This window comes from Planococcus citri, chromosome 4, assembly GCF_950023065.1.
Source record: "Planococcus citri chromosome 4, ihPlaCitr1.1, whole genome shotgun sequence".
Lineage (NCBI taxonomy): Eukaryota > Metazoa > Arthropoda > Insecta > Hemiptera > Pseudococcidae > Planococcus > Planococcus citri.
In genome coordinates, this window is record NC_088680.1 from 57675020 (window position 1) to 57963377 (window position 288358).

Consider the following 288358-nt stretch of genomic DNA (forward strand, 5'->3'; position numbering starts at 1 on the left):
CCTCCTCTGCGACGCACGCTAGAAATTGAATTTACTCTTTGAATCTGCTGCTCTAATATAGCTTCACTTACGTAACCATAGAGATACAATACGAGCTGATTTTGTTTGATTTGAATTTTCATTGTGAGAATGAGAGTGTAAAAATTGGACTTATTTTTTATATCGAGTTAGCTTCGAAGCGAAGATTTGATATTCTGAATGCTGTTGGAGTTGGAGATGAATATAACCAATCCTAAAACTATATTCGTGATTACTTATAGCAAATGAGGATAATTCCCAGAGTTGAAAATTCTTACTCATCTACTGAATGGGAAGATGATCTAAGTACAGAATTCAATTTTCTAAATTTTTCCAACTCATGTTCGCAATTAAGCCCATTTCCAACACAATTTTGCCCAAAGAAGTCGTCACTTTGGGAAATTTTCCTACTAGAACCTGATTTTTACATTTTGAAAGTCAATTTAGTACTCTTTCAGTTTGGCAGAGAATAAATACGCATAATGTACCGCACCGGCGGAATTAATTCCCTCCATATTATAATTTCCACTCATTGTATGTATTAGTGAAAAGGAAAAGAATAAAGCGATTTATAAATTTATCGTCGTAAGCAATCTCCTCGTTACATAAATAAGTTGCATACGTTCGATATTCGAGATGTAAATTAATTTTATGCAGCCAATGCCATTAATTAATTTTTTTTCTCGTGGTTTGAAAAACGAAGACGATAAATCAAATTCAATGCGCTGATAAATGACGTAACGTCAACGCGAACAGGAGTTCATTTTTATGCGAGAAAAAGTGATCAAACTATTCGTTTAAAAGAACTGATTGCTGCTTACAATTTGTGAAAATTTCTCAAGGTTGGATGCGCAAGAAAATTGTATACTTAGTGGTGTAAAAATCGTTGAAAATGGCGAAAAATAGGTAAAAGTTCAAAAAAAAAATGTTTTAAAAAGATTTGAAGTCGGAACAATGGATCAACCTTTGTTCAAATAAGAAAAGAATATAAGTATGACTCGTGAATTGCGTGCATCGTTGAAAATTTCTCCAACTTGAACTAGGTATCCAAGTTATGAGCACCAAGAAGCAAGAACCTATAATATTAAACGTAGGTATTATTTAAAATTTCGAAATCAACTCGAGCTCTACAAAATAAATGAAAAAATAAACAAATAATGTAACTAATTTCGCTTTGTTAATTCGAGTTTTAAATTTCTAACGAATTTCTAAGAAGAAAAAGAAAAATTATAACCACCAAGTTGAGATAATAGTGTCAATTTAATCCAAAAAGTACAACTACCTGTACCTACCCAGTGTCTACTCGTAATTAAAAATATGTAAGTAGCGCTTAATTTTATCTATAAACGCACACGAAAATTTCTCGATGGAAACAGTTGCACGTAATAATACTTAGTTAATAACAGGGTTATTTTTGCGTTATAAAATATTCATTTAGTTGAGATCATAGTTTTTCGATCATTAAAGTAAAATTACAGTTGAAAAACTTTTTTCTTTTGAATTTTCTTACCCGTATGCATTTTTTATGTCGATGGTTACGCGTGTAAAAATTTACAAGAAAAGGAAAAAAATCATTTTAGACGTTTAGAAGGTGTGCAATGTGCACTGTGCATTAGGCAACTTCTTAAAATATGTATTTTTCTTCATATTTACATTTGATATTTGAAACGTTGTTCAGCCCTTGACAGTTGACTCGATTTTTACCCTCATATATAGTGACCAGAAATGGTGGAATTCTTTCAAAACATATCTAGATGTATTGATTTTAGAGCCATTAAAGAATGTGTGAAGGGGGGGGGGTGTCAAGAGGGAGAGATTTGAAAAATCAAAACTTTCGGAAGAAGTATCAGATTATTTACTAACCATGGATGAGCCTATAAATAGTTCTTGTAATGACCAAAAAATAAAAATCTGTAAATTTTTGGATGAGAGGGGGGGGGGAGTAGTTGATATATGTTTCAGGACAAATTTTCATCAATTTTTACCGAAGAAATATTTTAAAAAAACAAACATAAAATGCTCATTGCTGTAGGACAAGACACGAACCCTGACCTGAACTCGCCTGAACAAAAAAAAAATACGTCTCAAATTATGCACCATTTCGATCAAGTTGGCTATATCAGCAATCGCACTTCACGTTTTTATTATTGTAAAAAGGAAATGCTTGCAATTATTTGAAATAGCAAGCAATGCCAATGACCAAGGTATATAGAGAGAATTATTATCGTTTCTCTTAACAATTCATTGTGAATTGTAAAAATAACCAATAATGGTTTTCGAAGAAACGAGTCATATTTTAATGTTACTAATTGAACGCGATTTTATCATCGAGACTTAACATTTTCAACTACGATTGAAACAATTTGTAAATACTTCACGTGTTGAAAAAATATCCGAAGAAAGAAATACATACATCGAGTCCTGTTATCATATATTCGCATTTGACGTACATACGAGTACTTTACTTGTACATTTATATGCAACCTAATTAAATTACGATAATATACCTATTACCTACGTATAATATTAGCTTATTCTGAATTCTCATCGACTCTAACCTTGAATTAGGTTCCATAAAATTATTCGAAATAATTACGAGCATTGAAACTATACATAATATTTTGAAAATCGAAGAATTACAATACTAATTTTATCTGTGGCAGCAAAGATACGGAATATTTTCTCATTATATTTAATTGCACAGGCACAACAGCGTTTTAAATTGTACCCAGGTAGAAGTACCTACTTGACGATATTTGGCAACGTCGGTAGGCCTACATCGAATAAGATTGTACGTCTTATTCATTCAATCGGAGTTTGAGTACAAAATTCGGATATAATTTATAAGAATTTTAGATACCTAATTATTTAGTCGACTTATTTACTCGTACCATGCTCATTTTTGAAAAATAGAATTTATTTTTAAAAAAAAACTGGCTGGGAAAGCTGAATACATATTTTATCAAAATCGTTTCGTATCGACTCGTCGAGATTTAGTTAATGAAATCTCATCTGACTCTCTGAACTGAAATTGAAAAAAATACGAAGACTATAAATCGTTGTTTTTTATTATATCAATCGTCCAACTCATGCTTAATTAAGTTGATTGGTAAAGAAAATAAAAGGTTTAATTTTCGCGATTACGCGTATGTAATTTTATTGCATTTAATTGGTTCGCCTGCGTGTGTATTTTTATTATACATTTATGTCAAGTTATGGAAACTTTTTTTTTTCTTTTCAAAAGACTATACCAATTCTCGTCGTTTAGGTATAATTATTGGAAAAATTTTCCTATCGAAATTAATTCTCGTTTCAACATACCTACTACCTACTTATGAACGCATGTCAACGATTTATCAACTAAAATGGAACATTACTGCGGGTAATAAATTGAAAAATACGAGATTTTTTTCAATCTAAATATAGCATTTTACCTACGCTGCGTAGAATAGAAAACCTATACAGCTATTGCTGTTGCCTTTGTGCTTTGGTGAGGTATAAATCGATGACTCGTCAGTTTAAATAGTACCGCAAATCGAATTTACAAAGTTGAAAGGCTATTCGTCTATATCGTGTAACTAAATATATTTCATAAAACAGATAACACCTTATCTGTATGCGATTGTGCAATGAGTAACGTGAATTTTAAATTATCGAGTATGTATGTTTCTCGTACGATATGATATTACCCACCTGCAAAAATAATACTTATCGTCTTATCGAGTATTTCAATTTTTTTACTCAGCGAGTCGTTGAGTGAGTCGATCATTGATAATCGATTTGTAATCATGTGGCAAAATTCGAGCGATGATTCCCCCATCCCCCCTTCTTGCAACATTGAAATGAACCTTTTTTTTTTCGAAGTGTTCGGATTTCACAATAAAAGAATAAAAGGAAAGGAAAGGAAAGGAACGAAAGAAAGGGTATTATAATGAATACCCTCTGTAATGCGATGCTGCGTTACTATCTTTGTCTCTTTTTACTACCCGTCTATGCCTATCCTACATATAATAAAAGGCAGAATCGAATTTTTGAACGGCGTAGTTTGTTTTTCATTCGGGTAAATTTACTTATAGCTGGAAATATTGAAAAAATTGTATCAATGTGCATCGATTCGTGCATTATTTTTTTGCACGAGACGATTTCGTGATCTTTACTGATGTGTGAGGCCGTGTTTGAAAACCTTGGTCAAATATCACGTCTTTTTTCTTTTCGTCTTCCACGTGTATCTGTTTGAAGACTATACGTAGATACGAGTTGATTTACATTGAAATTATTACATACGTATATGTAAGTTTTAACTGGTACAGTTGTTTGTTTGCATTCAGTATTATGGTGACGTCAACGAGTAGAAAGTCATGAACATATAAATGAAAATCAATCAACAGTAAGAGTATTGAAATTCTGAGAAATCTCGCGACGGATTTTTAGAAAAATGTATTCCTGAATTTTTGAATTTATTTATTTTTATGCAGAAGAACTGGTTGCAAATACATTTAGGTATATCGGTTTCTAACTGCATTCGATTCTAAAGCGTATATTTTTCGGTATTATTTTCCTGAATCGAACTCGAATTATGTTAATGTAACTGTTTCTGGTGTTGGATTTTAATGCTCGATGGGTATAAATTTTTCTTGCGGAAATTTCAACCAAGATAATTGTAAATATTTATTCTAAAAACGTCCGAAGTAATAAGAAATTGAATTCACATTACGCATTTACCTACTAAAATACCTACACACTTGTTTGCAGAGTTGAGCATTAGGTTAGTGAATACTGAATATGAACAACGTGTGTTGTACTGTTTTATATTTTACATTATTCTAGTTGGTATATCATTAATATTTCGATTTGATCGTTACAATGATGAAAGATTAATTTACTTTTTGTTTCATAAGTGATCGACTGATCGTTCATTGTTCGGAAATAGGAGCAATTTTAAAATTTATTTTTCGATATCATTTTTGAAATTCGAATAATTATCTCTACACTCTGCAGTATGAGAAATTCGACTACGTTGATATTATATTGTAAAAGTATTCTCATTTCATGTTCGTGTTCGTAATACGAACGAATTTTCAAGAAAAAGTGTAATTATTCACGATGGAGTGTTACTCAGCTTACGTCAACGTTATAGTTTCTACTCGTTCAAAGTGCTTGAAAATTTACGTTGTACTTGTATAAATTCATGCAAGAATGATAATAATGCGAAGGATACAAAATTTCGAATGTAATTTCCAGCTTGTAAAATTCACTCGATTATTTTTTTGGATTCAGGTTTGTTTTTACGTCATAATGCAATATCTAGTTTAGTTGTTTCCATTCCTTCGTTACATTAGCTCGAATATTCAACTCGATTGAACTAGAGTCAATGAAGACAGAGTATTTATACGAGTATTTTCACGAATCATAATTATACGTTAAAATAACCTCTAATTACCCATCTACACGTAAATTAGTCGCCAATTTTTTTGGAAAAAAATTCTACACTCGAAGCATGATGATTCAAGAATGCTAAAATTCATTCCAGCGTTGTTGGTAAAAAATTGCATCGGTCGTTGAATATATTTGAAAATACCTCATTTACTGCAGAGTTTTTCCTGACTTTTATATTTTTGTCATTTTATTTTTCTTTCTTTAATGAGTTTTCTTTTTTCCGCCGCCTCTCCGCTGCGTCATTCATTTGAATCATTCCTCCTTTCCTCGCTGCACGGTGTTAACGGAACAGCCGACGCGATGGTTCCTCCCCTTTATTCGTTGCGAAGAAAAATGGATTCATCCGAACGTGTTTAGGATGGCCTAATCTGTAACCTACCGACCGAGCGACTGAGCTTTATACAGAACATAATATTTTCAGAACTTTGGATTTTTAGATTTTGTAAATAATTTTAAACTATCGAGTTATTTTTTTAAATTATTTTGTTCGAGTTTTATTGTTATTACCTGTGGAAAACGTTTCGTTTGTTATCCGCCATATTTTCTTAACGTTTTTGTACGTTCACTGAGAAACGTGGTGTGTGACGTGTTGTGCAACAAATTGGAAGATTCTGCGAATGTTACTCGATTTTCTGAGTTAAATTGTAAGTAAATCGTTTTATTTTACGTGATTTTCGCGATTTTAATCCTCAAACGTTGTGTTTATTCGTATTTAACGTCCGGTTAAAAAGGTACACTGTACCGAAGTACGTATCTAGTGGCATATTTCTTTCTAATGTGATGTAATTCGTTGGGTTTTTTTCGTTTAAAATATCCTAAAGTGAGGCCGAATTATTAAAGGTATACGTAATTATCGAATTTCAATCCTATTTCGACTCAAGACTCAATTCTCAAACACCAGTACGAAGGTATGGCGAATCTTACTGTTAGCAGTGTCTGAAATAAATTCGTGTTCAGTGTAGATAGTATGTAATTCCGTAGTAATCCAACTGTACGCGTTACACTTGAGAGTTGGTATTTTTCAACGAACATTCCATTCGATTCGAGTTGTTTTTAATATAATATTTTACTTCGAAATTTACTTCAACGTGTTCGTGTTGGTAGACAAAGTTCATCGGCAGAAACAGTGTATATCGCGAAATGGTAATCTAAAAATTATACGATTAGATAATTAGAGTAGAATGTCGTTAGTTTGCATCGTAGTAATATTCAATCTGTAGCCTAATTTCGTGTAGAAAAATAATAATTCGTTCGAGTAATGAGATTGCCTCCGAATTTTCGTTAGTGTAGTGTTATTTTTCGAATATTGTCGCATAGAGTTGTGAAGTTTGAGCGTTGTTTGTTGTGTAAGTTGAACTGAAAGCTAAATATCGACGAATTTATAAACATTTTTTACGCTGTTTGTATTGTTTACACGTTTTTACTGTCGAAAGTATTGGTTTCGTGAAGTAATTCGTTCGATAGTCGATTTGATACCTTGTAGGTTGATATGATACTTATTTCAGTGTCGAAATACCGATTGTAAGTTGAATTGTTGCTAAAAAGTTGCTTTAGTTTGCTCACTTCGGTTTCTGTGGCCTCTACGATCTCTTTTGAACGTGATAAAGTTTCATTCATTGTACCAGGAAGGAAAAACTCGAACTCAGAATCACCCATTTAAATTCGTATACAAGTCTCATCGTTGAACATTTCATTCTAATTGTAGAATAAAATTCTGCATCGTGGCAGGTACCATACGTACGATTTTGAAAAATTTTTCGCAAACCCTATTTTTACCGACCCCTGAAGGTGTAATCGTTTAGGTCAATACCCAGAGTACACGGACAGCTGTTTCATTTATCTTTGTTTCACATTACATAGTATTGTTTCGTTCATATAGGTAGCGAGTACTCTCTCTAATGTAAAGCTTTGGGTTATTATAGGTGAACTGAAAAATGCAATTTCGGGCTAAAAAAAACGTGGTTGATTTTTTTTATCGGAATTTTCTCCACTATCTGTTGTTTGTGTGTCAAATTAATCGAGAAAAAAGATAAAAAATTAAAAATGCTATATCAGAGGTCGCGTTATTTATCAAACGTTTAATAACATACCAGTTTGGCAACGTATTTTTTTCTACATCTTTTTTGTTGATCGTACAACTTGGCAACGTTGCTACTTGAACTCTGCCCCACGTCGTCTTTTTTTGGTTTATATTGGCGTCGTGATGGTAGCTTTTTTTCATGTTCTACGCTACCATGTGGGCTTCTGTTATATTTGGTGTATAGGTTACTACTGCTTCTTTATTTTTTTCCTAAATATACGTCTAATATCATATATGTAGGTTTCCTGCAGTTCAATAATTATCTCTGTATTGTACAAAACTATACGAGAAGGTTGATGGCATACAACTAAATAGTCATCGATGACGATACACGTCCAATAATGATGATAATTAGCGCCAGGGGCTAAAAAAACGAGGATTTTTCGAGCCTAAATTGAACCATAGGTGGATAGGTGTGATCTGTGGAGTATAAGAAAATTATTTTCGGGCATGTCAGAAACAGATGATAGAATTCTGGATTCTTACATTGAAACTGGTGAAGAAAAAGTATTGAATGAGGTGTGTGTTTTTTACTTAGGTGATCAATTTGTTCATTGGTTCATGTATTGAAATTTCTATGTAGGTCGAAAATTCAACCAATGTATGTTTTTGATTGAAAAAAATAATGAAGTAATCGAAATGAAAAAAAAAAACAAGTTGAAATGGTGTGGATGAGAGGTTTTGGTACGTTCACGTTTACCTGATATATTTTGTATTTTTCTGGCATTGGTATTTGTCACGTTTGTCTAATGTACCTGAAGTAATATTCTGTGTGACGATAAATGGAGAAAAATCGAGGTATTTTTAGTCGTTCTTCGATAAAAACAGCGGCATATTTCGGCATAATACAGAAAATTTTCCTCAGTTTGAATTTTTGACGTAGTATCTACACTAAATTGGCGAATTCGAATCGATTCATCATCATCATCTAATAATTATACGTAGAAATCGCTATCTATAACTAATTTGATTCTGACATACCGAAAGAGTGTTTTTTATCCCATCAATTAGTGTTGTATGTAGTTCTAAAAGAGGTATAGTCACGAGAAAAAAAAATGGAAAAAATATGTTATTTCGTTGTGTGCTAAAAAATGATGAACGAAAGAAGACGAAAATCTGCTCGAGCTCGAGTAAATTTTTTACAAAGGCTTCGTCTTGGCTTTTCCCCGTTTCTTTTTTTTTCCAGTGTTAACGAGAAACCTATGTCGAGTTTAGACCGTGTACAAAGTAACTGTATTTTTTTCTTTGCAGAGGATTTGTCGTGAAAAATAGAATTGAAAAAAAAATAATTGAGATGTAGTATTACGTTGGTAGCTGTTTCTAATATAAAAGATGTACGCGATGTAATTTGGGAAATTAATTTTATCGAGTTGATAAGGGAATGAAAAATTTTGTATTTTCAGTGTATTGAATTGAAAATAACGCGAAAGTGGGCGTTGACCTCTGTGCTAAAAGTGATTTTAATTTTATTGAATGAGAAAATAATGCTCCTTGATGAATTAAATTCGTGTAACGGTTCGAAAATTGTGTTGTTTGTTTTACATTATTTTTGAAATCAATTTGAACGCCGCGTTAATTGGAAATTATCGATAGAAGTTTCGGAATGTGCTGGATTTTTTTTGAATGATATTTTTGACGAGTCGAGGATTTAATCGGTGTAAAATGTGAAGATATTTTGATCTATTTGCTTGGGTTTTTTATTTAAAAGTGTGGATTTTTGTGGAATTGATCGTGTGATTTATTCTTCAGCGAATTTGAAAGAAAGAATTGAAAACATTCGACGTGAGAATTTTCATTTGTAAAGTATGATGTGTTTAGGTAATAGGTACCTAGACCTACTACCTAGTTATTATCGGTAAATTGTTGAATTTCCAAAAAAAAAAAAATATCCTTTCCTTATAGATTATGTAATGTTGATTGAATTTTTATTCAAAAGTAGACGCGATTAGGTTGTTATCTTGTAAATTACCTAGAATTTCTCGATCAAGTTAAACCTGCGAGTACCGTAGCCTACATATTTTAGATATGTAACGATAACGATTAGAAAAAAAAATTAATTATTTCTAAGAACATGAAAAAAATTGATACCTATCGTTTCTGATTAATTTTCTTGTTTTTTTCCTCCTAAATTTTGCAGTTTGTTCTGCCTCATTGTCATTTATTCATGAGAATTTGATCGATTTTCAATGGATCATGGCATTGGTTGTGAAGATATTTTTTCGATTGGTATTCTGTCTTTTTTTGTCATTTTCTTCCCGAATTGGTCATTTGGCTTCGTTGTTGTTGTTTTCTTTAGGTCAAAGTGGTCTTCAAAATTCGTTCGAATTTTTCGTACTTAAGTACAGGTACAGGAACTTTGATGAAAAACTGAGATTTTACTCAATTTTTGTTTCTGGAAATCGCAATTTTCGAGGCCAAAAGCCAAGAGGAGTGTTGTTAGGCTTGTGATGTCTGATGGCATTTTGGAATTTTTGTTCCGAAGTTGAGAAATATTTTGAAAATGATTCTAATAATTTCTACATTCGAATTCATCGAATTGAAATTCATTTTTATGTAATTAAACGAGCCATAGTTTGCTCGAAAGATTTGGAGTGCTGTATTGTGTACTGAGAATAGTATTTGTCGTCCATTTCATGTGTAGTTGTTGAAAATCCGTGGAAAATTGATCCATATAATTTGAAGAAATTGAGGGGAAATTTTGAACGCAATTCATTTTCCGGGAATGGGTTTATACTGTCAAATTTTGACTCATTAAAATATTCTCGAAGTCGAGATATCGTTTTTAAAAGTTTTTCAAACACCCTGAAATAAAATATTGGTGGATTTTTCTTCGAATGTGGAACGTGGAAGTCGAGAAACCAAATTGAAATGATACGTAATGCAGTTCAACTTGAAATATCGCTGTAAAAAATGTATTAAGGCGGTTTTTAAATTTTCAGTTTGAAAATCGAAACGTTTAACAAATTATAGCAGTTTAATAATTTTTCGAATCCGAGGCATCAATCGAACAACCTAATTTCATTTTTCAATTTTTTATAGAAATTTTTTGAAGAATTGAAAATTGTATTTTTGGTGTAAAATTTATGGTCTGACGTTGATTTGTCAAAACCAATTTTCATAATTTCTAGACCTTTTGAAACCAATAAATTTTTCAGTCGATCGGCTCGGTAAACGAATTCCTCAATTTTACAGTTTTCAATATGTTTGCCTTTTCCAGAATTTAAAATCCATTTAAAAATCGCATTCGATGTGTCCAACTCATATTTGCTGGAAACGTAGGTTTTTCTTGATTAGGCTCCTCAAAGTTTAGTCTAGATCCAATTTTTAGCTAACAAAATCATCGCTAAATTCCAGGAGTGCCAGATCCAGTTCAAAAATGAATTTTTGACCGATATGTAAATTTTAGGGAAAGTGAATAAAATCCAACATTCGTGGAAGTCACACAAGAAGTGTTCTTTTCGGCAAGATACCGTCTGGTGTGTCTACACGATCATTCAATTCGAAAACAATCGCAATCTGACCATTTTGGAGCCTGCAGCGAGTTTTTCAAGTTCTCGTAATCTTGGCTTTTGCTCGATATGGACGGTTCTGCCAATTAGATTAAAAAAATTCTTCACGTCTATGCTTCAGAACTGAAGCTTCGGAGGTTCCTTGGCACATGTCAAGAGTGAACTCTCATGGATTAAACACTGTCCTGGTCTTGAGTAATTCGTCCCATCGAAATCTTCTGCATTCCTGACTGTTTTTTTCTTCAATTTTTTGCACGAGATGGAAAAATTGATTGGCTCCTGTGCTTTTTGAACGACCATCCTGAGCGAAGAACTGAATTCTTCAGATTCATTTCGCTGGCTAGGCTAGAGTTTTGCTCCTTCAATATTCTATCTGAAGAAGAAAATTATTACAATGACGAGGCATAAATAGAATGAAATTTTCTTCCCATGTTAATGTGAACAACCCTTGATCTTCATCTTAATTACAATTACTACTTGTTGATTTCATTCGTTTGGTTACATGTATGTCTTTGTTTATGTAGGTACCTTTATTATGGGTCCTTTTGCGTCTCGACGCCTAAGTTTTGAAGAATAATGATGAGCAGCGACGTTGCCACGTATGTTAGCATACGGCAACACAGTCGTGTCATAATTTCTACAAATAATAGATTCTTATAAGACAATGTAATAGTTAGGGCATCTCTGGCTACATCTTATAGTACGTCGTGTATGTGTACAGCAGGTTACAGATAGGGGACTGCCAGCCACCTATTGAGTAAAGGAATAGAAATGGAAAAGGAGAAGATACAAATGAAATGAATCTTACGATCAGTGCCCTTTTGTATGTACGAGCGAGAGTAAGACAGAGAGAGTATCGCGTATACTGTTATGTATGTACCTACATGTAGTTGAAGGAAAAAAAAGTATTGAAGACAAAAAAAAAGATACAGTGAAAGAGAGAGAAAGAGCGAAATATAGTAACCTTGGCGCGGTACTCCCGCTGCCCAGATCCTTTTAAAGTCTCGTGTGATAAATGGAGGAGCTAACGAGAACAGCGGAGCAGCTAAAGACAGAGATAGCGAAGAAATATAGACTTACGAGCGAGAGAGAGATGCGAGAAAACTACGCAGTCTTATCGGAAAGGAGTTGAGAAAGCTAGGAGGAGAGATATGGGGTAAAATTTAGGGTAGTTTCCGACGACGACTACGCGATTACAATATTCTTCTCTCTTCACGTGAAAATGTATATACAAGAGTATTCGATCCAAGGATAGGCTGTGCAATGTGCTGTGCTGCGTGTAGCTAGCGCGAGACCTTTCTGTATAGAGAGAAGGGTGAAGCAGGGCGGAGAGGAGTGAAGGACGAATACTAGGGGGTGCAGCGACGAAAAAAGGGCTTACACGGTGCGTTGTGTGTATCTCCCTTTTCATAAAAGGATTTCCAGCACAACCAGAAAAGGCAGGGCTGGCATAGCATGGCGCAAGGTACTATATAGTTATTCGTATTTGGGAAGTTTTATAAGCGAGTGGGCGACGTACAGTGGTACTGTGTACGTCTGCTGGTATCGTGATCGACGTCGAAGAGGCGGAGTGAGGTGATTTTTTCTCCTTTTTTTTGTTTTTCTCCTAGTAAAGGGCGAGAAGGGGATACCGTTCACCCAGCTGTGCCAGGGCGAAGAGAGACGCTCGTGCGTCCCTGTTGCCGCACCTTTTCCTTTCCTTTCCTTTCCTTTCGGTCTCGGTCGTCGAAAACGTCGAGCGAGGGGTGGTTTTTAACGGGGCTCGATTGGTACGAGGACTACGACGGCGGCTAAAATGAACTGCTAGCTGGCTGGAGATATGGAGCTCTGGCTGGGGTAAAGGGGTGCTCGAAAACGGTATCTGGTAGTCTGTGCAGCGTACTGTACTGTATTGGTAACCTGTGCCAGTGAATGAGAGGGGGTGGTTTTTTGTTTTTTGCTAGAGAGGTGCATTTTTTCCCCTCTGTGATACAATACAAGATTTGAAAGTTTAAATAGGTATTTATATGTAGTTATTGTACGAATAAAATGTGTGTGAGTGCTCGTATTTGTGTTGAAGAGGTGGGTAAAAGTGTTCTATCGAACCTTTCTTTTTTTTTCAATCAACGTATTCTATCGAGCTGTTAAAATCATCATTTTATATTAATTCGATATGGAATCGATATAATTGCTGTAAAAATTACTGATTTTTTGAGGTAGAGTTTGAAAAAGTGATGTTTTTCAAAAATGTACGCAAACTTGCTTGTAATTTGAGAGGAGACTGTAAATCCGAATTTTGGTACAGCGATTTTTAAGGTATACTCAATCGATTTAGCCGGGGTTCGTACGAATTAAAAGGCTTTACTTGGAGTGGTTCGCTTCAAGTTGCATACATTCAACTTCGACGAATGATTTTGAGCTGAAATTTGACAAATGGATGAAAATTTATGTTGTGACTTCGAAACTTTCTGTCTTGTTGAAATACTTGCAATTATGCCACTATGAAGCATTTTTCAGCCTGTCAATGTCTGTGTGGTATTTAGAAGTACATTTTTTCAAAATTCTTCCTCATTTCTACAGTTTCAAGAGTTGATTGGAAAATCTCTGATTTCAACAGCTTCATATTTTCCTGTTCTAATTACCTACGCTCCTGGAGTTTTGTGGCGAATTTATCCGAGTACAACAGCCAGGGTACATGGTGTGCTAAGTAATGCATGATTTCATCAGTTATACCTCGAATCGAATTGTATGCAATAAAAAACAAAATACCAATGAAATCATCGTGTGACTTGTTTCTAACGTTTCTTCGATTTCTTTATGAACTTATTTTCATTCATGCAATGCTAAGAAAGGGTCTGTGAGTTCTGTGACCTATAAACTGTGTCCACCGCCTGTAATTTCGCTAACTGATAACTTTCGGCTGAAAATCGAAAAAAATTTAAAATCCCACGGAGGCCTCTAACAAAAAAAGTACCTATTACAACCAGCGCCACATTTTTTGATCCGAACACATGGGAATCGAAAAAGGATACCAAAATAGGCCACCAGCGAAAATTTCAAGTGCTGAACTTCATTTTTTCGATTGTTGGCATTTTTAAAAATTCAAATTTTGACCAAAAATGAGGGAAAAAATCAAAATGTTTCCAATCTAATACAGAAAGCTGAAATTTGGTTTGTAGTACCTCATTTTCGACCTCCGGAGTCGATTGGTGATGGTTTCGATTTCGAAGAAATCTAGGAATTTTTAAGCATCATTTTCACGTGGTATGGAAGCAATTTTCACTCGATCCAAAATCGCACTAAAAATGAAGTATTTTTATTCATTTTTTTGGTTGTTTGAAGTCATTTTCAAAAGATGACGATTGGGTCGAAAAAAATCCAAAAATGTTTGTTTTTGTGATCTGGTTAACCCTTTATTGGCATTTTTTCGCGTTTTGATTCTTCAATCAGCGTAATTCTAACGTGATTACCCCTGGTAGTAGGTCTCATATTTTTCATATGTCGTCATCTCCTAAATTTAGATTGCAAGTGCATTTATGTATTCGGATCAGGCCGGACGGCGGCGACGACCACCGACGGAAGGACGGAACGGAGGATGAATAGGTAGTAGTAGAGGTGGTTTTGTTTTTATGGAAACGCGACCACGATGGCCGGAATAAATAGGCGGAATTATTGTAGGTTAAAAGTATTTATGGCAATGAACTTTTCTCTTCGTTTCGGTTGTCCGTCTCCGTAGTGCTCTCCTTGTTGCCCAGCTCGGTCGTGGTCGTCGCATCAATGTGTGCTATGTCTATCTATGTAGTATGTACTCTTGTACTTGTATGTATTTATGCTGTGTATTGTGTATGCGTGTACCGTACCCCCTGCTCCCCTCCTGATGCCTCAGGTTAGCAGATCGTTACATAAAACGCGTAACAAGTAACAACGTTGTGAATATATCCATTCTGATATCGTAAACTGCCTCTCGTCTCTTCACCTCTCTCCGCTCCTCTTCCCTTCCTCCCACATCTCGTCCGGATACCTTGTTTTTTTTTCGCCTCTCTCTTTCGCTCTGGTCTGTGTACTCCGCATATTACACCGGCGTATTATCGGTCCATCACGCTGTTTGAAATTATTCACGTTAACGCGCCGCGGCCCCTGCCCTTGGCCCCCTGCCATCACCGCACGATATGTAGGACAGGTGTTGGTTGTAGGTAGCGATATGTATGTGTATGTTGTGTTGTTTTTTTTTTCATTCTCTCTCTCCCTCGGTTTTATTTTCGAGTTTCGCGGGTTTTGGTTTTGCGTTATTTTTTTGTTGTCATGCCCCCCATCTCTCTGTACTTTGAGCGATGTTGAGATGGTCTAGGTACGCATTTTATGTCGAAGTGAGGGATGTTTTTGAGCTATTCTGATTGAATCGAGCGTACTTTTCCAAGCATTATGAGACCGGTTATTGAAATCAATCTGCGTATTGAAGCATTGGAAGTTTGAATTGATTGGTTTGGTCGAAATCGAGAGCGTGTTTTTTCTTGTGATTCGTTGAGAAATTTTCTACCGTCGAAAAAGAGATTCAACTGAGTAATGCGTGGTGGTATATGTGTGGTTGGATTTTCTTAATTAAACCCAACTGCAGTATGGGGAACCTGTTTTGCGTTAATTTACGATCGACGTACTCGTAATAATATATAAAGTAACGGTGATTGGTAATTCAGTTTTTCAGTTTGCTGCGTGTGTAATGGATACCTGTAATGTCTGTATCGATCGATAGGTAAACGAAAGCTGACACTTGGCAGAGTAATGAAAACGTATACCATACCTGCTGTTTACTGGCAATGGTCCTTGTATGGTTTGTAGTTAGTTTTGTACGTACGTTTACGTTTGTATCGGTTGTTTTTGGTATTTTGTCGTCGTCTCGTTATTATATGGATGAATAAGTCGATGGATTTTGTATGCATTTCATAATACCTACGTACGAAGCAGGGTATATCGTGTGCGATTGGTTATTGTTAGTGAGGAGAGAGAGATGGTGATACTTTCACTAAGTATTTTTTTGGAGTGTTTGAATGAAATTTCCATGTAGAGTGAGTGAAGAGAAGCTGTAAGTCCTTTCTTCTTCCCTCTTCAAATGATCAGACTTTTTTCGGTCGTTTTAAAAAATCACAGATCCGAAAAAATACGAGTGTCCAGTGTTGCCATTTTTCAAGGCAATAACTAAATATGTGATAAATTTACGACGAATTTTTTGTCCTAATTTAGTTTTTTTGAGAGTGCTATGGCTGTAATATTAGCAGGTATCCCGCTGACTCATGTTTTATTCACGATTCTTAATTACTTGAAAATTTACGCAGGCTTGAAAATTTTTGATTACCTACTCATATTTTATGTAAAATTACGACGTTCAGTTGTTTCGAAATGACTCAGCTGTCAAACTCGAGTTATATTGGTTTCGACGAATGAGAATTTTTCCCTCTTGAGAGGGCCTTTCATGTTCAGCTGTGTTGTGCAAGTTTTGTTTTACTTAAGTAGGTATTTCCAACATTGGCATTTTCGATGTTTATTTCAGGAAGAATGATTTAAATTAGCTAGGTGGCTTTATTATGAGAAATTTTTCATTCGACAAAATGGAGAAAATTTTCCGCGAGTCGAGCAAAAATATTAAAAAATTGTTTTCGAATTCGAGTCGAGAAAAATGCCGTATAATAATTAACGTTGTTGTTGGAGATAGTGCTCGGAAAAAAGGTAGAAATTTTTTGTTTCACGCGCTCGAACGACTTCGAAACAAATAAACGCCGAACCGTGCTGGCGAAAATTGTACGAGATATTCGAGTTGCTAAATAGAATTAAATTTTCTCCGAAGGAAATTTCCTTCGAAATTTGGCACAGGATAAAATTAATCTGGATACGAAATGCAGCACGTATAGAAGAAAGAGTAAGTATACTAAAGAGATAGGCAAGAAGAAGAGATTCTAGAATACGAATGAAATGAAGTGAAAATTAGAAGGACGTTTTGATTTGCAAAGTAGCTGCTGGGAAGAAATTCACGTAAATGACGAAATTTTTCGGTCGAGGAATTTTTTCCCTTTTTTTTTTGTTGATACAATTACGTCATCGTGCAGCCTTGAACGAGAGAGGTGGGTTTGGGTTTTGGTAGGGTTGCGATGAGAAAATGCGTAGAATTCGCGCGAGAAAGGTCGTACTTCTGTTTTAGTTATACAATCGGAAAAGGAATAAAATTTTGTTTTCGACTCGAAAGCTACGGTGTACACGTGGCTGAGTTTTGTTGGAATTTTTCGTACATTCGTCGTGTATGTAATAAAATGTGCGTGTGTGTGATGGAAGAACCTAGCGATGTGGTCGGTTCGAAAAATGTATCGTCAAATCTGCTCAGAATTTTTCACGAGGTGCTTTTTGCGGATATAAGTAGGTATAAGGGTTTGTACAGGGTAGTCGGAGAAACATTTTTGTGACAGATTTGGTGTTGAGAAATGCTTTAATGTACATGAAATGATTTCAGGTGAATTAATCTTATTTCACGGTGTTGAACTATTTCAATTTTTTGGTCTTTTTTTGGGGGATTTGTTGATTACTAAAATCACTGTTCGTATTGAAAAAAATCCTACCAAAAAAAGCGAAAGGAAGAGTTTTTTTTCCTCTCTTTTGAACAACCCTGTATGTTTGAGAATTGTAATTGGATAGGATAGTTGAGCCGAAGTGAGTGCTGCTGGGTTTAATTCGAATTTTATGTTTTCGTCTTTTAAGGGTGAAGGATTATTATATATACGCAGCGATGATGTCGATGTTGGAGACGCACGACTCTTCGCAACTATACGAGTATGGTCGCTTTTCGACGTGTCTGCTGACTCTGTGCGAGTGAATGCCGGATAAAGTCGAGCGTGTGTATTTATTTGTGTCTGTCTCTGTATATAATAGAAGAAACAAGAGGAAAGTTTACACAGTTTACACTCAGGTGTTGAATTATTTTGCGATGTAAATGGAGAAGTTGGATATGCGCGATGTTCGAGAAAGTTTCGCGTGTGCGTTTACGTGTCGGTTAAATGTCAGGCGAGCTTAATTTACGATAATAAAGACGTGGCGCGGCGAAGAAGGGTGCATGCCGCTAACAGGGGTGCATTTTGTTACCCTTGTTGAGTACCTAGCTGCCTGCCTGCCCGGCTGCCCTGCCTGTACCTTATACATATCCTACATATATGCAGGGGTGAGGGTGACGTTATAAAAATGCGTGCGTTATGCGGAGGCGTACATAAGCTAAATGGCAAGGTGAGGTACCGTAACGAAGTGAAATGCATTACTACAGGTGAAATACGAGTTGTACGAAGGTTATTACGGCGGTTTTTTTTCGGTTTTTTACAAACGACATCGACGTGCGATTAAATTAAATAATCGATTTTGAATAGATGGATTGGTTGGTTGCTGTGTTGGGATGTAAACTGTGGCAGGTGTCTCCCCTTTTTTCCTATCTTCGTAGTAGACTGAAGTGAAGGTAAAATTTTTAAAGTGTTGATGGAAATGTGCGATGGGATGTGTGAAAATAATTTTATTATGCCCTTTTTCTACGAATTGGTGAGAATTTCAGTGATCCGGGTAGGTTAACGAGGATGCTGCGTTGTTTTGAGCCCGTATTCTTCCGAGAATGTGTTTTTTTTTAAATGTGTGAAATGTTGAGATATATGAAACTGTAGAAGTAGATCTATAACAGAATGTCTGGCTGATCTGTTGGAGATTGCAGACCCCCATTAAAAGAGATGTAACTGTAAATCTCATTCCTAGTTGGCTCGCTTTTAAAAGGTGTATGATTTAAATGGATAAAATGCACCGTCCTTTCAGCGAACAAAAATGACCCGAACGATTGTTTTTAGCTCTAATGCTAAATTTTCAGCCAAAAACGTAATTTTTTTTGGAAATTTTGGTGTTTTTGGATTAAATTGAGAAAAAGTTTAATTAAATGAAAAACTACTCTTGTTGGATAGTTTGAAAGGGCCTACAAAATTGAAACATTAAGAAATGTCTACCCTGAAAAAGTATGGCTAGAAGGGGCCACAAATTGAAACAGTCGGGAAACCAATTTTTTTCAATTTGGCTGGTAGAGACGCCTTAATTTTCATTACGATATAAATTTTTCGTTGTCGGAAGGAAGGACTAATTCAAAAAATGCATTTTCTGTTGAAAAATTGCTCAGGAAGGACATAAATTAAAAAGGAAATTTTCGAAGTTGAGGGCAACGATCGTTCACGTTCATTACTCGAGGTGGAAGGGAAGGTACATACGTGGATTTTGGATGGAAATTTTTCAAGAACTGTATTTTTTTCTGACACAATTATCAAGTCATCAAGGTGTCTGGACGGTTATTAAAAATTATATGTAACTTAGTTGCAATTCGAGACAAGTGGTCGTTAAAGTCGTTGAAAATTTATGAATAGAGTTTTCAGTTACACGTCACGACTGAAATTTCATTTTCAAATTAACGAAAAATTTTGTCAAGTCAATTGTAATCTGAAAATTTTATTAGGTAGGTGCGTTTTTATTATTCGAGATACGAAACGCTATAAAACTGTTGCTAAATTTATTTTTTCTGGTGTACGAGGAGTAGAGAAAGAATGCGATGAAAGCGAGGAAATTTCTCAATATTGCCTTCGTTATGGAGTTGATTGAACTCACCGTTAGTGGTTGGTCCCATATGAGTTGGCAAATTTGATTAATTTTTCATTTCACGTGCAATTATTTATTTTTTCAAGTGTTCGTTGTCTTTGAAGATATCTATCTGTAATTTTCATTTTCTCGATGCACTGGATTATAATTTCCCCTTTTTTTTCTTTTGATTGCAGATCGAATGAACGCCGAAACGTAACCAACTCAGAAAGCAGCATCCTTACCAAAAAAATATTGTGTGATGACAAGATAACCAAACAGATGATCGTCGTCGTGCGATAATTTCAAATCAATCGAAGACGTAAACCATAAGAAGCGAAATAGAACCGATTCATCTGTAAAATAAAACAAAAAAAGTCAATCATCATCGTCGTCGTCAACAACAACAACATTCAACAGCATTGTTGTAATCGAGCATCATCCCGATGTACAGAAGGGTCGTGGTGCCACTTAAATCGGTAGAAAAAATTACGAACTTAGATGTTTGTTATGAAATATGCGTGCGAATCGTTACACAAAAATGCGCGTATCGCTATTAAGCGGACATCTGTGGATTCTTAAAATACTACTGTACATAGATGATAGTTGGTGTTCGTAGTATATAATTCGTTTTATCGTAATAATTTTTTTTGGGTTGTTTTTTTTTGTTTTTGTTTCGCTCTGTAATCAATTTCGATAATTTTTTTGTCTTTTTTTGTTTCTCATTTCTGCGATTTCTTATTTATCGTTCGTAATTCGAGTTTCGTTGCTACCCTGTTTTCCCCCTTGTTTTTTTTTCATTTAATCGTCATTCGTTAAATTTTTGAACAACGCGAAAGTGGCGTCCGCGACCCAAGTGATCCATTGGCAGCAGATGGAAACAGTTCAACACGTGTCCCCTGGAATGCCTACACAAGCTCAACTTTCATACGCTCCTAGACCTACGTTGCAGTATAGGTGAGTTGATTTTCTATTTATGTACTTTATTGAATCGGAGTTCATTCTCTGTATTATTATAATATGATTAGTCGTATGATTTTTTTCTACTTTGCTGCTGCTTCATCTTGGTCTTTTTGTGCTGTGTGTCGATGATCTCGAGTGATGAAGGCGAACCTTGTGTTGTCCAGGGTGTGGTTGAGGAGTGTAGATGTATGTGGTTTGAACAGGTGTATTTGAAGAACTCGCTGGGAACAGGTATGCTGCCTGATTGTGCCTAGCCTATACTTCTTTTCAATACGTGCGAGGGTTAAGGGTTATTATAACGCTGAATTTCGTATCTATGTCGTTTGATAATGACGGAGATTTTCTAACAAGTATTACGAAAGGGTTGAAGAATGAAAGAAAAAAACGTGGCATTTGTTTTGGATAGCGAGGCAGGCTAATCATTATATTTCTGGTTTGTTGAACGAGTATGTACGATGTACGAACTCGATATAGCACGATTTTTCTTGGAAGTAGTTTTTAGTCATTGTTTACGAGTACTACTATAAGTTGAGTTGTCGTATTGTCTAGTTTTGCTTCTTTTTTTTTTTGTCGAAATTCTGGATCTAGATGGTTGAACCGAAAGTGTGTTAGAAAGCTGTAAAAAATTATATTTTTTTGACGTTCGAAGAGGGTTGAAATTTGGGAGTTTATTTGATGAGTGTTGAAGAAATTGAGTTCGCGTTTTTGGATTTTTTGTCTGAAATGTGTGTGGGCTATAAGTAACATGTTTTGAGGATAGTTTATTTCAATTTTTTCGAAAAAAGAAATCGTTTTATCAACATGTTTTGTAACGTGAAAATACTTCGGTATTCAAAATTGTTTTGGATGAATTTTTAAAATTTTCAATGGGATAATTTTGCATCAACTTGAACTGCTACAAATTTCAAGTTACATTCTATACAGATTTTGTATTTAATCGATCTGTATAATATTTTTTTCATGTTGAAAAAGAAATGAAAAAAAAAACACGAAGTATTCGTTGGTAGGGCAAGAAAATGAATTTTCCGTAATTTTCGCTGACTCATCGTCTAGTCGAACTTTTTTCGACGTTTCAACCGAGTTAATCGATAGGTTGAAAAAATAAAAACACGAACCCCTCTCTGGTCGGTCCTAGTTGCGCACGATATTATTAGACTCTTATCACCCTAAAACGACGTGAGCAATTATTTCGTAGGTTAGGTGCTTTTAGCCTTTGCGAGTGAGTGTCTGTCGACATGCGAGAAATTATGGTATTCGCTGTACCTACTCCTTATAAATACTCGTGCAATTTATATTTTCATCGCGAATGCTTTTACAATTTTTCAAGTAGGTACGAATTCATACGATGAGTGTGATTTCAATTTTTGGCCCATTGAGAAAATTTTCGGCCTTTTTTTTCAAAGAGGCTCTCATTAGTTTTGGTTGTAAATAATTTTTTTTTGGTTCAAAATTACGACGCAGTGTTGCCTGTTGTTTTATTCTAAAGAGTTGAACTTTTTTCATAAATATACTTCGTTTCGATTACGAGAGAGGTTTTGTTGAACTCTTACCACCGAACACGTAGGTTCCTAATTATTTATGTCATTGCTCGACTATTATGTAGATAGGTTGGCAGAGCGAGAGAGGTTTTTGCGCCGTTGTACGGAGTATTAACGCTTAATACGAAATTAATGAGAAAAAAATTACTTTTTCTGGAGGTTTACGCGAGGTTTTTTCTTTTGCTTGGTTGTTGGATGGGATTTTGCTTTGCGGTCGTTTGTTATACGATTATGCTTACCTGATAAATGGAGGTATCTTCGTGGTACGTACAGATGGGGAATTTTATTTCTTGTCGAAAATATAATGGGGAAAATTTACGTAAGCTGTAATTTTGTGTTTTGGATAAGCTGAGTGAGCCAAATGGTGCTAATTTGAAGAAAATTTTATGATCTGGGTGCGTTTGCGATTTTTTTCATGGTCTGTGATTTGGTAATTTGTGTTAGAATTAAATGGTCGAGTTTTCGGAAGTACTTTTTTAGCATGTGATTTGTTTTTTGAATTGAAAGATTTCTCGCGAGACTTACAAAAGAATGACTGTACCGTAGGGGGATATTTAGTACTATGGCTGCAATAAATGTATACTGCATGTATCACATTTTTGTGTTATATTGCAGTATGAGTCAAAATTTCAGAATTACATTCAAGTCCCTGTTCAGAAAAAGCTGTACTTTTTTTTCAAGAAAGAAACATTTTTGTTCTCAGCAATTTGAAAAAATTTATACAAATCTATAAACGGGTCGATTCGAGCATTGTACCCATTGTAATCAGCATAAGTTCGTAGCTTCGTATGTAGTATTTAGTATGTACATTCGCATTTTCACACAGCCGTTGCACTATCGCATCGCTGTTAGTAGCAGAACATGAGGTCATGTCATAGTCACAGGTGTCGTCGTTAAAAACACATGTAAGCGCAAGTCTCAACTCTTGGGATGGAAGGAAAGGAAACGAAGAAATTAGGCGATGATTTTTAATAGCTATAGCGGAGCTCGAGCCTTGCGTAAAATTGCTCTGGAGAAAAACAACGTCGAACGATGAGGCAACCTCGAAAAGAAAGGGAGCGAGCATTACGCGGAGGGAAAAAAGCAACGCTTAAAATAAAAGCGTTGTCGTTACCGTCGTAAAAAAAAAAGAAAGAAAAGAGTGTGGTAAAATAAGGAAAATAATACGTTTCTAGGGTATACTTGTACTTTAGTGGTGTACTCTTATCGCGGTGTACTTTTTCTTCTAATGCTGCGAGTTGCTTTTTCCAACTCTGTCGATGAAACTAGAATACTATAAGATGGTAGGTTTGTTTCGAGTGCTGTTGGTTGCATTTTCTGGAGCATGGCATGGTCTTTTACTGTTTATTCTTTCTTTTTGACAAAACGAGAGAAAAATCTGGCGAAAAAAATAACGAGATCTGTTGGACAGACTAGCGACGTCAATGACAGGTTTGAATTAGGTGTTTTTTCGAAGAAACTGAACGACTGTCTAGTTTTGATGTACATTAGGCCTGGGTTGTTTTGTTTTGTTTTGTTCTGTTGTTGTTTTTTTCTTCTTTCTAAAAAAAGTCATTGTTGTGGTATGTGATGTAGTTTTTTGTTTCGTCGAATATAATAAATGTAGGATGAAAGTTTCCTGGAAAGGTCGTTGTTGCAACGTGGAATGTTTCGAAGAACTGGTGAGTGTACAGAGACTTGAAAGACTGAAGTGTATTGTCGGAGGATTTTGAGAATATGATGTGAATTCCGTTAGGTATTCGTGTATTACCTACATAGTATCTGTGTACCCAGCTACCTGCTATTTATTACCTAAAAACCTATACCCTGTAGAGTGCTGTATTGTTGGAGTCTGAGGAATATGTCGTCCAGTGGTTAATGATCGTTAGTTAGTAATGCTTGAGTTGTACAGGGTGTTCCGGATTCGAAATCTGATGTTTTACTATTCTGTAGAAGAGTAGACTGTGAAGCTAAAAAGGACATTTAGACAGCACTGATTTGGATGGAAAAACCTTTCAAATTTTGAACATGAATGGAATTTTGACATTTCGTTGTGTGTGTTTTTTCTAGGTATGTCTGTCTACATACTTTTTGTGTGTGATGTGACTCGTTTCCTCTACTTTCACCTTCTTTTGTGTGTACTATGTTGAGCTTTATTGAAACGTGGAGGGTGGTGATGGTACTCATCGCATAATCTTATCAGTTGCCACATTACTTTCAAGTTCAGCCTGATTATTTTGTCATGTGGTGAATGGTTCTTATCAATCAAAATTGCTTTCATCGACAACCACTCGACATGAACTGAATCAGTTTTTAAAAGAAACTCATCTGTTAGTCATTTGGAAATTTATGCAATCAGAAATTGGACGACAAGCTAATAAATTTTACTTTATTTTTCCCTTCAAAAGTTTCAACTTTCATCTTTCACATGCTACTGATTGCACAATTTTCTCATTTCTTGATGGGATGAAAGATGACTCTATTATTCACTATTGAAAAAAAATTGACACTTATCAAATACTTCCAAAGGAAGTTAATTTGAAAATGAATCAAGATAACAAATTTCTTATTCCAAATATTTATTTAAAAAAATGGTGGGAAAAAATCAAATAAGGTCCAATGGTACTATGCATGGAGTAAAATCTTTTCAATAACCCAAAAATGACTCAAAATTGTTCGATTTTTTTCAAGTTTTGAAATTTGGGTTCAAAAAACTTTTTTATGCTTATCAATATTGATAAATGTATTCGGTACCTACTTGTAATAATCGATAATACGATGATAAAATACATTAAAAATTCAATTACAATTCAACCTCGTGTTCGGTTTTGATTACTAAGTTTCTAAAATAGAAATTCAACCTTTCAGAGGTTTTACTCCACTGTAAAAACCTCCAGCTACTAAATCGTTTTCAGAAAATCTCAACCAGTGCAGACGTTACTGATGAAATCTCTGGATTTCCATGTTAGTGCCAGCAACCAGAAGGTTTTCTCTGAGATGAGTGATGTCTGATGTCAAACTATCCCAGGTAGCTGGCATGGCATTGTACTGAGGAAACCTTTGGGTTGCTCTGGGTGAAGTCAGAGGATTGCTCAGTGAAGTCAGTGAGTGCATTCAAAATGCTGGCTACATCGCTGAGAAAACCTGCAGGTGGTTTGAACTCGGAGATTTCTTCAGTGATACCAGCAACTGATTGTTTTCTCAGTAAAATCAGTCCTCATCAGTATCATGAGAAATCTTCGAGTTTGATGTATGATGAACCTGGGGTATATTTTCTGCGATTTACTGACATTGCAGAATTCTCTGATTTCTCATGCCAGCAAACCCAGAGATTTCTCTAGCAATGTCATCAATGTTATTATCTTCTGTAATGTCCTTATTGACATTCGTGGATCCGAGAATTCTGTGAGCAGAACCATCAACAGGAGAGTTTCCATAGTGAAGTCTAAATCAATGTGCTCGGTATAGTATGCACTGATCATCAGTGGTATGCTTGAAATGTGGATGTTATTTGTCTTGTGCACATCTGCATCAAGTATTTAGTGTTGTAGGTACCTTCAAATCGTGAAACACGCCGCAACTTCTTTTCAATTTCAAGATTCATAATACATGTTGGACGAGTCTATTTAATTTCGCGACGAATTTCAGGGGCGGTATCCTATGCTGTATACACGTCACGTCACGTCGCGTCGTCGTGTGATTTTGTTGTGCAGCGACGACGGACGACGCTGAGTCGAGCGTCGAAGTCGAACGCAATGAATACATACAAACCGCCGCGTTCGGCAGCGTCGAATTTTCAACCGCCTTCTTCGCCTTGGTTCCCTCCTCCTGCAAGTCCGGGCCCAACTTGCGTGGCTTGATTTCAGTATTATGCCTCGTTCGTCTCTCTTTTCCGCCCTGCGCTTGGGTTGTATGTGCTTGTGCTGTCTCGCAACGTTGAACTTTTGAATTGTTTGCTTTTTTTGTATGTACGCCCTTCTGTCTCTTTCTCGCTCTCTTTCTCTCTCACGTTCATGCTCATTGTACGAGTATTTCCCGCCCCGGATCATCACGCGTGCACACATGGACGCTAATGTGTACTTGTTATTGCGGTTGTCATTATTACTGACGAATGGTCAAAGGGAGCTGAAATATTGCTGCAATACTGCCTGGCAGCTAGCAAGCTGAAGGAAAAAGGTGCTTCATTGAGCTTACTGACTTTTTGATCGTGAGTCCTGAGGAACTTCTGGGTTGTGACATCACTGAGAGACTCCAGGTCGAGAGTTATCATCACTCAGCAACCCTGAGGTTTCCTTATAGTGATGGCAGTATCTCTGAAACACCTCCTGACATCACTGAGGCGGTGTAGAGCAACTTGGTAATTCACACTTTGGAGATGAGCCGCGTTGCAACCTCCGCCAACGCTAATGTTTTTTGTAGCTTGTGTGCGTGTGTTAACGTCGAGTTAACGCCATCGCCGTCCCCACCACACCGCACTGTCCATAGTGCGCGGTACTTCTTTTCAATAGCACGTTGCTCTCTGTCATTGTTGCTCTTAAATGCGGCATACTCCCTCTCTTATGCCTCCTCCTCCTCCTCCTTCTCTTTGCCACCTTCTTTGGACGACTGCTCTGTGATGTGGCTGGTTATCTGCTGAGTGTTTCTGTCTCTGTCTATCTGCTTGCTGGTGTATTTTTTTTCGGGTCATGCCTTCTTTGTCTAGCACCGTTGTTTGATGACGTGTTATTGTACGTGCGGACTGGGTGAGGGTGGTTGGCGACGCGGCGCGGCACCTCTGTTCTCTTTCACTCTATCTCCTTCTATCGGATATGAGCGTTGAATTTTGAAGGGGGTTCCAAGGACACGGGAAAATTACTAAGTAAAGACGTTGCCGCTTTGTTGGTTCGGTAATGCGGCTATGTACTGTGTTTACATCCGATTATGTCCGGGTTTCGGCAACGTCGCAGGCAACGTTGTACGCCGCAGCGTGGTTTCACTTTTCACGGTGAACGGTTTTTTTATTGCCCGGTCTCTGTGTGCTGCTGCTGTTGCGGCGATCGCGACTGTGGCAATAGTCGAGTTTTGTTGTGGGATTTGCATCTTTGTGTTGTGGGTGGAAGTGTGTGCGTGTGTTGGTGTGTGATGCGAATGTAAGCGTCGTTTTGCGCTATTTTCGCGGTATGCGTCCCGTGAGGGGAGGGGGAGGCGTCCACCGCGTTCTCCTTTTGCCGGAGCAGCGTATTTTTACTATACTATACCAGGAGCGAGAGAGAGGCAGTGGATTATGTGTGTATTTTTGTTGTGCTTTTCTTCTTTTTTTTCCTCGATTTTTGTTCCATTATTATGGGTTTTCTATGTGTAGTAAGACGACGACGACGACGACGTCGTAACGAGTGTCAGAAGGGCGGAAAAATTAGACAATGGGGAAGGCAGCAGGGGCAGCGAATTGATGAGATGAGCGTCTTTGTACTGGTGACCTTGATTTGGACGAATGCGACCCTGAAGCGTTGGTAGGGAGGTGTGTTGAGATTGTATTTAGTGGTTTTTATCTCTGGTACAGAATGGTGATTTTTTTGCATAGTTCTGACTTCGCGATTTTTTTTTGCTTCTAATTTATGAACGGAATGTGCTTATCGCCGAACGTAATGAAGGTAATGGTAGGTTGACGACTTGGGTGTTTGTTGAAATCGCTGCTTGGATTTTATTTTCTTTCAATTTTGGTGGGTAGATATAATTTGGAAAGTGGTGAGTTGGAGCTTGGAATGGAGATTTGTTCATTTTTGTTTTATGAGGAGCTGAATGCAGAGTCCGCTGAGATCATTTCACAAGAGAATATGTAAATTACAATTCTCGAATAAGTGATCAGTGATCAATTATTGATCATTTGAACATCTACTGAAAAGTACATAGAAATTCAGCGTTGAAAAATATTCCAAAATTCGATCATTTTTTCTGGTCCTGAAAATATAATTTCATTTCTTCAAAACTTTATAAAATCAAAATTCTCTTGATTCTGAAGACTGTGCGAGATGATACGATGTACGTAATATAACAAGAATTATTAACAACTTCTAAAATGTTTTCATTTTCAAAGCTGAAGCCGAATTTTCGTCTCAGAAAATTATTTTCTGACAAAACAGTGAAATTCCAAGCACACAGTCGAACAATCTACCTAAGGGAAGTTTCAGAAGTTTGTAGGTGTATCAGCGTGTCTCTATATTTGAAATTCAGCACGTTCAAAGGCTGCAAAGGAGAAAATATCTACCTATGTGAACTGCTGTTATCGTGATATCGCCGTTAGCTTTTGAAAAATCGACAAGCATGTTAGGAATGTCTTGGTCTTCTTTTTCTTCTTTCGTTATTTGTTATTTTGTTCCAGGGTACTGTATCGGATGATGGAATTCGTTGTTTTTGTGTCCTTTTGAATTGTACGTGCATTTTACGTTTTAAACGTGACGCAAGGGTAACGAATTCTTCAAATTTATGGAATTTTCATCGAAGAGTGAATATTTTTTGTATGAGATTTGAGATGTGTACAATGTTATTTCGTTTGAATGTTTTCATCGTTTTTTTTAATGTTCGTTTTCATGGTCAGAAAAAAATACATATTTGTCTGAGTTGAATTTGAGTTGTAAAGAGTCGATGCGTTCGTTTTAGCAGCTGAAAAATTGACTCGGGAGCGTCATCATGACGATCGTGGTTGGAAAACTGTTGTGTGGATTTTTTTTTCTGAAGAAAATATTCGAATTTCTTATTTTACGAAGAGGCGGTTAGTCTTGATAAAATATCATGAAATCAAATGTAGAAATTCGAATGATTAGGTACGATATTATTATTACAGGGTTTAGGCTACCGGAACCTGCAGGTCTGGAATGCGGATTTTCGTTCATATTTTCCAGGAAATATTACTCATTCTGGAATGATAGAATCTTGTTCATTGAAAATCCAAAATAATATGAGGTATATTTTGATATTGAAATACACCGTTTTAAGAAAACTGAAACAGCGATATTTAATTGAAATTTTGCAAAAGAAATGAATTACCTGTTTTGAAAAAATACATAAATTGAAGATTTAGGGGAACTGGGGAAGTAATGCTACAATATCGGACACAGCATTGAATAAGATCCCAGTCCAGGTGGCGCAGCTTCGGATTTCTCCAGATTTAATCTAAACAGTTTTATTCGGTGTCTATGGAATATGGATATTGGATATGACTTGAGATAGGTGGTTTTTCTATTGTGTATATTTTGTATATAAAAAATTGACGCGAGTTCATACTTACTTCAGGGTTCAGGCCAAAGTCGTGGCGGGGCGCGAGAGAATTGCAAGTGAAAAGGTCGCCGTCTTCCTTCGCCTTTGCAGCAGCGACAGCGATGTTTCCTTTTACAAAACACGCTGCACAGGTTCTCTTTCTTGCGTGTGTATTCGTAAACAGCTGTTTTTGCTTTTGCTGTGTTATTATGGCGCGAGTTTTTCGACGTCGTTTTCTCTCTCGGGTTGTCTTCATCTTGGCATTATCGTGTATCTGCTCTGCCCATTTACTATGCCATCGTAGGGCTGCGTTTACTCGGGTTTTGTGTTGTTTTGGCGAGGAATTGGAATTAATGGTCGAGGCGGTGGCGAGGCGAGGGTGGCGACGAATATTACGATGACGACAACATTTTAGAATGAAGGCGATGGACCAGGCAGGAGGCTTGAGATGGTGGTGGGGTGCTGCGGTATCGCCAAATGCAGATGGTTTGAAATGTTGGGTCGGTCGGTCGTTCGTGTATGTGTAGGGTTCATTTCCGCACTTGTGTGTTTCGATGTAAGGAATTTTCGGGGTCATTTGTTTCACAATAACGCTATTTTGCGTACTTGGGTTCCCCTTTCTTACCTGAATTTAACCGGTGTTCTATCTTGGTTACGTGCAGGTCTATGTACTGAGGTTGTTTGTACCCTTGATGTTGATTATACGCAGTAAAATTTTTGCGATCGGATTTTTAGGCAGTTCATTGTCACAGGAATTTCGAAGTTGTGAAAGAAATAATATTGATTGCAAAATCGTATATTCTTTGTTTTTAGACGATGAAAAAAATTGGTTAGGGTTTTCCTCCGTGTTCTTCCCTCTTCCTCCTCCACCGAATTCAGAGTTCTTTCAAGTGATTTCTGTCCCAAAAATTCTATTGGGTGAGGGGGTAGGAGGAGCTAGAAATTGGAAAACAATTTTGTTGAATGTTACTCGATGCAGAGTTTTTATTTGTTGCAAAAATGATACTTTTTGATGATCACCTATTGAATATTTTTCTGGGGTTTTGTTTTGTAAAAATCACGAGTGTTTATTTGAATGAGGCATTTGACTTGAAGTAAAGAATCGTATCGTGAAAAATGGAAGGATTGATTTTTTTTCTGCACCGTCGTCGTCGTCGCGAATGTGTTCTACATAATATTATATGTATGTCAAGTGGCTTTTTGATAGCTGTCGACAGAGTTTTCATTAATTTATGTGTGTTTTTCCTTGTTTGATTTACACTCGGCAGTTGGTATGCAACTGGGTATGACTATATATATATGAATGTGTGTGTTTTTTTGTTGGTACTCGTGTGCTGTGTCGTTGAATTGATATTTCTCTTTTTTTACACTCTTTATTCGTGCCGATGTCGATATGTTCCATTCTCTTAGTGTTTAATGTCAATGAAATTGACGATTTTTGACGACGAGGCAAGGCGGGCAATGCGATGGATGTTTCTGAATGTAATATTTTTCACTTCCTCCGATTTCGCGATAATTGAATCGATTAGGGCGACTTGACAAGTGACAGAAACCAGTTGAGTTAAAGATCAGAGAGGAGTGAGTTGGTTTGTTGATTGTTGAAATGAAATAAACGATGCAGTATGTTTTGTTCGCTTGGTCATATCGCAGAATTTGATCTATAGATATGAGATGGATGTATGTATTACAGACAGAAAAAGAAAAAAGACAGAGAGAAGAAAAAAAAACGATTAGTTTTTGTACACTTGCAAATCATCGTGGTTTTTGGCAAATGGCAAGGTCACGCTGGCGTGTTGTTTGAATTTCCAATGGTACCAGCGCTCATATTAATCATCGTGCAGATTTTTTTCTTCTTCGATCTGTGTTGCTGCCTCTCTATCTAGCTTACTTCACGTGTATTCTATTTATTATTGCGCCGAAGTCACGATTACGTTGACTTTGGGTATAACTCTTCGATGATAATAGTATACACAGACTCACGTAAGTAAGTGTAACACCATCACCATCACCTTACTTCGCTTCGTCTTCTTCGTAGATGTAATCTTTCGCATGCGATGAGACTGTGTGGCTGGCCACCTCGAATGAATTACGTTGATTCGTGTCCGTGCCAGAGAGAGAAAGGAAGCAGTCGAGAGCGAGAAAATAACCCATGGAGGTAATTTCGGTGGTTTTATTTCGGATAAGGAACGTGTATGAAAAGTAATTCTGTCGTGTAACGAGAACTATTCGTGGCTGAGGATGCTCTGCTCGTATAATTAATGGAGGTATACCGGGTGTCCTGACGAGGTTTGACCGATTGATTGTATCCTAAAAGTTCGATTCGAATTTTTGAGGAAGGGTGAGGGGAAGTCTCTGGCAAATATATTTTTTGAAACAAAAACGATTGGCTTAATTAGGGTTGGAGGAGTTCTGTAGTATCTGCAAGTTGCAGATTGGGGAGTTGTGTGTACGACCACGTTATGGGGTCTGACCATGGAGTATCTCAGGTTGTGGCTTTTGTAAGACTTGTATTTGACAAAATGACGTTGAGAATCGTAGAAGTGTTGAGAAACTTGCACACTTGGCTGAGAAATTCTGCATTTTTCATGAAGAATTCATTGAAAATCCTTCAATGTTCCTCGACTCCGAAAAGTGTTTTGTTCAGAAATTCAAAAAATGTGTTTGGCGGCACTGTCTAGTGAAAAAAGTGTCCTTCGCATCCGTGAATAATAAAATTGTCAAAACGTCAGTAAGCCATTCAAAATGCATCAGTAAAGCTGTTTCAAATTTTCCGAAAAATTTTTCGACATTCATCAGATGTTAGGAATTTAGATCTACGTCAATACTGATTTTGTGTAGAAAGTTCATTCTCAATTGGGGAAGGGAGAATCTCGGAAACACAGTTAATTTTGAAAGAAGAAATGAGCGAAATTTGAGAACAAGACATCGCAGAAATTTTATATAATTCTTCTGTTCTTCTCGACCATCGTCACCAATTTTTGAAATAACCTGTACTATCATTGCAGCTGGATGCATTTATGGGATCCAAATAATTGGTACACCCGGTAGGTACATAAGATTTGTTCGAAATGATAGATCTTGAAGTACCTACTCTCGATGCGCACGTTACGTGCAGTGTGAGTCATAAAAAAAACACGAGTATACGCGAAGCTGGAATAAAACTTCGTCGTGTTTTACTCTTTAATTGGGAACAACGATGGACGATCGGATTAATTAGCGAGACGAAAAATTTGATGGTCGGGTCGCGTTGCTCATTGGACGGGTGCAGGTTTTGGTTTCCAGGAGGTTAGTTGGAAGAGATGCTGGTGGGAATCAGAACCACGAGAACAACAAAAACAACAACAACAACAACAACAGGTTGCAGATCTAGTATTCAGCGAACCAGATTGTTGTGGTGAATAATGCGAGATGAACTTGCACGAGTATAAAACCAGAAGAGACTCTTCTTGTACATGTAGAGTTTTCGAGAACGTATGACTCTCACTGATGATCTGATGTTGCTCGTTCGAATGAATTGAATGGTATTTTTGGGTTCTCGATAAAGCTACATGTAATCTGCAGCAAACTGGTTGGTTGCAAGTTCCCCCGAAAACTTGACTGTGTATGGGTGGCGATGATTGGAGGGTTTTTTTCAGCAAACTCTCAGCGTGCATTTATATCTCGAACGTCATTAAATTGGTATTCGGCGGAGAAGTTATTCGTTTCGTGATTTTCTCTTTATTTTTTATTTTTTTTCGCATTTGGTTTGGTGAATATGAAGCACGTTTTCCTATGGTCTTTTAGTTGGGTTATTTATACTGCTAGCTCGTATGGGTTTTAGATACTCCGTCCGTATTCTGCATTCTATTATTCTGTGGCTTGAACGAGAAAAAAAACGAACCTGTTGTGCGGATTTGAATAGAGATATCGTTGATGAATGGACTTGATTAGGTATAGCGGAGGGTTCAGTCGGTCGGTCGGTTGGCCGGTGTATTTTCTCGATTCTCGTATTGCAGGAAGTGCACAAATACTCGCTTACTACGACGGAATTATCCTAAGACGAATACGTAGTAGTACACATAGTAGGTAGTTATAAGAAAAAAAAATTCCAAACGAACCTACGAAGGTTAACCACCCCGCGAAAACAACCAGCAATTCAATTCGTCTACCCTGGAGCATTTTTGGTGTAAATTTTACAGGTACTTAATCGAGTGTTATTTTTCAAACGCGGTGTTGCCATATATTACATAGTAAATGGCGTAATCAGCGCATATAGAATGACTGAACTCAAAGTACCTATGCTTTATTTACGTTTTTTGTAAAAAAAAAAAAAAAAAATGTGTGTGGCAGAAGCCTATCAACTTGAATATTGCGAATGGCGTGTGGTCGCTGAGGTACGGTGAGGGTGACGCCGATGTTTTAATTTTTATTACATATTATTATTATTATTTTTTCGTATATTGAAGGAATTTTTTCATACTAGAGCGCTTTTTATTTTACGTTTTTACGCGATAACGCGTCGTACGGTATAAAAATATCCGCCGCAGAAGCGAACAAACGTACGATGTATTTTTGGAGCTGCTGGAAATTATCGAAACGAATCGTATTTATAGATGTGCTATGGCGAGTAAACCAAACCAAAGCTGTTTTACTGCAGTACTTTGTTTTACGCTTGGTAAATTATTATTTCGCGAAATTGGAATTTTTTTTTGGAATGGGTTTTCAATTAGTGGAACGATGATGGGATGGTTTCGTGGTTTTAATGTCGAAGAAGGAAGAAATGTCTAGAGTGTAATGAGGAAAAAGCATTGTTTCGTCTTTCTGCCAGCGTGTAGGTGTTATCAGTAGTGCATGGGTTTGAGTTAGTTGAACTGAAGAAATTGAGGAAAGGAATGTTGTCAATTTCTCTCGCTGGTGTATTTTAGAAAATTGAAATATTTGTAGCAGTAGAAGCGAAAGAATGGAAAAACGAGTTGGTGTTGCTTGAAATCGCAGCTGTCGTTTTCGGAAATTTGAAGATTACATATTTTTATTGATTTTGAAAATGAGATTGCGTTGTTAATTACATATTTTAGGTAGAATTATGAAACGATATATTGAAATCAACTAATCTTCGTTGTGTTTTTGTTTTGTTTCAGGTGAGCACGATTTTTCGCCATAGAGATTATACATAGAATATGTTTCCCTCGTGTGAAAATGAGTAAGTTAGTTTATGAATAATGGAACAATATCACGTTAATTAATGCGGGCTATCTACCAGGAAAAAAGTACGAAAGTACAAAAATAGCTATAAAATTTCATTTAAAAAAGCGGGCGAGTATCTGTAAAATTTACATTGTTGCAAAAACTTGAATTTTTTCTTCAATTATTATTGAATATTGCGCGAAAAAATTTGTGTTGTGATATTCAGAGTCAACTTCTGAGTGGAGTTTGTCGTATACATCTATAAACCCAGCGTGTCTGATGTCCACTGGTCGAGACAGTCGATAAATTGCATTTTAGGTCAAGAAGTGGTCAAAAGGTCGAACAATTGACCCGAAATAATAATATTTAAAGCAGATTTTTTCTCCCATTTTGAAGAATTATTTTAAAGAACAAGTGTGCATTTTTAAAGTGAGTTTGTTGCCAGAAAAAAAAGTAATATTGCTTTTTTTTGGAGAGAATAGGAAGATGTGACTGCAATATTGCATCCTGGGGGGAGGGAAGGTTGGAAAAAAATTTAGATACCTATTCAATTTTGCAAATTGGGGCGGATAAGATTCGTAAAAAATTGAGTTTTTATTCCTAATAATGTACATATGATTTCAGTAAACATCCTGCTGGGAAATGACTGAATGAGTGACGAGATAATGAAATAATTTTTATCAGCGATAACGATTTTATCTGCTGACATTGTATTCGACGAATTCATGGCCCAAAAATATTTCCAGTAAAATGTATAGATAAATGAATGAGACACCAGGAAGTGCATATCGCTTCGATACAGGTTCTTAGTGTGTATAGTTCAGGTCTGATTTCGGGGAAATTGCCGCCACGTATCTCGAGCTTGTGGATGAGAAAAGAAGTGTTGTGGTTGCGGTTATCGATGGTGAAAAATTTCATAAATGTGTAATTGTGTACCTCTACCTACTTTGATATTTTTATAACGAGAAATGACGAAAGAAATGGAAATATGTACGAGAGATTTTTTTTACCACGAATAAGCTAGTCTGTCATCTGAACGATGGTTTTTTTTTCCCGAATTGTGTGGTTGTCAGAGTAACGGCAGTTTTTTGGTATTTTTAAATGCGCCTACGCGATGCACCAGCGGGTATTTGTTCAAGTTTTGAATTTGCTTTCGATCATTCAAGAACGTGGTGCTGGAGGAGGAGATCACGATTATTGCGGAGGAAACTGATTCTGGATCATTCTTTACTCATTAATTTTTTCAACGGAACAATGATACTGAAATTTCTCCGAATTTCGTTACCGGAGCTAGAAAAAAAGTGCTATAGAAAAAAAAATGAAAAAAGGTTTATTTGAAAAGTGAAAGGGAGTAGTTTGAAATTTGGACTTGGAGTATGTAAAGCTAAGAGATGAGAGTTAAGCAGTAGGATGAGTGGTTTATCAATTTTTTCAGAAATTTGAGAAATACGTGAGAAAGATATTCAATTTTTTGGTCAATGTTTTTCTAACATTCTTTTGACCGAAGCTCAAAGTTTTGAAATTCTTGAAAATTTGAGGGGTCATTTTTTTACCTGGATGATTAAGAGCATATGAACCAAAAAATGAAAAAAATTGAAACATTTCTAAAATTTTCAACTTTGGGCTAAGAGAGTGGAGAGGAGGCTATAGAAATCGAAAATTTTTATATTGACAATGGGTAAAAATTGTACAAAACCGAATTAATAGGATGTTTCTTCCTCTTCAAGACCCAATGCTTGCCTTATCACTATTTATTCTGCATCATGGCGATTGAAATCAAAATAATTGACAACGAAATTGAACATCATCATATTGATTTCATGATATGCATTATTTTTTCACGTTGAGTTTCTCCTGCCCTTCCCTCCCAGCAATTCATCTGCCCGTACAAATTTTAAAAATAGATGTACTATGCATAATAACGAATTGGCAAAAATCAGTGGTCGATATCGAAGAGTTGGGGTGGTCAATCCGACATATGCAGCATGACAGGAGATGGTACACGTTCGGGATTCGGCCTTTCGAAGTACATCACGGCTGCTGTAGGTATGAAGTAGGTACATGTACAAACATACGAGGTGCATAGTGCTGTCGTAAAGTATACGACCGCGCGCGAACTTGGCATTTTTTGGCAACTGTTGAATTTTTGGTTGGACCGTTTGTAGTAATCTATAATGGGCGCGTGAGAGCGTATTTCCGTTTTATTCTTAAAATAAAACCATCGTCGACCTCTCGTTAAGCCGGTAAATGAGTGCGTGCGTGGTATGTGTGCATTTCTTGAAGGATACCTAGTGCCTATTATGTCTACCTAGATCTATCTACGAGCCTATTCGTCGTAGAGTAGGTTATTTGTAGGTAGGTATTCATTGGCGCAATGGAACATTTTAAATTGGACTGAGCATTATGTATAGGTATGACTGGTTAGAGGTTGATTTTTCTTTCTCCATAATTCGGGAAGTGAATTTATTTTTCGACGTGTAGGTACGAGTGTAGCTCGGGTCTCTCTGTGGAACACAAATAGTATAGTATAAATTGGCGGCGATACAATTTACATAATTTTAACCACATTCGAAAAAGAGAACCAGCCTTGGTGCTATGTGGACTGTGGATATACATACATAATATTATGTGCGTCGTTATCGAGGTATAAAGCTCTACTGTTTATGTATATACCGTGGGGTCAGTTGATTTCTGAGCCATATTCTTACGTACAGTATTACGAGCTCAAGGTATTCCAAAGTGTGTACTATGCTAATGATTTTCGCGCAATTTAATGGTAGGGGAGAGAAATCTAATCCAGGTACGATCATTTTTTTTTTTCAATTATCTCTGGAAAAATGAAATATGATTTAATTTTTTAAACTGACGTTTGGCGAAATTGACTCGACCTCTGGTAAAACGCGCGAATTATTTTAATTTTTTATATATTGCCATTTTGCTTCTGGGTAATTTACTGGGCGAATCATTTGCGTATGATTATCTTGTTAGGTGCTCTGCTCAAAAACCTGTATTTCGATACTCGTATTGTACCTAAGTATTATATTCCTACGTGCATAAGAGTACGTAAAACACGTATTTTGTATATTTTTTGCATATATTTCTGTTCGGAAAAGCGCATAAGTATGCGCATAGTTTAATTTTTCTGGTGCATGTTCCGCATCTCCTGAGTTTGGTATCTGTGGCAAGTTGCAATGTGTGTCTTGAACTACCGGGTAAACATCCGGATGGCTCATTGATTACTTACTGGTGTATCGGCGCAGCTTACCTAATGAGGGTAAAAAAATTTACATTTAAATTGAGGTAGATTAGTATGTGCATAAAATATGCAGATAGAGTTTTTTTTTGTGCAAATATTTTTTTCGAAAAGGACTCAGTTGATTTGTGATTTTTATTTTGACCGTCTGACTTGATTTTCAGTCATTTTGGAATGAGATTCGAAAATCTGGGACAAGGAAGGTTCTGCTGGAGACTCCAGAACATCTTAAAATATTCGAATATCATTCTTGAGTTCTGTTGAAAATGAAAATTTTGACTTTCAATTTTTTAAAAATGTTTTCTGAAATTTTAGCTACAGTGGAAATTCATCAACAAAATGGCCGACTTGATTATTAAGTTGAGATTTTTTTGAAAAAATGGGACAATTTTCTCAAAATTTTTACTCGTCTGTTTCTGTACAACTTCTGCACAGTAGTGTACCCACCTACCTTAATTTGATAAACTAGAATAAAATTTGAAAAAAAAAATAATGTCTGGGAGTATTGGTATTTTAATATTGAAATACTATTGGTTATTAAATTGTCATCTCGATTCATCTTGTGGCTGGCAATTATAGGTATGTACGAGAAGGTCAATTTCGTTTTGGAGTGTCCTTGGGTTTGAGAGCTTTTGTTTGTCTTTGCAATGAACTCACAAGTACACGATTTACGAATCGCCTCTGCTTATACGAAGGGTGTAGTCAGTTTTAGAAGGTGCTATAGTGTATCTTGAGAAGTTGAATTTCTTTCTCTCTCTTTGTTGTACATAAACGAAGTATGGATGGGCTCATGGAGTATAGCGAGGAGAGTTTTAAGATATAGTGGTCCACGTTTGACTCCTCGAATCGGTGTGTTGTGTACTTATCAAGGCAACTGACTAATGTAAGTGCTGAAAATTTTCAACATCTTTGTCGACGCCTTCTTCTGCAAATAATGCTATTGTATTGTCCGAATGATGAAACTTGAAAGGTGAATCGAGGATGCTGTGCTGAAAAGTTGCTACGTACGCCCGTCCTTCTCGTACATGAGCTGTATCTTATCGATGGTCGAGTGGTCAAATTGGAAGTATTTATTTATTGTATGTTGTAGCCTAAAATGTATATGATATGAGAAAATTGATGTTATAATGGTAAAAAATCAATTTTTTCATCATTAATAATCGATTTTTGGGAAAAACTAAGGGTCCTACAATAAAAATGAAGAGATACGAAATTTCATTTCCCGTTTTTTTAAAAAAGAGTTTTATAATAATGCTCTAAATAAAAATTAGAAAGCTCGTAATGAAGAATTTTTTGTGACCTTTTTAATGGGCCATCCTCTGTACGGTTTACGAGCTACGAAGCTACGAAGCTACGAACGAATGCACATGCACCACGAAAAAGGTGGATAGCGAAACTAAAATGGGCGGTAGGGAGTCATTTTCTGTATCGAATTTCCAATTTCGGGGTTGGTCGTTCGCGTGGCCTGGCGGATGTTGATAAGTACCTATGGAAATGCGAATGGAGAATGAACGGTTGTGTTGGAAATTTCAGGTGAAAATAATAGCGCAGCCCAGGGTACATTTAACGTTGTACGGTCCACATTTTTATGTCTGTGTATCGTACGAGGGGTGGATGATTGGAGGATTTTGTCGGATGCATTTCGAACCCCTTCGTTGGGGCGGGCGTTCGGATAGATTTTTGAAAGTGATGGCTCAATAGTTGTAAATTGCGTGCTTATCGTGGAATTTACTCGAAAAGGGTGTGTTGCATGTGAAGGGAACGAAATCCGAAGGGGTTGAAACAATGGCATGGTAATTTTTTTCCTTTCTTTTGTAGCCTGGAATTTGATTTCGTATGATAGATCGGCGTTAGTGGAAGAGGAAGAGGAAGAGGGGGAGGGGGTGGGAGTTTGAACGAGATGCGGAATTTTTCACGATGAAAGTGAAATTTTTGTACCTATTAATAACGTTTTACCGTTTTGCAGGAGAGAGATTTTAAAATGGAACTATCAATAATTTGGAATTACTCGTAGAATAGGTAAATGAAAAGGGGTCGAGGAGAGTGCTGAAATTGCTCTGTGCTTATTTTCGTTAATTTCTGCGGTGTAAATCTGTATATAATTCATTTTTTTTTCGTAAAGAGCTATTTAAATTTGTGATGGGTAAATACTTGAATAGATAGTAAGTAAATACATAAATTGTGCTCATCGTATTTACGTTGTTATCTGCTGTAACCGTAACCTTATTTCTATTGCAATGTATGTAATTCCTTTGATAACGTCGGCCGCCATATGATATGCCCGCCTCCAAAGAATAATACCAGCTTTCTTATTTTGTCGAGTGTAGGCGAGTGCGTATGTTACTTTAAATACATAACTAGTGCTGCATTTCGGAGAGTTCTCTTATTTTTTTCTATTTTTGATAACCTATCACACATCGAAGTCGAGATAAGGGTACCTTAATTTTCAATTTGAGCTTTGGTAGAAGGAGGGGTCAAGTTGTAAAAATTTTCTCTTTTTTTGCCTCCTAATGTCCGTGGTATTGAAAGGAATTTTATGCTGTTCTGTTATATTAATTAGCTTTTGAGGTAGGTGCTATGATGGATTTTGTTGCTTGAACCTATCACGGTTCTTGTGTGTATAATTGCATTTTGTGAAATACGAGTATTTCAGCAGACAACTCTTTAGAAAACCTCAGATGTCGCTTGTTTTCAAATTATTCATCTACCCTGAAGGATGATCCTAGTGGTCTAAATTTCAGAACTTAGCTTGAAAAACATCGATGGAACATTTTTACGATAAAATATGAAAGTAAACATGAAAAATAATGATGATAACTGATAAGTTTTTTTTTTTTTTTTTTTTTTTTTTGTAAGTTTTCGTGAACTCTGTTACGACATAATCGGTTGTTGATAAGGTGAGAAATAGAAGACGATATTACTGGTAACGGTCTATGGATTATCAGTACTTTATTTCATGTACATATGTACTACGTAGAAGTACTTAGACTTACTGTATTTATATTTCTCTATTTACCTGTTTTTTATTTTTTTCATTTATCTATCTACACAATTATGTAGTTTTCCTCACGACACGCCGTTTTTGTTTTTCATTTTAGTGTTTTTATTTGTGTAGTATTATGATTTTCTATGATGACAATGTATGTAAAGGTATGCAGCAGAAAATACGCCTCTGCAAAGGTATGAACTAGTATTTATGTAAGTGAGTGAGTGTGGGCTCATCATTAAAAAAAATATGATACATTGTAATGAAAAAAAAAATTATATCGCGAGTTTTTAAAAATATGCACCTAAAATCAACATAATACGCATAAATACATTGTACGATTGGTATTTTGCTTTATTCAAGGACTGCTATGATTTTGTATTGCGATTAGTTTGGTACATTTACGTCGTAGGTATTTGTGTGCTAATTATATTCAGTACAACGACGTCGAACAATATGGTATGCGTATTAAAGTCACAGGTATCTTGTTGTGTCGTGCTTTTTATATTTTTGAAGACAATTTTTCGAAATTTCTCTGATCCTCTTCTGTTATATTTGGTCGTTGTAATGCTCGTCTTGTCGCATATGCTTATTTTTGAACGACGGTGGTGATCCCTCCCCTCCCTCTCTGCTACAATGATACTCAAAAATAACGCACTTTTGTGGATCACGGATATAAAATAAATTGATTGAGTATGTAGATTGCCGAATATTTCATGTTATGGGCGCGAGAAGAACGCGTATGTTTCTCGAGTACTTCGGTGGAGCAATGTAACCTTCGCTCGGGCCATGTTCATGGGCAGTTTAGCAGCACGTGTTTATGTTTGATTCAGGGAAAAAAGTGAAAAAAGTGGAATTATTTCATTTTTAGAAGTGCTGCCAACCTTGGGAATTGATCCGTGAACTTGAAGAATTTTTAAAATAATTTTCGTGAGACGTTTCCTACTCCTGTGAGGATTTTTGAAAATTTATTTATAAAATGAATGTATATGTTTTCAGAAAGGATTTTTCGTTCTGATTATATGAGAAATTTTTTGCATTTTTTTTTTTTTTGCCAAGCTGGCGGTATAAAAAAAAATTGTCGATTTTAGAGGGAACAAAAATCTATCTATCTTTGTTTTGAAAAATTTTCACGATTTTTCAATCAATTTTCATCATTTTTAGTTAGGTACCAAGTTTCAGAGGTGAAACCTGAAATTTTTTCTTTTTTTGGTTATTGTTTGCTCACGTTTTGTAAGTTTTTTTTGCCCTTTTTTGGTTGTTTTTTTATTGCTTTTTCGTTTTTTTTTCTGTTTTTTTGGTTACTTAAGTTACTTTTTGATGGAAAAAACCGAGTACGAGCTCTATACTTACTGATTATTATTGCTTTCAGTTGACATCCATGTCAAAGTCTCAGTTTTTTTTTCAAATTTTGAGAGTAGATTTCAATCCTTGGAAGTATTTTTGTTTGGATTAGTCCTCATTTTTATGAGTGCTTTAGAATTAGAACCCCCTGATATTTAACCCTTGGCCCTTTTTCTAATTTATAGATTTTTTAGATTTTTGTTTTCTAAGCCGTTTTTGAAGACTTTTTTAATGAATATAAATCACTGACGTTTTTCAACGAATCTTTGATTTTTAAGAGAAGATTCTATCTATGTATATTTACTGATTGAGAAATACTGAAAGACCTTCGTGGATTTTCTTCGTCGAATACAAGCGTTTTAGAGATCCAAATTAGAATGCTTTTGATTTGCAAATGAAACAACAAGAGATACGAGAATTATTAATGATACTGTGGGTGCTCCAGAATCCTTGGCATAATGTTCGTACCTGGAGATATCTTCTAAATTACCAACATTGTATTCGGTATAGGTATTTTTACGTATAACGAGAGTATGTGGTTGCTTGAATATTCGTAAGAATGCAAAATGAACTTCACCTTGTGTCAAAAAATAGATTTTCTCGGTATTGTATACGTGTCTGGTATCTGTAGTAACGGTGGCTGCGGCGCCCGTCGTCGTATTCTTCGAAGAAGCTGCGGGGATCGTGGCGACGAGACAAGACGACTATACATGGTAAAATATATAGGTTAAGGAAGAAAAGAAACCGGGGAAAGAAAGAAGAAAAAAAGCATCGAATAATACAATGTACAATGTTTAAGAAAGTCTGTGCAGTTGTAAGGGACGAAGAACGAAGAAGGGCTAAAGACCAGTTAGTTATGCTGCGTGGTGTATTGTGCGAAGTTTAGCATTTTTCGTTTTCGACTCGTAAAATATATATGCCTTACCAGTTACCTAAACCTAAGGTACTCGTATGTGTTACTAGAAGAAGTGCAGTTCATTTTGCGCGAGTGAGTGTGTATTCCTGGAGCTTAATTCAAAATGCTAGAGAGCTTGGAGTGAATAATTTATATGTATATGTAAGTAAATATTATACTATGTATTATGTATCGTAGTTACCTCTTAAGTGTGGATATATACTATTTAAGATACCTATGTATAGAATAGATGTACTTTTACCTATGTCAATTCGCTGGGTATAAACTGTAAAGGTATAAGACGATTATACCACGTATGTTTTAATGATGAAACTATTACGACGGTCTTCTGAGATAAATACAACCGCGTGATTATAGTGTTAGTAATTCTGAAATACGAATCGATAATCGTCTTTTACCTTTACCTGTGTGTACTATAATATGTGCATGTGTACTTGATATCACGACGACTGGATACCTTTACCTTTTCTATGGTAGATGCGAATCCATAGGCTGTGTGCCATAAATCTGCACCATAAAATTGAGCGTTCTCGTCTGTCTGTGTGTAAAAATGGTGGTCATTGTCGTCATCGCGCGGTCGTCTCGCGATGATGTGAAAAATTTTCAAATGGTTGAATAATTACTGCCGTTCGTCGCGGTGTATGTATTACAATACATGCATAGGATTGATTAGGAGGCTTTGTTTCTTCCTCGTTTGACTATGTGTATGTATGTATATCGTAGGTGACAGGCGAACGTATTATGTGTTTCAAGGTTGACTGTATATGCACGAGTGTAATTAAGCGCGTAGGTTCGACGTTCGTCGTGTGCTCGTACATTTTGTTTATTTGTAGGTGTGTTGGTGTCTCTGTCTTTCTTTGTAGTTTATGCGAGGACGAGAAGTACCTACCATAAAAATTTTTGAACTTTGGATTCGTTGAACTTGAAACGAAATGGCGTCATCGTTGCCTCGACGATACGTACTGTAGTTGCTAGTTCGATCGCGAATTTTTCGATAAGTTGTATACCAGAATTTCCAAAAGAATGTGGACTTTACTCGGAAGAAGAAATCGTCGTGATGATGGAGAATGAAATTATTGATGGAAGCTATAGGTAAATTACTCGAGGATATTGGCTTATTTTGATGGACTGGAGTAATATTGGCGCAGGTGCAAGGAATTGCAGCAGGCTTATTTTAGGTTTATTAGGAAGTGGTGCGGTTGAGGTTTTTCTTAGAAGTCCATTGATGCCAGGAATTCTTTGAAAAAATGTCTGCTTTTTAGTAAGAAGATTCGGTGGTACATATTTGAACAATGGACTATGGCGAAGGAACAAACCATATTGTAATAAGGTACAATTGACTAATGATTGTCTGCTGGAGTGACAGGAGACTGATAGCGAATTTGTTGACTTTTTTTCATTTCCTTTGGAGGAACGAAGGTGGACAGACGTAAGAAGTGTGATGTACGAATACGACGTTTGTGGCGAATAAGTGTTGAAATATTACGTAGTGATCAGATCTAGAATTTGATGTTTTGGGAACCATTTTTCAAAATGGTGTGCTCGCTGCAGGAAATTCGGTAACGTGTGATTTTATTTTTAATATTTTTACTACGAATTTATTGTGTTTTCGCATTGACGGGACTTGTGGATAATTAGCTACACGTTTTAATGATGAAATTATTACGACGGTCTGCTGAGAATACCGTATGATTATAGACTGTAATTCTGAAAACCCGTGACAAATTCTGCGACGATTGCAGTAGTTTTGTCGCGAATTTTTTCAGATTCGATTTACCTATTTATAGAGAATATTTTTGTATTGGTTTTTAGTGTTAGGTTTTCCATCTTTATTATTATGCTATGTATTTTTGAAGATTTCTTGCATGTTTTAATGATGAAATTATTACGACGGTCTGCTGAGATTACCGTATGATTTTAATTTGTAATTCTGAAAAACTTGACGAATTCTGCGTCTAATATTTTGCTGTAAGCAGTTCATCGTTTTTTTCTGAAAATTTTTCGAATTTTGGTGTATTTTTGGAGAAAATTTATGTTGTTTTGTAGGCAATTCGTCGTTTTTTTTTGCAAATTTTTCGAATTTTGATCTATTTTTGGAGACAATTTATGTTGTTTTTTAATGTGAGGATACATAGTTTTTTCATGTTCATTGAGCTCTGTATTTTGGAAAAAACTGATTGTTGATTAATAATTTCTTACAAGAGGTTATCTAGACAGTTGCACATTTTAATGATGAAATTATTACGACGGTCTGCTGAGAATACCGTATGATTATTGATTGTAATTCTGAAAAACTTGACGAATTCTGCGTCGAGTATTTTGCTGTAAGCCGTTCATCGTTTTTTTCTGCAAATTTTTCGAATTTTGATCTATTTTTGGAGAGAATTTCTGTTGTTTTTTAATGTTCATTGAGCTCTGTATTTTGGAAAAAAACTGATACTTAGTTGATTAATTTCTTATAAGCGCTTATCTCTAGACAATTGCACGTTTTAATGATGAAATTATTACGACGGTCTGCTGAGAATACCGTATGATTTTAATTTGTAATTCTGAAAAACTTGGACAAATTCTGCAACAAATGTAATGAATCTTTTTTTTTCAATTTTTTCGATTTTGATGTATTTTTATGAGCCAGGGCAATATTTGTGTTGTTTGTAGTGTTCAGTTTTTCCACGTTCATTCTGGAAAATATTCATTTGTAATTCCTCATAAGAGGCTATCCAGACGATTGCACGTTTTAATGATGAAATTATTACGACGGTCTGCTGAGAATACCGTATGATGATAGTTTGTAATACTGAAAAACCAATCTGCGATCGTCTGATTGCCTTGGGTACGAGATTTATGATGAATTGAATAGTTTAGGTATACCTATGTGACGAACAGCTGTTATTCCTCTTCGTTAATTTTACTATGTAGTACCTAATATAAATGCAGGTATCTTGGGGAGCTCGTAGGAAGAGGAGGAAAATATCGATGATTGATGGTTTTAAAGTAGGTGGAGTAAAACCTAGCTATAGGAAGCATCGAGCATCGATATTGAATTTGAAATAGAAAAGGTATTTAGAATGCTTGAAATAGTTTTTTTTCTTGGTACGAAGAGGTGGGTCGAGGGGATATCCCGTTTGTTTTTGAAATTAATCAAATATGAACGGAAAACAAAGAAATTGATAAATCTTGTCGGAAAAAGCTCTGATCTTTTTTTACCAATCAAATATTTTATTTTCAGTTTTTAAGTTCGTTTGTTTTTTTCTCTCGAAGCTAATTGAAAATAGAAGTTTCATCGAAGGAAATTACAGAATATCTAATAATATTGGGCATATAATAAAAACATTGTCGAAAAAAGGGGGAAATTTCCAATTCAGAAAAATTGTTTTTTATAAAACTACAGTACAAAACTGATGATCAACTTCGTTAAAAATTATATCGTAATTTTCAAAATAAAGTGAAGAATTTTTCAAAAAAAAAGTCAACCTGATTTTTTTTCCATTGAAAAAACACTTTGAAAAAAAAATGAGTTGAGAATTATGAAAAATTGATCAAGTATCGATTTTTTCAGACCAAGGCATTCTGGTGTTGTCGAAATTTATCAAAGAAAGTGAATAATTTCACTCTTTGGAATTCGTTAGAGATACTCTGTTCAAAATTTCCTTTTTCATCACTCGCAATATCATGTGTAATTTTCCTCCATTCCTTTTATGGCACCTGCTCATTAAATATATGCGAATGTGACTTTTTTTTAAAAGCTTACGAACTGAGAAAGAAGTTGTATTTCGCTTGAAGCTGTGTAATTGGGTGGGATAAACGTTCAGTTTGCTGTTGATTTTTCTACGAAAGGAGTCGAATGGAAAAATCCAACACGCGAGATTTTCGCTGCATTAGTTATATTGTGAAAGACTTCGCCATAAGTTTGATCCGGTATCAGCTTACTTACGACGAGTATAAATGCCGAATACTCTGTTGTATTTTGAAAATGACATTCGAGCAAGTTTTCTGCCTCGAAGGAGGTGATATTTTTTTAATGTAATGAAAATTCCGACTAACAATCCCCCGCATTCTTTGAAGAGGTCGCGGATAAACTTTGACGCCACCGTTCGATCGTAGCCTATTCGACTCTTGACACGATTCTGGTGATTAATATTTTTCTGTAGGTGCATAATAATGTGGCTGTACCCTGGAGGCGGCGTGCAGGTGCAATGTTCGTAAATAATTGTGATGTGAGGGATAAAAATGAACTTGTTTGAATCGATTAACGGTGCTTTGGTGATAACCACTGTGTTTATGTGTCTTTTTGTGAGATGGTACCTGGCCTGCCCTGGTGCCTAATGCTGCTGGTGACAGTGGCATCGTTCGATGAAACAATGTCGTGTGATTTTCACGTGTCGAGTACATACTATGTAGAACTGTATAAGGTAATGACTGGTTATCCTTCGAAGTACAGTGTATATCGTGTTACAAAGTGGGCGATAATCGTTAATTATTATAGGACGGTTAATACATAATATGTGTATGGAAATGGTGGTGTGTTTTTTTCTTCTTTAGTTTTTGTTATATTAGAATACTCGTAAAATGTATGCTGAAGACCGTGATGTGTGTACTTTGTATGGAAATATACTGTTGTATAAGTAGTTGGCGAGCTGGTACTCATATTTAGATGTGTTTTCGCGAAATTAATTACTCGATGTGTGGTTATTCCTGTTTTCCATTCGCCTTCGATGGTAAAATGAGTATTGTTGAAGTGTACCTTCGGCATCGATGCGAGTTTATTGGCGATGAATGTGAGTAGTTGGTCAAAAATAGGTTCTACCTGTGTATTTTTCGACGAATAAGAAATTAATGCATAAATGGACGGTGATGGCATTCTACATATTACCGGTTAGAATGATGAAATCGTTGGCTGATGCATTTAGTTCTGCTTGTCTTACATGTGATGCATTTATGTATGTACCTACCTATGGGTACTGCTTGAAATCCCACTGTGTCGATGATTCACTCACACCGATGATGGTGATGATGGTGACGATCATGACGATGATGTTGATGGAGATGGCCGGATTCGTGTGCTCGTTTTACGTCGTCGTGGTCTGGTGTACCTACCTACTGCTGGCGTGTTTTTTCCCTAGTTTCGGGTTTACCTTATTTCGCGGTGCGATAAATCGTAATTAGAGTGCCAGTAACAGAGATTATGATACAAAAGGTTGGCGTACAGTCGAGGGGGAGGAGGGGTTACGCGGCTTGTATATTTTTTTACTCGGATTTTCACGCTCGAATGGAAACTGTGTCAGATTTTGAACGAGTTCGAAGAACCCGATGACGGTGTGGTGTGATGTTGTTGTTGTTGGCCATTTCCACGAGTTTGGCTTTGGATCCCAGGTGGACGTAAATGGTTAGGATTAAAATTTAAATGCGTTCGAGTCGTTTGAGGTGGATGAGTTGGAGGATGTGCGCGAAAACGACAGTGTTCCAGTGAGTCTGTTTGTCCGAGATGAAGAATGAAGTTCTAAATCAATCCTGAATGAATTTGAGATTCGTTGATATGGCTCCTGAAAATGCAGAAATGGAGCTTTCAACTGGTACCAGCAAGTTTATCAAGGAAATTGAAATTTGTCCAACTGACAGAATAATTTTTGGGTTGAAGCTTGGAAAAAATTGAAACAGAAGCCAAAAAAATATCATCGCGTGAAGTTCAGTTTTTTAGAAAGTGAGAGCTCAATTTCATTTTTCATATTTTTAGCTTGAAAAAAGAATGCGAAGAGATGTAATTGAGATAGAAATCTGAAAATTTGGTTCGTACTTTTTCTCAAATCGGTCTATATTGCTGTTCTGGCACTTCGAAAAATTTTTTAGATTTGAAAGTTTTGAAAAATACAAATTTTGTGTAAAAATGACCCAATGGAAGTTTAGAACTTGTGTTGGCCAAAAATGACCAAATAATTTTAGGTCGAGAGGCAGTGAAAAATGAGGAAAATTGTCCCAAAATTAAATATAATGAGATATAGATTGGCGATGTGTAAGATTATTTTATCACTAAAGATTTTTTTTTATACAATGTGATTGGTCTTGTTTTTTTCTTGGCCAAGTGGGGGGGGGGGGGGGGTCTCGAAAATTTTCTACTGGTTGTATTCTTTTCTCATTAGTGGGCCTCTAATAGGTGCTGTAATTCCTTTGAATCGTAAAAAAGTTCTGCATTTAAAGAAGTGGTACCGGAATTTGAAAAAAAGTAGAAATTTTTACACTTTTGATTTTATTTAACTTTTGAATTTTGTAGATGGAAATCTGAAAAACATTTTGCTCTAGATTCTGCTGAAATTTTGATGAAATCCTACGAATTTATTTGACACCCTGTGTGACAACCATGATTTATTCTAGAGAGCACGAACTTCCTAAAGTCTACAACAAGCTCTCAAATTATTAAAAAAGTCGTGTGACATACTTTTTTTGGAGGGAGGGAGGGAGGGAGGGAGGGAGGGAGGGGGACGGACGGTCAGACGTAGCAGCACTAGCACAAATTTCAAATTTCGATCTCCATTTTTTTGATCAGGTGCTTTCACTATAATTCCCATTTCAAAATTTTTTGAAAAAGTAATTACAACCTCCCCGAACCATTATTATTTGAGGACTGGTGGAGAGTTGAGGAAAAAGTTGCAAGATCTCCTCTCCTCTTCCCAAGGTGTTCAACTGTGCGACTTGCATGCTGGTATTGCTGATTCAGCAAATTTCACACCTTTTTCTCTACTATCCTGCAAAATTTCTGCTCTCAGCTTAGAATGGGTCGATTTCATTTATTTTTTTGAAAAAAAAAATAAATGAGGGTTGTATCAGCTTGAGAAATAGGAGTTTGAAAAAATCATCGTGTCGAGGGTGGTATCGTATAAATTAGAGATAGGAGGTGTGACCACCGTGCAATGGAGAGAGCTTTGGATCATGACTTTACTACCATTACATAAACGTATACCTAGTAATACTTACTTGTAATACTGATATGCTTGGTATAGTTGTACTGCACAATAATGCTTTGGGCTTAAGACTATACAAAATGTGATCTTATCTGATACGATGATTAAGTCGTAAAAGAAAATGAGTAGACCGTGATTAACTGATTACATGCTGTATATACTGAGTGTACTTTAATGTTTAGTCTACTGTGTTGAAGTACACACATATGAAGTGCAAGGAGATGAGAGGCCTCGATTTTGCTTTTGGGTTGATTTCTTTCAACTCGATTAGAGAAAAAAAAATGACGATGATAACGATCAGGATCATCGACATTGGTATTCGCTTTTACGATGGGTCTACTCTCGTTCGGGGTATGTTTGCTTCTCCCTTGGCCTCTCTTATTTTCACATCACGAATTACGATACAAACATAGTATGGTCGCATGGTAGCAGCGCGTGTTTCATGAAATCGAAAATAGCCTCTCGTGTTTATTCGTCGTCCGTCTTTGGAAGTATTTTTATTATCAGTAGTTTTGATAGCATTGTCGCGAGGACCACTGCGAAGGTATTTACCACGATGTGTGTTGTGTACCATACAGTAAAGAGAGCACACAGCTCGGCTCGGTATTTATTTTTGGTATCCATAGCGACGTTAGCGCTGCGCCGCCGCCGTCGCGTCGTTCGGTGTTCGCTCGCGACGTCGCTGGCGCGGTGATGACGGCGGCGGAAAAACTCGCGCCCGCGAGACGAGAGCGAAGAAGAGGCGGAGTTTCGTGGAGTGAATCCGCCATTTGGCGGTCGGGGGTTCGTACGTAGTTGTCGCGGCGGCGAGTACCAGAAAAAAAGGGACGCGAAGAGGTTGGCGCTTGGACCGGGACGGGCCAAGCGCACCTTTTCCCAATGGTCGAGTGCGTTTTGGTACCGGTCGTCGGAGGGTCTGCCAGACGACCGTCGGTTCCCTGGCCTGGGATTCCGGGATCGAGGAAAAGCCGCCAGTGCCCGGAAACCGAGAGGAGGTCGGAGTGTGCTGCATTTGCAAGCGATGGGCTGGAAAGGGTACCGAATGTGTGTATGCATTGTAACGCACTTTGCACATCTCAGCTCACGACTGGATGTTTGGCTGGTGATAAGGGCGGTAGGATGATTCGCGGGGGTGAATTGCGTGAATTTTTTCCTTCACACCTTTTTCTTTTTTTGAAAACGAGTTTTGGGGGTATTGGGTTTTGACGGGAGTGGGATACGTGTAGAATTTTTGGATATGTTTCGACTATGGTGACATGTTGACTCCGGTGTGGATACCTGCGCTGGATTTCTGGTACTTTTCTGTTGCACTTGTACTACCTATTTTGTAAATTATGCCATACTGTACGGGTCTCAGTCAGTCAGTGGTATACTATGAATGAAAGGAGAGTCGTATTTGTATGAGAAATTGCCCTATAATACCAGAAATATGACCACGAAAATTTTGATGAATGATGATAAAATTGATGGGTGTATTGATATGATTTCTGGTGTTACATTATCTGCACTGCGTAGTTCATATCAGTCTATCTGAAATTGGTAATAGTGGGAATTGATTAGTTACTAAAACGAACTGGAAATGTTGTGAGAACGATTAAATCTGTAGAATTTGAGAGGGAGTGTTTTTTTTTGAAATTGTTGATTTTTTTTTTGTTTGCATGTGTCTTTTATGTATTTTGTATCATCTGTTTGTTGTTGAGTTTACGAAGTCGTACAGATTTATTAATCAAATTTTGTTTCTTTTCTTCTGTTTACAGTTTATCGAATCCGGCTTCATTACCTCTCGGCGGCAGTGGCAGTTTCAAAGTTTCTTCCGCTCAAAATACCTCAATACCTTACCCAAGTTACCCCGGAAGCGGCGAATTGTCTTCTAGATATGTGCAGCCAAGTTCACAATATAATAGTTCCGATAGACCCAGTTCCAACAGCACGAGCTCCTATAGCGAAAATAACCATAGTTCGGTAAGTTCCGAAAATTTTCGACCATCAATACAAATAGTTGAAGTCAAGGGGGGGGGAATTTCAGATTAAATATTTTTCGTAACTGAGTTGATAATAAAGAGTTCCCGAGGTTCATTTTTCAATCCCTCATTGTATGCAGAAGTTTTTGTAATTGTTCACCATTTTTGATGAATTTTTGAGTCAAAATTGTGGCACAGAAAATTGAACAACAGGCACTTGAAAATTTTCGAAATCAACGTTTAAAAAATGGTTTGAAAGAAACTAAAGTTCAAAATGAGATATTGATGAAAAAAACGTTCATCAATTTTCAGAGGAAAAGTTGGACAGGGTTGATCAAATCTGAAAATCATAGAGTTTATCCGAGAATTGTTTAGGATATCGAAAAAATTTCGTAAAATTGTTGCAACTCAAGAAGATTGGGCTTTTGAGGTATTTTGATTTTTTAAAATTTCATTTCAATTTACTTTTCAAAATTATTCCAAGATTTTGGCTCATTTTTTGTGCCCATAAGTATTATTTTGAACGTTTTTGTTAGCGTTTCAATACTGCTTACCACAGTTTTATCAACTCATGTGCTGAGTTTTTTTGATTTCTGAGACATGTTGAATCGTAGACGCTTCAGTGGCTGTTATTCATTCTCAGTGGAAAACTTTTTCTTCAAATTGATGGATTTTCACTGTTTTCATAAAAATTTGGGGTCTTCTCAAAATAGGTCCCAATCAGATCAAAATTTTTTCTCTTTAAAAAAAATGAAGCCTTGTTTTTCAATTATTTCTTGAAATTTGAGTCAAGATGTGCAAAAATTACTAAATATTAATTTTCTAAATTTTTGAGACATTTAAGCCTCTCCATTCTTTTCAAGCCCACCTCATAAAGAAAGTAGATATTTCAACCGGCAAAAAATTTTTAATCCGGCCAAAATCGAATCGAAAGAGGATCTTGAAACTGCTTGAAATATGTACATCATCAGTAAAACTGCAGGTGCTGAAATTCATTTTTCAATTTTTAGCGAACTTCAAAAAATTGATTACCAATTCAAATTTGGTCCATCTTTCAGTCACAAGAAAACCCAAAATTTGATCAAATTGATACGAAGGGCTTAAATTGAGTCTGTATTCTATTTTTGACTTTTCTAGTCACTTGGTAATGGTTTCAAACACAGATCGGCCAAGTATTTGTTTTTTAAAAAATCCGTCAAAAATCAAAAAAAGAATTTCAGCACATGAAATTTTTTCTGGTGGTGTTTTTTAAGGTCTTCTTTTAGTTTTTCGATTCCTCTTTGCCTAGTTCATAAATTTTTGGGTCCGATTGGGATACTTTCTTTTCCAAATTTGTCATATCTCAAAGCAAATTTCAAGTATTCGCACACTTCAATTTTTTGGACAAAAAATTACTCGAATTGAGCTCAATTCCATCATTTTTAAAAATTTTGTAGCACGATGTTCAAATTTTATGATTTGAAAGTCACTAAAACCAGAATTTATAATTGAATTTTTTTTCATTTTAGGGCCTCAACGTCCCTCCAAAACTCCTCCATGTCCAAAATGTATGTATTTGTACCTAACCTATATCTTGGTCTAGTGCGCGTGTAGTGTACTCATGGCTCTGATGAGATGTTAAATTCATCGATTTTGAAATGAATTTTGTTGTTTCATAATTTTCTCATTTTTCTAGTTCGTACTTTATCTTAAGTATTTATTCCTCCTTCAAAATATCTAATCGATTGTTTGTTTTTCATTTTCAGTCTGTGATCGGGAGAGGCGATAGAAATAGCACTAGTAATAGTTCGTTGGGCGAATACATGCCTCCGAAGTCGAGAGCCGTTTTGAATTCAGATCATAGGAGTAGCCATCCGAGCAATCGGATAAATTCGTAAGTATTGCTATTTATTCGCAGCAGATCGGGAGGGTTCTATGTGGGTAAGGATTCAAAATTGGATGAAGAAACGAACACGAGGTTGATCTAGTTGAATTTTAGTGCCTTTGCCTCGAAATTTGAGAAAAATTTTCCAATATTGTGACCCTCTTTTGCTTCCTTCTCTATCCAGTGAAAATAGCCACCTGATAGATTTGGGTTTGTGATGAGTTGATTGAGAGTAATGTGAAGATATTTGTGAAATGTCGGTCTATTCAAATTATTTCGTGCTTACATTTTGCAATCTTCAAGTATCGATGTTTCTGTGCACTTCTGTTCTCCTTCATACCCTCAAACGGCGTAAAAATTATCAAATTTTCACGTTTTCATCGTGAGAATTTGGTCACATAGAACTTGCATGGTCGAGTCTCGAGTCGTCGTCGTCGTCGCAATCAGCGAAGTCAGCGGCGCGACGTCGCGTCGTCGAGCTAAAGCTAACGGTGTTAATAGAATCGAAACGAAATGAAAATATGAACGAACGTCGAGAAAACGTGAGTGTGAATGGGTAAGTGGGGTACGCGGAGGGAGACCGCGAAGGCGAACAAGGTGAGAGCGGTGTTTGCGACGTTGCATTGTATATAGAGTAGCAGCCGAGTCGACGTTGCAAAATTTACCGTGTTTATCGTAATTAACGAATAATGATGTCATAATTTTTTTATCGGATGAAGGAGCGAGAGAGACAGATAAACAGAGTACGTGTTTGTGTAAGTGTATGTGTGTGTGTGTGAGTGAAGGCAGAAGCAGGCAGAAGGCGCGCGCGATTGACCGATTCGAAGTTTTTATATTACCCAGCTTCGCGATAAAAGTTGAAAGTTTAGTTATTTATGATTCACTTTTATTAATTATTATTGTTGTTGTTGTTGCGACGATCGACGTTTGCTATGTAGTTGTGTTAGTGTGATATATGGGGTCCCCGCATTGCCCCGCGTTGTAGAGAAGACAGAAATACGCGAGTGTACAATTGGCGAAGAATGAGAAAAAAAATTACCAAGAGAGAGCATTGTGTACTGTGGTACAATTTGATATTGTTATCTCGATCCACGTTTCTCTCCTCTCCTTGTCGGTCTTTCTATCTCTTTCTACCTAATCTTTCTTCGTTCAGTATGTGTTATTTGAGGTAGTCTAGAGTGCTGCGTAGTCGAATAATTTAAACGTGTGCGTAATATTTATCGAAAAAATAATTATTCGCGATATGTTACGATGGTTTTGAAGAACGTAGGCGAATTTGAGGTGTTTGAAAAATATATTCGCGTATGTAGTATGTAAGTCGATGGAGAGAATATGCAATATTTTATATGTAATTTCAAATTTGCGTTCGTATTATTAATATTAGTTTTCTTCGCAGGGCCGAAAGTTATCCGGAGAGTATACTGAATACTGCTTACCACGTAGATCATGGAGCGCCGCCGAATAAAAGGATTAAATACAACGAAGCGGTTAAACCGGAACTCCAGCAACCTCTCAGAGTGGATACCAGCGTACGTGTTGCAATAATAATACTATAATATATTTGTATTTACATGTGTGTTGTAGTGGTATGCTAGCTAAATAACGATACGTTAATTCGATAAAATAGTATTTATTTTGGTACAAAATTATGCATTTTCCTCTTCTGTCGGCTAATTTTCGGTTTGTTTTGCAGGAACGACCCGTGTACAATCCACCGGTGGAAGCGATCTCACCAACATTGCCACCGCAGCCGCCTCCACCTCCCCCAGCGCCGCCGCCTAATACGGCTCAAAATGCAAACTCTCCCGAAACTTCGGCTGCGACCGCCGCCGAAGCGAATGATAAACAAGACGAGGCTGTGATCAATGTAGATTCTTATAGTTGTAGTAATAATCCTACCGAGTTAGTCGACCTACTCACCAAAATTGAAGATGAAATTCGCAAAACCGATCAACAAATTCAGCAGTTGAAAAAGAAACAGGTACGTGTCGTCTGCTGCGATGTTTTCGGTGTCGAAAAGTGTGTGGAGGCGAATGTTAGCATAGTTTCGAGTAAATCGATATCGAGATTTTTTGGCCGCCATTCCGTCGAGAGAACGTTCGTACATGAGGAGGAGAATTTGCCACAACGACCGCTGCCTGGCTCTGAGGCTTTCTGCGGCGAGCACGATGATGGGTTATTTAAACAACTTGAGTGATGTTCCATGTAGATTCCGATGCTAATGTTTTGTATGTGTAGGTTGGGTAAGGGATTCGGTAATATCTCGGTATGATAATGCGTTCGCAAGAGTATATTATACTCATCGTGTATACGTTTCTTATGTATATTGATTTGCACTCGGTGAACTCTCGTATGTACTATAATGCGAGGACGAAGAATCGAAGATGACGACGATGCGATGGTATCGAAGAAGAAATCTAAAATACCGGCAGTTTGCCAAACAATATACGTAGAGAGTGGCGTAAAATTCGTACGACCGCGTTGCCAAATTTTCCTCGGGTCAAACGTTGTAGTAAATAGTAATAGTACGAGAGTATCATGCTAGGAGAGGAAGAAAGAAAGAGGCGGAAGTGGAAAGGAGATTGATAGGATTTGTTTGTGATCGCTGATACGATCTAAACGACTAACACTAAGAATTGAGTGATTTTGTCGAATATGTCAGGCGATGATTTTTGCCAAAAAAAAAAAAAAAATGAAACGATCGAGAGAGATACGATATTAGATGAAATTAATACGTGTTATTTATATACGATAGGATTACATATTTTTTTTTCACGATGTTATTTTAATGATATTTTTATTCGATTATTGCAGAAAGAAATGGAAGAAAATACAGATTTTGCTAACGCCGCCACCATCAAAGTCGAACCAGAATGCGAAGAGATAATATTACCAAAATTGATTCAAGTCGCGAAACGTATTTATGACGAGAACTGGGTCAGTATACAACACATCGTAGAACGATGCTCATCGATGTGGAATTACCGTTTTTTTTTTGCTTTCTTCTCTTTCTGTGTATCTTTATTATTATCACTTTACTGAGTGTATAACAGTTCTGTCTCTCTTTCTACAACATACTCCTATGTCGACGAACCAAAAGAATATAAACAGCGAAAAAAAATTCGCGTTGGTTTAAGAAAAAAAAAAGAGGAAGAAAAAGAAATTCTCCGTTGAACGAAATCCGACGACCCAAGAAACAGGAGCGGAGGGATAGAAAACCACCGAACGTCATTTTATATTCTTGCGGCGGCTTAAATGTCGTAATCTTTTGTAAATACATACGACGAATGTCAGACGAGAGTACATATCGTGTCTTAATGCGCTCGTTACGATCGTTGATATTTTTATAACGAATTTTTCCTTCAGCTCGTCGTATATCGTGTTCTTGAATGCAAGGAAGTCACGAGTGGAAATATGTATCTTCGGTAATGAATACGTCCGGTGGTTTGGTTTGGTTGGGTACGAAATTACGAATACGAACTCGTCGATGATGTTTTTTCATTTCTTTTTAGAGTAAACTGAAAATTTTGGTTCGATTGCTTATGGGATCTGGATCGGGTTTTTGGGATTAGGCTTTTGAAAAATAGGGGTATTTGGAGTTCATTTTTGAGGAAGAATATGATCCAAATTTACTGCTAGTGTTCGATGGGAAATCGATTTGGAAGATATAAGCACTATTGGAGCAATCTAGTAGAATTCGTTGACATCAGGATAGGTTGAAAGAGTGGAAATGGAAGGTGTACTACTCCCTCCTCTTTCTAGTGAGAAAAACTGTCATTCTGATGAAAGTTTCAAATATTCTGACGTTCGTATTTTTTGAGCGTATTTTCGATTCTTTGAAAACTTTCTTTTGGTTCGTCACGTCACTTTAAAATGGTAATTTTTCTGTTTCTTTGCTTGATTGTGAGAGATATCTTCTTTTTTAATATTATTATTATTATTATTGATATTTTTGGAAGAAATCTCTTACACGAGGAACAGTGGAATGTGCCTAAGGCGAATCCAGCATCCTATCTACGTATTTCTTTAGCTGTACACTTTTCTGCTTGAATTTTTGTACGTTTCAACGTCGGAATGTAACCAATGCCAATTATACTAAATTCGTTTTTCTGATTTCAGGACAAAGCCAACATTTCGCATCAATTCTTCATCAAATTCGGCGCTTTAGAAGATTTAGTAAGTTTCTCTTCAAATTATCGAACTAGTTCGATTAAAATGAATCTTTTGAAATTGATTTTCAATTTTTACTTTTACAGCCTGTTTATAACCAAGCTCCAGATACCGAAATATATCATGAAAATAAGAAAAAGTAAGCGTTTGCATTCTTTTTCCAAATTTGTAGGCCTATTTGTACCTAAACGTATTTTTGATTTGAAATATTCTAATCTTCGTTTGTTTTGTTCTCTTCGCAGATATGCTGAACTGAAACCTTTCTTGATCGATAAAATTAGAAAAGAGAAACAGGCTAAAGAAGCTAGAGATCAAAATATCGCGTTGACCTACAACAAAATGAGCACCGAATGGAAACGTAAATTAGAAAAGGTATTTTGAATTTTGTAATTTATCGTCGTCGATTTTTATTATTGGAATTTTCCAACTAATTATCGTTAATTTGATATTTTTAGATCGAAAATTCGCAAAAACGTAAAGCTAGAGATTTAAAGAACAGAGAAGTTTTCGAAAAAGTATTCCCAGAATTACGTAAACAACGCGAAGATAAAGAAAGGTTTAGCAGATCAGGTGGCCGAGTCAGAAGCGAGGCTGATTTAGAAGAAATTATGGACGGATTACAAGAACAAGAGGTACTTACCTGAAATATTCTTTCAGCATAGCTGACTATGTTGACAGTTTTTCCTTTTTTTTTGAAAGGAGGGGGGTATGAGAGTCGAAGAGGCGATGTACAAATAGATTCGATTTTTGGTCGATTTTTTTTTGGCGATGACCAACACGAAAAAATTGAGAAAATCGGATTGTTTGAATTATGGCTGCAATGGAATATTGGAGAAAAATTGCTGAAATTATCGTTATCTAACGGTTTTTTAGTTTGTATCAGGTATTAGGCCTACGACTAGAAAAAATTGAATAGGCCTTATGGCTCTTTCTGAAATTATCATCGATTGATCATTTTTCATTTTCATTAAATTCAGAATTGCTCCATGATGTTTTGCTTTCCCTCCTGTTTTTGGCATTTTTCTCTTTCACATGTCATTGCTCATTCTGAATCAAATTTTGCGCAAACACGGCCGATATTTTATGAATTTTATTTTTCATTTTTACAGCTGGAAGACAAGAAAATGAGATCGTACGCTGTGATTCCGCCTTTGATGTTAGATTCGAAACAGCGAAGGTATTCGTTTATCAATAACAACGGTTTGATTACGGATTTACCTAAAGTTGCCAAAGAAAACGAGTATTACAACATTTGGACGGAATCGGAGAAGGAAATCTTCAAAGAGAAATTTCTCCAGCATCCGAAAAATTTCGGCGTCATAGCTTCGTACCTGGAGAAGAAAACAGTCTGCGAATGTGTAGCCTACTATTACCATAGCAAGAAAACCGAACATTATAAACGTTTGTTAAGTAAGTTGAAAGCAATGGTAACCTTTACACGAGAGTATAGTCTTCGAAATTTGATTTTAATTCTGTATGGTTTTGTCTATTATAGGAAAATCGCGACGAACGAGAGCTCGAAATCTGCAGGGTAAGGCTAGCGGCGCGAATGCTAGCGGTCTGGCCAATCCGGGTGATATATTGTACAACAATACGCCCGGCGTTACGACGCGTTTGCAACGCGAGCAAATCCAACAACAACAAAGACTGGAACAGCCGCAGAATTTGTCTGTAGCCGCGACGAGCACGACTAGCACTAATAGCACGACTAGTATGGCTGGTAGTAGCACGTCAGCGACGGCCGCAAGTACTGCTGCTGCGAGTACGTCGACGACGACCGCAACGACAGCCGTTTCGACCACATCTACGACAGTTACCGAAAGTACGCCTATGGATACGAGCTCCACCAGTACGAATATCATCGGAGGCGCCGCACCGGCTGAAAGTAGCGTAGAAATTTCAACGACTACGTACCTGAATGGTGCCGAAGCGAGCACAGCAGCGGTTGCGGCCACTACGACCTCCAGCGCGGATAATTGTTCGGTTACCGGTGGCAATGCCGCCGGTAGCGCGAAGACGGCCGGTTCGGAAAGCGTCAGTAGTGATGTGACCGATTTGACTGCTGCTACGAGTGCTAAAGTCGTACCTGATACAGTATTAGATGGCCGGTCCGCCATTAGTCCGGTGTCGCCGGCTGGTAATACTGTAAATAACGATGCTGTGAAAAGGTGAGGCTACGGGATTGCTGCGACAGGGTGTCTAATTGGTCTTACGAGTCGTAGATTTGACGAATTGAAATTTTCTCCTCACTTTATTCGAGATTCGGTGTTGAGAAATTGCGAAAACGCTCTATTAGGTGTACCAGAGCAATATCACTTTCAATTTGAAACCCCACTTGTGAAATTGGCTGAAGGGTAGAGCCTAAGAATCAAAAAAACACTCCTATATGTCAAAAGTCAATTTTTGGAGGGGAAATGTGAGAAAAATTGTGCTCTGGGTCGTGTATTTTGATTCGGAGAATTTTTAGACACCCTTTTAAGAAAATTAATTGATAATTTTCGTTTTATGAATTGGAATGATAATTAATGTCTTTTTTTTCAAATTATAGTGAAACTAAACCAGATATTAAGAAAAAAGAAAGGAGAAAAGATGATAAGAAGAAAAACGATACCAATACTCAAGTCGGTGATACGTCCGAGGAGGATACCCTTCCATCTGAAAGTAAGAAATCATTTGAATTCATTTGTATGAATATTCGATTCGATAAAAGGATAAAAACGAGACTAGGTACACGTTTATTGGCGATAAGGTTTCATATATTGATCGCAAACTAAGTACATAATTGCTACAATACGAGAACATTATCATCGTTTTGCAAAAAAAATTAGTGACGAACGATAAGTGTATATTCTAAATATTCTTTGAGACTGCTCAATTAGGAAAATAACGAATTTTTTATCTACATTTTTTTCTATGTCCTCCCCCTTCCCTCACACATGAAGAAATTGGAGAAAAATTCCAATTCTGCTGGAATCGAAAAATTGATCAATATTAGGTCTGGAATCAATTTTTAACACTCGATTTTTAAAAATATCAAATTTTCGTTTTTGAGAAAACTAATCCGTTATGTTTTGTTTTTTTTTCCATTTGCTGTCCAATTTTTTGGAAATGCCCGTCAAATTTTACTACCTCTTGAAAAATTCTTCGATAAAAGAAATAAACTAATCGTTTTTTTTTTTAAAATTTCTATATTTAAATACGATTAAAATATCTTCGATTAATTTACGTAACGCAAATCACTGTCTAATCAGAGTTATCTCGTGTCTCCGAATGATGCAGCTTTCGATGTTTATGAACGAAATAATAACTAGGGAACTTCGATCCGCAAGTTTTACAGGTGTAACATTGCAAATTACTAGTTTCGGTTTTCTTCTTACTCTTCAACTCTGCCGAATTCGTTGGTTTGGTACTCTGTGACGTTGTAATTGCATTTGCACCTCCGTTGCTGCTCCCAGCGGTGTTGTTTTTTTTAAATTTGTGATAATTTTTAAACACGTGTTTGCATCCTTGACAGGCGACGTTGATTTGCGTCGTATTAGTTTGATCTTTGGAAGAACAACCGTTGGTGATTGCTTTATTAGGATCGTAGTATTTGTTGATAACTTTACGAAATTTAATCGGTCCGTCGCAACAGGCAATGTCCAAAATTACGTTAGGCGGAGTGTTGGATTTTTTCGAATGATTCGGCGGCGGATTTTCGACGTCCTCGTTGATCGAAGGCGATTTCGTTACGTTTTCGTCGACTACGGTTGTTCGATTACGATTCGTATCATCTTCGGCGAAGTCGGATTTTATTAGATTTCCTACCGGTTTAAAGATGGACGGCGAGAGATCGTTGGACGTACGTAAAGGTTGATATTTCAACGTTTGGATTCCGTCGAAAGGCGGACTGGTGTTCGGAACAAAGATCTTTTTACGAGGTATTGGTTTGACGATGGATTTACTGGATGATGATAGTTGTTGTTGTTGCGATTCGGCGATGAATTGTCGACACAGAGCGAGAGCTTCGGTGATATGTAGCAGATTGCTGGCGAGAAAAAGTTCGTAAACATTGAGAGCGTTCAGGTCTAGATGACCGGTGTACATAAAGGTGAGCAGATAAGCGAACGTTTGAGCGTTAATGTTGGATATGTGTACTTCGTAGCCTTTGTACGTGGCTAGGAGCGTTTTGAAGTAGCCGCTGTGATTGGACAGGATGAATTTATGAGCGAAAAATTTCACCGCGTTGTGAACGTTTCCTACGATTAGAGCGATATCCGGTTGCAGATTGGTGGCGTTTTCGGTCGATTCGTGGTGACGTTTTGTCCAATGGTAGTACATCGAGTTGAGCATTTTCGATCGAGCTGCGAATAGAAAATATAGAATGAAGAGGAAATTAGTTATTGGGTCGAGATATTGGAAAAATCGGAAATGTATTAATTCTGGGAAGAATATTCAATTCGAATTTTGATTGTCGATTTTGAAAAAAAAAAAAAAATGGAACGAAATTTGATTAAACGATTTATAAAAATTCTAGAAAATTGCTTCGAAAGTCACGAAGAAACTAAAAATAATAAGTGTGAAATTGCTTACCTGTTATACGAAAATTATTTTTCTTTCGTTTCAGTAAAAATCATGACAAGCTAACAGTGCGAATAAAATTCAATTTAATCTACACCGAAAAAAGGGGAAAAATCGCGAAAATTCGAAAAACAATGTGATTACGTTGTAAAAGGTGGTCACTGGATAAATTATAACTGCAGAACTGCACTTTTCATTCTTCTGCTCTCAGGTTGAACATCAACTGTTGAGACGTGCGTGTTAATAAATTTCCGAGGCGAGGGATAAACGCTTGGTATTTTCCCCTCTTCATGCCTGCGACTCTGCGACGGGTTCGGGCAGAAGTATTGTGGTTTCGTTTCGACGCTGATTCTTCGTTCAACAATTTCATCTCCCAACCTTTTCGCGAAATTCGGTAAACGTAGGGCAGCATTTGAAATAAAAGGACGTTGGCGTATTTGGATTCTTTTTTTTTTCAATTTTAAACGCGTTCCTAATAAAATAGAGATTTCAAAAAAATGTCAATAGCGAACATTCTTTTTCAAATTTAGTTTCGTGCATTTTTTTTACTGTTGGTTATTTTACGTATTTTTGTAAAATTTTGTGCAAGTTTCGTTTTTTAGGAAGTGGGCTGAAGCCGGAGACTTCATCGTCCCCGAAATGGGGGGGGGGGGGCAGGACATTAGAACACTTTGTCTTCGCTGCAGTCGCATCAAATCAGTGATAGTGTAATTCGAATTTGAATGACGAATCTGTTTTTTTCATACATATTTGGCTCAAAGCTAAGAGAAAAGTGGCTTCCTCCTCAATTTTTTGGGAGTTTGAAATTTCATTATTCAAAAAATAGGAGTTTTTTTCGTTTTAGGACACCGCTAGGGAGCGGCAAGAGGGGTCACAGGGATTGGATTAAAAAATCAAGCAGTACTCGATGTGTCTTCAAATTAATGAAAATCAAACCCTCACTACACAGTTCGGTCTGTTTTTTTTTCAAAATCGAAGAGTAAATTTCCCTCAAAAATGAAAACTTGACTTTTAATTTTTTGATTTTTGACCATTTTTGGTGCAATGGTGAGTGGTAGGGGGTAAGATGAATAACTACTCTTCTTTAATAATTTTTGCAGATTTCGATTACAATTATTAGCAGACCTCCCCCTCACTTGTATATTTTTCTCCTTCCACGAGGTGTTGAAATGCTGCCTCTCTGCAGAATGACGACAGGATTTTATTGAATTTGAAATTTTCTTCAAGCCTCGACTCAGTCGACTCGTGAAAATGAAATGAAAAACAAGAAAAAACTATTAAAATCAAATAAGCTAACAAATTTCACATTCTTCAGCAGAAACTTCGTTCTTTTCTAAAGAATTTTGCAAAGTGAAACGAATCCGGATCAAACCCCAAATCAATTTGCGCTCTGTACATTATTTTGTAAGAATTTGTAAGTGATTATTTTCGTTCAACATCTTATCGACTTGTTGATGCAAGAAAGATTGTAATTTTTACATTACTTTGTAAAAATTTGTAAGTGATTATTTTCATTCAATATCTTATCAACTTGATGATGCAAGAAAGATTGTAATTTTTGGGTACCACTCGATAGGTAAGTTTAACGCGATTACATTTATTTAATCGTCGTAAAACGCGTTTATATTTATTCAAAAAGCACCGTAACCCAGGCCAATTGCAGTGGAAGGGAAAGCAGAGAAATGAATACGCGGAATTAAATACTTATGCTGCGTTACAGATGATACCCTTTTTTGAGGTTGGTCGACGTCGCTCGACTGCGACAACCACAACAACACATATACATACATGCGTAGATACAGATAGCACAGACTCGCGAGAGATAAAACAGCATAATTTTTCCAGAAGCAAAGAGTGAGAGAGAGATACATGTACGTGAGGCGCAGCATCAGCTAGGGACAGAGCAGAGGAAGATGTTTATTTGTTCAAGGCAGAGGGTAAAAGTTGGTGGATGAAGGAGAAGGGCGACGCGACGCCGACGGGGTGGTGTAATGGAGAGAAAGGGAAGAAATTCGAATTAGCGCGTTTCAAGCGTAGGTACCCTTCGACCCCGCGACGCTCGTCATTAGTTTGCCAGTTTTGCCAAAAGGGATAGCTACTGGAAAGAGTGAGAGAGACGGAGTCGATTCAATATCACAATGGAATTAATATTTACTCTCTTAAAACGTGTGTGTAATCTTTTTAATATTTGCTTCGGGTTTTAGAATGGTTGGAATTTAGATTTTTTTTTTCGAAATAGGGTCGTGCTGGGTTTAGTCTTTGGTGTTGGAGGGGTATCGAAGAGATATTCATAAACATTTCCATTCCAAAAAAAATTAGCTCTCAGAATTGAGTCTGTATGATATTTTTCTTCATCACGAATAATTGGAACATATTTTCCAAATTTGGAAAAAATTCAAAAAATTTCAACCCAACAAGCTGAATAGCATTTCATTCATTTCTAACCATCCAATTTTCAAATCTACTTTTAAATCGAGTTTTTCCCAGCGATTCTGTCCAACTCTGGCTGGAAGCAGAGTGTAATCGAGGGGAAGGGGGAGATTGGAGTACGAAGCGCGAATGAATGATTAATATTTTAATTAAGCTCGCGAGTAGAGAGAGATATATGTATGTACACATCGTGTATGTGTGAGGTGGTTTTCATAATTTCCTAGTACGAAGTAATACACAGGTTGTTTGATGGCGACGTTAAACGAATTAGGTTCTACATTTTGCAAAATGTGTCCGTCAAGTGGGTAATTTTGACGCGGTATTTTATTCGCAATGTTTATCGTTTATCATGTACCTACATATATCGCGCACGTTTCGTTTATATTGTATGAGGGTTCGCTGTGCTTAGGTAATTATCTTCAGCTAATTTGTGATGTTTATTCGTTGTATGTATTGTAGCTAGATGTGGCACAATGACAGTGCAGGAAAAAATAATAATTTAGTTGGTTGAAAATGTTCGGTTTCCTCCTCTAAACCCCCCCCCCTCTCATCAATTCTGAAAAATTGGGGAAACTTGAAAATATTTGTTTGATACCAGTTGATGATTTTTTTTGCATAGCTAAAAGTGAATTTTCTGAAAGAAATTCTAAACTTTCGTTCAAGCTCACCTCAATTTTTTTCGTGAAAAAAAAATAATTTTTACGAAAATTTGTTCATTTTAGACTTTCTATAATCTGATGTTTTAAAAATTTTGGTTTTCTACAAATTTGTTGGTGGGTCAATATTTTGACATCTATCATCAGAACTTGATCTGAGCTGGAAATGAAAGAATTAACGTATTGTATCATTTTTCGTCTGCTAACTCGTTAATTTTTATGAAATCTCGTACAATATGGATTCGTGTACTTATAAAAATATGAGGAATACAACTAGGGTCGTCTTGCCCCTCTTCCACTCACATTGGTTGGTTCGTTTCGGTATTCGCAATTACATTTAGATATTTAAAAAATGGTAAAATCGTCTTGTTTATTTAAGAAGAAGAAGAACAGATGGAGAAAAAAGAGAAGAGATGAAAAAAAAACCTGTGTAAAAGCCCGTTGGGATGTGCGCGACGATGACGAAACGTGGCTTTAAATATTTAAGCGGTTATGCGATGATTTTTTTTCCATTTGGTTTCTGTGCTCGGTTTGTTGATCTATTTTTCGAACCGCCGCAGAAGGATTTTGAAGTATTTTACGTTTAATTAAATGAAGAGCATTTTCACAGAGAGAAGACGAGGGAGTGAGCGAGAGAAGGAGAAGAAGGAGAGAAAAGTAAACTGTACTGTACTCTCTACACAGTGTACACGAGAGAAGAGTGAATATTCTTTGAGCTTAAATCAGCGTTATTTCTCGTGGGTATTTACTTTTCGTTAGCTATCATCATCTTCTACTAAGTTTATTTAATTTCCTACGAATAATTCTTTCGACTCATTAATATTCAACGAATTGATTCGGTTCAACAATTTTAATTTGCGATTTGACTCTGGCGCTTTTCATCGCCGGATAACGAGGGTTCGATTTTTTTTTCTTTAGTTCGGCCTTGTTTTTTTTTGCTCCTTTTATCGATTCGAAGACGAATGGTTGCTAATTGTCGTGTTGATGGAGATGGTGTAGATGGTGTATTAACGATGTGCTTGTTTCTCTTGTTTAGGTAACGATAAAGGAACGACGCATCCGTGTTTGGTTTGTAAGACGGATGCGGTCTCATCCAGAGCACTGCCACGATCTCACGCTCAACAGTATGGATTACGCGAAGATGAAGTTACACCAGGTGCTCGAGTGTGTAATTTATGCCGTTGCAAAGCGGTACGCTCTAGATATATGCATTGTCCTTTGCCAACGTGTCCGAATACCAAAGGCAATCGCGTGAAACGTTTGAGAACGTTGCCTTGCAAATGGGCCGACTTACCCGTACATATTAAACAACCTGTGATCGCCGAATTTCGTAAGTGTCGTCGACCAAGTACTAATTATCGATCTCGAGTAGGCACTTATTTGTGTACTTATTTTTTTCTATTTTTTTGATCGTAGAAATTCCAAGCACAGCGACGAAATGCTGTTCGGCTTGTTTCAATCGCATTCAAAGGCGACTAGTCCAAATGGGAGTAGTTGCCAGCCAAGGAGACGATACCAGCACTAGTCCGACGTCCAGTTCGCAGCTAACGAAGTGGACGGACGAAGAAACTGAATCGTTGAAACGAGCTATCGCCGAACACGGTACCAAATGGTCGGAGGTTTCGCAAATGGTCGGATCATCGAAGACGCAATACCAATGCAAAACGTTCTATTTCAATTATCGTAGAAAATTAGGCTTGGATGCTGCGATGCAAGAGTATAATAAGGTGAGTTCGCGTGCCTAGTAATGTTGGCGAACGTGACCGTACAGGCGAGGGGGGGATTTTGATTCGGATAGAGAAGGTTTTTCAGATATGACTCTAGAGGGAGGTATTCTGACTGGAAAAGCTGGATCGAACGAGTAGGTATGCAGGAATTTCGTCACCTGTCAAAATTCTATATGTTTAATATAATATTTTTCGAGCTTTTGGATATCAAAAATGAATTGAATTTAGTTCAGAATAGGCGAAAAAAACGAATTTTTGTCTATTTGTGCTAAAAAGCTAAATTTCGGCTTGAGTTGCCTTCCTCTCTCCTCCGAATAGATTGGAAATGGTTTAAAGTCGTTGTGAGTCATTTTGGAGCTCTCCGCCGGTTTTTGGGAAATTGAATTTCCACAAAATTCAACTTGATGTAGGTGGATAGCTGATTTTTATTTTATATTGTGCTTATTTTCGACTTGATGAGTTGATTGGAGACAGTTCCAAATTTTTTTCCAAACTTATAATTATTTTCTGTTTGATAAGTAATAACGAAACTCAGTAATTTTATTTGAACGATTTTCGGCGATTTTTACTATTTAGAAGTTGATTTTGGCATTTTTTTGAAAACATTGAGAATTTTGTCATTTTATAAGAAGTTGTAAATTTCGTCATCATTTTTAAGAAAATTGATTTTCTTATTTTTTGAAAAAAAAACTAATTCATTTTTTCAAAAACTACCTAATATTGTTATTTCTTTAAAAAAACATATTTCTATTGCTTGAAAAAACCTGATTTTTTTCATTTTTTAGGAAAAATAATGTTTTTTATTGCAATTTTTCAAGAAGCTGTTGATGTTTTAAAAAAAATCTTTTTCATTTTTTAAAGTTATTTTTCTATTTTTTTTTTAAAGTGATATTTTTATTTTTTGGAAAAACTCATATTTTTTATTTCTAGGTTTTTATCATTTCTTAGAAAAATCAATGTTTTTTTTTTTTTTTTTTGCAAAAAATATTTTTCCAATTAAAAAAAATTGATTCATGGTAATTCTTGAAAATTTATATGATTAATCACTCGCAACAACCCAATTTAATCATTTTCGAACAAGCCTTCATTTTTCTCTTAGTATTCTGAAAAAAAGTATTCATTTTCTTTAAAATTTCTTTCTTTATTTGTTTCATAATTTGGAGTTTTTCAAATTCAAATTGTCCGATTTAAATATTGTCAACTTTGAGTAGCCACGAATATCCATAAAAATGTACCACTCCCTGTGTCATAGTTCCATAAAAACGTCAGACAAGACAGCTTGTGGATTGTCTAAGGAAAATATTCGCTGCTTATCAGGTTCCCAATCTTAACATTTCAAGTTGTCGAACTTCCTATCCCTTCTCTAAAATGATCGATTGCGGGTTTTAATTTCAGAATCTGGAAATTATTCGAAATTAAATTCGTATCTCGGCGTTATACTTTCGTCGTACGGTCGCTGATAAGAATCGAAATTAATTCGTTGCGCATTTTCTCAACATCCGGTATAATAATTTGTGTAATTTTTTCTCCCATTTAGAAACACTTTGGCGAAGAACGTAAACCAACTTTATCAACTGACGAAGAAGAATCCGGCTCGACGACGTCGAGTTGTGACGAACTCGATAGATCAGTACCGGACGATAGTGATACGGCCAGTGCTCCATCTCCGGCCATGAATAACGATACATCTGGTGAGTTGATGCGTAGTTTATCTCGCTATATATTAGTATTTTTTGAATTGAAAAAGAATTAGTTATATATTTTCGGTGGCGGTATTATTATTTCGGGTGATGGAATTGCGAGAGACTCCCTTGTTACTGATGATAGGTGGCTGACACCTCGAGAGTATAAATATCTGTGCTGAGATAGTTCTCTCATTTGAGTTAATTTTATCAGTATTATTTAGTTGCATATGTGTAGAGATAGAAATACAGTGATCGTAGTTTGTTATAATGTGCATAATTGTTTGTACGTTGAAATTAATTCATCGGTTGTCATTCGGAAGGTGGTATAGGTTCGGCGGTTATAACGAAAACACCAATGATGAACGATATGCAAATGGACACGTCCTCCATAAATACATCAGCTACCGCAATTTCCAATCTACCCGGTAGTACTAGTCCCCTTAAGTGTACACCTCCGGTTATATCGCATTTAATTAGCAAAGAAGATTACGACAGTTCGGCTACAGTAAGTGTGCCGTTTTGTCTCTCTAAGCATAATATTAATTATTACGTATGAATTGACGACGCACGATCATCGTATCGTTTTCTTTGTGGTCTGGAAAAATTCTCAATTTAAAATCGACATAAAATTGGTTCGATTTTCTGAAGAATGAAAACTTGACGCATTTATTTTCCAAACTTTGTTTTTTAATTTTGATATTATTATTCGATACGTTTGTTTGAAAACTTGAGATGGATTTCTTTCGAATTTTCTCGAAGTAAAATTCCACCGAGAGAGAGAGAATGTGCATCTAGCTAGAAACACATTCATTGAAATGCGAATGTCTCGAGTAGACGTTTTGATTGACGGAGAGAGGGGGGATGGGGGAAGGAGAATAATCCGTAGCCATTATGAAAGAACGAACGATGTTGCATCGAAGTGCGTACCTACGTTTTCAATTACACCACACGAGATGCTTAATCGGCTGTTTTTTTCACTTGCTTAGGAAACTGCTGACGAAGGCGTTGGTGTTGGCGCGGATAACGAGAACACTTCGTCGTTTGCTGATCATGTTGGCAAATCGAGCCTGAACAGTGTGGGAGGCGATCGTGAAAAAGTTGCTATGGTCGATGTGATAGGCGGTTTAATCGAATTCCAGCTAAATAAACCTAGTCAAGTTCCCGGTCTGAGTCAGGTAAGATTGCGTGTGTAAATTATTACGTTTAATTGTTATTTTTATTTTAGTTTACGTTGTGAATTTATTTATTGGATTTCTCATTCGAATTAATTTCAATTTTGATAGGCTGAAATTTCAAAAAAATGTTCATTTGTTTTTGTCTACAAGTAGTGTTAGCCTCTTTGGGCAAGAAATGTCAAATAATCATTTTGTCGATATTCTAATCAAAGAGGCTACAGAAAAATTCTTTGTTTAATCCCAGAAAAGTCAACCTATACTTGATCTGATTCATGACAAAGAGATACTACACGTTTTTATAACTTTTTAGCCTCTTTGGGCAAGAAACGTCAAATAATCATTTTGTCGATATTCTAATCAAAGAGGCTACAGAATAATTCCTTGTTCAATCCCAGGAAAGTTAACGTATACTTGATCTGATTCATGGCAAAGAGATAATATCATCGACGATACACGTTTTTATACCTTTTTCGCCTCTTTGGGCAAGAAATGTCAAATAATCATTTTGTCGATATTCTAATCAAAGAGGCTACAGAATAATTCCTTGTTTAATCCCAGGAAAGTTAACGTATACTTGATCTGATTCATGACAAAGAGATAATATCATCGACGATACACGTTTTTATACCTTTTTCGCCTCTTTGGGCAAGAAATGTCAAATAATCATTTTGTCGATATTCTAATCAAAGAGGCTACAGAATAATTCCTTGTTTAATCCCAGGAAAGTTAACGTATACTTGATCTGATTCATGACAAAGAGATAATATCATCGACGATACACGTTTTTATACCTTTTTCGCCTCTTTGGGCAAGAAATGTCAAATAATCATTTTGTCGATATTCTAATCAAAGAGGCTACAGAATAATTCCTTGTTTAATCCCAGGAAAGTTAACGTATACTTGATCTGATTCATGACAAAGAGATAATATCATCGGCGATTCACGTTTTTATACCTTTTCAGCCTCTTTGGGCAAGAAATGTCAAATAATCATTTTGTCGATATTCTAATCAAAGAGGCTATAGAATAATTCCTTGTTTAATCCCAGGAAAGTTAACGTATACTTGATCTGATTCATGACAAAGAGATAATATATTGGCAACACACGTTTTTATACCCTTTTAGCCTCTTTTGGGCAAGAAATTGCGATTTTTTCGTATCGTATAGTTTTCTAATCAAAAGAGGCTACATTAAATTATATCTTTGGTTAATCCCAGACGTGCTTTTTTGCTCGGACTGATTCATGACATTGATACAGTTTCAAACATTGTTTTTATATTGTGTAATGAATAATGAATGACGAATTTGAAAAATGTAGATTTGAAATTTGCTCAAATTTGGAGGTAATTTTGAGGTAGCATTCTCAGAAATCTTAGAATCTACTAAAGACGAGGGGAAGGGGAGTGAAGACTTGAAACCAATGATTTTTTCCCAAAGAATTCATCATTATTGAAAAAAATTTTTCTTGCTTGATTTCTCATCTAAAAATGGAAAAAAAATTTGAAAATTTTATGCGAACCATTTTTGGCAATTTTCACAATTTTTAAAAGAAAGTTTTTTGTCATTTTGTGAAAAATCGAAGGTTTTTGCGCAATCAAAACATATTGCAAAAATCACTTCCTTTTCATTTCCATTAAAAAGAAATCAGACATTTTTAAACTTCTTATTTTCTCCACATTTTTTGGGAGGGGAGGGGAGGGGAGGGGAGGGGAGGAGGCTGTCATTCAGAGTTTGTCATTGTTGGACTTCTTCCTTTTTTTTAAAATAATTTTTTCAAGAGTTGAGAATTATTCGTCCACTTTTTCGTCAATGAATTTCAGTTTTTTTTTCTTGGTTGAAACTAAGTATTCAATTTTTGGTCAGTTTCATCAAACCCCTGCCCCTCCTTCTGTTTTCGGTACCGCTTCATGGAATAAAATTGTTAGAATTTTTTTTTGGAAAAATTGCTGATTTGAATTAATTTTTTCCCAGTCTTGAATTTTGTGTCATTTTTTATAAGAATAAAACGATTTCCGAAAGAAAAGAATATTTTATACCTTTGGAATCCATGCCGTGATTTTTTAGGCGAGAAATGGCGAATTCAGTGTCATTTTTTCGATGAAACTGACTTCGAATTAATTATTCATTCGATCTCGAAAAAGTTGACGGTATATTTGATTGATAGATGATTTTAGTAATACGTTTTTTCGCCTCTTTTGGGCAAGAAATTGCGATTTTTTCGTATCGTATAGTTTTCTAATCAAAAGAGGCTACAGTAAATAATATCTTTGGTTAATCCCAGACGTGCTTTTGTGCTCGGACTGATTCATGACATTGATACATTATTGTTTAGTTTTAAAACAGTGATGCTGTTCTAGCGCCTAATTGTTTAGAAAACATTGATTTTTTCACTAACGTAACTTTTGTTTTGTTATGTTCACAGGCACCTAATAGCATATCGTCGATCGTTGATCAGAATTTATTCGAGTGCGATCAGCGACAACAAAAAGCCAGAGAGAATTCGTTAGCTACGTTATCATTGGTGAGCTCAGTTCATCATCCTGGTCATAGTGAATCGATGAAAGACAGTGTTGTGTACTTACAGGTATGTTTCGCTCGTCATCGACGAGACAACAAAGTTGGTCTGCTCTCGTGGGAATACTGATAATAAGTGATAATTATCGGTTTTCTTCCGCGTAAATTTTTACTCGTTAATTTGTTTGTATTATTGTTTATCTGATATACGTGTTTTATCTCTGTGTTGTTGTGGTCGAAACAGATGCCTGGTTCGAAGGAATCGCCCAGAGATCACGAAACTGGCACGTTGGATTTAAGCATGAAGAAACCACGTAGTCCGGAATTCGTCAACAATCACATGGTACACAATACGCAGTCGGTTCATCCTTCGGCAGTTAGTAAAAATAGCAATTCACATCCCCATACTCCCCTAATCCCTGTACCTCCTCATCAACCACACGTCTACAAACATCCCGCACCGCACGAGCCGGCCAACAGTAGTTATTATCATCATCAACAAGTAAGCAGCTTGATCCTCGTGTAGATCTCGGTGTACATATTCGCATTTCGCGGTTAGTCGTTCGTTGATTGTGGACGTTTTATTTATCTTTGTGTGTCTCGTGTGTCGTGTAGCAATTGGTAGAAGTTGGTAGAGTGACGAAAACCGGCGAACCTTTGTATTGGAAAGTACCTCCTTTGGTAATGCCACATAATTCGTTGATTACCGTTAAACAACCGCCGACGCATCCTAAACTTCTCAACAAGGTGAATAGATTAGATTTTGATATGTTGATATTTGAATTAAAAGTCACGAAAATCCTGCGTACTTATTTGAATAGTCGAAAGCGAAAGTGTTGAATTTTTTTTCTAATTTTTTATATCATTTTTGCAGGTTTCGTCGCCTCAGCAGTTGAATCAAAATATCAAGCTGTCACCGAAACAGTCGCCGAATGGTGTATCGTCCAGTGCCGGTTTGAATATATCGCTGAATCAACAATCGAAGCTCGGTGGCTCGATAATGCACGGTACGCCGGTTTCTAGCGCTAATCTGTATCCGTCTAATGTTCGAGATGGTCGATACGATGCCCCGTTGCTTCGTCAAATTACACCGCCGTCGCATCAGGGTAGTCCGTTGATCAAGGAGACCGGATCTATAACGCAAGGTAAGTTTGATCTGCGACGATGTGAGCTAATTCATCGATGGCGTTCGTTATAAAGCGAAGATCTTCGTTTTCTTGCAGGAACACCCGTTCATCAAAGAGGCTCGTCGCATTCTAATTCCTCCGCCGAATACTATCCGCAGTCGAACAGTAAACGAAGTAGCTCGATACCCACCAACGCATTCTATCCGAATAGACCTCATTCGTATAACGACGAGCAACGCCAACACATCATAATGGCTGATTTCTTAACATCTCAACAGCTGAGTAGCATGAAGGAAAGCGTACAGCCGCGCGACAACAAACCGTATTATTATCCAGCTAGGCAAGGTTGGTATCCGTGGGGGTCGATTTTTTTCTTCGTCGTTCGATATGAACATTCAAATTGATAATATCGATTGTTTTTTCTACTCCTCAGGTGTAATCCAGCGTCATAACACGAATCCTCCAGGTACGCCGATCAGCAAATCTGTCTCACCGCATCCGTACCCGCCTGGACACGAAGCCCTCGGCTCGCTGGTGGACGTAGCCATCCAGCAGCCCAGTCTACCGGTACCGTTATCGCATTCGGCATCCGGATCGAACGTAGTCGGTCAACATAAAGGTGACAAACAACGTTTAATCATTCAAGAAGGACTGGGCGACCGATTCAGTCGAGACGCGATACCGAAAGAGCGATACTTGAGTCGCGAAGAAGTCCGCGAATCGGAACAACGGTATTCGCGTCAAATGCCGCCCCAACTACACCACCAGGGCCCGTTGCCACCGCCGCCGTCGCATCACGATCAACCTCCGCCGCAGATGTCGCGCGAACATCAATTGACGGCGCATCAGCTGCGCGAGAACCATCTGCAGCGTGAACGCGAACAACGTCAGCAAGAGTTACGCGACCAGCAACTGCATCAACATTACCGCGAACAGCAGAAGCTACGCGAGCAAGAGCAGCAGCGCATGATACGCGATCAGCAAGGCAAACATCGCGAAATGTTGTCGCAAATGCCGCCTTCGATTCGCGACCAACATATGCCGCCTCATCTGCAGCAGCAGCAACAACAGCAGCAGCAGCATCAGTCGCAACAGCAACGCGAGATGGAAAGTAATCAGTATCAGCGGAGCGGTTCGGCCAACAGTCGATTAGGACCGGAATCGCAGCTGCCGCCCCATACGCGAATACAGCAAATACCGCCGTCGATTTACCAGCCTCATCGAGTGCATTCCAATCCGCCGGAGCAGTCTATCGATAGTAGGATGACCAGCACGATTAATTACCATCGCGAGCCTACTCCGGTTACGGTGAAAGTCGAATCAGGGTGAGTTTTTTCTTTCTGCGATTTCAAATTAGTGTTGTTCGGAGGACAGTTGGAAATTTTGATTGTTGATGATTTGGAGATGAGTGAGGTTGAATATCACACTTTTGACCAATTTCGCCCAAAAAATGTTGGTCCAATTCTACGTACAAAGCCCTTCAAAATTGAAAATTATGGAGAAAGAATTGAAAATTGTAGTCTTGAATTTTTTTTTAGTTCTGTTGTGAATTCCCCCCTCCCCCCTAGACACTTTTTTTTCGACTTGGAAAAAACATCGAAATTGAAAAAAAATTGAAGCAAACAAAAATTAGACATGAAAAAATTGAAAAAAATGAAGAAAATGAAAAAAAGTATTAAAATTGACTTTTTGACTTGAAAGCAACATCAAATTAAAAACAAATTGAGAAAAAAAGTTGAAGCAAACAAAAATATGACATGAAAAAATAGAAAAAATATCAAAATTGATTTTTCGACTTAAAAACGACATCGAATTAAAAAAAAATTGAAAAACTTGAAAAAAACATTGAAATTGAAAAAAATTGAAGCGAACAAAGATCAGAAATATGTAAATAAATTAAAAAAATAAAGAAAATAAAAAAAAATCAAAATTGATTTTTCGACTTGGAAAAAAATAATCGAAATTGAAAACAAATTGAAGAAAAAATTGAAGCAAACAAAAATTGGACATAAAATATTGAAAAAAATGAAGAAAATGCAAAATATATCAAAATTGATTTTTCGACTTGAAAAAACATCGAATTAAAAAAAATGAAAAAAAATTGAAGCAAATAGAAATCGGACATAAAAAAATTGAAAAAAATAAAAAAATTGAAGCAAATAGAAATCGGACATAAAAAAATTGAAAAAAATATCGAAATTTGAAAAAAAGAGAAAATTGAAACCAACAAAAATTTAAAAAAATGAAGAAAATAATTTTTTAATGATTTTTCGACTTGAAAAAAACATTTAAATTGGGGAAAAAATAAAAGAAACAAAAATCGGCAATGAATAAATTAAAAAAATGAAGAAAATGTAAAAAATCGAAATTGGAAAAGTTTTTAAAGCAAACAAAAATTGGAAAAAAATAAAAGTGGAAAAAAAGAGAAAAAAAATTTAAAAAATGAGGGGGAAAAGACTTATTTTGGGGTTCTTGGTGTATTTTTTGTCTGTAAGATATTTTTTGAAAACTACATGATTTTGTTTTGGGAAAATGGGTGGGTGGATATTAGTCTATTTTTTAGGTATTTTGAACATTCTTCTATGTAAGTGTCTTTCTGTTTAGTTTTGAGATTTTATTACACACCTTGTCCTCCCTCCTCTTAAAAACATTGACGAACGACAAATAAAATATAATCGTTTATTTTTTTCATTTTTTTGCAGGCGTGAAAGTGCTCGACCACGACAAGGAGATTCTTCTACTGTGACTGCTGCTAGTTTAATCGACGCCATTATCACTCATCAGATTAACCAACCCAGCGATACGGCTGTCTCTGCAACTGCATCGCAAGCTAATGCATCTCCTCACGTACCATCTACTCGGCCGGGAGATAAATTATTCCAGGTAAATATAAAATTCTCGAATCATACGAATCCAAAGTTTGATTCGATTTTACTAAAATCACGTTGCATTTCTCAGGTATTCCCCGAACCGGACGGAAAACTATCACCATTGAAATGCGGTCCAACGATGCAATCTCGCGCCAGTCCAGATGTAAAATCGCAACCTCCTCAGTTACAACCTCAGCAGCCTACGCCGCAATCTATAGCCCATCAACAGCAACAACAACAACAACAGCAACAGCAACAACATTCCCTACCAGTCAGCTCGGCCGGTAGTGTACACGGCGATTCGAGTGGCTCGCGAGACGGTGGTCTGCCTCCTCGAAGTATCGGCCCTCCGATTCTGCCTCCTTCGTCGTCTTCGCAGTCGCACGTTTATGTCGAACCTCAAGCGTGGAAATTACGCCGAGCTCTGCAGCAGAAAGAACTGGAACAGCAGCAGTCGTCGGATCGTAACATCGTTCGCATTGCCGGCGCTCAAAGGCCGCTTTCGCCGCGCGAGAAACTCGGCGGATTGCAGAGTAATCCGTTGGATTACGTTAGGAACAAGATAGTCGAAGAAATGCATCGTACTTCCGATGACGAAGGAGGCGCCAAGTCATCAGGCGGTGGCAGTAATCACGGTTCGTCGATGAGTCGTTCGGACGATAATAACTCTGGATCGGGAGGTGGTGGTGGCGGTGGAAGCAACGAGCAGCCGAATCAGCCTTCTTATTTGCCAGCTTCCAATTACGCGTATCCTTACTCGGCGTTGAATATTAATTCGCAAGTTCCGGTTTCGGCTCATACGACACCTCCGGCAGCGCCACCTAAGCCGGTCGATGTACCGGAACCGACGCCTATATTGTCGTCGCAATACGAACCGTTATCCGATGAAGATTAACATTTATGGATTTCAGTTCCAACTGTCGTCGAAGTGTGGAGTAAGTCGATTCGTTCTCGATCTCTTCTCTTATTTGTACGTTTTAAGATGTCAAAATTTTGTTGTTTTTTTTTTCTCTCACATTACTGTTCTCCGTTACGAAAAATTCCCAGTTTTTTTTCTCTGTAATTTATTTACGACGAGTTGTTTTCTAATGGCCGCAGAGCCGGAAGCGAGTTTTCACCGTTCCATCGTTAGCGATTTGAAAATTATACCTGGACAGTGTTGGTAGGAATGTGTTCGATCTAGTCATGCATTTATTTTCTCTTTTTCCACCCTTGTTGTGAAAATTCGCTATGTTTGAAGAAAAATTATAATTTTTGTGTATTGGATACGTTGTTGATGATACTCGGTGACGTTAACCTTTTTTTGTTTTTTTCGACTCGAATATGTATTTTTCAAGAAACGTAACAATCAGTATTTCTGCCTTTCAATTGTGTTCATTTTATCCTTACGAAATACAATATTTACTAATACCTCTTCGATAAATCCAAAATTGTAACCGAATATTTATGTACATTGTACACGAATCGTCGATTCGATTATAAATTGTATGTATTATCGACTCGTATAATCTTAAACGCGAAGTTTTTCATTTTATCGTTTAATTTTGTCGACTTACGTAACATTTTCGTTTGTTTTTCTCCTCTTTTTTTACCGTCTGAAAGATTTTTATGTTTGAACTGACCCGAACGAAGGATATTATGTGTACGTTGTAATAAAATGAAATGCTATATTGATTTACGCCGATTTCTGAATTTTCATTCCAAGATTTAAAAAAAAATTATGTCATTCTTCGGAATTGTGAAACTGGTTTTACCATCTTTCCGGCCGAGGAATAGAATACAAAATTTGTGTTTTGATTTCTGAGACATTGGTTCGTTTCGTTTGTTCTTGGTAAAATTTTTCATTTTACGAATTGTGTAAACTACTCGAGAAAAATTGTATCAAATTTCATTGTGTATGTCATGCGTGTTGTATTTTCTTTTCGTTTTTTTTTTCTAATCGTGTTATTATTTTTCTATATGGTTTTAAATACTATATAATTGAATGTTTCGAGCATGTTCTCTGCAACACGAAGAATACGCTTCGTTTTTATTTTATTATTTTTATTTGTTATTCATTTTTTTTTATTTTGTATTCGTTTACAAAGTTCGAATGGAAAAAGTCGACGTTGGCTATTTTAAGGGGTTTAATTGACTAGTCACCTGAAAAATAATACGATGCGGATGACTTTCTCCATTTTTCTTTGTAATTTCCCCCTTCTCCCCTCTTTCAGCCTTTATTATTTGTCTCGATACGTGCACAATACACGATTATCGTATAACTTTCATGGTTTACAAAATTTGTAATATTGTCTGATACGAAGACTTGAAAAACAAAAAAAAACGAGAAATATGATTTACGTATTTTCATCTCCATCATCCTGATTGATTTTTTTTTCTTCTCATGAAATATTGACTTTTGATGACAAAATATTTCGTTTACGTGTATAGATTTTTAATGTACTGTACCATATTATAATTTTTCTGTAGATAATTTTTCTCGTTTTTTCTCTTTATTTTCTTTTTGAAAAAATCCATCCATTATTGATATAAAAGAATTTTAACGATGGTTTAAATCGCGTATTATGTATTTTTTTTTCTAAATGTTTCATTGACGCGATAATTATGTGTAAACTGTATATAGAATATTACGCGAATTATGCAAACCAGAAATAGCTGCGCGTGTGTAAAATATATCTATGTATGTGTTTTTTTTTCTTTGTAGCTGAATCAATTTGTAAGGCTATCGCTGTTATATCTGTATTATTCATTAATTTTTTTTTGTATAAAAGTTATCAGTAACTTCTTATGAGTATATTTTTTGTAAATTTTGAATACATTGTTACATAATTGTCTTTTATAAAATTTAATTATTTAATGTTAAGCTTTCAGTGAAAAACATTGTTTACAAAAAAAAAGAGTGATGAAACGAAAGTTGAAAAAGTAATAAATCTGTTGATTTTTAAAGTTTCGTATTTCTTTCTGCTGTTTATTGATCTTGAAATTCTGAAATTCTCAATGATTGTCCTGCAATTTGTAATGAACTGTATTAAAATGAAAAAATTACTTCAAAATTGTAATCACTCAGTTGTGCAAATTACTTCTGCAACGAGTACGCAGCGCAAAACTAATGGAGTTCAAAAAACTGAAGAAAATTATACATAATAACGAAATGAATGCTAGATTATGCGCGTGACACTATCTGTCGGAATATTTTATGAACTACGTTGAAAAAGAGCACTGAAAAACTAAATTCAACGGACACTCGGCGCCATCTATTCGAATAAAACGAAACCTTTGTTCTGTGTTTGAAAAACGAAGTTGTGAAGGTGGTAAAATGAAAACCAGATATGCGCGTGGCGCTATCTATTGAAATATCAAAGAACTACGATCCAGTAATTTCTTTCAATGCTCTTTTCGGACGTAGTTCCTTAATTTTCCAATAGATAGCGCCACGCGCATATCTAGCTCTCATTTTATCACTTTTTCAACATCATTTACGGACACACAGTGCCATCTATTGGAATAAAACGATACTTTTGTTCTGTGTTTAAAAAAACTAGATTTAAAAAGTGAGGAAATGGCTAGATATGCACGTGGCGCTATCTATCGGAATATTAAGGAACTACTTCATTGGAAGCATTTAGAATCATTTTCTAATGCTCTTTTGGGACGTAGTTCTTTAATTTTCCGATAGATAGCGCCATGTGCATATCTAGCGCTCATTCTGCGAAATTTTCAACCGAGCTTTGAAGTTTCTATTTATTTTTATAGATAGCGATGTGTGTGTCCCATGTGTGTCCATTGTATAGACAGTGTAGATAGTCCATTGAAAATCTGAACCGGAAACGCATTTACTTACTTTTTCTTCGGATAGAGGGCGTAAGTCGTTTGAAATTTTGGATTCACGTCGAAGAAATTGCCTACCTTGTATTTCCGTAGGTTTTTTTAAAACTATTTTAATGAAAAATGTCGCAGAAAATCGATCTTTTGTAAATAGAGTAGCGCAGTTGTATTTTTGCACTTTTCATGCGATTCTTTATGATATTTCAATGAAAAATAATGCTGAAAATTAATTTTGAGCCAGTAATCATCCTCGACTTCAATGATAAAACCAAAAATGAGGCTTTTATGATTAGGAAAAAGTACAAAAAATTTAGAAAGAGCTCAAAAATTATGCAAATAATCGAAGTATAATTTTTCAACTTACCGTTTTGTGTTCTTCGCATTTCACGGGACCGGTTACAAGATTCATGTCTGTAATTACTAATTAGGCACTTATCATCTTATCAAATCTTGAGGTGGGGTGGGGGTTACCATAATACTTTCTCGTCAAATTCGTAATTGCTTTTTAAAAAACTCGAATTTAATTAATTTCAATATTCAATCGACGATAATTTCTTAAAAATCGCAAACGTTGAAAAAAACCCCATGTTTCGAATAATTTTTGCGCCTTACGAGTAGGCAACTTTTTTGACATGCTCGAATATTTTCACATTTTCCTCCATTTTAAAGCCCTTTACGAACGATTTTGGGGTGAATCGAGTTCATTGATTTCAAATTTACAATTTAACTTATTTCAGTCAGGGATGCCAACTTCAGATTAACATAAAAATTGAATTTTTTTTCGATCATTTCCACCATAAAAAATTAAACAGTTTAAAACCCCACTTTTGGAATGATTTTTGCGCCTCATGAATAGGCAACTTCTACTACATGTCCAAAATTTTCAATTTTCCTCCATTTTAAAGCCCTCTACGAACGTGAAAAAGGTGAATCTGGGGTAAATCGAGGCCGTAGAGTCCAAATTTATGATTTATTTCAATCAGGGATGCCAACTTACCGGATTAAGAACAGGTTTACATGGAAATCGTGTTTTAATAATCCGATCATTTCCACTTGGAATTTGGATCTAATTTTACCCTCTCGGTAGTTGGTAGGTAGATGTCAATTCTCAACCTCAATTTTTAGTGATTTTTCTATCAATATACAAGATCAATACGATTTTCAAACAACATGATTGAACAAGGAACGATTGGTCAGTCATTATTTAGATATTGAATCGAACGTAGAATATACAGAATTTGGGAACGTAGTCCAGACAAGGTACTAAAATCCATATTATTCAACTCACGATCAACAAAATAAAGATCTGAACATGGACTGAAAATATATCTCTTGTTCTCTCAATAAGTCCAAATTGAAACGAATAGGAATAATACGTAATTTATCAACGTTGGATATGGCCCAGCAATGAAATTCAACTCATCAACTGTAACGAGAAACGATGATATTGACAGAAATGAAAAATACTTCTATATAGGAACTTCGACGAAACTTAGGTAGAGCTCTACCCTATCAAATAAACGTGAAGTAAAGTTGAATGTTTGTTGATTTGCAACTGGGAATCAAAGTTTCATTTCTCAAAATAACTTTTTTGAAAATAACAAGTAATTGAAATAAAATATGTATTATTTATTATAAAACGCACACAGTACAGAAACAAATGACTCTTTACTCAACGATTGAAGACAATCACACAACTTCCAGCACGTTTGATTTGCATATTGACCTTTGTTAAAACGAATACCACCAATGTACGACTTTCATTTTCCCCCGAAAAAATACGAGTGATTTCGCTAGCTTCCTCTGGCAGCTAATCTTTCAGCTTTACGCTGATAATACCTTTCTAAAGCTTCATCAAAAACTTCACCGACAGTACGTTTTATCCATACTGATACTTTAGGTTTGGGTTCGGGTTTAGGTTCTTCGACATTCTCTTTATTCTCGTCGGTTTCCTCTGGTTTCTTTTCGTCTTCGGTGACGCCTTTATCTTTAGCATCATCGGTTGTTTGATCCGATACACTCGGAGGTTCATTTTGAGCAGTATCTTTTGATGCTTCATTTTGCGGAGAATCTTTTGAAGGTTCGGTATCGTCCTTTTCATCGTCTGATGATGATAAATCAGAATCGGCGTCTGGGTTATCAGCTTGGCTAGTTTTACTTTTGGATTTGGATGATTTTTTGGTTTCACCGTCAGATGATTCGGATGATTTACGTTTACGGTATTGTCTTGGTTTAGAAGATTTGGACGAGTCTGTTGGCTCTTCTCTGGGTTCTTCTTTTGGTTTAATTTGAGTTGGTGAATCGGGCTCTCGAAGGTCTTCGTTGGTCACAGTTGCTCTATACAGGTGACGATAGAATCCGACCATATCACGTTGTTTCATAACGTCACCGATATCTAAAATGAAATTAAGATTTTTATAAGTTTAATTTCATGAAGATGATATTTTGGGTATGGCAAAATTTACCTTCTAGCATTTCGGTATGTTTATCTTCTTCGTCCATTTTCTTCATTTCTTCTAATTTTTTCTTATAAGCCGAGGTAACAAATACTTCTTTATCGGCAAACTCATCGCCTTCGGCTTCTCGTTCTTTTTGTATTTGTCTGGCTAAACGACGTTCATTTTCACGTTTACGACGCTCGGCTGTTTGCATCAAAGATTGAATATATTTCGGCTGGAAGAATAAACAGCTGTTAATACATATAAACGGATTTAAAATAACAAAGAAATAGGACAAACTTACTTTGCGATCGGATTTTTTAGCAGCTAGATTTTCGTTGATGTTTTTTTGCAACTCGTCGTATACTTCATCGTATTGATAAGCGGTGGGATCATCGGCGAGAACTTTCTGTATATCTGATTTAGCTTGACGAGTTAACGAACTGTTACCGTACGGTTCTTTCTAAAATAGATATGTAAAAATGAGATGCAGATATGTTTGTATAATTATTGAAAACTGATTGAAATTGAAGAAGTTTACCTTCAGTGATTTTTTGACCCAGTCAACATTTGATTCTTTATCGGAATCGCTGTCTTCGTCGAATACGGAAGGTTTTTTAACGAATTCGGTGCTTGTTCCGAGGACGTTCTTTTTTGGAATGAATAAACCGTATCTACAAAAGAGAAGATCAATGATACTCATTTTCAGTTGAGTTTCAAAACTCATAAACAGCGATTGATAACTTACTTTTTCTTGTCCATTTTACAGTGTTACGAAACAATTTGAATTATGAAGGGCCTCCTTTGGGTTCTATTCTGAAATTTCACTGAACTTTCAAATATTCATAACGCGGCATAGCAATATTTTCTCATACGTTTTTTTTTTGGGAAAAATCGTGATAAAAATTTGGAGTTGAGAACTTTCAAAAAGGGCAAAAAATGCTGGAAAATGTGTAATGTTGCTTTGCTTGTAAATAAACAATGAATTACAAAACGTTTACAAAAAAAGACCTTTAGTGAGCCGCTTAAGACGCACACTAGGTTCGTTGTAGTCAGACCGTTGTTTTAAAATTTTAATTTTAATATTTTTAATTTTTGGCTGAACTTGGAAGTTGAAACGTTGAAAGCTTGAAACTGTCTTGAAAATTGAAATTTGGATCTAGGATTTTTGGTTTTATTTTGACTTGAACATTTTTCGGACCAAAAGGTTACTGATGCTCAACTTCAAAATCTAGATTTCATGAATTGATCTTGTCTTATTGTCATTGTCAATCTTGTCAAGTTGACTCTTGAATCTTGACGATGAATTTGTTGTTGAGCCAATGAGCCCCGATTGATGATAGTTCATTTCCTGAGATTTCTTTCAAATTATACGTAGAAACGTCGAAAAAAACCAACGTTTTTTCTAAAAAATTTTCCATTCCAGCGAAACCTCTCAGTGAGCAATTGAGCTGAGTATATTACACCGGGTATTTTCAGTATACAATCTATGTAAATAACGGCTTTTGGTAGTTTTGGTACTTTTGGTTGATATTTTTTTGTTCCATGTCCGCAGAACAGCAGAAATCAATCCAAACATTTTATTTTATTCGCCATTACATCGAGTAAATTTGAACAGGTAGTGATGCTAAATAAATAAATACGATTGAGGGATTAGAGATTCATTTAATGATCACCGTTGTCAAAAAATTAAATTTTAAAGAAGTAAGTACCTAAATAACAGCTTACCGTTTTCAAGGAGTTCACTAAACATAGGTAATTCTGAAGAGTTGAATATCGTTCATACTTCTTTCTTTAGAGAAATATTAGGAAAATGAATATCTGAATTTGATTTCGGATTTTGTTTATCTATCATTTGAAGGGGCATTCTTGTTTGCGTAGTTTTTCGATGTTTTATTTCGTTTGAAATTAATACCTACCTAATTATTTCCTCGACTTATTTTTGATTTTTTGATATTTGACCTGTGCAATTTGATTAAATTTTCATTTTCCAACCGTTCCCTAGGCGATCTCACTTGATTCTTTGGCATACAGAATAGACTAAAGAAGATACCTATTTAAACAGATATAATAATCAACATTTTTTTTATCAGAGTGTATTTTCTTAGGTTAGCTTTAAAGTTACCCATTTTCAAGAATCAAATTTTGTGCCTGGCGAGGCGGCAATCCTACAGGAGCTTCCGATCTTCCTTCGATTTAATTTACTGTTGAAGAATCAACATACATACGCAAATGCTTGAACCGGAAGCTTCTGTGGTGTGAAGATGTTCTGCTATTATCCTTCAAAATAATTATTTTCGAAAAACAAAGTGATTTTTTAAATTATTATTCCTGGAGGAATGTACAGGTATCTACTTTAATTGTTAGCCTAAAGAAATACGAACTAGGTAGGGAATTAGCAACGAACAACTCAATTACATAACATATCATTGTTTTAAATGTTTTAATTACTTTATTTTAATATGTAGATCGATTTCCTTAGGCTGCAACTTCCATACTACATTTATTAGGTACTGTATAAATAGGTGCGTTTGAATAGTTGGCTGTAAGTACATAATTTTCTAACTACTATCTCAGTAGGTATTTCTTTCGTTATTTATTTCGAATAGGTTCGCGTAAATATTTCTCCGTGATTTGAAAATTACACTCGATCAAAATGAAATTCGTAAGTACCTATTTTTGTTAGGTTCTATTTTTATACATTCATTCAACTTGCATGTACTAACTAAGTATACCTACTCTACCTATTACTTTTTTTTAAATGTCAAATCTCAATAATTATGTAATAACAATACCTAATTTACTCGCCCATGTGATACCCGATCCTACTTGAAATGCAGCTTAACGCCAAGTTATAATTTTTTCTGAAAGCTATGAAATCATGTTAAATTTTTAGATTATACTGTCCGCTGCAGCATTTTATTTAGCGTACGCTGTGCCATTATCTGATCAAAATGTTGAGCTTTCATCGACACCTACATACTACACGGAAAATTATGTTGCCAAAGATCATGCAAAAGCTGAAATCAGAGATAGCAGTGGTCAATACGGTTTAAGGTGAATATTTCATTTTGATTAAGTAGGTACTTGTTTATTAGGTAATATTAATAGGCACATGTGAAAAAGAACAACCTACCCATGTTTTTTCTTTCAGAAAGAAATAATTGTAGTTTGATAATTTCTTTTGAATTTTTAATGTATTCACAGTAAAGTGTTTATTCATAGATATGTTTATGAAACAATATTTTTTCTTTTAGTTATCAAACTATTGATGGAGTTCAGGTACAAGAAAGGGGATACCTTAAACCTGGAGAAAATGGAACTTACTATTTCGTCAGAGAAGGTTCCTACGAATACCCAGAAACGAACGGAACGAAAAGAACTGTTAAATTTTTAGCTGACGAAACTGGATTCAATGTTTTAAATTGATTATTGCGTAAATATTTATGTAATTTTTGTTCAGCGTTCGATCATTCGCGGTTGTTGGATTTGTTTTTATTTTATTAGTATTACCTATCTTTTTAATAAAATAAACAATAATTATTTTCTGTTTCTATGGCGTTTTATTGTTTCATCTCCGATCAGTTTTTAACTGGTTGTGGTTTTAATTCAAATTTCAGGACGAAAATCAACTGTCAAAAATCAAAATGTCAATTTCCATTTTTTCCGATTTTGAAACATCAAAAACTGTCTCAATAACGCAGGTACATTAGTCAAAGTACAGTATATACCTACATGATATTTCGAATCTAATTGATTAATTATAAATTTTATCACGTTAAAATGTCAAGCAATGCCCAATTTAAATTATTTTAAAGAAGGGAAGGAAATTCGAGGACAGCTGAGGTTTACCTGATGATCTAGAATATCACGTATAAAAAAGCTATACGTAGGTACAATGGTAAAACACATTTATTCCTTCGTAGTTATTAAGTAAGTACATAATTAAAATTTTCAAGTGACACATTCATATTGGTAACGTTGGGTTTAGAGAAGAAAAAAAACATCGTTTTAAAAATTAAAATAAAATTTACACGCTCAATAAAACGAACATCACTCAGTTTGATATCTGACTGGTTCTTCGATAACTATCGATTGAGCTATCACATCATGAGTAGCTCGATTGTATTGAAAGTATAAACATACGAAAGTAAAAGGTAAAAATAATGCTAAAATGAAGTTCTTAATAAACGATCGCACCGAAGCTCGTAATATTCCGAGATCAGTACCCGGTTCGATTAATACGACAAAATCTGGCTCAGTTCTAATGGTAGTAATTCGTTCGCAGTACACTACTCGTAAGTGCATCAGCTTCTTGCCCGGCGTTGCTCCGCCGATAACACCTCGTAATCCACGATATAGCCAAAAACTCTGTACAGAAGAATAGACGAATCGTAAATTGGTATTTTTAAAGATTATACGAACTACGAAGTGTATTTAACGCTGTAATCACCTCGAATATACAAACGGTAATCCTATGAGCGAATTCTACGATCATTAATTCCGATGTTAATTCCACAGCGGCACTGTAATCGAGACGCCATGTTCTTTGTATCAACGAATCAAAATCGTATCTATTCCAGTCACTGAAAAAAAAACACATCAACATTAGGTATGTACTAGTACGAAGAGATATAATTCAACAGCGAAACGATACTTACATAATATCCAAGAAATCCACTAATATAAACGTGGCAAGTAACTTCACAAAAAACAGGCACATAAAATCGATAAATTCGGCTACGAGTCTTTTCCATAACGAAGGTACACGACACTCGATACCTAAATGAAAACGAAATGGAATATAATTATTAATAAAATCAAGATACTATCGCTGAGGAGATTCTTGAAATTACCTCTAATTCTTTCCGGACGCGATATTACAGGACGTCGAGGTGCTCTTCGTGGCCCAGGAGGAGCTCCAGGAGTAGCTCCGGATAGCCTCGCTGTAGCGGTTTGATTTATCAAGAATGAATGAAAGGTTACAGAGTTGAAGTATTGCCAGAATGTGACATCTTGCACCCATTTCTCCAACGATTTGAAATATTCGACCGAAGAGAATTCGGTGTTATCAGAGGTATCCGCCATATGATTGTCATTTTCCGAAAACTGATTATTCATCCCAAACGAACTAGTATACAAGCAATTTACTCACTGAAATTTACGTTCAAACACATCTAAGAGTAAGAATTTACAAACTATGGTATTTTTACATTAAATTTAGAGAATAATATTCATCATATCAAACATTTTAGATTGTTTATACCAGATCATGTGTTTGTGATGTTGCTATAGATAATACACTAAACTTGTGACGCAGCTCAAGGATCTCTTTAGCAGATTTTCATTGGTTAAATTTCGATGGAATGCTCTTTTTCCGGAACCCTATTGGTCGATTTGCTCTCATAGGGAATACAGCTTTCAATTTCTTCGAAGCTTTTATCACAAAATTACCTGAGAAATTACAAGTTTTAACAAGACAATAAATAGGTAGTGATAATCTTCAATCGGCTGAAAGTTCAACTTTAGTTTCACAAAAAATTTTCAATTCAAATTGTTCAGATTTTTGATGAAATTGGCCACAAATATCAAAACACGTGAACTGATCTCAAAGTAAGCTTTGAATACTTTGAATTTACGTTTCGTAGTATCATCATCTCAATTCAAAATTTCTAAAATATGGGTTATTAGGTCAAAAATCATATGTTTTTCTCAAAATAAACTGATAAAAAAATTCACCAAACACTGGTATTGATAAGCATTTTATTGGCAAATTTGTACAGAGCCAAGTGTTTCTTTTTCAACAAATATGATTCAACTTGTACTGGCTACGTTTTTCAGATTATTTTCAAAATGAACGATTTGTTATGCTGAGTATCATTTCTAAATTTCTTCGACACAGGTGGCCGTTACTGTCTTCCAAAACTGATAACGTTAAAAAAGCAATTACGATGGAACGAAGTAATAGCGATGATTCAAGTTCTACTAGTAGTCTACCTCAGCGAAATTTAGAATTCTTGGAGCTCATCGGACGACTCAAAGTAAGTGTGCAACGTTTCTCATTCATTTCCCATATGCATAGACGAATAATACATTCCGTGTAATTTCACTTACAGCACCTGAAAAGGACAGGATGGGTTTTAAGAAAAGTGCAAGATCCGGAAGCAGTGGCTGGCCACATGTATAGAATGGCTGTGATGTCGTTTCTAATAGAATCAGATTCGAATATCGATCGAAAAAAGTAGTAACTGTACATCATTACCATGAAAAATATCCTGTCATTTATTAAATCACTCTTTATTTCCGTTTCGTTAGATGTATGGAACTAGCCATCGTTCACGATATGGCGGAATGTATTGTTGGCGATATCACTCCGATTTGTGGAATTTCTCCGGCGGAAAAACGTCGACAAGAAGAAGCTGCCATGGGTCAATTAGTTAAACTAATTGGAAACAATAGCGAATACGTTAATAATCTATTCCAGGTACTCGTTTTTGCTGAAAATAATGTTTTCATTGTTGAATCGAGTATACATTTAGGCGAATTACAGGAATACGAACAGCAGGAAACAACAGAAGCGAAATTGGTGAAAGAATTCGATAGATTAGATATGATAATCCAAGCCTTCGAATACGAAAAGTTGGAAGGAAAACAGAGTGCTGGCAGGTTAGAAGAATTTTTCGTCTCAACCGAAGGAAAGTTTTCTACTCCGTTCGTCAAAGCAATCGTCGAAGAATTGAAAAAGCAAAGAGCTGCGTTGAGTTGAATGTTTTTGTTCAAATCCTATTTAAATTGAAACTTAATTTATACAAATAAAATTCGAGAACTTTAAAAATTAAAACTTTATTCAATTAATCATAGTTGTATAAAAATTACGAACAGTACAAAAAATATGAACACAAAGTACAATCATACAACATTATACTTCACATGAGTGGACGGAATAAATAATCAGAGAATTATAAAATCATGGTAAAAAAAAAGGGACACCAGGTGAAAACGCACCTGTCGTAATTAAAAACTCAACTTGAAAAAAATTGATCAACTCGTAACATAAAAAATTTAATACGAGGCTATAAAAAAATCAATTTAAAAAAATACTGCTTCGGTTTTTAAAAAAATCACTATAAACATGTACTGGATGTCCGATTATTTATGCTGCTTTTGATTTTCCAAAATTGTTTTTTTCATTTTAAAAAAGAAAGGGGAAAAATTTGGAATTTACAGAGTAGCACAAGTAATCGGACATCCTGTATTTTGAGAAAAGCTGCCAGAACTTGTTTGTGCGAACTTTTTCGATTTAAAAAAAAGGCATCGGTAGTAATTTATATCACAATTCTGTACAAATAAATATTACGTGTAAGTTCATAATACAAAAATGATAAGTGCGTATGAAACGATCACGGTGACTCATTTCACAACCTCTATACGAGCAGAAAGTCCTATTTCAATAGAGATCTCAATTCCCATTCAACGGTGTTCAATTTTTCAAATATTACCTCAAATAAAAAGCGCATAATATGCTTCCAAACAGCACAGCGACGGAATATAACGATAAAGAAGCCGAATTACAGCCATGTCTGCTGGCACAGGTGCAGATTTCTACAAAGATATTATGTGTACCGGTTCTCATCAAACAATAACGTTCATCACCGCCGATACCGGGTTCTCCCAAATAAGCACAGTCTCGAAAATATCTCCATTTTCCATTCACTAAAAGAGTAATAATCGATTATTATCGTATACAGTTGAATATGTAACATAATAATTTCGATAAATTACCTTTTTGTCGTATTTTCCGGCACATGGTTGATTTAACGTTGGGATACTGAGGCAGTGGAGCAGCATATTCGCAATCTTTCATATGTACTGTGCTGTTATCGAACGGATCCGCACATTTTGGATCAGTATTGGAATTACAATCCCAGCAACGAATGGAATAACCTAGGAACGTGAAAAATTTTATTAACTTACGTTGATGGAATGAAATGCATACAATTGTTGAAATGTAATACGCCACACCCTAGAGTGTTGCTTTGGACAAACAGAAAACAGAACTGTCTCTCGAATGGAGATGAGTAATGGTAGCGCCGAGATGAATGAAATTCAATGAGTATCGATAGAGAAGTAATTAATGTCAAACTTACTAGACGTTGTAAAGAAGATAATTAATCCTAGGGTTGAAATAGCAAAGTGAGTCGTCAGATTTATGGCCATAATTGAAAGAGGAAACTATGACGAGAAAATTATACAAGCAAGTCACATACAATTTCGAATATTTGAGCATTTACACATGGTAGTTTTAACAAAAATCATTTAATTTATTTTAATCTTAAATCATCACATTAATTGAAAAAATTACAACCGATTATGAATAAAAAACTGAATTTTTTGAAAAAATAAACACAACAAAAATAATGACAAATTCTGAAACCCAAGGTTGCCTTTGAAAAAAATCAAAAATATTATGAAAATCAGTGTTGCTTTGACACGAAAAAAAAATTATTTTTAAAAGATAGGTAAAATAAGTAGGTTATTTTCTTATTACGGAGGCATGAAAATACTCTTGAAAAATGCCATCGTTTCTTATCAATGAAATTTTTGCCATGAAATTTAATATCAAAACTTCAAAATTTTCATGGATTTCCTTTAAAAAATTCGACATTCTTTTGGAAATTTTGATCTTTCGAGCAATTATATGAGATAAATTGCATCCGAAAACGATCCAAATACACCGATATAAAAAAATCCGCGTTCTAAACGAACTGCATTATTCGCTGGTTGTCAGAAATTCATAATTAATGAGATAACGTTACGAACCGTGTTTGCATGTGATTAATGTTAGTTTATTTATTTCCAAATTCTGACATAAGAAGTGTAGTACGTTCGAAAAGAATCAGCGTTGAATATCAAAGCATCATGCACTTTTACGTATGAATTATGTCGCGGTAGTATCAAGTTTTCGTCAGTTCCACAATCAGGTGCGTTTCTATTAAGTTATGGGTTAAAATACGTGTGTTTTAAAACATTCGTTTTACAGCTTGTTCGAAGTACACGATAAAAAATACCATAATGACGCAGTTTAACAGATTTATTCCCAAAACGAACCCGATCTCCGACGAGTACGAAATTTCCAGCGATGTCTTGGGGCTCGGTATCAATGGACAAGTTGTACAATGTGTGGATAAAAAAACTGGTAAACAATATGCTTTAAAAGTATTACAGGATAGTATCAAAGCCCGGCGCGAAGTCGATATTCATTGGAGAGCCAGCGGATGTAAAAATATAGTCAGTATAATCGACGTTTTCGAAAACGATTACTTGGGTAATAAATGCTTATTGGTAGTCATGGAATTGATGGAAGGAGGCGAATTATTTCAAAGAATTCAAGATCGTCAAGAAGGCGCCTTCACCGAACGAGAAGCTGCCCAAATTATGAGAGAAATCTGCACATCTGTCAAGTACTTACACGATATGAACATCGCTCACCGAGATTTGAAACCGGAAAACTTACTGTATACGTCGAACGAACCGAATGCCGTGTTGAAATTAACCGATTTCGGCTTCGCCAAAGAGATTAACTCCAAAACAACCCTCCAAACGCCTTGCTACACACCGTACTATGTAGCACCCGAAGTACTCGGACCGGAGAAATACGATAAAAGTTGCGACATATGGTCTTTAGGAGTGATCATGTACATATTATTGTGCGGATTTCCACCTTTCTTCAGTAACCATGGCCAGCCAATTTCGCCCGGTATGAAAAATCGTATTAAAACCGGCCAGTTTGATTTCCCCGATCCTGAATGGAGTAATGTATCGCAAGATGCGAAAACCTTGATTAAAGAAATGCTGTGCGTAGATTCGAATAAACGTCTTACTATTGACCAAGTTATGCGAAACCCTTGGATAGCTAAACATACCGAAGTACCACAGACACCTTTGCATACCGGACGTCTGTTGAAAGAAGGCGAAGAAAACTGGCCCGAAGTTCAAGAAGAAATGACTCGTTCTTTGGCTACAATGCGAGTGGATTACGATCAACGTCCAATTAAAGCACTCAGCAACTCGAATAACGCTTTACTCAATAAAAGAAAGAAGAAAGCAAATACGCCTTATAGTGCCTGAACTACTAATCAAGCTTTTTCTTTTTCAACGATGACTTGCCTTTTCATGATGTAATTTTTATTCTTTTTCGAACAGTATTTTGCAAAATTATTCATCTCGAAATGAATTAGTGTGCGTGTGTGTGTTTTTTTTTCGAAATTTGTTTATTTCGAATGTAAATTTTTGGTATGAATGTTGTGTTGCGGAAGTTGTGCGTATACCTACTGAGATGACTAATGTTCGGAATTAGATTACGTACTCATTCAATTCGTCGTTAACATCTATTATGTCGATGTTAATTATATGTGTAATTACTTTTCCTTGTTTTACTCTACGTTGAAAATTTATAACCAGTATTAACCAAAAATGCGTCATGTGTCGCATTCATCATGAAACATTTTATATTTGTAGATCTCATTTTCTGCAACGAAACTTAGTATTAATTTTAATATCAAATTGTTGTTTAGCTACTAAGTGAGCACAAAAATGAGCCATCTAATGTATCACCTGTTTGTTGTTGTTTTTTTTGTCTTGTACAAAATTTCTTAGAGAGACTGAACTGGCATAAAATCATTTAAATCACAATTTTTATCACATGAATGTTTTTTTTTTTAAATATTATAATTTAAGAACTTACTTACTTAAGTTTTAGTTTTGTCTTAATTTTTTTTTCTTTTTAATACGACTCATGATACCAATACGATTAATTTAATATTTTTGTGATTTAATCTCATCATTATGCAAGCATACGAGAGTTGTGAAAGTAATTTTGTACAGTAATCACTTATTAAGCTTCACACCGAGTTTGTGTACTTGTAATATTTATATTCAGTTGCCATGAGTGAAAAATAACGTTACTTTGGTACGAGTTTTCCACTAATTTTAAAACGGATTCTTATTTTACAAATATTATGTACTGTATGTTGATATCAGGTATATTATTTTAAGATTGATTATTTATTTTTCGTTTCTAAATTATAGAAATAAATAAGCTTAATATATTCGTAGTTGTTGACCGATCAATAAACTCATCCGTCTAGGTCGAAATACTCGTAATTCTTTCTTTTCACTTTTCCTTTTACATGTCTCGTCGTCTAATCATCTCTTCAAGGTGCCTTTTTGCATTGAATAAGAAAATATTCATTTTAACCTTTGATACGTTTTAATGTTGTTTCGAGACTATATAAATGATACGAGTTTTTCTGAACGTATCTTTGATTACATTTTTAATCACAATTTTTCAAATGCTTATTTTGATTACGATGCTAAAATGGTGTATTTTTTCACGAATAAAAAGAAGTACCTGTTCGGTATTTCGAAGAGACACCAGTCGTAAGTTTGTTTTGAAAGCTCGAATTTAAAATATTCTCGTTCGATTTATCGAATAAAATTTATTCTGATAAAAAATCGCTAACGATGAGCATTTTTATTCGAAGAATATTACAGAGAATTACAAACATTTTGATTTAATATTTGCAAGTAGGTACGAGTACATTATCTTAAAATTTTCAGGTTACGTTAATTGAAGTTGGAAGTTACCGGTTAAAGGTGATACGATTTTTACAGTTGAGTAGAAGCTAATGGCTCAGTTCATTCGTTAATTAAATAAATTACTGATATGAGTTATCATCATATATCAAAAATAAATAATTAAGTACCTATCCCTGATAGAAAAGAGTTCGACATTGAAGTATCTGACAGAAATATCCTTGTATTAGTGCTGTTCAATTCTATGCAGGAAAAAAACCACCTATACCTGCTTATTGAATAGTCCATTGTCCAATAATAAAATAAAGCAAATTATAATTAGGCATATCACTATTTACAATAGGTAACAACAAATAAATGCACAATAATTTAACATTATTTTTTAGCTATTATACAAAAATAAAAACCTGTTACGTTGAGATTTTTTTTTATAAATAATAATGATACATTTTGTACAATATATTGGAAGACAAACATGCAATTACGATGGAAAAACTTGATTGTATGGAAATTGAAAGTGATTTTTGATTATAGTTCGTCATGTCGGGTATCCCAAAATCTTTCTCTTGCTGAGGGGCGGCAAAATTTTGTTTAACGTTACGAGATTCACTCTGGCCTGCTGTATTGCTCGAACTTATTCTTCGATTAATATTGCATAGATCTCCGTTACAAGTTTGACAACTGTTTACTTTTGTGTAAAATATAAGTCTGGTTTTTGAGCAGGCATCGTTATTGCTTCCGTCTTTTTCTTCAACGCAGCCTCGTGCGATGTGATTTCTTCTATCTGAAATTACAAATCGGTTTAGCTTTATTTTACGTTGTACTTACTCATGATTTAAATTTTATTCTTAATTTCAGATATTGGAAATTTTTTTTTTAGAACAACCACGTTGAAAAAGTATCATACTAATTTTTTAATTGGGGACCTGATAAAATAATGCTCAAAACAAGTTGAAAAATCTTAAAACCGAATGACAGAGATAGTAAAACTCTTCCCCCCCCCAAAATCGAAACGTGAAAAATGTAGGTGTAAAAATATTGACCCCTTTCTCCCTCCCCCCGAAGTTGTGAGGTCAAAATCCCTTCGAGCAAAGATTTCTGGCTACCCAAGTGTTGTTGATCGGATTAGTTCTGTTCTAACTTGATATTTTTACCTGAGATTCTTCATATGTTCCTCTAAAACAAATTTATTTTCCAAGAAAAAGGTCTCTTCAGTTCCCCAATTTATTTCAAAAATTTTTTTTAAAGTTTTATTTTTGCGTCAAAATTGCTGTAAATAATTCCGTTAAAAAATTTTTGAATTGAAAAAATGCATTTAAATAATTGTTTTCAATTTTTTAACACTGGGATTACCTGCTGGAGTAAAAAATTTGTTCTGCGTTTTACTTTTCTGATTTTTTTTCAATTTTTTGAAGCTATACATGTGGGCAACATAACTTGGAGAACCATGAAAGAATCGAGGAAGCCTTTTTCTTGAAAAAGAAAATTAAAAAAAATGGTTCACAGACGTTTGCTTCATTTTATTTTTTTGACATTTTCCAGCGTGGAGGTAGAGGAGCTCTAAACATTACCAACATTTGTTTGTGTCACTTTGGAGAGGTTTTCTTCACCTTAAAAAGAGGATTAAGTATTTAGGAAAACTCCGTGGCAGAAATTGAGAATTTTCAATGAAATATTTTTCATCGTATTTTTTAGTTTTTTTATTTTTAATTTTTTTCAATTTTCAGAAATGCTGGCATTTCTCTCTGATTTCAAATGAAAATAATTTTAAGGGGACAAAAATGTTCAGTTCTCTACAAAAAATGGTTTAAAAAATTTCAAAAAAAAATTATTAGGTAAGTATTCCTTAATTTTTTTCTTGAATAATTTCTCATCCAAGAGCCAGATTTTTTACAATATCAAAATTTAGAATTTTTAAGTATTCAATTTTATTCACTTTTTTGAACTTGAGATTGAGAACCAATGAAAAACAATAGAAAATGCGATGAAATTCAACAAGTTCAAAATTCGTTTATTTTTCTCAAAATTTCAAAACTAATTAAAATTTATTTTATACAGTGTACCTCATAAGTCATAACCATGTGAGGATAAAGTTTAGACAATTCCCAGCATAATGTTCGTATTTACTTAGTTCAATTTCTAGGTTAAAAAATTGATGCTAATAATACCAAATAGGTTTTTTTTTAGCACAAGGATGGTAATTAAAAAGCACATGGGTGGTTTTAAGCTCATAAGCTGCTAAGTTTTTTGTTGGCGATGTTTCTTTTATTTTTTTCTTGTTTTTTTTTAACGCTGGTAATTTTTATTTATTTATTTTTTTAAACGTCAAACTTACCTTCATTACTGTAATATTCAATTGTTCGACACACATATGGTTTAGTTGATGGGCACGTTTCCGTAGTAGTTACTAAGGAGGCATCTAAGCAATTAAGATTAAACTCCGATCGACAAACACCGCATTTCAAACTGTTTCCTGCGGATTTAAAAAACATCACATGTTTGAATTACATAAATGTACTTATTGTTAATAAAATATTAGGTAGATAATAGGTAGGCAACAGACAGTCTATGCCTATCATTCGTTCGCTTATATGGATATGTTTGGAAAAATAATTTGAATAAATTCTCACCTGTTGGTAGGTAAAGTAAACAAATCAGAACGCACGATATTGATATTTTGTATTCGTACATATTTATCACGTTCGAGTTTGAGTTTCTATATTTAAAATATTAAATAATTACACCAATGTATCGAGACGCTGGAAGGTGAAAATCGTACGAATAGTGAACTTCTTTCAATTTTCATAAACGTAATTTGTTTTTCAAATACACATGTCGTGAGTCAGGAGTAACTGCATTTTTTTTCAATTTAAAAAGTGGCACAAAAAGTTCATTTAAAACTACACAGGTAATTCTAATTACGCACTGACGAACTCTACGAAGTTGTTCTCAAGGGGAAAAAACCAGAAAAGAACGCGAAATAGAAAACGAAATATCGTACCTAATTATCTACGACCATACGATTTAATAAAACGAAAATACGCATCACAATGTATACTTATGGGTTAATTAATTGAAAAATTTTAATTTTTACCAAACACAGATCACTTCTGGTGTTTTGTTTTCGTACACTAATAATAATATCAATCAACTACTCTTTATTATTGGTATGATAACCGTAGTACTAATTGTCTCGATACGATGACATCATTTTTAAGCGGTTGGTTGCCTTGGCATGGAATAACGCCGCACACATGCTAGAAGAGCGAATATAAGTATCCTAAAATAAAACTGGGTACAATACTAGGCTACACGAATATGATTTATACGTGCTATAAGCAGAAACAAATCAGTGCATCTGTAGTGCTTCGAACGATTTTCATCGAATATAGACCATGTAAATATGAAACGTAGGTAAGAAAGTAGGTTCTTCTTTGATAAATCAATCGAGCTATTGGGAGTAGAAAAAATCGTCAAAATCGTCAAAATTTTTGGATTAAATCTCAACAGTTGGTTAGGTATGTTGGATGTTCAACAACAACGCAGGTGTTAAGGTTTTTATCGCTTTATATGGCACGTTTTAAGCGTATGTACGTTGGAATTATAGGTACAGAGAGACAGACGACCTTCATTCGCTGCTGCGATTGTGATTATGTATGCGTACTTACTTAGAGGGGTGTGGTACGTTTAGGTTCGTGGATTTAGTATTTTTTATCCGACAGCCATTTCTTGCTTAGTGAATGTAAATATAGGGGGTCATATCAACAGGTAACACCTTCTTTTAACCAATCACTGTCACCTCTACCTGCATTGATTCTCGTATGTCGTAGATGTACCTATGTGTATGTATGTTTGCTTAACCATGATCAAACGTACATATGAAGGGCAGAATTGTATTTGGCAACAAAAAGAAGGTATAAAACATCCGTGCATTTGTAAAATTTTTTCAAGAAAGTAGAATTTTTTGCAATTCTGGCAAAAAATGGACTTTTTAGTAATTTTTATAAGAAAGTGGGGGTTTTTGCAACAAAAAAGCAAGACTTGGAAAAATTTGACCAAAAACGTTTTTTTCTGCAGTTTTGCCAAAAAATCAAGACTTTTTCAGCAATTTTGATTTTTTGAAAAAAAAGTACAGAATTTGGCAATTTTGGGCAAAATTATGGTAATTTTTTACAATTTTTACAAAAAAATAGAATTTTGACAAAAATGAACTTTTTAGTAATTTTTTATGAGAAAAGGGGTTTTTTGGTCATTTTGAAAGAAACAATTTTTTTGGCAACAAAAAAACAAGACTTTTAGAAAAATTTGACCAAAAAAAGTCTTTTTCTGCAATTTTGGCAAAAAATCAACAATTTTGATTTTTTGAAAAGATACGGATTTTTGGTAATTTTGGGCAAAATCGTTGTAATTTTTTACAATTTTTACAAAAAAATCGAAGTTTTGCAATTGTAGCAAAAAAAACAAGACTTTTTGGTATAATTTACAGTATGACACAAAAGTAGTGCCACAAGGCGATGAATGAAGCGGCGCAGCCTTGAGTAGGGAAAAAATAAAAATAAGGACTTTTAAAAGCGACCTTAAAAATATCAAGTCCATGCACAGGGTGTTCACAAATTAAAAAACCTGTTTGGTCAAAAAATTCCAACTGTTTTTATTGGCGCAATGTATTCTACACACTAAGGCGACAAAAAAGTGATATGAATTTTTTGAAACCGGTTCCTTATTTTGCAACCAGTTGACAAAAAATACCCAAAAATTGTAGTTAGAGAAAAAACCTTGATATAAAAGTTGTAGAACGTGAAAAATTACACAATTCTGTTCAATGTTCAATCACATTTTGAAACTGGTTCATCGGTTCGCATTTAGCAACCAGTTTTTGACAATCACCTAAAAATTAAAGATACAGAAAAAAACTTGAATCAAAAGTTATAGGTAGAGCGTGAAAAATTGAACCATTTTCGCTGATCAGATTTTGAAACCAGTTCAATAATTCGCAGCAAGCCATTGAAAGTTGCCTGGTTGCAAATTAATTGACCATTTTCAAAATCAGATCAGCAAAAATGGTTCAATTTTTCAAGCTCTACAACTTTTGTTTCAAGTTTTTTTCTCTATCATTAATTTTTAGGCGATTGCACAAACTGGTTGCTAAATGCGAACTAATGAACCAGTTTCAAAACGTGTTTGGACAGAATTGTTTAATTTTTCACGTCCCATAACTTTTGCTTCGTTTTTTTTCTCGGTCTCCAATTTTTAGGAAATTTTTGATAACTGGTTGCGAATTAATGAACCGGTTTCAAAATCTGATCAGCGAAAATGGTTCAATTTTTTAAGCTCTACAACTTTTGTTCCGCGATTTTTTCTCTATCTTTAATTTTTAGGATATTTTCAAAAACTGGTTGCTAAAATTCGAACCAATGAACCAGTTTCAAAACGTGATTGAACAGAATTGTGTAATTTTTTCATGCTCTACAACTTTTGTTTCAAGCTTTTTTCTCTATCTACAATTTTTGGGTATTTTTTGTTAACAGGTTGCAAATTAATGAACCGGTTTCAAAAAATTCATTTTACGATTTTATCGCATTAGTGTGTTGAATACATTGCGCCAGTAAAAACCAGTTTGAATTTTTTGACCAAACCGGTTTTTCAATTTGTGAACACCCTGTGCTTGGACCTAAAATTTTCAAGGTTGCTTTTGAAAGCCCTTATTTTTCCCTACTCAACGCCGCTTCTTTCATCTCCCTAGCTCTTTCCACTTGGAAATAAAAGCCACCGAGCACTACTTTTGTGTATACTGTATAAAAAAAACTTTTTTTTTTGGCAATTTTGGAAAACAAGCAGAGTTTTTGCAACAAAAGAGCAACGCTTTTTGAAAATTTTGATTTAAAAAAGTCTTTTTCTGAAATTTCAGCCATAAATCAAAACTTTTCAGCAATCGTAATTTTTGTTAAGAAAAGTTTTTTTTTTCAATTTTTTACAGACAAACAGTTTTTTAACAACTTTACCTAATCGAAAAAAAAAAGTTTTTTTCAGCAATTTTGACAAAACATAGGAATTTTTTTAAAATTTTTACAAAAAGTAAATTTTTTGCAATTTTGACAGAAAAAATAACGTTTTTTTGGTAATTTCTATAAAAAAGTGATTTTTTGACAATTTTGATAGACAAGCAGATTTTTTGAGATGAAATCAGCAAGACTTTCTGGAAATTTTGACAAAAAAAATTTTTCAGCAAAAAGTTATGAAAATTAATCAATTGGCAGAAAATACCTTGAAATTGCAAAATTGGGTTTAAAATGCAGTAAGAACCCTGAAATAGCATTAAACGCATCAAAAATGTTCGAAAACTTAAAAAACATTTTCATACTACTCGTATTTTATCATAACGCAGTATTGTAAACTTTAGCAAATTTTGATGAAATTTCGTCAGTATTTTTGGTATAGGTACCTATACCTAGTTTTAATAGATAATTTTAATGCTTTTTAGTTTTTAAAATGTGTTCATGTCATTTTAACATGTTTTAAGGATGTTTCAATATCTTCTTATGTAAATTTACTTGCATTTTCAAATAGGTAGGTATGTAGGTACTTACTCACACATATTTAAAAAATCAAGAACTACAAAATACAAACATATTAAATTACGAGAAATATATTTAATTTCGTATGAACAAGTACCTACTTAAGTATTAGGTAAAGTAAAATAAATAAAATCTGAGACATGAATTGTGTTTTTTAACGCAGATGTACTTATCTTTTTCTATCAGAGTAACTGCCTAGTGCCTACGATCGGTAAATGCATAAGTAAGTATAGGTATTTGAGAAAAGATTCACAAAATAGTTATTTTCGTTATAAACATTATCGCTGAAACCAGTAAAGCAGAGGTTATTTGAGATGAAGTCGGTGCTGCAGAGGTTATTTGAGAGTTGCAAAGATCATAGGAGCAAGAGCTGCAAGAACTATTTAATCCAAAAACGTTCGTTTGGTAGTACGTAGAATTACATGAGTATACTGCCGTACTGTTTCCTTCTTGAAGACAGCCACGAGAAATAAAGGCTGTACGATTATTACCTGAAAATTGAAAAGAAACGCGTCGCATTCGATTTGTAAAAAATACCTATGGTCGAATTCTATATCCTAAATACGTCATGGGAGCCTTACTTACCCTTATAGTATTTTATTTTTCCGCACATTGTGAATTTTACACCAGAATCCAGAGGTGGACGAGCATAAATCAATGCACAATCCGCAATAGGGATAGTGCTGTTATCAAATGGATCACCACATCGTGGGTCAATTGAAGAATCACACAACCAGCAGCGAATTGAATAACCTGCGAACACGTGTTACTCTATTATTTTTAAAAGCAAATTTAAATAAACACGCCCAGAATTCATCGCTGTGAATATCATTAAACAGGTTGGTAAACATAATAATAAAATACCTATTTAGAAAAGCGAACATACCAGAATTGGTGAAAAATAGAATTAATCCTAGCACTGGAATGACAAAGTTCCTTGTTACATTTACACCCATATCTAGATAATAAAGAAATTAAAATGTGAAAATTTAATTTGCAAATTGCATCAACGTTTAATATCTATAATTCCGATTGATTTAAAGTTAACGCGAGGTAATTTTTGTCAAAAATCAACCAACTACGAGGTGAATAGTTTTTAAATAGGTATCACGAAGCGAACAAACTTCTAAAAAATCAGAAAAAAAATCACTAGTATGATGAAAAGATGGGACAACTTTTCTCAAGAGTCATTCTGCGTCAAAACAAAGCGCTTGTTTATGAACTTGGATAAGATTTTTACAATGTACCGAGTGGGAAACAGGGCAAGGGAGCATCTGAGAAACGCGTAGGTTAATCCGCAATTCGTAATGCAACATCTAAATTTAGCATTATTTAGTTTATGGAAATGGAAGATCTCCTATGAGAGCTTCTGTTTGATTCGGTATAGCTAATAGAGTTTTTCGAAGCATAAAAGAAACGTTCTTGCGACAATTTTTATACATAAAATCCACTGCATTCTCTTCTTTACTATTTTTAAAAATTCAAGAAGGCAGGCAACTAGGCATCGGTGAGATTCAAATCCCATCTTAGGAGAAATATGAAAAACTTGCATGACAAAAAGTTACCTATCAAAATAAAAAATCTACCTAGATTTAGAATGGTAAAAAAAAATTGATGAAAATCTTGTTACAATTTTGCAATAATCAGTAGGTAACTCGAACAAAAAATTTAAAAAATCGTTGAAAATTATTATTTTTTAAAAATATGAAAAATTAAAATCTCGGTCACTGATTCAGAGCTATCTATGTTATCCGCATTTTTTATCGACAGGAACTGATTTTCAACATCGCACTGTTCATTTATCACGAATCGTTTATTTTATAAACGAGATTAATCCGCATTTTCAACTTTCAAAGGAAATGAGAAAAGCAACTATAGCTTCCGTTGCATAATTTTTATGTACGACCATGGTGATATTTTAGGAATGTTGTTGATAATTTGTATCATGTTACATAGTTTCCAAATTACTCACCCCATTAGCATGCTAAAACGAACTTTGCTGCAGATTTCTAAAAAAAAAAAAATTGGAAATCGGAGAATGAGTGCTTAAAAAACTGCCTAATACGTATGGTGCTCAATTAAAATAGGTACCTATAAATTCAGAATTCGTACCGTTGGATAGTTTAAGAGAACATTCAAATTAAATAAAATTTCATATCTCAAAGCGAAACCAATAGTGTGCTACGCACATTAAAAATCCAAAATGAAAAAAAAATTGATGACAGTTTTAAAATTTAAACCATAAAATAAACAAAACAACGAATTTGAAAACATATATTTACTTTCGAATTATTCTTAAATGAATACCAAAGTGCATAGCTACATAATTATTATGAGAGTTTTTTAAAACAGGAAATGTTCAAGTAGACGAAGACGTACATATACGGTATTGAATAGGTATCTATTTTTATGAGAAATATAATTACTACTGGTACTAATCGCATCACCTACGAGTATATCATCGTAGAAAATTTAAACCGAGTTGCAACCTGCTTTATCGTAACACGTGGTACAATTTTCAGCTTTTCCATAAATGCTCAATTGAGAAGCGGAACACAAGCCATTGTCTCCTTCTTGAGCACAGACACGATGGATGATAGTTTCATTGTTTTCTGAAAGTTTTCAGTTAGATATATTTCGTTCGCAATGTAAATATTAAGTAGGTGTCTACTGTCTATAAGTAAGATAGGTGAAAATGCTTTTGAGAATCAGACAAACTTACCTGTTTTTTGCACTATTTTCCCACACAATGTGAATTTCAGATCAGATTTTTGAGGTGGACGAGGATCAATCAATCTACAATCATGCAAAGGAAGTGTTCGGTTATCAAATGGATCAGCACACGCAGGTTCAGTTTTGGAATTGCAAATCCAGCAACGAATGGAATTACCTACAAATACGATACGTTTTAACATATTTTATTGATAAAAAATTTGAATTCAAGCTACATGCCACACTCAATAGCATTTCTGAAAATTTCAAGACGAATCTAATGATGAGTTTCTGATGGAAATGTCAAATTAAAAAAATAAAAATTTTCACGAATCGAGATAATTGAAAAATTCAACGTACCAGAAGTGGTGAAAAATAGAATCAATCCCAGGACTGAAAGGGTGCAATATCCAGTTACGTTCATCGCTAGGCAGGTATGTACAAATTACGAACACAACAGTTGAAAATTCTATTGGTGATTTGTATCAATGCTTATTTACAATTAATTAAACGATAATAATTTTGGTCAAAAATTAACCAAGAACTTGTTTTCTATTTCTATATGTAAAATCTAATCGATTTGATGTAAAAACGAAAACAATTCGCTATCAAAATCATTTGGCGTTGAAACGAAACGTTCATTTATGATTTTAATTGGACTTTAACACCGATTTAGATGGGGAAGAGGAGCCAAGGAGTGTCTTAAAGATGGTCTTTTTAATCTAATTGCAAAATTTACATAACACTAACACCGAATATAATTTTAGCATCATCTACCTAATCGTTTTTCATTTTAATTGATCTGTCTCTTTTTATAATTCATTAAAACAGTACGTGATTGCCAAATAGAGTGTGTTCAGGTCCACGAAAAACTTTTTTTAGGTATACATACAGTCCATTCTAAATTCAGAGAGACCAGAAAAGATGAATAGTATTGAAAAACAATGCCCAGTATTAAAAAAATTTAAAAAAATAAAAAATATGTCTAAAATACCGTTGTATATAGGCAACTTTTGTATCATAGCTTCATTGCAAGTTGCATAATTGCATGCCTGAAAAATATAAAATGTAACATTTTTCAAATTTTTAGCGGATTTCCAACTCGATGAATATTTTTTTCAATCATGCAAAGAATAATAAATCGTGATCGATAAACAGTACGTATATTTATATTTTTTTAAAAATCATAAACACGTGTTAAATTATACAAAAAAAAAAAAAAAAAACATATTATAACATAAGATTCTTAATAATAAACTTTTAATTAAACCATTTTTTTGGACGGATTTCTGATATTGTAATCATGAATTCTCAAAATTTGCGTAACACTTAAAATACCTATACCAACTCTCACATCTGAACAACGGTGAGGGTTTCACTGAGATGAAATTTTCTTCCTCTTTATTGCAAATATTTATTGTAAGAATTCTACCAATCGTAACAAAATAGGAAAATAAAATAACTTCTCTTAATACATAACGTCCTTAAATAGAAAAAAAATTAATCAAATTGACGAAAAAAAGCGTTTCAATTTTATGTCTTTGGTACCAAAGATGTTTTAATTGTTTTTCATCGATTCGCTTAAATAGCAATTAAAGTCGTGAAAAAATTATAACGAATACGAAAAATTATATTTACAAATATAAATAAAATACACCTTAACTCGCGCTTGTTTTTTTGGTTTTGTTTTTAATGCAGACATACCTACCTCTTTCTCACGTACAGCATCACTGAGATTATAGTTTTACAGAATAGAGAAAGAAAACAAATAACATGGTTTTTTATATTGTACAGAGACGATCGTAATTTAAGTAGACTTATAAGATATTTATTTTTGTTAAAAATATGATTACTGGTCCGACTACTGCGGAGGTTATTTGGAACAAGGCAGGTGCTGAGTTGCAAAGATCGGTGGAGCAGACGCTACAGTGTTCGACTCTTCCATAAGTGCTGAGTTGATTGACGGAACATGGTTCGTTTTCACGTTCGCCTTCCTGAGTGCAGCTACGAGAGACGAATACTTCGTTGTTTTCTGAAATTAAAATAAATTAATTATTAGTAGACATAAAAGTAGGTATAGGTAATTTAGTAAGTGTATTTTCTAGGGTTATAAATGAATTGCTCATCTAGGTACGATTGTGAATGAAATTACACACATCTACCGAAGAAAAATATAAGTAAGTAGACATAATTATTCATAAATTATCTGACCGAGGGTGACTTCGTCATCAATGCATCAAGGGGAAAATATACGGGCGTTTGTAATTATCCCAAACGTAAGATATTAAACCTATTTAATTTCTCTAAAGCTTCTTAATGCGATGAACGGGTACATAACGTATGATAATAAATTCGAAGAAACGTTATCGAAGCTTTGAAAATAATATTTATACTCATCATTACGAATGTGTTGCTCTCTAGCTCCTGAAATATTCCAGAATATGCAATTTTATTAACATTAATTCAACTTCACAATACACATGACGACGAACTTGTTTGAAACGTGATAAGGATGACGGGGAACGAAGGGCAGGGAAATTACTCGTATTTTGTATTTTTCAAGTAAAAAGATCCAAGTAGGTGATTCATATTTTCCGACTAATTCTTTGAAAAATAAAAAATACCAATTTTCTTTCGACTCTTCAAGAAAAACAATTTTATTTTTTTACGTAGGCAGAAGAATTAAGATTATTAGGTAGGTACCTACCTTTAAACATTAACTAGATAACCCGTTTTTCGCGCATACTGCGCTCCTCTTCTAGACGTGAATTGTTCATTTTGAAAATTTTGAAAGTTTCTTTTTTCGCCTGTAATTCCCAAAAAGTCGTGCTTTTTGCGAACATTGTTATTGTTGCTTTTTGCCGGAAATTGTGAAAGTTTATGGCTGTTTTAATAATTGACAGAAAAAAAAAATTGTTTCAAAGCAAAAATTCCAATAATTCTTACTTTTTCATCAAAAATAACCCAAAGCGTAAATTGTTCTCTAAAATATCCTGAAAAGCATCACTCTGTCATCGCTTTATCATTCATTAAAATAATGTCCTACTTTTCTACAAAAATTGAAAAAAAGTATCAGCTTTCTTATAACAATTGCCTGAAAAGTCATGGTTTCATTTAAAGTTGGCAAAAATTTAAAGTTTTAGGCAAAATTGCGAATTAGGCTACCTACTTATCACTTTTTTAGCAGAAGTTGCTGAAAAATTCCAAAAATACTTGTTTTTTTCCTACAGTTGAAATGAAACTAACACATCGGATAGGATCTAATACCACATAACTAAAAATGTCAAAGTTTCACTTAACTTTGACCTGGAACTTTTTTAAGCTTTCTTCAAAACTGTGAATGTGTCAAAATGTATTTTATGGCAAGCTTTTTCTAAGCAAACTATGAGTACTCTAAATATTGGTTCGGTACTGGAGAATACTTCAATAAAATACTTACTTGACACAATTTTAGAAATATTCCAAGATTTCCGAGTCAAAAATGCAATTAGGAATTTCCTTAAAACGTGATTCTAATTTTGTCAAGGACTCATAAAAAAAATTCAACCCCTCAGTTGAAAAATCTAAACTCCTACATATAACAGTAGAGATTTTCCCAAATAGTCCGAAACTTGCATAAGTTGATGAAAAAGTGAGATGCTAGATATAACCACTCCAGAACTCAAAAAAATGAAACCATGGTTCCAGGATTAATTTTGATACCCAATGTGCTAAAAATAGCACTTTTTCATGTGTACATCAACACCGTTGTTTTTCTGTTTTGAGCTATTTAAAAACTTTTTAAAGCTCCCTTCAGAAACTTTTCAACTTTTGATAAAAACCATCACCACTAAAGTTTAAACGCTATTTTTAAATTAAAATATTATTGAGTAGTAGAGAATACTGATTGTATGAAGCTTTTTCATGTTTTTTAAGCTTTAGGATTTCATTTAAGCTTTCTTCAAAACTGCGAATGTGTCAAAATGTATTTTATGGCAAGCTTTTTCTGAGTAGACTATGAGTACTCTAAATTGGTTCGGTACTGGAGAATACTAATTTTTTATGTCATATCTGAAGCTTTCTAAAAAATTTTCAGCTTTAAGCTTTCTTCAAAATTTCACGAATATGGTCAAAAAGTATTTTTTGGCGAGCTCGATATAGGTAGACTATACATACTTTAAAATATTCATTGGGTACTGGAGTATTCTAATTTTTACATCATATCTGAAGCTTTTTGAACTTTTTTCAGCTTTAAGCTTCCTTCAGAATTTTGCGAATATGGTCAAAAAGTATTTTTTGGGGAGCTCTTTTTAGGGAGACTATACATACTTAAAATATTCATTGGACACTGGAGAATTTTAATTGTTCTTATGAAGTATGACGCTTTTTGAACTTTTTAAAGCTTTAAGCTCCTCCATGACTCACCCCACAACCTCACCAAAAAAATAACTCCAGATTCGAACTCTACGACCTCGAAAACATATCAATCGACATATCACACAATAATATAAGAAACATTTGACATTTGAGCTTTTTTGAACTTTAAGCTTTTTTTCAAAACTTTACGAATATGGTCAAAAAGTATTTTTGGCAAGCACATTCTAGGTAGGCCATACATACATTAAAATAGTTATTGGGTACTGAAAAATTGTAATTGTTTATGTCATGTATAACGTTTTTTGAACTTTTTCGAGCTTTGAACTTTTTCCAAAATTCTACAAATATGGTCAAAAAGCATTTTTTGGCAAGCTCTTTATAGGTACACTATACGTACTTGCGCGTATACATCGACACAGTCATTTATACTGCCCTGAACTTTTTGAGCTTTTTGAAGCTTTTCAAAGCTTTAATCAGAACTTTCCAAAGTTTTGATACCACAAACCCACCAAAAAACTGACTCCAGATTCGAACTGTACGACCTCGAAAACATATCAATTGACATATTACACAATATAATATAAGGAAAATTTGACATTTTATTACACAATATAATATAAGGAAAATTTGACATTTGAGCTTTTTTGAGCTTTAAGCTTTTTTCAAAACTTTACGAATATGGCCAAAAAGTAGTTTTTGGCAAGCACTTTCTGGGTAGACCTCTTAAGTAATTTAAAATGTTTATGGGGTATTGAAGAATTCTAATTGTTTACGTCATGTACAAAGCTTTTTCAACTTTTTCGAGCTTTAAGCTTTTTATAAAACTTACCAAATATGGTCAAAAAGTATTTTTTGGCAAGCTCTTTCTAGGTGGACCATACGTACTTTCGCGTATACATCGTCACGCTTGTTTATACTGTATCAATTTTTGAGCTTTTTGAATCTTTTGAAAGCTTTTTTCAAAACTTTTTGAACTTTTGACCAAAACCTGCACATCTACGGGTCAAAAGCTTATTTTTGAGACATCGTCGAACAAAATCGGTTCGGCGGTTCTTCCAAATGAACGATCACAAAAAAAACACCTTGCTATTAATATATAGATATTGAGCTTTTTTTGAGTTTTAAAGCACAAATTTTTTGTGAACTTTTTTCTTCAACATTTGACTTTTTTAGATGCTCTTTCAAGGTATAATATACGTACTACTTACTGTGTATACGTCGAATGCGCTACGTATGGACAAAAATCAATTATTGAGCTTTTTTGAGCTTTACGGCGCAACTTTTTGAACTTTTGATTAAAACCTGCACATCTACGGGTTAAAAGCTTTTTTTTGAGACTTCGTCGATCAAAATCGGTTCAGCCGTTCCTGAGATCTCGCTGTCACAAGAATCCGGTCATAATCTTAATATATAGAATAGATATAGAACCAATTGTTGAGCTTTTCTGAGCTTATGACAAAAAATTTTTGTAAGCTTTTTCTTTGACATTCAACTTTTTTTTATGCTCTTTCAAGGTATAATATATGTACTACTGTGTATACATCGAATGCGCTAGGTATAGGCTAAAATCAATTATTGAGCTTTTTTGAGCTTTATGGCGCAACTTTTTTATGAACTTTTTTCTTCGACATTTGACTTCTTTTGATGCTCTTTCAAGGTATAATATACGTACTTCTCTGTATACCTCAAGTTGGCTACGTATAGACAAAAATCAATTATTGAGCTTTTTTGAGCTTTTAAGGCACAACTTTTTTGTGAACTTTTTTCTTCAACATTTGACTTTTTTAGATGCTCTTTCAAGGTATAATATACGTACTACTGTGTATACGTCGAATGCGCTACGTATGGACAAAAATCAATTATTGAGCTTTTTTGAGCTTTACGGCGCAACTTTTTGAACTTTTGATTAAAACCTGCACATCTACGGGTCAAAAGCTTTTTTTTGAGACTTCGTCGATCAAAATCGGTTCAGCCGTTCCTGAGATCTCGCTGTCACAAGAATCCGGTCATAATTTTAATATATAGATTTAAGCCAAAAATGAACGTTTTTCCAATATTGAACATTATTTTTAAATCAACAGTTTTCTAAAGCTGGTAGTACAACAAGAAATTAGCACAATGAAATACTTTCTGAATTTTTCACCAATGTTTCAAAAATAAAGCTATCTTCCTCCTCACAAAAATTAACTGCCCGCCATATTATATTAAATTGTGTTTTTTTTTCATCGATTGTTATTCTTCAAAAGATTGCAGTTTTTTAATGAATTTTGTAAGTTTAACACTCGTAAGATTGATAATTCATCATTCGTTTTACTCACAGACTCTAAAATTTCCAAAACCTTTCCAGAAAATTGGAATCTTGGAAAATCTCTTATGTTCTCCCTTCTCACAATTTCCGTATTCGATATCAAAATAAACGTTTATTTACCTTTTATACTTATCATTTTGCCTTAAAAATGAAAAAGATCTCAAAAAACTCACAATTTTCAAAAATCCTATGTTTGGTACCAAAATTTCTGCTTTGAACAACGCAAATATTCCTGAAATCATTTATTTTCTCCAAAAGTGAAAAGTTAAGTTCACAGGAAGAGATGGAAACACAAAATTTCCAACATTTTAGCGTTCGAGATGAATGAAATGACTTGGAATTGGAGTTCACTTAATTGGTTGTTTGATCAAAGTTGTATAATGTAGATGATCTTTTTAAAAACATTTCATGTAGGTGCCTTCAAAACATATTAATAAAGCAATTAAAAGGAAAGACCAAAGGGGGGGGGGGTTCAGATATTTCAAAAAATTGTAATAAAAAACTGATGAACGACTAGCATGTTTCAGTAGAGCATGTTAGAAAAAAAAAAACAAGAAAACTTGCATTTTGAGGGGGAAAATTAGAAAAACTTATTTTTTGTAAAAAAAAATCACAAACTTATTTCACAAAAATTTGAACCAGGCCATATCACAGAACACAATTTTTTATTTGACAAATTGAAGCTTCGAAGGCCCTTATTTGAAGACTTCTTAAACTCATCAGAGCAATTTTGTTTTTTGCTGAATTTCAAAGAGAGTAGAAATAAAATTCAAAATCAGTAAGTAACTAGTTTCACGATGAATACAAAAGTATTGGTTGTAACTAATTTGAAGAAACTGAGTTCAAATATTGGCTTATTTCATGGATTTGAATCTCGCTAAGACAGAGGTTACATCGACGATGAAGATGTGGATGAAGATATCAACTCAGATAGTCCGGCATATGACAATATGAGTAATTTTGCACCCCCCCCCCCTACCGATCCTCCGGGACAACTTTTTTCTTAAAGGGGACATCCTAAGGAACATTTTAAAGCAAACTTGTCCAAAAAAAAGTTGGTCTTACTTACAAAATGGCGGCCATTCTGATTGACAGGTCAGCCGAAATCGCAGATTTTGCGTTTCAACATAGGACTTGCACGAAATTTTTCAAACCTTACAAAGGTAGATCGAAAGATTATGCAAAAATTTATCACCTGTCAAAATTCCAAGTGCTGAAGTGCGTTTTTCGATTTTTGGTGAATTTTTGAAAATCCAATTTAGGCCAAAAATGAGGGGAAAAATCAAAATTTTACCAAATTGACCAAGAAAGCTGAAATTTGGGATATACCCTATTTTCGACATGCCAAATCGATTGGAAACGGTTTCAACCCGTTTTGAGCAGTTCTGGAGCCTCCAGCAGATTTTTGAAACTTGAAATTCCCACAAAATTCCATCAAATTGGAGTTGTAAAGCTGAAATTTATTCTAAAAACTAATTTCAATACGCTACGAAGTACTGCAAGTGAATTTCAAGTCGTTTTGGAGCCTCCAGCGACTTTCTGAAAATTCCTGAAGCCTCCAGCAGATTTTTGAAACTTTAAATTTTCAAAAAATTTCATCAAAAATGGAGATGGAAAGCTAAAAGTTACTCTACATTCCAATTTTAACACGCTCTGAAGACGACTTCAGGTGGGTTCAAGTCATTTTAGAGCCTCCAGCGACTTTTTTGAAAATTACTGGAGCCTCCAGTAGATAGATATATAAAAATATTTGAAATGTCGAACATCGATGATCTTACTAATTGAAGTCTGAGCAGGTAAGCGCAAATACCCATTTATTTTTTAGATTTTATTCCTCAGTGCCCTCTGAGCCCCAATCCCCTCCAATTTGAAAAACTGAAAAACAGAGATGGAAAACTAGCCGAAATCTATTAGCTAAAAGCTGAAAGTCGATGATTTTTGGGGTTTGGCTTTAAGAATTTGAAAATCTTAAAGCTAGGTATATAAAGCTAAAGTTTTACACTTTTTTTTTAGAAGCTATGCAAGCTAAAGCCAAAAATTTCATCTTTCAGCTTTCCATCCCTGCTGAGAAGGGTGACGTCAGATTTTTCATGTCGATATTTCAAGTTGAAATTAAAAATGAGTTCAAAAAAGTTGATTGCATGTAAGTTGACGTTTTTTAGCAGCTAAAAAAAAACTCGAGGAGTTGAAAATGAGCAAGTATAGAAATCATAGGATGATCATTTTCAATACATCAATGCCTTTCTACTTCATCAGATTAGAGAACCAAACAATTTGTCAATAATAATTTCAACATTTTTTGAAATTGATAGATCAAGGCCTGTATATCGGATTTCATTTGTAATAAGCAAATGTAGGTAATCTTGTATTTCAACTCTGTAGGTAGCACTAGGTACCTACCTATAATATTTCTGTATAGTACAGATAGGTATTAGGTAAATATGCACTATATAGTTGATAATTACATAGGTAGGTACTTAAAACTAAAATAAACAACCTGAAAAACTGTGAAAGTTTTAGTTCAATCGATGCGATAACTGTAGATCGTAATATCAAAGAATGATCAACCGTGATACGAAACTAATCATGTCCAAGGTATATTAAAATCAACTGCATTTATCCAGCATAAGCATAACTCTGTAGAGTATTCGGTAAATAGAGAATTCATTCTAGCAAAGAATTTAATAACACGGAAGAGTGAAGTTTAACTCTTGGCGAACGCGTATTATTACACGGTTTCGCGGAGATAACTCAGTGAAACCGAGCTAAGCGTGTACTTAAAAAAAACCCTATACCTGCCAACCGATTACCGTTGGAAGATTTTTAGGCCTACCATACGTAGATACATAAGACGCAAGCATCTCCCGTGTCCTCAAAGTACCTATACTAAAAAAACGAAAAATTAAATGAAAACGTGAAAAATATACTCTAACGGCTACCTTGTGTCCGAAGATGACGCAATATAAAGTCTCTGACAAAAAATTTATGTCATGGTATAATTATCTCGTTAACTGAAACCGAAACGCACGAAAATATATTCGCGAGCTGGACGTAAAAAAAACATATGTATCAACCTACAACTACAACTACAACTACCTACGTTGAGAGTTTGATGCGTAATTAAACTCGTTTACGTAATATTTGATGTGTACTTTTTTTATGTACAAAATACAAACGTAGGTACCTTGATTCGAATGTTATTGTTTGAAGGGTACACAAGGTGCAATTACCATTATACCTACGAGTAGGCATACTTGCTGATGAATTTACGTGTTTTATACACTTTTTACACACACGTGTTCCTGGCGATTTTCTCTTTATATTTTGTCTGTTGTGTTTTGTTTTCGGTCAAAACCTCGAACTTCCTATATCACGAGTTTATGATGAGGTGCATTTTGCGGTGAGCAAAATATGTACATCGAACGGGATTGTTCAAGATTATAGTATGTGGTAACTTTATTTTTGTCAGTGGTCTTCATAGATCAATTTAGTAGGTACCGTTATATGTGGTGAAGCGTATCGACGAGGACACCCAAAATTCACTCAAGATTCGCCACGGGGATATAAGTCGTACTGGAATGATTGATAGGTACACATCACGAGAAGAAATATATTATACAGTATGTATTGATTGTGGATCGTTTTGTAGAAAACAATTGAAATGAAATTTTGCTCACGAAATTCACCAAGTAGAGGTATTTTAGTGTACGAAGAAATCGAACGTGATCTTTCAAATGTAAAAATGATTTTTGGAAGAACTTAAGATCTCAGAGAAGTAATTTCTTTACACTGGAGCAGTATTCGGGGTTTTGTGAGTGACGTTGAAAAGAAACTTGGAAAAACATCCATTTTTTGGACTTTGCTTCACAAGTTTTTGAACACGTTAAGTTTTTTTTTCAAGTCGTATTTTTAAATGATTTATGAGAAATTTTTCAGCCATTGGACAGGTAAATATTTAAAAAAATTATCCTTATATTATTTTATGGGGTAAAAATTCTTGATTTTTATAGTCTAATTGAAAATAAAAGTAAAAATATTTCAGTCTCTCTAATTTTACTTAAAGGGCCAAAAGTTGTGATGTGATTTGTAAAATGATATCCTAAGTTGGAAAAATAAATTTTGAGATTAAAAAAAGTCACTGGTTACGACATTTGTCACCTATAATAAGACATATTTTCAACACTGCAGTCAAATTGAAGCGAAATACCCAAGTCAAAAAAAAATCTTTTAACAATTTTTTGGTTAAGTATAAATTTAAAACTTCCCCATTTTCTCGAAATTTGTTTTTTTTTCATTGCAAAATTTAATTGTTGGGTGATAAATTTATGATCATTCAATAAGCTAGGAAGGGGTTACCAGCGGGATCATTTTTAACCAAAATCTTCGAAATACAGTTCATAAGGTTCTTTTGTAAGTTGTAAGTAAGTGAGCCTGATTTATTTTCATAGGATTCGTTATCGTCGTTCATCGTTATCCTATAATTTCATCTTCCTTTCTCGAATGCAGTTCAGACGGATGTCCGGAACAAATATCGTATTCAACCCGATGATATTATCATCTCGATAAGAAAAAAATACCTAAAAACTTTTTTTTTTCAATCGGGTCATCAAACTTCCTTCACACGGTTCACATCAATTTTTCCCTCTTTAATTACAAAAAATCTCAGGGATTGAGGTGAAAATTAAACACAATGATGGTCTTGATGAGCAAAAATAATTCCGTTCATTTTCAAAATTGGTCTAATCAATTTTTTGAAATTTTCCCAAAATTTAACAAATACTCTCAAATACCTTCAATATGATGAATAGGAAAGATCGCAAAAAAAAGTTGGCGGATTTCGACCAAATTTTAGCAGAGACTTTCATTTTGAGTTTAAAGTTACGCAGAAAAATTTTTAGTCCTGGAAGTGCCCTTGATTGAAGATTCGGGCTCTCAAAGAGAGAGTATTTTCTAAAAAAAATGGTCATTTTTTTCACTCCTGTCACTATCCAACCTGATTTGAAAAATGATCCAGTCGTAGGTACCTACTTTTCTAAGATTTTACACTTTGCGTCGATCGATGTTATTGTCGTCAAAATCCAAGACTACTTTTAGGGTTCTACCAAATGATTGAAAATGTGCAAATCACTTATTTTAGGATACATAATAACTTCGTGTATTGAAGATTTTTTCCCTCCAAATATTTCGCATTAATTTAACAAAAATATTGAGAGATATCATTCCTGAAACTAAAAAAATTTTTTGGAACGCAGTAGTGCCAATTTTTTGATCATATTACTGCATGACTTCAAAAAAACGAGAAAAATAGCCAAAAACTTACAACATTTTTTTCATTTTTTAAAGTTTGCAGTAATGACAAAAAATTGGCACCACTGCGTTCCAAAATATTTCCCCAGTTTCACTAATGGTATCTTTCAATTATTTATGCTTAAAGTGATGCCAAAACATTTGAGAAGAAAAGATTTTCAAAACACGAATTTAGGTATCCAAAAATGTGTGATTTCCAAATTTTCAATTGCTGAGTAGAAATCTAAAGGTGGTCTTGGATTTTTACGTCAATATAGCCATACTCATAGATCGACGCATAATCTCGAAAATACTTTCATCTGGGACTGGGTCATTTTTTCCCAAGCAAATAGCCCATTTTTTCTCCTCTTCAAAGGCATCATCGGAGCTAAAAAATTTTCTGATGACTTTCAACTCAAAATGAAGGTCTCCGCTGAATTTGGTTAAAATCCACAGACTAGTTTTTTTGAAGGGGAGGGGGGATTCGCCTTAATGGGAAAAGTCGAAATAATGAACATTTGGAGAACAACTTTTGAAACATAAGAGGGCTAAGGATCAGAGGTAGATATTTGAGCATTGAATTCGTGATCTGGAAAAATACTTAACAGAGGCCCAGTGATTCTGTAAATTTGTCGAAATTATGATCGTTTGAGCATTGAGGGGGGGATCGGTATTTCATGCAAACTGCGATTAAATCAGCATTTTCTTTTAAATTCTCCCCTTTTCTCATTTGTCAAAAAATCTTGAAAAATGGAAGTGCTTTAGCCTTTAACCTACCGTTTTTCAAAAAAAAAACAAAAAAAAAAACAAAAAATGCTAGAAAAAATGAGGTACGTACCTAAAATTTTCAAAAAGAAATTCTCAATCTTTTTTCTCACTTTTTCTAAAACATGTTAAAAAAGAATTTGAAAAATACAAGGTTTTTTCAATTGAATTAAAAAAATTTATCAATATTCTAGTTGAGACTTTAAAAAAAAATAAGATTGGAGTCAATGCCTAGCAATGCTTTTTAAGAAAAATCGTTTTGAACCTCTCGTGGATGCAAATACTAATGGTGAAGAAGAGGAACCACCAGAAACAAACAAACTACCTAAAATTCCGCCAATTGTTCTATATGAATAGGTACAGCAATTACCTCTCTGTAGTTAAAGAAATCAACAAAGTGGTTAAAAAGCCATACAACACCAAAATTCTTAGGAAATTGCTAAAAGTTCTTCTCACTGACGTCGATGACTTTAGAAATCTCACAAAGATTTACGATTACGACAACAACAAAACGAAGTACCACAAGTACCTTTTACTTAGGTACCTAAAGATCGGGAAGAAAGAATCTCTGTTGTTATCAAGGACATTCCTATACCTATCTATTACTGAAGATGAACTTTTGGAAAGACCTGCTCGTTATCAAAATCTCTTGAATGTATAAAAGGAATCTCCCAATTCCAGTCTGTTCAATGCTCGTCAAAAATAATGAAATTGGAAAGAAAGTCTTTGATATCTGTCATATTCCCACTTGACAAGAGATTTGCCAGTTAAGCCGAAATGTCGGTTGATTTTTGCAAATTTGCCGTTTAATAGGCGCGCAAAAATGACAGTAAATTTGCTGTAGAAAAAACGCCGGTTAGAAAAAGCTACTTTTATAAAAACAGCCATTTAAACAGCCGTTTTTGACCAGCGAATGGCAGAATTTTTTATTTGCCGAACTGCCGGTTCTCACAAATCAGCTGTTTTTTATTCACCGATTATGCACATGCGCAATGGGTATTCACAACTTCTTTTTAAAAAATTGAATAAAAGTATGAAGTGCGGTACATGTATACCGCTTGAAAACAGAAATTTTCACGATGCAATGATAGCTGCGTGGTTAGAGCATTGGATCGTCAAGCGGGAGTCCTGGGTTCGATCCCCACTTGGGCTAGAAATTTTTTGTAGATTTCAGGTTTTTATGCAGCGATTTAATGCATTAGGTATTTAAAAAGCAGCCGATTTTTTCCTGGCGTTTTTTTAATGGCAAATTTACTGTCATATGTATTTGAGCTGGCTTTTTCACTGGCTTTTTTTATCGGTGAATCTATTGTCAAGTGGCAGGCGCGGACTGGCCCTACCGGGATACCGGGAGTTTCCCGGTGGGCCCCTCCAAAAAAAATGGGCCCTTGGGGTAGACAATGGGCCCTCGCGAGCAAAAATTTAAAATAAAACATGCAAAAATGGACCTTTTCTGTTTTTTGGACTACTTTTTTCAAAAAATTTTCGCTCTCGCTTCGCTCGAGCAGTATCAAAATGCTTCTCATTTGCAAGGGTGCTGTGTAGATGAATTTTTGAAGAGTAACTCGTCAAATGGATTTTTGGGGGGAAGTGGAAAATGTTTCCCTTCCCCCCTCAAAAATTGGAAAATTTTTCTCTTCCCCCCCAAAAAATCAATCTTGTCTCTTACATTGCAAAAATAGCTAATGCACGTTATTTTTCTAAAAAATTTCGCCCTCGCTTCGCTTGGGCTATATCACTTTACTTTCCTCTGAACAAAGTAAGAAGAGAGAAAAATTGACTTCTTCCATCAAAAATAATGTTGTTTTACTCTTGAAGAATTATGAATTTTCAAAAGCTTCAGCTCTCGCTTCGGATCGCTCGGGCTTTTATGGTCGCTATTAGATATGCTCTCCTAAAGACAAAAAATTTTAAAGCCATGAAAACAAAGTTTAAGTATACCTACATCATCAGGAATAGTATTATTTTGCACCTCATATCATTACTTTTTCACAGCTTTCACCCTCGCTTTGCTCGAGCTAGATCATTCTCCCTTTCTTTTCTCTGGCCGAAGTTGAAGGGTCGAAAAATTGACTCCTCACATCAAAAATAATAGTGTTTTACTTCTCAGGAATTGTGAATTTTTGAAAGCTTTTTCCCCTACTTCACTCAAGCTTTTACTCCTATTTAAACAAATAAAAGATACTTACCAATTGTTAAAAAAATTTGAAGCTATGAAAAAATCAATTCTTTGAATAAAAAATGTCTTTTTTTGCATTTTGAATAATCAATTTTTCACAGCTTTCGCCCTCGCTTCGCTCGGGCAGATCTGAATTCTGCTGCACAAATTTTCAAACATTTACTAGAATGGAAAAATGAACCCAAGAAATTTTATAAACATATCTACTCCATTAATGTAGATTTTCAATTACCTACACTTAAATAGTTATTTAACATTTTTGGTTCTAACTTCCATTCTTAAAAAATGGTTCGAACAATCTCTGGCAAATTTTGTTGAGTGATGGGGGGTGGGGTTGAGTTTTACTGTGAATATGGGGGGGGGGACTCGTCAAATGCTCAGGGGGATCACAGCACCCCTGACTCATTTGAGATTTCCCGGTGGGCCCTTTTGACCCAGTCCGCGCCTGTCAAGTGGGTTGTTTTTCATGCAAAAGTTCAGATTGAGGAACGCAGCAGATCAAAGAAAATCATCCAGTGCCAGCGATGCCAACACTATAGTCATTCTAAAAATTACTGTCGACTGAATGCTCGTTGTGTTAAATGTAAAGTAGGTACCTATGTATTTTGTGTATTTATGTAGTCTAAAAGGGCTGATCCAAGTAATAAATCATCATCTCAAGTTTTCGAACGATTGGAGCCTTGCAAACGCCTGGCCCAATGAAAAATTATTCTCAGTAGCAGAAAAGAAGTTGAAAAGTACCTATTAATTTGTCGCGAGGCTCAGAAGCCTAAGACGATCTCCCCCCTCCCGCTTCCTCAATCATATCAAACCTTAGTAAAATCTTCTTCAATATTCAGCAACTGTATCTTCAACTTTTTCTTGTGATTCGTCATTCGTCCTGTTTATTATGTCATGTTCTAGAATTTTATTTTTAATGATACTGCCACTCACCCCCCCCCCCCCCCCAGCACACAATTGAAAAAAGTCACCGTCTCCTTTTTAGCCCCTCGAAAAATTTCCATCCATTCGGTACTCGATTCACTATACTAAATAAATAAATAAATGTCTTGTAGTAAGTAGGTACCTACTCATAAAACATTGAACGTGCTTTCAAAACCCTCGTGCGTGAGTTTCTTTTCTACTTAAATTTACGACAGTATCATACCATTGCTTATCGATTTAGAATTATATCGATGCTGAAGTTAACGACTGATCGTATTGTCAAAACATATTTACAATTGCAACGATGCCATATGTTAAATTAACATAATAGGAGCAGAACTTCTCGAAATAAATGATGTCGCATACGTTTACTCAAATGTTTTTTCGCTGGTAGCATGGAAATACCGGTAAGACCTACAAAGCACGTACTACAGATATTCGACATTCGAAATCGAAAATTTTACACTCCCACATGTGCATTAAAAAAATAAAAATTATCCAGTCGTTATGTTGTAGGTAGAAAGAGGCACGTGTACTTAAATATATTTTAAAATCCAACAACAAAGTTACGAGTATCACCTTCAACTCGAATAAGTATTGTTGCAAACAGCGTAAATTATGTTAAAAATACGAACATAATACAATAATTTCGTAATTATGAAACACACAAGTTGAATTCTTTTCAACGTTCGCCTAAACCGCTATAGGTATGACTACGTATATGTAGTGTGAAAAATGCACAAGCAAGCGTAGGTGTTTGTCATTCGCGTGTGATATTGCTAGGTAGGCACAAATGAAGAAATTTTGCTCGTGAAAAATTCCAGCACATTTCTCGTACAGCCATACACTTACACACGACGTACTATATTCGTATAATGAACTTATATTCTCATGGAATTCGAACAATATTACATTATAGTATCGTAATGTAAGTGATAACACACCTCAGACCATATCAATTCTTTTTCTTCGTACGAGTTACAGGGTCATTGAGCATATCAATTTTTCCAATTCGACATTGCCCATTGCCTATTTGTAAAATAACCAATGAAAAGCATCGTCGTTTACATTCATTACCAACAGAAGCTAATACATATGTAGTATTGATTTTCTAGTATGAAAAATTTGGAAGAAGGGGGAATCAAAGAGGAAATGTTTTCCTCATTATGTCCTTGATGGCATCCTGCATTTAGTTCTGCATGCGTAACTTAACAGTTTCGTATCATTAATTATTTTCATTTAGATACACGTATATAGATAGGTAGAGGTACGTACTGTTAGACCTACTGTAAAATCTTTTCGATAGGAAGTCGGTTGTTGTGGTAATCTAAGTGTATAATTTTTGTTTATTTACAAAGAGTTTAAATTTATATATTTATACGCACGCTAACTAATTCTCCACCTTACTGCTGATGGAGATGAATTACGCAATTTTTTTGATTGAAACTTCAATCATCGATACATTTGTATAGACAAATAGGCGGATCAGAATCTGATTTACAGTAACGACGACTATAAAACTAGGTTAGGATTCTATTTACAAACATTTTGTTCAATTTCAAGGGCAAGGAAGTAGCGATGATACATCGGAACGTGACAAACTTGACGCTGAAATGCGAAACTAATTAATTAAACAAGCCGTTAATTAGCGTCGAATTTGACCAACAATCGCGAAAAAAATATTGGACAACGGTGACGAAAATTCGTGAATCATCGAGCCCTTTTTCTCCGAGTAAATATGACTATACCTCCTTGATACGAGCATGGACCGGATACGAGGCATTTATTCGTATTTTTAATGTGGCCATAATCCGGAGTAATTATTTTGATGATTTGTCCCTGCATTAGATATAGACTGCTTGATAGAGGAGCCACAGCCACCGCCGCTCCGGTTCCAAATTAATAAGTAGGTACTATAAAATATGGTTTACCATTCTATGTACAGACATTAATGCGGCGCACCACCAACCACCAGTTTAATAAAAAATAATTTAGAATTACTTAGAATACGAAATGACGTTAATTGAATCTCTTGTTAGTATAAAATGCCTGCTTATGTCTTCGTATATAGTTCGTATACCGGCCGTAATGACTTTTGAATGGTTAATTAATTTATGGGTCATCAACGCGTGCTCCGGAAGACGTAGGTGGTGTCATCTTTTATACGGACTGTCTAATTGTACCAGAACATGTGTTCCTTTATTTGTCTCGTGTGTTTTTTTTTCACCAATAGCTCGCCCTCCACGATTCTCTAAGTACACTTATACTGTTGATGGGCATTTTAAAAGGATTAAAACGATGTTGGAGTTTTTTTTCAAACAAAGTTCAACGATGTGAATAATGTAGCTGGCTATTTTAATTAAGCACGTGCGCGAGATTTTCCATTGAATGCCGTTTTAGAGTTCAGATGCTGGGAGAGAACAAGGAGAGGGGGAGGGGGTGAAAAGGCTATACTAATTTCGACTTTTGGAGGTGAGGTGGAGATGTTGGAAGAAAGCCTTTTTTTGTCACTTCTTTTTTGGAGACACGCTAATTCTCAAAAGTTGTAAATCCATAATTTTTCGTACCCCCTCCCTACTCCAAACATCCAAAAGAATTGATTTTTGTCTTATCTGCTTTAATTATAGCCCTATTTTTGTTCCAAAATTGCCAAACAAAAGTTCTGTTTTTTGCTACATTTTCAGAAGTCAAAAAGTGTCAATTTTTGGTAAAATAGTCAAGAAGTAGGTACCTATCCATTTTTGGCACAATCGTTCAAAAGTGTCCACTTCTATTAAAATTGCCAAAAAGTGCCCATTTTCTAGGTAAAATCGTCAAAAAGTGCTAATTTCTTCCAAAATTGTCGAACAGTCCCGTTCTTGCCAAAATTACCCAAAAAATACTGTTTTTACCAAAATTGTCAAAAAATCCCCATTTTTTGTTAAAACTGTCAGAGAAAGTCAGTTTTTGCCGAAATTGCCAAAAAATCACTTTTTTTTGGTCAAAATTATCAGAAGAGAGTCAATTTTGGCGAGTTAACGAAAATTTATAATGTTTTTTCGTCAAAATTCTCCAGAAGTAGTTTTTTGTTAAAATTGTCAAATGGTCGTAATTTTTGCCAAAATTGCTAAGAACTTTGTGCTCTTCCTGCCAAATTGTCCAAAAAGCATTGATTTTTGCCTTGCTTGCCTAAAAAGTTTTCTTTTTGTTTTAAAGTTTGCTAAACAAAAACTTCGGTTTTTTACAAAATTTCTAGAACAGCTTCTTTTTTCTGTCTTTTATTTTTCCCCACAAAAGTGCAATAAAATCAATCAAAAAATGCCAAAAGTTCTGATGAAACATCACAAAATTGAAAAAAATTCTGCAAAAACGATCGAAAAAAATGTTTCAAAAACAGTGTCAAAAATTGATAAAATATAAAATAATTTGAAAAAAAACAAATTGGAAAAATTGAACAAAATTAGAAAAATATATCAAATTGCTGTAAAAACAGTTCAAATCTAGGTACCAAAAGTTGATTAAACATTGAAAAACTCAAGAAAAATCTTGCAAAAACGCCCAAAAAAGTAACAAAATTGATGAAAATTACAAAAAATTAATAAAGTAGCTATCTTCAAAAAAAAAAAACCTAAAAACTGTAATTTTTGACATAATTAACAAATTGATTGATGTAAGGGAAAAGTTGCTTTAAAATCTATTTAAATATTATAAAAAGAGTTGAAAACTGCTAAACGTTGAAGAAACATTGCAAAGTTCGAGAAAACCGGTATCCAAAAATGCCCAAAAGAACAGAAAAATAATCAAAAATTACAAACAAAAAAAATTGGAATAGAAACTTGTTGAAAGCTGCAAGATAATAAGGTACAAAAACTTGACCAAATAATTAAATAAAATTGGAAAGAATTGCTTGAAAATTTGTTAAAATGCCATAAAAAGTGTTAAAAACTGCTAAAAGTTGAAAAAACATTGAAAACTTTGAGAAAAATGCCACAGAATGTGCAAAAAATGAAAAAATTGTTGAAAATTACAATAAATTGATTAAATTTTATCAAAATAAAATGAAGTTTCGCCAAAGTTACGGAAAATATCAGAAAAAGCAGACAGTAAAATGTGCATAAAATTACTAAAAAAATTATTAAAAATTTATGAAATCTCAGTAAGATTGAAGAAAAATGTCATATAAAGAGTTGAATGTTTAAGAAAGAAGGAAAAACAGAATAAAAAACAGCTGAAGATTGCAAAAAGTTGATCAAATTCTATCAAGATATGAGATGGAATTTTCAGATTTTGCAAAAATTCCATAAAATGACATAAAAATTAGTAAAATGGACACTGCCCCATTGAAAATTATATCTAGTCAAAAATTGATGAAATTTTAGCAAATATGGAAGAAAATGTTGCAAAAATTGCATATAAGATCATTAAATTCTGTTAAATAGTATAAAAGTACTCAAAAGCGCTTGAAAATGCATAAAATATGCGGTAATTTTGGCAAAAAATAAGAAAACTTTAAGAGCTATGATTCTCCATCTAGCTAACGTTGTTTTTCAAAAACTACTGTCATTTAAATCATGCAGATTCAAAAAAACAACCTTAGCGTTTAGGATTCCGTATCTGGCTAACGTTGTTTTTTAAAAACTACCACAAAATAAATAGAGCCACGTGTATATTTGAAAAACCACCTGGGGGGGGAGGGTCGTGATTTTCTATTTAGCTAAAGTTGTTTTCTTGAAAACACTGCTATCAGTTGAATATGTAGGTCTATATTTTTAAAAACACCTTAGTGGTTAGGATTCCGTATCTGGCTAACGTTGTTTTTTAAAAGCTACCACAAAATAAGTAGAACCACGTGTATATTTGAAAAACCACGTTGGGGGGACATGATTTTATATTTAGCTAACGTTGTTTTCTTGAAAACACTGCTATCAGTTGAATATGTAGGTCTATATTTTTAAAAAACACCTTAGTGGTTAGGTTTCCGTATCTGGCTAACGTTGTTTTTTAAAAACTACCTTAGAGCCACGTGTATATTTGAAAAACCACCTTGGGAGGACATGATTTTATATTTAGCTAACGTTGTTTTCTTGACAACACTGCTATCAGTTAAATATGTAGGTCTATATTTTAAAAAACACCTTAGTGGTTAGGATTCTGTGTCTGGCTAACGTCGTTTTTTAAAAGCTACCACCAAAAAAAAAAAAAAAAATAGAACCATGTGTATATTTGAAAAACCACCTTTGGGAGTCATGATTTTCTATTTAGCTAACGTTGTTTTCTTGAAAACACTGCTATCAGTTAAATATGTAGGTCTATATTTTAAAAAACACCTTAGTGGTTGGGATTCCGTATCTGGCTAACATTGTTTTTCAAAAACCACCTCATGGGGTGAAGATTCTCTATCTATCCAACGTCGTTTCTCAAAAACTATTCCAAATGGATTTGAATAAATTTAAAGAACCGTCTTTGAGGTTATAATTCTCCTTATACAACTAACGCTGTTTTACAAAAACCGCCCCAAATAAACGTCTATACATATGAACAAAATCTCAATTTTCTTTCAAGTCGATTCCACTTTACCCTCTCCCCTCCTAATTTCACCGTTCAAAACTACAAAATAAAGTAGGTACCTAGGTATTTACCAGGATTTGGTTCAATGTTTACAATGCTCACTCAAAAAACTTACATAATCAACTGCCTACCACGTGCTCTAAGGTAGATTGATCCTTGTTAAGTAACTAGATACCAATTCGATGAATAAACATGTAGGCCTAATTGTTACGAACAAAATCATAGAGCGTGAATTTGAAACCAGATGCAGATCAATACACATTGCTTCACACTTCTCTGTTCGTAAACCGACAAACATCGCTGATCATCTACCTTTGTTTTATTCCATTTATACAGGGTGTTCCAGAATAACCTTTCACTTTTGTTTTATTAGTAGCTCTGAGAGAAAAATGGTTGCGGAAATTTTTTTATAACCAAAATGAAGTAGAAATGTGCCGTTTTCAGATCATATATTTGAGTTTTCATTATAAATTATGTTTTAAAAATTATTCCACCGAGATGTTTTCCATCATTTTTGACACAATCGACCAAACGTTTTTTAAAATTATTGAACACTTTGTTGAGCATTTCTCTTCTAATCAGTCTTGATTCACGAATAATATTATCTAGGAGCTGTTTCAGAGTCCTAGGATCATCTTGATATACTTTTGACTTGAGGTAACCCCATAAAAAAAAATCACATGCTGAAAAATCAGGGGATCGAGGTGGCCATGAAATTTCTGTGTTCAGCGAAATTATTCGATGACCAAAATGCTCACGCAATAAAGAAATCGTTTCCGTCGCGGAATGACAGGTAGCGCCATCCTGTTGGAACCAAGTAACTCTATACTTGTGTCTGCGTTTCAATTCAGGAATGAGAAACTCGTTTAACATTTTGCGATACCTCTCACTGTTCACCGTTTCATCAAACACATACGGTCCCACTATACCGAATTTAGCCACGCCCATCCAAACAGTCAACTTAGCGGAGTGTAGAGGTTTCTCGTGTATTATCATCGGATTCTCTGTCGACCAGTAGCGCATATTTTGTTTATTCACATCACCGTTTAGATAAAAATGAGCTTCGTCAGTAAAGAGTAACGAGTTCAATGGAATCTCACCAGTATCAATTCTTGTAAGCATATCCTCGGCAAATGATTTTCTTCTCACAAAATCAGTTTTTTGTAACTTTTGAATGATTAAAATCTTGTATGGATGGAAACTGAGGTCTTCAGATAAAATTCCTTGCAGAGAAGTTGGTTTGATTTTTAAATTTAATGCTCGTTTACGTATTGAAGTGGTAGGGGTAGTCTGTACTGAATGCCTTACTCGGTCCGTTGTTTCTGGCGTTCTTACTGATCTTTTCCGACCTGTAGGCTTATGTTTACAAGCATGAGCAGTTTTCTCGAAGTTTTTTACCCATAATTTCACTGTTGGCCTCGATGGCACTTCACTTTTACCGGTAAGTTTAAAATGTTTGCGGAAGGCACGAATTGCACTAATGTACGAGTCATTATTTTTGAAAAAGGCCTTTACGATAAAAGCGCGCTGCACAGCCGTCCACTTCTCCATGGTAAAAAATAACTACTGAAACATAATTCGGCATGTGTTGGCTACCTGGAACCGCTTTTACCATTCCCCTAACACCATTTGAACGCAGATCAGTGCTCACCAAAATGTGAAAGGTTATTCTGGAACACCCTGTATGTAGGTGTAAATTGAAATCGAAAATATGCGTAGGTTTGTCTAAATTTCTATATCGGTAGGCGCTAACACCGACTCAATTATCGCTTTGTTGCTGATGAATTTTATCCATATTTCCCGTCAAATGTACATATACATATGTAAATAGGTAGGCAAAACACTCGTTTAAAATAAATATTAATTCCGCTAAAATAATAATTATTGATAAAACGTTACTTATGTCGCGCGATTAACAACACTTCCTCACCTATGACCTATCGTATGTGAAAATTAAGTTTTATAATGACATAAAAAAACACCCAGGCACCCACCACCCAATATACCCAGTTTACCTACAAACGTAAATTTTTTCCCATGCTAAATTAAGCAAGGTTAAGCTGATAAAATATGCTGCTGATTCATCGACGACGACGAGTAAAATGAACTTGAAACTTAGGCTTTACTTATACAAATTTCAATAGTATAAACGAGCGGATAATTATTCGAGACGGTTTTTTCATTTTTTTTTTTTAAATACACGCGCAATTTCATTTAACAAAAGAAAAACATCGATAACAATAACAAATATATGCTTAAATAAGTTACTTACCACCGCGATATTTAATTTTTCTGCAAACAAATCTGATATTTGAATTGGGGTAATATCCAGAGTTACATTCTTCGTGTCTAATAGCATCGGTGCTGTTGAATGTGTCTCCGCACCTCCTGTCTATTTGCGAGCTGCAGAACCAACATTTGAAACCGTATCCTGAAAAAAAAATTATCGTAATGTATTCTTAGACATGTAGATATCTACGTATTACCTTGGAAAATTTTTAATTTATGAAGGATTTTCATTCTAGTTTTTTCCACGAAAAAGGTAGTAAGTATGTTTTTTTGGTAGGTAGTTAGGTTGGTACCTATACGACTAGGTACGTAATTGTTGGGAAATTCATTATTTTGGACTTGGGTGTATTTTTGAATGCTCGTGAAGGTCTCTTGGAATTTTTTTGGTGGATTGAAAATTATGTAAAAATTTAAAAATTAATTTCTTTCTATTTTTATACCTATACTGATCTCTTCAAATGATTCAGTTTGCATTTTTTTACGTGTTTTAAAATTCAATCAAAAATTTAATTAAAGTATTTTCACAAAAGAAAATTGATTGAATAAAATTTTTTGATGATATCAAAACTGAGTATGGTGGGATTAAACTGAAAAGGGAGGTAAATAGCAGCTTTCTGCTTGCCCTAAACTTTGAATTGGAAAAAAACTGGTTCTTGGTGGACTTAGTTAGGAAGATTGAAAAATTTGAATTCGAAGTGTGAAATTAATGTTTAAAGATCGTAATTGTTTTTGGTTTTTTTTTTTGGAAATTTTTCCAATTCCAAGTTGAAGAGACAAGGGTTTGAAAATTTTTTTAATGAAAATTTCTGAAATAGACCCCTAGCTCCCCCCAGAGATGTAAATTTTAAAAATAACTAAAAAAAAGTCTCGTGACAAAATAGACTATTTTCAAAATTGAAGGAGCTGTATGGGCTTATAATTTCAATACTTTCGTTGCACAACTTTTTCAGTTTTCAAGATGAGTCATTTTGTATCTAGAATTTTTATTAGTCAACATTTGAAAGTTTTCTCAAAATTAATGATAAAAATCAAAACTCAATTTTACAAATTTTTCAAAAATAATGATTTTTTTAGTGATTTTTGACCTTTATAACTCCTTTGATTTTGAAAATAGTCCATTTTAATAGAGGAATTTTTTTCATTAACTTGAAAATTTATGCCAAGATTCTCCTTTAAAACTGTAATTTTTGGATAATTAAAATTGCGACTCCTTTAATTTTCAAATAGGCAATTTCTAAAATACTGAATTCAAGGTAACTCCATGAGACCATTTTGACAAGATATAATTGGCAAATTTTTGTTCTGATCAGTGATTATCACTTTCGATCAGTCTCATAGGGAAGAGAAAGAGGGCGAAGAGCAGCCTCTCCTCCCTATAAGTTAGTGAAATGAAAAACTTCAAGTAAGAAAAATATGAGACCCTGAGATAAAAATTTACGAAAATAGCCCAAAAATTCAAAGTGTCTGATCTCCCCAAAAAAGTAAACTTCAAATTATTTTACCATTTTTAAATTTTATAGGAAATTTCATTTGCCTTTGATGCAAAATTTCAAGGTCTGAGCTAATTTTAAAAAATTAGAAAATCCATTAAAGATATATTGTACCTATGGTACTTTTCTTTTTCATTTTGAAAAAATCTGGATTTGAATTTTGATAGTTTTCTTTGTTTTTAAAATGTGACTTGATTATCAGTTTCAGCTTGTGAAGTGGAACACTTTGTGTAGGTATTTTTTTAAATGAAATCGTGTAAAAAAATTGACACACAAAATTACTCACAAAGTTTTCGTGTTCAAGGAATTGGGGAACGAATTTTTCATCAAAATATTTACCAATTTTTGCAAGTTTTGTTGATTGGAAAATCACCTTTCAAAAAGCTATACTCTTTTCATTTCTCAATAAAAAAAAAAATAGAAGAAAATGATTTCAAAAAAATTGTACCTACGTATTCTAACGTAACATAAGACAATCGATAAAATCGAATCTCTGTTCTTACCTGTTTGAATGGAGGAAAACATAACAGCGGCGAAAAACGCGAAAACCAAACAATTATACGACATTTTACTCATTTTACAAAAAAAATGCTTAAACACAAGAAAAAAACCTTACAAAACTAAATAATAAAACAATTAAAAAACAACGCGGCGCGAACCAATACGACGAAATTTAAATTTGGCGGGAACAATAAATGCAAGTCGACGACAAGTCCTGTTTCATCACACTTGAAAACTGCATCTATGTATTCAACTTGTCCATTGAGAGAAGAATCGCGTCGGAGTCTCGTGGCGAGTCTCAGATCACCCCCACTTTAGGTGTTTTTTTTACTACTCGCGATGAACATAAGCTACGACTATTACAGTGATAGCCTATAGTATGTACTCTAATTATCAGAATCTGCGTGAAAAGTCATTACAGTTATTTATGTGTGACTCATCGTGTCAATTCTATAACGTAAAGTCGGGGGAAAAAAGGAAACAGGGTCAAGACAATAAAATTTTAATTTTCGAGTTAAATCTGACTGACGAATAGGGAATAGAATATTCGAGGAGAAATCTGTCCAATGAGTTGGCATAAAATTACATTTTTCCGGTTTAATTTCGCGCTTCGGTTTTTAATTTGGGTTTGATGGAACACGTGCAAATTGTAATCGAGTGTGTTATGTAGATGTTGGTAGGCAATAGGCATATCTGATAGCGAACGTATGCGAATTTTGATTGATGTTTGATGGGTTTTTAAACGTCTTCATTTATTGCGCGTGATATCGATGGAAATATTGAGTATGGATTCGTAGTATGAATTTTCCTGTTGCTTATAACTGTAAATATGTATGTAGGTATATGAGGTACCTACACGTCAAAAATTGATTTTAAAAAAATGTAAGTTGTTGTCTCTTTGGAATTTGATTTAATTTCATTGAACTTGAGTACGATCTAGTGAATGAACTTTGAATGTTTCTCGTGAATGGAAATTGAATTTATAGGTAAATCTTAATTCAAATTTCCAAAAAAAAAAAAAAAAAATACTTGCAATATATAAAAGATGATGAAATCGTAAACTCATTTTATTAATAGAAAAAATTAAAATGAGCTTATTTTCCAAAAAGCACCTAGGTACACAAAAAAATTAAAAAGGAAATGGAAAGTTGAAGTGAGCAGAAGTACAGCAAATTTGATTGTAAATTACCTCTACTCAAGATTTAAGGGGTTTGCCTCTCAAATTCAGATATATACTTATAGCCACTCATCTTTTGAAAAGAATACATATCTATTATGAAGAGATTGCGGGGAGACACTGAACGGTTGAATTCAAAAACAGAAAATTTCAAAAATGACGATTTCCTAAAATTTGTGTTTTTTAAAGATGTTTCTACTTTTTTTTAGCGAAAGTGATGAAAATCAATTCGGATGCTGATATCAACTTCCTCCGAACCAAATTACGCTTTTTCCAGCCATACTGGAGCCTCCAGCGAAATTATCTATTTTTAAAAAAAATTTTCAATTCTCCAGAAAGCGAGAAAATCAATTCGAAAAGATAAAAATCGAGTTCCAGTTAGGACCTGTGGTGTTTGAAACAGACACTGTTTTAATCAGTGGGTGTGTTCAGACCCAAACTGGGACCTATGTTTGAAACAGATACGGTTTTAATGAGTGGGTGTGTTCAGACCCAAATAAGGACCAGTGTTTGAAACAGATACATCCCTATTGACAAAAATTGTGCGTACAACATGCTGAAATGCATGCTTTTTTGCATATCACACGCATGCATAAATTTGGACTTTTTCAAAAAATCGCATGCTATTCAGCCAGTGAATAGCATGCTTAAAAGTAAACCAAAAGAATGTACAAAAAGTGCGGAAATTTTAGCAGAAAAATTGCTCAAATTCACTGGCAATACTATCTACCGATTAATTGTGAATTTTAAGACATTCTAATAGATAATTTTTTCAAAAAAGTTGAAAAAAAATTTAAAAATTTCCAGCGTGTGCAGGGATTGATCCCAGGTTCCTGCGATGTGCGGCCACTTAACTCACTCGGCCACCTCGCAACTTAATAGATTGGAGGTTATTTTTGCATAAATGTTATCAATTTTTGGACTTGGAAAAATTTTTACTCACTGGTGCATTTTAGAAAATACTTGGTTGCTAGATTGCTTCTGTTTAGCATGTGAAAATGTACATCTTTAACGCGATAATGCACGCTTTTACACCAGTCCAAAATCACACACTGTTATGCATGCTTTTCAGCATAATTTTGTCAATAGGGCAGTTTTAATGAGTGGGTGTTTTCAGACCCAAGTTAGGACCTCTAGACACTATTTAATCAGTGGGTGTTTTCAAACCCATGTTAGGACCTGTGTTTCAGACAGACACTGTTTTAATCAGTGGGTGTGTTCAGACCATAAAGTCAGGACATGTGTTTGAAACAGACACAGTTTTAATGAGTGGGTGTTTTCACTGTTTTCAGACCCACGTTATGGTCTCTGTTTGAGACAGACACTGTTTAATCAGTAGGTGTGTGCAGACCCAAATTTGGACCAGTGTTTGAAACAGGCACTGTTTTAATCAACGGGTGTGTTCAGACCCAAGTCAGGACCAGTGTTTGAGACAGACACTGTTTTAATCAGTAGATGTGTTCAGACCCAAGTTATTACCCGTGTTTGAGACAGGCACTGTATTTATCAGAGGGTGTGTTCAGACCCACGTTAGGACCTCTGTTTGAGACAGACACTGTTTAATCAGTGGGTGTGTTCAAACCCAAGTTAGGGCCTCTGTTTAAGTTTGAAACAGACACTGTTTTAATCAGTAGGTGTGTGCAGACCCAAATTGGGACCAGTGTTTGAAACAGACACAGTTTTAATCAGTGAGTGTTTTCAGACCCACGTTAGGACCAGTGTTTGAGACAGGCACTGTTTTAATCAGTAGATGTGTTCAGACCCAAGTTATTACCCGTGTTTGAGACAGACGCTGTTTTAATCAGTAGGTGTGTGCAGACCCAAATTGGGACCAGTGTTTGAAACTGACACAGTTTTAATCAATAGGTGTGTTCAGACCCAAGTCAGGACATGTGTTTAAAACAGACACTGTTTTAGTCAGTAGATGTGTTCAGACCCAAGTTATTACCCGTGTTTGAGACAGGCGCTGTTTTTGTCAGAGGGTGTGTTCAGACCCACATTAGGACCTGTGTTTGAAACAGACACTGTTTTAATCAGTGAGTGTTTTCAGACCCACGTTAGGACCAGTGTTTGAGACAGACACTGTTTTAATCAGTGAGTGTTTTCAGACCCACGTTAGGACCAGTGTTTGAGACAGACACTGTTTTAATCAACAGGTGTGTTCAGACCCAAGTCAGGACCTGTGTTTGAAACAGACACTGTTTTAATCAGTAGATGTGTTCAGACCCAAGTTATTACCCGTGTTTGAGACAGGCGCTGTTTTTATCAGAGGGTGTGTTCAGACCCACGTTAGGACCTGTGTTTGTGACACACACTTTTTTAATCAGTGAGTGTGTTCGGACCCAAGTCCGGACCTGTGTTTGAAACAGACACTGTTTTAATCAGTGGGTGTTTTCAGACCCACGTTAGGACCTATGTTTTAAACAGACACTGAATACAATTCATCTACTCTGAGATTCATGGTTAAATTTTTGCAAATAACTTCACTTTGTTCCACTTTTTCGAAATGATTTATAAACTTATGCGGAAAAAGCGACGGAACTTAGTACTTTGGTTGTGATTTCGTCTGCACCACCATAAGGCTCCCTACATTTTATTTTGAAGAAAAAACTGAATTTCAAAATCTGGTTTTGCAATGTATAATTGGTCCCAAAATGCAATCAAAAAAACTTTCTATCATCCTTCTTATTTACTCTCTTATCAATTTTGTTTGTGTTTATTGCATGATTACTTATTACACCTCTTATCAAAATTGAAAGTAAGTAGGTAAGTAAATTGAAATTGAACGTTTTGTTCAAATGTGTTTTAAATGCTAGAATATTTATTCCCTGAAAATGTATCCGGAATAATGCTCCATCATCGAATTAAATTTACTGATTCGATATTTTCATTTCTACGTAGGTAAGTAAATAAATGAATTTCCATTACATTACTTTATATGTTGGAGAACTTCTTCAGCTGTACAAAATTAACTTATTCACGTTCTGGGAAAATATAACTTCTAAAAAAATTACTACCCACATAAGTACCTACTTAAACCATTAAGAGAGAGAATCGAACGTTTAAAAAAAACTACACAAAAATGAGTCAGTTTTCAAAAAATTTGCATAATTCGTACATTTTAGGTACGGAACACCTGAAGTTCAAGGTGAATTACATATACCTACTCAGTCATAACCACACAAGACATCCAAAAATTTACCAATTTGTATATATTAAACAAGAAGGACTGCACCATTTCTAATTTTTCAAATTCAAAATGAAGAACGAATTGAAAATTCTTTAGAGCTATTCCAACAGTAAGAAATTCGAATAATACAAGACTTTTTTGTACAGCTTCAGCAACAGGTAGTTGTGAATATTAAATTTATTCCTTTGTTTACTGGTTCGATGTTTCATTCCCACCAACGTACTGCCAAATTCTGTGTCAAAACAAAACGTAATTCTTCAGTAAGTTCAAAAATTCAAACCGTCGACTGTGTTAATTGAGTGTACTTAATCTTTGGAAAATTGCAAACAAACGCGAATGAAATAAAAAACGTAAAAGAAAAAACCATCACATGCGCGAGAAAGATTACGACAATATTCCTTTAGTTACGGTCAATTACAATCTATCAAACAAGTGGAGACCTACTGTACTATTTTTCATTAACATTGGATTGGAATACATAAAAGATGCTCAGATTTTCATATGTGTACCTACTCGTGAGGAAAAAATCTCCGGCACAAATAAACATCATGCAACTAAACAAAGAAACCAAATAGGTATGGTACCTGTCTGTTTTGTAGGTAAAGTCTAAAAATATAATATACGATCAGGATCAATCGTTTCCTATATTTTTGTGGAAATTTACATCGGATAATTCTGCAATTTTCACGGTTACATATTGCTGACGGATGCTAAAAATTATACCTGCGATATGCCATCGAATAGTGTAAAAATTTTCAAGGTACGATGTATGTATGTAGTAACGTTTACATTGTGTACTTTTAGGTACTACTTGTACCTACCTACAGGTGGACATACGATACACTCATTAAAATATTACGAAGCACTGATTCACGACACACGCCCTCGTATTTTTATTTTTTGCACGCCGTTTTACAGACCTACTGACGAAAACAAAGCTTGTAAACAAGCGTGTACGTACAGGAACTACGCAAAAAAAATATTATTTAGCAGAGTCGGTATTATGGCTTTCCTTTACAATGGCAAAACTATTACGTAAAGTTGTCACCTACTTACATATTAGCATTATAATGAAAAATTATTACGATGACACGTTTTCAAATCTTCCTCGAGTCTGAGCCTATTTGGTACTTATAGATAGTAATTCTCCAAAATATCGTCGTATATTCTTCACGTCAGTCAGTTTTCTATGCAATTCTATATGTCTGCCATACACGATTGCGAAATGAATCTCGTATGCTTATTTATTTAGGTATAGGTACCTATACGAGATATCTATTTGAGATATTGTATGTAAAGGGGTGGTGGAATTCTATGGAGTATGGACATAAGACCTGTGGTATCATATTTTAATTTATAAAATGAATCCGCGGGAGGTGATTCCGTGAATTGATTTGAATATTTTTTGGTCGATCGATGAACTTGGCTGATATACGATATGGAAAAATAGGCTCCATTTGAAATCACTTCGAACCTTAATCATTTAATTGATCGCAATATTAAAACATATTTTGTCTTTCTATAGCACTTATTTAAAAATAAAAGATTAATATTCTGCAATCGTGCTCGTAAATGACTTCCTATAGTACTTTGGTGTTACCTTCTTGTTTTTTGAAATGAGTAGGTACCTAATAGTATATCTTCTTTACAAAGCCAACGTCGATGACCTTCGTTTACTCAATAAGTAGGTACCTAGTACCTACCTTTACTTTCATTTTTCCAGTCAAGTTCTAAAAAAAAAAAGGCTGCAGGATAACATGAGTGAATCGGTTCTTGTCTCATGTTTCAAATTTTTCTTCAGCCTACTTCATATTTTCAAGAGTAGCCTAAAATATAATTTTAGTGACGGCAGAATTTTTCACTTTTTCCAAATTATGTACCTGAATTTTTTTCAAATTCCAATTTGATTTATCAAAATTTTATCCGAACGAACGATTAGAAAACTGATATTTAAATTTTCATCCTATTTTATTAGACCCTGGTTGGACGAACTTTTCGGGGTTGCCCGTGGAAATAACAGTGGATTTAACTTTATCACATCGGATTTCGAAGACGATATCGCATAAAATCTTTCACATGTGGACTAATTGTAGATACGAATGACTGCAGTAGCACTATTCGTAGTAGTCTAATTATTTTTAAGAGAAATAAATTATCGCATTATCTCGAAGTATTTCTCACCATACATGATTCAGCATCCTGTTTAAATGTGATGATATAAGGCCTTTATTCAATTAATCAATCAAACGTCGCACTAATTTCTCGGTACAGCGGTAAAAAAAACTATTTTAATATTGATAAAGTCTTTCTAGAATTTTTTATGATACTCCGAGGAGTTCTATCCACACTTGTATCTTAATCCAGTCAACTGTAACTGAGTCATTTTCTATCAGTCCACATTCATCACTTGAAATACTAAATAGGTAAAATACGTACTTACTTTTTTCTACGCGAACTAAAAAAGAAAACAAAACTGTAAAATATACTTAAAATTTAATAGGTAGGTAGGTAGTACCTACCTTCTCATAAATTAAATTGAAGAATTTTCCAAAAAAAAAACTGAAATTGAATTTTTTGTTTAAATTAAAAATATGGATTTCTCTCTCGACAGTTTTTTTTTAAAAATTGTGCCCATTAAGTAATTCTTGGACGCCCTGTGCATAAGATTATGCATGAATCAAATTTTCGTGCACACATTCAAATTTTTACAATTTTTCTATTAAGTACAGTACCTACATATCTCACGAATTTTTTTTTGTTTCTTTTTTTTGGAAGCAAATGGAAAAATCATTGATTTTGACTTTGGGCCCCAAAATATGTAGTAACGGTCCAAAAAATGGCGCACTTCCATACCTGGGGTTATAGTGCCTTACCTGAAGTTGTTATGAGAAAGTTTTCAAGTGCTCATGATTTTCTATTTCTTTCATGTTCCCAGAGGTACAAAAAAGTGATGCCAAGAACCCTCAAGTTGACAAAAATTTTAAAAATGAAATAAAAATATTTTACCATTTTCAACATTTACATCCGAATTTTTCTAAATAACCCTCACCATTTCAAGAAAAAAATCCCTCGTTTTCCAAACGCTCTTTTAAAATGTTGGTCTTCAAATGCAAAGTCCCACAAAAAGTTGAAAAATTCAAAAAAAATCAAATCAAACAGAAGTCGATGAAAATTTTTCAAAAATTTTTGAATTTTTCTGAACCATTGAATCCCTTAAATAACTTAATTTTAACGACAAATCTCTCCCAGTACCTCATAAATTTCTCGTATTAGCAGAGCTTCTCAAAGTTGAAAACAAAATTCAAAAAAAGAAATAAATGAATTTTTTATTTCTGTGCCCCAGCAACTCTAGCTGATGACTTCATTTTTGTAGAAAAATTTCCCTTTGTCCAATTAAAGGCCTCAGACACTTCATTTCTAGTCCACGAAATTTTAAAAAATGGCGAAAAAATACATAAATAAAATGGGTGTTGATACATTTTTCAAAAATTATCTAGCAAGGGAATCCTTTACAACTCCTCCACTACGATCGAGCTTAAATTTGGCTCACTGAAAGACCATGTCATCCAAACTTCAGAACCAAATTTTCAGCTGACGATGAAGTTGATTTTTTGCGTTTGAAAATGGCGGAAATAGTCTATTGGCATAATTAGGAATTTTCTACAAAAAGGACAAACATAGAGACAACATCTGCAAACTACTTTCGATTCAATAATATGAAGTCGACTGCATGGTGGTTTCAAGTGGTTTTGAAGCTTCCAGCTACTTTTTTGGAAATTTCAATTTTCCTAAAAACGCCATGAAACCTTTCCGAAAGTCACTGGAGGTTCCAAAATTACTTGAACCCACCTGAAGTCGTCTTCAGAGGGTGTTAAAATTAGTTTGCAGAGTAAATTTCGTCTTGCTAACCCCATTTGATGAAATTCTGGCGAAATTTCAAGTTTCAAAAATCTACGGGTGGTTCCAGTAATTTTCAAAAAATCGCTGGAGGCTCCAAAACGACTTGATATTCACCTGCAGTCGACTTCATAGCGTATTGAAATTAGTTAGCAGAATTATTTAGGCTTTCCAACTCCATTTGACGAAATTTTGTGGGAATTTCGAGTTTCAAAAATCTACTGGAGGCTCCAGAACTGCTTAAAACGGTTTGAAACAGTTGCCAATCGATTTGGCAGGTTGAAAATAGGGTATATCCCAAATATCAGCTTTCTAGGTCAATTTAGTAAAACTTTGATTTTTTCTCACATTTTGGCAAAAATTTGATTTTTGAAAATTCACCAAAAATCGAAAAAAGCACTTTAGCACTTGAAATTTCGACAGGTGATGAATTTTTGCCTACTTTTTCGATCTACTTTTGCACGGTTCAAAAAGTTTTATGCTAGTCCTTTGTTGGGACGCAAAATCTGCGATTTCGGTTGACCTGTCAATCAAAATGGCCGCCATTTTGTAAGTAGGGCCACTTTTTTTTTGCGTACAAGGGCTAGAAATGTTCCTTAGGACTCCCCCTTTAAGAAAAAAGTTGTCCCAGAGGATCGGCAGGAATAGAATTAAATTGTCAGCTGCCGAAGTTGATTACAACGCCTTCTGGAGCAATTTGAAATTGCTGGAAAAAAGTCAACCTTTGGTTGGAGGCTCCAGATTGCCCGGAAAATGGGGAGGATCGACTTGAGAATATAAGCAAAGTTTCGGGCAATTTTTTTGCAAAATTGACGATTTTTGAATATTTTAGATTTTTCAACTTGTATTTGTAAAAAAATACACGTTTCAACTCGTCACTTCCGATTTTCAATTCACCGGTCATAATCGGTTTGAAATGTCGAACTTATGATCGAATTAAATTTTCAGTTGCCGAAGTCGATTACAACGCCTTCTGGAGTGATTGGAAGTTGCTGGAGAAAAGCCTACTTTTGCTGGAGGCTCCAAATTGCCCAGAAAACGGTGCCACTCGATTCAGGAGATCAACTTTAATAAATACAGATCGAAGTGCATAAATAGCACTTTCCTCTCAGCCCTCACAAACAACTCCTTATCTTCTCCAATTGGAGCCTTCAACAATTGCAAAGTTGATAAACAAAGCCTTCAGGAGCAACTCCATTATGATTGGGGTAAAATGAACTTTTGCTAAAGAGTCTAGATCAACATGAAAATGATCATTGGTGGTAGAACTCTTTCTGGAAAAAATTAATTTAATCGTGAACTTTTTTGCCATTTTCAAAAATTCACCCTACTCAAACTCCGACGATAGCTCTAAATTTGGTTCTAATGATGTGAAGTTGAATGCTCTTTCAATGAATCAAATTTTAGCTCAATCGTTGACCGGTGTTGACGAGTTGAAAAAATTCCTTTATAATTTCAAGTGAATTCGCGAAGGCTTCGAAATTTCGTCGAATCACACCACTGTAGACCATACCTACCTATCTATTTCACAACACGCGATGCATTTCTCAAGAAATTTAGTTTCGTTGAAACGTCAATTTCTCGAAAATTATACTTACCAAATGGCACTTGATTTATCGATCAGATTTATTCGCCACGTTCGCTTTCTTCAATTCTCATTGCCATTATCTACCTATATAGATATTCGTAGTTTCCATTTCAGTCTTTAAAAAAAAGTAGGCCTCCAGTTCATGATCCATAATCTCACTTTTTTTGGTACTTTTGTGCATCAGCCATCAGCCTACGCGTTGAGTAATTGCTGAGCCCTAATTTTTATTCCAGGCACGAAAAAAACCGAGTAAATAAGCGGCGATGTTTTTGTTAGGTATGCAAAATTATCTAAGTTTGTTTCTCCGTCTTCGACAACGACGTTAATTCTCGAAGAAGAAAAAAAAACTAGCCTACTAAATAAAATTGACGAGTAAAATATTAATTATTTAACGAGCCGAAACCTTTGTCGAAGAAACGATTTTCAGGTATCAGTCACACTTTCCTTCTTTAGTAGATTTTGTATTCATTGGATTTATTTATATATATTTCTTTTTTGCAACAAAATAACCATTTTAAAAATTGCGTAATCGATACAGTTATTCAATGTTCGAACAGATAGATAGATACCTACAATGGCCACATGAAACTGCTGACTATTAACCATAAGTCCATTCTGAGGGAAAGTGATCAAATTACCGTGTCGAACGGGCTTCACAACCGATTTGACGCAGTCAATGAAGAAAGTGAAATTTTTCTTTGAAAATCGCAGACGAAACCATCACAATCGATATGAATAATAACGCCGCAGAAGTATCTATCTATCGTATTTTTTTCTTTTTCTTCTTTTTCGTTTACCGTAACGAGATGATTCCTATGTCTGGTGTTTTTCATCTCGTCTTATTGGCGATTTGATGAGAATTTCGTTTCGAATCCAAAATTACCTTAGGTAGGTACTCCTCTGTAAAAGTAATAAAACGAATGAATAATGAATAAAATACATTATTATGGTATATGACTAATTCATGGAAACAGATAACCTAATGCTATACACAAGTACATACACCTATTATTGCGTATCTAAGAGCACTATTTACGTATATATAGGTACCTACCTACCTTCGGTATTAAATACTTACCGCAAATATGAGCAATTGTTAAATATATAAACTTAGCTTACTCAGGGCCAAGCCCATCAGAAAACACTGCCTGCGGTAAATCAAAACATCTCTGCATTATGTACCTACAAAATATTTTTATACGTTTGCATCATCATTGTCACACTTTTAAAAACCGAAACGAATAATATATTGATTTTATTAATTATCGTTCGCCGAACGACCATCGAGCTTTCATTGGCAACATAGAGAAAAAAAATTCTAAAATAAAATTTGAAAAAAATATACGCATTTCATCAATTCCATTAGCCTTTCAATTCTGACACTTATCGTTCCAATTATTTGGTTCGATTGAAGCGAATAAATAATAAATGAATGACTAAATTGTATAGATCAATCAAAACACACGCTATTGCAAGAACGATGTTTTTCGCAAAAATTGGTGTAAATAACATCAAGCAGTCGATGGTTTCGAAAGTGTTTTCAATCCACGAATATGTTTCTTGGAAAATTCACTCTGTTTAAAATCATCGTTTTAATGGTTGCTATATTGCGTACTGGTAAGCATTGCTTAATTCGATTACCTCAGTATTAAAATATTACCTATACCTACCTAAATATGGGTATTTTATTCGAATACAGACGGATTTTTATGTATCTATTGTTGTTTTTGTTTTTTAATCCAGCAAACTGCATTAATTGTTATTCTTGTAATTCGAAACAAGAAAAGCATTGTTTGGATCCATTTTCTTTTAATTATACCGGAACGAACTTTAAAATAGTAGATTGCGCTGACGAGGTGGCAACTCGTCAATACATTTCTCGTATTGCTAACGTATTCTCTGCTGTGGGTATTCCAATGAATCCAAACGCGAAATACGCTTTGAATAGTATATCGGAGCAGACTCAGAAATCAGCCTGTCAAAAGGTCGAAATTATAGGTAAGTAATTGACTATAAAGGTATTAGGTATTCCACTAGGCACAGCTTTTGAAATGAAATTAAAATTTAAAAAAAAAATCAAGTGAGTAGGTGAACTTTTATTTGTTACCAGTGTCACCACCCTTCCCCCTCTTTTTTCTCTCCAAACAACAGAAGACTATCTCAACCAGCAGAAAGTTTTTTTGATCACATGAAAAAAATTAAAAGAGCATCAAACAATACATCACAAGTCCAATCAATTTCAGGGCCTGAATTTCGTTTTTAAATTCTTTGAAAAAATTCAAAGTTGACCAAATTTTTACACAAAATAGTCACAATTTGATAAAATTGGGATAGAAAATTGGTATTGAGCTCTTGGTTTCAAGACTTTTACAAACCTAGCGATGATTTTTTGATTTTACTGAGTCGAAAAGTAGATGCTGAATTTCATTTCGACTCTCCTTATGAGAATTTTCCAAAACTGGAAAATCTAAAAATCTGCTGAAAGCTTCAAAACTGCTCAAAACGACCTTTAATTGGTCCAGGAGGTTAATGATATTAGGGCATAGATTAAATTTCAGGTTTCTATCTCAATTTCAACAAATTTTGATACTTTTTTTCGGAAAATTGATCGCACAAATTTTCAAGAATCCACCAAAATTCGAAAACTGAAATTTAATATTCGAAGTTTCACTTGATGGTAGCTACTTTTGAGTTCTACTCTTATTTAATCCAAAAACTTTTGTGACTGAAAAAAAACATTATTTTTTCGATTTCTGACGATTTTTTTAAAAATTCAAATTTGGCTCATGTCCTTTGAAAAAAAAATCAAAATTGGATCAAATTAGCCTAAGGTAAGACGCTTCGTACATATTTTTGACCTCCCACAATGGCTTGGTAATGTTTCAAGCCGTTATAGAGCCTCCAGATGATTTTCGGAAAAATATCGTAGGCAAAGGGTCAAAATGAAATTCAAAACTCAAGACCTATGAACGCGGATTCATCGTTTTTGTGATCCTTTTGATTGATTTTAAAACATATATTTTCAAAATTCGTTTGTATCAGTTCAAATTCAAGTTTTTCTAAAAATATATATATATATTTTTGAAATTAAGAATTTTGAGCCAAAAAATAGATTACGATTTTTGGAATTTTTGAAATAGCGTCATGGGACCAATGAAAATAAGTTACCCTCATCATCTTTTCAATTGTAATTTGGTGAGTCACTCACAAAAAATACTTTTGGGAACGATTGGAAGTGAAAGTGACTGCATTATTAAAATTTCAAGAAATATCCATTTCAAAAAAGTTTAGAATAAAATTTTGAAAGCTCGGATTTGTGTAGAACTTTTCAAAATGATCAAAAAATGTTTTCTGGAAAAATTGACCATTTTCAAATTGAAGGCGCTAAAAAAATCGCTGAAAGATACAAGTGGGAGTAAAACGTGTCTCGTAACCAGATGAAAAATGATTTGCGAAATTTGTGCCATTCAATGTTATGATTTATGATTTCGGAAAAAACAAGAGATTTCTATTGAAACCTTTTTTTGAGCATTTTTGAAGAATTTTCAATCCAAACTTGAGTCAGTTTTTTCAGCTAGTTATACAAATTGTCATTCGATCCATCAAAATGGGCCACATCCAGAGAAAATCATGGAATACCTCTGATTAAAAAATGAAAAATGGCTCAATAAATTAGTTTTCCTGACATTTGAAAGTTTCGCGAGAGACATTAAAAATATTCAATCAATCAATATTTCTTTCTTTATTTCCAAAATGATATTTCAAGTTACAAAATATCCCCCCCCCCCCAAATGCGCAATTACGCGAGCGAGGGGGCCTCCATGGTAACATTGTTCTAAACAGTAAGTATTGTGAAATAAAATTAAACAAATTGAAGGAGGTAAAAATAGAAAAGAAAAACATACAAAACAAAAATAAATATTGCGATTGCAACACTAGATTTTATCTTAATGCAGCTCATTTTAATACATCGTATGAAATTCTGAAAAATTGACTCACTTTTGAGTTAAAAATTTTTCGAAAATGTTCATAATAAATTTTAATAGGAATATTTGAATTTTCCCCGGAATTTCAACTCAATTTGTCAAGTCTTATGAAACTTTTTCGAAAATTTCCATATTATGGCCCAATTTTGAGCTCAACATTCTTCAAAAATGATCAAAAAACGTCTCGATTGTGATATTTGAAATTCTTGCCAAAATCTTGAAACTTTCAAATGTTTACTGAGCCATTTTTTATTTTTAGTTCAGAGAATACTTTTTACCAAAAATTACAAAAATCATGACTCAATTTTGAGCACAAAATTTTTCAGAAATGTTCATGATACATACATAAAAGTATATGTACTTCCATCAAAATAACAGTTTGAAATTCTAGCAATATTTTAACACCTTTTGATAAATCGCGAAGTTGCTTTTGAAATGGGCGTGAACTCTTTTAAAATTCCAGCAAAATTGACACTTTATTATCTAACAATCAAAGCTGCTGACAAAATGGTGTTTTTCACAAAAAATTATAAGCGCTTATACGCATATTATTTTTTCTTCAAATGAAATCTGAAAAATGAAAAGAAATGTCTTGACTAAAAGTAAGAGGAGGATTGTGACATCTTTAAACTTTATTTTTCAACACTTTACCTTTCCATTCCTCTTTCACAATTGAATGAAAAACTGAATTTGAGAGGAAGGGATGGAAACTGAAAACATGGAAATATAACAATCAAAAAATTTGAAAATTGAAGGATGTACTTAGGTACATTTTTTTGAAAATTTTTCATCCCTGCATGGTCAGAATTGAAAAATTTGAAAATTGAAGACAGTAGGTAAATTTTTTTGGAAATTTTTCATTCCTATGTGATTAGAATTCTTAATGAAATTTTCTCGTAGGGTTATTCCGCGTCAATCTGACCAAAAAGTCGTGAAGGGGGGGGGGGGTCGGCGATTTTTTTGACCTTTTTCCTGTGGAAAGATCTACCGAAGGGATAACCAATGGTGCGAATCGCAGCCCTCTAGCCCTTTTTGAAAGGCTCCTAGGGGGTGTCAAAGTTTTCAGTGAACTTGAAATATCATCCATTTCAGTAGTGGATTACTCGATAACCGCGATACTTACCGAAATAGAACTTTTCCTAATAATTAAGGGTTTTGAAAAACTTTTTGGTAATATCATAAAAATCAGCGTTGCCACTTTTTTCGTACGAAAAACTAGCTCGAAAAGTTTCAAAACGTAGTTTTCATATCGTTCCGACTCTCAAAAATTCTGAAAAAAATATATTATGGACAATTTTTCATGCTGAACAACATATTAAAAAATTGGGATGGCATTATTTCGTAAAGTCGATTTAAAAAAATTGAAAGTTTGCGAAAAAAATCGATTTTTTTATTTAAAAGATGCAAAAAAGTTTTGATTGGTGAAGTTGACATATTTGATCCCTATTTTCACTTATCCGTTGAAAAAATCCTTTCACTCGATGAAACGAACTCACCACAAAAAAATCAAAATTCTGAGTGAATTGAAAAAATCAACGAATTTTAATTTTTTTGCTATAAAGTGTAATTTTTATCAACTTTTTCATGAACTAGAAAGAAGTCAAAATAAGAGAACTGAATTTTAAACTTTTTTTGATGTTTGGAACTGAAAATTTGAATTTTTTCGAGTTTTGATTTCTTTTGTGATGAGTTTATTTCATTGAGTGAAAGGTTTTTTTCAACTGAAGAATTTTGATGAATCGATTCGTTTCATTTTTTGCGATCTTTTTCAATTTTGGTGGGCTTTATAATGCAAAAATAAACATAAAGATCAAAATTTTTGTAGGTATTTATTACCTGCCTATATTATTTTTTAATGTACATCAATAATTTCAGATAACAACGAACACATCATAATCCGCGAGTGCGCCATACTCTCAGATATCGTATGCGATTCGCTGAAAAACGAAAGTGGCGTGGATTCGGCCATCACATTTTGCCAAATTTGCGACTCAGACCATTGCAACAGTTCTCACAAAATATTTACAAGTTGGAATTTACTCTTTACGAGCATATTAACATACAGGGTAATACTTTAATTTACGTTCATCTTTCCGGTCTACCTCTACCTACAAATAAGCTGTCACCACAAGGACTTTTCAATGAATTTAGTAGATATTTTTTTTTGTACGATATGTAAGGCACCAACCAACGCTTCTAGATACGCACTAAAACATGGAAACGAGTGGGTGAGTAATTAATACTTGCAAAAATGAAAGAAATTAGCCCCGTGTCTATTAAGGGATTGAACTATATCCATTTTTACTAATTGAGGTTAAATGGAAAGAGGAAGCATAATTACCTAGTCTTTTGCGCGAGTTAAAGTATTGGTATGCGGGGACCACCTTGTTGTTGTTGTTTTTTTTCTTCTTATTATTCTAGAAAACTTATTATTACGTATACTTACTTACGGGTTTTATTGTATACTTACTGTGCACGAGTATAGTATGAGTAAGTAATTCGGTATGATAAGCGTCATCTTGCGAGGAAATCGAATTGAAATTAATTACTCGGATGCGGATGACCGAATTCATCGTGTGGTCTCTATGCAATTAATCATCACATACTTACTTACACGTGTGTATGTGTTTTTATGTGTACATATCACTATTATGGCTAAGGTGTTGACTTAATAAAATTTTCAAAGAAATTTCATATTTTTTTATTGGTGTTTTTACCTTCATTTTTGTTTTATGTAGGTACGTACTTTATACAGATTCGAGAGAGAAGTGAACAAAAAACAGTATAGGTATGCCTCGTTACGTGTTTGTTTTACATATCATCGAATGTATCGCATTATTTTTCCCTTCTTTCATCAAATTCCAATTGTGAAACGAGTAATATTTTACGGTGGTATTTTGTAACAACTGAATGTAAAGTAATCTCCTCTTACCGCAAAGATATAGCTGTCATTTAAATTATAAACAACAACAACAACAACGTTTCAATGAGAAAAATTGTCATTTATAGGTTAAACTGTGTGAAGCCGAGTACACGAGGTTAATTTCCGGTTTTCCGGTGAAGTAACTGCAGGTAAGATAGGTTCATACTTCTGTCAAACAATGATCTTATATATGTACCTACTTACCTACCTACCTCAGTAGCTACTGCTAGGTAATCGTAAGTGTATAAAAAAGAAACGATGAAATTAGTCGAGCGTGTTAATTCTTATTACTTACCTATTTATCTTAGACCACGTTCGTAATAATCTTAATTCACGTAATTTTGATTTGATTGTTTTCCTATCGTTATACCGTAGAGTTGAAAAACTTGACAGGTCAGCATTGAGCTATCACGAATCACGATGCGGAAGAAAATTGAATAATAGACTTGTTATCTCGTGTTTAATTTTAATTGAATCAATTTTTTAGGTTTATTGAAAATTGAGAGCGAGGAAAACTGACAGTTATATGAGAAGTTGAGCAGATAGATTATACCTACTAATAATTTTTGAGTGGAATGGTGATGAATGATGATGAATGAATTAAATTTATACACAGATAATTTCATCTTGAAAAAAAGTTGAAATTTTGTAATTGTACCAAATGTTTGGATGCTTGAAACCTGCTTCTATTGTTGTGTTTTTTTATGAGTAATCCAACCGAAAGCAATGTTTACATGTTTGCCTGACCTTCAAATTGCAGGAGCACTGGTTGGAACTTATAAAACCGTACAACCTGACACCAACTGCCAAATCGAAGTACAGCAAGATACGATGAAAAACCATACAGGGTGTCCGAGGAATGGTGGTACAAACTTTAGATTTAGATACAACCGGTTACGAGTAAAAAAAAACCGTAAGATTGATAAGTGGCCTATTTTGAAAATTCGAAAGGGGAAAATACGTTTGCAAAATCTAAGAGCCAAAATCCAATTTGACCATTGGGGTCGGTAGTACCTTGAAAAAAGAATAAAATTACGTATTATGACTTTTTGCCTAAATTGCAAATTGAAGGGGCTACAAATGATTTTAAATTTCAAAAAATTGCGATGAAAAAAATGAATGCGGAAATGAATACTACGTTAAAAAATGGACAAATTTTGTCATAATCATTTTTTTTCTTGCTCTATAATTTAAATGGTTATTGAAGCGCAACAATTTTCGATTTTCTTAGAATTTCATTATTTATTTACAATTTTTGAGCTTCAAAAACTTCTTATTGAGTAAGAATAAAAATTATTATGACAAAATTTTGCTTATTGTTTAACGTACTTACAAGGGAGGTACCCCAGGTGACATGCACCGATTTAAATGATTCTTGCACCATTGCATAGAGGACATCGAACATAGTCTACCACAAAACTTTCAGCTGCTGAAGTTGATATTTCGATTTTTAGAGCAATTTTTCAATTTTCACATAGCAACTTTGAAAAATTGGCCGAATATAGTCGGCACTGGTCGCATACCGAAACCTTCAATATTATTTAGGCATTTCAATACTTATGATAAGACTAGCCCACCGTGAAATTTTCAGCTGCTGAAGTTGATATTTGAGCCCTCCAGGGCGATTTTTTGATTTTCATATTGCAATTTGGAAAAATTGGCCAAAAGTAGTCAGCGGAGGTCGGATACCGAAACCTCCCATATTATTTGGGCATTTCAATACATATGATGAGACTAGCCCACGGTGAAATTTTCAGCTGCTGAAATTGATATTTGAGCCCTACAGGGCGATTTTTCTATTTTCACAATTGCTATGTGAAAATCGAAAAATTGCTCTGAAAAATCGAAATATCAACTTCAGCAGCTGAAAATTTTGTGGTAGACTATGTTCGATGTCCTCTATCCAACGGTGCAAGAATCATTAAAATCGGTGCATGTCACCTGTGGCACCTCCCTTGTTAGTAGGTAGGTATTTATTTTAATTTCGCACTTATTTTTTTCATCGTGACTTTTTGAAATTAAAAATCATTGTAGCCCCTTCAATTTGCAAGTTAGGCAAAAAGACATAATTGGGCATTTTGTTCATTTTTCAAAGTACTACCGACCCCTTAGGTCAAAATTCGATTTTGGCTCTCAGATTTTGAAAACGTATTTTGCCCCTTCAATTGTGAAGGGGTAAGGCCACCTCTTCACATATATAACATGTTTTCTTAGTCGTACCCGGTTGTATCCAAATCTGAAGTTTGTACCATACAAGGACACCCTGTAGCAGCTATACGTAGGGTATCAAAACCTTTTAATAATGAATTTCATTTTTCCAATTTTTCCAAATTGAGGCTTTCAATGGAATTTTTCGACCACCTGAGCCTCGATTTCGGTCATTTTTTTTTTTTTTTGAAAATGAGTAGGTAGTAGGTACCTAGCGATCGGGTAGCTCTCCAAAAAAAATTTCAGCCACTCATTCAAAAAATAATTGAGGGTCCTACAATGATTTAAATGTTTCAAAATGACTTACGTTGTTTCAGGATCATTTTAACGTTTCTACATCTCAAAGGTTTGTTTTTATATCAATAAAAAAAGTGGTAGGTACATAATGATATCTTAAACCGAGTTTCAATTTTTCCAAAAAAATGTACCTATAAGATACAGGATTGTCGTTAAATGCGTTTGGGTGGCTAAGAGAATTCGTGGGAAATTGGGAATCTTGTATTCTTGTCATATTCAATCCACTTTTACATTTTGAGGCCCTTTTTTGACGGCTATTAACTGTTTGCGCTTTTCATCGATTGCACTTTTGGAGAGGGAGGTTCCCAAACTTGTTAGTAATGTACTCAAACGCCTACTGGAAAGTATACATACCAATTCACGAGGAGACATTTCTTTACTTACCTTCAACAGCATCCAGTAAACGCCTACATTAGGGCGGATCGACCAAAAAAGTCAGCAGGTTCTTACAAAATTCAGCAAAGTCTTACATTTTAGCTCCGGAGGTGCCTCTGGAGCAGAGAAATTGACCCTCAAAGAGTGGGAATTTTTGAAAAAAATCGTGATTTGGAACTTTTATGCTCTCTAAATTTGAAACAGTCAAATTTCACTGCTTAGCAGTCACGACATTTTGCTTTTTTAAAAGCAGTAGTTTTTTACTGCAAAACAGTGAAAAATCTACTGAATTGGTCAGTCAAAATGATATTTTACTGACCAAGTCAGTTATTTTTTTAGAGAGTTGTTTTATTGAGCAGTTGAAAATTTGCATATCGCTTATTTTTGGATAAATTCGTGTTTTGAAAATTTTGTTCGCCTTCAAAATTTCGCATTGAATAAGCCAAAACATTGAAGTACATGTTATCATTCCAGAAGCCGAGGAAATATTTTGGAACGCAATCAGCAATGGTGCCAATTTTTTAGTCATTAAGTGAAAATTTCGAAAAAATTTTTAAAAAATACATTAAGTAGTTTTTGTTTTTTTTTTTCTTAATAGTTTTTTTGCTCTATCCCCTACCCAACGGGTTTTGGGGAAAATGGCCCAGTCCCAAAATATGGAATTATTTTGAGATTTTGCGTCCATTGTCATCAAAATCCAAACCAGTTTTAGGATGCGACAGAGTGGTTGTAAATTTGCTAATCGTAAAAGTATTTTTGAATTAATTCGTATTTTGAAAATTTTTTCTTTCCAAATACTTACTATACACAATACGAGAAATATCATTTTTATGAAAATCTAAGTCTAATTTTTAGCACTCAGAGTCAGAGGTTTTTTTAAAAAAAATATGTTTCCAACTTACGCATCTAACAAAATGTATAGGTAGGTACTTAGAGGTTACAATCTTAATCCTGGATCCGGGGAGAGGGGAGGGAAGCGATACCGATTGTCCGCTCAACCCTTTACCCCCTAATAGCACTGTGAGCGGTGTTTGACGCATTCTCCTGAAGGTTTTAATAGGAAGCCAGGTTTACAATAGCAGCCTGGTTTACATTCCTAGAAACACAGCGTATTATGATTCAATGAAAAAATAATATGTAATATCAATAATATCTATTAAAGATTTTTACTCCAGGGGGGCACGCTCGGTCTGGATTACGAGTATGATAACACATCTGCAGACAAGGTTTTCCGCAACGCTTAAATTCTTGACCTTGAGGGCACCTCGGTTGAGCGTCTGAAAAATGCTAGGTATACTATAGCTTAATTTCGAAACTTCAAAATACTCATACCAAGTGTAGATATGATACGCTAGTGTGAGTTGAAAAAATTTGATTAGGTACCTACTGACCTACATTTCCCAGATGAAAAGTCATTACCAGCATAACGCAAAACATACATACAGAAAAATATCGAACCATTTTGACTGTCGTAGAGCTAAAACAAACTAACGCCAAATTAATGTTGGAAAAACAGCACCTACCTACGATGTGTGTTGTTTAAGACAGGTATAGTATGGTACTGATGAAAAAAAAATTTAAAAAAAACATATTAAGGGCTCACATTGTAGCTTGTTTGCAGATAATTCACACCAGGAAATTCTGCAAAAAAATCAGTTAAAAAGAGATAACGTACTGAGCGGCGTCTTTATGGATTGTCGAATAGCGGAAGTATTGGCAGTAAAATTTTTGAACCGCACAAAGATAAATCAAAAAAACATGCAAAAACACATTACCTATACCAAAATTTCAAGTTCCAACGTGTATTTCGCGATTTTTAATGAATTTTGAATTTTTAAAAATCCAATACGTAATTTAAATCAAAAATGCAAAAAACATCAGAATTTTACCAAACTGACCTAGGAAACTTTTTAAATCGGTTGAAAACGGTTTCTATCGTTTTGAGCGAGCAGTTCCGAAACCACCAGCAAATTTTTTAAAAATTGGAAATTTCATAGAATTGTCCTCGGTGATGACGACGAGTCAATTGGAGATGGATTCAAGCCGTGTTGAAGTCACTAGCCATATTTCGGAAGTAAAAACTTGAAAAAAAAGCAACAACCAATAAAAACTGTTCAAATTAACTTCAACACGTAAAACGCAGTTTTATGCTCGTTAGTGACCATTAGAAAATTTTAAATTGCTCAGTAAAACCCTGAAAAAAATGTCGTGTATACTCAGAATCTAAAACGACTTAATTTTTGAAACTATACTACTTATTCTAAAAAGTGTATTTGGTAAGAGCTAGTGCGAAAAAAATCGATTTTTTTCGATCCCCGAAGTTTTTTCAGAGTAACTTTAAACTCAAAATTAAAGTCTCCAATGCATTTGGTTAAAATCGTTTTTTGTTTTTTTTTGTGATCCACTTTATCAAGTACATAGGTATACGGAGTATACCTTACTTATAATTATTTACCTAGAACTAGATAAGAATGCGACTGAAGAAAATGAGGCGAATGAAAATATGTATATTACATACATTACGATACATAACTGAATGTATATAGGTATTAAGAACTTGCACAACTTTTCTGTTCTATAATACAATGCTTGAGATTTACGGAAGTCTAATTTTTAGCACTCAGAGTCAGAGGTTTTTTTAAAAAAAATATATTTTCAACTTACGCATCTAACAGTAAAATGTATAGGTACTTGAATTACAATCTTAATCCTGGTTGCAGGAGGAGGGCGAGGGGAGGAGAGCGAGACTGGTTGCCCGCCCAACCTTTGACCCCCTAGGGTCAGTTGGGTTTTTCGACGCAGTTTCTTACAGAGTCTAAACAAAAGCCTTTTTTACATCCACAGCCAGGTTCTTCTACCTAGAAACACAGCGTATTATGATTCAATGAAAAAATAATAATATTTAATAAAGAGGTTTACTTACGAGGGAGCATATTTTTGCGGTACCACAACTCCGCATACAATCATTTCCCCAACGATCAAATACTTGACCCTCACGAGGGCAATCCTGATCGGTGGGATAAGAATCTGAAAAATTAAGTAGAAAATCATGTTCTTCATTTTCGTTTTTTGGCAAATTAGCTATAGCTTCATTTCGAAAATTCCAAATACTCATACTAGGTGTAGGTACCCTATAGTGTAAGTCGAAAAAATTTGATTAGATACAGACCGATATTTTCCAGATGAAAAGTCACCAACATAGCGCAAAATATACATACAGAAAAATATCGAACCATTTTGACCATCGTCGAGCTCAAACAAATAACACCAAATTAATACGTATTAGAAAAACAGTGCCTAGGGCCTACCTGCTTTGTGTGTTGCTTATACATATCTATACTTACCTACGTCGGTACCGCTGATAAAAAAATATTTATTAGGGACTTACTTTTGTAGCTTGTTTGCATATAATTCATTGCAGGAAATTTTGCAACAAAAAAAAATCAGTTTAAAAGATATAATGCAAAAACACAACCAGCCAAAGTTTCAATTTCCACGAGTATTTCGCAATTTTTAATGAATTTTGAATTTTTCAAAATCAAATTTGAACCAAAAATACGAAAAACATCAGAATTTTTCCAAGCTTAGGTATACCTATCAGGAGACCTTTTAAATCGGTTTTATCGTTTTGAGCGAGCGATGTTCAAAAGTTGAAATTTCGATAGAATAGTACTCAATGATGACGATGAGTCAATTGGAGGTGGTTTCAAGCCTTTTTGAAGTCCCCAGCCATATTTTAGAAATACAGACTTTTCAAAAAAAAAAAAAAAGAACACCATAAAATCTGTTCAAATTACCTTAAGCACGTAAAACGCGATTGGTGCTTGTTAGTGACCATTGGAAATTTTTCAATTGCTCAGTAGAACCGCCGCAAAAAAATGTCTGATGGCAATGGTCAAGGTCGACGCAGAATCTAAAACACCGTCATTTTTGAAACTGTAATATTTATTCCAAACCCGATTTGGTAAGAACTAGACCGAAAAAATACGATTTTTTTCAAAAATGTCGCCTGTTTGAGGACACATACCTTTCCGCCAGGGACATCTCCTAAGCTGAAGTTTCTTCTGAATAACTTCCAATTCAGAATTGAGGTCTCCAATGCATTTGTTCAAAATCGTTTGATTTTTTTTTTTGTAATCCACTTTATCAAGTAGGTACCCAGGTACACATATTTACCTAGAACCAATAAGAGAGGAATGCAATTGAAGAAAGATGATGCAATTGCAAGTTGAAATATGTACCTACCTACATACATTACGACACTTAACTGAATCTTTGTTAAAACTTGCGCTCCTTTTCTATTCTGTACAATGCTTGGAAGTTACCAACGTCAAATTTTTAGCACTGAGAGGGTGAGACGCAACTTCCTGAAGCGTGTAGGAAATATCCTTCTTTACATTGGCAGCCTACTACACATTGCTATAGAAACATAGCGTGTTATGATTAAATGAAAAAATGGTATTACCTACCTATCTAATAAAGATTTTTACTTACCAAAGTGCATGCTTGATTTGGTGGGGAATTACAAGATGGTGGACAAGCACTTCCGCAAGTCGTCCATTCTTGATTAGCAGTAGAGCACCTCGGTTGAGCGTCTGAAAAATTGAGTAGGAAATTATGATCTTCATTTCGTTACTCAGCAAATTAGCTACGGCTTAATTTCAAAAATTCGAAATACTCATACCTACTATAAGGTTGAAAGGATTTGATTACATTACTGACCTAGATTTTTGAGATGAAAAGTCATCAACACAACGCAAAATATACGTATAGAAAAATATTGAACCATTTTGACTATCGTATAGAGCTCAAACAACTAACGCTAAAGTATTAGTAATTAGAAAAACCGTACTTACCTACCTACCTACTATACGAGTTGTTTATATGTATACTCGTACTTATGTACCGCTGATAAAAAAAAAAAAAAATACATAGGTGTGTTAGTGCTTACTTGTGGCTGGTTCACAGATAATTCACGACAGGAAATTTCCCAAAAAATAGTAAAATTTTTAAACCGCACAAAGCCAAATCGAAACTCGAAAGAACATTCAAAAACACATTATGTAGGTACCTACTAACCGAAATTTCACGTACCGAAGTGTATTTCGTGATCTTTGATGAATTTTGAATTTTTTGAAATCAAAGGGTACCCCCCGATAAGATAGGCAAAATGCCCTTAACCTCAGATTTCGATGAAACTCACACGGTATGTTTAGTACCCCCAAAAAATAATTTTGGGCCCATGGCCCGCTCCCCACCCCACCCCCCTCAGCCAGAGGGGTCAAAAAACGCGTTTTTCAGGGGAAAAATTCTGTATCAGCGCGTAATTAAGATAAATTGATTCTGTAAACGAATATAGTTAGAGGATACATGGGCGTACCTCCCTGAATTTTTTCAGAATTTTTCATCACACGGGGAGAGAAGGGGGGACAAAAGAAAACTTTGAATCGACATTACTCCGGAACGAAAAAACATACCAAAACGATTTTTTCGTCAAATATGCATCTTTAGGTCTACTTTCTATAGAAGTCATCACCCGGCCATTTGGAGTGGTGGGTCAAGCTCAAAAGCTCAAAAAACTCTCAAAAAACCACGTTTTTTGCGTTTTTCTCCAAAAATATGGACAAATGGCGGAAATCTAAGAGAACCAAGTTGTTCAGCGTGAAATTTTACCTCAGAATTGTGTAATTGAAAATTCATTTACACCGCATGATCGTAAAACTACATGCGCAGAAGTATTTGTGCTTACATCAAGATAGCTGAAAGGGTATTCCTGGGTAAAATAGGTGAAATGTCCCTGTCCTCGGATTTCTGAAATTTTGATGAAACATAGTTGGGTACCATTAAAAAAAATGTCGGAGGCAAAAAATCCCCCCCCCCACCTCCCCTTGCTCATAATAGCGAAAAAAGGGCCTTTTTCGGGGAGAAAAAATCCATGCTTCAACGAGTTTTAACAAAAAAATCTGTATTCACTCAAAATATATGGAGGAGACAGTATAGGTAATAAAAGTACCTACATAGGTATTTGAGATTCTGCGCCAATCCATGCTATTGCCATCAAAATCCAAGGCCACTTTTGGGGTTCTACTGAGAAAATTGAAAAGTAAATCTTTTTTTTTTTGGAGAGGGGGTATTAGTAGTTGGTGTTTTGAAAATATTTTCTTCGCAAAAGTTTCGCTATAATGACGAAAAAATATTGAAAGATAAAATATTTCTGAAACTGAGGAAATATTTTGGAACGCAGTGATGACAATATTTTAGGTTTCAAAAAATTGATAAAGATTGGCAAAAATTCCTAAATTTTTGTTGATTTTTCAAAATTGACAAAAACAATTTAAAATAATAGCATAGAATGGACGCAGAATCTAAGATATATTCATTTAGGACTGGGTCGATCGTTATTTTTCTCAAAACAAATTGGGTACAGGGGCTACAGTGAAAAAACCGTGTTTTTTCGAAAATACTCCCACTTTAAGGGCACATGTTTTCCCTTTAGAGGCACTTCTGGAGCCAGTATTTTTCTGTACAACTTTCAACTCAAAATGACAGTTTTTGCTAAAATTGGTAAAAATCCAGTTTTTTTTCTTTTTTTGGTGATTTACCCAATCTACTACATAGTACGTAGGTAAGTAGGTAATACCTATGTTTTCAATGTACTTGGTAACTCACATAAAAATTTAATCATCGACACCAAAAAGAAACCTTTCTGATAGTTTTGAGTTAGATACCATGTACTTGAAAAGTAGGCTACTTGTAATTCAAGAAAACCTTGATTAAGAAGTTGCATGGCGTAAATAGCGCTATAATGAAGCATTTTTCACAAAAACTCTAATTTTTGGGCAACCCCTCTCCCCAATGTGGTCGTTGGGAGGGTCCAACTGCAAATCAAACTTCATATTCATGTTCAGCGAGTTCGGTTCATATGATAATGATACCCATATTGTCTGTCTACTTTCATCCTAAAATTTGGAGAGGGGGTGCCTATGACCAAAAAATTGGAGTTTAAGGGTATACTCTGCGGAGAGCATTCTAATTTGACAACCGGTCGAAATATGAAACCGATTTGTTCGTTATTTTCATCATTCGTTCGTAAGACTGCATGTAATCGATTGAACGAATTTAGTCGTGCTTATGTCCCGCGACCCGCTCCCATCTAAACTTCAGACGGGGATTTCTCCGTGAATTTTCAAAATTCTTCCAATTTTTTTTCACCAATACTGATTCATCTATGAAATCGAGGGTATGTAGCCATATTTTCTAATTTTGCTTTTACAACAGGGATGTGAGCGTCTAAAGTACCTCCATCCAATTCCCTATTATAGCCATCAAATGTCCTGAATCAAAAATATCTCGACATACCCTCGCTTTTGAAAGCAAACCCTAGAAAAATCCGTTCTATAGTTTTGGCACAATCCCCGCCCAAAGTTGACCATTTTTCATCAAAAAATTAGAATAGCCTTAAAGAAGTTAGTTGGTTTTCTTATTGTTTTTGGAGGCCAGCATCCAAAATTATGGATCGCTTTTTTTGGTGGTGCTGTGACAAAAAAACACAATTTTGAGTGTTTTTTGAGTTTTTGAAGATGGCCTACCTGGAGGGAAAATTTGAAAAAAAAATACCAATTATAGTGCTCATGCAGATACATTTTTGGAAAAAAAATTTCATGTACTTAAATTAGGTTCGGAGATACGGCGGTTTCAAATTTTCTTTTGTCAATATATCTCCCCTGGGAGGCCCACAATTTTTGAAGAAAATTCAAGTTGCTAGAATCATATCTCCTTCAAGTATTTTGAGTGAATACAGATTTTTTTGTCAAAACTCGTTGAAGCATGGATTTTTTCTTCCCGAAAAAGGCCCTTTTTTCGCTATTATGAGCAAGGGGAGGTTGGGGGGGGGGATTTTTTGCCTCCGACATTTTTTTTAATGGTACCCAACTATGTTTCATCAAAATTTCAGAAATCCGAGGACAGGGACATTTCACCTATTTTACCCAGGAATACCCTTTAAGCTATCTTGATGTAAGCACAAATACTTCTGCGCATGTAGTTTTACAATCATGCTGTGTAAATGAATTTTCAATTACACAATTCTGAGGTAAAATTTCACGCTGAACAACTTGATTCTCTTAGATTTCCGCCATTTGTCCATATTTTTGGAGAAAAACGCAAAAAACGTGGTTTTTTGAGAGTTTTTTGAGCTTTTGAGCTTGACCCACCACTCCAAATGGCCGGGTGATGACTTCTATAGAAAGTAGACCTAAAGATACATATTTGACGAAAAAATCGTTTTGGTATGTTTTTTCGTTCCGGAGTAATGTCGATTTAAAGTTTTCTTTTGTCCCCCCTTCTCTCCCCGTGTGATGAAATATTCTGAAAAAATTCAGGGAGGTACGCCCATGTATCTTCTAACTATATTCGTTTACAGAATCAATTTATCTTAATTACGCGCTGATACAGAATTTTTCCCCTGAAAAACGCGTTTTTTGGCCCCCTGGCTGAGGGGGGTGGGGTGGGGAGCGGGCTATGGGCCCAAAATTATTTTTTGGGGTTACTAAACATACCCTGTGAGTTTCATCGAAATCTGAGGTTAAGGGCATTTTGCCTATCTTATCGGGGGGTACCCTTTGAACCAAAAATGTAAAAAAAATTAATACTTTACCAAACTTAACTGAGTATACCTACCCAGATTGAAAATTTGGCATGGACTCCATTTTTGACTTTTCAAATCGATTGAAAACGATTTACCTATATCGTTTTGAGCAGTCTTGGAACCTTCTGCTGATTTTTGAAAGGTTGAAAGTTCCATTGAATTGTAGCCTATTCAATGACGGCGAGTCGATTGGAGATGGTTTTAAGCCATTTTAATGCCTCCAGACATATTTTGAAAATTCAAACTTCTCAAAAAGCGCCATAAAAACTGTTTGAGCACACAAAACGCGATTGTTGCTTATTAGTGACTATTGGAAATTATTCAATTGCTCATAGTGGAACCTTAATAAAAGGTCGAGGATTCTGATGGAAAGCTAGAGCAAAAAATATGTTGTTTTTTCAAATATGCCCCCTGTTTGAAGACTCATATCTCTCCTCCAGAGACATTTTCTGTGCTGAAGGTTTTTCTGAGTTATTTTTAACTCAAAATTAAAGTCTCTACTGAATTTGTTCAGAATCCTGAATCCGTAGATTTTTTGTGATCCATTCTATCAAAGTACATAAGTAGGTACACACATTTGTTTAGAACCAGGTAGAATGCAATTGAATTTATTAAAAACATTGCTCGCCTTTTTTATTCTGTACAATACTGTAAATTCACCCGAGTCAAATTTTTAGCACTGCGAGAGATGAACGCATTCTCCTGAAGAGTGTAAGACGAGGCCTCGTCTACATTGGCAGCCTACTACACATTGCTAGAAACACAGCTTATTATGATTCAATAAAAAAATAATATACCTTAATATCTAATAAAGATTTTTACCTACCAATGTGCATGGTTGATTAAACGCAGAATTACAAGATGGCGGACAAGCACTTCCGCAAGTCGTCCATACTTGATTTCGAGGGCACCTCCGTTGAGCGTCTGAAAAATTAAGCAGCGAATTATGTTTTTCATTTCGTCACTTGGCAAATTAGCTAAAAGCTTCATTCCAAAAATTCAAAATATGTAGATACTTATGAAAAAATTTGATTACTGACCAACACCTTCCAGATAAAAAGTCACCAGCATAACGCAAAATGCACATACAGAAAAATACCGAACCATTTTGACTGTCGTAGAGCTCAAACAACTAACGCCAAATTAATATTTGAAAAATAGTAGGTTATCATACCTACCTATACTAGGTGCAATTGTGCATTGTTTATACATACTTACGTATCCCTGATGATAAAATACATTAAGCGTTTACTTGTAGCATGCTTGCAGATAATTCACAATAGGAAATTTTCCCAAAAATCTAGTTTAAGAGAGATAATGTACTCGTACTTGTATGACGTCCTTATCACGTAGGTATCTAGCTGCGTTATAGGTAGCGAGTCTCTAAACTGCATATTTCATCCAAAAATGCAAAAAAAAAAACACATTTGAATTTCACCATACTTAACTAAGTACCTACTACCTACCTGGATTAGAAAGGTATGCACTCCATTTTTGACCATTCAAAGCGATTGAGAACACGATTTCTGTCGTTTTGAGCAGTTCTGGAACCTCCAGCAGATTTTTGAAAGACGTTGAAACTTCCATAGAATTATACTCAATAATGGTGAGTCGATTGAAGGTGGCTTCAAGCTGTTTTGAGCCCCCATACCATATTTTGAAAATACAAACTTTTCAAAAAAAAACAAAAAAAACAAGGAATCTAAAACACTAAGTATTATTTTTGATACTGTACTATTTACTCCAAAACTAATTTGGTAAGGGCCAGAGCAAAAAAATGTGATTTTTTCGAAAATGCCTCCTGTTTGAGGACCCATATCTCCCCTCCATACATCTCTTTAACTGAAGATTTTTCTGAGTAAATTTCAACTCAAAATTAAGGTCTCCAATGCATTTAGTCAAAATCGTTTGATTTCTTTTGTGATCCACTGTATCAAGTAGATACACAGGTCCACATATAATATTTTTCTAGAACTACTACATAGGAATGAAATTTTAAAAAATTGAGGCAAGTATACATGATCATTAGCTGAATGTTTATTAAAAACTTGCACGCATTTTCTATTATATGTAGTACATGTGTATAATGCTTGAAATTCAGCTAATTGTAAGTCCAATTTTTAGCACTGAGAGGGCAGGACGCAATTTCCTGAAGGGTTTAAGAGGAGCCCTTGTCTACATTGGCAGCCTTTCACACATTGCTAGAAACATAGCGTAGGTAGGTATTATATGACTCAATGAAAAAATGAAACAGATACCAAATAAAGATTTTTACTTACCTTAGTGCATACTTGATCAGGTTTGGAATCACAAGATGGCGGACAAGCACTTCCGCAACTAGTCCATATTTGATTAGGAATACGGCACCTCTGAGCATCTGAAAAATTAAATAGGAAACTGTGTTCTTCATTGCGTTACTTACCAAATTAACTAACATGGCTTAATTTCAAAAATTCAAAATACTGCTCTAGTGTACGGGTAAGTTGAAGAAATTTGATTACTGACCCACATTTTCCAGATGAAAAGTCCCCAGCATAACGCAAAAATATATACTCGTACATACAGAAAAAAATTGAACCATTTTGACTAAGTATCGTAAAGCTCAAACAATTAATGCCAAACTAAGTACAAGTAAGTAGTATTAAGAAATAGTGGGTAACTATATTATGTTGGTAGTTTATAAAATACTTACCTGCGTGATAAAGAATGCATTAAGTACTTACATTGTAGCTTATTTGCAGCTTAATGCATACATTAAGAGATTTTCTGGAAAATTCATTTTAAAAAAATAAAATATTAGTACTGAAATGACGTTTTTATTGTCAAATAGATGCTTATGTAGGTAAGTGATGTACCTATTACCTAGTGTATTATAATTTGGAAAACGTGAGGCAAGATAAAATACAATAGGTAGGTATCCGTATAAATTGAAATTTTATTTAAAACTTTCCCATTTTTTTCAATCCAGTACATTGGGTGCCTACATAAAAGTACATATCGGCAACTCCTATAACAATGCACAACGTGTGTACGAGTAAAATAGGCCGCCTCACCAGTGATGGGCCGCTCAGCGCTCATGAGCGCGCGCTCTTAGTGCGCTCAGGGGTTTTCAGTGAGTGGGAGCGCGAGCGCGAGCGCATGATTTACATCTTGAGCGGAGCGGTGAGCGTGAGCGTACAATTCATGCTGAGCGCACTCTTTTTCTGCGCTCAGGCCGCTCAGAAATTCTTTTCCAAAAGGGGCAAAATCCAAAAAAAGTTGGCATTTTTTTACTTGTATCCCGCGTTTTTCGTTTCTGTTTCATCTTTTTACATTTTAGTTCGTATTAGTTTAGATTCAAATTTGAAAAAAATCGAAAAATGAGCATATTACGTATGTGAGCGTGAGCGCATTTGAGCGCGCGCTCAAACAACCTGAGCGCAACAATGAGCGGGAGCGCTAAAATGAACACCCTGAGCGGAGCGCGAGCGGGAGCGTTATGAATGTGGTGTGAGCGTGAGCGGAGCGCGAGCGCAAAAAACCTTGAGCGGCCCATCACTGCGCCTCACTATGGGTATCCCAGGGGCCAGATCCCTGAATGTTGAACGAATTACGCGATAACGCGAAGTTTAAGAAAGAACGATACTGCCGTATCTATTCTATTTTCCATACTCGTTCACCGTTTAAGTACTTGCAATAGGTACCTGCCTACCTGGGTGTTTTTCAATAGGTTTTTCTCGCTGCGCTGTCGCGTTGTCAACCAGCTGTGAACTGAAGTTATCGTCCACGTCTGTAAAAATGGAATTGTCTAAAAATCCGGTGTAAACTGAAACATTTTAAGGAATGTGCTGGACTTTTAATACCTAAGTATGTTTTTTTTTCACACGGATTTTGGCAGAATTTCGAGAATCTGGAGTATGGCTGATTTAGAATCCACTAGAATCTGCTGAAAGGTAGTATAGCTTTTGAAAATGTATTATGGATTTTACTAAAATTACTTGAAAAGAGAAGATGAGAAGACTTTTGAGGTTTTGAAAGTTTGTGGTTGGAATCTATCAAATAATAATAAAAAAAAAAACGTACAATTTTCGAGAATCCGCGTAAAAAAAACATATCTACTTAGTACTTACCTAATGTGTTGAGTTAATTTTGATTTGTGGCGTTTCAGTGAATCGATATGATGATCGTTCCGGCATTGTTATAAATTTCACCACTTGTGGAAGCGTAGATAACCAACATCTTGGACAAAACTCAACTCAGACAACACCACCAATCCAGTAATGTTGAAACATGATTTCAATTTTAGAAGAAGTTCATAATTCATGACTATATTTACAGTATTCACTGAACGATAGGCCATGGCACACCTCACAGTATTAGTACCTAAACAAACAAAAAAAGAACCATGTCACCCAACTATTTCGATTCAGGCTATTAATGAAATTTGTGAAACTCTGAAACATTTTAATTTCAAAGATATCGCTACTACGCTATAAGTGTAAGGTGTACCTGTTAATGATTCGATAATGATGATTAAAATAGGTATGTATATGATGACGGTAAGGTAAGGTTGAACAGTAACATAAGCACTTGTATTGAAATTAGTACCCACTACCATATCTATTTTTCGCGCTGGGCATGTGTGCGAAAATCCGACCGTAATGTGACGCTCAATTCATGGAAACAACACCAAAATTATGAAAATAGCTTAACTTTTGATATATGTATAGTAAAAATTGAGGTTGAGGCGGAGGCACTGGAGGGGTGTGGATGAGGGTAATATTAAATTGGACGTCATATTCGTGTTCGGGGGGGGGGGGGGTCGATTCATATGGAAATGACCCCAACATTACGAAAATATCTGAACTTTCAATATACTGAAACTTGAAAGTTGAGTTGAGTTGGGGGCAGTGGCACTGGAGGGGCGTGGATGAGGATAGCATAAAATTGGACTTCACATTCGTGTTCGGGGTATTCGAGTCTTATGAGAATGACACCAACATTATGAAAATAGCTCAACTTTCAATATAGTAAAAATTGAGGTGAGGGGCAGAGGCACTAGACGGGTGTGGATGAGGGTAACATTAAATTGGACGTCATATTCGTGTTTGGGAGGTTCGATTCATATGGAAACGACACCTCGTTTACCAAAAACAATACTTTACACCAGAATCCATTTTTACCCCCCTCGATTCTCTTCTTTACACTTCCAAGAAACTATCGATGAAATTTTTTAAAAGTTGAGATCAGAAAAACTGAATTCTCACATTAAAATTGATATTGTTCTACTTTTCAAACTACAAATTTTTCAAATTTTTCACCCTGGCTTTGCTCGGGTCTGTTTTGTTGTTTTCTACGCAGTTCCCATTTCAAAAAAACCTATGATTGAATTTGAAAAATGTTAAAATCAGAAAAACAGAATAGATAGTTTGCGAAAAACTTTGTCTGGCTGTTTTTGGCGAGGGGAGAGTGGTAAGAAAATCAGGGAGAGTTGGAAAAATAAGGGGAAAATCTTGATAAGTTGATACTGAAAATTATCCTAGTTGTGTTTGCGTAGCTCTAAAAAATTCTTAAAATAATCCCTGGTTGAAGATGTTGTATGATTCGCATTCTAATGAAAAAAGAAAAAAAAGTCGAACTCCAATTTTTAGGTAATTTTTGATAACTGGTTGCTAATTAATGAACCGACTTCAAAATCCAATCAGCAAAAATAGTTCAATTTTTCACGCTCTACAACTTTTGTTTCAAGCTTTTTCTCTATCTCCAATTTTTAGTTGATTGTCAAATACTGGTTGCTAAATGCGAACCAGTGAACTGGTTTCAAAATTTGATTAGACAGAATTGTGTAATTTTTCACGCTCTACAACAGTACAACTTTTGTTTCAAGCTTTTTTCTCTATCTACAATTTTTGGGTATTTTTTGTTACTGGTTGCAAACTAATGAACCGGTTTTAAAAAATTCATATCGCGTTTTTGTCGCCTTAGTGTGTAGAATACATTCAATACCACCTATAGTAAAAGGCCTGAGCGCTGTTTTGTGACGTCATCACTAATAGATAGTATGTACTCCGATAACGCTATAGAAATTAATGAAATATTAATGCACTAGAACGAAATAAATACTGAGAACATTTTATTTTGCGTTTTGAATCACATTCTGATACTTAATAATCAATTTGAGATCAAGAGGGAATGATTTGAATGGAAAAATAAGTAAATATAAGCTCATAATCAACACTGTTTTCATCATTAAAGATGAGAACTACACTCATTTACGATCTAATTTCTAAAAGAATATCAAGAAAAACCTGAAAAACTCTGGAGGATGACAGCTGACAATGAGGAATATAGCAAAGAAGTACAACACATACAAATTATTGTAAATATTACCGAATATACGCGAACATAATCTCCAACTCAAAGACTAAGGTATACAAAACGATCACCAAACATTGCATACATGACGGAGATTTCTCTCGAAATTCTTTGCAAACATTGTATTTATGCCTGTTGAAATCCATCCTAAGTATTTTGGAATTTAAAGCTGCTTCAATTGGTTTGAGATACTGATGATTTCTTGTTTAATATCCATTATCCATCATAGCAGCTTTAGCATGGCTGGTCTAAGAAGTAGATTTGAAAATTAAAATGTATTGTAGATTTTTCTCCAACTTGATGCGATTGCATTGTTCACTAACTACTTATTTCATTACAACATCATTCCGGTACAACACACTAGTACACATTAATTTTCATTTTAATCTACAGTTTACATCACTATTCATTCAAATTACACAACACAAACGAGTCGCAAAAAATTAATTTTTGTACACAAATCAAATAAACCAACACCATCTGTAATTGAAAACATCAGTACCACATTACTAGAACACATTTTATGACAAATATTAATTGAATTTCATAATTTAAATAACTTTTTTAACGAAAGTTTTACTCAATTTCACGAATTCGCCATTTAAACATACGTTAAAATTCAAATGGTAAACACAATCGAGTCATCTACTTGTGGTGACGTCAGAGCTGATAAGAATTCAGCGCTCAGGCCTTTTACTATAGGTGGTATTGATACATTGCGCCAATAAAAACCAGTTTCAATTTTTTGACCGAACTGGTTTTACAATTTGTGGACACCCTGTGCATGGGCCTGAAATTATCAAGGCCGCTTTTGAAAGCCCTTATTTTTCCCTACTCAACGCTGCTTCATTCATCTCGCTAGCTCTTTCCACTTAGAAAGCAGTTAGGTGGTTAAGATCTACTGCTTTTCTCATGAAATTTTTATTAAATTAAAGAAGACGTAGAGTGTCGAGAGCATTTATTGAATTGATATGTACACTAGGGTGGGTCGAAAAAAAACGTAGGTCTCGGAATTTTCTGGAATTCACATACGTATGTGGTTCCTTTTGAGTTGAAACGACCCCAAAAAAATTGTTAGCCCCCCGCGACACCATGGGGCTGAGCCACGTGGTCTCAAAGTAGGGCCATTTTAGCTAAAAATTCACTTTTTTCAGGTTGAAAGCTCCAAAATCGACTTTAAAAATTTAGCCTTAGCACTCAATCGGTAGAGTTTGAGATGCTGAATCTCCCTGTGCAGTTCATTTTTTTCGTGAGGGTTCGCTTACGTCTCCGACAAGTCCTGGAAAGTATGAAAATTGCCAATTTTAAGGTGTCGCGAAAACGTTTCCGCGATTTAACGCACGAATGATGTTTTTTAGGGGGGCATGTCAATGTACGAAATTGTAAGTGTACTCGTAGGATTAAATTTAGAATCATCCATATGCCCTTGGATCGCTGATAGGGTACATGATTCGAGTTTTATTCACGATTTTAGGATTTCATTGATTTCAAACTTTCATCATGCAGATTGCTTCTATTTTTTTTTTTTAATTTTTAAAAAAATCAATTCAGAATGGCATACTTACCTTGACTGCACGAAACCCTGTTTGAAAAATTATACCTATCTACACCTGAATTAAACTGAACAAAAAATCCAACATACAAATTTATTTAAAATCTGAATAACACTGCAGTCAAGTATACATACAATTTTTCGAATGAAATTGAGCAAAAAAGTACATTTTTAAAAAAAATTGAAACAACAATTTCAAAAGTTTTAATTCTATTACTTAATTAACGAGTGCCTAAAAACTCATGTTCATAAAAATCTTGTTTTGACTCTGCTTTTGGTATTAAGTACTTTTATACTTTGTCGTAGTTTCAATTGAAAAAAAAATGTACTTGAATGTTGAATTTCAAAAGTGAAAAATGTGTGTGCTTTTTTTGCTCAGTTTTATTCAGGTGTAGATAGGTAGGTATAATTTTTCAAACAGGGTTTCGTGCATTCAAGGTAAGTATGTCATTCTGAATTGATTTCATTAAAAATTGAAAAAAAAATAGAAGCAATCTGCATGATGAAAGTTTGGAATCAATGAAATCCTAAAATCATGAATAAAACTCGAATCATGTACCCTATCAGCGATCCAAGGGCATATGGATGATTCTAAATTTAATCCTTCGAGTACACTTACAATTTCGTACATTGACATGCCCCCCTAAAAAACATCATTCGTGCGTTAAATCACGGAAACGTTTTCGCGACACCTAAAAATTGGCAATATTCATACTTTCTAGGACTTGTCGGAGACGTAAGCGAACCCTCACGAAAAAAAATGAACTGTACAGGGGGATTCAGCATCTCAAACTCTACCGATTGAGTGCTAAGGCTAAATTTTTAAAGTCGATTTTGGAGCTTTTAACCTGAAAAAAGTGAATTTTTAGCTAAAATGGCCCTACTTTAAGACCACGTGGCTCAGCCCCATGGTGTCGCGGGGGGCTAAAAATTTTTTTGGGGTCGTTTCTACTCAAATGGAACCACATATGTGAATTCCAGAAAATTCCGAGACCTACGTTTTTTTTTTGACCCTCCCTAATGTACACCATTGGACCGCCTAGGGGGTATGGGTCGTGGTGGACAACCCGTCTTTCCCCCTCCCCCTCCCCCTCCCCCTCTTCCCGCATCTTAGATCTAGGATTAGGGATAAATTGAGATAATACACTTTGTTTAGATTTAGTCTTAGATTTAAGATGTTAATAAATTTGTTTATTTGAAAAAACCCCCGGCACCTTGTGTGTCCGGGGAACCAAAAATAAAGAAAAAATTAAAAAAAAAAAAAAAAAAAAAAAAAACTTGATGCATGCCTTGCCTTCAGATTGGTCCTTCTGTAACCAGATGGTCCTGGTGACGATCCGCTTGGCGTTGCTCTTTGGTTTTTTTGTGTGTCCTGTGGCCGGGGGTTCTTCAGTACAAATGAGTACAACTTTTTTTTGTATTATTGTTGTTGTTTTTGTTTTCACTCTTTTCATTGCTCTTGAAATTTCCCAAGTTTTTACTCGATCTTGACTTCATCAACGGGTACGAACACGCACGTGACGGCATTCTGAAATAAAGTAATGACTTGAATTATATTACACAATATACCACAAACACAACTCGAGGCATAAGGGTAAGTCAAAAATCAAAAATTGAATTTTGGGCCCCTAATATGGACTACTATTATTTTGGATTTAGGGAGGTGATTTTGGTCTCATTGTCTTTTTCTGCGAAAAATACATCAGATTAAGCTTGTTCCCACCAAGTAGTGCTAATAACCACCGAGATTGGTCAACAGTCCATATTAGGAACCACACCATATTAGGCTACCTCACCCTTGATAGAAAAAAAAATGAAGAGATACACTCGTTTCGTGAAAAAATCAAGCAAGAAACCAAAAAATTACCAAAGATTTTTAATTTTAAAAAAACTTACCTGGTGCTTTTTTCTTTGTAGAATAGTACTTCGATGATTTAAAAATTTAATATGATTAGATTCGAACAAATTGAAACTTGTCGATTGAAAATACTTGATAGGGAATGGAACATAGGTACCTAACTTTTCTCATATGTATCCAGTACTAGGGGGCTCCGCTCGCGGCCACACCCCCGTACTTGTTCCCCCTTCCCTCTCCCTTTTCTCTCTCAGAACTCGTTTTTTTCAAGGTTGACCTCAAGTCCCTTTTCTTACAACTTGCAAAATGAATAATTAAAAAGAGAAATATACTCAGCTGAGAATTATAAGTTGAATTTTTTGTTTACTATTATTTTGATGATAAATAAAATGCTTAGTAAATTGGAAATATCCGGCCGAGAAATTTGAAGTTCAAAGTAAATAAATTAGCTTCCTAGGTGTAATTGGGGCTGCATGAGAGCCTGGTGAACTTTTTTTGCTTGCAGCTGTATACACAATACACATAATATGTACTATACATGACACAAAAGTAGTGTTCGGTAGCTTTTATTTCCAAGTAGAAAGAGCTAGCGAGATGAATGAAGCGGAGTTGAGTAGGGAAAAATAAGGGCTTTCAAAAGTGGCCTTGAAAATTTCAGGCCCATGCACAGGGTGTCCACAAATTGTAAAACCGGTGTGGTCAAAAAATTCAAACTGGTTTTTATTGGCGCAATGTATTCTACACACTAAGGCGACAAAAACGTGATATGAATTTTTTGAAACTGGTTCATTAATTTGCAACCAGTTTACATAAAATACCCAAAAATTGTAGATAGAGAAATAAGCTTGAAACAAAAGTTGTACCTAGAGCGTAAAAAATTACACAATTCTGTCTAATCACATTTTGAAACCGGTTCACTGGTTCGCATTTAGCAACCAGTTTTTGACAATCACCCAAAAATTAAAGATAGAGAAAAAAAATGAAACTTAAGTTGTAGAGTGTGAAATATTGAACTACATATTTCTGCCAATCAGATTTTTAAACCAGTTCATTAATTCGCAGCAAGCCATCGAAAGTTACCTGGTTGCAAATTAATTAGCCATTTCCAAAATCTGATCAGCAAAAATGGTTCAATTTTTCACACGCATACAACTTTTGTTTCAATTGTTTTTCTCTATCCCCAATTTTTAGGCGTTTGTTAAAAACATGCTTGCTAAATGCAAACCAATGAACCGGTTTCAAAATGTGATTACACAGAATTGTGTCATTTTTTTACACTCTACAACTTTTGTTTCAAACTTCTTTCAATATGTATCCGTAATTTTTGGAAAATTTTCAATAACTCGACGTTGCAAATTAGTGAACCGGTTTCAAAATCCAATCAGCAAAAATAGTTCAATTTTTCGCGCTCTACAACTTTTGTTTCAAGTTTTTTTCTTCACCTTCAATTTGTAGGTGATTGTCGAAGACTGGTTGCTAAATGCGAACCAGTGAACCGGTTTCAAAATGTGATTGAACAGAATTGTGTCATTTTTCACACTCTACAACTTTTGTTTCAAGCTTTTTCTCGATCTCCAATTTTTAGGTAATTTTTAATAACTGGTTGCTAATTAATGAACCGGTTTCAAGATCCAATCGACGAAAATGGTTCAATTTTTCACGCTCCACAACTTTTGTTTCAAGCTTTTTTCTCTATCTCCAATTTTTAGTTGATTGTCAAATACTGGTTGCTAAATGCGAACCAGTGAACCGGTTTCAAAATGTGATTGAACAGAATTGTGCCATTTTTCACACTCTACATGCAACGTTTGTTTCAAGCTTTTTTCTCAATTTAATTAACAAATGAGAACAATTCAGAAAATTGACTTAATCTGATGCTTTCTGTGTTCAATCAATATCTTGCTGTTGTTCGAATAAGATTTTCAGACAACAAATAGAACACGTAAACCAGTCGCAAATCAAAACAGTAAACCTAAACTGCCAAACAAAACATCGGCTACAAAAATATAATCGGTTTGGTATAAAACTGTCTGTATCCGACTACAGTTAAATGCAATTACCGAAACAATGCTTAATCAACATACATATGTTCGCAACAAGATATTTGACTTTGATCTGTTATCTTGCATACCTACCTAATTATAGGTGCCTAATCGGTGAATTTTTACTTGAGAAATCTTCTCGATACTTAAAATTTCAAAGAGCATAAGTTACCTGAAAAGGCTATGATAAAATACAGTACGAAAAAGAATCCAAAAATTGCATTCTTTCCCTTTAAAAATTATCTTAATTTGTAAATTTCCGACTTACGCAGGGAAATGAGTAGAGTACCTTGATACCTACTTTTTTTTTTAAATATCAAAATTGAAAAACGTTCATCTATTTATTGCCAGTAATTCTGAAACATTTTTTTAAAAGTTCAACATTACCTATACCCACCACTCCCACCAGTATCTTGAGGTGGAAGACCATTCAATGTTAAAATCAGCAACCAAGTATCTGAGACGGTACAATTTCACTGTATCATTTCGAGTGGAATATCACACAAAAAGTTGAAATTGCAGTCACAATAATTCACATTCTAAATTATGGTTCAAATAGCGTAATCTTCTCAGCTTTAAACTACTCGAGTTCAGCGTTCTTACTTTTTATTACGAGCAGTGATAGAGTGAGTAAGAGTGGTGCTTTGGTGAGATAGAAACCAAATAGATTGAGAACGAATAAAATAACGCGTTCCTTTATTTAAAATAAATTCACGTAGGTATCTAAAATTTAAATAACCAAAAAAGTCCGATAAGTAATTACATTATAATTCGGTGATGAATTTTATACGCCTACCTAAATGAAATGTTTCAATAAAGGCAATGATTATGTAACGAAACACATATTGGTCGATTGTATAATCGCTATTCATTTAAAGTACCAAAATATAACTAATAAAGAACACACAACATTCCAGTAAAAACTTGATGTTTTAATATCAGCTCCATTGCAATGATTTCCGAAACACTGGCAAACTATTTCTTCGTGATCTTCGGTTCTATAAGTGTAGCAGAGGTCTTCATCTTTTTTTTGATACAATTCGTAACCGCAGCTTCTTTTTATAATTTTCATATTGTTACGTGTTTTTACTGAAATGTAAACAAAACGTAGTAAATTGGGTGAATTAGAAGGTTATATTTTACTCCTTCAAATTAACGAATAGGCAACCAAACAAACGCTGTACTAGATTATTGAATATTTTTCAAAAAAAATAACTCAAGTACCTATACCTAAAGTAGGATTGCAAGTTGTAAGTTGTAACATTTGTATAATATGTATTAATTTGATATTCGATTAAATCATAATTACTTCTTTGTTCTACTTTTCTACACAAAGGTTTTTCATATTCTTCAATGTAATTTGCATTCCTTCCTACGCATGGTCTGGTAAAATCAGATAATCCGTTCAAATTATTGCCTTGCTCACAAGCGATGCCATCGTACACAGAATTACATTCGAAACACAGAAGATCACATACATCTGCAATGAACGTGGATGATTTAAATTATTCGATCAGTTTGGGTGAGATCAATGCTTTATTGTTATAAGAATAAATATATTACTTGAAACAACACAAGTGCTCAAAATAAGAAATGTGATCGATAAAAGAGACATTCTCGTATTTTTTCTGCCTGATAAGAACTCAAATCTTGATTCAATTTCTGTCTATAAAAAGAGTCAAACGATTTTTTTCATTTTCAACTACCTAATCAAACATTTGACTAAAAAATATACTCGTAATTCTGTGCGAGTAAATCGATCAACCGAACGATTTTTCAAAAAAAATTCTGCTGATTAAGCATTAGGTAATTCAAAATCATACATACCTACTCGTATCACGCTTATCAGATGTTTCAGAATTCGTTGATTTCAATATTACATTGTACAAAAACTTCAGTTTGCAATTATCTACGCAAAATATCATTATTATAAAACAAATACAAACGACCAAAATACAGTACATCTTGCTGATACATTGTTGAAATATTTTATGACCGCCCTTTTGCAGAAGTTAATCAATAACGAGACCTTTATGCCTGAAATATTGCATGCTTAGATACTGTTTGCGTTGATGATGTTTTCATTACACACTTACAGATAGGCATAGTTTAGTTTCAGGTACTCACTTTACAGGATAAGGTTAAGAAGTCAACGCTAATTAACAAGAAACGTTCACTTTTAACACACAGGTTCAAATTGCAGGTAGGTAAAACGTATGAAAGTAGTTTAAACTTACCGAACACTCGATTACTTTTGAATGTTTCAAGACTGCTAAAAAAAAGAGTAATGTGACCCGATTAAAATTAGAAATATTTGCATTCGATAATCAACTCATTATATTGTAAAATAATAGAAAGAAGTAAAGGTTATCGAAACGAACTGATAGGTTGTTGAGGCATGAAGAAATATTCCTAGAATAAAAGTACCGCTGCTTATACTCATTTTCTGAAAGGATTATAACGTAGGGTTCCTAATACAATTATCGACGATTTACTGACATAATTACGTAGGGCAGTTGTTTACTTTTTTTTCCAACGACAAGTCTCGAGTATGAGACAAAGATTTTGTACATCGAACTTTGATTATGTACAGACCAGAATTCTTGAAATCCAGCTCTCAATATGTACGCTTCTGTGATCGCATATTTCATAATTAGTTCGACCAACAGATAGAAGTCAATCATCGCGTAATTTTTTTTCAAGGGTCAGATAGAATTGAATAAAATGTTATTACGCGGTATGCTAAATAGAACTGTAAAGTTATCGATACCCATTACCCATATTGAGTTCTGAATCGCAATTTTAAGGTTTCGAATAAAAAAATAAAATAGAAGTTGATGGAAGATATTTTAATAAAATTGAAATATCTAATATTTTTAAATCAGTAATCACGTTACAAAACGGGGTTCAGGAAGTAACAAAGAGTATTCGTATACAAAAAAAAATCGATTATTTCTATCACAGAAAAATAAATCAACTTTTTCGTTTAAACAGAATTAAAAATCGAATAAAACGATTAAGAAAACTGTTTTACAGCATAATAAGGCACTTTTCCATCGATAAAAACAATAGAAAAAATTATCACAGAGTAACAATTTTTTTCGAAAATCAACTCGAACTCGTGTCAAGCTTTTCTTTTTCGGTCGGATAAATATCTTCGGTTGTGATTTCCACTCCTCGATTTGTGTACGTTTTTGAAATGCCTTTCTCGATTCGTATTATCGGATTGGTTTTCCGAATTGGACGGGTTATCTATAAAATAATAGAAAAAAATTAATTAATTTAAGAACGAAACACGACTACAATCAAAATCACAATGATTACCTCGACTTCTCGAATACGTATTGGGGCGACGACGTTCTTCCTTCGCTCTTCTTCTCTGATCGTTTCGTGCACGAACAACTTCCGGATTTTCACAAAAGTCCAACGGTTTTTTGGTGTTTTTAGGGTCTGGAGGCACCTCATTTTGTTTTTCTGGTTCGGAATCGTCGTCAGATTCGTACTTAAATGGTTCGACTTTCCAGTTAGGATTGTACAAGCTGTAAAAATGAGACCGATTTGAGATGAATGTAATTAAAATAAGAATTTTTTAAATGTAATTCTTGTTTTACATTTCAGGATCGGCTTCTAAAGCTGGAATCGTATCGTCTTCGTAGTCTTCTTCGGCGTCGTCGTCGTATACATCGTGAGACACAATTTGATATTTTTCGTACATACTTTTGTAACTAGAGACGTCTTTTTTGTCGTTCAACATATCGAAATAACTGTTATAATCATCTTTTCTGTAAAAAAATTTCTGTTTTAATAAAATCAGTTTTTAAATAGTAAAAAAAATATAGAATTTTGCAATTTTACTTCAGTTCTTTCAAAGGTACGTCTTCTACTGCGTTTGTACTTGGAACATCGTACGAAGAATCCTAATAAATTAAGAAAAATGCATAATAATTGAATCAACAATAAAAAAAATTAAATTTTTGAAAACTTGCAAAAAAAAAAGTAACTTTAGTAACCAAAATGTTGAAAAAGCAAAGTAACTGAGCACGAGCACTGTGTAATCTTACCTTTAATAATTCTGGCGGAATATATGGCAAATTCTGATCAACGGGTTTCAACGCAGGAGCCAGATTATCTTCAAGTACTGCGTTAATAACCGCCGATGGATCATGTTTGTAATGCTCCAAGCACATCTACATATTATGTAAAGAAACATGATTCATTTGAAAAAAAAAAATCCATTCGCTAATAAAAAATTTCACAACTACTTACCACAATAAATCCATCTCCCAAATGAGGAAGCACATCTTTTACTTGATCTATAGCGATTTCTATTTCCGACCGTACCTAAAACATATTTTTAAAAATGAGCCATCTTGACAAAACATTTTCCATCTCTATTGAACAAAATTCTAAATACTTTTAAAGTTTTGATATTGACTCCAGAAGGTCCTGGCTGATCACTCGCGAATTCCTGATCTATTCTGTGATCGTCACTCAGAGTATCAAAAGACGATCTCGATTCTTTTTTATCTCCAAATCCGTCGCTTCCTTCCAATTCGCCGGCAGATGACAGATAACCTTCGTATTCGGAACCGCTGTCATCGTTTTTAGTCCAATCGCTGTACTCGGATGAAGAGTCGTTATCTGAAAAATCTGAACAAAAATGCCAGATAATATTACTCCGCAAAAGAGACACGCGTAATTACATCAAAATATAATTATAGAATTACCTCTGGAATTACTAGAATTAGATTCACTATCGCTGTTTTCTGCAGACTCGAATTCGAAATCGATACAGTAATTTTCTATCAGATTAGACAATTCTTTCGGGTCGTCAAGTTTCAGTTTACTAAAATCATTTTCGTAACCGTTCACGGTCCCATTTAAACAAGCAGTATCTTCGGACGAAATTTTCGTATCATTTTGAAGCTTATCGTAAGATTCAGTCATCTTCTCTTTGATTCGAGTAACTTCGCTAATATCACTGAAAGTAAACAAAAATTACCAGTGAAATGATTGTTACAAAGTAATAATTACAATTGATCATCAGCTTACATATTTGAATTGCACTTGTTGAATTCTTTGGTGAGTCCTTCGATACTGTAGATGTTATTAAAATCGTAAACAAATTCTTCCACTTTTAAAGCGAATTTCATAACTTTTACGTAATTATGAACCACATCGAACGATTCACGGTTATTACTGCAGAAAAATAAAGGTATTAGAATCGAATCAACGAAATGAATGCGTTAAAAAACCAATACGTACCTTAATTTATCTAAAGAAAAATTTAAACAGGCGTAGAAAATTTTTAGGAACTCGATTCTAGAAATATTTAGCATAGTAATTAATCGTGAACGTGTATCTTCGAACGCAGGACCATCGAATAATAAGTTCACTTCTTCGTGAAGTGAAATCAGTAGCTTTTTGTACGTTCTGATTATACTGTAAAATAATCATTCAATACATTAATTTTCAGAAGGTACGTAAATAAGGCGATTTTTGAAGATTTCGAACTTACTGATACTCAAAATCGAAAATTGAAAGCACGTTACATCCGTCTTTGTATACTTGAATGAAATTAGAAATACTCATAGCAGCAGGAGTTATACATTGCACCGCAGTAATTATAGATTTTCGATACGTATTCAATATTTCTTTTAATTCGCCACATTCGCATTCTTCTATACTTCTCTTCATATCCTTGTAACTGCTTTTCAGTTTTTTATGAATGTAACTAAACAGCTAAAAAGAAAAAAGAAATTGAGAAATCATAATTTTTATTCGATAAAACAATAGAAGTAAAATTACCTGAGTAGTTCTTAGAACAGCATCATCCAGTCTCAAACTTTTATTGTACTTGAACAAATCGTTGATCATTTTTTCAATTTGTTCTTCTTTCGTGTAAACCAAACACATACAAAACATCAACGAAATGGTTATCAAATTATTAGAGCTCAATACATCTTCGTATTTCTCTTCACTCATGAAATGCAACTGTAACAAAATCCAATACAAATGAGTACACAGCTGAATGGTAACTTGAGTTTCTACGTTGGAGACAGCAAGTCAAAATACATACACTCGATTCCTTAAATCTGCAGATTCGTTTGAGGAATTGGAAGACTGCCTTTTTAATACGCTTGTACATGTTTAAAATATCATTATCTTGAATCCGGAAGTATAACTTCTGTAATGGGGCTAAATGCAAGAAAGATTGAACACCGTTCATGGATTCTTTATGGAAGATAACTTGACTCCAAAATCTAAAATTATTAAATCCAAATATCAGAATGACAACATATGCTCGTTGATTTGAAAAAATTTGAAACTCACCTGTGATAAGGAAGCTCACACAACCACCAGATATCATCTAGTACGAATGACATGGTTTTCAACCATTCTTCTTTCAAATGAGACGAATATTTACCATCTTTTCGTTTTGTTGGAGGGAATACGTAATAGCCAAAGCTTCTAGCCTGTACCCATCTCTCGTCCTGAAAATTCCATATGGTGAATCAGTTCAAACCGGTAAGAAAGGTGGCAAAAAAAAAATGATCTGAGAATTGAATTACCAGCGCTGGTATCACAAGAATGAGATGAGTAAACTTCCCTTTGATTTTCTGTTTCTCTACAGGTAGCACTTCAGAATCTTCCGGCTGAAAAAAAGAGGAATTTTAGTTGAAAGTGTGATGACTGATGACGAAAATAAGGGATGAAGATTGGAAAAACTTACCTTTGATTTATTCATTTTCGTGAATTAAATCTTACAATAATACTTTTAATAAACACCTTGAAATTAGCACACCGGCAAATGAAGTTTTCAATTTAAGTACAACTTCTCAAAAATAGGACGAAGAGATGAAAATCATAAGAAAATTTGGCAGTCAGATTGCATTCAATTTTGCAAACTTTGCAAAATGCAAAATGATAAAAAACTTTTTGACCAGATTGTAGCAGACTCCGCCACTTTGCAATGGCGGGTAAAAATCGATAATTTGACACAAAATTTGATGTATTGTAACACTACGAAGGCACATTTCAAAAACCGTTATCAGTTTGTTATTTGTTTTTAAATTTTTTAATTATCGAATAGTTGCAAGTTAGCTAATTTCGGATGTGAAATGGAATGAGTTACGTTGTGTTTTATTCCTCAGTTTTTATTAAATAGAAAAGTGAATGAATAAAATAGTGCGAAATCATTTCATTCATCGTACTCGTTGTAGTAAAATTATCGTCAACTTGTATGTAGATGAGTGCTATCCAAAATAGCACCACTCAACTACACCTTCTCCAATATCATTACACCTCTGTGAAAGTTCGCTCACGAAGAGTTCAACCCTGAAGAATCAAGTTTTTCCAACTTTCATCCAAGTTCGATGGTTTGTATTTTTAAAACTTTCCTACGATGGTAAAAGTTTACTTATTATTAGCCCTCCTTGTTGTTGAAAACTGTGCAAACAGTCGAACTCAAAGTGTTAGGCACTCGAGTGTCTCAAGGGTGGTTTTACTTCTTCGTTTCTAATTGTTTTCCTTTTTCAAATGGAATTTTTTAATTAGTGTATGGTTTTCTCAGCAGCTCTTAATTCAATTGGGTGTTCAAAAATATTGGATTTTCCTTCGATGTCATCTGTAGTCTACGTACTGAATGAAATAGACCATATGGTGTGTCTAAATATATCATCGAAATATATTCCCACGATACCTAACAGCACCATACGAGCTCGAGTTTAATTTGAAAAGCTCATTTTTTCTGCTCGTTGAAAATCCAATTCTGCTGAATGAATTGCTCTTATAATATATTCGCACTCGAACAATTCCCAAGGATTATTACCTACCCAACAGCCATCACATCTGAGATATTTTTAAACACAATTGCGGTTTTATTATAGTATTTTCTATATTTAATTTCAACTTTGTGCGACGCACGTACTCTTATCAACGATAATTGATTGATTACATAGGTAAAAAATGCAAAAAATTATGGCACCTGAAATATAAAGTAAAACGATTCGTAATTCGTATCGCGATGAATTTAATTTCTAGCTTATCTTATCCAAGTATTATATCATTTTTCAATGTTAATTCATTCTCCTCATTGTTTTTTTTAATCGTTTAGTTATCACGACATTATAATCATGGTATTTTGAGAGTTACTTTAACGCGAAGAAGATAATAAAGTATCATTCGATAATTTGCGGTTTAACGATCACCTAAAATAGATCAAGGATTCGTTTAATTTTTTACCATTTACGAGTTTTTTTTTCTTGTGTTCGTTTAGGTGAATAAGTGAAGATTGTGTTCAATCGTTGACCATTGTGATCCCACGTTTATTAGTGTTAATTGCTCAAAATGCCTTCGGAACCTTGCTCATTCACGGATTACGAAGAAGGTATCGTTTTCGACGAAGATGATCCAGATTTTGGCGCCGGAACTGGCAGAAACAAGGAGAATTTCAGATACTTCGTTGGTGGTAAGTTTCAAGTGTTGACTTGTTTACTTCATATGTACTATGTGGTTCTTGCGAGTGTAATTAGCAAACAAAAACAGAATCAAATTAATCGAACCATCTTATTGCTAATATGCGAAATAATATCGAGTACACGTGCGTACTCGTGCTATCCGATTACACGATGAGTTACGGCCATTGCCCGTCGTTCTACATTTCGACCTTGTTTCTTTTCGTAGGTAATTAAAAAACTTTTTTACAGTTTTTTTCTCCTTTTTTTTTCTCTGTTAGTAATTAATGTGGTGGACGTCGTTGTCAAATACGAATTAAACGTTCGCTCTACGTTGAAATTAGTCGCGTTGTTAAATGTAACCTTGAAATGTAAAAAACGTCGTTGAACGTTTTTTTTTTTCATTTTTTTTTCATTCTGATAATTACATTGTACATGGTATGCGTGTGGTAGCAATGGTACTGACGTATTGACATTGTTGCGTTCGTCATTGTCAAGGTTTTTGATTTCAAAACTTCCGCTTTTTTTAAACCCAAAATTCGTAATTTTTCGCGATGAACCTCCAGTTTCCGTTCTGTTGACAAAGCGCCGGTCGAATAATTTTCAAAAAAAAAATTACGACTTTGAATAAATCGTTCGTCAATTATGGCCAATTTAATGCGATTTTCGACGTTTCATGGCGCTATTAAACGAAATTATGTATTAAATTATCTTCAACTGACATAAATTCATAATCTCGCGGTTCCTTGGTTGTAATTTACTCACTTTGTTGTTATTTACTCGATCGCTTGTAGTATTACGAAAAGTGGCATGATTTTTCGAGTTTTCGAAAATACAAACGAGTGTATAAAAGCTCGCATCATTGCGACACAGACACGATGAAAAAACTTGTTCTGTGTACTTAATCTATGAATTTGGAAATGTAGTACACGAGTTTCTTTCTTGACAGTATTTCGTATTTTTTTTTCTGTTTCATTTTAACGCGTATCAGTTCGTAGAAATATCTGTAATCAGTGTGACATTCGTAGAAGTTGTTCGAATTCTGTATGTTACGAGATTGTGAGCAATGTTAACCGAATAGCCGTGCTCTATTTTCAAATTTTGCGGAGAATTTTACGATTTAGTTTAAATTTAAAACTAAATGTTTTGTTGCCCCCTTTTTCGCCTCCCTACCCAATCGGTACTCTAGAAAAACTTCTGTGAATAAAAACAGATGAAATTACTTTAACTCCCTTCCCCTTCCCCTTCCTTTTCCAATAAATTTTGACTTATCCATCCCCAAAAATTGACTAAAATTCTCGTTTTTTAGTAAAATTTCTAAAAAAAAAAATTTCTCAAAAATTGTCTTAAAGTCTGGTTTTTACTAAAAGTTGCCAGAAAACACTTACTTTTGTTGAAAAATTGTCAAAATCTCAAGTTTTGCCAGAAATAGCAGAAGTTCTCATCTTGTTGCCAAATTCTGCCAAAAATTGCAAAAAACTAAAAAGCTCGAATTTTCTCAAAATTGCTGAAAAGTGTTGTTTCTTCCTCCCCAAAAATTACTAAAAAATAAAGGTTATTGATTTTGTTTGCAAAAAATTCCAAATGTCATAATTTCTTTTCAGAAGTCTTGCCTTGTTGACAAAAATTGTCAAAAAGCCTGCATTTGATTTAAAAAAAAAAAAAAAAAAATGCCTCATGGTAGCAGAGCGTGGTCTCCTTCCCCTTCCCGTTCCAAAAATTGACAAAAATTCTCGTTTTTTAGTAAAATTGCTTTTAAAAAATTTTTACCAAGAAATCCCTAAAAGTTTCACTTCTTTTCTAAAACTGCCCAAAAGTTCTCGGTTTTACCAAAAATTGCTAGAAAATACTTCTTTTTGTTAAAACTTAAAATTGTCAAAATCTCACATTTTGCCAGAAATAGCGAAAATTCTCATCTTGTTGCCAAATCCTGCTAAAAATTGCAAAAAAAACTCGAATTTTCTCAAAGTTGTTGAAAAGTGTTGTTTCTTCCTCCCAAAAATTACTAAAAATTATTGATTTTGTTTGTAAAAAATTTCATATGTCATAATTTTTTTTTCAGAAGTCTCGCCTTGTTGACAAAAATTGTCAAAAAGCCTGCATTTGATTCAAAAAAAAAAAAAAATGCCTCATGGTAGCAGAGCGTGGTTTTTCTTCAAATACGTTTGCAGCAATGCAATAGCAAATACTAGTTGATATGTAGTATTTGGCAATAGTAATACGACCAAATCTTATTCTAAAAAGGAAGACTATTGATTTATTGAAAATAAACAAAGATGCTAATAATTTCTCATGGTAGCAGATCAGATGGTTTTTCTTAAAATTCGTTTTCAAAAAAATTGCAGATCAAATGCGATTGTAAAAGATTTGAACCCCCCCCCCCGCACTTGAACATGGTCAAAACAGTAAAAATTGAAAATGCTGTTTGGCGCACAATTGGCGAGAATTTCAAGGTACCCCTCGCTCTCTCCCTCCCGCCCTCCTTCCCAATCATGAAAAAAGTTTGAAAATTTTTGAAAGTATATCGTGACATATCGATTTCCATAATTTGAGGTCGCTGAATCCGAATATCTCGACCTCTTAGTGTTATAATTGCTCTTTTTTCAATGTGATGGGAACAATCAAATATCATTAATATTGAGAAATCGAATTTGAATAACGCACTTCTCGTCATTTTCAATTTTGGCTCCAGTTATTATGGAATCTTGAATCAATACAAAGTTGGATACCCTAAAATATCTTTATGACGATGACGTTCCAACTTTTTTTTTTAGCAAGCTGATTCTTATCTCGTGATAAAATTCTAGAAACTGAGCTTAAAGAGTGTGGTACCTCACTGGGATGTTTTTTTTTTCGATATCGAATCGAGAGAAATTAAATGATGGAAGACTATCGTCGTTTTTCGCTTCGTATCGTTCGTTTTACAGCACCCTAGGTATATGCTCTTTGTAATAGAAAAAAAACCACTCGTTGTACGGTTTCTGTGAACTTTCACCTTGCAAAGTTCGTCTCATTTGTTGATTTTGCGAAAGATAAGATCATCTCTGTTTTTGTCATCGAATATACCTGCTCATCGTAAAGCACTGACAGGTAATCATCGAAGAACGTTGTGCTAGAAGAGAGTCCCAACTCGAACTCGTGAAATTTGCACGCCTACCTTATACAAACGTATGCAACACGTGTGTCATGTCTTGTGTTTGAAAACCTTCACCGTAATATGTACGAGTATCTTGCGCTACCTTTACCTATAATTTAACCAAGTTCGGAAAAAATTCTCTTTTTGAACATTCTCGTCGTTGTTGAAATGAGTGTAAAAGTTTATTGACTCTCGAGTCTTGATATACACGTTAAGTGCAGCATACGATACAATAGCCGAAAGGTTATTAATCAGCGGACATACAGGGTGTTCCAGAATAACCTTTCACATTTGTTTTTCTTATTACTCTGAGAGAAAAATGTTTACAAAAATTCTTTTACAACCAAAATGAAGTAGAAACATGCCGTTTTTAGACCGTATATTTGAGTTTCCATTAAAAATTAAGTTTTAGAAATTTTTCCATCGAGATATTTTCCATCATTTTTGACACATTCAACCAAACATTTTTTCGAATTATTGAACACTTCTCTTCCAATCAGTCTCGACTCACGATTAATATTACCTAGAAGATGTTTTAGAGTCCTAGATTCATCCTGATACACTTTTGACTTGAGGTAACTCCATAAAAAAAATCATAGGCGGAAAAATCAGGGGATCGAGGTGGCCTTTAAATTTCTGTGTTCAACAAAATTATTCAATGACCAAAGTGCTCACGCGCTAAACATATTGTGATGGTCTCTGAATGATAGGTAGCTCCAACATGTTGAAACCAAGTAAGTAACTCTATATTATCGTCTGCCTTTCAGTTCAGGAACAACAAACTTGTTCAACATTTTGCCTTACCCCTCACCGTTACTGTTTCATTAAACACACATGGTCCCACTACACCAACTTTAGCCACGCCCAACCAAACAGTCAACTTGACGGAGTGTAGAGGTTTCTCGAGTAGTAACAACTGATTCTCTGTACACTTGAAGCGCACATTCTGTATATTCACTTCACTGTTTAGATAAAAATGAGCTTTGTTACTGATGAGTAAAGAGTAAAGGGGTCCAGGAGTCTTTATTTTTAAAAAAGACCTTCACAGTAAAAGTATACTGTACAGCCATCTACTTCTCCAGGGCAAAAAATAACTTTTGAAACATAATTCGGCATGCTTTGGCTACCTAGAACCGCCTTTACCATTCCCCTAGCTCCACTTGAACACAGATCAGTGGTTACCAAAATGTGAAAGGTTATTCTGGAACACCCTGTATATAATAACGTGTCTGATAAACCTTGTGTAGAAAAAATGTTGCACACGTTCGTATAACATGAACAAAACGGAGGAAAAAAATGGTTTAACTTATATATTCGCATTGAAAGACAAAAATGTTATTCATTAATGCAAATTGCTATACATAATTTACCTCTCTCTATCCGCGAGAATGCCTTGTTAGAGGGAAAAATTATCTTGTCGCCGAAAATTTTCTGTTTCCGTTGACTTCTATCTATACCGTGTAGAGTTTCGTCTGAGCATCGTGACACTGACAATTCACAACTAAGTAAAGATTGATTTTAGAAAATGGAAAATTTTTTTCTGATTATTTCGATGAAAAATTATGTCATTGTGTGGCTGTGATGAAAACAGAAGCTATTTTTAAACCAGGCGCGTTTATTTACAAATAATATTCGCTACGTATTGATATTTTCGCGAATTAGTTCATGCGAATTTTCATCACGAAAAATATTATTTTACGTATCGAAGACGTGTTTTTGACGGCGTTGGGTTAATCAAACTTTTACATATTACCGTTCGATTATGTTTATTCATTAATTCAGCGTACGTGATGTGGTCAATGAGTTCGGAGGTTTTGACGACGACGATGGATATTAGGATCAATGATCAGGGTGAAATTTCTGCGACGTTTAGAAATGAAAATCGAATGTTGATCGATTATAATCTGGTAATAAAAGGGAAAACTAGGAGTTCTTTGAAAAATTGCGCTTGGTGGAATGATTCATTTTGAAAATTTGTTTCTTTGCACGAGAATAATTATTTTAGTTTCTCTCAATCGATTGAATCAGTGAAATTTAATGCTACAAATATCTTGGGAAATTTTGATCAGTATATTATTTTTACAAAAATCATTAATAAATTTGTACTGAAATTTTCTTCAATTTCACTCATTTTTTCCTCATAAATTGGTCAAATTTGTCGAAATTTCAGTTCATTTGAAATTGTTTTTTAAAACGACGTTAGCTAGAAGCAGAATCGTGGCTTTTAAGCTGCTTTTCTGAGCGTAGATATCTATTTACAATGTTAGTTTTTGGCTACAACGTTAATTAGGAGAATTGTAACTCTTAAGGCGTTTTTCCAAATTTTGATATTCACTTGGAATATTTGTAAAAAAAATTATCCAGGTGATTTTTCAAGTATACTTAACAGTTTGGGAGGTAATTTTAAAAAACAACGATAACTAAATGGAGAATCATCGATCATGTGGCAGTTTCAGTTAAATTAATATTTATTTGGAATTCTTTTTGTAAAACAATGTTAGTCAGGTGAAGAATCATAACCCCTAAGGTGGTTTTAAACATTCATGATATCTACTAGAGTCGGTTTTGAGGAACAACGTTAACTAGATGCAAAATTATGACTTGAAGGGGCTTTTTAAATGCACATACCTTTTTAGGACCATTTTTGAAAAACAACATTAGCTGGTGGTGGAATCATGAGACTTAAAGTGGTTTCGTTATTTTTTGCTCAAATTACCAAATAGTGGTACCTACTTCGTTGATTCTTATTTTCTTAAGTATTCTCAGGTGTTTCTATTTCATTTTTTTTTTACAAATTTAAACTGTTTTTATGAAATTTTGCTAGATTTTGCTCAAATTTTTACAAAAAATAGCTTCAATATTGACAATTTTTGGTGATTTTTAAAATTTTTTGTTGACGATACTTTGTGCGATTTTCATAAAATTTTATCCAATTTTCATGAAGTTTGATGAATTGTTTGCAATTTTTCGACATTTTCTTTATTCTTTTGAACAATTTTGCAGTGTTTCTTTCAAATCTTGGCATATTTTATCGACTGCTTGTCATTTGTTGTTGTTTTTATGATATTTCAACTTCATAAATTTTTTTCTCAAAATTTCAACTATTTTTGATGATATTTGATCAATTTTTTGTGATTTTCAACAGTTTTTTTTTATGTTTGTGTGGGTTTTTTTGCACCCTTGAAAGAATGCTTTATCAACATTCAAGACATTTTGACAAATTTTTAAGCAATGTTTTCAGAATCTTCGGCAAATTGCGCTGAAATTTTCATAATTTTTTTTTTTTTTTTGAAATTTTCAGTGATTTTTATGCTGATCTTACGGTTTATGATCGACTGCAAAATTTCATTTTATTGCGATAATATTACTTGATAAATGTTTTGTGACTTCCAAAAAATTTTTGTTTTTTTTTTTGCATTTCAATAGATTTGTTTTGAATTTTTCAAAAATTCGTCGATTATACGTAAAGTATTTTTAACTGTTTTATTAATGACTTTTGAACAATTTTTTAATAAATTTTTTCAAACATTACTCAATTTTTCAGAATTTTGCTCACTTTTCCAAAACAATAAATTTTCTGCAATTTTCTATAATTTTCATGCCTGTTTTACTGTTTTTTATGATGCTTTGTGTAATTTTTCAGTATTTTATCTTACATATTTAAATGATATTTCATGTTTTTTTTCCATTTGCAACAATTTTTGTGCTCTTTTGGATAATTTCGAGATTTTTTTTTAAAATTTCGCGATATTTCGTCAATTTTAGAATTTTTGCAACATTTTTCATCAATATTCGGAAATTTTTTAATAACTGATGCGCCAGTTAAAGCATTTTTATTGTACTCCGTGTGATTTTATTCGAATCTTGGAACCTAAATTTCAATTCTGTGTGATTTTTGGTGTTGATCAATTTAATCGCACTTTTCAGTATTTTTTTTTCAAATTTTACATTTTGTGAATAATTTTTGTAACTTTTGCGAAACTTTGTTACATTTTGGTGTTTCAAAATGGTACCTACCTCAATATTTTTGAGAAGTCCAAGAGCGCCCACTTTCGAATGATCAACTATCATATTGCGTCAAATTCGAATATTAGTCTTATTTTTCGATCCAACTCCTCTGCCCCTCCTGAAAAATCGAAAAAATTGGAAATGAGAAGGAACACATTCGTTTGTGTGGTTTTCGAGAGTGTCAGGAGTCCGAATGTCCACTTATTTTTGGATACGACTCTTCAGCGTTTCTCCAGGCTCCCTAAATTTGAGGGAAAAAATAATGAAAATGTGGTGTAAATCGTCAATTACTTCATAAATCACTTATTTCTCAAACTTTTCTTCAAAATGAAACAATTTCGTAAAAATTAAAAGAATTAGGTTCATTTGTTGCTATCATCGCATCTCAGGGGATCTGAAATTTCATCGTACTTTCTGAAAATTGCACAGTAAGCTTATTTAATTCCCTTGACCTTTTTTCTGTTTTGAATATTTATGTTTATCCATAATAACGTTATAAATCTATTTTTAAAACATGCCTATACTCTTTATCACCGCCTTAAGGTATTCATATTTACAAAATATTAGTCTGATGATTCAATTTCTTCTGCGTGATAAACTGGGCAAACTTTATTACGGAAATTTTCATCGAAAAACAAACTTACAGAACGTTGAGAAAAGTGAAAAAAAAAGTAAACAGGAACGGAAAAATAATAAAGAATTAATCATGAAAAATAACGGTTCAATGGAGTCAGAACAGAGTTTATACCTACCTAAAATTATTTCGAAGGTAAAAAATATGAAGGAAAAAAACGTGAATTTCCGCGACGATTATATTTTTCCATAATTATTAATTGTTTGGAATATAAAATTGCGACTAAATATTGGGTACCTGCGTCGAAAGTAAAATCAATAAAACGTAATATTCTTCATTGTTTTTTTCCAATATAAATATTGAAAGAAAATAAAAATAAAAAGGTGAAAAACAACTTTGAAGAAATAAGGCACATCTACTGTATTGTTTCAATATTCCAGAATTTTATCGCTAAAATGCGTGATAATGATAAACTTGCTCGACGAAAGATATATAATAACGGTAAGACGTGTTTCTCTCTCTCTCTCTCTCTCTCTCTCTCACAGTCTCGAGGTGCGATAAATTTTCGTAAGTAAGAAGGAATTTTCGATTAAAATACTTAAAATATTAACCCCTTCGGCGTTCATTGCTTCAATCTGCAGTGATTCCAATTCCATCCGGGACGCCAAGCTAGGGTATTTCCGGATCACGCTTCGGTATAATATGTCATTTTATCAAGGCCTGCTTTGATTTTTCCATTCGTATATACACATGAATCGAAACGTTAAACTATCAGTAATTACCGAAAAAGAATTATTTTACTTAATAGTTATAATTAATATTAGTCACGATTTCGCGTCGCGTCGGGCAAATAATGAGAAATTATGTTAATTTGAACTGGCATCGAGGAAGTACCAATTCGATGGTTAATTTATCTAGGTAATTTGATAGACGCTTCAGTCTGCTCTTCTGTGCCACCAGAATATTCGTAGTAGTACATGCAGAAGGCTACTCTACCTTCTTCTTTCCCTCTCTATATACGTATATTTTTACAAATGATTTAAATAAATTTCCTGCCAAATGTAACGATAACGAATGCTGAATGCGCATCAGCTGTAAAAAGAAATTCAGACTCTGGAGTGAATTATTTGTTGATTTTTTTTCCGCTATTGGGCTAATTTTTCAAAACAATGATACCTATACTACTATGTAGCTTTATTTCCTAGAATTTTCTCAGTTGTATGCTCTATAAGCCTAGCTTGCTACCCCGATTGAGTCGTCTATAGTTCGTATATGCCTACGATGAAATTTATATAGGCTAATGTAATGCTCGTTGAATATATTTACATGTCGGTAATTGAGCTCGGTACTCAGTAGTAATTTTTTTTACGTTTTAATCTTATACACACGATGTACATTCTACTCTACATGAGCGGCCATATAGTATACGAGGATCAGAAAAGCTTGACCCGGAATAGCAGAATAATTTATCCTCATGTATTGGTTCGTTCATTCGCGATACCGTTTCAATGCCATAGAAAATGATAGCTTATACTCGTACGTATCGATTTACAAAAATGTAAATATGCCAGCTTATAAATAACAGCAATGTTAACGTACTAATTCGCGTAGTGGCGGTGTTTTTATCTTGGAAATTCGCACGATTTATCGTTATATCGCTGTGGTATCTGTAACAGATGACTTTGTTATTGATATTGTATACAGGGTGTCCCTATTTCCGATTTTGAAGCTGGGGTTTAGCTGGTCGTATTTGGAAACTTGTATTTGGAGTGTCAGAAAAAATTAGCGAGATCAACTTGCAACATACCTAATGAGAAAGATCTTCAAAAAAATCAAGTTTGCTTAGCTGCAACATGTGGGTATCTTTACCTCCCCCCCCCAAAAAAAAAAATCAGCAAAAATCAACACTGAAAAAATCATCAATTTGAAATCACCACTGAAACACTGATTTGGCATTTTAAAAAACTCATTCAATATCCCCACCTAAATCAAAGACGAAATTCCAAATCACCCCAAGAAAATTCATTTTAAAAATCATTAAACAATTTACCAAAGCTTACTGCAAAAATTTAATTTCTAGTCTTCCCAAAAATACTTCCTAGTTGCTACCCAAAAATGTGCTCTGAATCATCACAAAGAAATGTATTCAAAACCACAAAAAATCACTCATAATCATTAATTACAATTACCTCTTCCTTCCCTCATAAAAAAATTAAATCCAAAATAATTTCGGAATTACAACAATAACATTCAGTGAAATCACAAAAAATAATTTAAAAAATGTTGACATTCTATGCTATCGCAAAAAAAAATCAAAATGACGATGTGAAAAAATTCAATCGAAATCAACGCGAATAATTTATTTCGCTGCGAAAAAAATTTAAAATGAACAAGAGCAACGGTTAATCGCAATCAAAAGCGTGCCAAACGGATGTGAAGGGGGTGGTGGGGTAGTGGAATGCTCACCCCTCTTCCAGACAGAAATAAGTTGTGAATTTTTGGAAAGATTGGGTAAATTGGGAAATTTGGGAAAAGTTGGGAAGAAGTTGCTTGAGTTGGGAAAATCAAAATGTTACCAAAAACCATTGATTTTTACTCTTTAAATTACATCTTTAATATCTTTCGCTTTCGCTTGACTCGAGGTAGATCACTTTCCTTTCCTCTGACCAAATCAAGAGGGTAAAAGAATTAACTTCTCCTGTCAAAAATAATGTTTCACTTCTGAAAAATTTTGAATTTTCAAAAGTCTTAGCGTTTTAAAAAATAATAGGTACCTGTTTGTAATTTTTTCTGAAAACTTTTAAAATTTTAAAATTTTGAAGCTATAAAAATCAACTTTTGCATAAAAAATGATGCTGTTTTATGTTTCGAATACTTAATTATCAATTTTTCATATGTAGCTTTCGCTCAGACAGATTTGAGTTCTACTGCAAACATTTTCAAACATTTCGTAGAATGAAAAAATCAACTCAAAAAATTTCTAAAACATAATCCAATCAACGAAAAAATTGAAATAAAATTTTTATTCGACATTTTTTTCTTTAAAACTTCTTTTTTTAAAAAATGGTCCCAACCACATCTGGCCAATTACATAGTTGAAAAAATCTTGGCTGGAGAGGGGGGATCTAAGGTAAAAAGTTGAGGGAGAATTTCAGTCTCTCAACCTCCGCCCCCTCCCCACCCCGCAACATATTGCTTCGTCATACCCCTGCTCACAATAGAGTTGAAACATACGAGCAATGAACTCCAAAATTTCATTCACTCTTGAAGTAAACAAACTTTTGGAACTACATTATACGTAATAATTGCAATTACCCAACAAAATTGAACGAAAACAAAGTACATTTTGAATCAGCTTCTTGAAGAATCTTCAACTTTTGAGAAGTTTATTTAAACATAATTTAAGGATGCAGGTTTAAAATTTGTTTAAAAAATGCAGATACTAGACTACTTGAATTTTCATTCAAAACTTTTCCATTTTTTCGATTCATTATTAGGTACCAGTTTTACTTCTTGGTTATTACACTTGTGAAATTCTTGCATAAGCTTGAAGGGACGCATCGATTTTGTGCATTTCTATAGAATCCTTCGATGCAAAAGCATCCTGCTACACATTGCTGGAAATACATGTAACAATGATAGAATTTATTGAGGAAAAATTTATGTACTCGTATTTTGTGTAAAGTCCAACTTACCAAGGTGCAAATTTGTGGTTTGGGATTTTCACATGTTGGTGGGCATGCACTGCCACAAGATTCCCGTACTTCAAAAAGACCACACGGAGGTTCTGGAGAATTGAGTAAATATTTACCTACAAATCCCAATAGAATTACATAAAGTACACGTCCAAAGGAATACGCGAACATTTTGACTGTAGTGTGTAGATCAAATGACTGAAATGTGTATAGTGACAGTGACGGACGTGAATATTGTTATATCTAGTGGATAATTATACCTACTAGATACAGATAAGAATATCTGTTTGTAGATGACGTATTCAAGCGAATAACGATTTGTTCGAGCAAATTTTCAAACTTTTTATTTAAAAAATTTTTACGTGCTGTTGGTACAGAATTTGTCTTCATTCCGATTCACAATAAGATGAAAATATGATAGTTGTGGAACTACTCGTATCTTGACAATTTCCCATAGATGTACATGATTCCTGCCGTGATACTGCTGAAAATGATGTACAGTGAGATTGTGATTGATCTTATACATTTGAGGCAGGTAATGATAAATACGAACATCTGTTTCGTTGAAAACACATAAAATAACTCCTTGTGATTTGGACAAAATTATTTATTACCTACTTACGTAAAATGTGTCTAAGATCAATCGACCTCACTGTATAATAGGCTATATGGCATAAGTAATGGCTGGCGAAATTTTAAATAAAGATGTTCGAACTTCGAATACCTACGGTGATTAGTTGGGCATTTTTTTCAATTCAGTTCAATACTTGAAATTACGCTCGTCGTGGGCACTGTTTTCTAGGTATACATATTCCTGCAGCATTGTAACGAAAGCCCCTTTTGCAAATACATGCATCAATGTAACATTCCTAGAAGTAAAAATGTGTATTAAATCGTCCTTTTAAAAAAATGAACGGAAGATTCTAACATACTTACCTTAGTACAAAACTTTACTCCACAAGTTCTACAACCAGGATTTGGAGCGCATGAACGTCTTACCTCATTTGGATCATTGCATGGTTTAGATGGTGCTGAAAAGTTGGATTTTTCAAAATGCAATTTTCACAGCCAAAAACAGAACTGGCACCATATGTAATGTACTTTATAAATTTAGAGTTGGATGCACATTTTGCAACTAACGAGGAAATCTTTTGAACTAAAAAACTCTGATTTTAACAAAACCGAATTACATTTGTAAAACATATCGTACAATCTCTATAGCTAATATTGAAAGCTACTATCTTTGTCAATTTTCCCTTGGAATTTAAAATTGCTGTTGCGAGTTTGTGGTTCTCTTTTAGGGAAATTTAAAAATTTTTGGAACGAATTGAAAACTCACTGACAGCTATCGAATTGTTTTAGAGTTAGTGTGGTTGAAATAAGGGAAATGAATTTCAGTATTTAAAATTTGATTTTCCAAAGATTTAGGTATGGCTGATTTTTTCGATCTATCTCGGTCTTGTTCAAATCGAAGTATGTTAATTCAGATGTTTTGCTGGCTTTAGTTGGAAAAATGTGCATTGCGCATTCAACTCTTGTGTACAATATACGCAGCTTATTTGGGTTGTGTATGTCAAGGGGAAAAAATATATACCTACTTTCATGATTGAAAACTCATAATTATATTTTGATGATTCAATTTAGCATGAACTTTTCTGTATTAGAGAAAAGAGTCGCACTTGATGTGATATATATATTTTTTAAATTATTCAGTAACCTTTCTAAAAAAAAATATTAGGAACTTACCTAAATTTACGAAATGAAAAATCAGAAGCAAAATGCAAAATACGCGTACAAAAAAATGTTGAAACATTTTGGCTGTAGTGGAAATTAAGCAACTGATTCAGAAACACGTATGGTCAAGTATACAGGTAATATTATCAAGAACATAGGTATATCAGGCAACGCGATAGAGTTGCCCCCCCCCGCTCTCCACAAGGTTCCAAACACATGAAATGTGAAGAAACCGTGGTGGCGGCTCAGAAATGAATACACTTTAGAGAAACTCCAGCTCAACCCCCGCGAACTGCTAGGAGACTTGACATTTTTCTGGGTGTAAGTGAACTTCCTCACCATTTTCGTCTAAATCCAGAAAATGTTTTTTTATTCACTCCGCCCTAATGTGTACTGTATCAAATCAGCCATTGATCAGCCCATCATACGGAGCCAAAAAAAACTTGAGAATATTGTAAAACTATCTTTCCAATTTCTCACACGAGTGAAGTACTTACTGCTGAAAATGATAGATTATATGAGATTAGTCAAAGAATCGGATTAAAATGTATTCTGTCTTCTTTGCTAATCATCAGGGCTCGGATTTTTATGCTGGAGCATATTTTTTGTATGCATGGAGGATAGGGAATTTTTCAATTATCTCCACGATTCATGAAATTTCAAGTAAAATGAGCCTAATTTATTAGAGCATATTTTGGCATATTTCACCATAAAAGCATAAAAAAGCATATTTTGACATTTTTTAGGGAATATTTTGCGTTTTTAGAGCATATTTTACATTTTTAGCGGTTTTTTAGGGAATATTTTGCTCAATTTCAGATTTTTGCATTAAATTAGTATTTGGCTATTTTTTATTTTTTCCCCAAAAAATTTGTGAAACTGGCAATTGCTCTCTTGTACCTACTAATTTTTTTTTGTTAATTTTATTTGTTTTTTATTCCTTCAATAATGGAATTAGAATTACCCTTTCGTAATTTTAAAACGCTCTGTTTTCCATTTTTGTTCGTGAATTCTTGGTATTACACAACAATATTAGTAAATTCGTATAGGAATTGATTTTTCCTGTAAAACAATACCCATATCGTTAGGGAATATTTTTACTTTTTAGAACATATTTTAGCATTTTTTAGGGAATATTTAAGCGCATATTTTGGATTTTTGAGGGAAAGAATATCCGAGCCCTGCTAATCATATTTTATGGAAAATATACATACGCTGAAGAAAACCCTTGTTTGTGACTATTCTTAACACAGCTACACAGCTCGAAAAGCTGTTGTTACAGTTGAAAAAAAAATAGAATCACACAAATCTGAGATATACAGATTTGAACAAAATCAAGACACTCGAATACACTGAACAGTTATATTTTTTGTCGATTCGGTACAATACTTGAAATTAACTCCTACTTCGGGCATCTAGACGCACGGATACATCTTCCTTTAGAATTGAAGACAAAGCCTGGTCTGCAACTGCAGCCATTATCGATACATATCTAGAAGTATATAAATATAACGTATGATTCCATTGCAGAAAAATGAAAAAAAAACAACGTGAAGCTTGATTTTTCCGATCTTTCCTCAGTTTTTTTTGCTCGAGTTTGGTTTTACCGTCAAAATAGCTGTGTTGTACATATGTAGGTATTTTTTTGTTCTATGCTCAACTCTCGAATCTCCAACCTTTTTGAACATCCGACAATTAACGAGAAAATATACATACTTATGGGGACTTGAGAACAGAGGTTTTGGAACGTATTACAACACATCATGTAAAAAACGCGTTTACAAGCGCCAAGAAAATATACAAAAATGGAAAGAAAACACATAAGTGCCGACTCCAAAAATGTTTTATACCTGATTTCATCTGAGACTGGCATCATGTAACTGATTTTATGCACATTCCTACGCCATACTTAAAATTACAGGATGTTGATACAGCATAATGAATACTTTTGGTTGTTATAAAGAAAATCAAGCTTCAAAGGAATAGAAGATTTGACTTACAAGTGGGCAGGGGCCCTGTACGCAAGTTACGCAGCTAGGGTCCGGGGCACACGGATATATCTTTTGTTTCGGTGGGCAGCGTCTTGGTCTTGGAAATGGTGCTGAAAAATTGGTTCATCTTTTTTAGTTTACATATTTACTACGTAGTACCTAGACTATCTATGTGTTTTTATGTTTGTCCCTGGCCTTTTAGCAGACATCTAAAAATGTAATTTTCATTGCCGAAAGAAGAACTATACCTACCTTCGCGTTTGGAAAATTTAGCAGGGGTCGTGACTGAAATGATTTTCATTTTTGGTTTTTATTTGAGTTTTTGGTCAGTCTTTAAATACGAGAGCGGGAGCGTTGGTTTTTTGATGTACATATTCAATCTTCACAATTTTAGTTTCTTTAATTTTTTTTTGTTTGCTATTTCGATTTCATTTAAGCAGTATTTTTTTGCGATTTACAGTGTTTTTAACGTTTTTATTTACTCAAGTTTATAAGTAACAATGTTTTACATCATTTTTGACAAATTTTACTGGAATTTTAATATTTTTGTTTACCTACTCGTATTTGCAATTATTTTAGTACTTTACTCGTGGCCAAAAAAAAAAAAAATGATCCAAATATTGGTTCTTTACTGGTGGAGAAATCAGCCAATTATCTTCGAATTGATTAACTGATCACATTATGTAGCAACAGAAAAATTAAAAATATTGGTTTTTGGGTTTGTAAAAATTTACAATTGAATTTGGTTAATTTTTGTTTTTTTGATTTTCAACTGGTTTATAGGTTAAAGCGAAATAATTTTTCACCCTGGTTCGATTCGCACGAAAAAAATCCTGAAAAGTCAAAAATTCCTCCATAATAAAACCTAGTTGTAAAGATGTAAACAGACCACTTGAAAAAAAAAAATCTAAAAAAATTGAAAGAATTGAAAATTTTGAGCTCGAGCCGAAGTACACTGAGAAAAATCACTTTAGTAAAAATTACTGAAAAGTTTAGTAAAGAGGACCTCTGGTCACTTTTTTGTAGTATTTACTACATTTCTTAGTACAAACTACTAAGAAACGTAGTAAAATGTACTTTTTCTACTACATTTCTTAGTATGATTACTACAAAATGTAGTAAATTCTACAAAAAGGGTTACCAGAGGGCCTGTTTACTAAATTTTACAGTAACTTCTACTAAACAGTTCTCTCAGTGTATTTTTATTTTTTTTTTCCAAGCCCCTTCAAAATTCGAAAAAAAGTTGAAAAATAATCCACCTTAGTGTGTAAGTGCTTGAGCCAATAGGTATTCCTTTTTTTTTTTTAATTGAACAGTAAACAAAATTTTAAACTAAATATTAAGAACTTACCCGCTACTAAATGAAAAGTTAGCAGAGCAACGCAAAGTGTGCGTACGAAAAAATTTTGAAACATTTCGGCGATGGTGAAATTTGGCGACCAATTCAGAAACACGACTGGTAAACTATGACTGAATAGTGTGCACTTAAGCAATATTTATAGTTTTTGTCTATCTATTTTCAAGTAATGTAATTCAGATCATAACTTTGAAAAACATTTTCTTAAAGGTGGGTAATAAATTTTCAAAAACATTTTTCAAATACGTGTTGAATTTATTTGAACACGGGACCTTGAATTTATTTAAAAAAGCTGTGAACATTTTTTGTTCACTCGTCATCGCCATGTAGTTATTCTAGAGTTGAAAGTTTTGAATCGATTCTACCTACATGAAGACGAATTTTCAACTGGTTGAAAGGTTTATAGAACAAACCATAGTCTTAGCGAAAATGGAGAAAATTTTAAAATGCATTATTCGTAGGTTCAATTGAAACTATATTCAAAACTTTTCACATTTTTTCGATTCGGTTCCTACAATTTTTAAGAACATATTATATTACAACTAGGGTTCATGAAATTTTCAACTCATGGTTGAAGGAACGCACCGATTTTGTACATTTGTGACGAAGCCTTCGATGCAAAAGCATCGTGATACCCAACTCACCAAAGTGGAAATTCAGGGTGGTCTAACCGTCCTACTTATCCTGCTAATCCTCATCTTCTTCTTGTCCTGCTTTTTGTCGATATGACCTGTTAGTCCTGCAGTTGTCCTTTCAATCACGCTGACTTTAAATTTTCAATTTATTTCCTTTTTTTTGTAGAATTTTGAAAAAATATTGTTGTTTTTTCCATCTGGCAGATGAAAAAATTATTAGGTACCCTCGCTACCTTGTAGAAATACATTATTACATAGGTAGTCTTAGCAAATGCAAAAATTCAAAAAAAAAAAGTCCCATAACAGTGAGATTGATTGATCTTAAATACATTTTGGGCAGGTAATGATATGCGAACATCTGTTTCGTTGAAAACACAAAAATAACTCCTTGTGATTGGACAAAAATAGAATCTGACAAATCTGAGACATGTAGATCTAAATAAAATGAAGACATTCGAATACACTGAAAAGTTATATTTTTTGTCGATTCGATACAATGTACTTGAAATTAATTCCTACTTCGGGCATTTAAACGCAGGGATACATTTTCCTGCAGAATTGTAGCGAAAGGTTGGTAAGCAAGTGCATCCATTAATGGTACATCCCTAGAAGTATAGAAAAGTCATATTATAATATTTCATTGCAGAAAAATGAAAAAAAAACCGTGAAGCTTGATTTTTCTTCAAGTTATTTGCTCTTTGCAAAACCGAAAGGTTTCCTGAAAAACGCGTAAGAGTTTTCACCTAAACCCCTTCCTAATTTAATACTTTTGGTTGTTATAAAGAAAATCAAGCTTCAAAGAAACGGAAGATTTTGACGTACTGATTTGCAGAAGTCCACCACGCAAGATCTGCAGCTAGGATCCGGGGCGCATGCAGCCCTTACTTCAAACCGCTTGCAACGTGGAAGTCGCGCTGAAAAATTGGTTCATCATTTTTAGTTTACGTACTTACGAATATTTTTATCATGTCCCTGGCCTTTTAGCAATCTAAAAAATTTCGCAGCCGAAAGCAGAACTATACCTTTGCATTTGGAAAATTTAGCAAGGATCGTGACTGAAATGATTTGAGTTTTTGGTTTCTATTTGAGTTTTTAGTCAGTTTTTAAATACGTGAGCGTTGCTTAGCTTTTTTTTCTCTTTCTTTCTTTAGCGATTTGCAGCGTTTTTAAATGTTTTTACCTACTCAAGTTTATAGGTACCTACTGATGTTTTACATAATTTTTGCCAAGTTTTACTGGAATTTTAATATTTTTGTTTAGGTATTTGCAGTTTTTCAATGCTTTGTTCATGGCCAAAAAAATAAACAAAAATGATCCAAAATTAACGTTATTGATGGTTCTTTAGTAGTGGGAAAATAGGCCAATCACCTTCGAATTTATGATTAACTGATCACATTAGCAACAACAAAATTAAAAATATTGGTTTTGGGTTTGTAAAAATTTACAATTACCTATATTGAATTTGCTTGTTTTTTTTTTTTTTTGCTTTTCAACTGGTTTATGGGTTGAAACGAAATGATTTTTGATTTTTTACCCTGGTTTGATTCGCATAAAAAAAATCCTGAAAAGGCGAAATTCCTCCATAATAACGCCTAACGTAAAGACGTCAAGAAACCACCAGAACTAAAAAAAAAGTGCCAAAAAAATATTTTTCAAATTTTGAAAACTTTTGAGCTGGAGCCGAAATGACCATAATTTTTTTCTAAGCCTCATCAAAATTGAAAAAAAGTTGAAAAACGACCCACCCTAGTGTGTAAGTGTCTGAGCCAGTATTCCTTTTTTTCTCAAATTAGACAGCAAACAAAATGTTAAACAAATTATTAAGAACTTACCCGCTACTAAATGAAAAGTTAGCAGAGTAATGAAAAGTGTGCGTACAAAGAAATTTTGGAACATTTTGGCGATGGTAATTATTTGACGACTAATTCAGAAACACGACTGGTAAACTATGACTGAACAGTGTACATGTTAGCAATGTATTATATAGTATTTCTATATCTATTTTCAGGTACCTAATGTGATAATTAAGATCATAACTTTCAAAAACATTTTCTTAAAGGTGGGTAATAAATTTTCAAAAACATTTTTCAAATACGTGTTAAATTTATTTGAACGCGGGACCTTGAATTTTTTCAAAAAAGCTGTGAACATTTTTTGTTCGCCCGTCATCGCCATGTGGTTAGTTGAAAATGTTGAATCAATTCTACCTACATATAGACAAATTTTCAACTTATTGAAAGGTTTATCAAACAAACCATAATCTTAAAGAAAATGGAGACAATTTTAAAATGCGTTATTCGTATGGATTCAATTGAAACTTTATTCAAAACTTTTCACATTTTTTCAATTCTGTTCCCTCAATTTTTAAGAACATATATTACAACTAAGGTAGATGAAATTTTTAACTCATGGTTGAAGGAACGCACCGATTTTGTACTCATACATTAGTGACGAAGCCTTCGATGCAAAAGCATCCTGATACCCAACTCACCAAAGTCCAAATTTAGGATGGTTTAACCGTCCTACTTATCCTGCTAATCCTCTTCTTGTCCTGCTTTTTGTCGATATGACCTGCTAGTCCTGCAGTTGTCCTTTCCATCACGATGACTTTAAATTTTTAATTTAGGTGTTTCTCCCACCTGACTGATGAAAAAATTATAAGTAGAAATATTACATAGTCTTTAGCGAATGCGAAAATGCAAACAATTTTCCCACATCTCTGGAAAAGCGTACAAGTTTGCCCCTTCTCTAAAAAAAATCATGAAGTGTTTGCAAAATGCTTCGCCCAAATGACAGTGGTAGGTATTTTTGACACTCACCTCCAAAAAAATCTTGGAATGTCTGAAGACATTAAAAAAACGAAAAATTGACGTGTAGAATTTTGAACCTCCCTCCCTCCTTCCCTCCCTCCCTCCCTTCTCCATGAAGTAGTCGTAAAGTGTTTTAAAAAGTCCTGCTAAAGTCCTGCTTTTTCATTTTGAAATTTCACTTAACTTTTTGTCATACTATGTATCTATCTAGAAGGTAATAGCTCTATATTATTTCAAGTACATACAAGATAATTATGTAATGTGTATTTACTATCTACATTTTGTATACTGACGTACCTAAGTATTCAAAAATATTACATACTTACCTACTTCCACAAAAATTCATTGGTTTTTTCGAAGATAAGAAATCCTAAACACACATTGTATGGGGTGAAATTGTAAAAAAAAAATCCGTTTTTTTTCGAAAATAACGTCACTTTGAGGGCTTCTGGCTTCACCCTTCATTTCACTTAGGGGTTCAAATTTTTTATGGGACACTTTCAACTCAAATTAAGTAAAGTATCTCTCCGAATTTGGTCAAAATCCAAGGTATGTTTTTTTTCTCGATCCAAACTTATGAGTATAACATGTCCGTGATAACAATACGTACGTATTATCTTTTTCCAAATTACTATGTATATTCAAGCACATGGTTTTTGGAAAGTCTTATCGATGTTCGTACAAAGATAATTAAGTTTGTTCGAGCGCTTCGAATTCTCGAAAAAAATCGCTATTAAATTTTACGATCGCTGTACAGTGTACATGTCTTTTTGTTATCTTTTTCCTCATTTTTTGGTGTGGTTCTTAGAACTTCAGGAGTCCCAAAAATAGATTCTTTCCGATGGAGAAAATTTTTAAAGAAATTTAATTTGTTATCGTGAAAATCTTATTGTGCATCACGAAATTCACACTAAAAACAAATATTATCGCGGCATCCCCGGGCTCCCAAGACTCCCAAGAGCCGATTCCAAGTACTCGTACATATGAGAACAATAAAGACGTTCGAATACAGTGAGCAATTGTATATGTATTTTTTCGATTCAGTACAATGCTTAAAAATGTCAACTCTTGTCACTAGCACTGATGTTCAGGGATGCATATTCCTCCCGCATTATAGCGAAAACCTTGTTTGCAAATACAGGCATTAACTTGGCATTCCTAGAAGTAAATTATAAGTGTATTATTATTACAGGGAATTTTAATACAGAAAAATTAAAAATGAATATAAAACTCGATTTCCCCTCTCTCTGATGCTCAAATGAATTGAGAAACATCGAAATGAAGAGTAACATTCCCATCTTATCAACTAACTTGAGACAAATTAGCTCATTTTTTTTGGAAAATACATGCAAACATTTTTAGCTAGCTTAGCGCAGGAAATTTTTGAGAGGGGTTTCCTGAAGAATCTCACAAAGTTACTACCACCCAGACCCCTTGCTGATTTTTTTTACGTATAGCACCATGAAATAGATTGCGTGCGCAGTTCTACGCCATATCCGAATTCATATTGGATTTATATGGCATGATAACACTTATAAATAAAAGAAACTAAAGATTTCAAGTACGTAGACGTACCTGGGTACAAATTTGAACTCCACAAGTGCTGCATCGTTTGTTCGGAGCGCAGCTACGCCTTTCTTCATTCGGGTCGTTGCATGCTTGAGATAGTGCTGAAAAGTTAGTTCATCATTTATAGACACTTATTACTTGTAATTTTATCAATTCGTCCCTTCCGCTGAACGTCTCAAAATGTAATTTTCATAGCCAAATACAAACTGCATCGTATAGGGAATTTAGAGTGGATATGTTATCGTTAATATCGATTTTCAGGACATTATATGCCAGTAAATGTTGACTAATTCAAGATTAAATAGTTAAAATCGAAAATTGTCGAAAACTAAAATTCAAAAGTTAACAACACTGTTGATTTTGTATGAAACGATCTTATTAGGGTCTCTTCAAGCGGTATTTTCATGAATTATCGCACTACACGCTTATTTTTATTTTCACAAATTGTGAACGTTATTCTGTGCGCCATCTTGGACAGCATCCATTGCCAAATGGTAATTTTGAATTTTTTCACGATTTTGGTCTTTGGCAAAAGAGAAATGGCTGAAACTGCTCACTATTTTGGATGTAGGGAGTAGTTGAGGCTACCTTCCCTAAAAATTGGTGCATTTGAGCCCAATTTTTTAAAAAAATTCCAAAAAGTTATCTTTTTTTCCAAAAATTGTTCAAAAGCTTTGCTTATTCCCAAAAATTCTAGTTTAGTATGTATTTGCAAAATCTCGCTTAAAAAAAATATATCCAAAAGCATCGTGGTATTTGCCAGAAATTGCCAATCCAAGAAGTTCACTTTTTGCTAATATTGTTAAAAAGTATTGCTTTTTACCAAAAATTGTGAAAAATTCTTACTAAATAACAAAATATTGTAGCCGTTTTTTGCAACAAAAAAAAATCCAAAGTCATTACTTGCCCCAAAGGTCTCGCCTTTTTTGCCAAAAATTACTTTAAAACCGTTCCTTTTGTTAAAATATTGTTTTATTTTGCCAAAAATTACAAAAAAAATTTCTTTTATTCCAAAAATTGTCAAAAAGTTTCGCTTTTTCATCAAAAAGTTTCAAAATAAGTACATAATTCAACTTTAAAAAATTAAAAATCAAAACATTTCACTTTGTATTTAATTTGCTATTTTTTTTCTTTTTTTCTGAGATTTTGTTTCAATTTTAAAAAGTTTTGCTCGCGTTTTGTCACTTTCATGTTTACTTTTTGGTTGCTTTTTCGAGCATTTTTAGTTACTAAAGTTAGGAACTTTTTTTGAAATAAAAAATGATTATGAACGCAGCTTGTATTCATTTTTTTTTTTAATTTTATGAAGGAAACAAACTTGTAACAACATATTAAGAACTCACCTGAATTTATGAAGTAAAAAGTCAGCAGCATAACGCAAAATACACGAACAGAGAAATATTGATGCATTTTGATTAAGTATGAAAGAAATCAAGACAGTAATGTTAACGGTGAATTGTAAATTGCAAAATGATGTTCTTATCAGCAATACGTGTTACTTTTATATACTTTATAAAATTATGCAATTAATGCAATATAATGTAAATTATTTTGATAAATGCTTCAAACCCGAACACCTATGAACTACATGACTGATAACAATGTACATGAGTAACTTCGATAAATTGTATTTAAGCACACGTGCCACAATTTGATTGTGATTTATTTTTTCCTGGAGATTTTGTTTTTAAAAGACGTTGTTATTTCAAAAAGAAAAAAACCCATATACTTGAGCATTAAATGAAATTTCACAACTGCAGGGAACCATAAATTTTTTTGTTTTTAAGATTTTTTCTTTGTAAAAATTAAAGACGTTTCCTATAGTTGTATCGGCCCAATCACATTTTTCGACCATTTTTGGGTTACTTTTCGAAAATTTTTGGCCCCAATGTTTCGAGTATATTGCAAAAATGAGGTCGATTTTTTGGAAATGATTAAAAGTTCTGCGAAAACATTATTTTAAAGCATGAAATTTTTCAATGTTTGAGTATAGTATAATGTGTTTTTCTCTACATGGTCTTGTTTTTGAGATATTTCGAGTGAAAACTTTGGAAATTCAGCTAAAATAGATTATTACTACCTATAAAAAATTTTGAAAGTATTTTTTCTTCAAAAAAATCAATTTGTGGAAAAAAAGAGAAAATTGTACACCTTAAAATTTCTTACTAACTGTTTTTTTGCAAGAGGTTTTATTTTGTGAGTTATTTAAGCGAAAATTTGGCAGCTCCATTTTATTGAATGATTATTTGTTTTGTTGTTATATTTTTTCAGGAGATCGTCTACAAAATTGATTTTTTAGCGATTTCTTCTGATGCTATTTCATTTATTGTCATTTACATCATTTTATCTTATTTTTGTCTTTCGTTTGTAAATCGAAAATGAAAAAAAAGTCAAATTTTTTTTTTGCAAAATTTAATTCTTGAGCATCTGTGAAAACCTTGAATAAATCATATCAAGTGTTTTGTACTGAAGTTAATGTTTTTGTTTACTTCGATGACATTGTATCACCACTTATCTCCATTCAATAAACTAGGACACCTTGTATATGTGCTGTAATACCCTTTAGTGTAGATATTTATACACAAAATGCGCGTTTTAGTCGAAAAAAATAACAGTTACCAATCACGCCATAGTCAGGCTGTTATCATACGACCAATGTTTGTATAAATGTGGGTTTTTAATCTCATATTTCGAACCCACCTCCGCTGCCCGCTCCACCTCTTGTATACTTTTTTACGCCTAGAAAGTTGAATTGAGTTACACCGAACGTATGAATTTTTAATTAGAGGTAATTATATCATTTTCCGTTCGGTTATGCTCGTTTAACACCTTGTTTTTCAACACGAGTCACGTGTTTGGTTTTTTTTTCTCATTCTCTCTTCTTCACGTTTTTGATTGTGAAGAAAATGCGAAATCATGAGATAACGGTCATTGTTAAGGTCTTCGTATGAATATAGAGACGTATCCCTATCTCTCTACCTTTACCTATCTGTATTCTGTATGTTCACCGATTACATAATGTACGGAAATTTCAAGGAACTTTTTGATTAATTGAGATTTTTTCCTATATACCTTCGTAATGGAATTAATCAAGCTGAGAGCTTTCTCGATGCAGATTAAACGACTCTATCGAGGTAATTTATTTTGAGTTATTGTAACGTGATGGTGCTATTAGACACGTGCGTTGTGGTAATATTCGCATATGAAAAGTTTTCACGTAGGTGTAAAAATTTTCTCACCGTTTTTAGCCCAGTTTGTTTTAATCCTGTTAGTATTTTGGTGGTTGAAAAATACCAACGTTGTGTAATAATGTGGCCACTTGTGGTGATGGTAATGAGGTCAGGAGAGCAAAACAATTCGTAGTATGAATTTTGAAGTGCATATTAATGGCTAATAAAAAGACGTGTTCTCGGTACTTATGAATGTCTTTTTTAAACCGGTTCAATGATTTACTATCTGTTGTTGTGGAAAATTCCTTCGAAAACATCGATATGCACGGAAGAAAAGGTTTCAATTAAAAGCTCGAGCTTAATGAGCTTAAAAAGTTCATAAATCACGACTGATTTCTGTGTTTCGAGTTTCATTTCGAAAAATTGTTACATTTACACCGATCAATGTCGAAAAACTTTCATGTGGAGTAAAGAGTTATGCATTTTTAATTTTTATTCATTTGAAGAAAAACAATACCATTTTTCAAGAAATGTAACAATTTTCTGACATTTTGAACGCGACAGTGGTTCTTATACAAGCTGAACGGTAAACAAGTTTGAAAAATTTATGACATTTAACCTGCTTCCTCTGTAATAATATAAAAGCTCGTACGATTTTCGGTTTTGCTGAATTTATTTCTCGTTCAAAAAAACAACAGACAAACAAATAAATAGATACGTAGGTATGATTTTTTGGCCAATTTTGATTACTGGTTGAGTAATTACTTGACAGTCATTTTTGATCATGAATTTAAAAATACATATGTAAAATTGCATACGAAAGAAGTCCCAAAACTATCTCCATCTAGCACTATTTAGATGCTGAGGGTGGAATAATTTTTGCACTGGTCGAAAAAAATTCGAAGAGCGTGCAAAAATACTTCTCCAGGTAAAGTTTTACGACAAATTTTTGAAAATTCAAATTTGGCTCATTTCCCATTTTTAAAAATCAAAACGCATCAAAATGAATCATTTTCTGAAAAAAAAAAAAAAAAAAAAAAAAAAACGAAGAGTGGAAATCGGTCAAACAATCTGAGAAATTCTATAAAATTGAGATAAAAATCTGAAATTCGGTTTGTATTCAAAATGTTTGACCTCTCAAATACAATTATCGTAGATTCTAGCTGATTTGGAGCATCAGTAGATTTTTAATTTTCAGTATTATTTCTCGAAAAATACCTAACGTAAAAAATGAATTTGTATCGACAGAGACTGATTTTGAGTAATGTGTGTTCATTAATCGAGAACATCACAAGGGTCTCATTGTAGGCACTTTTTATGTGCTTGTTGTTGTTGTTGTTTTTTTTTTTTTTGAAAACTGAAAAGCTCAAAAATTCGATAGAGACTTCTGAACAACTCGAAATCTGAATCAATCTATTTTGAAGATTTGAAATGGGCTGTAGACTTCCTGATCAAGAATCGATCACGGATTGAAATATTTAATTATTGAACCCAAAAATCGATTTATTTGCAATTTTTAAGCCCATATGATCCTCCATGTTTGGAATGAACAATCGGTCTTAACAGCCCTTGAAACAGACTTTTTGATCTAAAATCGATCGTGATCAAAAATTGATAATAAATCTTCAAAAGTCGATTCATTTGCGATTTTCGATGTGTGATTGGCCGTGTTCGAAATGGAAAATCGGTTTTACCCTCTAGAATCGACTTTCTGATGTAAAATCGATTCATTTGCAATTTTCGATCTTATAAATAATCGATCTTGTTCGAAATGAAAAATTGAGTTTCATCTCAAAAAATAAAGCTTTTGATTGGAAATGAATTAATCGATCATCTGAAATCAATTTATTTTACATTTTCGATCTCGTTTCTAGAAATTTCTCAAAAAAAATCTCGATTTTTAGCCACGAAATTTCAAAAATTCTCGTTTTTTAACCGAAATAAGGTAAAAAAAAAGCCTTGGTTTTTCGACAAATACTGCAAATTTTCCAATAATTTCCAAAAAATCCTGTTTTTTGCTAAAATTGTCAATCTTGCATTTCGCCTGAAATTGTCTTTTTCACCTTTTTTTTCCAAAAATTTTCCAAATCTAAAAGTCATGCTTTTTTGGCAGAAATTTCCAAAAAGTAACTTTGTTGCCAAAAATTCTCAAGAACTCTTGCTTTTTGCTAAAATTTTCAAAATCTTGTTTTTTGTCAAAAATTGTCAAAAATTCCGAAATAAGGTAAAAAGAGCATCGCTTTTTCGACAAAGACTGCGAAAAAGAATATTTTTTTGCCAATAAAACCTCTCAATCTTGCTTTTTGTCAAAAACTGTCTGAAATTTTCGCTTTTTCAAAAATTAACCAAAAACCATTTTTGTTGGCAAAATTTCTGGAAATTGTGTTTTCTTTGAAAAACAAACTCCAATAATTAATGTCTCGTTTTTTTCAAAAGTCTCTAAAGTTTTTCTTTTTGCCAAAAATTGCCAAAAATCCAACTTCTTAGCAATTGAAAAGTCTTCTCTCTGTCGATCTCTTTTTTGAAAAATAATTATGAAGAAATTCATTTTTTTTTTTTTGGTCAATAATTCCCAAAATTTACTGCCTGTTGTTGAAATTGTCAAATTTGTGCTTTTTGACATAAATTCTATTTTTTTTTTTTTTTTTTTTCAGCAAAATTGCTACAAATTTTCACCTTTTTTTCAAAACATTTTCAAATCTAAAAGTTTTGCTCTTTGCAAAAATTTCCAAAAAGTAAGTATCACTTTCTTGTCAATAATTTCAGAAAAGTCTTGGTTTTTGCTAAAATTGTCAAAATCTTATTTTTTGTCAAAAATTGTCAAAAATTCTCGCGTTTTCAACAAAATTTCTAAAAATTGTCGTTTTTTTTTGCGAAAAATTGCAAAAAGTTACACTTTTCCCCATAAATTGTCCAAAAGTCTCACTTGAATCTTTCCTTTCTCTACCTCGCCCATTATTCACCTTAGAAACATTGATTCAAAGACGAGAATATGGTTTTATAGAGACTTTAGATGCAGTATGTTTTCACTTATGGGAGCAGATACTTGTACGAAAAATTTTAAGACATCTGCAGGGTAAAATGCATTACGCAAATTCGATAAACATACTGCGATGATTTATGTATTTTGACGTTATTGAAAAATACCCACGTGTGGTACATTGTTATTCATCATCTTCATGTACGCACGTGTACTGTGAAAATACGCCCAATAATCTACGCAATGGCAATTATCGATATACGATTATTCGGAGCTGCGCCTTGAAAATTCGGAACCACAAATTTCACACATTTACGAGCAATTTGTCGATATTTGTGTATGTAATATGTATCGCATACGTAATCTACGTCATACCAAAATCATCCAACGTGTTTGTATATTAAATTTTAAAACAACAGATCGTAAAAGCAAAGCTACAATGTAATGGTTTCAATTTGCACGCGAAAATTGCGTTCTCACTGAAATCGTAATCGTAACACCGTTAATCATTGTCTTAGGTGTACAATAGCATTAAAACTTCGTGAAAAAAAAACTGTCGCCAACGTCAGGTACAATTCAATGTACTTGAGACTTACCTATACCTCTCCTTACAGAACTGTGCAATTGTATAGTCTTGTAAGATGGTTGTTTTTTCAAACTTGCCAGGGCGTCGAGTCTCGTCATTTGTAAAGAAAAGAAACAGACGAGTTTATTTATCTAATTTTTTGTTCTGTTTTGTTTTTGTGGAAATGGCGCTAACGTGAACTGAATTTTAATTTTTTTGCGTCAAAATACGCGTACTCGTAGATACGTCTCGAGAAAATTGGAAAAACGTTGGTATAATATCACGAGTATTTTGACGACAGCACTCACTACACGTGGTTTTCCGGCAGTAATGTAAAGCCTTGGGGAGAATATGCGAGCGAAGTTAGCTACCCATTATATCCAGCAACCATGTATCCTGTAAATTAAAAATATGTGGAATTGTGGAGCTTGAGGAAGTCGCCAGTGTCAACGAGTAGGTGGTATCCTTCGGATTTTTTTTTTGTTTTCGGCTAAACAAACGTAAACAGTTCCTAGTTTCAAATTCCAATTACCCTTGCTCGTAGGTACAGGTATTCTTGTGGGAAATTTCGATTTCGAAAAAATATTAAAATTGTTTGATTTAGGTGGAGGATTAGATTTTTTGTTGTTTTACGTAGGTACCTACTTGTTGTTTTTTTTTTATTTTTTTCTCCTAAAGAATAAATTGTGTCAAGCTCGAGCGTGAAAAATTCTGAAATTTGAAATAATCTTATCGAAAATCCAGCATACTTACGTTCAGTGTGATTTTGAGTGCACCCTTCCCTCATCTCTTAGTGAACTATTTTTAAATCAATTCAAGTAAAAATTATCTATCGTGATAAATTCTGATCTTCTGTACAAACTTGAAGTAGCAAACCTCCTTTTCTCCTTCCCTCTCCTCCCCTATCTTCTTTCATGTAGTGAAATACCGTCTATGATGGGCAGTAATAATGAAAGTTATTGTAGTCATGATTGGGTTATTTCAAAAATTTGAAAAGAGTCAAAAATTCCACAATTTTAATGATTTGAGGGTAATATTATGTTTTTCTCTCCAATAATGAGACCTTGAAACTTGAAAGTCAAAAATTTTAGATTTGCAGTAAAAAATGTGATTCAAGGGAGAAAACAATTTGCCAAAATTTGATAATTATCTTGATTTTGGCATCTTTCCTCCTCTAATTTCAGGGTCCCTAAAATAATTGGCCCCAGATTTGAGCAAATAGTAATCTTTGCCCTTTATTCAGGGTGTCTAACGGTCATGAAAGTCATGAAAAGTCATGAATTTTGCTCGAAACACACTTTTGAAATTTTTTAAAAATCCCATAAAATGAAACAAAAATGAGAAAACTGAAATCCATACTTGCCTATAAATTGAAAAAATTGCCTTGCAGTTTCAAGTGATTTAATTTTTGGTGGGGGGGGTATTTTCATTCGATAAAAATGTGAAAAATAGGTCATGAAAAAGTCATGATTTTTTTCTGGGAGTTTTTTTAGACACCCTGTTATTGCTTTCAAAAATGAACTGATAATAAGACCGTCAAATCCGATCTTTTTTCAAGAAGTTTGATCAAATTCTTTTCAACTATTTTTTTGCATGTTCATATTTTACCGATTTTTTCGGTGAAACCCAAAAGTCCGGTACTATTTTTGTTGACACGGTGGGAGTGGGGGTTGAGAGTATGTTTTCTTTACGTTTCAAGGGCTGAGGATCACGACCAGAGGATTTGCTCAAATTTGGGTTTCCTTATTTACATATATTTATTTATTTATAGATTTATGTACCAAATTTTGTGTGCGAATAAACTCGAAGACTATGAACGATGAGATGAATGTGATTATAGTGATTTGTAGAGATGATATTGAAGTCTGTTTGGTTGTTTACTTCTGTGTCTAATTTCATCTCATTGAGAAGTCTTTTGAATTTCTAAACCTTTGGGAAGGAGGGTAAGGATGAATTCAACCTGCATCATTGATGTTTTTTAAAATTAATTTTCACCAAAATTGTCACGATTTTTATCAAAATTTAAATTTTTGAAAATTTTTGCATCATTTGACAAAATTAGGTATCCAAAAAGTCGGTTTTCTAGTTTTTTTTGAATTTGTTTTCGATTTCAATCACTGTTTTCCTTTGTTGTTTTTTTTTCATTTTTTTTTTTGGACAGCTTATAAGAAGTAGAAGTGCAATGGCATTGTTAAATTTTTTTCAAAAATTGGGGAGAAAAGTTTTAAAAATTTGAAAAAAAAATCGAAGGACCTTTTGAAAAAAAAACCATCCATTTCAGAGTTTAATTATTTTTTGAGAAAAGTTTTAAAATAGAGTCGAGTTCACCTATTTCAACTCTCTTCAAAATGAGTTGAATCGACTGAAGAGTTGATTCATTTTCAAAAAGAATTTGTTCGACCCTTCTGATTAGTTCTTTCGTCATACCTATTTTTTGTGCAAAATGCTCATCGTCGATACTTTATCATCAGAGAAAAGTGGTCTCATGGTTATGATATGTAGAGTTAGATAAGATACCTATTTAGATCTTATATTAACGATGGATTTATAGAAGTTATTTTATGAATCAACTATAATTATTGATTTTGTTTTCTTTTTATTTTGTTTCAGGTGAGTACTGAGTTTTACCATAAACCATAACAATATAAGACAGAGAAAATACTGATAACGAGTAAGTGTGTTATTTTCCGCTTTGTTGCGCCCCCCCCCCCTATTTCTTCACTTGGAAAATTCCTTTAGCAAATTCATGTTGAATATTAAATGTTTCAAAACGTGCACTGAATGGAGAAAAAATTCCGAGAAAAAGTAGAAAAAATAAAAATTAACATGAATTTAACAAAAAAACATGCAGAATAAAAAATTCCAATTTTTTTACGTTTACATAATGCCAAAAATTGGCATTTTTAAAAAATAAACTCAATTTTTTTTTTTCATACCATTTTTGAAGTTCTCTTACTAAACATTGTCAATGTTACGACTCAACTTTTAAAATATCCTTTTACAATGTTTATTGTTTTTATTTTTGGATTTTTTTCATTTCTAAAAATTAAAATCAGTATTAATTTTTTACTCATACCGTCTAATTTTTCCTCGTAAGTAATTTTCGTATATTTTGAAAAAAGAGCAGAAAATTGAGGAGAAAATCGATAAGCAAATTTTGTGTGGGCAATGAAGTTCCGAATGACAGAAATAAAACTTTATTACCAAAAACATTTCATTCACACGAACCAATTCACCAATAATGGCTCGTTTAATGCTCTATAGCGCGTGTTAGCTGAATTGTAAAAAAAAAAAAAATCGCCAACGCGTATAAAATTACTTCACATGCACTAAAAAACGAGTGCAATACAATTATGCAACACAAACGATGTTCAGTAATTAGGTCTCTACCTATTATTTCCCTAAAAACCAATTAGGAAGTGTGTTAAGTAACCGGATATGCAACTCGGTGAGCTATATACTAAATTAAAATGACTCGATGAGTGATCAAATTTTTGGACACTTAAAAATTTCCCATCGCGTCATAATATACCTATAAAAGAGTGAAAGTACGTACTTACATCTGTTAAAACTTGGAAATGACGTAGGTTGCTTCGTCGTTTCAACGGCAGAAACCAGAGAAATTTTACGTTTCGGGTGTTATAGGTAGGTTTAGGTACGTACCTCTGAGATATAAAATTTATCAAGTGGAGCTTCTGTTTGGATACCTACTTGAAGTTGGATAATCGGTCGATGGTTTATCTACCGCAATATCTTTACTTAGTGGCGGTAATTTGTTAGGCTATTATTAGAGCATCGTCATGGGCTTGTACAACTATAGATGTAGGTGTCACGAAGATTCCAAATTTATAACTGAAATTTTATCGCCCGTTGTTGTCGTAGGCGCAAACTATACCAATGTTGTTACACTGTCGAGTGTTGATATCGTATAACACCTACGAATTATATCTTGACCGCCTACGGATTCTCAGGCACGGGATTCCACTTCTTTATCCGTCGAAACGAAGGATAAAAGATTCCTTTACAGGATTAGAATAAATTTTGTAACGCTTTGAAGGAAATTTCAATTTATATTGCTAGCATATTTAAGATTGTTTATTTGCTGGAAATACGAGTATATACTTTCTTTCGTTCGGCTGTTATATTTTCTTTATACACGAGTATACGGTATTTTGTTGTTAGAAACGACAAACGAACGGAATATAGCCAAGGTTTCCATATTTCTATAGACATAGAGCTCGCAAAAATTGGTAGCAATTTAAAAATACCTGCTTGATAATTTTTTATATGAAAATGCTGACGTAGGTAGGTATTTGTTAAGTATACATTTAGAAAGAAAAAGCGATAGTATGAGTCGGTTTCTTGAAAGGTATTTACTCCTACCTGTATTTTTAAAAAAAAAGGTTTACGCCCGAAATGTTTTCATTACGTTATATTTTGTAGATGACGAGGAAATGCAGATAGGTAAAGTGTGCTATTTATCAGTATATTATTCAACGATGCGAATTCGTAGAATAAATGACGGCTCACTGGCTCGTGATTATGTTAGTGACCGATTATCGTATTCATATGTCGTCTGACTAAAAAAAACAACGAAGTTGTTGGTTTTTTGCCAAAGTGATTTCTCCTTATTTTTTTTATTATTTTTTTGAAAATGGGTTCGAAGATACGATGATGAAGTCTGCCAAACATTTGTGGTATTTTTTATCGCACGAGTATTGGATTATTCAATTTGAAAATTGATTAATTTTATCAATTTATTGATTTTCCTCCTTCTTGTGAATGAATCATTGATTCTTGAAATTCGAACTCGAACGTAAAAATTTATTGAATCATACTTATTGAGGAATTATTGAAGCTATATAATTTCAAAAAAAATATTATTTGAAAAAATGAATAAAATTTGTTATCGGAGAAAAACTGAACTTAGAATTTGACAAGAAACGAAATGGCATCAAGGAAGGAGAGAGGGAAGATTTTGGCACAAAATTTCAAATTATTAAATCAAATCAAACGATCGAATCGTAAAATTGAGTCTCAGTATTATCTAAAAATTTTGTCTGTGCTGTAATTTTTTTTTAAACAAATTCATTTTCACTCTCTTTTCGACCAAAACGTTTCTAAAAATTAAAAAAAATATTTTCAATTATTTTGCTCCAGAAACCTAATTGTTGAAAAAAAAATATCTTTCGAGTCATATTCTTTTAAATACACGAATTTCGTACTGCAAAAAAATAAAGTGGCTTATTTGTCAGAAAATTTCATATATACGCGGATTACTTATTGTTTGGTAAAGAAATCTGGAGAAGCTTATTGTGTCTGTTTTGAAAGACGAAATGTCTGAAAATACCCATTCGGATTTGTATATTCCTTAGTCCTTGTATAACCTCGTGTCCTGGAGGCTTCTTTTTCAAAAAAAAGAAACGAATAAAAGAGAATTACGTGTCTGTCTGTAGACTTCTGCATCAGTGTGAGAATTCTCTGAAATAACTACGAAATACGATTAGATATCTAGAATCTTCAGTCTGCTGAAGAAAAAAAAATCGTTCGTGATGGAAAAATTTTCATATGAAAAGAACCAAGACCGAGCAAAGTAGAAGATGAAAGAAAAAAAAGGTGTTGAGGATTTTTTTTCTCAAAAAACTGATAAGTATAGGTATTGTCGCGTGTCCTATCTCGACTGTACAATTTTCAAGGTCTGTAAAATCAAGTCTGTAGTACATATTTTTCCTTATTGGTGTATTTTTCAATATTCTATATTCCGGAAGAAACGTATTTTTTTTTTTTTGAATCACAAAAAAATTCAATTTTAGTGGAATTTCTTCGTTAAAAAAATATAATTTGTTAGTAGACATTGTATCGATAAAAATTTCATAAGCTTCTCACAAGCTTATGATCAGTAAAGAATACGGTGTCTCTACACGTCAAAAAAAGTCGAGATTTTAATTTTCATGCGAGAATTTCGTTCGAAAATCTTCTTTTAAAGCTGAGAATTTTTCATTTTAAAAAACCTTGAGAAATACTTTCCTTTTTTACCTATACCTACTTGGAAATTTAATTTTTCAAATACAGCCTCCTTCACTCGAGTTACATAAGGTGAAAAAAATCAGTTTGCGCTCGTTTATTTTCTGTCTGGATTCTTTGTGAGCTGTTGCTTGACAAATTTATGATTCGATTTCGTGTTATTAAAAATACCTTATTTTTTATACCTCGAAGTAGAAGTTTTTTAAAGTATTGGTGTCGTTTCGTTTGAGCTTGGTCTAGACATTTTTTGAAATGTTGATAAAAAATTATTTTTTTCGTAAACATGTTTTCAAAGTGAAAATGAGAGACGAGAGGGGAGTATTTTCTTCATAAAAGGTGTCTATTAAGGTGAGTAGAAATCCTCGATTTTTTTCAATTTGAGGAAATCCATTTAAATATTGTGAAATATTTTCAAAAAAATTTTGATGGATTAAGTTTAAATTTTTACTTGCATTTGGTCAATATGTATAATGTAAATAGTGAGGAACAAAATTCAGAGGATTTTGATTTTTGACCATATTCAATGCAGACTTTCATTTTAAGCTGAAAGTCACCCAGAAAAAATTTGTTGCTCCGAAGATGTTTCTGAAGGATAGAAACATGGGTTCTCAAAGGGGAACATTTTCGAAAAGATCGTGTTTTTTTCGCTCTAGCCTTTACCAACTTGTTTTTAAAAAAATAGTCCAATTCCAAAAAAAAAAAAAAAAAAAAAAAAAAAAAACATTTTTAGGGTTCTACTGAGCGATCAAAAATTTTCAAATCGCATGTTTTTGAGTAAATTTGTGTTTTAAAAATATCTAATTTCTAGTTTTTGAAATTGATAATAGATACATATAAGTTGACTTTATTATATTCCAAAATACCCCAGTTCCAAAAATGAAATCTTTTGATGTCTTGACCTACGAGTAGGTCGACACAGAATCTCAAATATGTACCATCTTTTGAAACTGGATATCTTCCTTCCGGAGGCGATTCCGGAGCCCTCATTTTTTCTGAGTGACTTTCAACTGAAAATGATGGTTCCCACTGAATTTGGTGCAAATCCTCTTACTTTTTTTTCGAAATCCACCTTAATGTATCATCTTTCTCTTTCTTCCCTCCCCTTGGCAGAAGATCAGTTTCAAGCATGAAATTTAAAAAAAAAATTGATTCAATTTGGATTTACCTATTCTGAAAAAATTCAATTTTTTTCATCTTTACTTTTTTTGATGCAAGAAAAATGTCTTGTATGCATTTTTTTAGATGAGTGTAGAAAATATTTTTTCTGTTTTTTATGCTGTTTTGAAACAAAAAGGCGACGGGGAAAAATTTGCAACCCGCCCCCTCCAAAAAACCCTCAAAATTTGAGAACGTTGCGTAAAAATATTCCATTTTTATGAAAAATACAAATAATTTTCACTTCTTTTGATTTTTTAAAACCTTGGAACTTTTTTGAAAGAAAATAGGATAAAATAATGACCAAAAATACTATTTTTTTTCAAAATCATTCCACTGCAATTTTCACTCAGCCTTTCTCCGTCAAATTTTGAAAAAAAAATCATAAAATTAGAATAGTTAGCCCGCGAAATACATCGAGAAACACGCGCCAAACTCGTGGAAACCCAGTGTTACCGAACGAGCGATTCATAACGCCGTGCTTCGTCCTCGGTTCGAGCAAAAAGGTAACGGTCTGACTATATTGACGCGGCTAACGACTGGCGCTTACTCCCAGACGCTATCCCGCTACTGCCCGCCGCGGGGACTTTTGGCTGCTGGGTTTCCCCCCTGGCCCGGTACATCCCTCGTTAGCCAACCTGGTCGCCTCCAGCTCCCCGGAGACCACCATATTGACGACAGACTTAGCGCGGACGCCCAGTCAACGTGAGCATCCAGCCACTAGTGATCCGCGCCTCAAACCATCCTCGTTACCCGACCACCAAGTCGCTCGGTTTACAGGAGTACGCCACTACTCCCGGTCGAAAGCATTGTATTTAAACCTCGTATACTAGGCTTCGGAATGGGCTCGGGGACTGAAATTTTTTTATTTTTTTAACGCGATTTTTTGACAGGGGTGTGTTTTTGAGAATTTTTGGTGCGAGTTTTTTTCATTTTTGAACGATTCTGCAGCTTCTAAGGGGTAGTTTTGGAGTAATTACTGTAAAATTTCGAGTGTATTTACCTATGATATGTGATACATCTATTGAAGGTTATTTTTTTTGCAGTTTTTGTAAATCTAAAATTTGGTTGGAGGAAGGTAGAGCAAAAAATTGTGTCTACACCTTAACAGGACGTGGTAAAAATTGCATCCCATTGATTCAACCCTTGGTCTTAAAATATAATAAAATACTTGATCGAAAAAATTCGAAAAGTTGAGAAAAATTGAAAAAAAATCGTAATTTGGACGGTTTTTGCAAACATGTTTCTATATAATTTGTAGTTCATTTTTTTCTCATCCCCTGCATGATAGGGTGATGAAAAATGTCATTTAATTATGCATTTTTTGAATTTAATTTTTTTATTCGACTCGAAAAAATAGGGGAAAAAAATTATTTCTGACCAAGCTTGCATTGAAAAAATTTTGAAAGGAGTTTAGTTTATGTTCTCTAAATTATTACAATTGAATTTTCAATCGATTCTCGCTGAAAGGATTAGAAAAATATAAAAAAATCTTTTTTTTTGAAATGTGAATTAAGTTGCCTAACCAGTTTGCCGTAAATACGCATTATTATTCTTTTGACAAAGATTATCCTGGAAATAATTTGAAAAGATACTTTCAAGACGACTCTTGAGTCTGTGACGCTATTCCCCCGCTGTTCATCTCCTCTTCTCTCCCCCTTTCTCCCCTCCTCATCTCTTCCTCATTTTTTTCCCTTGAGAAAATTCCGCTTTACTTTTTCAATTTTGATTTTTAAGGGAAAAATAATACAAGATTTTTTTGATTCCAAAAACTAGGAAGACCTGAGTTGAATTTTTTTTAAATTCCATTTTTTGAGAGGGTGGGACAGATGAAAGCATTAAAAGCTCACTTTTATGAAAAAGTTCAAAACATCGATTTTTTCATTTTTCCAAATTTAAAAACTCGTATTTTTGTATTAAGAACTCACTCAGATGGTCCGATCTCTTGGAGAAATAATTTTCCCTGATTTATTCCGATTTTCCAAACCGAGTTTTCAATTTTCCCAATTTTTCAATTCTTTTAAACATCGAATTTATTAATTGTGTGCAAAAAACACCATGGCCATAATTTTAGGAGTTGAATCGCATTTTTTGTAATTTTTTGAAAATCAAGGTGCCAAAAATGAAAAAAAAATCAAGATTGTTTCAAATTAACTTGGAAAGTTCAAATTTGATATAAGGTAAACTCTATTTTCGACCCATCGAACCAGTTGGAAACCGTTTCGAACCATATTTTAAACTATTCTGGAGCCTCCAGCGGATTTTTGAAATTCAAAATTTCCACAAAATTTTACCCAATGAACTTGAAAGGCTATAAAATTTTCTTTATGCCCCAATTTTAAGATGATGTGTTGATTGAAAGTGATTTCAAGCCGTTCTGGAGCCTCCAGCCATCTTTTGAAAATTCCAGATTTAAAAAAAATTCTATAAAAACTGTCCTAATTGACTTTATTGATATCATCATATTTATTTATTGTACCAGTACACAAGAATTAGTGACCCACTTGGCCGATTACTCACAATTGTTTCAAAATGGGATCATGCCAATTTATTGGGTAACATTTTGTAAAAGTTTTCAACTTTCAAAAATGTGCTGGAGGCTCCAGCTGATTGCTTAAAATGGCTCTAAACTGTTTCCAATCGTTTTGGAAATCGAAAATAGGGTACCTACATAATTTTGATTTTTTTCTTTTAAAGTTCAAATGTGATTTTCAAAAATTTTCCAAAAGTTTAAAAAAATCACTTTAGATAGGTAAGCCCTAGTTCTTGAAATTTTGGGTGGTTGTATGAACTCTTCCAATTTAGCTTTGCCCGGTTCAAAAATTTGTCTTGTCAAGTGAGATTGAGGAAATGACCGGTTTAGTGGCCCGAAAATCTTGAAAATTAGTATTTTAGTTTCTCCAGCTCATTCCAGTTCCAGGGTGTCTACCAGGTCGCTATAGCGTTAAAAGTCGCGAAAAGTCGCGATTTTGAAAATAGGGCGCTAAAGTCGCGAAAAGGTCGCGATTTTCGCCAAAAATACCAAAAAGTCGCTATAAATTGTCCAAACTTCAAATTTTAAAAACTTTTCTTATTTTTAGTTGATGACGATTGGTAAAAAAAACATTTTTTTCGTTGGAAATTTTTTTTTTGGGGGAGGGAGGTACTTTTAACTGAAAAAAAGTCGCTAAAAATCGCGAAAAAAAGTCGCGAAAAGTCGCTATTTTTGAAAATTAATTTTGGTAGACACCCTGAGTTCTTTCATGCCTCAAATCAGAGTATTTATTTCAATGATTGGTGAATCAATGATTCTTAAATTAAGTAGTCGAATTTTCCTCGTTTTCAAACATTTTGGGTACATGGTCTTCCATTGACTTTTAGAGCTGAAAAAGTCAGCGCAGAAACTAAATGTTTGACAATGAAGAAAATAATTGGTTTTTAAAATTTCATTAGAATTGCCAACCTCCCACCCCCCCTTTTTTTACTAGAGCGTTTCGAAGTCCTTAACCTTAAAACGATTCATATTTTTGATCCATTTTTAGCTTCCAAAATTGAATTGATGGTAATTTGAAAATTTTCTGTATCCCTTCCCATTCCAAAATTATCATTTTCCAAAAAATTTTGAGAGCAGGATGATTGTATTTACGTCTGCAAAAATTGTAAAGGTAGAACATAAATTCCAAATTTCAGAATTTCTCTACAGGAAAAAACAATGCATTCAAAATTACGTTCCAACACTTGATTTCCTAAGACAACAAAATTTGTCTGGTTTATAATCAAATTACAAATGTATAATTTTTTGTAACATCTTGGCCAAAAATACCCATCGTTAAAAATACGTATGTACTTAAAGTTTTGTAAACGTTTATTATCTAATTAATCGAATAAATTTGAAAATAAATTGCGCGGTAAGTAAACCGAGTACAAACGACTTGAGGAAGTTTGACCGTGTAAAAAACGTTTTTTTCTTCAATAAAAAAATCTGTACTGTTGTAAAATAAAAAAAAAGCTGACGAAATCTAGAACAGAACACAATAATAAGGTAAATTTGCGTATTGCACTTCTACATACTCCAATCAAACCGGTTAAAAATAATGGTAACATTTTTAGCGGTCATTCGTGAGTTTTTTAGGAAAATCGATAATTTTTCGTGCAATATTATACGATTTTTGGTTATTTTCGGCGTGATTTGCGAACTCTGTGCGCGGCGATTTACCATTCGGATGGTAAATAGTTCAACCTTGAGGTTTGCGGATGGACTCTCATTCATAGTGTGTGTGTATCTTGTCCGCATGTTGAAATTTTATCGCTATTATCATCCTCTGAATGAATGTTAATGTTCAAGGTCGGCGTTGGTGCGAAACGTAAAATTTTTCAAATGTAAATTTTTTTCCGACTTGAAGCCTTGAAGTTTTTCAAACTTTGCTGAAATGTTGATGTTGTGTCTGACCAGCATATGGGTTTGTTTTTCTTCGCTGCGAATTTTGTGTAGATATAATTTCCTCGACTCGAGAGACCGACGCGATTGTGTGAAATGAAAGAATTCTGCAGATGAGTAAATCTTTCGGTCGGAAAGAAGTAATAAATACTATACTTAGTTCATTTTGATTGGGTTTTTTTCACACCTAGTCGGTTAATACGCGAAAACCAGTTTTCAATCACTTATCGTTCAAGGAGCCGGAATACTGGAGATTTTCATTACACGCTCTCTAAGAATTAACGTAACGGTTTCGAATTGAATCACATTTGTAAATATTTTCGTATACGTAATCGGTTTACGTACGTTAATGTATTTTCCGTTTAGGAAAACCATTTTTTGTTACTCTTCGTCGCGTTCGTCGTTGTTTTGAAATTAAGTAGACGGGACGACGAGTGGTTGCTTGAAAATTGTACAGAGAGCCTGCGTATTTGGATATCAAAAACTTTGTTATGAAAAAGTCGTCATTTTTAATTTTCCTGGAAATCTTCGATGATGTGTTAGAGGCTAAAAGTGTGGTTGGTTTGAGTCAACTTGTTTAGAGAGAAAGAAAAGCTCTATCTCTGACTGTTTGAGATTGACGAAAAACCACAATTTTTTGAAAATCATTCCTCTTTAGAGATCTGCTCCAGGTTCCACTTTTCATTGAATCAGACATAAGAGTCTCAGAATTTTTTGTCCAGCATTTTTCAATCAAAGTAAATTTTCTGCATGGATTTTTCGATTTGGCCAAAACATCCCTCTCTTTAGCACTTTCTGTTTTGGACATTTTGCGTTGAAAGGTCGCGATTGAGTTTGGTATAAATTATTGTGAAATATTTTTCATACTTAATGAGCTTTTTTTGAATAAATGTAGATTTATTCATAAAAAAAAATAAAATGTACAGTAGGTGTTTTTCACCCCTCTCTTCCTCCTTCTCATTCATCTTTAGGAATCAAATCGGATGTCACGAATGTTGGACTTGAGCTTGAAGTCGGTGTGAGAGCGAAATTTGTGGGTTTAGAATGTATCCACTTTCAAGATTTTCATCACAAGTATCATTTTTATATTTTTTTTATTCATTTCATTTTCCATTTCAATTTATTTTTATTTTGATGGCACAATATTTAAAATATTAGTCGATGATTGATTTATGCTCTCTGTTGATTTTCAATGTTTTTTTGAAGTTGGAGGAAGGTTTTCTCACATTACTTTTATTTTGAGTTCTCATATTTGAAGACAATTTGGAGGCAATCAACTTTACTTGAATAAACGATGATATCAAAAATCAGAAAATACACATAGTTTGGGCTCTCCCCTTCTGCTCCTTTCATCAGAAAGTAGACCCTTCAACTTTTTGAAATTAATTTTCTGTTCAAGTTCAAGAGACTGATTAAGTGATTAGACATGAATGGTTATAATTAATTTATAGATATTGAAAAAGATCCATTTTTGAAGTTTTTTATGGGAAGGGAAAGTTTTTCTAGGAGCTCTTTCTATTTCAATTTGGCGAAATTTGAAAATTTTAAAATCCATTCTTCGTTGAAAAATTCCGTTGAAAGATCCAGAATACCAAATAAAAATGTAAAATTGAATTTTGAATTTTTATCTATTTTTATCAGAAATTAAAAAACGAAATTTTTCATAATTTTTATTTCATTTGGGGGGCGGGGGGGGTGCAATCGATGGTTTTGAAGATTCCCAAATTTCTGAAAACGAAAAATTCAGACGGCAACAAGCTTCAAGTATAGACGAAAACATTTTTTTTAAAAGCAATAACGAAGATTCATGAACCTTTCCCTGTAGCTTTTTTCGAAGAGAACGGACCCTAAATAATTTTAAGCATCTCAAAACAAAAAATAAAATTTGTTTCGTAGTAACTGAAATTTCTAAAATGAAAAAATTGAAAATTAATTTTTTTAAATACTTAATAATTTTTTGGCGGGAAGTGACTCTTGAAATTGTTCAACTTTCTCTCATAATGAGTATTTTTTTAATCCGATGAAATCAAAAATTTAGTGAGAAATCAGCTTCAAATTGGAAGAAATCTAATTTTTAAAAAATAATGAATGTAAAATTATTGAAAAAATTAATGTTTTCTTGTTGCTTTTCATCATGATTGAAAATACGGTTCTAAGTAAATTTCATCTTCTGCTAAAAAAAATAATAATAAAGTAACTAAAATTTTGATTAGATTTTGAAAAATCTGATTTTTTTGTGTTTTTTTTTCTCAAAATTTTAGTCCCCTTGTCATTTTTTTAACTCAGTAATTTGAAGTTTTCTCAATTTTTTATAAGGGGGGGGGGATATTTCAGAATAATTTTACGTGTTGAAAAAAATACAAATAAAACGTTGAAGTGATAAGATTTGATTTTTTTCTATCTGTTGGGATTGGAAGGTCAGTGGCACTCGTTTTGCTCATTGAAAATCGAGCATTTTTTTAATGTCATCTGTGCATGAAAATTGAAATTCCCTCGACGAATCTTCGAATACTTGCGATATCCAGCTGCATTAAATTTTTCAAAAAAATGAATTTATTTCCATTTAAATTGATTTTTTTTCAAAAATGAATTTATCTCTATTTGAATTAAAATTTTTCAAAAATAAATTCATCTTATTATTTCGAAATGTTTGCAAAAAATATTACTTACAAAAATAACTTCTGCACTGTCTTTTTTCGTCCACCTTGGGAAAAATTTGATTTATTTTAGTCTCTCGACCATCAATTTCGTAAAACCTAAAAGGAATCTCATTCTCGATTCGAGATAGAGGTAAATTTGAGTATGCTTTGATAAATATCCTCGTGTATTCTCGAGAGAAATGTTTATACCGTGTAAAAAATTTATTCAGGGATTTCGCATAGCGATAGGATTTCACATTAGGGCCGAAAAAATTGCCAAATTCTCAAGAGATGCTTAAACAGCACTCAGATTCAAGTACTTAGATCTACGTATTGTATATCCATACCCTCCCCCGCCCCGGCTCTCTCGTCCTCTGTTGGCCGATAATTGGAAGTCGAACGTCAGCAGCAGTGAAGTGGTCGAGTTTCAGGAGATGACAGATAGGTACGTATTTTTTTTATCGATGAAAATCAAAATCAAACAAGGTGTCGTACGTATTTGATAGTCTGGTCGAATAATAATAAAACATAATATAAAACAGACGATAATGGTCCATTAATAAAAAAAAATTATCGTAATAAAAAGACAATTTTCATTGATGATAAGGGCGCATGCGCGAACGACTCGACGCCGTGTTGATTTCTCTTTTATCATTGTTCAAACATAACAGTGTACAGGTTTTTTAGAATGGAAACGTATCGAGTTTGAGTAGTATTCTCTTGCTCTGTTTTAGTAGTGATATAATCATCAGATAGCGTATAGATTTCCGATGGAGTAGTCTGCGCTAACTTTTAATTATTTTTTGTATTTTTACGAGTAGTATTTCGATAATTTTCGTGTAGTTTTTTTTTGCTTCGTGTTTTTTCAAAGTTTTGTTACGTTTTGAAATTTTACGAAGAATAAGTTATTTTCGTACATGAAATAATTTTACGGTGATAGTATTTTGCGAAAGTGATTAAATTAGTGGCGATAGACGTTGAATGATTTTTCGTGATTTTCGTTCCTCTTAATATTATTTTATTTCGCACCCGGTCGCTAAAAGGTAAGATTTCTTCTGTGGAATACTTGCTCGAAGTGATTAGATATTATCATAATTGATCATACGTGTGTTATGTGCTTTATTCATAGTCAAGTTCAAATACTGTACCAGCTTAGAAATTTTTTGGCACGTTTAAAATAGACTTGTTGAACTCCTGTATTGTTGTGGTTCGACTATGTGCACTTTATCGCGAAAATTTCCTTATCACTGTTCTTCCGAATCGAACCTATCGTTATGTTTTAAATTTCGAGCCAAAATTTTCCATTACTTACCCGATATCGAGAAAAATTTTTATTCTGGTTTCTCGTTAACACCGTGTACTCTATGTCAATGCCCTTGACAATGAGAAAAAAAATGTCGTCATTAAAAGTATGTACCTAAATTATAATTAACCAAACAACGCAGGCGGAAACATTGTGATTTCTTTTGATTAAATTTATGCCAACGTACGACTATGGTACATATGTACGTACGTATTTATGGCGTCGTCGTCGTCAGAGACGAAATCGTTAATTGGGCTTCAATGAAATTCCGAATGACCGATCACGATGGCGATGGCGACGGCGGCGAAATCACAAAATTCATACTTGATTACTCAGTCTAACCAATCGTGTGATGTTCGAGTTTCGCCATCAATAGCTTTTTAATTACTCGATTCATCTGCGTAAATTTTTTTTTACGTGGTTGTTTCGTCAAATTCGTGATGTAAACAACCAGGAAATTCGAGGGTGGACGAGTGAGAAGGGGTTAAAGCTTGTTTTCGGTGTCGAAATTATGATTAGTGATCTCGTGTGTGTCGATTTCCGGTGGTTAAAGAAGTACAATACCTTATCAAATTATTCTCGTGTGTGGGCGAAGTAGTGTGGTAATTAATAATTTGCCAGACTCAACTTGTGAAATTACAAAATATGTAGCCAAAGTCGTACATTTTATGCGATTAGAAAATAATACTGAGAATGTAATTTTTTGGCCAAAGTTTCAATCCACCTGTTCGTACGTCAATCAACCCCCCTCCCTCCCACTCTTTAACGATTTAAATTCAAAAATTGCACTATTGCAAACTTGCACAAAATCGATGTCAAATTCGCAAGTATTTCGATAGGTAGCGAAAAAAAACACACGTTGAAATTGGCACCTTTGCTTTTTCACGTGCAAAGTTCGACTCTTATTTATCATTCAAAATCGATTAATCAAAATGAATAAATAAATAAAGGAAGATTATCTAATCTTGGAAAATATTTCAGTCTATTTATTGCTCTACTTTTAGAGTTAGTTCCTCGTGCATTATCAATGGTTTTAATTATATTATTTTAATTTTCGTCTTGTCTATATTCGTGTGTATGAATGAAATGCCATAAATTATATGTTTAGATAAAAAAAATTGATCAAAAAAATTCTCCTTGTTTAAATTTTTTTTGAAAATTTTCAAAACAAACGATAAGATATTGTAAAAAATTGCAGATGATAAAGAAATTTGCATAAGTTGTGTAATTCGTATCATTCTCGTCTGCTTTCCTCCCTCCCAACCTAACCTGTTCAATTACTTTGGGAGCAGTGTGCAGGAAAACTAACGTAGATTTACAAGAAGAGGGAAAAGGAGGAGCTAGAATGAAAAATGAAACATTTAGAATTGTAACGAGAAGTGTTCTAGATTAGAATCTCATTCAATTTCACAATATTTTGATGAAAATTGCAGATAGTAAATTATTATTCTTGTGGTATTGAATGTAAATTTTCAAACTTTTGTATGAAATCTTTCTCAGTCTTATTCGATTTATATATTGAGCACTTTCAGAGTGTCTAACGGTCATAAAAGTCATGGCAAAGTCATGAATTTCGCTCAAAACACTCTTGAAATTTTTTCAAAAAGCCCATAAAATAATAAAAAATGAAAAATTTGTTCAAAAAATCAGAAAAATGAAAAAACTAAAACACCTAATTTTTGATCCTGCAAAAAATGGCAACCCTGTTCGAGTTCCTAGCAGTTTCAAGTTATTAATTTTTTGGGGGGGGGGGTATTTTCATGAGGTAAAAATGTGAAAAATGTGTCATGAAAAAGTCTTGATTTTTTGCCTGGGAGTTTTGTTTGGTACCCTGACTTTTTTCTAGAGGTTATTATTTACTTACTTTGAAAAATTTTCATCATTTTTTTGCCATTCTGTTTTGTTTTGTTTTCATTTATCTCTAGTTTTTCTCATATCAGTGGAAAGTTTCAAGTCTTCCATTTTCAGAAACTGACCACGTGTTCGAGAACAAAAATATAAGAAAAGTTTTATTAGAGACAAATAATTATTACCATGTATAAACTTTAAATTTTTCAACCAAAAATTCAATTCACCTAAATTTTCCTTACTCATCCAAATTTTCAAAATTCGTTTTAAAAAGGGGTCATCAATTTTGAACAATTTTTCCCAGTTGACCCTGAACCCAATTTATCCGACTTGGGTTCAATTTTTTTCCAGTTCATCTTTTTAAAATGATTTTCAGTTGACCTGAACCTGATGTTTTCAACTTCTGTTTGCATTTTTTCAATTTTCATTTTAAAAATGATCATCGCTTTTGGAAAATGTTCAATAAATCCGAACCCAATTTCAACAAGTGATTTTCAAATCCCCCCCCCCCTCTAAAATCATTACGTATTTTGAATCTATTTCTATTCGTATTAAACAAACCCATTTTTTTTCAACTCGAAGGTGTTCTTTGGTGTTACAAGAGGGTGGGGGAGGGGGTTCAAGCTGCCCTTCTACATATTTGGTCTGGTATCTTACAAAATTCGATATGCTCGTTTTTCAAGCAGTTTTTTTAATTTTTCCATTCCCAGTGTTTTCGACACTTATCTTCGAAATGTCCAAAAAAAGAGCAAACGATGATCCAAATTGAACCCCCCCCCCTCAAATGTAATTCACCTAACATTGAGAATTTCCAAAATTTCAATATTTTAATTAACGAATAAAAATATTTCAACTCATTTTAATTTAGAATTTTTACCTACACTAAGCCATTGTTCAATGATCCAATAATAGACGATAAAAATGTAAAAATTACTCCCCTTCTTTTCACCCAGCTCTTTTATTATCAAAACCATAATAATAAAAAAAGAACAATTAACACATCAAACTTGCCCCTCCCCCTCTCCTCTAACCGGTACACGAAATTTGGACATTTTTCGCGGAAAATTCTCGTACCTCTGTGTCCGCGCCTATGAAAACCAAATACCAGTATTTCTCGTTTGTGAAAAAATTTTCGGCCCGTTTAAAAGATCGTAAGTTCGGTGTGTAGCAATTTGAATCGTACGATACGGCGATTTTACGGTCTGAGATTTTTATCTAAAATTATATATATACGATTTGTGCATTACCTACACATTATACTTAGTTAAGTAGACGAAAAAAAAAACTGGTTATACCGAAAAATTTCATTACGAAATGGTACGATTTCGAAACAACTGCGGCACCATTCGCCGCGTAATTCGTCTAAAACCTCGACTCGTAGCTTTAGTATAGCTCGATTACATACGAATAAAAAACTCGCGTTGATTTCTGAGAAAAAAGAATTACCAGTATTAAAATATTAATTGCTGTATTTAAGAGAGTACATACCTACTTCTGTACGATATAGAATTGTACAAAATGCTTGTCAGATTAGATGATTTAGAGTTCGCGAGACGACAGCAGTGCGATGAGAAAAGCTCTTCTTCATCAGCGTATTATTAATCATAGCGCCGCGATAAAGTGTTACATTCATCGGGCCGAGATAAAAAGTAATTATAAGTTTGACAGAGTTGGATTGTTATCGAACTTGGGTTTAAAAGCACGATAAGAGTGATGGGGTTAAGCAGTCCTTAAGAGTCCGAAAGACGAAAAAAAAGATTTTTCAAAATGACGTCTGCTGACGAAATACTTACCTACGTAGTAGGTTGATTTAATTTTTTTCTTGCTTTTTTTCATGGGAAGGGGAGGGTATGGGGGTGCGAATTTGAATCACGATACTAAGGTACGTAATTGCGGTATAAAACAGCTGATTTTTGTTTTGGTTAAGTAAGTATACCTAGAGCAGTATAGGTATGTACCTGGTGCGTGTGCATGGGAGGGTAATTAGAGCTCTCGGCGTGATGTGATTTTTAGTACCTTACCTACGCCGAATAAAAAATACATAGTACCGGGCGGAATGTTGGTAATATCGATTTTTTAATGCGGTATAAATATTGTTTTTGTCCAAATTCAAGGTTAATTTTTTCTTGACCTGGTCGAATGTATTTTTAAAAGCTGCAGAGTACATATGACATACGAAAAAATCTGGTTTATTTTGGCCGACGACGTAGATGGTCTGAATAGTAATTTCCTTGAGTTTTTTTCGCTTTTTTGTTGCTATAAAAGCGCAATAATATTGACTGTAAAAGTTGAAAGAAAAATATTTATGACGTAGGTAGCTGTGTTCCAAATTGTGCGCGATTAAAAACCCCATTTTTTTGATTTTCACTACGATAATAAGATTTCGTTGAATTTTTGGTTGTTGACGAGTCATCTTCTGTAACGAGTTTTGCCTTCTTTTTTCGCGTTTGTTTTTTTTTCTAATACGTTCGAATACACAAAGTTCAATTGGCGATTGTTTAGGAATTAATTATTGGCTCTGAGTTGGCCATATTGTCCATCTAAAGCGTTATAACCCATATATTATAATGAGTAAATACATAAAAGAGTTCGTAGTTCAGCTCTATTATGGCGATGTTATAAAATAATGGAAAAGGATGGTCTTTTTATCAATTTTTATTGAACGGGTTGTGTACTGGGAGAACGTGTGTATGAGGAGTCGTTAAACCGAAAAAAATTGAAAGAATTTTCACCTCGAAAAAGAAAAGAAAAAAAAACAGCTTATCAACGAAGCGAATAATTTTTCATATTCACGCGTATATGATAAACGCTCACGTACTTATTTTTTTTTTAATTGGACACGAGGAGCTTGGAGAATTTTATAGGGGATTTGAGGACAGAGCACATTTTAGACCTACTCTTCGATTTGTACCTATACTTATATTTGGATATGACGTAAATTGACTTACTTTTTTTCTTTTTTGCTTATTCGACGTTAAAAATGACGGGATCAATTATTCATTATATGAAAGGAATCGTCGATTGAATACTTAATTAAAGAAATTAAATGTTGGTATTTACGAAATGAATTTTTTAGCCATTGAAATGGTAAACACGCAGCCATTGTACTCGTACCTACTCGTATACGATGAACAACGATTTTTCACTAATGGCGAGGATTGTTTTGGTATAGGGCTACGATTATTTAAGGTTTTTGTTTTGCTTTTATGGTATAGAGAAATGTTGATTTGGCATGTCTGTCTTTACGAACATTTAATGACGGAAAACCACCTACGTTCGACGTTGGTTTTGTGATGAAGAAGTTTTCCAAGACGTATTTGTGGGTACTTTGTCTTATTCTGTAGGTACGGCTGGATAGATTTATCTTTTTGGTAAAAATTGATTTTCCTTTCCTTTTCATCGAGTCTTTTTTCTCGCATCGCGTTCGTAATTACTCGGCACACGCGTTGCTTTATATCATTGTTTTATTATACGAGGGAGATGGGGTAATAATAAGAGGCGATGAAAAGATTTCTCGGCTCGCTTTCGCGTTTATTTTAATTAAAAATTTTGAAAATTTTCCAGGTTCTCGAGCTTATGGAATTTTATCGCGAAATTAATCAAAGTACGATTTCGATAGGTTTTATATTATAAGACGGTTCTGCGGCGTGATGGCTTCGTGCTATTTTAATATTCTGCTTTGAACTGAGATTTGAGATTTCAAACGCTGATATTTGCTCGAGTATTATTTTGTCAGGCTGCAGTTTTATCGTATCCGATAGCGAAGTCACGTTTTAAGACGATGTGAAGTGTATTTTATCCACTTGTAAAGATTCGAGGAGTTTTGAAAAGAGGAGAAGGGGGTTTTAATGAACGAGTTTCGAATTTGAGTTGAATCAATTTTGCATTGTTTTTTTTTCTCGAAATGGATAGTGGGGGGGGGGGAGGAAATGCAACGAAGGGTGGAATTGGAAAAATTAATAGATTTTCAATTCGACGATTTCAAATTAGCGAAAATCGACGTGTCACGTCGCATTTTAATAATATTTCAAAATTTTTCTCGAAGTTGAGGGGCGGAAGGGAGGGGTGGAGAAGTCATAATAAAAAAGAACTCGGATTTTCGAACCAACCTCCGCCAGAATTTGACACAGGACTCGTCACAGGTTACTATCATGTTTTTTATGTTTTCACCATGTTAGGGGTGTCGGTGGGGGGAAGGAGGGGTCTCAGAAAGATCGGATTGAAAAAATAAGTTGACATTTGAACTTAGCACCTCAAAATTATCAACAATCGATATGTTACTTCATTTTGAAATTTTTCAAGATTTTGAATGAAATGAGCGAAGGGTCCTTTTAACACCCCGTTCCACGTCAAAGTATTGAGATATCTTTTTGAAAATTTATTATTGTAAACAAAATAGAAATTATATGGACTTTGATTTTTTCAAATTTTTAAATGGAAGCTTTCAACTTTTTTGCTTATTGTGAAAAGTTGAGCTTTCATATTTGGAATTCAGATTCAAGCCTTCAAAGTTCAGCGGATTTGCTGTAGAAATAAAAAAAAATTCATAATTTTTTCATTTCTGATTTTTATTGATATTTCAGTGGGTAATTTTCACTGAAAACTGCTAACGATTTTCACTTTTTTTTTCAAAAAATATCCGAAAGTTTAGCTTTTTGTTAAAAATTGTCAAAAAAAGCCTATTGCTTTTTTGCCAAAAAATTGTAAGAAATGCTCGCTTTTCAACAAAGTTGCTAAAACTGGTAATATTTTTTAGAAAATACGCCAAACACTAAACAGTTTCACGTTTTTTCAAAAATTGTCTAAAAGTCTCACTTTTTGCCATAAATTGCTTTAAAGCCCTTCCTTTTGTTAAAATTGTCAAAAGTCTTGCTTTGTTTTGTCAAAAATTGCAAAATTCTCACTTTATTGCCAAAAATTGTCAAAAAGTTTAGTTTTTCATCAAAAAATTTCAAAACAGTTCAACTTTTCAAAATTAAAAAACAGGACATTTTCATATCAATTTTTAATGTTCGTTTTTTTTTTTTTGGTAATTTTTTTAGATTAAAATGTTTTGCTCACGTTTTGTCCCTTTTTTGGTTACTATCTGAAGCTTTTTTGGTCATCCTTATCATTAAGGTTACATTTTTTTTTTTGGAAAAAATTGTGTATGAGCCTTGCGCTGATATTCCGGTAATTTTCGTCAATTTTTCAGTGATTTTTTCTCCTTATGTTTCAATGATTTTTTTTCTTGATTCCTATTTCAGTGATTCTCACCTACGTTTCAGTGTTTTTTTTTCTGATGCTTCAGTAATTTGTACTGATGTTCTAATGATTTTCACCAGTTTTTCAGAAATTTTTTTCTGACGTTTTGGTGATTTTTCTCCCATGTTTAGGTAATTTTCACTGATACTGATACTGATGTTTCAGTGCTTTTCACTGATACTGATGCTTCAGTGATTTTCACTGATACTGATGCTTCAGTGCTTTTCACTGATACTGATGCTTAAGTGATTTTCACTGATACTGATGCTTCAGTGATTTTCACTGACACCGATGTTTCTGTGATTTTCATTGATATTGATGGTTCAGTGATCTTCACTGATATTGATGGTGCAATGATTTTCACTGATACCAATGTTTCAGTGATTTTCACTGGTACTGATGTTTCAGTGATTTTCATTTTTCACTGATACCAATGTTTCAGTGATTATCACTAATACTGATGTTTCAGTGATTTTCACTGATACAGATGTTTCTATGATCTTCACCGATATTGATGGTTCAGTGATTTTCATTGATACTGATGTTTCAGTGATTATCACTAATACTGATGTTTCAGTGATTTTCACTGGTGGTTTTGTGATTTTGACTGCTGTTTAGTTCTTATTTTTTCCTGATATTTCAGTAATAATTTACACCAATCTTCCTGTCGTTTTTCTCTGATGATTCAATGATTTTCATTGATATGTTAATGATTTCTTCTGATATTTTAGTAATTTTGACTGATAACTCAGTATTTTTCTCTGATGGAACTTTTGGTGATTTTCTCTGATGTTTTAGTGATTTTTTTGGCGTTCCTAAATGTTGCAGTGATTTTTACCGATTTTCAGTGATTTTTTTTTCAAATGTTATTTCACTGATGTTTTAGTAATTTTCTGTGATATTTCAGTGATATGTAATTTTTGCGAATGTTTCTGTAATTTTCTCTTACATTTCAATGATTTTTCAGTATCTTCAATCACTGATTTGGCCTTATCCCGAGTGGTAATTTCTAATTTGCCCTTAATTTCTGTGGTATTGAGTTGACTGATCAAGAGTGAGAGAGTTTGATAATTTACCGTTACCTTGTAATTACGATTTGATTTACAGCCAATATAGCTTATGAATTTTGTAATGTGGTAATTTGTCAAGAATTATTTGTTGTGCAGTAATTTACTGGTAATTACTGGTAATCTGATAATTTACTTGTAATTTGCTTTATTTTTTCCTTATCACTGATGATTTGCCTTTAATAATGTATAATGTAGTAAAACATGCTATTGGCAATTACTCTCCCTTGGGTAATTTACTGGTAAATACTTCTAATATCGTAATTTAGTGGTGTTTACCGGTAATTTGATTGATTTACTGCAGATTATTGATAATTTTCTGGAAATCCTGCATAATGTAGTAATTTACTTGAAATTGGTAATTACTCCTATTTCGGTAATTTACCTGGATTTAGTCATAATACCGTAATTATACTCCCTAAAAACGCATCAATTCAAATAGTATTTGAATCAATAATCAATCACAATTCACCATTCCATATTTTGACTGCATACCTGGCAATTCGTCGAAAAAAGCTTACCTAATTTAGTTTTCATCGAGTTAGAACACATATCTGTAATAGATATACCCACATTTATATCAATATTCGAGTCATTTCTTCGATAAAAATTGATAGATGTACTCGAAGTCAACGACGCGTCGCGTCTCTGCGGCTCGTCGACTAGTCGTAAAAATTCCACGAACAGAACGTACTACCTATTCAATTCGATTCGTAACATGTACATCTGAGACTTTGAGAAAAAAAATTATTCAACGAAGGTGAATTCCAACTGCAATAACTTAAGCATTCCTGAAGGTACACGACACATGCGAACGATAAGAGCACGTGTACGTGTAATCGTATGTACTTGTGCACTTTGTGTTGAAACTCTTTAATAGGCTCGTATAATCCTAAGGTACATATACATTATACAACTACACGAACTTACATTTCCTCCTATCGTACAAAGCTGCGAACTCTTGACACTTTTCAAACAGCCATAAAACCTGGTTTTTTGTCACAACAAATGAATAGGTATAAGATTTGTCAGTTCAGCAGGGATGATTTTTTTTCCTCGTGCTTGATACGAAGAGGAGCTCGTTAAATTAGGTGATTGATGCGAACATATGGCAGAATATGGGTTATGTTATGGTTTTCAAGGTCGAAGTGAACTTTTTGTCTGCTTTAGGTTTCTACATTTGATTTTCTCGTTTAATTCGGTGTATGGAACTGGGACTGGTAACTTCGGTTTTCAATCACTATGAAATTTCGACTCGAAAAATTGGTGGATTTTTTCCCTCCCTTAATGAGAATTTTACCTTATACCTGGCTATTTTGATTGCTACATATGTCTGGTAAAACGGCGTATGTTCCGTGGGAAAAAAACAACATACAGGAAATCATTAGATCGCGGTAATTAACCTTGATCGAGTTGATCGCTGTGCTTGGGTTTGTGTTGTAGCTGTACGTATAATTGTATAAATGTAATACGCTGGTCTTGCGGTAAAATATGACAAGTTTACTGGTTTCTTTTGTTAAAATTTTTTTTCTACCCGTCGTCGTCGATAGGTATTAGGTACTAGGTAGGTTTGCAATATGTGTAATGTACACTAATGTATAGTTAGCCAGCTACACACACGAGTATGTGCGAAGAGCGTGCGGTTTTTTTTTCTCGTCTCGTTTCGATCATTAGTAACACTTGTACGAGTAACTATGGAAAATTATATCGGTTAATTTGGCTGTCTGGTGGTTTAGTTTCAGTTTGTAGAAAACGACGTTGCTACGATACTCGATTAAAAAAGCTAGTTTAGCGACCGGGCCAAAGTTTCCGCCTCTGTGTAGGCAGACTAGGCACAGGCACGTACCCGAATCACGACCACGACCGTGCTTACGAGTATTATACTCGTACTTTCTCGCATGTACAACGATGAATTTTAAATCAACCGTCGACATTGACCTTGGTATAGTTAACGCGGGCGATGAAAGTTTTTCGAAAGCTTTTCCATAATTTTTTTTCGTCCAATTGTGTTATAAATATAAGTTTACACACGAGGTATTTTGCTTGACTACGCGGTCCGCGTCGTCGTCGTTGACAACTGCGCGACGATTGCACAGTATTATGATGGATATTGCTGATATTTTCCATCACAATGACGCATTTTCGTCAATGGGGGTGGTGGGCCATAAGGGTAAGGGGAGGGTTCGTGATTGATTTCCAATTTATAGCGAATAATAATGAAATTATGTTGGGGGTGACTTTTTCATGGTCGTGTGTACCGGAAATGTGGATTTCTTTATTTAGAACTTCTTTCATTTTTTCATCTATGGTACCTTTTTGGGGAAATTGGTGATTGAAAATTACCAATTTAGACATTTATTTATTTCATGCTTCGTTTAAGCTTTTAGACTGCTGAAAATTTTGAAATTTTTTTGCAAAAATTGTGAAAAAACAGTGTTTAATGGTCATAAAATTCATGATAGTAATGAGAAAGTCATAAATTTTGCTCGAAACACACTTCAAAATTTTTCAAGAAGCCCATAAAATGAAAAAAAAATTAAAAAATGAAAAATTTGTTCAAAGAATCAGAAAAACGAAAAAACTAAAATACCTAATTTTAATTCTGCAAAAAATGGCAACCCTGTTCGATTTCATCGCAGTTTCAAGTTGTTTGATTTTTTTTGGAGGGGGGGAGGATTATTTTCATGTGGTAAAAGTGTGAAAAATAGGTCATGAAAAAGTCATGATTTTTTTGTATGGGAGTTTTTTAGGGACCCTATCGAAGTTGCGAGAAAGTTTGTTCTTGGAAATTTATTTCAAAGTTATTAAAATTTATAAAACCTGAAAAAAATTTGATGGAAAGTTGCAAAAAATCAACAAAATATCGTGATAAAAATCACTAAAAATATTGTAAAAAAATTATGCAAAAATTTTGTCCAATATACAAAAATTGATTCAAAATCGTACTGAATTTTTAACAATTTTAATGCAATTTAAACATTCTCAAAGTTTTGAAGATTTTAAAAAAAAAAAAAATCATTTTTTTTGAATGAAATGGTTTGAATCCTTTCTGGTTTACTTGAGATTTTAAATGCATTTTTCATGATTTGGTTTGTCTTTTTGGCTGATGAGTGATTTTTCAGATGATTTTATGTTGATTTTTAATTTAGAACATGGATTTCCTTCCTCTTTTTACAGAAATAGATCCATTTTTTGAGCGAAGGGGAAGGGGGAAGGGAGAGGGGGTCATACTGAAATCAAATCTTCAAAAAATGAATGAAAAATCCACTATGGTATTACGTATGTTATCTTACTACATATTCTCATCGATTTCAAAACAGACCTGAAATTCGTAGAAAAATTTCGTTAAAAGTTTATTTGAAAGAATGACCCTGTGGAAAGTTGGTACAAATTTTGTTGAAATGCCTTTTAAAAATCTTGTGAAGTAGAAACCTTTTTTCAATTCTTCAAATGTCAACAAAAAATTCACAATAGGTATGATTTTTTTTCGAAAAATCAATATTGACCCAAATTTTTATTTAAACATCCTGTCAAAACAACTTTTAATTACTTGTTTTTTATATGCCCTTATTTATTTCTTAGAATTCCAAGCTGAGTGTTTAAGTTACCTCAGAATGCTTTCATCTTAACTGCAGAATGAATTTATTTAATTTATTATTACTTATCAGTACAATTATTTGACGTCTCAAGGTATTCATATGAGGTGATTTTCAATCCACTAATCGACATGTTTGTTTTTTTTCTGTTTCAGGTGAGTAAAAATTTCTGTATCAAAAATTGAGAGAATATTATGTAGTACAGGCGCTAGCTGACGTGACGTATGCACTTTGAGGTGCTCGAGGTTTGATGGCTGATTATTGTAGAGGACATTTCCCTTGCTTAAAAAAGTGATGTTGTCGCCCCCTCACGTGGTCCACATTTTTGCTAGGGGGCCAAAACCCCCTCATTTTTCGGTTTTTCGCAATTTTCTCAAAAATGGTTGCATTTAGAGATAAAATACCTCAGAGGAAAAATGTAGAGCATTAAATTTCCTACCAAAAATGTTCTATGCACCTTTTCCGTATGTCTGATAGTTTTTGAGATATGGATGATTGAAGTTACGCCACGAGCGCATACACGTGTAGGCCGTGTACATGTATTAGGTAAGGTTATGCTATATGCGTAGTACAGCAAAGTAGCAATTCGATATCAAACAAATTGTAGTACAAGTTTTATTTTAGTTTTATTTCTTACAAGAAATCCCACTGTAATCACATTGGGAATTCCTCACAATCCGCCCCCTTCCCCCTAAAGCCACTAGGTACTTTTAAGAATTCAGCTCTTAAAATCAAGTTTTTTGCTTTCAGTGCAAGTATATATGAAAAATTCCTACAAATAACTGTTTACAATTTTTTAATTTTTTCGTATGTCCCATAGGAAGGCAGTGGTTGGGTCTAGGGAGAGGGGATCTCACAAAGAGTGTTTGAATACGAGTACATGTACCTATGTATGCATTATATTTTTGGTGCGCCAAGACCTTTACAAACATATAAATCTCATAGCTTAAGTGCTATGTATTCATGTTTGTACCTGGTGACCAAAGAGTCCTCTCAGGGGGCTGGTACCTTTACCACCCCCCACCATTTGCGATTTTGTTCCAAAATTCTCGATTTTTAATTTTCTTTCCTTTGAAATTTTTTACAATAAAAAACCCCTTAAAATCCGTTTCATTCATTTTTAATGAATTCTATAGCTAGAGAAATATGTTTCAACGAATTATAGAGATTTGTGAGATGTGTTGAAAAGAAAATGAAAAGTTCTTCTGTTCTATTTCGAAAATGCAAAAAATTAATGCTGTAACAACATTGCATTTTGATCTGTTGGCGTGAAAATTTTTTGTACGAAACTTCTTCCAAGATTTCTGTAAAAGAGCTACAAATTTTTAAAACTTTTCTCTCAACCTCTCTGGACAACATTAATTCTATTTTTACAAGATAAAGGAGAAAAGTATTGATCTTTTTCATTTTTGTAATCAAATAGAAGATTGTAGGGGAGAGGTACCAGCCCCCTGAGAGGATTCTTTGGTTACCAGGTACGCAGGTACAAACATGAATACATAGCACGTAAGCTATGAGATTTATATGTTTGTAAAGGTCTTGGCGCACCAAATATATGCATACATACACATAGGTACATGTACTTGTATTCAAACACTCTTTGTGAGATCCCCTCTCCCCAGACCCAAGCACTGCCTTCCTATGGGACATACGAAAAAATTAAAAAATTGAAGACGTCATAGCAAAAAGGACATATGTGTGAAAGTTGTATTTTGAGAAAAAACTGTTTGAAAGTTTGAGTGTTGGTGAAGTTTAGAAATGTGCATATTTGAACATGGTGACGATTTTATCTTATTTTCCCACCATCTAACTATATGAAATGCTATGTACCATCAGTCTGGAGGAAACTGTGTGTTAGCGGTAAGCGCTCAAACATTTCGAATTATATGTCCTTTTTGAAGCGAAAAATTGGCCAATTTTTTTATTGATTTAAAAATGTTTTTGAGCAAATTTTTGGATTTAAACCAGGTAAATAATGATTGACAACACAAAATCGACCGTGAGTAACCCATTATCTCTAAAAAAGTAAATTTTTAATCGACTTCACAGTTTTAAAATGGCGATATCTCACTGGTTTTTCGACTTTGTGAAGCGGGGGTGGTCTCATATGATAGAGGAAGGTCTGAAGAATAACAATTTGGATTCGTCTCAAAAAGGACATATGTGTCATATATACACCTTTTTGTTATGACGTCTTCAATTGTAAACAGTTATTTGTAGGAATTTTTCATTATACTTGCACTGAAAGCAAAAAACTTGATTTCAAGAGCTGAATTCTTAAAAGTACCTAGATGGCTTTAGGGGGAAGGGGGCGGATTGTGAGGAATTCCCAATGTGATTACAGTGGGATTTCTTGTAAGAAATAAAACTAAAATAAAACTTGTACTACAATTTGTTTGATATCGAATTGCTACTTTGCTGTACTACGCATATAGCATAACCTTACCTAATACATGTACACGGCCTACACGTGTATGCGCTCGTGGCGTAACTTCAATCATCCATATCTCAAAAACTATCAGACATACGGAAAAGGTGCATAGAACATTTTTGGTAGGAAATTTAATGCTCTACATTTTTCCTCTGAGGTATTTTATCTCTAAATGCAACCATTTTTGAGAAAATTGCGAAAAACCGAAAAATGAGGGGGTTTTGGCCCCCTAGCAAAAATGTGGACCACGTGAGGGGGCGACAACATCACTTTTTTAATCAAGGGAAATGTCCTCTACAATAATCAGCCATCAAACCTCGAGCACCTCAAAGTGCATACGTCACGTCAGCTAGCGCCTCGTCTAATGGTGATGAGTAAGTCAGCTATTTGAAAAGTTCACCCATATTAGGTTTTTATTGCATAATTTATCAGTGACTCAGTTCAATAGATTTTATCAGTGAAACTGTAGAAATCTAGTTACCGATCAATGAAAATGTTTGGGTTCAGTTCAGAGGGAATCTTCGATAAAAATACGAACTTTCAAACGGGGTGAGGCAACGGTACAATGTTGCCACTATAAATATTTCATTTTGGTGACCCCCCCCCCCTTTACTCTCCGATTAATTCTAGTGAGAATGTAGCAATTCACTCGGATTATCACGAGCTATCATAATTCACCTTTAATGACCTCGTAAAGCATGCCAAAAAATCATCAAATGCAAAAATTTTCAATTCGTCGTTCTAATTAAAAGTAAAATTTCGAATTCGAAATCAATGGAATTTAAGTACCTACCTACATATGTAATGAAAGAACGGGCTTATTTCTGAAGAACGTGAAAGTACTCGCAGCACGCTATACTTCAAATGCACGTGCTGCCTTCGTGATTCTGAACAACTTTTATTCTCTTGTGGAAGGTTTAATTTAACTCATTTTTGACGTTTCGTCGCTCGAGAATGCGAAAAAATCAAAATCGAATTCAAGTTTTGATTCAGACAGACAGTTCGTTACATCGATGAGCATGAGCCGAAGAAGGAGCTTTATCAAAATAGTACGAGTATTTCGAGTTGGTTTGAAAATCGTTTTAATTTTCCAATCTGGTACCTAAAATTCGTGCTTAGAAAAGTTTTCGCTCGTAAGGATTCTATTAAATGAAAATAAAAATGGTTGGGTTCTCGAAACTCTCGTACGTATTTTGAAGTGAAAAAATTATCGTACGGTTCATTCAATCCATTATTCATCGTCCCATTGAGAACGAATAGTTTTTGAAACTATGGTGTAATTTTTAACCCACTATATACGATGCTCGGAAGCCTTTGCTTAGTTCGCTGAGATTCGTGCAGTATTAAAATGCTTTATTGCGGTTTAATATATAAAAGGTTGATGTGACCTTAAACGTGGGTTCGCTGATGTACCCAGTACCCACACTTTCGTATAATTAAAGAAGAAATCGCGGATATCGTGGGTGTTTATCCTTCCTTTTTGTTCGCGTGAGTATCGTGCATCTCAGTCAGAGCTCCCAGATTAGGGGAAATTTCACGATGCATGGCCAATTAAGCATGGTACAAAGAGATACGCCATTCTTATCGAAAAAGGTATATGTACGATGTACATTTGTGTTGTATGTACTCGTATTTTACTGCGAAATCACGTTATTCGCGTGGTGTCTAATTAGTTTAATAAGCGATTGTGTTTAGACTTTCACGCATCTTAACACGATCGCAGCTTCAGGTGTACGAATGTTTCAACAGGTTGATGTATTTGTATTCAGGGTCAATAATACGTAGCTTCGAATGATCGGATCGATGGTGGCGAGATTGTGACGCAGCTGTGATCAGCTGCGATGGATGTTGTACATTGTCGTGTGCGAATTTCGAAGAATTTTGAAATATTTCCATATCGTGCAGCCTGATTTTATCCGAATGATCTTGAAAAGTGATTCAGAATAGCGTTAATGCCATTTTCACGCATTTCGTTGGTCGTAAAATTGTCATCTTACTAAATTCTACGAATTCCAGTACACGATGCATTTGATTGAATTTTCGTACGTTGTGGGTAATTTTATCGATTGGCACGAGATTTCTAATACATACGATCGTATTATTTGTATATATACTTTCTCTTTCTATAAATGAAAATATCATTTACGACGTATGTATCTGATATCTAATACACGAAAATGGCACATACGTACAAATCTCTTACCTAGTTATAAGATAATGCGACGATATTTACTCTTATACCTACTTACCTATAGGTTATAATCGATCTCGAATGCTCAAGCGTGTACAACATTTGAAGGCCAATTGTTGCTAAATCAGTGCGGTAATTTTTGACTCATCTTGTGACGTATGTACGCGAGTATAAAGTGACACTCCATAGTTCATAAATAACAGATTCACTAACTCGATAAAAGAATACAATTGTGATAATGGCGAAAGCGAATTTAATTTTCAAGTCGTATTATACTTACGATGAAAGTATTCGTAATCTATAGGTCTACAGGGTGTCCCAAAACGCCTGTCATGTCACATTGCCCCCTGTTTAAAGTTCAATTGTGTTGCTGCGATAAAATAATGCTTAGTCTTTGAAAATTATAAAACAAATCGAAATTTGAGATGGTAAAAGTATTGTCAACTCCCTCCTCTCTCCCCCCCCCCAAAAAAATTGGAAAAACCATGCGTAAAGTAATGACCCCTCTCTTTTTTCTACAAAAAAGTCGTGAAGTTTTTACAGAATGCCTCTCCAATGGAAAATAGAAAAAAATGGGGATTGATGAAGGTATTTTTGACCTCCCTCCCCCTCCCTCCCTCCCTCCCTCTGAAAAAATTTCGGAATGTCCGTAGACATTGAAAAAGCGAAAAATTGACTTGTATGTAGAACGTTGAACCCCCTCCCCCCCAAAAAAGTCGTCAAGTGTTTAAAAAATGTCCTTCTGAAGTCTCGCTTATAATTTTCAACATTTCTTCAAAATATTGTTATAGGATGGTGATTTTTTTTCAATTTCTAAATAGGTACGTAAGCTAAATACTTTTCAAATTCGATTTTCTCAGTTTTAGAAAAAGTATCTACTATTTGTTTCATTGTTCAAATTTACATTTTTTTTTCATTCATTGATGAAAAATTTTCAATTTTTTGGCACATCTTTTAAAATTTAAAACCATAATTTTTTACTTTTTGTTTTACAAATTTTTGAAATTTTTTTCTCATCTCGTAGGAAGAGAGAAGAAGGAGGGAGGGCAAAATTTTCATAAAATTGGGGAAATGATGTTTTTTTATGACATTTGTTTTCAATTTAATTCTTCTTTTGGCGAGTGGAGGTGGAATAAAGGGGGATAAAAACATTGGAAGGAATAATTATTCAGAACATATTTTTGTTTTTTGTTTTTTTTTTCATTTTTTCATTGCTTGAATGAAAATTTACAGTGTTTTGTGTTCATTATGGAGCCTTTTTTGGTCAATTTTTCTCTCAAGTGGAAATTTTTTTTTTTTCATTCGAGTTTTTATTTTCATTTTCCACTCTTTTCTTTTTTTTTGACGAGTAAAGAACTTTTTCTGGCAATATTTTTGAATTTAAACATTTTTTTTCCTAATGGTTTCCAATTTTTTTTAGATTTTTTTTGCATTTATTATACTTTTTCAATTTTGAATAATTATTCAAAAAACGACTCCATCTGAATTTTGCATCCTGATTTGTGTATTAATTTTTTTAAATGGTCCAATTTCTTTTTCTTTTTTGTTTTGATTTTGACTTTTGAAACGAGTTCTTTCGATTTTTTCCTATATTTGACGTCATTGGCCTTTGGATGCATTTACGTGAAGGAAGAGGGTGCATTTTTTTCAAATTGTTGCCTTTTAGTGAAACTACCCAACTTTATAAACTCATAATTCCCAAACGACAATACATACTTGGAAAAAATCTGCTTGCGAATCCAGAAAGGAAGTTCGGTGAATATTTACATTTTTTTTTGAAAATTTTTCAAAAGTTGGTGTAAATTTTTTCATGAAAAACTCAACTTTTAACTTAATAAAAAAGCTATTTGGGGCTCCATTTAAAAGTATGAAAATATCAGCTCTTATGTTTTTTTAGGTACCTATCAAAAAAATTATTATTGGCAAATAAAAATTTATTGCTTGTGTTTTCAATGACTCCAAGTTCGAATATCAGCTCATTTTTGAGACCCCCCCCCTCCGTTCTCAGAACTTAATTGCAAGTTTCAGTTTTGTTTTGTTTTTTTGGTACGTTCAGTGAATTTTACTTTTGAAGATTTTTAGAAATTAATTTAAATGATGACTTTTGGATTATTTTGCCAAAATCATTATTTTTGGATCTTGTTTGTACAGTATCATCTTGAAGTGTCCCCTCAAATTCAGTAAATACTTCAGTCCGTTTTCAAACCATTTTGTGAACCATGGTTGATTGTTTTGTATTTTAAATACAAATTAAAACTCATTTGTAGGACGGCTGAATTTTTTTTTTAAATTCCTAAAAGTATGTTGAAAGTCGGCGAGAGGCGAAGGTTTGAAATTATTTTAAATAAAAAAAATCATTCTTCAAGTTTTTATAAAATTGGATCAAAAGTTCCTTCTGATTTTTTCGCCCAGACTTTTTCAGCTTCTTATCACTTTCACATTTCAGTCAGAATTGAACTAAAAAATTTCCATTTCGTAAATCCTCGCAGAAAATTCAATTCAAAAGGAACGAGGTATTGAATTTTATCGCCAAAGGGTAGTGAGAGCTTATACTCGTACAAGGCCAACCAACAGTAGTTTCGCAACACCTTTTACATATAGGGCAGTACGACTGTATACGAGAGTCCATTTTGTGATGTATTGTACATTCTGCGATACAGATACCGCTTGATTAAGTAGGATAATATATTAAAATGCTAATATTTCGCCTTACTTTCCGCATTGATTAGCATTTCGCTCTTTGAAACGAAGTTTTTTTGTGCGGTTGACCGTGATGGTGAACTCGCCCGTGGTGTTTTATTCGCCCAAGAGATGCATAAACTACACTATATATACTGGTACTGGAAAAATGTACCAGTTATGTAATCCACGTAATACTCGTACTGGGTGCATTTTTATTTAATACTCGTGTACCTACCTTTCTGTTGATTTGTGTAAGTATGACTTTTTACATCCACGTATATCCTCCGCAAGATAATTATTACGATGTTTTGTCCCGTCTCGTATACTTACTCCTCTTTGGTACTGGTTCGTTCTGGTTTTTATGTTTTTATTACGAGCTTTTTTTTTTCTTCTTCTTCTTTGTAAAACATTGACCGTATCCTACTTGAAATCTTATTGACCTCTTAAATCGTCGAATGAAGTTTTTTCCCTCTTCAACCTTGTCGATTATAGATTGGAATCGAATGATTTAGTGAATTAATGCGTCGTCGTCGCTTGGCTGATTTATGTGGTATGGGTTTTATATTCGATTCGCAGAATGTGGTTTAAAAATGGAAGGTAAATAACGAAAGGAGTTTTTTTCTTGTCGAGGGTTGACGGTGATGGTTGAAAGTTGCGGGTTGAAACTGCAACTCGACGTTTATAAGCATGTTAAATTCTAAGCTGTGATTTTACAAACGAAATATTCCTGCGTAAATATTTGAGATAGCTTTAGCTACGTAGGTACGATGTTAACGAAGATGAAAAATGTTTATGAATGAAGCCGGGAAAATATTTGTTTTGGATGGAATTTCACCTTGACATGGAAATTCTCGAATATATTTCGTATTCAGCTTTTATTTTTCGGTCATTTACTTTACCTGCTTGCTCTTATACGTGTGTGAAAGCTGCGTTGGAATTTTGTTGTCGTTTGATAGTTTCGAGTGTTTTTTCCTCCAAATTTTGAAATTATTTTTTTGTGTTTTTTTTTTTAGAATTTTTTGACTTTGAAAAATGAATTATTTTTAAATTTTTGAAGATTTTCTGCAATTAGATCGAAAATATGGTTGGATTTAATGAAAAGTTATTATTATTGGACACAAGTGCACTTCTCCCTCAATTTTTTTCCCCATCATTCACGAAAAATAATTTGAACCAATTTTAATGCATCGTAATTGATTTTCTTTCAAATAACAAATGATATTTAGGTAATTTTTCAAATTTTTCTCTCCATTTTTTTCCTTTAAAGAAAACGTGATATTTTACGAATAAAGATATGGAGGTTAGCCAAATTTTACGTATCTTTTCTCCTGTGAAAACCTCGTTGACATTTTTGTAAAATTCAATCACTGCGGGAAACTTTAAATTTTACTCGTTTCTCAAAATTTTTCTTTCCTTTCAATGTCAGAGAAAAAAATAAATTACGTTCAAAAATTCTTTCAACTGTTCCAACCGAGAAAACCGATCGTAAAAAAATTTCAAGCGCGATTTTTCGAATTGAATTTTTCCATACGCGTGTAGCCTCCATTTGTGTCAATTTTTTCATCGTAAATTCGAAGAAAAATTTTCCATTCGTCAACTCAACAATGCTCGTAGTTGGCTGGCAATACATAGTAAGGTCGATAGTTCACCTAGTACCATTTGATTATAGTTCAGCGATGCTGCGCCTGTTGTAACCATAGGCCAAGTATACGAGCTCTAGGAAGGGCCAGAGGAGGAGCAGAAAGACACACAGAGATGGGACAACGATTCACTTTACTTATATATTACTTAACAATACACAATTTGTTATTTAACAACGGTAGTAACTGTACGTCTACGTATACGGTATATGTACCTAACATTTACGTACTTGTGACGCAAACCGTGCACCCGCCGGTACCACCGCCATTAATCTCGACCGAATGTCGATTTGTTGTCGAAAAAAAAAATATATTCGATAATTTTCAAAGTCATACGTGCGTGTAAATGAATTCGTACTTACGTATTTAGTATGCAAAACGGCAATACGGTGAGGTTTTCAGTCGTCGTCGACTGATTGCGCCTGTGTTTAAACAGATAGTACATAAAATACAAGCTGGAAATGACGTTATAGTATGTGCGAGTAACGAGTGTTTCCATTTCCAATTCCAATGAAAATACTCGTAATATTCCAACCATTGACGTACATTTAACCATTTAAGAAAGGAGTACACTTATACGTGAGTGTGAAGTTAAATTACTTACAGATTGATTTCTATACGATGAGTGCAGGTATTCTATGTATCTCTCTATCGTCTGATTACTAGTAATACGTATGTTTCCATTTCTGCGAGTAAGGCCTGTGTCGTGCGAGGAAAAAAATATGATGAAAGTGGTTTATCCCGTCATTTATGTACGCATACCAGTTAATGGAATCGTATTCGTAAACGATGCATTCTTACGTGCTGATGTCGTCTGCGTAATCTGTATCTTTACCTGGTAATGAGAGCACAAGTCGACGACGTATTGTCGTATATACTTATTGATATCGATTAACTGCGTGTAATGCACGTAATGCTGATTCAGCATGTTGCAGATCTTGTCTAGACGACATCGACCCTTTCGATGGAATAATAATATTGAAAAGTAATCAGTTTTTGTTACCTACGTTTTCTTGGGTTTTGAAACAATGAGTTTCGTGAGAAATTTATAAAACAGAAAATTTTTCAAAACTTGGTTCTGGTCTTTATAAATTGCTTATTATGGGTTTAAGGGGAGTAGATCAGGGTGTCTTAACAGGTACAAGTACTGTAAAAGTACTGCATTGAAATCCTCGGTACTGCAAGTACTGCAAAGTACTGCATTTTGCCTGAAAAGTACTGTATTTTTTCTCAGAATCATTGATTTAAAATTTTTTAAAAACCTCAAAATGAATTAATTGGTGAAAATTTGAAGAAAAAAAATGTTCATTTTGTACCTCAAAAGATGGCAACACCTGTTAAATTAATACTTGTAAAAATTTTATCGACAAATTCCAACCGGTTCAAAAAATTTTTTTTCTGGGTGGGGGGGGGGTCGGTGTAAGCTGGATAAATAAAAATAAGGTAATGCAAAACGTACTGTAAAAGTACTGCATTTCTTCGGAGAAATTTTGTTAGACACCCTGTAGATACGTGAAAAACTGCATTTCAATACTCTCATAATGATACTTTGCAACCTCCTGAACTCTTTGGCTGCTCATATTAAAATCAGGGGGTTATTTGTGAATGCAAAAAATCAAAAATCAGGATATCAATGATCATATCGAATGTCTAAATTGTATATTCTCCACCCCTTCGGCCCCTCCTGCACCCTTTGACAGCTCATATTGGAATCAGAAAGCTATTTGTGAATGCAAAAAAGTCGAAAACCAAGGTATCAAATATCGATTTTTTTCAATTTTATGGAATATTGATACATTAATTTTTTGAATCTTGAAGTTTATGAAAATTTTCTCGTAAACATCCCTCGATCCTCTCTTTCTTCCTTGTCCTTCTCAGTTTCTCGTATAACTTCACGTGGACTAAATTATAGAATCAATCCTGCTCCAATTTATAAAAAAAATCACTTTTTTTTTACATTTTTCAAGTGCAGGAGTTGAAGGGAGAAATTCATGTTTTTCATCTCCCAAAAAAAAAAACGTTTCCAAGGTATAAAAATACTTTCTGAAATTCCTGAAAATGGAGAAATTTGAGGTAAAACAAGAACTGTATTTTTAATCTCTCGGTAATTCATGAAAAATTTTAATTTTTTTCGACATTTTACTTGAAAATTTAATTTTTTTTTGGCTTAATTTGGCGAAAACAGTTCTATGAATTTTGTCTGAAAAAACAGGTTTCTTTATCGAAATAAATACCTACCTTTTTTTTCAAGATTTCAGAATTTCATCGTTTCCATAATTAAATTTGTAATTTTAATTCTGACACATATTATTGTATTGAGCCAGGATTTCTCAAGAATAGTGAGGTGGAGGGGTAGGGGGGTAAGAGGTACAAAGAAGATTTTCAAGTATCAAAAAGATGGAATTTTTTGATGTTTTTTTTCAAAATTATTCATTTTGTATGATTTTTTTATAAATTGAAAATCGGCGGGGGGATTGAACTTGCTCTACAAAAAAGTGTGTCAAAGAGATGTGAATGTCTGGATTTTCTTTCTTAAAAATTATTTCATATTAGAATTTGAAATTTTACCCCCCCCCCCCCCTTTCTTTCCCTTTTTGTTGAAAATTTTTAAACATTTTCTAGTATAATGGAATATGATTTAGTCATTTTTGATTTTTTTGGTTTCAAATTTGAAAAAGTTGGCACTGGAAGGAGGGGGGGGGGGTCGGGTAATTATGAAACTCATTATTACTCGTACTTGGACTTTAGTCTCAAAATATTTGTTTTTGAACTTCCTAATTCGGATTTTTTGGGGTTATTTTTTTCGGGAAATTGGACCAAGCTGAAGAAAGGGATAGGGAAGGGAAGGGAAGGGAAGGGAAGGGAAGGGGATGACTAAAATTTTTCTGCAAATAAAGCATAAGATTAATTTTTTCTGAAGTGAAAAAAAAAACTAAAAAGTGAAAAAAAAATTTCAAATAGATCAGTAGATTGAAAAAACTGAATACAACCAACTTACCTATCTACTTTTTAATTCAAATTTTTCTCAATTTGCCAAGATGCTGAGGTACTTTTTAATGTTATCATCCCCTCCTTTCCCCGTTTCTTCTCTAATTATTCAACTTAATCTACCAAGATATTTAAAGAATACTTTATGCAATGTTTCAACTGAAATGAAAAATGCACCACTATAAGTGGTTAAAAAAAAAATTAATGTAATTCTTTTTGATTACCCAAGTATTTTATTTTATTTTATTTATTTTTTTTTGAAATTAATGTTCACAATATTTCCTTAAAATATCAGAAAATTGAAGAATTTTGATTACGAAATAACTTAATGAAATTAACTAAATTTCGAAATTAGTTCTTTTAAAAATAAATATAATCCAACATAATTTTTTCTAATTTTTTTTTCAATTTATAAATTTGTGGAGTCCTGCAAGGCACTTAGATTTACTATAGGTCATCAAAGTCATCAAAAAGTTTTCCTTTTGGCCAAAAATTCAACGCAAATGCTAAAAATTGCTCAAATATTCTCAAAATTGAATGATAATTTGTCAACGATGCAGAGAATACATTATTATAAAAATTATTGTTGAATTGACCTCAAAATGCCATAAAAATTGTTGAAATTGCCTGAAAATTGATGGAACATTGTGTAAAAATTGAGCAAAATCTTGCAAAATGCTCAGATATAGAAAAAAAAATAGTACTTATTAATTTTTGAGAGGAAATGTGAGTTATATGAAAAAAATGAAGAAAACCAAAATTATAGAGTTTTGAATTTTCCTACCGAGGAGTGCAATCAATTTTTTTGGGGGTTTATTTTCGACTTATTCCATTAAAAATCAGTAAGCTAAATTTTCTCAAACGACCCCCCCTTTTTTTTGAGTCTTATATACGGACCACCCTGTACATTTTCATAACTATCCACTATCCAGACACCATTGATAAGTATAATCGAGTCAATAAGATAATGGCGTGTTTTCACGATACGGTAGGTTAATCCAAACGATACTTACGGGTGGCCAGACAAGTGTACCTATTCGTAAGGCAGGCATATTCGATGTACACATAGACGAGTGTTTATTTGGGTTGCAATAGCATGCCAAGGATTTTATGGCGTTGGCAGAAAGTGCGTAGTGTATAGTAATAGTACAAGTTTGCGTGTAATTTGTTAATTAGTCTTCATCGGTAAACTGGTATCGTCGATTGATGGTGTTGTACTCGTCGTCGTCGTAGTTGTGCTGGAGCTTATGTAATTGACGGTGTCGTTTGCCAGGATATGGTCTCATTTGTAAATAAGAAAAAAAACACACCGTTTAGGCTTCGTCTGATTATAGTCGAGTGACAACTTTCTACATAGACGATCTGATGGGCTGTGTTGTGTGCTGGCTGGGTGGCTGAATCAGTCATGCACACAATCATTCGCCAAGATGAGATGACGAAAAACTACGTAAATTCACGATGATTCACAGGATCTTACTACTCGTATAATAATACGAATCCTTCGAACGCTTTCACCTTTTTCTTTTTCTATACTGTGGATGAAATTTTACGATGTTGGCAACTGCGAGATCGATCCTGGTTTATTTTTTCTTCTCGCTAATGAGTAATGTTACCTTCTTCGAAATACTCTCGTATTTATTTACTTTACTCTTACGTTTAATATATATTTTTTTGGCAGTGATTGGTCGTCATTTACGTACACCCTACGATTACGCGAACGCAGCAATTAAATGCTAGCGATGTTTTCGTCTCCTTTTTTTTTCGCACACTATTTATAAAACACGCGTCGCTTCGTTTCGCGTATCTAATTTTAATGGGTCGCTAAGGGCCAATGAAATTCGGACCGGATGGCAGGCAAGCTGGGATTATTTTGATCGCGCAGTTCAGTTCATTTGCCCCGCATGCGACACGACCGACCCGACGACGTCTTCTTCAATCGCGTAATTTTAACACGTTTCAATGATTTTCGTGAGACATTCGGGTTCCTAGCTACGTATGTATTTTTTCACACATCAGACTACTTGTCGTCGCGATCATTTTGATCAAATGCCAACAAAAATGCGCCGCACAGAGACGGAGAGGAATGAAATTTAAATGGCGATTAATTCTTGTAATTCACACTCGTATATCTTATTGCAAACTGGTATACCTAGTTGAGTACGATACTTGAGAAATCCTTTCCATGGAGTGATACGGGAAACCGGGAAATTGAGTATCTTATATCGATTCCGCGAATAACAATACCTTACATCACAACACTTATTGTACGGAAAATTCTCACTATGGTACCGGTTCCCTCCACTCTCTTCCCTCACCTCACCTCACTTTACATTTTTAAAAACCCGATAATATAGGCTTAGTACGAGTAGGTTCGTCGAAATGAATTTTCATCGAGCTAAATTCGTCGAAAATTGCGACACGAGTCGAATTTGTACCTACGAGTGAATTTTAAACGATCGAAAAACGCGATATGCATTTGTGATCGAGATGGCGAATATTGTCTTCTCGTCGCCGGGTTGTAAATATTGTGCTAATTTACGACCCGGTCTCGTCAGGTATTGTAGTTTGTAATTTAATTTAACACGTGTTATTATTATGGTTTGTGATTTGCCAATATGTCGAACTCGTAACCGAGTGTGACCTTATCAGGGTAACCTTTTTGACTCGCGAGAAATCCGTTGTTTTTATACGACAACGATGATCGCTGAATGTATAAAGAGGAATAAAGAAGAGGATTTTTTGATTACCTAGAGTTAAGCTGGTCGGATTTTTTATTATTGCTGATACCATTGAGAGGCACCGAATTGAAATTATTGATAAACAATTTAATAATATTGTTTTGATCCGAAATTCGATTATATTATAGATACACACCTGAAAGTTCTTCTTTTCAAAATTATTGTTCATAAAGTTTTAATTTTTTAAGACGCAGAAATTTTTGACTCCAGTCTTAGAAATTTTGTCTTGAAAATTTTGAATTGAAAGTTTGATTTTTGAACTTTAATGTTGGGTTCTAGAGAATTTGAGGTGTGAAAATTGTGCAAAAATATTCAAAATAAAAATTTTGTAATTTGGATTAAAAGAAGAGTGTCGAGGGGGTGCCAGGGAGGGTTTGATTGATGCACAAAATTTTCTAATATGCAGAACAGAACTGAGAATCAATACTTTGAGTTATAGAAAAGATTGTCCCTTTATTTCCATCTCTTCAGGGACCCATTTTGGGGTCAAATAACCCTCTTTATTAATTGTAAGTCAACTTGAAAATTTTTAAGTACCAACTAATGGATTATTTTTTCTTTTTTCTGTTTCAGGTGAGTACTCAATTTTTACCATGGAGATAGGATGGAAAATGGTGATGAGTAAGTTTTCTAATGCCTACCCTTGAATAAGTGTAATTGGAAATGCCAGCGGTTTTAAAATAACCCCCCTTCCCCTCCATTCACAACAACGAGCTATTGACATCCAATATGAACATGGAAAATTCAAAATATGCTACATATTTTAACGTTCTCTCTAAAAAAAAAAATGAACTCGTGGAAAAATTATAATTGTCTGTTTTTAACAAAAATCGAAATTTCTCAAAGAATTTTGGGAATTTGGGATCCGAGGCAAATGTTTCCTTTGTTCTCTTTTTCGGGGAACAGCTGAAAATATTTTCCCAAACTAGTTTCAAAATTGAGTGGATGTCAAAAAAAGAAATGTTATAAAAGTGACGAAATTGTTTCGAAAACATTTTAAAATACAATTTAAAAAAGTATTCAAACTTTGAACAATTTTTTAAAAATTGACTAATTTTTTTAAGAATTGACTAATTTTTTGAAGAATTGGCCAATTTTTTGAAGAATTGACCAATTTTTTTAAAAATTGACTAATTTTTTAAGAATTGACCAATTTTTTAGAAATGTGATTGAATTTGATAAAAGTTACGTAAACGTTGCAAAATCGTTGAAATATTAAAAATAGCTCAAAAATTGTTCTAGAATTCATGAAAATTGATTCAATTCGTTCGAAAATGGTTGAAAATACTCGTATAATTACCTAAAGTGTCATGAAAATGTTGAAACCGTCAGTAATGTAAAAGGCTCAAAATGTCGTAAAAAGTGGTTAAATTCTGTAAAAACTGTTCGAAATAGTGTAAAAGTTGATGAAACATTTAAAATATTGCAAAAATGATTCCCAAGTTTCTCAAATCAACGAGTTTGTTTTGAAAATTATGTACTTGAAATGTGACCAAAATTATTATAAAAAAATATTTCAATGTTGCAAAAAAAAACTCGAATTGGAGTAAAAATTGATTATATCGCGCAAAAGTCGGTTTGGATGTGATAAAAGTTTCAAAAATATTGAAAATACTGCGATTTATTGTTCAAAAATTTCAGAAAAGTAATGAAAGTGTTTCAAAAATTGTCTCAAATGCGATTAAAATGTGGGAGAAATGTTCAAATTGTTGCGAAAATGATCCCAATAACAGCATAAAAATTGATCAAATTGTCTGAAAATTATTTTAAATACTACTTGAAAGTTATTGAAACATATTTAAAATATTGAAAAAATTATCCAATTAATTTTAAATAAAGTTGCTTAAAATGTTTTCAAATTGCTATGAAAATGTTCAAAATTAAATGATTGCAAAACTGGCTCAAAATGACGTGAAAATCGATCAAATTGTATAAAAATATTTCGAAATGACTTAAAAGTTGTTAAAACATTAACGTGATTACAAAATTTGTTCAAAACTTGTGAAAATTAATTAAATTGCTTCAACTTGTTTAATACATATAAAGTGTATGATAATTTTTTCAAAGTTCTCCAAAATCTTGACCAATTTTGGGCTCAAAAATTTTCAAAATTTTATTGCTGTAAATACCTTTTTATTGAGGTATTTTAAAAATTTCAACTCATTTTGATGGGTTGTATACAATTTTTCCAAAAATCTTGAAAATCATGATCCAATTTTGGGGCCCAAAATTCTTTAAAATTGTTCAAAATACCTTTTCTTTGAAATATTTTAATTTCTTGCAAAATTTTAATTCATTTTGCTTGGTTGTATGAAATTTTTTTCAAATTTTCTGAAAGTCGTGACCCAGTTTTGGAGTTGAAAATTCTTCAAAAATGCTCCAAACACATTTTCGTCAAAATGTTTCAATTTCTCGTAAAATTTTAACCCATTTTGATGGGTCGTGTGACACTTTTTCAAAAATCCCAAAAATCATGATCCAATTTTGGGGCTCGAAATGTTCAAAAATGCTCAAAAAAAATGTTCGTTGTAATGTTCGTAATTCTCAAAATTTTTTGGGTTTGAGCCATTTCAAAAATTGGTGGTTTATATGCTCCACTTCCGATTGTGCTAGGTACTGTAAAAATCCAAAATACGTTTTTTTCTGACTTTTCAGACCCTACAAAAATCCAATTTAATTATTTGTGCTGAAAAGAAGTCAAGTCAGCCAAATTTGATTTCTAGACCACTTTTTGTCAATTGATTCATAAACTGCCTTCATTCAACTGCTTCATATCCCAAGTTGAGGCATTTTTGAAAAAATTCCAACTAGTTAGCGGTTTGAAAATCGTACAAAATCGAGGAATACATAATTTACTTTTGTCCTTCATTCGAAACGTTAATTTTTTCACATCTTTTGATGAGCTTTTCTCGTGCGGAAAACCTTGTACACGTAATAATCTCTCAGAATCAATTAATAAAATGTATGTCAATGAGAAAATCACGTCTTCTAAATACGCTTTACCAGTCGACTTACGAAGAACGCTTGAATTTAAGCAGAAATTTACCATTTATGCGCAAAACTCGCATCACGTACATGTGCACGACGAATATTTTAGTAAGCTTAATGGTGTCTTAAACGACACGATAAATTAAGCCAATAATAATAACAACAACGTCTAAAATGTCGAATTGAATTTCGCACAAACATACAACTAGAAGATTCTAAAACTTTCCAGAACAAACCGCTTGACACAACCTACAACATCGAGCTCTAGTACGTCCAATGTATTTGTAATTATTCAAATTAACGCTCATTAGCGTATAATTTCTCCAAAGTACACGATTCTAAAAAATCCCTCTCGACGTGGTTTTTGATGGCTGTGTGATGACTGGGACGATGGATGGCGACGTATAGGTATATTAGGTACCTATATATAATACCTATAGTAATAATACTCGATCGATCACACATTACTTACAGGTCACGGTCGCATGCTTCGATAATAATCCTTGTTTGATCGATGTATAATTCAGTTCACGTTTTAATAATGCTACCTTTTTACCCCTCTCTTTGTTGTTGCTGTTTTTTTTTGTAATATGAGTTATATGTGTATTAAATAACACGGTGCCGATCATATAAAAGGTATTTCCTCGGTTTTGCGCGATCATAATATGTACAATATATAATATTTTTGTACGTGTATCTCTGTATTATAGTCTGTGTAAACGTAGGTAGACGTACACTGATGAAGACTGATTCAGGGGGGCATGTGCATTCCGAAAAAGGTTACCGAACGTACATTATAATTATATAATTACTCGTCAACGAAGGTGAAAGATTGAAGCTACCAGGGTAAACCGCCTGCTACTTTTTATTCCCAATTCAAGGCTAGGTTACGATCATCTTTTTCACTTCTCTCTCAGTCTTCTCTCACTGAATTTGTGACGCTCTGTCGGATGGAAGTAGGTACTCGTAAAAATTATAAAAGCATCTTCTAAAAATACTCATCGATAAGTAGGGGATTTCATTCATCTATATGAGATTCGATCTATTCTCGCTGATATTATAGGATCAGTGGGATAGAAATATTTCAAGTTCAATTCTTCCGGAAGAAATTAATCGCGAGATCGATTAAAACAGAACAATTAATTATGGCAAATTCGACCACACATCGAAAGATAAAGGTTACCACCTTGAAATGCACAAGGGGATAGCAGTCTAAATCTGATTGGGCTGGTTAATCAATCATACCTATTATTGAAATCGTCACCAAAATTAACCCATTAAATTGTACCGAGGACCCCCCTCCTTTAAAGGAAAAAAAAATTCCAAAAATTATGCTCGAAATATAACGCGAGCAATATACGCGATTTCTAAATTACTTCCGCACGAGATTTTTTCCATCCAGTACGTTGACGAGCTCCATCCTCATTTATTATTAATTCAATCAACCCGACTGACACACCTCACGTAATCCCACTCTATACCTCTACATTCTAGGTCACCGAAATTTTTATAAAAAATTACCCATGTCCACCATCCATTAGGCTGTCTTGATGTTACATTCTTTAATAAATGAACATCCACATATTTTATTCACCTACACTCCTTTTACAGACACAACAAAGCTCAGCAACCAATTCTCTAAAAGCGTTCACCCTTTTACCAAGATAACATCTAGTCACCCGGAAGACGTTAATTGGCTCGGTAATTGATTACAAGCCGACGGAAAAGTGTAGGTATGGTCGCAAAATGAAGTAATTATCGCGAAAAAGGAAAATAAAGGAAACTGTACAAATCACCTCTAGAGATTGAGACTTCATATTATTCTATAAAGCTATTAAAACTTTCCTATTGTATAAAAAATTCATAAAGGAATATTTTCGTATAATGAATTTCACCAGCCAAAAGGATATTCGAGACTTCCTTCTTATCATCTGAGACGAATTTTCTCTTTGTAGACGACGACCTACGATGACAAAGCATTGTATAATTTACGCTGCTGCGAGAATTTTATAAGCCATAAATTCGATATAATGGTAGATTAAACGAGACGAAAATGAAAAGATAATAGAGCCAATAAAGCTATAACATGGCTTTTGGATGATGATCAAAAAAATAGAAGAGAAGCTGTGAAAATGATCCTTTGAACTTGATAGAAAATTTTCTCGTTTCTAACTCTAGGCATTTCCATGCTTTCTTCCCCTGTTCCTTGATTCATTCAATTTCATTGAGTAATCGGATACTCTCAAAGCTGTAGGCATCTTGGAAGAAATATATTCACTCGAGTGTGGCTGGGCCCTTGAACTTTTGATGAAATTCACTGATAAATACTTGCCTACTGTGGTGTGAAAATAACGTATGCGTGGGCAGACTTGAGAAAATTACAGCAATTTGAACTTTTGGTTTTGAAAATCAACGTCACACGTCATTTTCAGTGTTAAGGTAATTTTACCATATTTTGAGGGTGCTGAGGGGGGGGGTGAGAACTCGGGTGGGATGAGACGAAAAAAATCTCCATTTTTTTAGTTTCAAAATTGGAGTCAATTTTTGGGATGCTTCACTCCCTTCCTCCACCCAATATGTCCTGTGAAGTTGAAATTATTCTCTGAAATTTATTTTTTACGTATTTTTTTGGCTTTTGTGTCAACGAAATTAAAATGTCAAAAAATTCCTATAAAATAATCATTTTTGAACAAGTCAGGAAATTTAACCATTTTCCTTTTTTACTCATTCTGTCTCAAGATCGTGACTCCCCAAAGTGATAATTGGAGTATTTCGTATTTCGTTGAATTTTTTCACCAAAAAAATCTTGAAATGGCACAATTCACATAGTTGGGGGGTCTTGAAATTCAAACCCTCAAAATAAAAGCCACACCAGCTCCTTTCTGGGATCTTACTTTCTTAAACACCGGGGAAAAGTTGAAAAAAAGTATCCCCTCTCCCCTTCACTATATTTGAAAGGTCTAGGAATTTGGAAAAATCTGGAAAAGTCGAGGAAAATTATTTTTTTTAGGAAACTGTACACCCTGTCTCTGGAAAGCTTGGCTTTCTCAATATTTAAAATAAAAGTTTGAAACTTGATTCTCAAACTTTTTCTTCTAACGTTGTGCAAAGTGGGTGAATCGAGAAGAAAATGAATCATTTAAAATCTGTGCCATTTTGCTGGTCATCGTTTATTTTAATTGAATGCTCATTTTGTCCGGTAAATTAATATTTAAGGAGATGAAATCATTAGTGAATCATCCAGTGATTCTCATAAGTGGTGATCTTCGAACTTTCGTAACAAATATGACCGAGAATAAATTTTCTAAAAAATAATCCTTCAACTCGTACGAAGGAAAATTTATTTATTTTATTGTTTCCGTTCATTTTTCTCCTAGAATGTTTGATTTGCCGTGGAAAGTGATTTTCAACGATGAAAGAAGGATAAAAATTACGCGAGCAAATCAATTTAGCTATAAAAAATGTGAATTTTTTTGATATTTTTTTTATGGAGCAGCCATAGTGAACAAACCACTAACGAGATCAAAATAAACACAATTTTTCCACACTCTGTTTACACTTAGTTAATATCTATAATGGAAAATCTTGCCAATGTACGTAATTAGGGAGAAAAAATTTATTCAACGAACTTGGGAAATTTTTTCTCGGTCGGTTACGAGTCTCTTAGATATCGTAAATAGCCTGCTCCAGGCCACGACGGTAAAATTGATGGAAAGGAGAATTGCCCAATGTCACGTACATATCGCGTACTCGTTAATTTTATCGATACTCGAATATTATTAAGAAAAGCTCCTCGAAGAACGTAAACACTCGAACGATAATTGAATGGGATGAAAAAAAATTCGCATTTGTGGAAAATTTTGCCAGTTCGTTATCATCGCGTTATGCGGTCGTTGTTAAAATATTTGCGAGATTAATAACTCGTGTGTTGTGTTTTTTTTTTCGTCAAATAATTTTTTATTGTATCGTAATTAATACTTAACAGTCTGTGAGAATGTGCAATTAAAGATAAGAGGTACGATTTTGGGTCGGGTTGAAGGATAATTTTTCATTCGGGCCAAAGCTCTATACCTATACAGACAGTGATATTACGTTATGGTTTTCGTAATCTCGTTTCAAATTACAAATAGGTGAAAAGTCATACACTTTAAGCTTTAACTACTCGTGTATTACGAGTAAATTTATGAATATTTCATCGGCTTTGTTGTTAGTGACGGTGAGAGAGAGACAATGATGCCGAAGTACATACATGAAAATGGTTTCTAGGTAACTGGGGCAATATTTCGAAAAAAAATTCAATCACCTACTTTTAGGCAAGTAGGTAAGGTACGTGTCGAGTATGTAATGGTATTTTGACACCATCATCTCGTCAGACTACTATTGAATTGATTTATCGAATACCTACATTCTCCTCCTCTCGAACTGGGTAAAAGAAAAGCAAAATGCACGTCAAATTTGACGCTTCGCCTTCAAATAAAACTTCATTATATCTGTACGTCTGATCTTCTCGAGTCCCGAGATGAGAATTTCATAAACGGCTGCAACGAAAAAATTCCCTTCTCTCGACGTATACTCGTCGACATATTGGCATTTTGAATTAAAAATGAAGAAGAACAAGTATAAGTAAAAATATAATGACAGCATCGCAATTTTTCGCACAAGTTTTCTAATTTGTTCTTTGAGTAACCTTGGCAAAGAGATGTCGTTCACGAGCATCATTTCGTGGCGTATTTATGTCAAGTTTTATACTTACGTATGTACTGTGCAACGCACGCGACGAGATTTGCGAATTGCGATTTTATTCGGAAATGAATGACGAATTCCAATTCCGATCCGCAATTCGTATTAGAAAAACGGTTCAACGGCTTGGAATAAAATTACGAGTACGTATACTATGGGGGAAATAGAAATGATGCATTTACAAGGCTCCGAACCTTCGAGGAGACTTGTTGGTCGTTTTCAATGTCGTTGAACTCGTGTATTATATTGATGTTGATGTTGCTTTGCTGTTGGTTGTTAATTTATAAAAACGTCATCTATATGTATAAGTTTTTACGTGAGATGATTTTCTATTTTGTCAAATGCCTCTCGGTGTGTTCAGTTACGGTAGGGTAATTCCAGAATCGTGGTTTGGTTTTCAAATGGAATTAGTGTGGTATAAATGGTAGAAAATGCTCGAACCGGTTTCCTTAATCGATTTTTCTCACGATAATGTGAAATTTTTTGAGAACGATTTTTAGTGTGAGTCTTTCCAAGGTGATCATTCTTCGAGAGGAATGATTTTCTAGATTTTCTATGATTTTTCTGTTTTTCAGGCAAATTTTTATTCGTTGAAAAAGTCAAGTTTTGTTATGATATTCTATATCTAATGTAATTTTTCGGTGATTTATTCGTTCTCGAACGATTTTTCTCTTCTGAGCAAATCGTTCGCGAACGAATCATCTTCAATTTTAATTTATGGATTTGAAAAAGTCAAATTTTATCGCGTCCACTTTCACTGGAATTAATTTAATAATGATTCCTTCATTCTAAGATTTGTCGATTCCGAGCGAATCATTCGCGAACGAATCAAATTCCGTTTTTTGTGATAGGATTAATACTGTAAAGTTTCGTCATGTCGTCTTGACTTGATGTAATTTTATAGTGATTCATTCGTTCGCGAACGATTCTTCTTCTTCGAGCAAATCGTTCGCAAATGAATCATCTTCAATTTTAATTGATGGATTTGAAAAACTCAAAGTTTATCGCGTCTTCTTTCACCGGATTCCTTCGTTCTAAGATTTGTCGATTCCGAGAGAATCGTTCGCGAACGAATCAAATTCAGGTTTTTGTGATAGGATTAATGTGTCAAGTTTCATCATGTCGTCTTGACTTGATGTAATTTTATAGTGATTCATTCGTTCGCGAACGATTCTTCTCGTCCGAGCGAATCGTTCGCGAACGAATCATCTTCAATTTTAATTGATGGATTTGAAAATGTCAAATTTTACCACGCCATCTTTCACTGGATTTGGTTTGATTTTTTAATGATCCCTGCGTTTCGTTCTAAGATTTGTCGATTCCGAGCGAATCGTTCGCGAACGAATCGGATTCAGTTTTTCATGATAGGATTAAAGCTGTCAGGTTTTGTCATGTCATCTTTACTTGATGTAATTTTATAGTGATTCATTCGTTCGCGAACGATTCTTCTCGTCCGAGCAAATCGTTCGCGAACGAATCATTTGTTTTTAGGTTGAAAAAATGCTGAGTTTCTTTTTATCAATTTTATCTTGTTACATATTATGTGATAGGTATCAAATTCAATTTCCAGTGATTCAGTCGTTCGCGAACGAATTCAGTTTGGTTTTTGATCTTATACGTTAGAATTGATGCTGTCGATTTTCATCGTGTCATCTTTATCTGACAATCTGAGTCGATTTTTCAATGATTCATTCATTCGAGAACAAATTTTCTTTTCTGTGCAAATCGTTCGCGAACGAATCATTCGCAATTTTTATCATTAGATTGAAAAATTGTTACTTTTATCATGTCGTGTATTATCCTATTCAATTCCCGAGTGATTCAGTCGTTCTCAAATGATTTGTCGACTCTGAGCAAATCGTTCGCGAACGAAATGCCCAGTTTTTGATTATGAAATCAAAACTGCCGAGTTTTCTGTTTTGCTGTGTTATCTTCACCCTATTTGACTTCACCCGATTCATTAGTTCGTGAACGATACTTCTCCTCTGAGCAAATCGTTCGCGAACGAATCATTTATAATTTTTATTAATAGATTGAAAAAAATCTGACTTTTGCCTTTTTGTGTATTGTCTGCTTCCATTTCCTAAAAATCCAGTCGTTCCGAAATCATTATTTTTTCTCAATCATATTTCGATATTTCAGTGATTCTTTCGTTCGCAAACAATTTTCATCTCTTGAGAAAATCGTTCGCGAATAAATTGAGTTCGGTTTTTGATAACAGAATTGAAACTGTCGAGTTTTATCATGTCATGTCTACCTGAGTTGATTTTTTAATGATTGATTCGTTCGAGAACGATTTTTTCTTTTCTGAGCGAATCGTTCGCGAACGAATCATTAGTAATTTTTATTGATAGATTGAAGAATGTTTCATTTTGCCTTACCGTTTCAATTTCGGAATGATTCAGTCTTTCTCGAATGATTGGTCAATTCCGAGCCAATCGTTCGCGAACGAATTTTCAGTTTTTGATCATAGGATTGAAATTGTCCAGTTTCGTCATGTTATCTGTACCTCTACCTTACCTAATTTAATTTTTCAATGATTCATTCGTTCGCGAACGATTTCTATCTCTTGAGCAAATCATTGGTGAACGAATCATTCATATAAGTTTTACTAATAAATTGGGAAATGTTTCCAATTTTTGTCGATAGATTAATTGTTTTATTGCAATATTAAGTTCTGCTTTGATTTATTGTGATTCATTCTTTCGCGATCGATTTTTAGCCTCTGATCAAATCTTTTCATCAATAGTCAAATGGGCTCTGCCTTCTGCTGCATGAGAATCTACCCTATAACGTCAATATTTCCAACTTGTAAGATTACGCAACTGGAAATTTCCAGTCCACACATTGTTGTCAGAAATTCTCAATTTTTCGTTCCTTCAAACACGATCTCGTAACTTGGAATAAAAGCTGCAAATTGCTTTCCTACTGCATCAGTTACTCCGAGTAAACCTTCGACTTTTCGTTTTGATTAAAGATGAACAAAACGAAAACTTATACAAACCGAAGCTGTTGGTTAACGCAATTTTCATCGTATAATTAAAAATTCACTCGAATGTTTATTTTGCGACTTCACTTCACTTCACTCGATCGCTAGTACATATCACGTGGCTGCATAATGCCTCGCGTTTCCTCTACAATACTCGTATATGTACATGAAATAAAACAATAAAATTGTTACGAGATATGTACACTGGTCTAGTGAATAATGTACAAGTGCATGACGAGAACAATTTGTAGCACTTTTTTTTTTTTTTTTTTTAATATTTTAAATGCGTCGTTCGTCGAGTTTCAGTAGCGAGATTTTTATTCGTTTTTTCCGTCTTTCGATTCTTTTTTCGCTAATTCAACACACAAAGCTCTTTGTACGCTTACGTGTTGTTTTAGCATCGTTCGTTTATAAAGGAAATGTAATTTTTCAATTAATTAAAGTATACATCATAACACTATAATATGCTATAGAATATACTATACATATAAGCTCGATAGTGTAAAATTTTTATTTAAATATAGGTACAATACGTAATTTTGTTCGCGTGGTAATTAGCTGCTTTGAAGATTTAAATACGGTACGCCTACAATTTGCGTGTACCAAAGATACTCGTGGTTAATTTTATTCGTCCCCGCGAAAAAAGAAACCGTTAATTAGAAATTGACATTGAACGTCAAGTTTTTTTTTCCTCGTGTAACGAGATGTGGTTTTGGCAACAATGGTTTAGTATTTCAAGTCCAAAGTTTTGCATGTAGATTTTTTTTCCTGCAATATTCGATAAGTATCGCTGCTTATATAGCGGAAATGCTAGGTACGAAACGTTGCACCCGAGTTTTCCTCCTTCCTTTTCCCTGCTTGGAACGGTTTATTCGGGAAAATTATCCAGAAGTATACCTCGTCCTCGTATAATTAAATAAATTAAAATTAATGAGTAAAAATGAACGAAAAAATTATAAATTTTGAGAAATTTTTGCAAGTTTGACGCGTGTAGGACGTAGGTAGGTTGTTGGTAAATTACTTTCATTGGCGAGGGAAAAAATTGTACCAGCGGTTCGAATTTATGCATATCATACTTTCATTAATTTTTATTACCGTCTCTTCAACCCATCACATCCCTCGTTTCCTTGTTATACCATAAGTAGGTACAATAAATTCGCGGAGTCATACGTAATATTTATTACTTACGTCAGCATCTTTAACAGGGTGGAACGAGAATTTTTTCTGAATAATTTTGCTAGCTATTTTTCGCTTTTTACAAGGGCATGAACTCGTCGTAACAAATTGGGAAGAGTGTTTCGTGCAGAATTAACGCATTTTGGAACCCCTGAAAAATATGAAAACTATTTCAGTTTTTTTGATCTTTCGCACTGAAAGCTCAATTTTGAGCCTTTTTAGCTTCGATGTTGGAAGTTCGGTCTCAAGCTCCAGTATCAAAAATGCTATTGGAGCTTTGACTTCACAGTTCAATACCGAACATTTTCGAAATTACACCTAAGTAAAAACTGAAATGGGGTAATTGTTTGCACTGTTTTGCTTCGTTTAAAAAAAATTAAAATTTGTAGTTATTTTTAATTTTTTCAATTTTTAAAAATTTGCTTTATAAAATTCAAAAATTATCATCAGAATTGGAAATTTTAACCAAAGGTATTTCAGGAAATAATTTTCCCATCTAGCTTGGTCCCTTTAAAATCGAAAAGGTATCAATTCAGGTGATTTTCTCGTTAGCAAATTTTTACGAGCTTTTCTCGAATCGACTTGCAAATTCCAACTTGAAAAAAAATTTAAGATGAAAAAAAAACAACAACAAAAACAGTCGAATTTCCACTACACATTTTTTCACTACAACGCATTAGGAAAAAAAACACAAAACTTGACCTACCGTAATAAATTCTCAATAAGTCTCCATATTATGTAGTTTTTGTACTTCAACCTCTACAAAAAAATAAACATTTCTTAACCAAATTTTTCTATAATCTCTAGTCTATTGAAATTTTTGATAAAATTACACGCAAAATAAATATCCGATCGTAAATTAAGTCTTCGACGTGATAAAACTGCAGCCGGAAAAAATTACCAAAAAAATCTCCTACAAGTAATAATCACTCCTGATAGCATGAAAAAAAAGAAGTTTCGAAGGTCATTCGATACAGACAGATGTATAAAGACAAAAAAAAACAATCCAACGTAATAATGGTCACGGTTACGGGTATAATATAATATAAAAACTTATATAAAAATTTCTATCCCAATACACACGTTGAAAATTTCATTGTTTATTTTAGCGGACGTTTGAAGTACCTGTGACTTATGCTACGCTACGACGAGTCCATAATGACCACCACAACATGAAAAATTGCTCATCTGTGACCACACATACCTATACGTAATTAATAATGTGCAACTTGCAAAAAATTACACCCAGAATGACCAAATATAATTACCTAAGGTTAGGTAGATATGTACTTTTCTCTCGACCAATTTTAGCAATACAACGATCGAGTGGGATGATGGCGATGAAAAAATTTGACAGCTTCCGGGATCGGTCCTTTTAACGGTACACGAGATCCTGTTTCGGTTAATGCCAAATAATATATTCGAAAAAAAAATTCTACTAATGTACCTACTCAAAAAAAAAACGTATTTATCGACGCCAATTGCTGCCAAATCGTCATGGAACTTTAATTTCTTCATAGAGTAGTTTCGTCAAATTACACGTGAAATTTGTTTTACAGCATCGTCGCATCGTAATCGAATATCATGGCTTATGGCTTACTAAACTTCACGTATGAGTTTGGGTGTACTAAGAGCATTATCTACGCTAGTGTTTTGATTTATTAACCGCGGAAAAAGCTCTAGACGCCAGACATCTTAATACAAGAAGAAGAAAGAATTACACGAGATAACAAAGACGTATGAGCACTGAGCATAGTACGTACATAAATCTCGTAAAACAATTCCATAAAATGAATTTATGTGTATTTCATCGATATATCTGAACATCACCGGGTTCAGACATGAGACAGCGATTAGTCAATAGATGAATTTGAAAAAAAAACAGTAGGTAGGTAGGTCTAGGTACATCATATATAGGTTCAATATGGTAGTACGCGTGTATAAATTTATCGACCTCGGACCTTGAATGCTTATTTGTCGTGTCACTCGTATACCGAGACGGACGATACAATTTAATACATTTACAATAAGTAATTTATACACCTAATGGTGGAAATACAGGGAGTTTTAACCGAATAAAAGTTTATTTTGGCTGCTGGCATGGCGCTAGCTTGTACGTTATATTCGTTACATTATATGTATAGGAGAGCTCGGGCTCGATGTTCAGCCAACAGCTCGTATTACCCATCACGTTGAAGGACTACATCACGTTCTCGCCGGGTGCTCTACAATGAGGAGAGGTTATTTACATTAAGGACTGTCATTAAAATAGTTAATTAAAGTACACATACTCGCGTATATACGTACGTATGTGTACAGTAAGTCTCGAAGACGACGACGACAAGCGACGACGTCTCTGGCGAAAAAAAAATTTTCTTAAGCTTTTTTATTGCTTACCTTGGAATATTTCACCGTATTTGAATAATGTTTGGGTTCGGATGTGCGTACAAATATTTGAATACGAATCGCAAGGTAGACGGATTCTGTAATCATTTCTGCCTATCTGCATTATACACATGTTGTAAATGGAAGGGGGAGGGGCGGGGTATTATTTGATCAAGACACTTCGTAATTATGTGTATAATTGTACAATTTCATGATGGTACATCCGTTGATTATGCATAGAAGTTTTTAGAATCGCAACAGACTTGGGTAAAAGAAATTTGGAATAGTAAATATTTTACAAGAAAAGCCAACCAGCAGATATATTTTCCGAGATCATAGTCATAAAGGGGAGGGGGTTGGCAAAAAATGGCTACCAAATTCAAAAATGATAAAAATGGGATGTCACCTTTTCCAGGGTGTCCACAAGCCTGGAAAACCTGAAAAAATCAGGGAATTTTGGAAATTTACATCATTTTTTACTCAAAAAGTCAGGGAATTTTGTGAAAGGTTACTTCAAAGTTCAAACAGATTTTTCCATTTCTCATAATGAAAAAATTCACCTTCGCTTTGCTCACAGGCAATTTTTTCGCTGGTCGGTTTTGTCATAAATTGACAAATTCCCAGAAAGTCTTGTTTTTTTGCAAAAATTGTTGAACGAAGTCTTGCATTTTATCAACTTATGAGTTATGAGTATCATTAATAAATATCGCTCTTTAGCACTAAAATGTTTCGCTTTTTTGATAAAAATGGTTAAGAATAAGAAGCCTTGCCTTTTACTGAAATTATTGTGGAAATCTCGTTTTCTGTCAAAAATAGCAAAAAGTCTCGCTTTTAGCCTAAATTGTCAAAAATTTCTTTTTTTTTTTGTGAAAAAGATGCTAAGAATTGTGTTGTTTTTTGTCTCCAAAAACCTAGTAGTTCCAATGTGTCGTTTTTTCTCCAGAAATTGCTAAAAAAGAAAAAGCCTATTACTTCGCTGAAATTGTCAAAAGTCTGGTATTCATTGGCAGAAATCGCAAAAATTCTCAATTTTTGGCCTAAAATTACCAAAAAATTGCTTTTTTTCAATCAAAAAGTTGCCAAATATTTCATAGTTGAACTTTTTTGGCAAAAATTGGAAAAAGGAATTGCCAAAATGTCCTGCTTTTTGCTGAAATTTAACAAGTTTCTATGGAGTTTCATTTTTAGATTTTAATTAAAAACAAAACAAAAAGTTCAATTTTTTTTGCATTAAAAATGTATTGCCTATGTTTTGTCACTCTTTTGGTTACTTTTTTGAGCATTTTAGGTTACTGAAGTCACTTTTTTCGGAAAAAAAAATGTACAAGCCCTGGAATTTCAAAAAACCATTGATTAAATTTGAGTAATGTTGACATTGAAAAAACATATTTCTTTATGAAGTAGTCGCTCGTCCTTTTTTTGGAATTGTAAATTTCCAGAGGTTTTGCCCTTGCTTCGCTTGGGCCATTCAGCATCGAAAAGACAAAAAGATAAAGAGATGTAAAGACAAAAAGATGAAACAATTAAACAACAAAAAGACAAAAAGATGAAATGTTGCAACGACAAAATGACAAAATGACAAAATGACAAAAAGACAAAATGACAAAAAGACAAAAAGATGAAAAGACGAAATAACAAAATTATGAAAAGTCAAAAAGATGAAACGACGCAACAACGAAATGAAGAAACAACAAAATGACAAAACAATGAAATGACAAAATGACAAAAAGATGTAAAGACGAAAAGACGAAGCGACAAAATTATGAAAAGACAAAAAGATGAAACGACGCAACGACAAAATGACGAAACGACAAAACAACGAAAAGACAAAAAGACAGACAGATGGAAAGATGGAAACACGGCGGAAGGATGGGAAGACAGAAAGATTCAATTCAATTCTTTATTTGAGATACGTGCGGCAGCATTGCTGCCATCATATCAGGTTAAGCATTACATAGACATAGATGATTATTTGAATATTACTTACATAGGTATCTATAGAATACAAATTTCAGAGTTAAAATTGGATAAAGTACACGATTAAGACAAAAAGATGAGGAGTTAAAACTATAGGTATGTATATAAAATTCTACACCAGGTTATTTTCAACAAAAAAAAACAAAAACAAAAAAACAAAAAATAAAATAAAAACAAGAAATAAAAAACAAAAATAAAAATTGAATGCTTATTGATCCAGGGAGCTGAGATATTCTTCCAGGGTGTAATAAGCCCTAGTTATCAGCCATTCTTTGAGGGCATTTTTGAATTTTTTTGCAGTTGGCTGGTTTTTTACACTCCCTGGAATCCGATTATATACTTTTGCTGCAGAGGATACAGTACTACACTGGAGAAGTTTTGTGCGGTGGTGGGGAGTTCTAAGAAAGAATGAATACTTAGTTAATAAAAACATAAAATAAAATAAAATAAAATTTCAGTATTCAGTTTAGTATTTAGTTCAGTATTCAGTTCAGTATTCTGTCCAGTTCAACATTCGTTTCAAGTTCCAATGAAAGATGTTTGAGGGTTCAAGTAAAAATTTTAAAATGTTTTTGAAAAATGATGTTCTATTATCGATTGATCTCAGCACCTTAAAATCTTGATTTTTTCCCAACACAACCCCCCCCCCCGAATTGCCCATCAAGTTTAAAAAAAGGGCCACTCTATTGAGCACACAGTCATGCTTGGAAAAAATGGACACAACACTGTAGATCTATTAACGATATTTTGGAGCTCATGATGTTCGAAAAAATTTGACACCCCCCCCCCCCACCTGATCTTGTGTGTAATTCATTTTTCAAGTATCTGAAAAATTGGAGAAATTGGCATGGAAAACGTGGAAAAGTCAGGGAAAAGAATTTCCAGAAATGAGTGGACAATCTGAAAATCGAAAATTATGAAAATGGGGTGTGACATTTTCGTTTCCACTAATTCGAGATCGCTAAGTTCAAATAACTGTTAATTTTTTGCATTCGACTTTTCAGAGCCTCCCCAGTCCCCTATTTTGAGAAAAAAAGTGCGACTGGGAGGCTCACGGAGACCGAGTGGCGTAAAAGTAGATTCTTTTTCGTACCAGCTGGGCTTCCTCGGTTTTGTGAAAGTGAAATAATCAAACTTTGACTTCATGGTAAGGTCTTATCGTTTGAAAAATGGTCCTAAGCGTGTCGAATCCTTCGCAAAACAAACTGTTAGTAAAATAAGGAAACAACCAGCCAGACGCCAGGAGCCTGTGCATAATTACCTATACCGGACAGACGGGCGTTTCTATTGTAAATGAATTTTAACACAACGAAGAATTATTGTCTATGTATATTTTATAGGTATAAATTTGTACAACCTCTTCCGCCACAAATAGGTACATTTTACACGCGTTAAATAGTGGCTGGTTGGCTCGTCTTGTAATAAAATTCAATGTTACATTCTAAAGATACACATAGGTAATTACACGCGAATAATAATGACAGGTTAACAAAAATACCAAAACATAGTGATTCCTTCTCATTATCAGCTTCGACCACTTTATGGCATAGTATAGACATAGACTACACGAATACCTACCTACCGCAACTTGATGTAACGGGAGCACGAATTTAGCTAATACGAGTACTTACGGGTTTTTACAAATTGCATACTCGATCGATCTTGTAACATCGTTATATCCATCACTTTTTAGACCAAATCGAATAAAAAATGTTATCAAAAATTTTATCTTTAAATGCGCGTAAAACAAACATTAGATTTTTCTTAATAAACAGAAGGTAATATTAGGGAGAAAAAAATCCACCTCGTATAATTATTATTGGATTTAATACGTATAATTACACGTTAATCATACAACACAAAATGGGCTTGTTTCGAGTTTTTTTCCTCTCAACTTCAATACTCGTATTATCAAAACTGGCGAAATATTATTCCAAAAAACACAGTTGTTAATGATGTGAGTAACAATGTGTGTAACTTTGAAACTACGTAGCAGGGGACATTTGAAAAGGAATAATGTTTACAAGGAAGTATGGAAATGGATTTTTGAATATTTCACGCGATTATTGACTATATTCCCTATCTTTTTTTTTTTTTTTGCTTCGTATCGGTCACGCGATATCTTTAACATTTGTATAATAATGATAAAGTAGGTACATTTTCGATCGAGTTAAATTTATACGTAATTCGAGTCAAAGGTGTATTTTTAGAACAACCTTTGACGGAGATGTTATGTCATTATTGCATATTTTCAAGTTGAAGGATAACGGTTTCGTGTTTTACAAACGTGTAGCTCATTAATTTCGTGTATAGTCCGGTGTAACTCGAAGATAGATTTTTTTTTTTCAACCGATGTTATCGATTTATTTCCTTTTCATTTTCGGCTCAAAGGTTTTTTGCGCGAATTTAGACTTTAATATTACCTAAATGTGGTAGAGGTATTTTTTTTTTTTTTTTTTTTTTGCAAAGATGTAATATTTTTGATTATTAAAAAAATCAACGCGTTTCGGCTCATGATTTGAAAAAAAATTTCCAACTTTTATTTTCGTTTTCGATGGTTCTATGAATTTGATGTATTTTCGCTGAATTTTTTTTTCAATAGTGAATGTTTGTTTTGGTGAAAAAAAATTCATGTTATGAAAAATATTTAAAGAGATTGACGAAGATGAAAAATGAATTAAGTACGTCGAGAATTTTGAAAAAAAAAAACACTGTTTACGTAGAGAATTTATTTTAAACTCCAATCATTTTATTTTGTACGTCAGATGACAATTTTTTCGATGAATGAAATAACCGAATTTGAGAAATTAAAGGTAAAATTTGTTTCGTTTTCTTTAATGAATCAGTGTCTGAATTATATTTAAGGGCTGTATAAATTATTCAAAATATCCCTTAGCAATAAAAAAAGATTCCTTTTTAAGATTATTTTTTTTGAATATGCTTCCTTCTTTACGAGGTAGTATTTCTGTAGGTATTTTTAATAAATACTTACAATTTCATGATTCGTGATGAAATTCACGACATCAAGTCAAAATTAGAACATCTTGGTAACATTTGAACCTCAAAATCATGAATTTTTTAATAATTTAATCAATCTGATTTCAGACTTCTTACAAAGTTAATGATCTCTTTTTTCTTTCAAAACGCTGGTGTTTTTGATTGCAGATAAAATTATGACTTTTTTAAAAATATCCTACAGAATTTATAATTTTTGTGTCAATATTGTCTAGAGTTTGCACAAAAATTCAGATCGATACTAAAAAACTAACAATAAAAAAGTTGAAAAAATTACTAAAAACTTCAAAATTTGACATTCAATTTTTTTTTTTTGAAATCAGGACAGTCAAAAATTTTTAATTCTAAATTGAGAATTCGAAAACGAACAAAAAACTGCAGAAGATAAAATTAAAATTAGTATAAAATAAATAGTTCAAAAACTAAAACCAAAATGAAAAAAAAATTGAGAAAAAAACATTAGCTTTGCCCGAATTTGAAGTAATCATTTGCCTATTTCCCATCAACACGATTGAAAAATGAAATTTTCCCATAATTTCCGTCAAGTTTTGACCTTTGAGGGGTGAGGGGAGGAGGAGAAATAGCTTTCAATTTTCTTGCAAAAACTGCAAAGCTTTCAAGGCTCATAATATCACCAGAATTATTGAATTTTGAATTTCTGAGCAACTTCGTTAGCAGGATTTTAACAAGAAAAGTTAATTAGAGATTCGAAATCAAAATCAGTGATCAAAATTTGAAAACTGAAAATTGATCTGTCACATGAAAGTTCGACTTTTTTACACTTGAGCGCCAAAGTCAAAACTGTCGTTATTAAAATTTGAAAAAAATTGATGAAGATTATTCTTTATTTTCCTTTTTACCGAATAACTTCCAAAAATGGGATTTTAACACTTTTTGAAGTGAAATTAGCAAAAGCCCCCCTCACAAATTTTGATTCAAACTCAAAATATTAAATGTGAAGTGACATATCGATTGTTGGTTATTTGATGGCGCTGAGTTCGAATATTGGCTTATTTTTTCGATTCCACACTTTTGAACCCCCCCCCCTCCTCCTTGGTCATCAATGCCCGTAAAAATGGTCAAAATGCCAAAGCCAAAAATTTTTAAATCACTTGTGGAATATCTTTTATTTAGTTTTCAAGCGTATCAAGATTAAATGTTCACTCATTTTTTTGATTTGATCCTTAATTGCTCTTTCAGTGACCCCTCCCCTTCCAATAATGAAAAAAAATCAAAAAAATTGAAAATATTGTGTGACATATCGATTCCCACTAATTTGAGTGCGCCGAGTTCAAATATCGACTTATTTTTTGGATTCGGTCCCTCTGTGTCCCCCTCGCCTCAAATAGCCCCCTCCCAATTTTGATAAAAATTCCAGAAAAAATTACATGTGAAGTGACATATCGATTGTTGGTTATTTGATGGCGCTGAGTTCGAATATTGGCTTATTTTTTCGATTCCACCCCTCTGAAACCCCCTCCATGGTCATCAATGCCCTTAAACATGGTCTTAATACCGAAAAATTAAAAATAACTTGTGAAATATCGTTTGTTTGGTTCTCGAGCGTATTAAGTTCAAATGTTCGCTCATTTTTTAGATTTGATTCTTAATTGCCCTTTCAGTGACCCCCCTGCTCTTCCAATAATGAAAAAAATCAAAAAAATTGGAAATATTGTGTGACATATCGATTCCCACTAATTTGAGTGCGCTGATTTCGAATATCGACTTATTTTTTGGATTCGGCTCCTCTGTGTCCCTCCTCGCCTTAAATTATTGGAAAAAATGAGAGATTGTGGAACGACTAAGGGTTTGGACCGAGAAAATGAATGAAATAACTCAAATAATGGATCCAGACACTAAATGGGACACTATGTATAAACATATAATGCAACACGTCGTAAAGTACAGCATACGTTTTTGAACCTTAGCAACTCTTACAGTACATTAGTACAATATTATTGTTAATAAAACGTGAAAATTAACGTAAATGATAATGAGCTATTATAATCTGGTTTATGCTGGTTCGTCTGAAAAACCTACCTATATACTTATACGAGTCGTACATCTCTACATAAATAATTTCGAGTGCTGCATATTTTTACGACACATCCTAAATATAAAAACCTCGCGCGAATTTTTTCTTCGTTCGAATATTTCAACTGGTATACCAATAACTAGGTTACGCATTATACGTGTTGGAACGAATAAATATTTATGAATTTTTTCCCCTCTGTTTTGATTTGTTTACATGTACAGTTCCATCACCAGCAATGTCACTGACTAGTCTAGAAGCCAATAATAGAAGTCACAGTTTCAGTAGTATCAGCTCATTAGATGAGCCGAGACATACGGCAGAACCTACCGTACTTTCTATCGAAGAATTACGCCATCATTTAAATTCCTGTTTCACGTAAGTAGATCGAATTTTTTTGTTGTGTACGTATTTTTTGGAAAAATACCGAATTACACATCTGTGTATGTATCGAGTTGGGTATTCTGTATGTAGGGAGGAGGAATGAGAGCTGGGTGCGGTGTGATAAAACAATACGTGTGTGGATGTGGACTATGTGCTTCTGCCTACACTTTGATAATACAATAATTGACGTTTTTATAAGTTGAAGTACATTTGTAGTGATTCATATGCGAAAAAATTACCATTTCCTGGTTTCACGAAGTGAAATGCGTTAGAAAATAATTTATTTTCATCGCACGTTTAACAGCGAATTATACGTGTAGGTCTGGGTATTTCTACTCGCTGCTACCTCGTTCGTATATAGTCTGTTGCGTTGAATTTCACACCCTTGTTGAGATTTTACGCGTAGGAAAACGCGAGTGATGGAATCGTCAAATATTATGACGCACAGGATACACTTACGTAAGTCTACCCGTGCCGACATTTACTCAAAAGCTTAAAGCCCTTTTTGTGTGGTAAACAGAAGATTGAAAATTTTAACGTCGCCTAAATTGGAATTTAATAACGACGGATTGGAGAAACAAAATAAAACGAAATTAATACCGCAGGATTATTATTCCAAGGCGCGATAAAAACTTCTAGTCGATACAAAATTCACCCGACTGACGGAAAAATTAATGGAAATGAGACAGACACCGAAGCTGGTGGGAGAAAATCCTCGTCAAATTGTATCTTTCGCGAAATACTTTCGTCGAAAGGGAAAAAAACACCACGCGACTTTTTTTTTGTTGCTCGTTCACCATCAAATAAACAGCTCGAAGGTAATTTTGAAAAGTGTATTAGTTGGTTTTTATTGTTTTCATTTGACGTAGGTAGGTAGGCAGAACTGTCTCTTAAGGGCGTAATTTCATTTCGCTTAATTCTTTTTGAGAAAGGTTACCGAGTGTAACCTTGAAATTTTGACATACCGAGAGCATATCTTATATTATAAAGATGAGAGTATTTGCGAAGCTCGAGAATAATATATTTTTTTTTCAAGATGTATTAATTCGACGATTTCGTTTTTAATATATGTTCGATGCGACGGTCTGCTGGAGATTTTTAATTTTGCGATGACCTTTTTCAGATGTGGTGTCAGTTGGCATCAAGATCACGTATCGTTAGATTGTCCAGAATGTGGCGGATACTCGTTACAACGACCATGTGTACAGTGTGACGGAAAATGCCATACAGTCTGGAAAAGAGATCTCACAATGGTAGGGTTCGAGCGTTGGAATATTTCATTTAGTTTATTTAACGTAGAGGTAGACACGTTAGGTAGTTTTATTAACGTAGGTATAGTAGGACTTGGTAGATAATTAAATCACGTGTGGTTATTTTACTCGAGTGTATTGTGAAGGGGGGAGAGGTGGAAAACCTCACGATTGTTTTTTTTCAATTTTGATTGAGATCTGAGTGTTGAGTTATAAGAACTAAAAAAATGAAAATTATCAGCTACAAATCTTAGCTGCCTACTGAGGCATGAAATACGAGAATAAGTCCACATTTTCAAAGCTAATCATAAGAAAAGCAGAAAAAATCAATAAATTCGTTTAAAAATTTCAAAAAGAAGAAAAACGTATCCAAAATTACAAAATTTTTTTGGAAATGAAAAATGGTGGGTTCAAGACTTTGTAATCATCGAAAAGAGGGATTTTTTTCATTCGAAAAAAGTCTCGTATTGATTCTTGAAACTTTTGTTTTTTTTTCAAGATTTTGTTTTTTCATCGACTTTTGGCATATTTTTATTTTTTATTCGAAAATTTGTAGGAAGCTTCGAAGAAAAATGTTTTTGGGAGTGTGATAAATGAAAATCGTGATCTTCACATTTCAATGTAAAATTTCTCCAATTTTTTTCGTGGAGGAGGGGGAAGGAGAGGAAAAAGATTCACAAATCTGTGTCAAAAATAATTTGAAAAAGGTTTCGAATAAAATTGATTTGACTCTCTGGGTCCAAGACTTCGTAATCATCGAAAAGAGGCAGTTTTTATTCGAAAGAAGTATTGTACCTAAATGAATATTGATTCTTGAAAATCTCGTTTTTTAAAAAGTTTGTTTTTTCATTGACTTTTGGTCCATTTTTATTTCTTATTCGAAAAGTTTTAGTAGAAAGCTTCGAAGAAAAATGTTTTGTGGAGTGTAATAAATTAAAATCGTGATTTTCAAATTTCAATGTAAAATTTCTCCTATTTTTCGAGGGGGGAGGGGGGAGAGGAGGAAGATTTACAAATCTGTGTCAAAAATAATTTGAAAAAGGTTTCGAATAAAATTGATTTGACTCTATCGGTCCAAGACTTCGTAATCATCGAAAAGAGGGATTTTTTATTCGAAAAAAGTACTTATTGTAAATAAATATTAATTCTTGAAAATCTCGTTTTTTAAAAAGTTTGTTTTTTCATTGACTTTTGGTTCATTTTTATTTTTTATTCGAAAAGTTGAAGGAGGCTTCGAAAAAAATAATTTTTTGGAGTGTAAGTGTAACAAACTTAATGGAAATTGTAATTTTCAATGTAAAATTTCGTCAATTTTTTTCTGAAGGGGGGAGGGGGAGAGGGGAGAAAAGGGGGAAGATTTACAAATCTGTGTCAAAAAAATTTGAAAAGGGTTTTGAATACCTAAACTAATCTTTGAAATTCAAGTTTTCTTATTGCTAAGAATTCAGTTTCAATAAATTTTTCTTGGAGAAATTTTTGCCAGAAACTCAGTTGCTAAAAATGACGTGAAAATTGTTGAAATTGGGGGAATATTTCACAAAATTGTACATAGTGCCAAAAATATTGAACAAAATATTCACAGAAAATGGCAAAAATATGGTCGAAAATTGTTCCAAAAAAGTGAAAAATAAAAATACTTGGAATTTCATTGAAATAAAATTATGCAAAAATTACCCAAAATGTCATAAAAATTGTTCACAATGTGCGAAATACTTTTTTCAAAATTTATTCAAAAATTGTTGAAAGTTGTCTGAAAATCCGGAAATTGACCAAATAAGTATGACTAACTGAGATTGTGTGTCTGTGTAAGTATAAAAAGTATGAAAAAATTTCTCCAAAATTTGAAAAAAAAATGCTAAGCGAATTCATCAGAAAATTGGTGAATTTTTCAAGAAATTGGCTGAAACTACATATAAAACGATTGATAAAATAAGTATTGTCAACATTTTTTAAAATTGCAAAAAATATTGAAAAAAATTTTTCAAAGTTGAAAAATAGGGCGAAAATGGAAAAATTCATCACAAATTGGAACAAAAGTTTAAAAAAAAATAAAATGAAAATATTGAGAAATGATAAATTGATTTTTAAAAAGTTGAAAAAACCTAAACAAAATTTGGCATGGTAAAAATCAACGGTAATTCTACCAAATTGTCTAAAAATCATAAAAAATGGTGAAAAAATTGTTGAAATATTGCCAAAGATTTGGTGAAATATTTTAAAATTGCAAAAAAATGCTGCCAAAATTTTAGTAACTTGGAAAATTGGATGAAATATTTATTATGAATTGAAATAAAACTGAAAAAATATCAAAAAAAATAGTTCAAAAAATTTCTGAAAATGTTCAAAATACTGGCAACACTTTTTTTTGAAGCCTTTTATTTTTCAAAAATCATCTCGAAGTATTCAACTTGCCTTTCATTGAAAAATGGATTTTTAGAGAATGCTTGTACTAAAAATCTCGTAACCAAATTTTCAGGTGCCAAAATTGATATTTAAATTGTTGGGAATTTTTTGAAAATTTTAAAATTAATATTTTTCGCTTAAAGTGGTCTGTTCAAAAAATTATATTTTCGAAATAACGTAAAGTTTGAATAAAATCCATGAACGATTCGTTTGTATTACAGGTGATTATTGCTTACAGCTATGATTTTCGTGGGGGGGGGGGAGGGGGAGGGGTACAAAGAGCGATGAAAGGGAAAGAAAAAAGTAAAATGATCAACGTTTTAAATACTTCCAAAAATTAATTCAAACAATTAAAATTTTGAGAGGAAGAAATAAAATTGAAAATAAATTAAAAAATCATTTTATCAATTGTCGATTTCGTTCCAGTTAATTTTTCTCCATGTTCTATTTTCCAAATTAGTATTCGAGTTTCACTCGAACGGTGTTTTAAAATTTGGCTCAAGTTCAGTTCAAGTTCACAAACTGAATACGAAACAAGTTACACCTTTGCCATGTGTAAATAAGTACATAACATGCCTACATACTTTTAAATTATATTCAACCCTTGCTTCGATACCTACATATTTGTTCGAGAGCTAAATAATGTCAAATGTCTTTCTTTTTTCAATTTCGATAAAACACCAACCGCTTGTGGTGTTTTTGTTTTCGATTTAGTGCCAATTTTCATATTTCAACGAATTATATCACGTTTTAAAATCTTAAAAATACATTTTCCATAATACCCGTACGTATTGTTTGACGTTCGAGTGGAAAAATATATACCCATTTTTATCCCATACCTACGTAATACGTAAGCTGTTACTATTTACTCGGTTTTATTTTTAATTTTTTACGTGTTTACATTATTCCACCGTATGTACCTATATTCACCTGCAAAATGACGAACAAATAATGCAATAAACTATTATCGAACATTTCATCGACTAATGCGTTAGTTTGTATAGAGGTGGAAGCTCGGAACATTTTACGTATAAAAGTAGAAAATAGTTTCACGACACGCGAGGTAATTTTAATTTTTTGAAAAATTCTAAAAAAAAAGTAAAATGACGATATCAACTACGACCTACGTAATGTGCAGGTATCAAGTGTACTATTATCATCGAAAGTGATGAAATTTTCGACGAAAGTACTCGTGACAAAATTGAGTCGATTCATTATTTAAACATCAAAAACGTTATTTACGTTTCCGCACGATCTAATCTACTGTATTATTATATGGCAAGATAAAATGTATCATTCGACTTTATTTTATTCGCGTTTTTAAACGTACCTACACAACGGACAACATTGATGGGTTTGTTCAGTCAACTTGGTCGTTCTTATCACGTGCACCAATTTTCTAAATCAATTAGTTCTTCCTCAGAGATGAGCGGTAGGATAAAAAGCGGGTTACACAGGAAGGCGAATCAAGTTCAATTAACCGAAATCTCCGGATATTTCACCAGATTAATATAAATACCTTCGTTAAAATTCACATCGTGTGAATTACATAAGTACCTCTACCATAATCGAGTTGACTTTAAGTTGATGAAGCTATCGTATCACACCACTATGATAATTTGATAAAGAAAAAAATTCTTAAGCTCGGATTACGTAATATCAATTGAATAATTGTAGCTGTATCCGACTCCTACGGGTTATTTTGGATCGATTTTGTTTCGTAAGGATGGAACTGTATTATTTTTTATATACCGTCAGTGCATTGAGAATTGTGGAAAGAAATCAATGTTGTTTGGAATTATATTCACGTCCACTTGCCTCGTTTTCTTGTAGAGAGTGAGTCATTTGGTGAGGAGGAGGGGGAGAGGATGCAGAAGGGTATTTCAGATTTAAATTTTGGATAACCCTTTGCATTATGTCTACGAGATTTTAAAAATTGAACTGAAAAACATTTTTCGGAGGAGGGGGCAAGGGGGCAGGGAAGAAAATTTGAAGAATCAGGTTAACAATTTTTGAACAGTCCATAAAATTAGGATTTTTTTGGCAGTTTTTTAGAATGCAACAATTTTGAAAAATTGAGTAATTTGAAAAATTTTTCAAACTTGATAACTTTGAACATTTTATATATTGTTATTAGCTACATATTTTAAAAAATGTACCAATTTTGGAAATTTTATCAACTTTGAATATTTTTACAATTTAAAAAAAAATACGTTTTTAAACAATTTTGCGTTTTTGAAAAATCTGTTAATTTTGCAAAATCTGACTGGGTTGGTACTTGGAAATTGAAAAATTTTGCAATCTTGGAAAGTAATCCATATTTTTTTAAAGCTTACCTACAATTTTGAATTATGTTGAAAAATTCAACGATTTTGGAAAATTCAACCATTTTCAAAAATACTGCAATTTTGGGCATTTTAAGAAAATTTGTAAGTTTTTAAAAATGTTGCATTTTCAAGTCTTACTTATTGGCTTGAAAATTGGACAAATGTTTTTTACAAATTTTGTAATTTCTAAAATTTTGAAAAATTCGACCAATTTTTAAAAAGTTTGACCAATTTTTACAAATTTTGCACCATTTGACAATTTAAAAATGAATCAACAGTTTTGAAAACGGATAAAAATTTTGAAAAAATAGATAAACTTGAAGTTAAGGAAATTTAACTATTTTAATAAATGTAGCAAAATTGAAAATTTTTAAAAAATTTCAAAGTTTTTGAATTTATGGCATTTTTAATTTCAAAAAATTACTTGAACAACTGGAGATGTAGATGATTTTTTACAATTTTGAGCAATTGGACACTTTTGATGAATTTTGTTTTTTTGAACATTTTTACCAATTTTTGAAAAAATTGAACAATTTTCAAAAATGTTGATGATTTTTAAAGAAATTTTGAAATTTTAAAGAGAATGTTGTAGTTTTGAAACAGATAAAAATTTTGAAAAAGTTGACAACTTTGAAGCTATTTTACTTTAATCATGCAATTACACTCTCCCCCCCCCCCAATTTGAAAAATTAGGGCAATTTTTTCGCAATTTTGAATCCGGTTTTGTTGATTGGAACAATTTTACCAATTTTTGAAAAAAATTGATTACTTTGAAGAATTGAATAACAATAATTTCAAGAAGTTTGATAATTTCGAAAATAATTTTAATAAGTAAATTAGCAATTTTTAATAAGTTTTGACAATTTTGAAAAAAGTTGAAAAATTTTTTGCAGTTTTTGACAATCCAAAAAAATAACCAACTAAGTATTTTGAAAAGAATGGAATAAGATTTGAAAAAAGCTGAGGAAATTTTGTCTATTTTAATAAAAGTTGCAATTTTGGAAATTTTTGAAAAATTTTGAAGTTTTTAAAGATTTGGCATTTTTTTGAAAAGTTACCTAAGCAACTTGAGATGTAGATGATTTTTTACATTTTTGAGCAATTGGACACCTCTAATATATTTTGTAATTTTGGACCATTCTACCAACAGACATAACCACGCTCTGCTACCATGTTGTGAATTGACCTTTTTTTCATGGCTCTTCAAATGATTGAGTGGTTCATTTTAAGTGATCAAGTAATTTAAAATAAGGCATTATCAAACGGGTGTAATAATCATGTAATTACACTCCCTCCCCCCCAATTTGAAAAATTAGGACAATTTTTTCGCAATTTTGAATCCGATTTTGTTGACTGGGACAATTTTACCAATTTTTGAAAAAAATCAACTACTTTGAAGAATTGAATAACAATTTCAAGAAGTTTGATAGTTTCGAAAATAATTTTAATAAGTAAGTAAATTAGCAATTTTTAATAAGTTTTGACAATTTTGAAAAAAGTTAAAAAAATTTTTGCAGTTTTTGACAATCCAAAAAAATCAACTATTTTGAAAAGAATGGAATAAGATTTGAAAAAAGCTGAGGAAATTTTGTCTATTTTAATAAAAGTTGCAATTTTGGAAATTTTTGAAAAATTTTGAAGTTTTTAAAGATTTGGCATTTTTTTGAAAAGTTACCTAAGCAACTTGAGATGTAGATGATTTTTTACATTTTTGAGCAATTAGGCACTTCTAATATATTTTGTAATTTTGGACCATTCTACCAACAGACATAACCACGCTCTGCTACCACGTTGTGAATTGACCTTTTTTTCATGGCTCTTCAAATGATTGAGTGGTTCATTTTAAGTGATCAAGTAATTACTCTTCATCTTATTAAAAGTAGATGTCTTTCAGGTAGAAAATTTACAATTTTAAAAATTTTAGAAAATTGAACAATTTTTAAAAACTTTGACGATTTTGAAAGAAATGTGACAATTTTAAAGAAAAATAATAAAATTTAGGTATTTTAATGAAAATGTAGCTATTTGTAAAATTTTCGAAAAATTCAGGTACATACAAGTTTTTAAAATAAGGCATTATGAATTTTGAAAAATTAAACAACTTTAAAAAGATAATTTTTTTGCAACTTTGAATCAGATTTTACTGTTTTGGATAATTTTACCTATTTTTAAAAAAGTTCAACTTAGCAATTTCAAAAATTTTGGCAATCGAAAATAATTTTTTTTTAATTAGCAATTTTTGAAAATGTTGAGGATTCTAAAAAAATTCTACATTCACGTTAGATTACCTACATAGCCTATTTGAGGCCTCTGTCCACCCGAAATTTTTCAATTGGTTTGTTGCATGAACGGTCATCCTTCTTTATGCATGTGCTTGAGGAACGTACGTAGAATGATCAACTCATGATTTTGACTCAAATTTGAATTGGAGCTTGAAATTTTAAAAACGAAATACGTGCTAATAAAGGGCGAGCTTATGAATAAGTAATTCTTTATCATAGAAATTTTTTGCGTATTAAAATTTCGATACATAGGTATTTTTTGGTTTGAAAATTTTCCATCGTCGTATTTTACGAATTATAAGTACTTGATATTTTGGCACAGAAAGCCACCTAGGCAGGGCAAAAAATATGGAAACTGGCAATTATGCAAAAAAGGAATAATAATTACCAACAACCAGACGGATTATCGCGTTGAATCGTCTTTAAAATAGATATAGCTTTAGTACTATACATAAGCTCTATAGTCGCATCTTTTATTCAAATACCTACCTACATACATTGTTTCAATATGCACGTGTGATGCTTGAAAAATAGCTGCTCGTACCTGAAAGCTATACGAGTAAACGTCTAAAAACTCGTGATTTATTGCTGTTCGATCGGTCCAGACCCGAGTCGAGTCGGTCCACTCATTAATTCGCGTGTGTCTACTTCACGCGCTCAATATGTTGACAAATTTCTACCTTTTGTAAGAATTATTGTGAGATAGGAGACAAGAAGAAACGAGAGAGAATAATGTGTATCGGTTTCAAACTTTCAAGTCTATACGTCTCTTTACCGAATGAACGCTGAACGCATTAGCATATACAGCTTTCGTTGTACTGGTAGTGAATTTCAATTAGTGGCTTTTTAATATATGATTAGTACCTTGGCGATATCGCGTTAATTAAGATAACGTTTTCTGAGGTATTATAAAAGTTTTATTCGCAGAAGTAAGCTCGTATAATGTAGCCACCGAATTATAGGTAGGTATTGCATAAATGTTGTATGATACTTACTTGTACTCAGGCGTTTACTCAACTATACCAGACTTGTACCTAGTACTTAAATTTTCTTTCTTGTATGTACATATATTGGAATGGAAACTTCTCAAAAATGAAAAATGATGCAAATTCAGGCCATATTACAGCATTAGATGCAAATACTTATTGCTCACGGTATGAATAAATATATGTATAGTTGCTATTTAATCTTATCTGGAATGGCTCAACAAGTGGTCGTGCTTCGTGCTTGGCACATAAGAAAATAGATAGTGTGGAATTAGGTACGAGTATTCTCTGTAAACAAAAGTATTACTCTGTAGATTGTGATATTATACTTTGATTTTTTTATTACTTGATACGAAAATCTCTGACGAAAGATTTTGAATAGAATTTCTTCAGAGTAGAGTGATTTTTTTGAGGCGGGAGCTAGAATGAAAAAACTTAATGTTTCAAATGCCATCAGTTTCAATTTTTTTGTGAAAATTTCTCAAATTTTTTGTATGTATTTTAAAATAAATGTTTACAACTTTTGAAAGGTAATCTGCCATTCAGATCCCACCCCCACCCCATGAAATGATCTCAAATTTCCCATTTTCTGTGATGAAAAATACTGATTAAAAAAAAAAATCACTACCTATTGAGAAATGATTTTTTACCTTCAAAAAACGAAATAATTCTATGAAAAAAAGAAAAACGAAGAGCAACGAAGTCGTACAACTTTTTCTTTTAATGAAGTCAATTAATAAATTTTTACAAAACTTTGTTTTTGAGATTGTTTTGAGCAAAATTTAAAAAGCTCATTATTTATGTATTAAACGATTTTTTTTTCAATTTTCAATTTACTTTCATTGGATCACCCTGTACAATCTAATTTGATCCAATCGTTTGTGAATGAACTCCATCTCAATCAAATCGTTCGCGAGTGATTCACTATTCAATCCCAACTACAACCTTTTTCTCATTTGTGAATTTAATCAACTTAACTATTGTGATAAAGAACGTTAGTGAACGACTCGAGTTTATAAAATCGTGCACAAGTGATTCAGTCTCATTGTGTAAATATTGAATGGATCATTTGTGACTTGTGAGTGACTCCCCTTTACATTCGACTCCCATTTGCTGTGCTTAAAACGTCAAGTTTTCCAAATAAGAAAAAAAAATCATCAATTTCCAGGGTGTCTAACACTCCTATTTATCCTATATATCCTATAAAAGTCCTTTTATTTGCCTATGACACCTTTTTGTCCTTTTAGTGTCCTATTTTTCAACAATTTTATCCAAAAGTCCTATTTTTTTCCAATATGACTTTTTCAAATTTTCAATTTTCCCCCCTTTCTTTCCGGAATTTTGAACTTGTAGAAAAGAGATGATTTGTCGACTTTTGTAGAACTTGAATCACACATTTTTGAGAGCTTCTGCCCTCGCTTCGCTCGGGCTATTTGCGTTTACTTTTCCCAATATGTAACTTATTGTTCAAATTCAAGAAATGTTCAAAGTTTGAATCAGAAAGATAAACTCCTCCTTCTTTATCAAATTACCGATTTCTTTTTACTTCTCAGCAAAACATGAATTTTTTGAAAACTTTTAGCTTAGCCTTGCTTCACTCAGGTTTGTTTGCTTTTCTTTTTCAAGTTTGAATTTTTCTTTTCTTTTTGTTGAATTGGGGTGTTGAATCATCATTTAAATTTTAAAATTTTGTAGCAAAATAATATAAGTAACTTATCACTAAAAAAACATCGTTTTTATACCTCTCAAAATACTGAATTTCTAAAGCTTTTGCCCTCGCTTCGCTCGGGCCCGTTAGCTTTTCTTTTCCGATTTTATATTTTCAAAAAATCATAATTTAAATTTCAAAATTTTGAAGCAAAACATTCGAAAAATTTGTGCTTTTTTCCAAATTTTCCATTAATTTTTTTACATTTTTTTAAAAATTTGTTATTTTGAAACAAGTTTTTCATTCACCAAATTTCATTACATTGACAAGAACCTAAATACATCAAAAATTGTAATGATAAAATTACCTTTTCGACGTACGCTTGCTTGAAAATGATCTTGGAATGTTTGAAGACATTGGATAAGCGAAAAATTTGAATGTAAAGTTTTGCCTCGCCCACTGCATGCCTCCCCCTCTTGAAAAATACCAAGTGTTCAAAAACTGTCCTGTTGAAAGTTCCGCTAAAATTCCTGTCGCTAAAAACTTGAATATCAATTTTGACCCCCCCCCCTTACATTACAAAATTCCACAGTAATGCTGGAAAAATTACCTGCTGAAAGTCCTGCTAGAAGTCCTATAAAAGTCCTATTTTTTCATTTTGAAATTTTGTTAGACACCCTGATTTCAAGTTAATTTTGTTGGTAATCTTTTAAAAATAACCACGCTCTGCTACCATGTCGTGAATTGGCTTTTTTTTCAATGATTAAATGGTTTATTTTTAGTGATCAAGTCATTATTTATTACTCTTAAGTCTTAACCTTATTAAATGTAGGTGTCTTTCAGGTGATTTTTTTGTATTTAATCGAATCGTTCGCGAACGATTCCATCACCTTTCATTGAATCATTTCCGTTTGTCGATGAAATGAAGCCAATATTATACTTTATTGTCATTTTGATTTTAGCGAGTTGGAAAATATTAAAATCGCATCAAAGGAATTCATTCTTGAACGATTCATTCAGCAATGATGTCGTTCGCGAATGATTTAGTCAAATTATTGAATTGAATCGTTCATGATCAAGGCTTATATTGTACAGTACAGGCCACAGGGTGTCCTGGAGAAATTTTCAATTAATTGAACCGCCAGCAGCACTCAAGCAGCAGCAACAAAAGCCGTTCATTTATGCAATAAGAGCCTAACTGTTCATGGGAGGATAAAAAGTGTACCACTACCACTTCCTCAATTTCTTGAAAAATGAAATGTTTGGTGTAATATGTAGAAAGGGGAGGGGGTACAATATTCACACACAAAATTTCAGCCAAATCGGTTTAAAAAAAACACAATTTTCACCTTGGAAAATTCAACTCTTTTCGCTCTATAGAGCGTTTTATGGGCTGGATTTGGCTCATTTTTGGCATGCAAATTTTTTAGAACTTTCTGAACATGTATGTCGAAAATGAGCCGAATACGGCTCATTGTAACGCTCTACTGAGCGAAAAGAGTTGAATTTTCCATGGGAAAAATCACAGAAAATTTGAATCTTTCATTATGGGGCCAAATTCGGAAAAGCTCTTACATACTCTCAGAGATTATTTTTACCAAGATTGTATGTAGGTTGCTCACATCACACATGTAATAATAACAGCACTTTGTTCATGATATTCAGGATTACCAACCGACTTCTTCGAGAAAAAAAATGTCTAGAGGGACCTAAATCAAAATATGAAGACGAAGACCCACTGACCCATTATGCGAAAAATAAGTCATATTTGGATCATACGACGCTCTACATGTAAACAGTGGTGCCAACCTTCATGACATTGATTTTTCCAAAAATGTCTAAAAACTTTTTCAAAGGTATCAAAATCTCAAAATTTACATAAAATTCAAAAAAATGCTAGTTTTTTAAAAACGGAATTGGAATTTTTCAAAATTTTAGCTCTTGTTCTTCACTATAGCAAATTTTTTTCCTTTCACCCCCACCCCTCACTACTAGTTTCTTCCCATCCTCTTTGCATTTGTGAGTTGTAAAAATAAAAAGTTGACATAAAATACTTGAAAATTAAAAAAAAATTGCGATAATTTTGTTCAAATTATCTAATAAACTCAATTTTTAAAAAAATATTTGCTCGACTCACTAATACCTCATAGTCCTTCTTGAAATAATCTCCAGTTTTAAATTTTGAGTTTCAAGATGATTTCACCAATCTTGAAACTTTTTTTTTCTTAATATACTTACTACAGACTCTCGACAGTCTAGACTCATTTCGACTTTTGATGGGCAACGTTAGTTTTAAGAAACAGCTTTTAGTCTGATCGATGAAAAAGCCAACATCAGAATCTCTGTGGTAGTTGTCTGTACACACATATGAGATCGCAAATATACTCTATTCTCGGATATCAAGGTTTTGTTGACCTTTATAGGCCATAGGCCGGTTCTTATGACAGCTTATATGAGCTTAGTGTCTGCGAAATACAGCCTTGAACTGAACAAATCGTACATAAAACCGGAATGGCGATTTTTTTTTTTTTTGTAGAAACGCGTAGTTTAGTTTCGAGTATAGGTAAAGTACACTTTAATATAATATATCTCGTATACAATATTCGAGCTTTCAGCGTATACTTTGGAGTTGTGTTGGTTGGTTGGTTGGTTGTTTGGTTGGTGGGTGAATTTTCATTCGTTTCGATATCGAAGCCTCTAACGAGGATTTGTTGTTTATCTTGCGATAATGTTTAAAATTTTCTTCCGGCATAATGAACGTAAATTCCGAATGTGGTTAGAGAGAGAAATATAGGTAAAGAAACATCGTAAGCGTGACGTAAGTTTCGCAGCTTAAATAACCATTTTTACCTATATAAAGTTGCCTACCTGCGTCAGCTTCGACGATGACGATTGAAAAATAAGCATATTTTACTCGAATCGAATTGAAAAGGCGTTCTTTTAGGTATTTTTGTTATTGTTTTTCGAGGGGTTTAATACAGTATGTACATATAAGATGCTCGTAATAATTATCACTGTGGGTATCGCGGGCGTTTATTCGGTGTTCGATAATAAATATCTATATGTACTGGTATTATGTAGTTTGATGCATAATTACATAATATATACGATAACACCTTGAAGGGGATCATTTGTGATGAAATTTCTCGATAGGTGGTTTACATAGTTTATCGGAAACGTTTCTCGCGTTTCGTGTATTTTGCAACAATTTTTTCTCCAATTTTAATATTAGTTTATCATCTTTGCCATTAAAAGAGAGAATAATTTCCAACGTACCAACCAACTCTGTATCGATGTAGGATTCATTTCGAACAGTTGATAGTCTCAGTAGAGGTGACATCTGTTATCGTACAAGCTGTTAAATTTCTAAAAATAATAAGCACGAGGTACTTACGTCGAGTTTTTTTTCCTTCGATTTAAATTTCTAAGCTATTTATTAAAAAATTTATTATATTTGAATATTAATAATACCTACACGAAATGGAATGGTCGATAAGATTAAAATAGATAAATTCGTGTGCTCGACCATCGTGTCTTTTAAGTTTTAATTTGCATGAAAATCCGTCATATTTTCCAAATAGCATCTTGTCAGTCAAGGTACCCGGTTATTTCTTTCATTCTGTAGTCGGAAAAAAAATGATAATTTCATGCTCGATTCCAGCAATTTTTGAGTTAATTTTTTTTCCTTCATGCACGTAAATTATTTTACGAACGACAAATTCGAGTGCTTTAATTCAATTGTAGGTACGACTGCAATTTTTCATTTTTTTTTCTGCTTCCTCGTTGATGTTATAGTATTACGTAATTAAGTATTTCTCATGGTACATACAGTATTCGTTATAATCATTTGTTACGCTTCAGGTATCTTTAGACTATTTTGAACGCTGCTAAAAATTATCTGATACTAGTAGGTAATTTTTCAAGTTGAGAAAATTGTCGAGGTTTTTTTTGCGAATACAATTTTTTCTTCGTATCATTTTTGTATCTCGATCTCTCGAGTACTGAAATTGATTTCGCAATGTGATACAATATGTAATTTTTAAATATCATTGAGAGTCGAGATGCCTGGTTTTGAAGTTGAATAAATAGTCTAATCACAAAATGTAAGGGACAAAGCTAGGTTACTGTTCAACTGTTCTGAGGAAATCTGAATCAAAATACTTATTTAAAAAATAATTTATAAATAAATAATTTGTATTAGTTAATTTACTTAGCTAGTTTTTTTTTTTTTTTTTTTTTTAATGAATGAAATAAACTAACCTATATTTTTGATTTTTCTGTTACAGTCCCACGCTAGCGGTAAAGCACGATGGTTAGGAGAATGCGCCTTCATCAGCGGGAATAACAAAACCGAATCGGAAAGAATGCTAAAACCAATTTCAACGGAAAAAGATACAAAAATATTTAACCGTAGAAATATGTAAATTATTTATGTTGTGTTCTTGCGTTGCTAAAGAGAGTTTTATGTATTTTTTTCTTTTTCGTTTTCGTTTTTTTTTTGCGTCGTTGTGTCAGTGATGAGGCATATCGCACGCCAGTCTTCGGTATTTTACCTTGCTAAATATGTACCTAAAGAGGGTAGTATTCACTTTCATTTAATTATTTCCGCGTTTAGGGTGTTTATATAAAAATGAAGTACCGTGTAATATAAATAATTTGTAACATATATTAAATGTTTAATTTTAATTTTTTATATAAAAAAATAAAGATGTAAAATTATTTTTTTCTATGTTTTTGTGTTAGATTATTGCGATGGTGTAGAGTAAAGGAGATTTTATTTGATTCCAGTAAGAGAAACTTGGAGCAATTCTTCGATATAAAATTGAAAAAAAAACTACAGATGAGAGAAAATTGAATTATTTTTAATTATTAATTGAGATTTTTAAAAAATTATGAATTTCATTTATGAAATTTAGTATCAAAGTAATCTCATGAAATAAATGAGAGGCCGAAGCTGAAAATCAGGCCAAATGTTAAAATCATTTTATTTGATTCTAGTAAGAGAAACTTGGAGCTATTCTTCGGTATAAAATTGAAAAAAAAACTACAGATGAGAGAAAATTGAATTACTTTTAATTATTGATTGAGATTTTTAAAAAATTATGAATTTCATTTATGAAATTTAGTATCAAAGTAATCTCATGAAATAAATGAGAGGCCGAAGCTGAAAATCAGGCCAAATGTTAAAATCATTTTATTTGATTCTAGTAAGAGAAACTTGGAGCAATTCTTCAGTATAAAATTGAAAAAAAAACTACAGATGAGAGAAAATTGAATTACTTTTAATTATTGATTGAGATTCTTAAAAAATTATGAATTTGAAGAGTGATATTCCAAAACTCGCTTTGTCCATTTTCACAACTTTTCAGGAGAGAGGAAAAACAGTTTCCCTTTAAACGGGTAAATTGGCTTTTTAGGCAAGTTTAGCACTTTATTTGGGTGGATTTATGATGTAGGAGTGTAGGTATACATTTCATCCACTAAATACTGCTGAAAAAAATTTCAATAAAAATGGACAAAACGCGTTTCGGAACGTTATTTTTTTTAAAATTTTTAGTGAATTGGCTATTTAGGTGAGTTTAACACCTCATTTTGGTAGGTTGATGAGGTAGGAATGTGAGTTAATACTTCATCTACCAGGTACCACTGAAAACCCAACTTTGATAAAAATGGACAAAGCGAGTTTTGGAATATCACTCTTCATTTCATTTATGAAATTCAGTATCAAAGTAATCTCATGAAATAAATGAGAGGCCGAAGCTGAAAATCAGGCCAAATGTTAAAATCATTTTATTTGATTCTAGTAAGAGAAACTTGGAGCAATTCTTCGACATAAAATTGAAAAAAAAAACTACAGATGAGAGAAAATTGAATTATTTTTAATTATTGATTGAGATTTTTAAAAAATGATGAATTTCATTTATGAAATTTAATATCGAAGTAATCTCATAAAATTAGACACCGAAACTGAAAATCAGGCCAAATGTTGAAATCAATCAGTGACATCAACTTAATCGAAATCTCTATCCCCTCTCATTGTATAGCATCCATTGAAAATATATTTTAAAAATTCACTATTAAAATTACAACATGTTACTTAAAAAGTGAAAAATAAAGTTCCAATGAATGGCCATTGATATAGCCTAATCTAGAGAAACAAAACAGCACCCACGGACTTTTGGCTTTGAAAAAACGCCTGCGTACCGCTAACTATTCCGCATTTCCTCGATTACCTGAAAAGAAAAAATAAAGTACAGTAAAATTAATTGAAATAGCAGTTTTAGTCTTATCAACAGAACATTAAATCCATCAAAAATCGAAACGAAATAATACAATAACGATAAACTTTCCATACTTGTATGTGTAACTGTATCTAAGGAAACACTTACACTGAATTCGAGGCCGGTAATTTTGGCTATGAACTGATTATCCGAACCGATTTCAATCATTCTTTGAGCCATTTCCATTGTTGCTTCCATTTTTATCATGTCAACGTGTCTCAAATGGGAATCATAAAAATTCAATTCGTAGTCTGTAAATCTCATCACTTCTATATTTTGTAATGCGGTACGAACTTCGGAGGTTTTAAAGGTTTTTATCAAATCTACTTCATCTGCATGTAGAAATTTATATGTCTTCATAAAGAACGCCCACCATTCTTCCAGCGGCGTTTTCAACGAATCGACATCAGCTTTGCATTTATCGAATTCCAGTACATGCATCGTAACACACTCCGACGGATATTGCATCTTTGTGTTACGTTCCATTAAAATGAATTCGGTATGGAACGGATATTGAGCAGGAAGAATACTATGGTTTGATAAATGTATACTAATAGTTTTCGGCATCGAGGAATTCTTGTAGGAATCTCGGGGACCCAACTGATCCAAGCAGTCTGAATGATATTTTGACATGGACTGGACAGCGCGAGTGTCGTAGTTCTCGTCTTGTGCGACTTGGATCTCAATATTGAAGCGTTTTATCAATTCGGGCGATTCGCGTTCCTGTACGGCTTCTAAGTGGAAACCGAGCTGCTTCTCCAAAAGACTCAGTTTTTCTATGTTCGTGATACGATCCTCTTCTCGTACTATTGAATTAATAAGGGATTTCAATAATGGTTTACTTTCCGGGTCACGACCAAATGTCTTTTCGAAGATGAGGTAATGGAATGGTAGAATCCGGCGTGTTAGTACTCTGGAATAGAATCGACGATGGTCATGCAGATGAAGAACACGACTGATTTTAGTGATTTTCATCATTTTGTTGATCTTGATACTGTGGTTTCAGGATCCCAATACTATTCAAATACATATAAAAAATCGAATAAAATAAAATAACGCGCACGAACAATACACACCGTAGGTATCATCGAAATTTATTTCATCATGCTTAATATTCTACTGTACACTGATAACAGATTCTTTAATGGAAGATGGAAGTCCTGGAAGTGCAGTCCCTTGGCTAGATAGGTAATTACCTAGTTGAAGTTTTTAATTTTAATCTGCAACTTAGGTACTTTAATTTTACGTACCT

General features: G+C 33.8%; 14 protein-coding genes and 8 long non-coding RNA genes across 33 annotated transcripts; 7 read left to right on the plus strand and 15 right to left on the minus strand.

Moving 5' to 3' along the window:
• Positions 1-5812: 5812 nt before the first annotated feature.
• LOC135844208 (uncharacterized) lies at positions 5813-79665 on the plus strand. Of its 8 annotated transcripts, XM_065362354.1 has the most exons (28): positions 5813-6098; positions 19848-20607; positions 34481-34542; positions 51739-51943; positions 53688-53815; positions 55203-55335; positions 55500-55787; positions 56621-56743; positions 57926-57982; positions 58063-58115; positions 58219-58348; positions 58432-58608; positions 59086-59386; positions 59472-60144; positions 60525-60637; positions 66659-66952; positions 67039-67349; positions 68887-69040; positions 69355-69539; positions 70021-70209; positions 72631-72792; positions 72967-73224; positions 73338-73469; positions 73597-73867; positions 73928-74194; positions 74283-75174; positions 76552-76732; positions 76808-79665. In XM_065362354.1, the coding sequence occupies exons 3-28, from the start codon at positions 34520-34522 to the stop codon at positions 77612-77614; spliced, it is 6507 nt and encodes a 2168-aa protein (XP_065218426.1). In that variant the 5' UTR covers positions 5813-6098; positions 19848-20607; positions 34481-34519; the 3' UTR covers positions 77615-79665. The 8 variants fall into 8 exon arrangements, with proteins under 8 accessions (XP_065218426.1, XP_065218421.1, XP_065218423.1 ...); XM_065362349.1 differs by lacking the exon at positions 34481-34542; XM_065362351.1 differs by lacking the exon at positions 34481-34542 and having other exon boundaries at positions 5814-6098; positions 73946-74194.
• LOC135844209 (telomere zinc finger-associated protein) lies at positions 60832-62755 on the minus strand. Its single transcript, XM_065362357.1, has 2 exons — positions 62549-62755; positions 60832-62319 (listed from the first exon to the last, which is right to left on the minus strand). Exon 2 carries the CDS (start codon positions 62306-62308, stop codon positions 61220-61222), a length of 1089 nt encoding a protein of 362 aa, XP_065218429.1. The 5' UTR covers positions 62309-62319; positions 62549-62755; the 3' UTR covers positions 60832-61219.
• Positions 79666-82149: 2484 nt separating the features above from the next.
• Positions 82150-83926, minus strand: LOC135845560 (nuclear speckle splicing regulatory protein 1). The gene is made up of 5 exons (XM_065364191.1): positions 83731-83926; positions 83524-83656; positions 83287-83445; positions 83010-83217; positions 82150-82939 (listed from the first exon to the last, which is right to left on the minus strand). The coding sequence occupies exons 1-5, from the start codon at positions 83742-83744 to the stop codon at positions 82338-82340; spliced, it is 1116 nt and encodes a 371-aa protein (XP_065220263.1). The 5' UTR covers positions 83745-83926; the 3' UTR covers positions 82150-82337.
• Positions 83927-85488: 1562 nt separating this feature from the next.
• Positions 85489-86534, plus strand: LOC135845566 (endocuticle structural glycoprotein SgAbd-5-like). Its single transcript, XM_065364200.1, has 3 exons — positions 85489-85647; positions 85879-86039; positions 86240-86534. Exons 1-3 carry the CDS (start codon positions 85639-85641, stop codon positions 86409-86411), a joined length of 342 nt encoding a protein of 113 aa, XP_065220272.1. The 5' UTR covers positions 85489-85638; the 3' UTR covers positions 86412-86534.
• Positions 86535-86876: 342 nt separating this feature from the next.
• On the minus strand, positions 86877-88243 carry LOC135845562 (protein FAM8A1-like). The gene is made up of 4 exons (XM_065364193.1): positions 87839-88243; positions 87644-87764; positions 87436-87568; positions 86877-87353 (listed from the first exon to the last, which is right to left on the minus strand). The coding sequence occupies exons 1-4, from the start codon at positions 88101-88103 to the stop codon at positions 87036-87038; spliced, it is 837 nt and encodes a 278-aa protein (XP_065220265.1). The 5' UTR covers positions 88104-88243; the 3' UTR covers positions 86877-87035.
• Positions 88244-88402: 159 nt separating this feature from the next.
• Positions 88403-89823, plus strand: LOC135845563 (5'-deoxynucleotidase HDDC2). 2 transcript variants are annotated; one of them, XM_065364194.1, is made up of 5 exons: positions 88403-88595; positions 88885-89023; positions 89099-89223; positions 89298-89466; positions 89533-89823. In XM_065364194.1, the coding sequence occupies exons 1-5, from the start codon at positions 88552-88554 to the stop codon at positions 89746-89748; spliced, it is 693 nt and encodes a 230-aa protein (XP_065220266.1). In that variant the 5' UTR covers positions 88403-88551; the 3' UTR covers positions 89749-89823. The 2 variants fall into 2 exon arrangements, with proteins under 2 accessions (XP_065220266.1, XP_065220269.1); XM_065364197.1 differs by having other exon boundaries at positions 88457-88595; positions 88824-89023.
• LOC135845565 (UPAR/Ly6 domain-containing protein crok-like) lies at positions 89810-91391 on the minus strand. The gene is made up of 3 exons (XM_065364199.1): positions 91130-91391; positions 90765-90926; positions 89810-90695 (listed from the first exon to the last, which is right to left on the minus strand). Exons 1-3 carry the CDS (start codon positions 91197-91199, stop codon positions 90478-90480), a joined length of 450 nt encoding a protein of 149 aa, XP_065220271.1. The 5' UTR covers positions 91200-91391; the 3' UTR covers positions 89810-90477.
• A 199-nt stretch (positions 91392-91590) lies between these two features.
• MAPk-Ak2 (MAP kinase-activated protein kinase 2) lies at positions 91591-94136 on the plus strand. Its single transcript, XM_065364192.1, has 2 exons — positions 91591-91963; positions 92023-94136. The coding sequence occupies exon 2, from the start codon at positions 92055-92057 to the stop codon at positions 93108-93110; it is 1056 nt and encodes a 351-aa protein (XP_065220264.1). The 5' UTR covers positions 91591-91963; positions 92023-92054; the 3' UTR covers positions 93111-94136.
• A 360-nt stretch (positions 94137-94496) lies between these two features.
• Positions 94497-97944, minus strand: LOC135845564 (uncharacterized). Of its 2 annotated transcripts, none has more exons than XR_010558775.1 (3): positions 97208-97943; positions 96909-97050; positions 94497-95357 (listed from the first exon to the last, which is right to left on the minus strand). XR_010558775.1 is itself a non-coding variant. In XM_065364198.1 (3 exons), exons 1-3 carry the CDS (start codon positions 97266-97268, stop codon positions 95006-95008), a joined length of 555 nt encoding a protein of 184 aa, XP_065220270.1. In that variant the 5' UTR covers positions 97269-97944; the 3' UTR covers positions 94497-95005. The 2 variants fall into 2 exon arrangements, 1 of the variants encoding a protein (XP_065220270.1); XM_065364198.1 differs by having other exon boundaries at positions 94497-95361; positions 96913-97050; positions 97208-97944.
• Positions 97945-103874: 5930 nt separating this feature from the next.
• Positions 103875-129871, minus strand: LOC135842314 (UPAR/Ly6 domain-containing protein crok-like). The gene is made up of 4 exons (XM_065359709.1): positions 129512-129871; positions 127502-127660; positions 104225-105896; positions 103875-104042 (listed from the first exon to the last, which is right to left on the minus strand). Exons 1-3 carry the CDS (start codon positions 129582-129584, stop codon positions 105682-105684), a joined length of 447 nt encoding a protein of 148 aa, XP_065215781.1. The 5' UTR covers positions 129585-129871; the 3' UTR covers positions 103875-104042; positions 104225-105681.
• An 11002-nt stretch (positions 129872-140873) lies between these two features.
• On the plus strand, positions 140874-146023 carry LOC135843584 (uncharacterized). The gene is made up of 3 exons (XR_010558350.1): positions 140874-140978; positions 141105-141359; positions 145223-146023. It is a non-coding gene; the product is annotated as an uncharacterized LOC135843584 (long non-coding RNA).
• A 5614-nt stretch (positions 146024-151637) lies between these two features.
• LOC135844205 (uncharacterized) lies at positions 151638-153492 on the minus strand. Its single transcript, XR_010558470.1, has 5 exons — positions 153396-153492; positions 153178-153326; positions 152948-153063; positions 152074-152177; positions 151638-152008 (listed from the first exon to the last, which is right to left on the minus strand). It is a non-coding gene; the product is annotated as an uncharacterized LOC135844205 (long non-coding RNA).
• Positions 153493-153537: 45 nt separating this feature from the next.
• Positions 153538-154348, minus strand: LOC135844206 (uncharacterized). Its single transcript, XR_010558471.1, has 3 exons — positions 153835-154348; positions 153645-153745; positions 153538-153569 (listed from the first exon to the last, which is right to left on the minus strand). It is a non-coding gene; the product is annotated as an uncharacterized LOC135844206 (long non-coding RNA).
• A 5608-nt stretch (positions 154349-159956) lies between these two features.
• Positions 159957-160463, minus strand: LOC135843307 (uncharacterized). The gene is made up of 3 exons (XR_010558303.1): positions 160303-160463; positions 160077-160174; positions 159957-159998 (listed from the first exon to the last, which is right to left on the minus strand). It is a non-coding gene; the product is annotated as an uncharacterized LOC135843307 (long non-coding RNA).
• Positions 160464-160755: 292 nt separating this feature from the next.
• LOC135842397 (uncharacterized) lies at positions 160756-164775 on the plus strand. Its single transcript, XR_010558124.1, has 2 exons — positions 160756-161729; positions 161945-164775. It is a non-coding gene; the product is annotated as an uncharacterized LOC135842397 (long non-coding RNA).
• A 5572-nt stretch (positions 164776-170347) lies between these two features.
• Positions 170348-172025, minus strand: LOC135842396 (uncharacterized). Of its 2 annotated transcripts, none has more exons than XM_065359842.1 (5): positions 171838-172025; positions 171428-171509; positions 171164-171266; positions 170910-171080; positions 170348-170689 (listed from the first exon to the last, which is right to left on the minus strand). In XM_065359842.1, the coding sequence occupies exons 3-5, from the start codon at positions 171213-171215 to the stop codon at positions 170469-170471; spliced, it is 444 nt and encodes a 147-aa protein (XP_065215914.1). In that variant the 5' UTR covers positions 171216-171266; positions 171428-171509; positions 171838-172025; the 3' UTR covers positions 170348-170468. The 2 variants fall into 2 exon arrangements, with proteins under 2 accessions (XP_065215914.1, XP_065215913.1); XM_065359841.1 differs by having other exon boundaries at positions 171728-172025.
• A 409-nt stretch (positions 172026-172434) lies between these two features.
• On the minus strand, positions 172435-176607 carry LOC135842392 (activating signal cointegrator 1 complex subunit 2). Its single transcript, XM_065359832.1, has 16 exons — positions 176334-176607; positions 176173-176256; positions 175934-176094; positions 175680-175863; positions 175409-175594; positions 175119-175342; positions 174866-175042; positions 174653-174799; positions 174328-174581; positions 174015-174250; positions 173867-173941; positions 173662-173787; positions 173456-173517; positions 173212-173382; positions 172925-173139; positions 172435-172852 (listed from the first exon to the last, which is right to left on the minus strand). Exons 1-16 carry the CDS (start codon positions 176346-176348, stop codon positions 172725-172727), a joined length of 2445 nt encoding a protein of 814 aa, XP_065215904.1. The 5' UTR covers positions 176349-176607; the 3' UTR covers positions 172435-172724.
• Positions 176608-176689: 82 nt separating this feature from the next.
• On the plus strand, positions 176690-285544 carry Pino (Pinocchio). Of its 2 annotated transcripts, XM_065359839.1 has the most exons (6): positions 176690-176979; positions 177879-178070; positions 248817-248864; positions 269770-269923; positions 271053-271182; positions 285112-285544. In XM_065359839.1, the coding sequence occupies exons 2-6, from the start codon at positions 177950-177952 to the stop codon at positions 285247-285249; spliced, it is 591 nt and encodes a 196-aa protein (XP_065215911.1). In that variant the 5' UTR covers positions 176690-176979; positions 177879-177949; the 3' UTR covers positions 285250-285544. The 2 variants fall into 2 exon arrangements, with proteins under 2 accessions (XP_065215911.1, XP_065215912.1); XM_065359840.1 differs by lacking the exon at positions 248817-248864 and having other exon boundaries at positions 176691-176979.
• LOC135842529 (uncharacterized) lies at positions 189787-191442 on the minus strand. The gene is made up of 3 exons (XR_010558139.1): positions 191216-191442; positions 190406-190500; positions 189787-190338 (listed from the first exon to the last, which is right to left on the minus strand). It is a non-coding gene; the product is annotated as an uncharacterized LOC135842529 (long non-coding RNA).
• Positions 195646-198064, minus strand: LOC135842528 (uncharacterized). The gene is made up of 3 exons (XR_010558138.1): positions 197019-198064; positions 196009-196100; positions 195646-195791 (listed from the first exon to the last, which is right to left on the minus strand). It is a non-coding gene; the product is annotated as an uncharacterized LOC135842528 (long non-coding RNA).
• Positions 199004-201069, minus strand: LOC135842527 (uncharacterized). Its single transcript, XR_010558137.1, has 3 exons — positions 200909-201069; positions 199572-199666; positions 199004-199154 (listed from the first exon to the last, which is right to left on the minus strand). It is a non-coding gene; the product is annotated as an uncharacterized LOC135842527 (long non-coding RNA).
• A 1317-nt stretch (positions 285545-286861) lies between the features above and the next one.
• Positions 286862-288247, minus strand: LOC135842393 (uncharacterized). Its single transcript, XM_065359834.1, has 2 exons — positions 287215-288247; positions 286862-287058 (listed from the first exon to the last, which is right to left on the minus strand). The coding sequence occupies exons 1-2, from the start codon at positions 288082-288084 to the stop codon at positions 287032-287034; spliced, it is 897 nt and encodes a 298-aa protein (XP_065215906.1). The 5' UTR covers positions 288085-288247; the 3' UTR covers positions 286862-287031.
• Between the last annotated feature and the right edge of the window lie 111 nt (positions 288248-288358).

Excerpts from the sequence above, each read along its gene's own strand:
- LOC135844208 (XM_065362349.1), top strand. The coding sequence starts at position 20,525 with ATGGAAACAGTTCAACACGTGTCCCCTGGAATGCCTACACAAGCTCAA. Across the intron at positions 58,349-58,431 it reads GGAAACGTAAATTAGAAAAG|ATCGAAAATTCGCAAAAACG; the intron begins GTATTTTGAATT and ends TGATATTTTTAG. Across the intron at positions 73,868-73,927 it reads GACCGGATCTATAACGCAAG|ATCTTCGTTTTCTTGCAGGA; the intron begins GTAAGTTTGATC and ends TATAAAGCGAAG.
- LOC135844209 (XM_065362357.1), bottom strand. The coding sequence starts at position 62,308 with ATGCTCAACTCGATGTACTACCATTGGACAAAACGTCACCACGAATCG.
- LOC135845560 (XM_065364191.1), bottom strand. Across the intron at positions 83,218-83,286 it reads CTAAAAAATCCGATCGCAAA|CCGAAATATATTCAATCTTT; the intron begins GTAAGTTTGTCC and ends TTATTCTTCCAG. Across the intron at positions 82,940-83,009 it reads ACATACCGAAATGCTAGAAG|ATATCGGTGACGTTATGAAA; the intron begins GTAAATTTTGCC and ends ATTTCATTTTAG.
- LOC135845566 (XM_065364200.1), top strand. Across the intron at positions 86,040-86,239 it reads AGTGGTCAATACGGTTTAAG|TTATCAAACTATTGATGGAG; the intron begins GTGAATATTTCA and ends TTTTTCTTTTAG.
- LOC135845562 (XM_065364193.1), bottom strand. The coding sequence starts at position 88,103 with ATGAATAATCAGTTTTCGGAAAATGACAATCATATGGCGGATACCTCT. Across the intron at positions 87,765-87,838 it reads GCGTCCGGAAAGAATTAGAG|GTATCGAGTGTCGTGTACCT; the intron begins GTAATTTCAAGA and ends GTTTTCATTTAG. Across the intron at positions 87,569-87,643 it reads GTGGATTTCTTGGATATTAT|TGACTGGAATAGATACGATT; the intron begins GTAAGTATCGTT and ends TTTTTTTTTCAG.
- LOC135845563 (XM_065364194.1), top strand. The coding sequence starts at position 88,552 with ATGAAATTGGCCACAAATATCAAAACACGTGAACTGATCTCAAA. Across the intron at positions 88,596-88,884 it reads ACACGTGAACTGATCTCAAA|GTGGCCGTTACTGTCTTCCA; the intron begins GTAAGCTTTGAA and ends TCTTCGACACAG. Across the intron at positions 89,467-89,532 it reads ACGTTAATAATCTATTCCAG|GAATACGAACAGCAGGAAAC; the intron begins GTACTCGTTTTT and ends GGCGAATTACAG.
- LOC135845565 (XM_065364199.1), bottom strand. The coding sequence starts at position 91,199 with ATGGCCATAAATCTGACGACTCACTTTGCTATTTCAACCCTAGGATTA. Across the intron at positions 90,927-91,129 it reads TATCTTCTTTACAACGTCTA|GTTATTCCATTCGTTGCTGG; the intron begins GTAAGTTTGACA and ends TCACGTTCCTAG. Across the intron at positions 90,696-90,764 it reads CCGGAAAATACGACAAAAAG|TGAATGGAAAATGGAGATAT; the intron begins GTAATTTATCGA and ends TTACTCTTTTAG.
- MAPk-Ak2 (XM_065364192.1), top strand. The coding sequence starts at position 92,055 with ATGACGCAGTTTAACAGATTTATTCCCAAAACGAACCCGATCTCCGAC.
- LOC135845564 (XM_065364198.1), bottom strand. The coding sequence starts at position 97,268 with ATGTACGAATACAAAATATCAATATCGTGCGTTCTGATTTGTTTACTT. Across the intron at positions 97,051-97,207 it reads TTTACTTTACCTACCAACAG|GAAACAGTTTGAAATGCGGT; the intron begins GTGAGAATTTAT and ends TTAAATCCGCAG. Across the intron at positions 95,362-96,912 it reads TGAATATTACAGTAATGAAG|ATAGAAGAAATCACATCGCA; the intron begins GTAAGTTTGACG and ends TTGTAATTTCAG.
- LOC135842314 (XM_065359709.1), bottom strand. The coding sequence starts at position 129,584 with ATGAGTAAAATGTCGTATAATTGTTTGGTTTTCGCGTTTTTCGCCGCT. Across the intron at positions 127,661-129,511 it reads GTTTTCCTCCATTCAAACAG|GATACGGTTTCAAATGTTGG; the intron begins GTAAGAACAGAG and ends TTTTTTTTTCAG. Across the intron at positions 105,897-127,501 it reads AAAAATTAAATATCGCGGTG|AAAACAACGAAGTATTCGTC; the intron begins GTAAGTAACTTA and ends TTTTAATTTCAG.
- LOC135842396 (XM_065359842.1), bottom strand. The coding sequence starts at position 171,215 with ATGTCTCTTTTATCGATCACATTTCTTATTTTGAGCACTTGTGTTGTT. Across the intron at positions 171,081-171,163 it reads GAGCACTTGTGTTGTTTCAA|ATGTATGTGATCTTCTGTGT; the intron begins GTAATATATTTA and ends CGTTCATTGCAG. Across the intron at positions 170,690-170,909 it reads TAGAAAAGTAGAACAAAGAA|TAAAAACACGTAACAATATG; the intron begins GTAATTATGATT and ends TTTACATTTCAG.
- LOC135842392 (XM_065359832.1), bottom strand. Across the intron at positions 176,095-176,172 it reads TTCTTGTGATACCAGCGCTG|GACGAGAGATGGGTACAGGC; the intron begins GTAATTCAATTC and ends TGGAATTTTCAG. Across the intron at positions 173,518-173,661 it reads TTCCGCCAGAATTATTAAAG|GATTCTTCGTACGATGTTCC; the intron begins GTAAGATTACAC and ends TTAATTTATTAG.
- Pino (XM_065359839.1), top strand. The coding sequence starts at position 177,950 with ATGCCTTCGGAACCTTGCTCATTCACGGATTACGAAGAAGGTATCGTT. Across the intron at positions 178,071-248,816 it reads TTTCAGATACTTCGTTGGTG|GTGAGTACTCAATTTTTACC; the intron begins GTAAGTTTCAAG and ends TTTCTGTTTCAG. Across the intron at positions 248,865-269,769 it reads AGGATGGAAAATGGTGATGA|TTCCATCACCAGCAATGTCA; the intron begins GTAAGTTTTCTA and ends TTACATGTACAG.
- LOC135842393 (XM_065359834.1), bottom strand. The coding sequence starts at position 288,084 with ATGATGAAAATCACTAAAATCAGTCGTGTTCTTCATCTGCATGACCAT. Across the intron at positions 287,059-287,214 it reads TTACCGGCCTCGAATTCAGT|GTAATCGAGGAAATGCGGAA; the intron begins GTAAGTGTTTCC and ends TTTTCTTTTCAG.